Source organism: Ranitomeya variabilis, chromosome 2, assembly GCF_051348905.1.
Source record: "Ranitomeya variabilis isolate aRanVar5 chromosome 2, aRanVar5.hap1, whole genome shotgun sequence".
Taxonomy (NCBI): Eukaryota; Metazoa; Chordata; class Amphibia; order Anura; family Dendrobatidae; genus Ranitomeya; species Ranitomeya variabilis.
In genome coordinates this window covers 1,068,826,966-1,069,115,323 of record NC_135233.1, presented here as the reverse complement: position 1 = coordinate 1,069,115,323, position 288,358 = coordinate 1,068,826,966, and the positions used below count along the sequence as shown (strand labels likewise).

The following is a 288,358-nucleotide window of genomic DNA, read 5'->3' as shown; positions in this document are numbered from 1 at the left end:
CATATACAGGCTACAGATGTAGTGTCATATACAGGCTGCAGATATAGTGTTATATACAGGCTGCAGATATAGTGTTATATACAGGCTGCAGATATAGTGTTATATACAGGCTACAGATATAGTGTTATATACAGGCTGCATATATAGTGTTATATACAGGCTGCAGATATAGTGTTATATACAGGCTGCAGATATAGTGTTATATACTGGCTGCAGATATAGTGTTATATACAGGATGCAGATATAGTGTTATATACAGGCTGCAGATATAGTGTTATATACAGGCTGCAGATATAGTGCTATATACAGGCTGCAGATATAGTGTTATATACAGGCTGCAGATATAGTGTTATATACAGGCTACAGATATAGTGTTATATACAGGCTGCAGATATAGTGTTATATACCGGCTACAGATATAGTGTTATATACAGGCTGCAGATATAGTGTTATTTACAGGATGCAGATATAGTGTTATATACCGGCTACAGATATAGTGTTATATACAGGATACAGATATAGTGTTATATACAGGCTGCAGATATAGTGTTATATACAGGCTGCAGATATAGTGTTATATACAGGATACAGATATAGTGTTATATACAGGCTGCAGATATAGTGTTATATACAGGCTGCAGATATAGTGCTATATACCGGCTGCAGATATAGTGTTATATACAGGCTGCAGATATAGTGCTATATACAGGCTGCAGATATAGTGTTATATACAGGCTGCAGATATAGTGTTATATACAGGCTACAGATATAGTGTTATATACAGGCTGCAGATATAGTGTTATATACCGGCTACAGATATAGTGTTATATACAGGCTGCAGATATAGTGTTATTTACAGGATGCAGATATAGTGTTATATACCGGCTACAGATATAGTGTTATATACAGGATACAGATATAGTGTTATATACAGGCTGCAGATATAGTGTTATATACAGGCTGCAGATATAGTGTTATATACAGGATACAGATATAGTGTTATATACAGGCTGCAGATATAGTGTTATATACAGGCTGCAGATATAGTGCTATATACCGGCTGCAGATATAGTGTTATATACAGGCTGCAGATATAGTGCTATATACAGGCTGCAGATATAGTGTTATATACAGGCTGCAGATATAGTGCTATATACAGGCTGCAGATATAGTGCTATAGACCGGCTGCAGATATAGTGTTATATACCGGCTGCAGATATAGTGTTATATACAGGCTGCAGATATAGTGTTATATACAGGCTGCAGATATAGTGTTATATACAGGCTGCAGATATAGTGTTATATACAGGCTGCAGATATAGTGTTATATACAGGCTGCAGATATAGTGCTATATACAGGCTGCAGATATAGTGCTATAGACCGGCTGCAGATATAGTGTTATATACCGGCTGCAGATATAGTGTTATATACAGGATACAGATATAGTGTTATATACAGGCTGCAGATATAGTGTTATATACAGGCTGCAGATATAGTGTTATATACAGGATACAGATATAGTGTTATATACAGGCTGCAGATATAGTGTTATATACAGGCTGCAGATATAGTGCTATATACCGGCTGCAGATATAGTGTTATATACAGGCTGCAGATATAGTGCTATATACAGGCTGCAGATATAGTGTTATATACAGGCTGCAGATATAGTGCTATATACAGGCTGCAGATATAGTGCTATAGACCGGCTGCAGATATAGTGTTATATACCGGCTGCAGATATAGTGTTATATACAGGCTGCAGATATAGTGTTATATACAGGCTGCAGATATAGTGTTATATACAGGCTGCAGATATAGTGTTATATACAGGCTGCAGGTATAGTGTTATATACAGGCTGCAGATATAGTGTTATATACAGGCTGCAGATATAGTGTTATATACCGGCTGCAGATATAGTGTTATATACCGGCTGGAGATATAGTGCTATATGCCGGCTACAGAGATAATGTTATATACAGGCTACAGATATACTGTTATATACAGGCTGCAGATATAGTGTTGTATACAGGCTGCAGATGCAGTGTTATATACAGGCTGCAGATATAGTGCTATAGACAAGCTGCAGATATAGTGTTATATACAGGCTGCAGATATAGTGTTATATACCGGCTGCAGATATAGTGTTATATACAGGCAGCAGATATAGTGTTATATACAGTCTGCAGATATAGTGTTATATACAGGCTGCAGATAAAGAGTTATATACAGGCTGCAGATATAGTGTTATATACCGGCTGCAGATATAGTGTTATATACAGGCTGCAGATATAGTGTTATATACAGGCTGCAGATACAGTGTTATATACAGGCTGCAGATATAGTGCTATATACAGGCTGCAGATATAGTGTTATATACCGGCTACAGATATAGTGTTATATACAGGCAGCAGATACAGTGTTATATACAGGCTGCAGATATAGTGTCATACAGGCTGCAGATATAGTGTTATATACAGGCTGCAGATATAGTGTTATATACAGGCTGCAGATATAGTGTTATATACAGGCTACAGATATAGTGTTATATACAGACTACAGATATAGTGTTATATACCGGCTACAGATATAGTGTCATATACAGGCTGCAGATATAGTGTCATATACACGCTGCAGATATAGTGTTATATACAGGCTGCAGATATAGTGTTATATACCGGCTGCAGATATAGTGTTATATACAGGATGCAGATATAGTGTCATATACAGGCTGCAGATATAGTGTCATATACAGGCTACAGATATAGTGTTATATACAGGCAGCAGATATAGTGTCATATACAGGCTGCAGATATAGTGTCATATACCGGCTGCAGATATAGTGTCATATACCGGCTACAGATGTAGTGTCATATACAGGCTGCAGATATAGTGTTATATACAGGCTGCAGATATAGTGTTATATACAGGCTGCAGATATAGTGTTATATACAGGCTGCAGATATAGTGTTATATACAGGCTGCAGATATAGTGTTATATACAGGCTGCAGATATAGTGTTATATACCAGCTGCAGATATAGTGTTACATACCGGCTGCAGATATAGTGTTATATACAGGCTACAGATATAGTGTTATATATAGGCTGCAGATATAGTGTTATATACAGGCTGCAGATATAGTGTTATATACAGGCTGCAGATATAGTGTTATATACAGGCTGCAGATATAGTGTTATATACAGGCTGCAGATATAGTGTTATATACAGGCTACAGATATAGTGCTATAGACAGGCTGCAGATATAGTGCTATAGACAGGCTGCAGGTATAGTGTTATATACCGGCTGCAGATATAGTGTTATATACAGGCTGTAGATATAGTGTTATATACAGGCTACAGATATAGTGTTATATACAGGCTGCAGATATAGTGTTATATACAGGCTGCAGATATAGTGTTATATACCGGCTGCAGATATAGTGTTATATACAGGCTACAGATATAGTGCTATAGACAGGCTGCAGATATAGTGTTATATACAGGCTGCAGGTATAGTGTTATATACCGGCTGCAGGTATAGTGTTATATACCGGCTGCAGGTATAGTGTTATATACAGGCTACAGATATAGTGTTATATACAGGCTACAGATATAGTGTTATATACAGACTGCAGATATAGTGCTATATACCGGCTGCAGATATAGTGTTATATACAGGCTCCAGATATAGTGTTATATACCGGCTGCAGATATAGGGTTATATACAGGCTCCAGATATAGTGTTATATACCGGCTGCAGATATAGTGTTATATACAGGCTGCAGATATAGTGTTATATACCGGCTGCAGATATAGTGTTATATACAGGCAGCAGATATAGTGTTATATACAAGCTGCAGATATAGTGTTATATACAGGCTGCAGATATAGTGTTATATACAGGCTTCAGATATAGTGTTATATACAGGCTGCAGATATAGTGCTATAGACAGGCTGCAGATATAGTGTTATATACCGGCTGCAGATATAGTGTTATATACCGGCTGCAGATATAGTGTTATATACAGGCTGCAGATATAGTGTTATATACAGGCTGCAGATATAGTGTTATATACAGGCTGCAGATATAGTGTTATATACAGGCTGCAGATATAGTGTTATATACAGGCTGCAGATATAGTGTTATATACAGGCTACAGATATAGTGCTATAGACAGGCTGCAGATATAGTGTTATATACAGGCTGCAGGTATAGTGTTATATACCGGCTGCAGATATAGTGTTATATACCGGCTGCAGATATAGTGTTATATACAGGCTGCAGATATAGTGTTATATACAGGCTACAGATATAGTGTTATATACAGGCTGCAGATATAGTGTTATATACCGGCTGCAGATATAGTGTTATATACAGGCTACAGATATAGTGCTATAGACAGGCTGCAGATATAGTGTTATATACAGGCTGCAGGTATAGTGTTATATACCGGCTGCAGGTATAGTGTTATATACCGGCTGCAGGTATAGTGTTATATGCAGGCTACAGATATAGTGTTATATACAGGCTGCAGATATAGTGTTATATACAGGCTGCAGATATAGTGTTATATACAGGCTGCAGATATAGTGTTATATACAGGCTGCAGATATAGTGCTATAGACAGGCTGCAGATATAGTGTTATATACCGGCTGCAGATATAGTGTTATATACCGGCTGCAGATATAGTGTTATATACAGGCTACAGATATAGTGTTATATACAGGCTGCAGATATAGTGTTATATACAGGCTGCAGATATAGTGTTATATACAGGCTGCAGATATAGCGTTATATACAGGCTGCAGATATAGTGTTATATACAGGCTGCAGATATAGTGTTATATACAGGCTACAGATATAGTGCTATAGACAGGCTGCAGATATAGTGTTATATACAGGCTGCAGGTATAGTGTTATATACCGGCTGCAGATATAGTGTTATATACCGGCTGCAGATATAGTGTTATATACAGGCTGCAGATATAGTGTTATATACCAGCTGCAGATATAGTGTTATATACAGGCTGCAGATATAGTGTTATATACAGGCTACAGATATAGTGTTATGTACAGACTGCAGATATAGTGCTATATACCGGCTGCAGATATAGTGTTATATACAGGCTCCAGATATAGTGTTATATACCGGCTGCAGATATAGGGTTATATACAGGCTCCAGATATAGTGTTATATACCGGCTGCAGATATAGTGTTATATACAGGCTGCAGATATAGTGTTATATACCGGCTGCAGATATAGTGTTATATACAGGCAGCAGATATAGTGTTATATACAGGCTGCAGATATAGTGTTATATACAGGCTGCAGATATAGTGTTATATACAGGCTGCAGATATAGTGTTATATACAGGCTGCAGATATAGTGCTATAGACAGGCTGCAGATATAGTGTTATATACCGGCTGCAGATATAGTGTTATATACCGGCTGCAGATATAGTGTTATATACAGGCTGCAGATATAGTGTTATATACAGGCTGCAGATATAGTGTTATATACAGGCTGCAGATATAGTGTTATATACAGGCTGCAGATATAGTGTTATATACAGGCTGCAGATATAGTGTTATATACAGGCTACAGATATAGTGCTATAGACAGGCTGCAGATATAGTGTTATATACAGGCTGCAGGTATAGTGTTATATACCGGCTGCAGATATAGTGTTATATACCGGCTGCAGATATAGTGTTATATACAGGCTGCAGATATAGTGTTATATACAGGCTACAGATATAGTGTTATATACAGGCTGCAGATATAGTGTTATATACCGGCTGCAGATATAGTGTTATATACAGGCTACAGATATAGTGCTATAGACAGGCTGCAGATATAGTGTTATATACAGGCTGCAGGTATAGTGTTATATACCGGCTGCAGGTATATTGTTATATACCGGCTGCAGGTATAGTGTTATATACAGGCTACAGATATAGTGTTATATACAGGCTACAGATATAGTGTTATATACAGACTGCAGATATAGTGCTATATACCGGCTGCAGATATAGTGTTATATACAGGCTGCAGATATAGTGTTATATACAGGCTGCAGATATAGTGTTATATACAGGCTACAGATATAGTGCTATATACAGGCTGCAGATATAGTGTTATATACAGGCTGCAGATATAGTGCTATATACAGACTGCAGATATAGTGTTATATACAGGCTGCAGATATAGTGTTATATACAGGCTACAGATATAGTGTTATATACAGGCTGCAGATACAGTGCTATAGACTGGCTGCAGATATAGTGTTATATACAGGCTGCAGATATAGTGTTATATACAGGCTGCAGATATAGTGTTATATACAGGGTGCAGATATAGTGTTATATAAAGGCTGCAGATATCGTTTTATATACAGGCTACAGATATAGTGCTATATACAGGCTGCAGATATAGTGTTATATACAGGCAGCAGATGTAGTGCTATAGACTGGCTGCAGATATAGTGCTATATACAGGCCGCAGAAATAGTGCAATATACAGTACAGAGCAAAAGTTTGGACACCTCATTTAAAGATTTTTGTGTATATATATATGAAAATTGTACATTCACACTGAAGATATCAAAACTATGAATTAACACATGTGGAATTATATACTTAACAAAAAAGTGTGAAACAACAGAAAATGTGTCTTATATTCTAGGTTCTTCAAAGTAGCCACCTTTTGCTTTGATGACTGCTTTGCACACTCTTGGCATTCTCTTGATGAGCTTCAAGAGGTAGTCATCGGGAATGGTCTTCCAACAATCTTGAAGGAGTTCCCAGAGATGCTTAGCACTTGTTGGCCCTTTTGCCTTCACTCTGCGGTCCAGCTCACCCCAAACCATCTCGATTGGGTTCAGGTCTGGTGACTGTGGAGGTCAGGTCATCTGGCGTAGCACCCCATCACTTCTTGGTCAAATAGCCCTTACACAGCCTGGAGGTGTGTTTGAGGTCATTGTCCTGTTGAAAATAAATGATGGTCCAACTAATCGCAAACCGGATGGAATAGCTGACTGACCTTCATTTCTTAAAGTAATGATGGCCACTCGTTTTTCTTTACTTAGCTGCTTTTTTCTTGCCATAATACAAATTCTAACAGTCTATTCAGTAGGACTATCAGCTGTGTATCCACCAGACTTCTGCTCAACACAACTGACGGTCCCAACCCCATTTATAAGGCAAGAAATCCCACTTATTAAACCTGACAGGGCACACCTGTGAAGTGAAAACCATTCCCGGTCACTACCTCTTGAAGCTCATCAAGGGAATGCCAAGAGTGTGCAAAGCAGTCATCACAGCAAAAGGTGGCTACTTTGAAGAACCTAGAATATAAGACATAATTTCAGGTGTTTCACACTTTTTTGTTAAGTTTATAATTCCACATGTGTTCATTCATAGTTTTGATGCCTTCAGTGTGAATGTACAATTTTCATAGTCATGAAAATACAGAAAAATCTTTAAATGAGAAGGTCTGTCCAAACTTTTGGTCTGTACTGTACAAGCTGCAGATATAGTTCTAGTAGCAGAATTTTGTATCCAATCCTGAGGCACAGTGTTAGGCTCCCTTTACATGTCATTGTGTCCGATACATGTTGTGACAGTCTTCACACTTACACATATAGACCCATTATAATCTATGGGGCAGCACACAGTTCATATGGACCTTCTGTTCATGTGGCCCACACATGGACATGTCCAATTTTTTACTGCAGCTCGGCTGTCAATAGGTCCCGCACACGTACACAATGAGGACATATAGTGTGACATCTGTGCCCGTCCGTTTGACACGTACCGTAATAGAATGCAGAATAGAAATTACAGATGTTTAGTTGTTAGATGTGCAAAGATCATTATAGATACAGTAGATATGATAGATAAATAGACGTAAGAGATATAATTAGTGTCATGCATGTGTATTTTACTGAACTTGTATTTAGCTAATAAATAAATCATTGAAAAAAATAACGTGGGATGCCCCCTATCTATATATATATAATTGTTTAAGGGGTACTTCCGTCTTTCTGTCCTCAACTTCCGTCATGGAAATCCCACGTCGCTGATTGGTCTCGGCAGCTGCCTGTCATGGCTACCGCGACCAATCAGCGACGGGCACAGTCCAATTAGTCCCTCCCCTACTCCCCTGCAGTCAGTGCCCGGCGCCCGCTCCATACTCCCCTCCGGTCACCGCTCACACAGGGTTAATGGCAGCGGTAACGGGCCGCAGTGTAACGCACTCCGTTACCGCTGCTATTAACCCTGTGTGTCCCCAACTACTGTATATACTCGAGTATAAGCCGAGATTTTCAGCCCAAATTTTTGGGCTGAAAGTGCCCCTCTCGGCTTATACTCGAGTCATGGTCGGCGGGTGAGGGGGAGAGAGGACTGTCGCATACTCATCTGCTCCCAGCGCTCCTAACGCTGTCCCAGCCTGTCCCATGGTCTCCCGCGCTGCAGCTCTTCCTCTACTCAGCGGGCACGTGGTACCGCTCATTAAAGTAATGAATATGAACTCCACTCCCATAGGGGTGGAGCCGCATATTCATTACTGTAATGAGCGGTACCATGTGACCGCTCATTACAGGAAGAAGTTGCGGTACCATGGGACAGGCAGGGACACCGTCAGGAGCGCCAGGAGCAGGTGAGTATTTCATAGTCACCTGTCTGCGTTGCATCCGCCTGGCGCCGCTCCGTCTTCCCATCCTCTTGCTGTGACTGTGCAGGTCAGAGGGCGCGATGACGTATTAGTGTGCGCGCCGCCCTCTGCCTGAACAGTCAGTCCGGAGAGACGGGACGCTGAGGAGCAGCGACGAGAGGTGAGTATGTCATTTTTTTTATTGCAGCAGCAGCATTACATGTGGCACAATGCTGTATGGAGCGTCTATGGGGCCATAAAGAACTGCATGGAGCATTATATGGGGCATCTATGGGGCCATAACTGCATGGAGCATTATATAGGGCATCTATGGGGCCATAACTGAATGGAGCATTATATGGGGCATCTATAGGGCCATAACTGCATGGAGCATTATATGGGGCATCTATGGGGCCATAACTGCATGGAGCATTATATGGGACATCTATGGGGCCATAATTGCATGGAGCATTATATGGGACATCTATGAGGCCATAACTGCATGGAGCATTATATGGGGCATCTATGGGGCCATAACTGCATGGAGCATATATGGGGCATCTATGGGGCCATAACTGCATGGAGCATTATATGGGGCCATAACTGCATGGAGCATTATATGGGGCCATAACTGCATGGAGCATTATATGGGGCATCTATGGGGCCATAACTGCATGGAGCATTATATGGGGCATCTATGGGGCCATAACTGCATGGAGCATTATATGGGACATCTATGAGGCCATAACTGCATGGAGCATTATGTGGGACATCTGTGGGGCCATAACTGCATGGAGCATTATATGGGGCATCTATGGGGCCATAACTGCATGGAGCATTATATGGGGAATCTATGGGGCAATAACTGCATGGAGCATTATATGGGGCATCTATGGGGCCATAACTGCATGGAGCATTATATGGGACATCTATGAGGCCATAACTGCATGGAGCATTATGTGGGACATCTGTGGGGCCATAACTGCATGGAGCATTATATGGGGCATCTATGGGGCCATAACTGCATGGAGCATTATATGGGGAATCTATGGGGCAATAACTGCATGGAGCATTATATGGGGCATCTATGGGGCCATAACTGCATGGAGCATTATATGGGGCATTATATGGGGCCTCCCACTATCAGGAATTCCATTCTACAGGAAAAATTGAGATGCAGGTTAAAGGTATTGATGTGGTCCATTTGGGGGCCCGTGGTGGTCATTTGATGAATAAGCTGGCACACAAGGAGTGTCGTTGGATAACGACACTTAGGACAATGAAACCACTTGGTCTTAATGATCAATGGGGATTCTCCAGCTTTTTGTGATTTAGGTTTCGTATATTTGCTGATCATTAGCCTCTATGCCATTAAATTATGTAGATATATGTTATAGAGATATATACCTTGAAGATTGTTAATTATAGTTTATTTTATTGTATATTTATGTATATATATATGTATTAGTTTTTTATTTTTATTTATTTTTTGGTTTTATCTTTTTCTTTTAAGTTTTCTTTTTGAGGGATTTATAGTCGTATGGATGTTTTTAACGTGTTTTTGTTTTAGTATTTTAGGTTCACTATGTATAGAATAGGAGTGACTGCTAATGACATCTAAAGGATATGAAGGAGAATTTTATTGGAGTGAAGAAAAAATCTATATTGGAAGACACGTTTTCACTTTATGAATCTAATTTATTAAATGAACTTAATTTTATTAAGTTATTTATTTATTTGTCTTCACATATTTAATGTATGTTATTATATTTATGTTTTAAATTGTTAATGATTTGACGTTTATCAACACTAATATTTCACTTTTATATGTATGGTTGGTGTGTATTATCTGAATTACTTGGATATTTATTGGTGTGTGTATATATATATATTTTTAGGTAGATCTCATATGCACTTTATTATTTTTATATTTTGTTCACCTTCACTTTCAAAAATATGATCGCTCTGAGGTTAGAACGTACGATCCTCCTTCTATGCCTATATTAGGTCGGGCGTGCTGTTAGTTTTCCTTTTTTGCCCTTCTCCTTGCCAGTACATCTTATGGCTGCCCCTGTGTTGTGCGCTTGGTTGCTTCCCTGCACGTGTGTCTTGTCACGTGCCCTGCCTGTGACGTCGCGGATGGTGCGACTGCGCCCTCTTGTGACGTTGCCGCAGGACCGGTGGCGGGATGCCGTGATGTGTGGCGGTGAATCAAGCGCCGCATTATACACAGGTGAGCAGCGAACTTTTCATTGGCTAGACTCTAACTTTTGGGTCTATATATATACGACTATAGCCCTCATTTCCTATCACTCCCTGAAGAAGCAACGTGAAACGCAGCGTTGGAGTGTGGGATAGCGGCAATACCACGTGGGAAATGAATCCTGGTTAGTATATGGAGTTCTTATTATGCACTAGTCACTTTCCTATTAGGGCTTATTACATGTGATTTGGTTATATGCACTTTAAAGATATATTCTAACTATATATCCCTTATTTATTAAAATTAAATTATACTACTTGGATATAGATATTTAGTCATTTGCACTTTATTTATTTATTAATATTTATAGAAATAAATCTTGATATATATAATATAGGTTTCCCCATTACGGTAGATTAATTTGCATAAAAACCGTATGCTATTGTTATGTAATATTCAGGTTATGGGTGGTATTCTGCTCCCTCGGGTTTTTAGAATTGTTGTAATGTTTTTTAATTGTATTTTTTTGTGTTAGATTGGATTGGTGTTCCTAATAAAATTACTTATATTTTGAACATTATTGATTTTTGGATTATTTATTTATTTTTTCATATATATTTTTTTCAAGTGGTTTTCTTTTTTCATTATATGGGGCCATAACTGCATGGAGCATTATATGGAGCATCTATGGGGCCTTAACTGCATGGAGCATTATATGGGGCATCTATGGGGCCATAACTGCATGGAGCATTATATGGGGCATCTATGGGGCCATAACTGCATGGAGCATTATATGGAGCATCTATGGGGCCATAACTGCATGGAGCATTATATGGAGCATCTATGGGGCCATAACTGCATGGAGCATTATATGGGGCATCTATGGGGCCATAACTGCATGGAGCATTATATGGGGCATCTATGGGGCCATAACTGCATGGAGCATTATATGGGGCCATAACTGCATGGAGCATTATATGGGACATCTATGGGGCCATAACTGCATGGAGCATTATATGGGGCATCTATGGGGCCATAACTGCATGGAGCATTATATGGGACATCTATGGGGCCATAACTGCATGGAGCATTATATGGGGCATCTATGGGGCCATAACTGCATGGAGCATTATATGGAGCATCTATGGGGCCATAACTGCATGGAGCATTATATGGAGCATCTATGGGGCCATAACTGCATGGAGCATTATATAGGGCATCTATGGGGCCATAACTGCATGGAGCATTATATGGAGCATCTATGGGGCCATAACTGCATGGAGCATTATATGGGACATCTATGGGGCCATAACTGCATGGAGCATTATATGGGACATCTATGAGGCCATAACTGCATGGAGCATTATATGGGGCATCTATGGGGCCATAACTGCATGGAGCATTATATGGGGCATCTATGGGGCCATAACTGCATGGAGCATTATATGGGGCCATAACTGCATGGAGCATTATATGGGACATCTATGGGGCCATAACTGCATGGAGCATTATATGGGGCAACTATGGGGCCATAACTGCATGGAGCATTATATGGGGCATCTATGGGGCCATAACTGCATGGAGCATTATATGGGGCATCTATGGGGCCATAACTGCATGGAGCATTATATGGGACATCTATCAGGCCATAACTGCATGGAGCATTATATGGGGCATCTATGGGGCCATAACTGCATGGAGCATTATATGGGTCCATAACTGCATGGAGCATTATATGGGACATCTATGGGGCCATAACTGCATGGATCATTATATGGGGCATCTATGGGGCCATAACTGCATGGAGCATTATATGGGGCATCTATGGGGCCATAACTGCATGGAGCATTATATGGGACATCTATGAGGCCATAACTGCATGGAGCATTATATGGGGCATCTATGGGGCCATAACTGCATGGAGCATTATATGGGTCCATAACTGCATGGAGCATTATATGGGACATCTATGGGGCCATAACTGCATGGAGCATTATATGGGGCATCTATGGGGCCATAACTGCATGGAGCATTATATGGGGCATCTATGGGGCCATAACTGCATGGAGCATTATATGGGGCATCTATGGGGCCATAACTGCATGGAGCATTATATGGAGCATCTATGGGGCCATAACTGCATGGAGCATTATATAGGGCATCTATGGGGCCATAACTGCATGGAGCATTATATGGAGCATCTATGGGGCCATAACTGCATGGAGCATTATATGGGACATCTATGGGGCCATAACTGCATGGAGCATTATATGGGACATCTATGAGGCCATAACTGCATGGAGCATTATATGGGGCATCTATGGGGCCATAACTGCATGGAGCATTATATGGGGCCATAACTGCATGGAGCATTATATGGGACATCTATGGGGCCATAACTGCATGGAGCATTATATGGGGCATCTATGGGGCCATAACTGCATGGAGCATTATATGGGACATCTATGGGGCCATAACTGCATGGAGCATTATATGGGGCATCTATGGGGCCATAACTGCATGGAGCATTATATGGGACATCTATGAGGCCATAACTGCATGGAGCATTATATGGGGCATCTATGGGGCCATAACTGCATGGAGCATTATATGGAGCATCTATGGGGCCATAACTGCATGGAGCATTATATGGGGCATCTATGGGGCCATAACTGCATGGAGCATTATATGGAGCATCTATGGGGCCATAACTGCATGGAGCATTATATAGGGCATCTATGGGGCCATAACTGCATGGAGCATTATATGGAGCATCTATGGGGCCATCACTGCATGGAGCATTATATGGAGCATCTATGGGGCCATAACTGCATGGAGCATTATATGGGGCATCTATGAGGCCATAACTGCATGGAGCATTATATGGGGCATCTATGGGGCCATAACTGAATGGAGCATTATATGGGGCATCTATAGGATCATAACTACATGGAGCATTATATGGGGCATCTATGGGGCCATAACTGCATGGAGCATTATATGGGGCATCTATGGGGCCATAACTGCATGGAACATTATATGGAGCATCTATGGGGCCATAACTGCATGGAGCATTATATGGGGCATCTATGAGACCATAACTGCATGGAGCATTATATGGGGCATCTATGGGGCCATAACTGAATGGAGCATTATATGGGGCATCTATAGGACCATAACTGCATGGAGCATTATATGGGGCATCTATGGGGCCATAACTGCATGGAGCATTATATGGGGCATCTATGGGGCCATAACTGCATGGAGCATTATATGGGGCATCTATGGGGCCATAACTGCATGGAGCATTATATGGGGCATCTATGGAGCATTATATGGAGCATCTATGGGGCCATAACTGCATGGAGCATTATATGGGGCATCTATGGGGCCATAACTGCATGGAGCATTATATGGGGCATCTATGGGGCCATAACTGCATGGAGCATTATATGGGGCATCTATGGGGCCATAACTGCATGGAGCATTATATGGGGCATCTATGGGGCCATAACTGCATGGAGCATTATACTACGTGGCTGGGCAATATAGTACGTGGCTGGGCAATATAATACGAGACTGGGCAATATACTACGTGGCTGGGCAATATACTACGTGGCTGGCCAATATACTACGTGACTGGGCAATATACTACGTGGACATGCAAATACTAGAATACCCGATGCGTTAGAATCGGGCCACCATCTAGTTTTTTGATAACCAGCCAAGGTAAAGCAGACAGCTGGGGGGCTTATGTTATGAGGCTGGAAAGATCCATGGATATTGTCACCTTCCTAATTTAATATTACTAACCCGGAGCCACCATACAATTGTTAATTAATACTTTGTATTTATTTTTATTTAACGTTTCTGTCTGGTGCAATCCCCATTAGGAAATGTGCTCCACAATTGTTAATGCCATCCAGTGCACATCTTGCCACATGTATGCAGTCCTTGATCAGCCGATCGAGGGTGCATACTGCTGTGCAAGATGTGAGCACGTTGTGCATTTGGAATCCCAGATACTGGATCTAAATGTGCAGCTGGCAACACTGAGATCCATAGACAATATGGAGAGGAGTCTTCTGCTCACAGAGCAGACGCTCAATGGGATAGATGAGGAGGGGGATGGTAGGATGGAGCTGCAGGACAGTGTGGCAGTTAGCTGGGTGACAGTCAGAAAGCGGGGTAGAGGGAAGAGTGCCAGGGAGGCTAGTCCTGATCTGGCACACCCCAATAAGTTAGCTAAGTTGGCAGATGAGGGGGGTTCCAGTACAGGGGTAGCACTGCTGCAGCCATGTCCTCTGAAAGCCGGAGGAGTGACTGCTCCAGTAAGGAGGGAAATAGGAGAGTAGGGCAGGCCAGACAGGTGCTGGTAGTGGGGGACTCAATTATTAGGGGAACAGATAGGGCAATCTGTCACAAAGACAGGGATCGTCGGACGGTGTGCTGCCTACCTGGCGCTCGAGTCCGACACATCGCTGATCGGGTGGACAGATTACTGGGAGGGGCTGGTGAGGACCCAGCGGTCATGGTGCACATTGGCACAAATGACAAACTTAGAGGTAGGTGGAAGGTCCTTAAAGATGATTTCAGGGAATTAGGCTGCAAGCTGAAAGCAAGGACCTCCAACGTGGTATTTTCTGAAATACTGCCTGTACCACGTGCCACGCCAGAGAGGCAACGGGAGATTAGGGAGGTTAATAAGTGGCTCAAGAATTGGTGTAGGAAGGAGGGGTTTGGGTTCCTGCAGAACTGGGCCGACTTCTCAGTGGGCTACAGGCTCTACGCTAGGGACGGGCTCCACCTCAATGGGGAAGGTGCAGCTGTGCTGGGGGAGAAAATGGTTAGAAGGTTGGAGGAGTGTTTAAACTAGGGATTGGGGGGAGGATATTCATTTTATAGGAGGGGAAGATAGTGCAGATAGAGACCTGGGCACAAATAAGGAAGTTGGGGGTGGCGGTGGCATGGGGGGTGGGGTTAGAACAGTTAGTAATTTAAGAAAGAATTGAGGTACAGAGAGGAACATCAAGTGCATGTATACTAATGCCAGAAGCCTCGCCAACAAAATGGACGAATTAGAACTAATGTTGTTGGAACATAATTATGACATGGTGGGGATATCTGAAACATGGCTGGATGAGAGCCATGACTGGGCTGTTAACTTGCAGGGCTATAGCCTGTCCAGAAATGACCGTACAGATAAGTGAGGGGGAGGGGTGTGTCTATATGTAAAATCTGCCTTAACCCCTTCACCCCCAAGGGTGGTTTGCACGTTAATGACCGGGCCAATTTTTACAATTCTGACCACTGTCCCTTTATGAGGTTATAACTCTGGAACGCTTCAACGGATCTTGGCGATTCTGACATTGTTTTCTCATGACATATTGTACTTCATGATAATGGTAAAATTTCTTTGATATTACCTGCGTTTATTTGCAAAAAAAATGGAAATTTGGCGAAAATTTTGAAAATTTTGCAATTTTCCAACTTTGAATTTTTATGCCCTTAAATCACAGAGATATGTCACACAAAATACTTAATAAGTAACATTTCCCACATGTCTACTTTACATCAGCACAATTTTGGAACCAAAATTTTTTTTTGTTAGGGAGTTATAAGGGTTAAAAGTTGACCAGCAATTTCTCATTTTTACAACACCATTTTTTTTTAGGGACCACATCTCATTTGAAGTCATTTTGAGGGGTCTATATGATAGAAAATACCCAAGTGTGACACCATTCTAAAAACTGCACCCCTCAAGGTGCTCAAAACCACATTCAAGAAGTTTATTAACCCTTCTGGTGCTTCACAGGAATTTTTGGAATGTTTAAATAAAAATGAACATTTAACTTTTTTTCACAAAAAATTTACTTCAGCTCCAATTTGTTTTATTTTACCAAGGGTAACAGGAGAAAATGGACCCCAAAAGTTGTTGTACAATTTGTCCTGAGTACGCCGATACCCCATATGTGGGGGTAAACCACTGTTTGGGTGCATGACAGAGCTCGGAAGCGAAGGAGCGCCATTTGACTTTTCAATGCAAAATTGACAGGAATTGAGATGAGACGTCATGTTGCGTTTGTAGAGCCCCTGATGTGCGTAAACATTGAAACCCCCCACAAGTGACACCATTTTGGAAAGTGGACCCCCTAAGGAACTTATCTAGAGGTGTGGTGAGCACTTTGACCCATTAAGTGCTTCACAGAAGTTTATAATGCAGAACCGTAAAAATAAAAAATCATATTTTTTCACAAATATTATCTTTTCACCCCCAATTTTATATTTTCCCAAGGGTAAGAGAAGAAATTGGACCCCAAAAGTTGTTGTACAATTTGTCCTGAGTACGCTGATACCCCATATGTGGGGGTAAACCACTGTTTGGGCGCATGGGAGAGCTCGGAAGGGAAGTAGCACCGTTTGACTTTTCAATGCAAAATTGACAGGAATTGAGATGGGACGCCATGTTGCGTTTGGAGAGCCACTGATGCGCCTAAACATTGAAACCCCCCACAAGTGACACCATTTTGGAAAGTAGACCCCCTAAGGAACTTATCTAGATGTGTTTTGAGCGCTTTGACCCACCAAGGGCTTCACAGAAGTTTATAATGCAGAACCGTAAAAATAAAAAATCATATTTTTTCACAAAAATTATCTTTTCACCCCCAATTTTATATTTTCCCAAGGGTAAGAGAAAAAATTGGACCCCAAAAGTTGTTGTACAATTTGTCCTGAGTACGCTGATACCCCATATGTGGGGGTAAACCACTGTTTGGGCGCATGGGAGAGCTCGGAAGGGAAGTAGCACCGTTTGACTTTTCAATGCAAAATTGACAGGAATTGAGATGGGACGCCATGTTGCGTTTGGAGAGCCACTGATGCGCCTAAACATTGAAACCCCCCACAAGTGACACCATTTTGGAAAGTAGACCCCCTAAGGAACTTATCTAGATGTGTTTTAACTTTTGAGCGCTTTGACCCACCAAGGGCTTCACAGAAGTTAATAATGCAGAGCCGTAAAAATAAAACAAAAATTTTTTCCCACAAAAATTATTTTTCAGCCCCCAGTTTTGTATTTTCCCGAGGGTAACAGGAGAAATTGGACCCCAAAATTTGTTGTCCAATTTGTCCTGAGTGCGCTGATACCCCATATGTGGGGGGAACCACCGTTTGGATGCATGGGAGGGCTCGGAAGTGAAGGAGCACCATTTGGAATGCAGACTTAGATGGAATGGTCTGCAGGCGTCACATTGCGTTTGCAGAGCCCCTAATGTACCTAAACAGTAGAAACCCCCCACAAGTGACACCATGTTGGAAAGTAGACCCCCTAAGGAACTTATCTAGATGTGTGGTGAGTGCTTTCACCCACCAAGGGCTTCACAGAAGTTAATAATGCAGAGCCGTAAAAATAAAACAAAAATTTTTTCCCACAAAAATTATTTTTCAGCCCCCAGTTTTGTATTTTCCCGAGGGTAACAGGAGAAATTGGACCCCAAACTTTGTTGTCCAATTTGTCCTGAGTGCGCTGATACCCCATATGTGGGGGGAACCACCGTTTGGATGCATGGGAGGGCTCGGAAGGGAAGGAGCGCCATTTGGAATGCAGACTTAGATGGAATGGTCTGCAGGCGTCACATTGCGTTTGCAGAGCCCCTAATGTACCTAAACAGTAGAAGCCCCACACAAGTGACCCCATTTTGGAAACTAGACCCCCCAAGGAACTTATCTAGATGTGTTGTAAGAACTTTGAACCCCCAAGTTTTTCACTACAGTTTATAACGCAGAGCCGTGAAAATAAAAAATCCTTTTTTTTCCCACAAAAAATATTTTTTAGCCCCCAGTTTTGTATTTTCCCAGGGGTAACAGGAGAAATTGGACCCCAAAGGTTGTTGTCCTATTTGTCCTGAGTACGCTGATACCCCATATGTTGGGGTAAACCCCTGTTTGAGCACACGGGAGAGCTCGGAAGGGAAGGAGCACTGTTTTACTTTTTCAACGCAGAATTGGCTGGAATTGAGATCGGACGCCATGTCGCGTTTGGAGAGCCCCTGATGTGCCGAAACAGTGGAAACCCCCCAATTATAACTGAAACCCTAATCCAAGCACACCCCTAACCCTAATCCCAACAGTAACCCTAACCACACCTCTAACCCTGACACACCCCTAACCCTAATCCCAACCCTATTCCCAACCGTAAATGTAATCTAAACCCTAACCGTAACTTTAGCCCCAACCCTAACCCTAACTTTAGCCCCAACCCTAACTGTAGCCTTAACCCTAGCCCCAACCCTAGCCCTAACCCTAACCCTAATGGGAAAATGGAAATAAATACATTTTTTTTATTTTTTCCTAAGGGGGTGATGAAGGGGGGTTTGATTTACTTTTATAGCGAGTTTTTTTAGCGGATTTTTATGATTGGCAGCCGTCACACACTGAAAGACGCTTTTTATTGCAAAAAATATTTTTTGCGTTACCACATTTTGAGAGCTATAAATTTTCCATATTTTGGTCCACAGAGTCATGTGAGGTCTTGTTTTTTGTGGGACGAGTTGACGTTTTTATTGGTAACTTTTTGGGCACGTCACATTTTTTGATCGCTTTTTATTCCGATTTTTGTGAGGCAGAATGACCAAAAACCAGCTATTCATGAATTTCTTTTGGGAGAGGCGTTTATACTGTTCCGCGTTTGGTAAAATTGATAAAGCAGTTTTATTCTTCGGGTCAGTACGATTACAGCGATACCTCATTTATATTATTTTTTTATGTTTTGGCGCTTTTATACGATAAAAACTATTTTATGGAAAAAATAATTATTTTTGCATCGCTTTATTCTCAGGACTATAACTTTTTTATTTTTTTGCTGATCATGCTGTATGGTGGCTCGTTATTTGCAGGACAAGATGACGCTTTCAGCGGTACCATGGTTATTTATATCTGTCTTTTTGATCGCGTGTTATTCCACTTTTTGTTCGGCGGTATGATAATAAAGCGTTGTTTTTTGCCTCGTTTTTTTTTTTTTTTTCTTACGGTGTTTACTGAAGGGGTTAACTAGTGGGCCAGTTTTATAGCTCGGGTCGTTACGGACGCGGCGATACTAAATATGTGTACTTTTATTGTTTTGTTTTTTTTATTTAGATAAAGAAATGTATTTATGGGAATATTTTATTTTTTTTTTTCATTATTTTGGATTTTTTTTTTTTTTTTTACACATTTGGAAATTTTTTTTTTTACTTTTTTACTTTGCCCCAGGGGGGGACAATACAGATCGGTGATCTGCCAGTTTGCATAGCACTCTGACAGATCACCGATCTGCGAGAAGTGCAGGCTGCTTCACAGTGCCTGCTCTGAGCAGGCTTCTGTGAAGCCACCTCCCTCCCTGCAGGACCCGGATCCGCGGCCATCTTGGATCCGGGTCTGGAGCAGGCAGGGAGGGAGGTAAGACCCTCGCAGCAACGCGATCGCCCCCTCCCTGCGCGATGCTTCCCTGCACCGCCGGCACATCGCGATCATGTTTGATCGCGGTGTGCCGGGGGTTAATGTGCCGGGAGCGGTCCGTGACCGCTCCTGGCACATAGTGCCGGATGTCAGCTGCGATAGGCAGCTGACACCCGGCCGCGATCGGCCGCGCTCCCCCCGTGAGCGCCGCCGATCGCGCTGGACGTACTATCCCGTCGGCGGTCATACGGGCCCACCCCACCTCGACGGGATAGTACGTCGGATGTCAGGAAGGGGTTAAAACCCATCCTGCGTGATAATATAGGTGAATCTAATGAAAATGTAGAGTCCCTGTGGGTGGAGATAAGGGGAGGGGGAAAAAATAATAAATTACTGATAGGGGTTTGTTATAAATCTCCAAAAATAATGGAAGCAATGGAGAATATCCTTGTAAAGCAAATAGATGAAGTTGCGACTCAAGGAGAAGTCATTATTATGGGGGACTTCAACTACCCTGAAATAGATTGGGGAACAGAAACCTGCAGTTCCAGTAAAGGTAATCGGTTTTTGACAACTATGAGAGACAATTACCTTTCACAACTGGTTCAGGACCCAACAAGAAGGGGGGCACTGCTAGACCTAATATTAACCAACAGGCCAGACCGCATATCAAATATAAGGGTTGGGGGTGACTTGGGGAATAGTGATCACAAAATAATAAGTTTTCATGTCTCCTTTAATAAGATGTGTAGTAGAGGGGTGACAAGGACACTAAACTTCCAGAGGGCAAATTTCCAACGGATGAGAGAGGATCTTGGTGCAATTAACTGGGACGATATCCTGAGACATAAAAGTACACAAAGAAAATGGGAGACGTTTATTAGCATCCTGGATAGGACCTGTGCACAGTATATACCGTATGGGAATAAACATACTAGAAATAGGAGGAAACCAATATGGCTAAATAAAGCTGTAAGGGGCGCAATAAGTGACAAAAAGAAAGCATTTAGAAAATTAAAGGAAGTAGGTAGTGAGGAGGCATTAAATAAATACAAAAATTTAAATAAATTATGTAAAAAGCAAATCAAGGCAGCAAAGATTGAGACAGAGAGACTCATTGCCAGAGAGAGCAAAAATAACCCCAAAATATTCTTTAACTACATAAATAGTAAGAAACTAAAAAATGATAGTGTTGGCCCCCTTAAAAATAGTCTGGGTGAAATGGTGGATGAGGATGAGGAAAAAGCCAATATGCTAAATGACTTTTTTTCATCAGTATTTACAAAAGAAAATCCCATGGCAGCCAATATGACTAGTGATAATAATTCCCAATTTAATGTTACCTGCTTAACCCAGCAGGAAGTACGGCGGCGTCTAAAAATCACAAAAATTGACAAATCTCCGGGCCCGGATGGGATACACCCCCGAGTACTGCAGGAATTAAGTACAGTCATTGATAGACCATTATTTTTAATCTTGAAAGAGTCCATAATAACAGGGTCTGTACCACAGGACTGGCGTATAGCAAATGTAGTGCCAATATTCAAAAAGGGGACAAAAACTGAACTCGGAAATTATAGGCCAGTAAGTTTAACCTCTACTGTGGGTAAAATCCTGGAGGGCATTCTAAGGGATGCTATGCTGGAGTATCTGAAGAGGAATAACCTCATGACCCAGTATCAGCACGGGTTTACTAGGGACCGTTCATGTCAGACTAATTTGATCAGCTTCTATGAAGAGGTAAGTTCTGGACTGGACCAAGGGAGCCCAGTGGATGTAGTGTATATGGACTTTTCAAAAGCTTTTGATACGGTGCCACACAAAAGGTTGATACATAAAATGAGAATAATGGGGATAGGGGAAAATATGTGTAAGTGGGTTGAGAGCTGGCTCAGGGATAGGAAACAAAGGGTGGTTATTAATGGAGCACACTCAGACTGGGTCACGGTTAGTAGTGGGGTACCACAGGGGTCAGTATTGGGCCCTCTTCTTTTTAACATATTTATTAATGACCTTGTAGGGGGCATTCAGAGTAGAATTTCAATATTTGCAGATGACACTAAACTCTGCAGGGTAATCAATACAGGGGAGGGCAATTTTATATTACAGGCTGATTTATGTAAACTAGAAGCTTGGGCTGATAAATGGCAAATGAGCTTTAATGGGGATAAATGTAAGGTCATGCACTTGGGTAGAAGTAATAAGATGTTTATATAACTATGTGCTTAATTCTAAATCTCTGGGCAAAACCGTCAATGAAAAAGACCTGGGTGTATGGGTGGATGACAAACTCATATTCAGTGGCCAGTGTCAGGCAGCTGCTACAAAGGCAAATAAAATAATGGGATGCATTAAAAGAGGCATAGATGCTCATGAGGAGAACATAATTTTACCTCTATACAAGTCACTAGTGCGACCGCACTTAGAATACTGTGCACAGTTCTGGTCTCCGGTGTATAAGAAAGACATAGCTGAACTGGAGCGGGTGCAGAGAAGAGCAACCAAGGTTATTAGAGGACTGGGGGGTCTGCAATACCATGATAGGTTATTACACTTGGGGCTATTTAGTTTGGAAAAAAGAAGACTAAGGGGTGATCTTATGTTAATGTATAAATATATGAGGGGACAGTACAAAGACCTTTCTGCTGATCTTTTTAATCATAGACCGGTGACAGGGACAAGGGGGCATCCTCTACGTCTGGAGGAAAGAAGGTTTAAGCATAATAACAGACGCGGATTCTTTACTGTAAGTGCAGTGAGACTATGGAACTCTCTGCCATATGATGTTGTAATGAGTGACTCATTGCTTCAATTTAAGAGGGGACTGGATACCTTTCTGGAAAATTATAATATTACAGGGTATATATATTAGATTCCTTGATAAGGCGTTGATCCAGGGAACTAGTCTGACTGCCGTATGTGGGGTCGGGAAGGAATTTTTTTCCCCATGATGGAGCTTACTCTTACCACATGGGTTTTTTTTGCCTTCCCCTGGATCAACATGTTAGGGCATGTTAGGTTAGGCTATGGGTTGAACTAGATGGACTTAAAGTCTTCCTTCAACCTTAATAACTATGTAACTATGTAAATAGAAGCGCCAATTATCGAGTGGCTGCGGTCTGGTATTTTTAGGCTGGGAAAGGGACAATATCCATGGACTTTCCCAGCCTGATAATAGCAGCTAGCTGTCTGCTTTACCTGTGCTGTTTTTGTTTCAATTATTTATTTATTAGCGTAATAAAAGTACAGTAAAATACACATGCAAGGCAGACACTATTTACAATGGGGAAAAAAAAGTATTTAGTCAGCCACCAATTATGCAAGTTCTCCCACTTAAAAAGATGAGAGAGGCATCATAGGTAGACCACAACTATGAGAGTCAAAATTGACAAAACAAATCCAGAAAATGACCTTGTCTGATTTGGCAAGATTTATTTTTCAAATTATGGTAGAAAATAAGTATTTGGTCACCTTAAAACCTGCAAGATCTCTGGCTCTCACAGACCTGTAACTTCTTCTTAAAGAGGCTCCTCTGTCCTCCACTAATTACCTGTAGTAATGGCTCCTGCTTGAACTTCTTATCAGTATAAAATACGCATGTCCACATCTTCAAACAGTCACACTCCAAACTCCACTATGGTGAAGACCAAAGAGCTGTCGAAGGACACCAGAAACAAAATTATAGCCCTGCACCAGGCTGGGAAGACTGAATCTGCAATAGGCAAGCAGCTTGGTGTGATGAAATCAACTGTGGGAGCAATAATAAGAAAATGGAAGACATACAAGACCACTGATAATCTCCCTCGATCTGGGGCTCCTCGCAAGATCTCACCTCGTGGGGTCAAAATGATCAAAAGAACAGTGAGCAAAAATCCCAGAACCACGCGGGGGGACCTAGTGAATGACCTGCATAGAGCTGGGGCCACCATAACAAACGCTACCATCAGTAACACACGACACCTCCAGAGACTCAGATCCTGCAGTGCCAGACTTGTCCCACTGCTTAAGCCAGTACATGTCCGGGCCCGTCTGAAGTTTGCTAAAGAGCATTTGGATTATCCAGAAGAGCATTGGGAGAATGTCATATGGTCTGATGAAACCAAAGTAGAACTGTTTGGTAGAAACAAAACTCGTCATGTTTGGAGCATACAGAATGCTGAGTTGCATCCAAAGAACACCATTCCTACTGTGAAGCAAGGGGGTGGCAACATCATGCTTTGGGGCTGTTTCTCTGCAAAGCGACCAGGATGACTGATCCATATACGTGAAAGAATGAATGGGGCCATGTATCGTGAGATTTTGATTGCAAACCTCCTTCCATCAGCAAGGGCATTGAAGATGAAGCATGGATGGGTCTTTCAGCATGATAATGATCCCAAGCACACCGCCAGGGCAACGAAGGAGTGGCTTTGTAAGAAGCATATGAAGGTCCTGGTTGTGGCCTAGCCAGTGTCCAGATCTCAACCCCATAGAAAACCTTTGGAGGGAGTTGAAAGTCTGTGTTGCCCAGCAACAGGCCCAAAACATCACTGCTCTAGAGGAGATCTGCATGGAGGAATGGGCCAACATACCACCAAAAAGACCAAAGAAGCAACAAGGATCCCTAAAATATAACCTTTAATGGAAAAAAGTAAAAAAAACCTCTATTTTTCATAATAACAAAACAAATTGGGAAGACAATTTGTGTACCTATTAGACCCTGCGGGGTAACTACAATATACCCTGCCTGGCAGTGGAGGTTGGCGCCCTAAATTTCTGCGGTAGGCGCCCCCACTCCTCGGCGGCTCACCCTTTAAATCCCTAAAAATCCCTGCAATACAGGAATTCTGGTGATCCCTATAGCTAGTCCCTATAATCACACCTGCCTGACAGTGGAGGTCGACACCCTAATTTTCCACGGTAGGTGCCCCCACTCATCGATGGCTGACCTTAGGGTCCCTTAGAATCCCTGCAATGGAGAAGTGTCCCAAAAACACCCTGGTACCCGTAAGAAGAGAAAGAAAAACTAATCAAAAAGGAAAAAAAAAAACAATCAAAAAATATTTTACATGTCACATAAACGGTAATAGTCACCAGAATCAACTGATAAGTCACTCAATAATTTGACCCAAAATAAATAAACGGGTAGACAGAGTGCAAAAAATAAATTTCTGTCCCAGCGAAGAATATCACAGCATAAGAGTGCATAGTGTAAAGGCACAATCGTGTAATTACAAGTAGGAAAGGCAATGCTATAACTTAGATAAATGCACCCATCTCTTTGCTGCGGTGTCCCATCCTGTTCACTTAAACAGCCAAATACAGGGGTAAAGTGATGAATCATACGCTAATCAGCGTCTATTATACCACCACAGGATGTGGCAAGTTTATAAAAAATTGTTTAAATAATAATAGCATTACTTCGGGATTAGCACTCGGGCATTACCTGGGGATTTTTTAAAGATGCTGATAATCGCCTTATTCACCATACTATCTTTACATCTGGGTTTCGTGGATAACAAGACGGGATGCCGCAGCAAATAGATGAGTACAGATTTGAGATATTGCATTGCCTCTCCCTTTAAAAAGACGATTGTGTCCTTTCACCATGCGTTTTTTGTGCTGTGGTATTTTTCACTAATTGATTTGTTTGTATCTGGAAAACCCTCATATGGCTATTATTATTTAAACAATTTTTTATAAACTTGCCACATCCTGTGGTGGTATAATAGACTCTGATTAGCGTATGATTCATCACTTTACCCCTGTATTTGGCTGTTTAAGTGAACAGGATGGGACACCGCAGCAAAGAGATGGGTGCATTTATCTAAGTTATAGCATTGCCTTTCCTACTTGTAATTAGACGATTGTGCCTTTACACTATGCACTCTTATGCTGTGATATTCTTCGCTGGGACAGAAATTTATTTTTTGCACTCTGTCTACCCGTTTATTTATTTTGGGTCAAATTATTGAGTGACTTATCAGTTGATTTTGGTGACTATTACCGTTTAAGTGACATCTAAAATATTTTTTGATTCTGTTTTATTTTTATTTATTTATTTTTTTATTAGTTTTTCTTTCTCTTCTTACGGGTACCAGGGTGTTTTTGAGACACTTCTATTCTCTATCTCCATTGCAGGGATTCTAAGGGACTCTAGGGTCAGCCATCGATGAGTGGGGGCACCTACCGTGGAAAATTAGGGTGTCGACCTCCACTGTCAGGCAGGTGTGATTATAGGGACTAGCTATAGGGATCACCAGAATTCCTGTATTGCAGGGATTTTTAGGGATTTAAAGGGTGAGCCGCCGAGGAGTGGGGGCGCCTAACGCAGAAATTTAGGGCGCCAACCTCCACTGCCAGGCAGGGTATATTGTAGTTACCCCGCAGGGTCTAACAGGTACACAACTTGTCTTCCCAATTTGTTTTGTTACTATGAAAAATAGAGTTTTTTTTTAACTTTTTTCCATTAAAGGTTATATTTTAGGGATCCTTGTTGTGTCTTTGGTCTTTTTGGTGTTGTTCTAGGATTCTGATTCATTATATGTGGTTTTTTGCCAACATGCCACCAACAGTGTTTGCCAACCTTGTGAAGACTTACAGAAAACGTTTCACCTCTGTCATTGCCAACAAAGGATGTATAACAAAATATTGAGATGAACTTTTGTTAATGACCAAATACTTATTTTCCACCATAATTAGAAAAATAAATCTTGCCAAATCAGACAAGGTGAGTTTCTGGATTTGTTTTCTCATTTTGACTCTCATAGTTGTGGTCTACCTATGATGTCAATTACAGGCCTCTCTCATTTTTTTTAAGTGGGAAAACTTGCACAATTGGTGGCTGGCTAAATACTTTTTTTTTTTAACCACTGTACGTCTCATGAATCTCTATCTTGCTATCAATCTAATCTATCTATCATTTATTATCTGTCTATTGTCTATTATTCGTCTATCATCTATCTATTATCTATCATCTATTATCTATCTATTATCTATGTATCTATCATCTATCGATTATCATCTATCTATCTGTTATCTATCATCTATCTATTATCTCTATATATCTATCTCAATCTTTGCACATTTAACACCTAAACATCTGTCATTTCTCTTCTGCATTCTATTTCAGCATGTGTCACATGGATGGTGCACACAGACCCACTCGGATTGTACACGGACACTGATGGCACTGGTTTTTCCATTATCGTAAATATCAGGACGTGTGAAGAGGGCTTTATATTCATGCTGGTCAACACATTTCCGTTTATAGTATATACCTGTGTACTGTATATAATGCTTATGAAGAGTCACTACTCAGCAGCCTGTCTATAACAGCCTCTATATAAGTCTATCCCTGGTGATATTGTATACATCTGTACATTTTGTGGATCTGCAGTAAAGGACAAACGTGCGGTATATCTGGTATCTCTGCTTAGTTTGCTATGTGCTCAGTGTTATCCAGACACAGCAGGTTTAGGGGATGATTCAATTTATACTATTTCTTGTGCATTTGCAGATGTAGCAGAGCCAAATATGTCATTTAAAGGGGACCGGTAACTTGCCATAAATTTGTAATGTTTTACCTGGTGTAAATACTGCTGTTCTCCTGAATCTAGAGATATTTTTCTTTTGTTCTAATTCCTCACCGTTCCTGAGATATAGCCATCTCTTCCTTTTATGTAAATCTAGTATTGTTAGCGAAGTGGGTGTGGTACGCGGGAACACGCCCACAGATAAGAGCTGAGAACCACACCCACAATGTGAACAAGTCAAGATTTATATTTCAAGGAGCAGAGGGTGATATCTCAGGAACGGAGAGGCGCAGGAGAAAGTGAAAAGCATCTCTAGATTCAGGAGAACAGCGGCATTTACAAGGTTATTAAAATACATATTCATGGGAAGTGACAGGTCCTCTAGAATTAGGTTTACCAATGGTTAAAGGGAATTAAAGCTGCTACAGTATCTTCATACCTACTGATTAGTCTGAGTGACCCGTCAGACATCCCTGAAGTGTCCTACAGATGCCATTAATGTGTGTGGTCAGGATATCACTTCAGAGTTATGAACGGAGACTCAAAGCAAATGTGAACTGCGCTCTTCTGTGCTGCCAGCTGTCCAGTTCTGTTAATCCAGTCTACCTGATTATCTACTTTTCATAAAGATCTGTGCTAAGACCACCACGTGTTTTTAGACCCCAATCATCACAGGGATGAAGAAGATCAGACAACATTCGAATTCTGTTGACCCTGCCTGGAGATACCTGATACAGCGGGAAAGACAAACTCATTGATGTGTATGGTCCAGAAATTAGAGTGATCTGGGACTGAGCATTCTGTAGAGTGGTTTCTTACGATGTAAAATGTTGTGATGATTCGTTTTACAGGTTGTCCGGAGGGGTGGGGTGCATCAAGGTGCAGTGATAGAAAAAGAAGTGAGTGTGAAGGTGAGGAATGGAGGACTAGCTAGGTTTTTTATACCGTTATTCACACGGGTGACGTACAAACCAGGAAGACAACTACCTGAACCTCACAGGTCCCTGTTCAGACTAGAAAAAGCTTTTCTCCCTGCCTGACCAAAGAAGTTGGCACCCTAAGGTAACGCAATGGCTGCCCCACTCGATGGTGGCTTACCCTGAATGTCCTTAGCAGATCCTAGGATGTTTAGAATAGCGGTTCCCTAAAGAATAAAGGGATCACACACAAAGCAACGGCAACCAACACAAACTACAGCAAAGTGAATGAATCAAACAAAGTCATCTATCACCACCAGGAAGCATCAATAGGGGAAGGTATTTATTGCTGCACCCGAAAGGTGATAGGACGGACAAATAGAAACAGAAATAAAACACCCAAAGAACAGGTGTATCAGTTGTGGCTCAGCGGAAAGAGAAGCTGATCATAGAACATGAAATCAAAGGTTCTCATTAGGGGCAAAAAGTACCTTTTGGGCTCCATTAGACTCCAGAGCCTGGGAGCAATAGTTCCACTCCTGGAGAGACAATAAAAAGTGGACTTACTGTGTGAGCTGCTAGATATACTGTATGTTGTCTGGATTGGTGGATGGAGGGCCGGGGCATAGGAAAGTAAAAGCTCCTGACATCATTGGTTGGCCTGGAGGCCAGGGGTCATGGTACTGGCCCATGCGGAGCTGAGGAGGAGGGTTATGTGCTCATCTAAGTAAATCAGCTGCCGTGATGAAAACTAAATCTCCGAGCAGTCATAAATACTCGGAGGTCACCCGAGCGTGCTCGGGAAAGCCAGAGCAACGAGTACACTCACTCATCACTAGTAGGCACCTTGTTACGTATGTTAGTGTGGATACCGAACGATAATTAAGTAAAGTTTCAGTCGGCAATTTTCACTGCTTCATTCATTTTCAGACCCCTTAGCATTTGTTTGCAGTCTGATCCAAAATTCAGGTTTTTTTCTTGCGATAGTGTCTCTGCGTGTAATACAGGCTGGATGTGAGCTATGAGTATATCCAAGGTTCTGCTGCTCATATATCAGCTCATTTTGTATACTCTTCCTTTGCTTTCCTCCTTATCCACAGCCTCTTTCTCTGCTCTCCCTGAGACTCTTGATGCTTTCCCCTCTCTCCAAAGTGTGAAGATCAGTGTACAACCTACTCATCCTCCTGCTTTCTTTAACACCAAGAGAAGGGAGACAGAGAACCCCAGACCAGTTACTAGTCTAGTCAAGCTAGTTGGACTGGTTTCCTTTATTGACCAGTACTGTATGGAGTCAATCAATTATTGTTCTATTCCAGTCCCGTGTAACCGCAGGGTCAGCAGGATTTCCCAAAATGATTGCTGAGTAGCAGACAAGTATTATTAGTTTTTCACTTTTGCTTTTAGCTTTTTCTTTGACATAAGCAAGTATGAATGCAGGCCTCATAAATATATACTGGACAGCTGAAGAGACGTTATAGGAGGCAGCATTACTGTGCATTAATATTAAACAGGATCAATAGCCTTAAAATGATGACTGCATTACCTTCACTTTACTCATCTATTTCTGTACAGTGCATATATATCAATTTCAGTTTAACTCTTAGTGAAGAATGTCCTCAGCTTTATCTGTTACAAATACTTTGCTGATTATAATGTATCTGGAGCACAGATCTGTTATATTCCCTGTTATATTCCCTGTATAGCCTAGTGTGAAATGATAATATTCTGCTGCCTTGGAGTCACCACTAGAGGGAGCCAAGGAGTTTACTGAATACAGATTTACTGCGGAGTTCACTGAATGCTGTACTATAAGTCTGTATGCGGTAAGCTCCACTTAGATGCCTGCAGAAGGGGTTATAGGACACAAAATTATTGAGTTCAGGCTTCCAAAGGGTTTTGTGACTCTGTGGCACCATCATAGGATGGCACCTTTGCTACAAATCAGTAACCTAATAGATCTGCCCTAATAAAGTGCTATTCTTGTACTGAGAATGTCTAGTAGTAAGAGTAGCTCAGCCAATCAATAGCAGACCAGTCATCTTATACCATGGGTTGGTCGTAGAATGCTGGTGTGTCCCTTAAATTTTTTTAAAAATATATATATATATATATATATATATATACATATATATATTTGATTGGTACAGGGATGGTACACGGATACAGTCAGACACCGATAGTTCAGGAACAATTGTACTAACAGAGGAAACACACTTGATTGTTACAATATCTAAAGAGGCAACAGACTTGGTCGTTCCAGGTAGATCGTTCATGTGTACACAAAAGTGGGCTTGGAGATCTCTTCAGCGGGTTCTCTTTTCCTTTGGCACAGTCTCAAGGCAGATCCGCACCTGGTTTGACATCAATGTACTTTCCATTGCTGGTGTTCACATTCAGACACAGGAGTTAGTCCATACGTTCTCCTCTGATACGGATGATCTTATGGCAGATGCACTTTTCACTCACAGAAACAAAGACTGCGGTGGTAAACATGGCCGTGTCTCTATAATCATCGTACTCTATACAGGTGGTCTGGTCTCACCTATCAACACTAAAGCAACAAAAATACAGACTGGATTTACTTGTTTTCCTTTTCTAGTTTCCTCACTATAGCCCTGGTGGGGCACACAATATTTAGAGAATGCTGCTAACCCCTACTTCTAGTTAGCTGTGACATAGATGCTCTCTCTACCAGGCTCCACAGTTCTCCTGCCAGGCTGTCAGTCTATATGTCTGACCTCTACTGGTGTCACGGGTATGTCAGAGGCAGCAGACAGTCGCACTGCATCTGGCTACAGAAGGTCTCTGCGGTTGGCTTTGTGGATGCCTTCCTAGTCCTTCTGATTCTTGGACCCGGTGGCAACCTCCTCCCAGCTCTAACTGACACTCCTGGACCTGGGTGTTTATAGACTTCCTGTCTGCTGCTGGGAATTGCCGGTGATATTTCCATTTCACTGTTGAGGCTTGGAGCTATAGCAGTCGGCTATCTTCCTCTTTGGTGTTGCTGGAGGATGTCTGTGTTACATCTCTGAGTCTATTCAAGATAAGTGTGCCCCTCGTTTGTCTATCCCATCTGTATTTAGAGGTAGTGGGGACTGACTAGTGTTCATCCTGTTCTTCCCTAAGCAGTGCTTACTGCCATGGTCAGGCAAGGATTAGGATCCTGCTCGGCGATCGGTGCAGAATCTATATAGGGACGTTTAGGGCAGACAGGGTGACTTTAGATCTGCCTAGGGGTCCCCACTCCCCTCTTCCCTAGTATTGGGCTCCCTTCCCCTCATCCCTTTGTGTTGCACTTAGTCTTGCCACACTGTACGTGACAAATGGTGGAAAACAGAAACTTTTTATTTTGTTACATTTTCCCTACTCTGTCGCAATTCTGAACACCTTAAACTACATATTGGAACCCTCACTCCTATTGAGCTGCACCTTATTACCCCTGTTACCAGTGGCATCCTGTCGGGAGTGTATCACAGTTGTCAACAACATGGTATAACTACTATGTACCATGCTTATTAGTCACCATTTTTTGGCACCCCTCTGTGGTGGCACTCGTCATGTCTCTATATTCATTGTACTGTCATACAGGTGGGCTGGTCTCCCTCATCTGGGACAAACTAAACCAATAGAAAAGCAGGCTTGGTATACCTTCTTTCCTTTTCTGTTGTCCTTTTTATAGCCCTGGGGTGGCATACCATATGTATAGTGAGTGCTGCTCACCCCTACTTCTATCTAGCTGTGATGCAGACACTTTGTCTGCCGGTCTCCACAGCTTCTCTTCCTTCTGCGTGGCTGTCAGTCTGCAGGTTTGACCTCTGTTGGTGGGAAACAGGAGACTTTTATGTTCTGTCACATCTCTAGTGGTAAGGGCACGCACAGTCACAGTTCTAATCTCTTTAGAAGACACAGTTTTTTTGCAGTCCTTTCTCCTAATGAGAAGCACCTTGGATCTCCTAACTGCTACCTGTGGTATCCTGTCCAGTGAATCTCACAATCGTTGCAGAACGTGGTGTCATAAACATTTATCATACTTAAAAATTCATCATTTTTGGGGAAGTTTTTGTGGTGGCTTAAGTGTATTAGAGAGATATCATCTAGAAAAATATATGGTTATCAATGAAATATAACTGTGGTCTCCAATATATGGGTGATAGGGTATCAAGCATGCTGAGCATTGTAGTTTTGCAAAAGCTTTGGAGCCACGGATTAGAGACCAATCAGTACAAAACAGCATGACACCTCCATCTATGACCTTCTACATCCAATTCTGGACATCTTTAGCTCCATAAGGTGACATGTTTCTGCCAGGCTGGTGTTGATGGCAGATGATTTTGCAAAGAAGCATCTCCCCCACTCATGTCATTCTTTATAATGGGCTCATTTATTATCTCGTCCACGTGCACAGATTTTCATCCAGCAATCAGCCGGCATGAGGTCCTAAATATTTCAGAAAGGTCAAAGACATGGTAATAATGCTGGAAATGGCAGACTTTTGAAAGCCGGTGTTTGAAGAAAGATAGAAGTTGATTAATTTACACAGAATGGACAATATGAAAGTCATGAGGAACATGGGACAAACCGGGGCAGAGATGACATTGCGCATCTCATTAACCCTTGCATTACTTCGGAATAGCCTGCCGCCTTAGAAGAGAGTCCATCCTGAACAGCGTCAGATATAATAAAGAGGGGGCGCCACAGCAAAGATCAAGGTTCCCCATTATGGTCCTCGGTTTTTGTCATTATGGACAGAAGGGTTTTGGTGTGTATTTCCTCCGACACATTCTTCACCACGACGCTTAGCCCCATGTGCTTACTAATAATGCCATTCCTCCTGGCATGGCATCGCTTTTATCAACTAATACCAAATGTTTTGGATCAACCAGGACCGGGCACCTCATGATTCAGAACCAGTCAAAGCCGTGATGTCAGCATGCTGCCCTGTACCAAACCATGGAAAAGGGATAGCATTACTGTACCTGGAGGCAGTAAGGTGGCACCGTTACTCTCGTAGGCATTATTAGAGTGAGGGAGGCAAAAGACATCTTTACTATAAGGGAGGACAATGCTATGTGTGTCAGAAAGAGAGCATTATGGATGTGTGTGGCTCCAAAAGATGGGCACTATTACTGTGTGCAGTTACTAAGAGGGAACTTTTAGTTTGTAGCAGCACTTAGAAGGCATTATTACAGGGAAGGGGCATCTTTACTGTAAGGGAGGACATTGTTATATTTTGGAGGTGCACAATTCCTGCAGCACGTATAAATGTGTGCAATCCAAAAATGGGCACTATTAGTGTGTGGGTGAACTACAGGGGCACTTTTATTGTATGTGACGCTAATGGGGAACTATTCCTGCATGTTTGGAGACAATTAAGTGTCTAGAGAGCAGTATTACAATGTGGGGGAAATAAGGGTGAATGAATATTGTACAGGGCAAAAAGGAGGCACTGTTACTGTGTGGGAGTACTAAGGGGGCAATGTAACTGTTTGGGTGTACTAGGGGGGACACTTACTGTGTGGGAGTGCTAAGGGTACACTGATACTGCGTGGTAGTAGTAATGGGGCACTGTTACTGTGTGGGTGTACTAAGGGGGACACTGTTACTGTGTGGGAGTACTAAGGGTGCACTGTTACTGTGTGGTAGTAGCAATGGGGCACTGTAACTGTGGGAGTACTAAGGGTGCTCTGTTAATATGTAGGAGTACTAAGGGGGCTCTGATACTGTGTGGGTGGTACTAAAGGGGCACTGTTACTGTGTGGAAGGACTAAAAGGGCACTGTTACTGTGTGGAAGTACCAAGAGGGCACTGTTACTGTGTGGGAGTATAAAGGGAGCACTGTTACTGTGTGGCAGCGCAAAGGGAACACTGTTACTGTGTGGGCTTACAAAGGGAGCACTGTTACTGTGTGGGAGTACTAAGGGGGCTCAGTTAATGTGTGAGTACTAAAGGGCCACTGATACTGTGTGGGAGTAGTAAAGGGGCATTGTTACTGTGTGTGAGTACTATGAGGGGCACTGTTACTGTGTGGGAGTACTAAGAGGGCACTGTTACTGTGTGGGAGTACTAAGAGGGCACTGTTACTGTGTAGGAGTATTAAGGAGGTACTGCTACTGTGTATGAGTACTAACGGGGAACTTATACTGTGTATTTGGAGACAATTACTGCATAGATTGCAATATTGCAATGTGGGGGGAACTAATAATAAATTATTATTGTGCATGGCACAAAGGGGGCACTATTATTGGGGGAAGGTATACTATAAATGTACGTGCAATAAAGATGAGCAATATAATTATGAGACAGGCATTAATATTTTATGTGGTACACAGGGCGGCACTATTACCAAAAAAGGGATACTTTTATGGTGTGTGACACAATAGGGGGGCACTTTTACTGAATGTATGGGGATTACTAGTCTGTATAGGGCAGTATTACAATGTGGGGGAAATAAGGGTGAATGATCAGTGCAGGGCAGAAAGGGTCAGGCTATTACGGTGTGGGAGAACTACGGAGTCACTGTTACGGTGTGTGGGGACAATTACTGCGTAGGGTGCGGTATTACAATGCAGGGGAACGAATATGAATACATTTTTTGGGGGGCACAAAGATGGACGCTATTTATGTGATACAGAGGGGGCAATTTTACTGTGTGCAACACAAAAAGGGGCGCTATTTATTTCCCTTTACTTGTGGGTGAGAGCATATTCTTTAATGATGCCTCTGATTTTTTAAGCAGCATAGCAACTCCTTCCTGGGAATACCCCTTTAAATGGCACCCCCCCATCCTGGTCTGGGAAAGATTGGCTTACACTAGAACACAAGGTTCTTCTCAGAAACAGATGACAATTGGAATATTGCAATTTTCTCTTCCAGGGAGACTGCGGAGGTGGCTGCGTCTCTGGGGCTGCGGGGATGATTCAGCATCGCTCAGGTCTCCAGTGCTCAGGAGATTACTCAGCAGCGGGCCCAGGGCAGTCCCAGATGTTTAACCCACAGGAAAAAAAACACCGACATGGCAGAACTGTGCACGGAGAATCAGCGCTTGTCCTCTACCGGCGCTGACACCGCACCAACACTGCAGGTGCTGCTGCTATACGGCATCCGCTGCGGCTGCACCGGCCGATCAATGGCATTAAATTAATTAAGTTATATTTTAATCAAATGTAATGTCAGCTATGTATTTCAGCTTTTACTTTAATGGCTGGAAAGTTTTAAAATATTTTCATCGAATCCTGCCTTATGCCCCTGCCCCATGCAAAAGCTGCGTCATCTCTAAGCCTAATTTTGGAGTCAATGATATGGAGGAATCTAGTCCGGGGTCTGTATTAAGGGAGATGGGGTATATAAATGATTGTCCAAATGAACAGAAAAAAAGTTTCCCTTCTTCCACCATACCCTCTTGTTTTAGTAAAAAGTAACTTTTCTTAGATACTGTTTAAAATAAATAATGTGTTATACCCCAAATCAACTAAGTAATTAAAGCGCATGTGGTGGACTAAGTGCTTAATGTGGGAATGTCTCAGTGCTCCAATCCCTAATATGTCAGCCTTGTTATTGGCCACCTTATTTGTGCAAGTGACAGTCACCATACTTTTTAAAACTTGTTAATACTTGTTGCACGTCCACGCCGAACTTTCCTCCCACCTCTCATCTAACTTGCTCTTTGACAATCTACAATCTGGTTTCCATCCCCATCATTCCACTGGGACAGCCCTGACCAAAATTACTAATGACCTACTTACAGCCAAAGCTAACGGACAATACTCTGTACTCCTCCTCCTAGACCTGTCCTCTGCTTTCGACACAGTTGACCACTGCCTCCTACTACAGATCCCCTCTTCCTTTGGTGTCAAAGACCTCGCCCTATCCTGGATCTCCTCATACCTTTCCAACCGCACATTCAGTGTCTCCCACTCCCACACTACCTCCTCATCCCACCCTCTATCTGTTGGAGTCCCCCAAGGCTCTGTTCTAGTGCCCCTACTCTTCTCAATCTATACACGCGGCCTGGGACAACTTATAAAGTCCCATGGATTCCAGTACCATCAATATGCTGATGACACTCAGATCTACCTCTCCTGCCCAGACGTCACCTCTCTGCTGTCCAGAATCCCGGAGTGTCTATCAGCCATATCCTCCTCCTCTCGCTTCCTCAAACTCAATGTGGACAAATCTGAACTCATCATCTTTCCTCCATCTCATGGATCTTCCTTACCTGACCTATCTTTCTCGTAATTAACAACATCATGCTTTCCCCCGTACCGGAAGTCCGCTGCCTCGGAGTAACCCTTGGCTCTGCCCTGTCCTTCAAACCGCACATCCAAGCTCTCTCCACCTCCTGTCATCTTCAGCTCAAAAATATCTCCAGAATCCGTCTCTTCCTCAGCCCACAATCTACTAAAATACTTGTCCATGCACTCATCATCTCCCACGTCGACTACTGCAACATCCTTTTCTGTGGCCTCTCTGCTAACACACTTGCACCTCTCCAGTCCATTCTTAACTCTGCTGCCCGACTAATTAATCTCTCTCCTCGCTACTCCTCCGCTTCCTCCCTCTGCAAATCTCTTCACTGGCTCCCATTCCCTCAGCGTATCTAGTTCAAATTACTAATACTGACCTACAAAGCCATCAATAACCTGTCTCCTCCATATATCTCTGAACTAATCTCCCGATATCTTCCCTCACATAATCTCCGGTCCTCCAAAGACCTACTTCTCTCCTCCACACTTATTTGCTCCTCACCTAATCGCCTCCAAGACTTCTCCCGAATATCCCCCATCCTCTGTGATTCTGTGCCCCGACACGTCCGACTATCAACCACATTTGGATCCTTCAGATGGAACCTGAAAACCCACCTCTTCAGGAAAGCCTACAGCCTGCACTGACCCCACTGCCTCCTCATCACTACCGAAGCTACCGCCTCACCAACACCGGAGCTCCTGCAACCCCCCAACTCATTTTGTCTCCTTCCCCACCATCCTGTAGAATGTATGCCCGCAAGGGCAGGGTCATCTCCCCTCTGTATCAGTCTGTGATTGTTAGTTTGCTTACTGTAAGTGATATTTGTATTTTGATGTAACCCCTTCTCATGTACAGCGCCATGGAATCAACGGTGCTATATAAATAAATAATAATAAAAAAAACTAACACAAGGTCGATAAACCTGTATACCCCTGATGAAGCTAGTTTAGAGGTGAAACGTGCTTGGGAATTACATTTTATCACTTGTGGCGAGTGCCTAGACACTCACAGTGAACAAAGCCAAACTGCACAGCTCCGTACACTGTGTAGTAGTCGTTACAAGGTACTGCAGCTCAACTCCTATTGAATTGATTAGGAGCTGTGTTAGGATCCGGTGACCTTGGAGCCGCATGAGACTTCCTCTGGAGAAGGTGGAACCTGTACTGACCGCAAACCCTAAACTGACACCGCAACTAGAAGTAGCCGTGGGGTGTACCTAACACATCCTAGACACCTCGACACAGCCGGAGGACTAAATACCCCTATTTATCGAAATTGGAATTCTATCTTGCCTCAGAGCAGAACCCCAAAGGATAGGCAGCCCCCCACAAATATTGACTGTGAGTATAAGAGGAAAGACACACGCAGGCAGAAAACAGGATTTAGCAAAAGAGGCACCTCTTACTAAATAGAAAAGGATAGGACAGAATACTAAGCGGTCAGTATTAAAACCCTAAAAATATCCACAGCAGATTATACAAAAATACCACATCTAACTAAAGACATGGAATGTATATCTGCATCTCCTGAGAATCCAACATGACTGAAAAAATCCAAACACAGTCTAAGCTGGACAAAAAAAACAATGAATTGCACTGAATTGTAAAGCACACAGCATGTGTGCTGTAGAGACAAAAAAACAGACACTTATCTTAGCTGAATTGGCATCAGGGCAGGAGGAACAGACAGAGATGCAAAACCTACAAGAACAATGGACAACTGGCAAGGGCTAATGGATCCTGCACACCTAAATACCTCAGTAGAGCTGCAATCAGCAGAAACACCTGCCCTGGATTACAACCCAGAGACAACTGCACTACTACCACCAACAACCACCGGAGGGAACCCAAGAGCAAAATTCACAACAGTATCCCCCCCCCCTTGAAGAGGGGTCACCGAACCCTCACCAAAGCCCCCAGGCCGATCAGGACGAGCCAGATGAAAGGCACGGACCAAATCAGCAGCATGGACATCAGAGGCAAAAACCCAAGAATTATCCTCCTGGCCATAACCTTTCCATTTGACAAGGTACTGAAGCCTCCGCCTCGAAAAGCGAGAATCCAAAATCTTCTCAACCACATACTCCAACTCCCCATCAACCAACACAGGGGCCGGAGGATCAACAGAGGGAACAACGGGCACCACATATTTCCGCAATAAAGATCTATGGAAGACATTATGGATAGCAAAAGAGGCCGGAAGGGCCAATCGAAAAGACACCGGATTAATAATCTCAGAAATCCTATAAGGACCAATAAACCGAGGCTTAAACTTAGGGGAAGAAACCTTCATAGGAACATGATGGGAAGACAACCAGACCAGATCCCCAACCCGAAGCCGGGAACCAACACACCGACGATGGTTAGCAAAACGCTGAGCCTCCTCCTGAGACAACACCAAATTGTCCACCACATGAGCCCAAATCTGCTGCAACCTGTCAACCACAGAATCCACACCAGGACAGTCAGAAGGATCAACCTGCCCTGAAGAAAAACGAGGATGAAAACCAAAATTACAAAAGAAGGGCGAAACCAAGGTAGCCGAACTAGCCCGATTATTAAGGGCAAACTCGGCCAATGGCAAGGAAGCCACCCAATCATCCTGATCAGCAGACACAAAGCATCTCAAATAAGTTTCCAAAGTCTGATTAGTTCGCTCGGCCTGGCCATTTGTCTGAGGATGAAATGCGGAAGAAAAAGACAAATCAATGCCCAGCCTAGCACAAAAGGCTCGCCAAAACCTAGAAACAAACTGGGAACCTCTGTCGGACACAATATTCTCCGGAATACCATGCAAACGAACCACATGCTGAAAAAACAACGGAACCAAATCAGAAGAGGAAGGCAATTTAGGCAAAGGCACCAAATTAACCATCTTAGAGAACCGGTCACAAACCACCCAGATAACCGACATCCTCTGGGAAACCGGAAGATCTGAAATAAAATCCATAGAAATATGCGTCCAGGGCCTCTCAGGGACCGGCAAAGGCAAAATTAACCCACTAGCACGGGAACAACAAGGCTTGGCCCGCGCACAAGTCCCACAGAACTGCACAAAAGAACGCACATCTCGCGAAAAAGAAGGCCACCAAAAGGACCTACCAACCAAATCTCTGGTACCGAAAATACCAGGATGGCCAGCCAACACAGAACAATGAACCTCAGAAATCACTCTCCTAGTCCATCTATCAGGAACAAACAGTTTCCCCACTGGACAGCGGTCAGGTTTGTCAGCCTGAAATTCCTGAAGAACCCGTCGTAAATCAGGGGAAATGGCAGAAAGGACCACCCTTTCTTTCAAAATGCCGACCGGTTCAAGGACCTCAGGAGAATCAGGCAAAAAACTCCTAGAGAGGGCATCAGCCTTAATATTCTTAGAACCCGGAAGATACGAGACCACGAAATCAAAACGGGAAAAAAACAGGGACCATCAAGCCTGTCTAGGATTCAGCAGTTTGGCAGACTCGAGGTAAATCAGATTTTTATGATCGGTCAAGACCACAATACGGTGCTTAGCTCCCTCAAGCCAATGTCGCCATTCCTCAAACGCCCACTTCATAACAACAACTCCCGATTGCCGACATCATAATTGCGTTCAGCAGGCGAAAACTTACGGGAAAAGAAGGCACACGGTTTCATCAAGGAACCAACAGAATTCCTCTGAGACAAAACGGCCCCTGCCACAATCTCAGAAGCGTCAACCTCAACCTGAAACGGAAGAGAAACATCTGGTTGACGCAACACCGGGGCAGAAGTAAATCGGCGTTTAAGCTCCTGAAAGGCAGAGACAGCCGCAGAGGACCAATTCGTCACATCAGCGCCTTTCTTCGTCAAATCGGTCAAGGGTTTAACCACACTGGAGAAGTTAGCAATGAAACGGCGATAAAAATTAGCAAAGCCCAAAAATTTCTGAAGGCTCTTCACGGATGTGGGCTGAATCCAATCATGAATGGCCTGAACCTTAACCGGATCCATCTCTATAGATGAGGGAGAAAAAATGAAGCCCAAAAAAGAAACCTTCTGCACTCCAAAGAGACACTTAGACCCCTTCACAAACAAAGCATTATCACGAAGGATCTGAAATACCATCCTGACCTGTTCCACATGAGACTCCCAATCATCGGAAAAAATTAAAATGTCATCCAAATATACAATCATGAATTTATCAAGATAAGTCCGGAAGATGTCGTGCATGAAGGACTGAAAAACAGATGGAGCATTAGAGAGCCCGAATGGCATCACAAGGTATTCAAAATGGCCTTCGGGCGTATTAAACGCAGTTTTCCATTCATCACCCTGCTTAATACGAACAAGATTATATGCCCCCCGAAGGTCAATCTTAGTAAACCAACTAGCCCCCTTAATCCTAGCAAACAAATCGGAAAGCAAAGGTAAAGGGTATTGAAACTTGACCGTGATCTTATTCAAGAGGCGATAATCAATACAGGGTCTCAAGGAGCCATCCTTGTTAGCAACAAAAAAAAAACCTGCTCCCATCGGCGAAGAAGATGGCCGAATATGTCCTTTCTCCAAAGACTCCTTAACATAACTCCGCATGGCGGTATGTTCAGGCACAGACAGGTTGAAAAGTCGGCCCTTAGGAAACTTACAGCCTGGAATCAAGTCAATAGCACAATCACAGTCCCTGTGCGGTGGAAGGGAACTGGACTTGGGCTCATCGAATACATCCTGAAAATCAGACAAAAACTCTGGAATTTCAGAAGAGGAGGAAGAGGAGATTGACATCAAAGGAACGTCATTATGAACCCCCTGACAACCCCAACTAGTCACAGACATAGACTTCCAATCCAACACAGGATTATGTACCTGCAACCATGGAAAACCCAGCACAATAGCATCATGCAAATTATGCAACACCAGAAAACGACAATCTTCCTGATGGGCTGGCGCCATGCACATGGTCACCTGTGTCCAAAACTGGGGTTTATCTTTAGCCAAAGGTGTAGCATCAATGCCCCTTAAAGGAATAGGGTTCTGCAAAGACTGCAAGGGGAAACCACAACGCCTGGCAAATTCAAAGTCCATTAAGTTCAAAGCGGCACCTGAATCCACAAACGCCATGACAGAAAATGATGACAATGAGCAGATCAAGGACACAGATAACAGAAATTTAGGTTGTACAGTAACCTAATGGTAACTGAACTAGCGATTCTCTTTGTACGCTTAGGGCAGACTGAAATGACATGAGAAGCATCGCCACAATAAAAACACAACCTACTCTGACGTCTGAATCCTTGTTGTTCCGTTCTAGACAGAATCCTATCACACTGCATAGGCTCAGGCATCTGCTCTGAGGACAACGCCACAGCGCGCACAGCTCTGCGCTCCCGCTAGCGCCGATCAATCTGAATGGCCAGAGACATAGAATCACTCAGACCGAAAGGCGTGGGAAACCCCACCATAACATCTTTAACGGATTCAGAAAGACCCTTTCTGAAAATTGCCGCCAAAGCATCATCATTCCATTTAGTCAACACAGACCATTTTCTAAATTTCTGACAATACAATTCTGCCGCTTCTTGACCCTGAGACAGGGCCAACAAGGTCTTCTCCGCTTGATCCAAAGAATTTGGTTAATCATATAATAATCCTAGAGCCTGAAAAAAGGCGTCTACATTAAGCAAGGCCGGATTCCCAGATTCCAGGGAAAATGCCCAATCCTGAGGATCGCCACGCAGCAGCGAGATGACAATTTTAACCTGCTGAATGGGATCACCAGAGGAACGAGGTTTCAGAGCAAAAAACAGTTTACAGTTGTTTTTAAAACTCAAAAATTTGGACCTGTCCCCAAAAAAACAAATCAGGAGTAGGAATCCTAGGCTCTAAAACCGGAGTCTGAACAATATAATCAGAAATACCCTGTACCCTAGCAGCAAGCTGGTCTACACGAGAAGCTAATCCCTGAACATCCATGCTAGCACAAGACTCCTCAGCCACCCAGAGAAAAAGAGGGAAGGAAAGACAAAACAGGCTACAGAAAAAAAAATGGCTCAACACCTTTCTTCCCTTCTTCTGAGATGCATTTAACTCATTGTGGGCCAGTTGTACTGTTCTGATCCGGTGACCTTGGAGCCGCATGAGACTTCCTCTGGAGAAGGTGGAACCTGTACTGACCGCAAACCCTAAACTGACACCGCAACTAGAAGTAGCCGTGGGTGTACCTAACACATCCTAGACACCTCGACACAGCCGGAGAACTAAATACCCCTATAGATGGAAATGGGAATTCTATCTTGCCTCAGAGCAGAACCCCAAAGGATAGGCAGCCCCCCACAAATATTGACTGTGAGTATAAGAGGAAAGACACACGCAGGCAGAAAACAGGATTTAGCGAAAGAGGCACCTCTTACTAAATAGAAAAGGATAGGACAGAATACTAAGCGGTCAGTATTAAAACCCTAAAAATATCCACAGCAGATTATACAAAAATACCACATCTAACTAAAGACATGGAATGTATATCTGCATCTCCTGAGAATCCAACGTGACTGAAAAAATCCTAACACAGTCTAAGCTGGACAAAAAAACACAATGAATTGCACTGAATTGTAAAGCACACAGCATGTGTGCTGTAGAGACAAAAAAACAGACACTTATCTTAGCTGAATTGGCAGCAGGGCAGGAGGAACAGACAGAGATGCAAAACCTCCAAGAACAATGGACAACTGGCAAGGGCTAATGGATCCTGCACACCTAAATACCTCAGTAGAGCTGCAATCAGCAGAAACACCTGCCCTGGATTACAACCCAGAGACAACTGCACTACCACCAACAACCACCGGAGGGAACCCAAGAGCAGAATTCACAACAGAGCTGAGCATCTGTATCCAGAAGTAAACACTGCACAGTGTAAGGAGCTGTGCTGTTTGACTTCATTCACTGATTGTATTTGGCCGCCATTTCAGCTGAGAACATCTGATTGGTAGGGGTGTCTGGTATCGGACCCCCACCGATCTAATACTGATGACTTAGGTCATCAATACCGTAAGACTGGAGAACCCCTTTAATGCCCATAACCTCCTCAAGTATAGCCCTACTGGTTTCAGGAGACGTTCTAAAATATATATTTTAACGCAAGCTTCAAATGTCAAGTGGTGGGTGATTAGCCCCGGGCCGCGGTTCCTGAGACATCGTGAATTCAGCGATTTCTGCCTAATTCTATTCTTATTTACATCACATTATCCAAGGAGAATATGGAGTGGGATATGTCACCATAATTATACAATCCCTGTAAATGTTGAATTTTGCATTTTGGAATTTTAAAAATTGCCTGGTGTACGCATAGATTACACAGAAAATGTCAAAATAATACAGAACAAGAACTTGCCGTCCTATCGGAGATGTGATCACTTTTCCTTAAAGTGTCCACTATAGATATAGATGTGTAATGCAGAGAGGCTGTGGCTACATAAAGCAGCCCTTCGTCAGGATCGGCACTCTTTCTACAGTTTGAGGATCCTAAGCTATCACTAGGGAAGTACAGTGGGGAAAATAAGTATTTGATACACTGCCGACTCTGCAAGTTTTCCCACCTACAAAGAATGGAGAGGTCTGTAATTTTTATCAACTGTGAGAGACAGAATCTAAAAATAAAAAACAAGAAAATCACATTATATGAGTTTTAAATACTTATTTTCCCCACTGTATATGGTGGTAGTACCGTTAGTGCACAGGATGACACTTACAGTATATATGTTTTTACCTGTGCACATTTTTAATCTTACAGTGTGCAAATAAAATTTATATAGTGCCCAAATATTGTTCTTTATTATAGCACCATATTATCCATAATATAATGTCACCACAATGTAAAAATAACAATTATATGAAGCTTAAAGGGGAACTGTCACTTAAACATAAACATGTCAATATTTAACCTGGTGTAAATGCCGCTGTTCTCACGAATCCGGCATTGTATTTCTTTTGTTCCTGCGCTTCTCCATTCCTGAGATATGACTCCTTTTTCCTCGTATGTAAAGATAGTCTTTAAAAAAAAGTGGGTGTGGTCCTCAACTCTTCTCTGGGACGTCTTCTTGAGGACCACGCCCACTTAAATATCAAGAATAGATGTATACGGAAGGAATAGGAGGCCGTATCTAAGGTACGGAGAGGTGCAGAAACAACAGGAAAACATCACCAGATTCAGGAGAACGGCAGGATTTACACCACGTAAAACAATAACGTATTTACGACAAATGACAGTTCCCCTTTAAGCATCATATGACTGTTATTTTTACATTGTGTTGACATTATATTGTGGATAATATGATGCTATTATTACTGAACTGTAAGGAACCATTATTTGCAGACTGTATTGGTATTATGTAGCGGTATTATGTGGCCATTGGATTATTTGAGCACCTTTCTAATTTTTTCAAGATTACTGTTGTGCTTTAGTTAATGACCGCCAATACTTCTCTTTACTGACCTGATATATAAGAGAATAGCCTCCCCATACAGGTGACAATCCAGCAGCTGTCGGCTGTACACTATAGCTGACAACTTGCTGCATCAGCCAAGATCAGTGTTGGCACCGTTCATATCTGTTTAACCCTTTAGATGCTTCTGTCAATAGTGACTAGATCATATAAATGGTTAACAGAGAGTGAGGGCTCCCTATTTAACCCCATGGGCACCCTGAGATCATGATTCTGCTGTCCTGATGTTTGCCATGGCAATTTACGGTCAAATAGCGGCCTTACAATCTGCCGGCTGTTGTAACCTGTTCAGAAGTTAGTGACACTTAGGTGGCAAAAATACACTTTTTAATTTCAGTCATACCACTTTGCATTAATTCGTGAAAATCACTTGAAGGGTTAATAAACCACTTGACAGCAGTTTTCAATATGTAAGGAGGTGCTGTTTTTAAAATGGTACCATTTTTGGGAGTTTTCCAATATATGGGACCCTTAAAGTCACTTCAAACCTGGACAGGTACCTAAAAAAGTAAATTTTTAAAAAATTTTCTTGAAAAATGACGGTACTACTACAGTGTTAAACCTCCTAAAATGCTAACAAAATAAAAGAACAACTCAAAATAGATACCGCGCTTAGGTGTATAAAATGGACTGCCTATGATAACCAGGATAAACCACAAAAGTGTGAAATGATAAAATCCAATGATGGTGGGCCCGAAGGTACCCACCAAAATACCTGTAGGTGATTATGAGGACGCACTAAACAGCAGGATACCTGTCAGCTGCCCTATACGGATATCAGTGCACAAAAAAATTCCCTCAGAATATAAGTGTTGGTTCAAAGAACCCTTACCGTATAATGTCACTAGTTTCACGCTGAGCTCTTCCTGGTGTATGTCCAAGGGGGCGTGCAGGCTACCGTAGGTGGTTGCGACGGGCGCAAAGTAATCCTGCAGCTGACGGGCGACAGATGGACACACAGGTAGTAGTCCTGCGCGAGCTGCGTGGGGTGTAGCTAGTAAGTGCAGAGCCAGAGAGCGCCCCGGCCGGAGGCGTCCCTGGTTGCACTTAGAAACAAAGATGGCCGGCGCTGCTAAGCAGCGTGTGACGTCACAGGCACTAAGGAGCCCTGCTGGGACCAAAAAGCAAACCAACGCGTTTCAAAGGGTAATCGCCCTTCTTCGTCTGACGAAGAAGGGCGATTACCCTTTGAAACGCGTTGGTTTGCTTTTTGGTCCCAGCAGGGCTCCTTAGTGCCTGTGACGTCACACGCTGCTTAGCAGCGCCGGCCATCTTTGTTTCTAAGTGCAACCAGGGACGCCTCCGGCCGGGGCGCTCTCTGGCTCTGCACTTACTAGCTACACCCCACGCAGCTCGCGCAGGACTACTACCTGTGTGTCCATCTGTCGCCCGTCAGCTGCAGGATTACTTTGCGCCCGTCGCAACCACCTACGGTAGCCTGCACGCCCCCTTGGACATACACCAGGAAGAGCTCAGCGTGAAACTAGTGACATTATACGGTAAGGGTTCTTTGAACCAACACTTATATTCTGAGGGAATTTTTTTGTGCACTGATATCCGTATAGGGCAGCTGACAGGTATCCTGCTGTTTAGTGCGTCCTCATAATCACCTACAGGTATTTTGGTGGGTACCTTCGGGCCCACCATCATTGGATTTTATCATTTCACACTTTTGTGGTTTATCCTGGTTATCATAGGCAGTCCATTTTATACACCTAAGCGCGGTATCTATTTTGAGTTTTCCTTTTTGGTCTTTCAGAAGTGGCACATATTCTGGAGATACCAGCAGCTGGGCGTTTTTACAGAGCAGTCCCACAGTCCTTAGTGGGAAGAAGTGTTGAGCGCCAGTGTATTTGTATTTGTAAAATAAAAGAACATTTTACAAACGATGCTGATGTAAAGAAGACATGAGGAAAATATAATTTATTAATGTTTTTATGTTGTTTTACTATCTGAATTAAAGGGAAAATCATTCACAGTTTGAACATTGCTATTTTTTTTTTTTACATTTTTGTCAAAATGCTGATATTTTGTTAATAAATAAACACAAAACATATCGACCTAAATTTACCATTATCATAAATTACAAAGTGCCACGAAAAAAACAATCTCAAAAGGTTGATCTGATGCAGTTAATTTATGACTATAGTCCACTGGAATTTTCGAAAAGTGACAGCAGAGAAAATCAAGAAGTGATGTAAAAAGCTTAATTATTATTATTATTATTTTACCATATACCAAGCACATTCATATAGCATAAGCCCTAATCTAAGTATTGCCCGTGTTACCCCTCATCACACTCCATAATCAATACAGACCACTAAAAATCCCAAAATAGAGACCCAAGCCCCCTAAAAAATGCACACCACAGAGTAGATCCCTAAAGGAAAACAATAGATCCCACAGAGTCCACCTAAACAGAAAACCCATAATCCGGGGCCCAGATTATATCCCAAGAAATACAGGGCCCCCAAACAAAGAAATATTTAAACAAATACAGACCCCAGAAAAGACCCCTTAAACAAATACAGACCCCAGGCCAGACACCCTAAACAAAGGCTCCAGACCAGTCCCGCTAGAAAAATACAGAACCCCAGACTAGACCTGCTAAACAAATATAGATCCCAGATGAGACCCCTTAAACAAATACAGAACCAGACAGACACCCTAAACACAAACAGACAGAGACCATACCCCCTAAACACATACAGACACAGGCGATACTTCCTAAACAAATACAGATCCCAGACCATACCCCCTAAACAAATATAGTTCAAGACCATACCCCGTAAATAAATACAGACCCCAGGCCATACCCCCTAAACAAATACAGACCCCAGACCATATCTGTTAAACAAACACAGACCCTAGACTAGACCTCCTAAACAAATACAAACCCCAGACCAGATCCCCTAAACAAATACCCAGACCATACCGCCTAAACACATACAGACCCCAAACCATATCCCCTAAACAAATACATACCAAGACCAAATCGCCTAAACAAATACAGATCCCAGATCATAACCCCTAAACAAATATAGTTCAAGACCATACCCCGTAAATAAATACAGACCCCAGGCCATACCCCCTAAACAAATACATACCAAGATCAAATCTCCTAAACAAATACAGACCCCAGATCAGACGCCTTAAACATATACATACCCCAGACTATAGCCCCTAAACAAATACAAACCCTAGATCAGACCCCCTAAACAAATATAGACTCAAAACCATACCCCTAAATAAATATAAACCCCAGAGCATACCTCCTAAACAAATATAGACCCCAGACCATACCCCTTAAACAAATGTATACCACAGACCATATCCCCTAAACAAATACAGAACCCAGACCATGCTCCAAAAACATACAGACCCCAGACCATACCTCCTAAACAAATACAGACCTGTAACTTAATTTTGACCCACAGATCAGACCCACTAAACTCACGCTGATCGCCAAGATCATACGTTGGAACAAATTGGTTGAGGACCCCTGGCCCTACAGGGGTTAACAAGGGACAGTTCACCTTTTGTAAACTATATAATTGTACATATTTCGAACACAGGGAGAGAAGGAGGTTCCTGTTACTGCCGTCATGTGTCCAGGCGCAGGATCCCTAGTCAGAGGCTTGAAGGGCTGTAGGTCCATGATCAGTAGAGTCAGTAGCACCATGGTATGGAGAAACTCCAGAAACGCGTCGGAAAAACTTCAAACATACCATAATATTTCTTGCCTTCTGTACCGGGAGTCTCTTGCCAAGTCTGGAGTATTAGTAAAGAATATGTGCAGGACTTGTGCAGACCTGGGGGTGAGCACCACAAAAAGGGCTCATGGAAATATTTTTTTATTATAATCATCACATTTTTAAATTACGAAATATTATATCTAACATCAATAAAAAATAAATTAGTATATCATTATTTCTAAAAGAAGAAAAAAAGAGAGTCAGAAATGGAGAATCTTGTAGATGTTTCTCTGCAATCAGGACCTAGAGAGAAAACAACATGAGATACTTTGGTTATCATAAAATTATAAATCAGCGATACATCATCAATCCCGAAACTGAAGGGGGCGAAACGGTGATTTAGCTGTTGATCACCGAGTTTGCGGGTGGACCACCGTTAAACAGGGAAAACTAAACCAGTGTGGCGGCAGCGGCCCCCTCATTCAGAGGTAAGACCCCCAACAATTATATAATCCTGTCAATCCCTATATAAGATGGGAGTACGCATTTTATTTCAATGAAATCTGAATTAGGAAGTGTCATTTTTTTGCTCACTGTTTCGGTGATCCTAAGGCTAGGGTCACATAACCATTTTCTCTCCATCCGAGTATGCAAATTGTCTCAATTTCCCAGAAGAGCATACATGGCTTATAAGTCTCCTCACTCTGATATGCCAGGTTTGGCACGTCACTCTCCAGATGGAGAAATGTTACCCCTTACATCCCTTTCAAACTGAGAAAAATCAGCCCATAAGGGACTGAATGCATACAAAATAGTTATTGAAGAAACCTGGAATTTTAATGGATAAATTAAAATTACCTTTTACTCTACCATTGGTCTGATCGTTGGAGAAACAAAAGCCAATTATATATATATACAGTGGGGCAAAAAAGTATTTAGTCAGTCAGCAATAGTGCAAGTTCCACCACTTAAAAAGATGAGAGGCGTCTGTAATTTACATCATAGGTAGACCTCAACTATGGGAGACAAACTGAGAAAAAAAAATCCAGAAAATCACATTGTCTGTTTTTTTATCATTTTATTTGCACTTTATGGTGGAAAATAAGTATTTGGTCAGAAACAAACAATCAAGATTTCTGGCTCTCACAGACCTGTAACTTCTTCTTTAAGAGTCTCCTCTTTCCTCCCCTCATTACCTGTAGTAATGGCACCTGTTTAAACTTGTTATCAGTATAAAAAGACACCTGTGCACACCTTCAAACAGTCTGACTCCAAACTCCACTATGGTGAAGACCAAAGAGCTGTCAAAGGACACCAGAAACAAAATTGTAGCCCTGCACCAGGCTGGGAAGACTGAATCTGCAATAGCCAACCAGCTTGGAGTGAAGAAATCAACAGTGGGAGCAATAATTAGAAAATGGAAGACATACAAGACCACTGATAACCTCCCTCGATCTGGGGCTCCACGCAAAATCCCACCCCGTGGGGTCAGAATGATCACAAGAACGGTGAGCAAAAATCCCAGAACCACGCGGGGGGACCTAGTGAATGAACTGCAGAGAGCTGGGACCAATGTAACAAGGCCTACCATAAGTAACACACTACGCCACCATGGACTCAGATCCTGCAGTGCCAGATGTGTCCCACTGCTTAAGCCAGTACATGTCCGGGCCCGTCTGAAGTTTGCTAGAGAGCATTTGGATGATCCAGAGGAGTTTTGGGAGAATGTCCTATGGTCTGATGAAACCAAACTGGAACTGTTTGGTAGAAACACAACTTGTCGTGTTTGGAGGAAAAAGAATACTGAGTTGCATCCATCAAACACCATACCTACTGTAAAGCATGGCGGTGGAAACATCATGCTTTGGAGCTGTTTCTCTGCAAAGGGGCCAGGACGACTGATCCAGGTACATGAAAGAATGAATGGGGCCATGTATCGTGAGATTTTGAGTGCAAACCTCCTTCCATCAGCAAGGGCATTGAAGTTGAAACGTGGCTGGGTCTTTCAACATGACAATGATCCAAAGCACACCGCCAGTGCAACGAAGGAGTGGCTTCGTAATAAGCATTTCAAGGTCCTGGAGTGGCCTAGCCAGTCTCAGATCTCAACCCTATGGAAAACCTTTGGAGGGAGTTGAAAGTCCGTGTTGCCAAGCGAAAAGCCAAAAACATCACTGCTCTAGAGGAGATCTGCATGGAGGAATGGGCCAACATACCAACAACAGTGTGTGGCAACCTTGTGAAGACTTACAGAAAACGTTTGACCTCTGTCATTGCCAACAAAGGATATATTACAAAGTATTGAGATGAAATGTTGTTTCTGACCAAATACTTATTTTCCACCATAAAATGCAAATAAAATGATAAAAAAACAGACAATGTGATTTTCTGTTTTTTTTTTTTTTCTCAGTTTGTCTCCCATAGTTGAGGTCTACCTATGATGTAAATTACAGACGCCTCTCATCTTTTTAAGTGGTGGAACTTGCACTATTGCTGACTGACTAAATACTTTTTTGCCCCACTGTATATGCTATGTGCAAAAAGAAAAAAAAAAGAGCATGAACCGCACATCCCAACATCATACGTTGATCTAAAGCCGCTAGGCAAAAATTTAAATACTGAACATGAGGTTTTCAGTTTAACATTCTGATCAGACTGTATGAAGCCCACTGCCACTTCACGGCAAACCTCGTAGTGGGTCCTAACGCCCTAACGGAGTGGAGCCGTGCGGCGACCACCGCCGCAGCGGCCATGCACCAGCAGGGCGGACGGCCTGTTGCCCCACAGCACCCATGCTGCGAGACTGAGCCCCCATGACTCCAGACCGCGCCGCCCCACCAGCACAAAGCCACAGCAACAATGGCCGCCACACAGCACCAGCACCAAAATGAAGGGAGCATTTAAACTCACCTTCCTCCAGCTCTTCAGTGAGAGCCAAAATGGGCTAGACCCCTTACTTTGCAGTCTCCTGCTAATTAAAATCATTTGACTCAGGTGATTTTAATTAGCAGGAGACTGCAAAGTAAGCGGTCTAGCCCATTTTGGCTCTCACTGAAGAGCTGGAGGAAGGTGAGTTTAAATGCTCCCTTCATTTTTGGTGCTGGTGCCGTGTGGCGGCCATTGTTGCTGTGGCTGTGTGCTGGTGGGGCGGCGCGGTCTGGAGTCATGGGAGCTCAGTCTCGCAGCATGGGTGCTGTGGGGCAACAGGCTGTCTGCCCTGCTGGTGCATGGCCGCTGCGGCGGTGGTCGCCGCACGGCTCCGCTCCGTTAGGGTGTTAGGACCCACTACGAGGTTTGCCGTGAAGGGGCAGTGGGCTTCATACAGTCTGATCAGAATGTTAAACTGAAAACCTCATGTTCAGTATTTAAATTTTTGCCTAGTGGCTTTAGATCAACGTATGATTTTGGGATGTGCGGTTCATGCTCTTTTTTTTTCTTTTTGCATATATATATATATATACACTCACTGGCCACTTTATTAGGTACACCTGTCCAACTTCTTGTTAACACTTAATTTCTAATCAGCCAATCACATGGCGGCAACTCAGTGCATTTAGGCATGTAGACATGGTCAAGACAATCTCCTGCAGTTCAAACCGAGCATCAGTATGGGGAAGAAAGGTGATTTGAGTGCCTTTGAACGTGGCATGGTTGTTGGTGCCAGAAGGGCTGGTCTGAGTATTTCAGAAACTGCTGATCTACTGGGATTTTCACGCACAACCATCTCTAGGGTTTACAGAGAATGGTCCGAAAAAGAAAAAAAATCCAGTGAGCGGCAGTTCTGTGGGCGGAAATGCCTTGTTGATGCAAGAGGTCAGAGGAGAATGGGCAGACTGGTTCGAGCTGATAGAAAGGCAACAGTGACTCAAATCGCCACCCGTTACAACCAAGGTAGGCCTAAGAGCATCTCTGAACGCACAGTGCGTCGAACTTTGAGGCAGATGGGCTACAGCAGCAGAAGACCACACCGGGTACCACTCCTTTCAGCTAAGAACAGGAAACTGAGGCTACAATTTGTACAAGCTCATCGAAATTGGACAGTAGAAGATTGGAAAAACGTTGCTTGGTCTGAGGAGTCTCGATTTCTGCTGCGACATTCGGATGGTAGGGTCAGAATTTGGCGTAAACAACATGAAAGCATGGATCCATCCTGCCTTGTATGGAGCATCTTTGGGATGTGCAGCTGACAAATCTGCGGCAACTGTGTGATGCCATCATGTCAATATGGACCAAAATCTCTGAGGAATGCTTCCAGCACCTTGTTGAATCTATGCCACGAAGAATTGAGGCAGTTCTGAAGGCAAAAGGGGGTCCAACCCGTTACTAGCATGGTGTACCTAATAAAGTGGCCGGTGAGTGTATGTATATTATATATATATATATATATATATATATATATATATATATATACAGTTAGGTCCATATATATTTGGACAGAGACAACATTTTTCTAATTTTGGTTATAGACATTACCACAATGAATTTTAAACAAAACAATTCAGATGCAGTTGAAGTTCAGACTTTCAGCTTTCATTTGAGGGTATCCACATTAAAATTGGATGAAGGGTTTAGGAGTTTCAGCTCCTTAACATGTGCCACCCTGTTTTTATAGGGACCAAAAGTAATTGGACAATGGACTCCAAGGCTATTTCATGGACAGGTGTGGGCAATCCCTTTGCTATGTCATTCTCATTTAAGCAGATAAAAGGCCTGGAGTTGATTTGAGGTGTGGTGCTTGCATTTGGAAGGTTTTGCTGTGAAGTAAACATGCGGTCAAAGGAGCTCTCCATGCAGGTGAAACAAGCCATCCTTAAGCTGCAAAAACAGAAAAAATCCACCCGAGAAATTGCTACAATATTAGGAGTGGCAAAATGTACAGTTTGGTACATCCTGAGAAAGAAAGAAAGCACTGGTGAACTCATCAATGCAAAAAGACCTGGGCGCCCACGGAAGACAATGGTGGTGGATGATCGCAGAATAATCTCCATGGTGAAGAGAAACCCCTTCACAACAGCCAACCAAGTGAACAACACTCTCCAGGAGGTCGGCGTATCAATATCCAAATCTACCATAAAGAGAAGACTGCATGAAAGTAAATACAGAGGGTTCACTGCACGGTGCAGCCACTCATAAGCATCAAGAAGAAAAAGGCTAGACTGGACTTTGCTAAAAAACATCTAAAAAAGCCAGCACAGTTCTGGAAGAACATTGGACAGATGAAACCAAGATCAACCTCTACCAGAATGATGGAAAGAGAAAAGTATGGCGAAGGCTTGGTACAGCTCATGATCCAAAGCATACCACATCATCTGTAAAACACGGCGGAGGCAGTGTGATGGCTTGGGCATGCATGGCTGCCAGTGGCACTGGGTCACTAGTGTTTATTGATGATGTGACACAGGACAGAAGCAGCCGAATGAATTCTGAGGTCTTCAGAGCCATACTGTGTGCTCAGATCCAGCCACATGCAGCCAAACTGATTGGTCGTCGTTTCATACTACAGATGGACAATGACCCAAAATATAAAGCCAAAGCAACCCATGAGTTTAGTAAAGCAAAGGAGTGGAATATTCTTGAATGGCCAAGTCAGTCACCTGATCTCAACCCAATGAGCATGCATTTTACTTGTTAAAGACTAAACTTCAGACAGAAAGGCCCACAAACAAACAGCAACTGAAAACCACCGCAGTGAAGGCCTGGCAGAGCATCAAAAAGGAGGAAACACAGCGTCTGGTGATGTCCATGAGTTCAAGACTTCAGGCAGTCATTGCCAGCAAAAGGTTTTCAACCAAGTACTAAAAATGAACATTTTATTTAAAATTATTGAATCTGTCCAATTACTTTTGGTCCCTTTAAAAACAGGGTGGCACATGTTAAGGAGCTGAAACTCCTAAACCCTTCATCCAATTTTAATGTGGATACCCTCAAATGAAAGCTGAAAGTCTGAACTTCAACTGCATCTGAATTGTTTTGTTTAAAATTCATTGTGGTAATGTCTATAACCAAAATTAGAAAAATGTTGTCTCTGTCCAAATATATATGGACCTAACTGTATGTATATATATATATATATATATATATATATATATATATATATATATATATATATATATATATATATATATATATATATATAATAGTAGATAGATAGATAGATAGAAAGATAGATAGATAGATAGATAGATAGATAGATAGATAGATAGATAGAAAAGCCGGCAATTCCTGTAAAATCACACTGACAGGTTAGACTAGAATAGTTAGAATAGAGGTGTTTATATATATATGTACAGTATGTACAGTACAGACCAAAAGTTTGGACACACCTTCTTCTCTTTTAAAGATTTTTCTGTATTTTCATGACTATGAAAATTGTACATTCACACTGAAGGCATCAAAACTATGAATTAACACATGTGGAATTATATACTTAACAAAAAAGTGTGAAACAACTGAAAATATGTCTTATATTCTAGGTTCTTCAAAGTAGCCACCTTTTGCTTTGATGACTGCTTTGCACACTCTTGGCATTCTCTTGATGAGCTTCAAGAGGTAGTCACCGGGAATGGTTTTCACTTCACAGGTGTGCCCTGTCAGGTTTAATAAGTGGGATTTCTTGCCTTATAAATGGGGTTGGGACCATCAGTTGTGTTGTGCAGAAGTCTGATGGATACACAGCTGATAGTCCTACTGAATAGACTGTTAAAATTTGTATTATGGCAAGAAAAAAGCAGCAAAGTAAAGAAAAACGAGTGGCCATCATTACTTTAAGAAATGAAGGTCAGTCAGTCTGAAAAATTGGGAAAACTTTGAAAGTGTCCCCAAGTGCAGTGGCAAAAGCCATCAAGCTCTACAAAGAAACTGGCTCAGATGAGGACCGCCCCAGGAAAGAAAGACCAAGAGTCACCTCTGCTTCTGAGGATAAGTTTATCCGAGTCACCAGCCTCAGAAATCGCAGGTTAACAGCAGCTCAGATTAGAGACCAGGTCAATGCCACACAGAGTTCTAGCAGCAGACATTTATTTTTCAACAGGACAATGACCTCAAACACACCTCCAGGCAGTGTAAGGGCTATTTGACCAAGAAGGAGAGTAATGGGGTGCTACACCAGATGACCTGGCCTCCACACTCACCAGACCTGAACCCAATCGAGATGGTTTGGGGTGAGCTGGACGGCAGAGTGAAGGCAAAAGGGCCAACAAGTGCTAAGCATCTCTGGGAACTCCTTCAAGATTGTTGGAAGACCATTCCCGGTGACTACGTCTTGAAGCTCATCAACAGAATGCCAAGAGTGTGCAAAGCAGTCATCAAAGCAAAAGGTGGCTACTTTGAAGACCCTAGAATATAAGACATATTTTCAGTTGTTTCACACTTTTTTGTTAAGTATATAATTCCACATGTGGTAATTCATAGTTTTGATGCCTTCAGGGTGAATGTACAATTTTCATAGTCATGAAAATACAGAAAAATCTTTAAATGAGATGTATCCAAACTTTTGGTCTGTACTGTATATATACGTGTATATGTGTGTTCTATGTGTATATATCTATTCTATTTATTCTATTATAACCTGTCAGGTGTGATTTTACTGTACACCACATATGAGTTACCAGCTTTTCAAAGGACACGATGCTTAAAAATCGGACAGCACTCGTATGGTGCGAGTGCTGTGTGTTTTCTTTCTCACTTCCATTGACTTACATAGGCGACTCTTGTCTGAGATACGTAGCAAAGCACAGCATGCTGCGATTTTTTTTCTCAGTCCAATTTCAGATGAGAAATAAAAATGAGCTTGGATAAAGATCCGCTTGGATCGAAACGCGTCGCTCGTTGTCCTGTGTGCCCGTGGAGAGCTTTACAGCCATTGTTTTTAAGCAGGATTTAATAAAGATATAACGCCTGAATTTTACCATGGAGCTGGAACATGTTTTTTGTTTCCCTGAGAAATAAAATCACAGATGAGATGTAACCCATTGAATAACATTGGTCCGAGTGCAATCCTATTTTTTCTTGGATTGTACTCGTCCGTTTTTCTCGCAAATGAGTATGAGCCCTTTTATGAAGAATTTTCTCTTCATGGCTTTTCAGGAAAAGGTCCTACATAACTGATAACAGGCTGCTCCCCTGCTCAGACTGTAAGCGATCAACTGTGATCGTTAGATGAAATGATCCTCAAGTGTTCTGTTTTTCTACAGCGCCACCACAGGTGAAATGAAGCATTACACAGTTCTCATTGAAATCAATGGTTTGTGTATGTATGCGCCTCATGTGTTCTCCTCCTGAGCAAGAAATGCCTTTTACAGCTGACCTCCATGCTGGAAATGTAAATGAATATAGATCCTATTCCAAGAAGACATTTGATAATGTGTTTTCCAAACCAGACAAGCCCCTAAAAAGGGACTAGCCCACCATAACGTCTCACCTATCCCAAGAGCGGCGCTCTAGAGAACCCAAGCTGGATGGAGCAATTGTCCCAAGACCAATGCTCCAATCACATGTGTTACTCCAAAACCAGGATCGCTGGATCGGGGGGGACGCCAAGGTCAGACCCCCAGAAATCAACCACTTTATCAGCCCCCTTTAAATATAGACTACATAGTTCTGTCAGCAGATAAGATGCCATAGCTTCCCGCGATACTTACATTTTATCAACTTCTATCGTCATTCCCTTAGTTTGAACGTCACACGACAAGGTCCGTCCGGTTGTTGAGTTCCTACCAAGTGTAGATTGCTCTGCAAAACATTGAAAAAAGTGCAAATGTTCACGACATACAAATATGGCAGCTTATAGGAACCAGAAATCACAATTCTCCAGGCGGCACTAACGGATGTAAAACCGGACTAATAAAGAGGAACTAAAAAAATCATGGAATGGCACTGGTGGAAAATTCCCAGAAGACCAAAACTTGCAGCTCAGCTCTGAAGAAATGCATAGGGTTGAGCTACTACTTGGACAACCCCTTCTTAAATAATACATTCTACCTTGCGAAAATAAAAACACCCTATACTCCCGTACCGGCGCCGTACCAGCACTGTAGGGCCTCCCGAAGCTCGAGTGAGCACTGCAGCCAATCAGTGGCTGCTATTGGGCTGGAGCCATCACACCTTTCCCAAATGTCTGAGGATCATCCGAAGAACGTGAGAACAGCAGCCAATGTCCCATAAGCCTCGGAAATCCCAGCACCGAGAGTGCTGGTGAGGCACCATTTCAAGAGGTGAATGGATAGTATTTTTATTTTACAAGGGAGAATATAATATTTAAGAACTGTCTCTCCGAGTATTGAACAACCCATTTAATACTATACTTAACATGGGACAGGGGCAGTTTTTGGCGGAAATCAGCCATGTTTTTCTAACCCTACACATTGTAATTTTCTACAATTCCCTAATATAAATTTTCATTATTAGAATGAGCACATATCAAGGGATCAATATTTATAATTTCAACAAATCAACTGTACCACGGCCAAAAAAAAAGCCCATTTCTCTCTGGAGGACCTGGCACACAAGTGTATACAGACAGACTACATATTTCAATGAGCACCATGTAATACTTCATATCACCTGTGGTGGTGCTGCAGGGAAATTGGACACTAGTTGCCAGAGTCATCTGCAAATTACAACTGATTGCTGGCGGTTCCAGAAGCAAGCTTATGTTTAAAGGGGCTGGTTACCAAAAAAGGGGCTTTCCAAGAAGTACGCATCTTTAAAGATGAACCGATCTTCAAGTCTAAGGGAGCAACCTCCATGTTATATTATTCCCTTATGTAAGATATAATCACCAGCTGCACTGTTTAGATTGGTTGTAAATGTGTATATGTGAAATAGGAGCCCTTTTCACCTCTCTCACCCGCATGTGACTATAATAAGTCACCCGAAATGATGACTATAATAATAATTTACTATAAAATGGTCTCTCCACTTGAAGACAATTTGACAGAATTTTTTTTGTTTTATTCCCAAAAAATTACTCTGTGATTTTTCATTAGGTGTCCCCCTTCTGTCTATTTTGCTGGTTACTGCCTGTTGTTAAGTGTAATCCAGGTCTAGCAGCAGAGAAGCTGAGATTAATTACAGAAAATGAGGGAGAGTCTTTGCCTCACCAGACAGCGGGGGAGGGTTTCTGTCTCACCAGACAGCGGGGGAGCGTCTCTGTCTCACCAGACAGTTGGGGGAGGGTTTCTGCCTCACCAGACAGAAGGTAGAGGGTCTCTGCCTCCCCAGACAGTCGGGGGAGGTTCTCTGCCTCCTCAGACAACCATTAGAGGGTCTCTGCTTTCCTAGACAGCTGGGGGAGGCTCTGTCTCACCAGGCAGCCGGGGGAGGGTCTCTGTCTCCCCAGACAGATGGAGAGGTTTTCCCCACACAAATGGGGGAGGGTCTCTGTCTCCCCAGACAGCCAGCGGAGGGTCTCTTTCTCCCCAGACAGCCAGGGGAGGGTCTCTTTCTCCCCAGACAGCCAGGGGAGGGTCTCTTTCTCCCCAGACAGCCAGGGGAGGGTCTCTGTCTCCCCACACAGCCGGGGAGGGTTTCCCCACACAGCTGGGGGAGGGTCTCTGTCTCCCCAGGCAGCCAGGGGAGGGTCTCTATTTCCCGAGACAGCTGGGGGAGGGTCTCCCCACACAGCTGGAGAGGGTCTCTGTCTCCCCAGACAGCCAGGGGATGGTCTCTGTTTCTCCAGACAGCCAGGGGAGGGTCTCTGTCTCACCAGACAGCCAGGGGAGGGTCTCTGTTTTTCCACACAGCCAGGGGAGGGTCTCTGTCTCCCCAGACAGCCAGGGAGGGTTTCCCCACACAGCTGGGGTCTCTATTTCTCCAGACAGCCGGGGGAGGGTCTCCCCACACAGCTGGAGAGGGTCTCTGTCTCCCCAGACAGCCAGGGGAGGGTCTCTTTCTCCCCAGACAGCCGGGGGAGGGTCTCCCCACACAGCTGGAGAGGGTCTCTGTCTCCCCAGACAGCTGGGGGAGGGTCTTTGTCTCCCCAGACAGCTGGAGAGGTTTTCCTCACACAAATGGGGGAGGGTCTCTTTCTCCCCAGACAGCCGGGGGAGGGTCTCTGTCTCACCAGATAGCAGGAGAGAGTCTGTTTCTCTTTGCTCCTGGTTTCCTGCTTTTCTTCGTTATTTCACAATTCAGGGCTGGCAAACCAGTGAACAATGGCAAACACAATGCATGCTTGGGAGGTACAGGAATCCTAGTACATATAGTGCTGGCAGAATGGCAATGACAATATTCACTCTTTTTAGTGGGTGGTTCTTTTAGTGACAGGGAAAGAGAATCAGGACAGTACCTGGACTCAATAGACGGAAATGGGCAACAAAAGCTATTAAAGCTTGTGGGGATGACAGCAGCAAGATCAAGCATTGTCTACAGTTTTTTGTGTAAAAGGACAGTTATTCTTTAAGAAATCTGATGGCACCAGATTGTGTTATTTCCCTGAGCATGACATAAGCAATAAAGTTACATGAACTGAACAGAACGCAATAATCAGATAAATCCATTGTTCATCTCTTTATCTCCCTCCATACTGAGATCACTAATCTGCTGGTGCTTTATTGCCAAGAGATCTTGGCTCCTCTTCTAAAAGCCACCAGATGCACGGACATTTTCTCTTTACATCTGTTCTCGGAAAAGGACACAGAAGTCGAGTCGAGGGAATACGATGCACGATGCAGGAAGCGCATGTTGTTATTTGCTGAGTGGCGGACAATCTGGCCATGCTTGTTCACACTCTGATATTCGTGTTATTGCCAATTAAGCTGGGATTTCTTCTTTCATTATTTTTTGATGATTTCAAAATGAAAACATCATAAGCTCGCTTCAATGAGGATAAAAAAAATCCAAGAGTCTTTAGTTTAAAGTTGTGTATTTCGTGGCTGCTCTGTGGGGGCAGGGTCAGAGATAGGCAGGGGCGGGGCATGAGTCCAGAGAGCAGGGTCTCAGGCCGGTTACCAGCAACTGACTCTGCCTTTTTACACTAATTTTAGGTCTTAGCGCTTCAGTTCAGCCTATGGTCTCCCCAGACCATAGATAGGGGTATAGTGGGGGTTAAAAGCCCCCCAAAACATTATACTCACCGCAATTCTCACCTGCCTTGGTTCCTTGGCTCCCTGCTCAGTCCTCTGCAGACTCACTGACTAGGCCTCACGCAACATCATAATGTTTATCATGACGCAACACAATGACATCGCTGGAGGCTTAGGAGGCACCAAAGAGTGAAGATGAAGAAAGAAAAGACCGAAGCTTGTTGGAAGGAGCAAGCGAGCCACAGGAGACCTGGGAGGGGAGCAGCGGCACCAAGATAAGAGCGAAATGAGGTGAGAATCTAGGAAAATGTCAGCCAGGTGGATTCACGCAAGGGGAATCGCAAAAAAAAAACATAACTAATTCACTAATCTCTATTCCGGACCCATAATCGCGTTCCTAATATATATACAGTACAGACCAAAGTTTGGACACACCCTCTCATTTAAAGATTTTTCTGTATTTTCATGAGTATGAAAATTGTACATTCACACTAAAGGCATCAAAACTATGAATTAACACATGTGGAATTATATACTTAACAAAAAAGTGTGAAACAACTGAAAATATGTGTGATATTCTAGGCTCTTCAAAGTAGCCACCTTTTGCTTTGATGACTGCTTTGCACACTCTTGGCATTCTCTTGATGAGCTTCAGGAGGTAGTCACCGGGAATGGCTTTCAATTCACAAGTGTGCCCTGTCAGGTTTAATAAGTGGGATTTCTTGCCTTATAAATGGGGTTGTGACCATCAGCTGTGTTGAGCAGAAGTCTGGTGGATACACAGCTGATAGTCCTACTGAATAGACTGTTAGAATTTGTATTATGGCAAGAAAAAAGCAGCTAAGTAAAGAAAAACGAGTGGCCATCATTACTTTAAGAAATGAAGGTCAGTCAGTCCGAAAAATTGGGAAAACTTTGAAAGTGTCCCCAAGTACAGTGGCAAAACCCATCAAGCGCTACAAAGAACCTGGCTCACATGAGGACCGCCCCAGGAAAGGAAGACCAAGAGTCACCTCTGCTTCTGAGGATAAGTTTATCCGAGTCACCAGCCTCAAAAATCGCAGGTTAACAGCAGCTCAGATTAGAGACCAGGTCAATGCCACACAGAGTTCTAGCAGCAGACACATCTCTACAACAACTGTGAAGAGGAGACTTTGTGCAGCAGGCCTTCATGGTAAAATAGCTGCTAGGAAACCACTGCTAAGGACAGGCAACAAGCAGAAGAGACTTGTTTGGGCTAAAGAACACAAGGAATGGACATTAGACCAGTGGAAATCTGTGCTTTGGTCTGATGAGTCCAAATTTGAGATCTTTGGTTCCAACCACCGTGTCTTTGTGTGACGCAGAAAAGGTGAACGGATGGACTCTACATGCCTGGTTCCCACTGTGAAGCATGGAGGAGGAGGTGTGATGGTGTGGGGGTGCTTTGCTGGTGACTCTGTTGGGGATTTATTCAAAATTGAAGGCATACTGAACCAGCATGGCTACCACAGCATCTTGCAGCGGCATGCTATTCCATCCGGTTTGCGTTTAGTTGGACCATCATTTATTTTTCAACAGGACAATGACCCCAAACACACTTCCAGGCTGTGTAAGGGCTATTTGACCAAGAAGCAGAGTGATGGGGTGCTACGCCAGATGACCTGGCCTCCACAGTCACTAGACCTGAACCCAATCGAGATGGTTTGTTGTGAGCTGGACCGCAGAGTGAAGGCAAAAGGGCCAACAAGTGCTAAGCATCTCTGGGAACTCCTTCAAGATTGTTGGAAGACCATTCCCGGTGACTACCTCTTGAAGCTCATCAAGAGAATGTCAAGAGTGTGCAAAGCATTCATCAAAGCAAAAGGTGGCTACTTTGAAGAACATGTGTTAATTCATAGTTTTGATGCCTTCAGTGTGAATGTACAATTTTAATAGTCATGAAATTACAGAAAAATCTTTAAATGAGAAGGTGTGTCCAAATTTTTGGTCTGTACTGTATATATATTATATTTTGTATCAATAATATTTATTCATTTGAATTTGATGATTGGTGGAGGACTTTTTTCCCTTGTAGGTTGTTTTACCTAAGGAGGTTACCAGACAGTAAAATATCTACAGCTCTGGCAAAAATTAAGAGACCACTGCAAAATGTTCAGTTTTGTCTGATTTTTCTCTTTATAGGTATATTTTTGAGTAAAATGTAAATTGTTCTTTTATTCTATAAACTACAGACAACATGTGTCTGAAGTTCCAAGCAATACATTTTGTTTTTATTTTCTGAAAATGAGAAATGGTCAAAATAACAAAAAAATGCATTGCTTGCAGACCTCAAATAATGCAAAAAAAACAAACAAAAAAACAAGTTCATAATCATTTAGAAGCAACAATACTAATGTTTTAACTCAGGAAGAGTTCAGGAATCAATATTTCGTGGAATAACCATGATTTTTAATCACAGCTTTCATGTGTCTTGGCATGCTTTCCACCAGTCTTTCACACTGCTTTTGGGTGACTTTATGAAGCTCCTTGTACAAAAATTTACGCAGTTCTTTGAAATATCACATGGTCATAAGTATTCAGACCCTTTGCTCAGACACTCATATATAAGTCACATGCTGTCCATTTCCTTATGATCTTCCTTGAGATGGTTCTACTCCTTCATTGGAGGCCAGCTGTGTTTAATTAAACTGATAGGACTTGATTTGGAAAGGCGCACATCTGTCTATATAAGACCTCACAGCTCAAAGTGCATGTCAGACCAAATGAGAATCATGAGGTCAAAGGAACTGGCCAAGGAGCTTAGAGACAAAATTGTGGCAATGCACAGATCTGGTCAAGGTTACAAAAGAATTTCTGCAGTACTCAAGGTTCCTAAGAGCACAGTGGCCTCCATAATCCTTAAATGGAAGAAGTTTGGGACCACCAGGAGTCTTCCTAGACCTGGCCATCCAGCCAAACTGAGCAAACGTGGGAGAAGAGCCTTGGTGAGAGAGGTAAAGAAGAACCCCAAGATCACTGTGGCTGAGCTCCAGAGATGCAGTAGAGAAATGGGAGAAAGTTCCACAAAGTCAACTATCACTGCAGCCCTACACCAGTCGGTCCTTTATGGCAGAGTGGCCCGACGGAAGCCTCTCCTCAGTGCGAAACATATGAAAGCCGCATAGAGTTTGCTAGAAAACACATGAAGGACTCCCAGACTATGAGAAATAAGATTCTCTGGTCTGATGAGAGGAAGATAGACCTTTTTGGTGATAATTCTAAGCGGTATGTGTGGAGAAAACCAGTCACTGCTCATCACCTGCCCAATACAATCCCAACAATGAAACATGGTGGTAGCATCATCATGCTATGGGGGTGTTTTTCAGCTGCAGGGACAGGATGACTGGATGCAATTGAAGGAAACATGAATGCGACCAAGTACAGAGATATCCTGGATGAAAACCTCTTCCAGAGTGCTCTGGACCTCAGACTTGGCCGAAGCTTCACCTTCCAACAAGACAATGACCCTAAGCACACAGCTAAAATAACAAAGGAGTGGCTTCAGAACAACTCTGTGACCATTCTTGACTGTCCCAGCCAGAGCCCTGACCTAAACCCAATTGACCATCTCTGGAGAGACCTGAAAATGGCGTCCACCAACGTTCACCATCCAACCTGAGGGAACTGGAGAGGATCTGCAAGGAAGAATGGCAGAGGATCCCCAAATCCAGGGGTGAGAAACTTGTTGCATTATTCCCAAGAAGACTCATGGCTGTACTAGCTCAAAAGGTGCTTCTACTCAATACTGAGCAAAGGGTCTGAAGACTTATGACCATGTGATATTTCAGTTTTTCTTTTGTAATAAATTTGCAAAAATTTCTACATTTCTTTTTTTTATTTCAGTCAAGATGTGGTGCAGAGTGTACATTAATGAGAAAAAAAGGAACTTTTTTGAATTTAGCAAATGGCTGCAATAAAACAAAGAGTTAAAATTTAAATGGATCTGAATACTTTCAGTATCCGCTGTGATATATACAGTTAGGTCCATATATATTTGGACAGAGACAACATTTTTCTTATTTTGGTTATAGACATTACCACAATAAATTTTAAACAAAACGATTCAGATGCAGTTGAAGTTCAGACTTTCAGGTTTCATTTGAGGGTATCCACTGTTGTGAAATTGGATTCTGGGCTCCCCCGGTGGCCACTTGTGGAATTGAACTTGTGTGCATCATCCCCTCTGTTCACCTGCTCCTATCAGGATGTGGGAGTCGCTATATAACCTTGCTCCTCTGTCAGTTTCTTGCCGGTCAACAATGTAATCAGAAGCCTTCTGTGCTTGTTCCTGCTACTAGACAACTCCCAGCTAAGTTGGACTTTTGTCCTTGTGTGTTTTTGCATTTTGTTCCTGTTCACAGCTGCTGTTTCGTTACTGTGTCTGGAAAGCTCTTGTGATCGGAAATTGCCACTCTGGTGTTATGAGTTAATGCTAGAGGCTTAAAGGAATTTCTGGATGGTGTTTTGATAGGGTTTTCTGCTGACCATGAAAGTGTCCTTTCTGTCTTCCTGCTATCTAGAAAGCGGACCTCGATTTTGCTAAACCTATTTTCATACTACGTTTGTCATTTCATCTAAAATCACCGCCAATATATGTGGGGGCCTCTGTCTGCCTTTTGGGAAAATTTCTCTAGAGGTGAGCCAGGACTGTCTTTTCCTCTGCTAGGATTAGGTAGTTCTCCGGCTGGCGCTGGGCATCTAGGGTTAAAAAACGTAGGCATGCTACCCGGCCACTTCTAGTTGTGCGGCAGGTTTAGTTCATGGTCAGTATAGTTTCCATCTTCCAAGAGCTAGTTCTCATATATGCTGGGCTATGTTCTCTCGCCATTGAGAATCATGACAGTTTGACCGGACGAAAAAAGGGTTAAATTTCTGGCTGAGAAAGGAGAGAAAAAAGAAGTCTGCTACAATTTTTTTTTTTTTTTTTTTTCCTCTAGTTCTGAGTGTGCTCTTAATTGAATCACTTGCTAGTCTGCCTATACTGCAGCCTTCCTCTCTTTCTCTCCTTCTAATCCTTGAATGGCTCTGTGTTCACCTGTTTCAAATGGATCTTCAGAGTGTAGCTACAGGTTTGAATAATCTCGCCACAAAGGTACAAAATTTGCAAGATTTTGTTGTTCATGCACCTATGTCTGAGCCTAGAATTCCTTTGCCTGAATTCTTCTCGGGGAATAGATCTCACTTTCAAAATTTTAAAAATAATTGCAAATTGTTTTTGTCCCTGAAGTCTCGCTCTGCCGGAGACCCTGCACAGCAGGTCAGGATTGTAATTTCCTTGCTCCGGGGCGACCCTCAAGACTGGGCTTTTGCATTGGCACCAGGGGATCCTGCGTTGCTCAATGTGGATGCGTTTTTTCTGGCCTTGGGGTTGCTTTATGAGGAACCTCATTTAGAGCTTCAGGCGGAAAAGGCCTTGATGTCCTTGTCTCAGGGGCAAGATGAAGCTGAAATATACTGCCAAAAATTCCGCAAATGGTCTGTACTTACTCAGTGGAATGAGTGCGCCCTGGCGGCGATTTTCAGAGAAGGTCTCTCTGATGCCATTAAGGATGTAAAGGAACTCATGGGGACGTACCTTTGGTTTCCATTTCATCATCTATTCCCTCTGAGATTCCTGAATTCTTGTCTGACTTTCGTGACGTTTTTGAAGAACCCAAGGTTGGTTCACTACCTCCGCACCGGGAGTGCGATTGTGCCATAGACTTGATTCCGGGTAGTAAATACCCTAAGGGTCGTTTATTTAATCTGTCTGTGCCTGAACACGCTGCTATGCGAGAATATATAAAGGAGTCCTTGGAAAAGGGACATATTCGTCCTTCGTCATCTCCCTTAGGAGCCGGTTTTTTCTTTGTGTCTAAGAAAGATGGCTCTTTGAGACCGTGTATTGATTATCGGCTTTTGAATAAAATCACGGTTAAATATCAATATCTGTTACCACTGCTTACTGATTTGTTTGCTCGTATAAAGGGGGCCAAGTGGTTCTCTAAGATTGATCTCCGTGGGGCGTATAATTTGGTGCGAATCAAGCAGGGGGATGAGTGGAAAACCGCATTTAATACGCCCGAGGGCCATTTTGAGTATTTGGTGATGCCTTTTGGTCTTTCAAATGCCCCTTCAGTCTTCCAGTCCTTTATGCATGACATTTTCCGCGATTATTTGGATAAATTTATGATTGTGTATCTGGATGATATTCTGATTTTTTCGGATGACTGGGACTCTCATGTCCAGCAGGTCAGGAGGGTTTTTCAGGTTTTGCGGTCTAATTCCTTGTGTGTGAAGGGTTCTAAGTGTGTTTTTGGGGTTCAAAAGATTTCTTTCTTGGGATACATTTTTTCCCCCTCTTCCATCGAGATGGATCCTGTCAAGGTTCAGGCTATTGGTGATTGGACGCAACCCTCTTCTCTTAAGAGTCTTCAGAAATTTTTGGGCTTTGCTAACTTTTATCGTCGATTTATTGCTGGTTTTTCTGATGTTGTAAAACCATTGACTGATTTGACTAAGAAGGGTGCTGATGTTGCTGATTGGTCCCCTGATGCTGTGGAGGCCTTTCGGGAGCTCAAGCGCCGCTTTTCTTCCGCCCCAGTGTTGCGTCAGCCTGATGTTGCTCTTCCTTTTCAGGTTGAGGTCGACGCTTCTGAAATCGGAGCTGGGGCGGTGTTGTCGCAGAGAAGTTCCGACTGCTCCGTGATGAGACCTTGTGCTTTTTTTTCCCGTAAATTTTCGCCCGCCGAGCGGAATTATGATATTGGGAATCGGGAGCTTTTGGCCATGAAGTGGGCTTTTGAGGAGTGGCGTCACTGGCTTGAGGGGGCCAGACATCAGGTGGTGGTATTGACTGACCACAAAAATTTAATTTACCTTGAGTCTGCCAGGCGCCTGAATCCTAGACAGGCGCGCTGGTCGTTGTTTTTCTCTCGGTTTAATTTTGTGGTGTCGTACCTACCGGGTTCTAAGAATGTTAAGGCGGATGCCCTTTCTAGGAGTTTTGAGCCTGACTCCCCTGGTAATTCTGAGCCCACAGGTATCCTTAAAGATGGAGTGATATTGTCTGCCGTTTCTCCAGACCTGCGGCGGGCCTTGCAGGAGTTTCAGGCGGATAGACCTGATCGTTGCCCACCTGGTAGACTGTTTGTTCCTGATGATTGGACCAGTAGAGTCATCTCTGAGGTTCATTCTTCTGCGTTGGCAGGTCATCCTGGAATCTTTGGTACCAGGGATTTGGTGGCAAGGTCCTTCTGGTGGCCTTCCCTGTCACGAGATGTGCGAGGTTTTGTGCAGTCTTGTGACGTTTGTGCTCGGGCCAAGCCTTGTTGTTCTCGGGCTAGTGGATTGTTGTTGCCCTTGCCTATCCCGAAGAGGCCTTGGACGCACATCTCGATGGATTTTATTTCGGATCTGCCTGTTTCTCAGAAGATGTCTGTCATCTGGGTGGTGTGTGACCGTTTCTCTAAGATGGTCCATCTGGTTCCCTTGCCTAAGTTGCCTTCTTCTTCCGAGTTGGTTCCTCTGTTTTTTCTAAATGTTGTTCGTTTGCATGGTATTCCTGAGAATATCGTTTCTGACAGAGGGACCCAATTCGTGTCTAGATTTTGGCGGGCATTCTGTGCTAGGATGGGCATAGATTTGTCTTTTTCGTCTGCTTTCCATCCTCAGACTAATGGCCAGACCGAGCGGACTAATCAGACCTTGGAGACATATTTGAGGTGTTTTGTGTCTGCGGATCAGGATGATTGGGTTGCTTTTTTGCCTTTGGCGGAGTTCGCCCTCAATAATCGGGCCAGCTCTGCCACCTTGGTGTCCCCGTTTTTCTGTAATTTGGGGTTTCATCCTCGATTTTCCTCCGGTCAAGTGGAATCTTCGGATTGTCCTGGAGTGGATGCTGTGGTGGAGAGGTTGCATCAGATTTGGGGGCAGGTGGTGGACAATTTGAAGTTGTCCCAGGAGAAGACTCAGCTTTTTGCCAACCGCCGTCGTCGTGTTGGTCCTCGGCTTTGTGTTGGGGACTTGGTGTGGTTGTCTTCTCGTTTTGTCCCTATGAGGGTTTCTTCTCCTAAGTTTAAGCCTCGGTTCATCGGCCCGTACAAGATATTGGAGATTCTTAACCCTGTGTCCTTCCGTTTGGACCTCCCTGCATCCTTTTCGATTCATAATGTTTTTCATCGGTCATTGTTGCGCAGGTATGAGGTACCGGTTGTGCCTTCCGTTGAGCCTCCTGCTCCGGTGTTGGTTGAGGGTGAGTTGGAGTACGTTGTGGAAAAGATCTTAGACTCTCGTGTTTCCAGACGGAGACTCCAGTATCTGGTCAAATGGAAGGGATACGGTCAGGAGGATAATTCTTGGGTCACTGCCTCTGATGTTCATGCCTCCGATCTTGTCTGTGCCTTTCATAGGGCTCATCCTGATCGCCCTGGTGGTTCTGGTGAGGGTTCGGTGCCCCCTCCTTGAGGGGGGGGTACTGTTGTGAAATTGGATTCTGGGCTCCCCCGGTGGCCACTTGTGGAATTGAACTTGTGTGCATCATCCCCTCTGTTCACCTGCTCCTATCAGGATGTGGGAGTCGCTATATAACCTTGCTCCTCTGTCAGTTTCTTGCCGGTCAACAATGTAATCAGAAGCCTTCTGTGCTTGTTCCTGCTACTAGACAACTCCCAGCTAAGTTGGACTTTTGTCCTTGTGTGTTTTTGCATTTTGTTCCTGTTCACAGCTGCTGTTTCGTTACTGTGTCTGGAAAGCTCTTGTGATCGGAAATTGCCACTCTGGTGTTATGAGTTAATGCTAGAGTCTTAAAGGAATTTCTGGATGGTGTTTTGATAGGGTTTTCTGCTGACCATGAAAGTGTCCTTTCTGTCTTCCTGCTATCTAGAAAGCGGACCTCGATTTTGCTAAACCTATTTTCATACTACGTTTGTCATTTCATCTAAAATCACCGCCAATATATGTGGGGGCCTCTGTCTGCCTTTTGGGAAAATTTCTCTAGAGGTGAACCAGGACTGTCTTTTCCTCTGCTAGGATTAGGTAGTTCTCCGGCTGGCGCTGGGCATCTAGGGTTAAAAAACGTAGGCATGCTACCCGGCCACTTCTAGTTGTGCGGCAGGTTTAGTTCATGGTCAGTATAGTTTCCATCTTCCAAGAGCTAGTTCTCATATATGCTGGGCTATGTTCTCTCGCCATTGAGAATCATGACAATCCACATTCAAATTGGATGAAGGGTTTAGGAGTTTCAGCTCCTTAATATGTGCCACCCTGTTTTTAAAGGGACCAAAAGTAATTGGACAGATTAAATAATTGTAAATAAAATGTTCATTTCTAGTACTTGGTTGAAAATCCTTTGTTGGCAATGACTGCCTAAAGTCTTGAACTCATGGACATCACCAGACGCTGTGTTTCCTCCTTTTTGATGCTCTGCCTTCACTGCAGTGGTTTTCAGTTGCTGTTTGTTTGTGGGCCTTTCTGTCTGAAGTTTAGTCTATAACAAGTGAAATGCTGCTCAATTGGGTTCAGATCAGGTGACTGACTTGGCCATTCAAGAATATTCCACTTCTTTGCTTTAATAAACTCCTGAGTTGCTTTGGCTTTATGTTTTGGGTCATTGTCCATCTGTAGTATGAAACGACGACCAATCAGTTTGGCTGCATTTGGCTGGATCTGAGCACACAGTATGGCGGCTCTGAAGACCTCAGAATTCATTCTGCTGCTTCTGTCCTGTGTCACATCATCAATAAACACTAGTGACCCAGTGCCACTGGCAGCCATGCATGCCCAAGCCATCACACTGCCTCCGCCGTGTTTTACAGATGATGTATGCTTTGGATCATGAGCTGTACCAAGCCTTCAACATACTTTTCTCTTTCCATCATTCTGGTAGAGGTTGATCTTGGTTTCATCTGTCCAAAGAATGTTCTTCCAGAACTGTGCTGGCTTTTTTAGATGTTTTTTAGCAAAGTCCAGTCTAGCCTTTTTATTCTTGATGCTTATGAGTGGCTTGCACCGTGCAGTGAACCCTCTGTATTTACTTTCATGCAGTCTTCTCTTTATGGTAGATTTGGATATTAATACGCCGACCTCCGGGAGAGTGTTGGTCACTTGGTTGGCTGTTGTGAAGGGGTTTCTCTTCACCATGGAGATTATTCTGCGATCATCCACCGCTGTTGTCTTCCGTGGGCACCCAGGTCTTTTTGCATTGATGAGTTCACCAGTGCTTTCTTTCTTTCTCAGGATGTACCAAACTGTAGATTTTGCCACTCCTAATATTGTAGCAATTTTTCAGATGGTTTTTTTTCTGTTTTTGCAGCTTAAGGATGGCTTGTTTCACCTGCATGGAGAGCTCCTTTGACCGCATGTTTACTTCACAGCAAAACCTTCCAAATGCAAGCACCACACCTCAAATCAACTCCAGGCCTTTTATCTGCTTAATTCAGAAAGACATAATGAAGGGATTGCCCACACCTGTCCATGAAATAGCCTTGGAGTCAATTGTCCAATTACTTTTGGTCCCTTTAAAAACAGGGTGGCACATGTTAAGGAGCTGAAACTCCTAAACCCTTCATCCAATTTTAATGTGGATACATACCCTCAAATGAAAGCTGAAAGTCTGAACTTCAACTGCATCTGAATTGTTTTGTTTAAAATCCATTGTGGTAATGTCTATAACCAAAATTAGAAAAAGGTTGTCTCTGTCCAAATATATATGGACCTAACTGTATTACAGTTTGACAGCTTTTGTACTTCCTTATGTTGAAAAGTCAGATTCTGACAAAAGCTTTTTTTCAGAAAACACTAAATCCCAGCTGCACACTGTCACCCCGGCTCCTAACCCCCATGCATTAAGGTTATGTGCCTACAGGTAGATCACTAAGGGGGGCGTACTTTCTTTATTTACAATCCCCCTAACATCCATGTGTCCTCTTTTATCACCTTCTCCTGCCATAAACACCTTCTGGGGCATGCTGCCATGTGTTATCACGGTGAAGCCTCCCTGTGATTTATGGTCACGGCTCGGCCATGTTTCTGTTACTATCTATAGTGTTCTGGGGGCTGTCGCTCGGGTCCTTGCTGATATTTTATGTAGAACAAGCCTATAGATATTTTTCTTCGCTGATATGTGACCATGGGGGACTGAGACAGGTCTGGCATCATTGCGGAGAGTGCCATATGTCCTAGGCTACAAGCCCATTTTTCTTACACTTGCAAAGCATTGAGGAAAAAAGGAATATGGCTTTATAACAGGATAAATAAAAACAGGAAAAATGCAGTAATAGGAGGAGATTGCTTTTGCGCATTTTGAAGATAGAATTTTTTTTCTCTATTCACTTTACCATAAAATATGTTCAACATTGGGGGAAAAACTCCAAGTGAAAAAAAAATTTCCGCCATTGTTTAAGTTTAATGCTGTTCATTGTACGGTAAAAAAAAAAGCCAAGATTCTCCGGACCAGATTACAGCAATACCAAGCGTACAGTTATTTTTATTACTTTAGAGTTGAAAAAAATACAATAAAAAAATTGGTTTGTAGTGTCCGATTCAGAGAGCTATAACGTTTTAATTTTACCAGAATTTTTTTTTTTTTTTGCGTGCAGACCTGTTTTTCTATTTTTTTTTACAGGTGTCATTTTCCAGTTTATACAATGTTTTAATAACTTTATATTAAATTTTTTTGGTTGGGACGGGGAGTTATAGTGACCAAAAATCAGCAATTACAATGTTTCGATTTTTAATTTTTTTTTCCCTTTATTGAATTTACCATGTGGATGAGTTTCATGACTTTTACAAATGTCGCGATGTGGAATTTTATTAAAACTATTCATTTTTTAATACCACTTCTGACAATATGGCTGGCAGCACGATAGATGGCTCATTGACTAGCACTGTCTCTTTGCAGCTCCATCCAGTGGCCGCCGGCTTTCAGTCATGGGGGCGTGCACAGAGGGGCTTCAGTCACTTGTAAGTACACCGAGGCTTTCAATGACAGTCGGCTAAGTGGCACATTGGTGTGGAGCGAGCTGTCAGTCCCAGGGCGTGATTACAGTATAGTGAGCGGTGCTGTGACCGGTGACCGTGCTCCGTACCCGCCCCCATGACTGAAAGCCAGTGGCTTCCGAGAGGAAATAAGGTCACTTTCAGTAAGGCGACCAGCCAGCATTGTAACAATATTTACCTGCAGATCAACCCTTGTTCATTGTCTTCTTCCTATCCTAACCCTTCCAGTATCATATGTGAGAACAGGTCACTGACTCCCACAAGGTCAGCACACTCCTCCCACTCTTAGAGCTTATTGGAGTGTGACCTCTTGGTGCTGGAGTTTTTACTAGTTGTTGGATTTTCCTGGGATGGCAGCCATGCACAGTGGACAGGTGAGCTGACAAGGACTTTTTTATTTACTCCTCCCACGCTGCTGTCATCAGGCTTACTTTCCTATCAACCTCTCCAAGGTGCGTATATTAAGACAGCATACAGTGAGGAGACTTCATCTAATATATAATTGCCTAGAATACTACTTCCTGCAATTTGTGCCAACTTCCGTGGCTTTGTCCGGAGCTAATGTCCGGAGATAATGTCCGGAGCTAATGTCCGGAGATAATGTCCGGAGATAATGTCCGGAGCTAATGTCCGGAGATAAGTGACGTCACCAGTGTCCTACACCCAGGCAGAGCACAGGGGCCCCAGGCAGCATATGGGGCCCCAGGCAGAGCACAGTGGCCCCAGGCAGAGCACAGGGGCCCCAGGCAGCATATGGGGCCCCAGGCAGAGCACAGTGGTCCCAGGCAGAGCACAGGGGCCCCAGGCAGCCTATGGGGCCCCAGGCAGAGCACAGTGGCCCCAGGCAGAGCACAGGGGCCCCAGGCAGCATATGGGGCCCCAGGCAGAGCACAGGGGCCCCAGGCAGCATATGGGGCCCCAGGCAGAGCACAGTGGCCCCAGGCAGAGCACAGGGGCCCCAGGCAGAACATGGGGCCCCAGGCAGAGCACAGGGGCCCCAGGCAGCATATGGGGCCCCAGGCAGAGCACAGTGGCCCCAGGCAGAGCACAGGGGCCCCAGGCAGAACATGGGGCCCCAGGCAGAGCACAGGGGCCCCAGGCAGAGCACAGGGGCCCCAGGCAGCATATGGGGCCCCAGGCAGAGCACAGCGATATTTTGGACCACTGTGCGGTGTTTCAGACCCCCTGTGTGATGTCTGGGGCCCTGTTCTTAAGTATATTAAAGATTAAAGTAACGTATATTAAAGTATATTATAGATCAAATTTGACACGTTTATGAGCACCATTGAGTGATATACTCAAGAATGACATAATTTTTCAACATTTTATGGTTTCAAACTGTAAACACTCAGAGTTTTTTTTACTTCAACCAGAAAACCTTAACGGTTCATAAAAAACTTGACTGTTCAGGATATGATAAAAGTCATAGTATTCTGAATCTTTAACTTATAAAGATACCTTTACATGGGGTGATTATTGGTTCCACAGAGGCTTTCGGCCGATAATCGTACACATGGCTGGTGACAGGACAATACAATATAAACGTTCAAAGGTAAACACTGATAACATTAAAATCTAATATATAATTGCCTAGAATACTACTACCGGCAATTTGTGCCAACTTCCGTGGCTTTGTCCGGAGATAATGTCCGGAGATAAGTGACGTCACCAGCGTCCTACACCCGCTCAGGGTGGACAAAGATATATGCCTTCGTGGTGCGCGGCACTTTTCTGATTGGTTGCCGCCTGCCGCGAGCGACCAATCAGAAATGTGCCGTACTGTCAAGAATTGTCAAGAGCTGGTGAGTGCAGCCATTTTTTGTTCTTTCTTACTATTATTTATTAATTGTATTATTCTTACATTTGAATAAATAAAGTATATATGGATTCTAGACTCCCGATTCTTTAGAATCGGGCTGCCATCTAGTTTTGTATAAATGCAAAAAGGTGGAGACTGGGACACTGAGCTGTCCGAGGCGACCAAGAGAGACAAACCCGGTGATCTGCCAGCCTGAAATCCAAGAGGCTCAGAGAGCTGATTTCCGAAAGTACAGTATTTGTTTTCCTGCTCGCTGTCAATTCTGTTTTCCCATTAAAGAAATAGTCCAAGGAACTCGAGAAGGCGGCTGCGGTTTCAAAGCTCTGAAACTTCATGCCCGGAGTTCCCATTGTGAGGAGATATTATAGTATTCAGTGTACGGCCTGCACTCAGACATTACACAGGTCACAAGTATATACTGTATGAATGTACACAGTGAGTGCACCAGCAGAATAGTGAGTGCAGCTCTGGAGTATAATACAGGATGTAACTCAGGATCAGTAATGTAATGTATGTACACAGTGACTGCACCAGCAGAATAGTGCGTGCAGCTCTGGGGTATAATACAGGATGTAACTCAGGATCAGTAATATATGTACACAGTGACTGCACCAGCAGAATAGTGAGTGCTGCTCTGGGGTATAATACAGGATGTAACTCAGGATCAGTAATGTAATGTATGTACACAGTGACTGCACCAGCAGAATAGTGAGTGCAGCTCTGGGATATAATACAGGATGTAACTCAGGATCAGTAATGTAATGTATGTACACAGTGACTGCACCAGCAGAATAGTGAGTGCAGCTCTGGAGTATAATACAGGATGTAACTCAGGATCAGTAGTGTATGTACACAGTGACTGCACCAGCAGAATAGTGAGTGCTGCTCTGGGGTATAATACAGGATGTAACTCAGGATCAGTAATGTAATGTATGTACACAGTGACTGCACCAGCAGAATAGTGCGTGCAGCTCTGGGGCATAATACAGGATGTATCTTAGGATCAGTAATGTAATGTATGTACACAGTGACTGCACCAGCAGAATAGTGAGTGCAGCTCTGGAGTATAATACAGGATGTAACTCAGGATCAGTAATGTATGTACACAGTGACTGCACCAGCAGAATAGTGAGTGCAGCTCTGGGGTATAATACAGGATGTAACTCAGGATCAGTAATGTAATGTATGTACACAGTGAGTGCACCAGCAGAATAGTGAGTGCAACTCTGGAGTATAATACAGGATGTAACTCAGGATCAGTAATGTATGTACACAGTGACTGCACCAGCAGAATAGTGAGTGCTCCTCTGGAGTATAATACAGGATGTAACTCAGGATCAGTAATGTAATGTATGTACACAGTGACTGCACCAGCAGAATAGTGCATGCAGCTCTGGGGTATAATACAGGATGTAACTTAGGATCAGTAATGTAATGTATGTACACAGTGACTGCACCAGCAGAATAGTGCGTGCAGCTCTGGGGGATAATACAGGATGTAACTCAGGATCAGTAATGTAATGTATGTACACAGTGACTGCACCAGCAGAATAGTGAGTGCAGCTCTGGGGTATAATACAGGATGTAACTTAGGATCAGTAATGTAATGTATGTACACAGTGACTGCACCAGCAGAATAGTGAGTGCAGCTCTCGAGTATAATATAGGATGTAACTCAGGATCAGTAATGTAATGTATGTACACAGTGACTGCACCAGCAGAATAGTGAGTGCAGCTCTGGGGTATAATACAGGAGGTAACTCAGGATCAGTAATGTAATGTATGTACACAGTGACTGCACCAGCAGAATAGTGAGTGCAGCTCTGGAGTATAATACAGGATGTAACTCAAGATCAGTAATGTAATGTATGCACACAGTGACTGCACCAGCAGAATAGTGAGTGCAGCTCTCGAGTATAATATAGGATGTAACTCAGGATCAGTACAGGATCAGTAATGTATGTACACAGTGACGGCACCAGCAGAATAGTGAGTGCAGCTCTGGGGTATAATACAGGATGCAACTCAGGATCAGTAATGTAATGTATGTACACAGTGACTGCACCAGCAGAATAGTGAGTGCAGCTCTGGGATATAATACAGGATGTAACTCAGGATCAGTAATGTAATGTATGTACACAGTGACTGCACCAGCAGAATAGTGAGTGCAGCTCTGGGGTATAATACAGGATGCAACTCAGGATCAGTAATGTAATGTATGTACACAGTGACTGCACCAGCAGAATAGTGAGTGCAGCTGTGGAGTATAAAACAGGATGTAACTCAGGATCAGTAATGTAATGTATGTACACAGTGACTGCACCAGCAGAATAGTGAGTGCAGCTCTCGAGTATAATACAGGATGTAACTCAGGATCAGTAATGTAATGTATGTACACGGTGACTGCACCAGCAGAATAGTGAGTGCAGCTCTGGGATATAATACAGGATGTAACTCAGGATCAGTAATGTAATGTATGTACACAGTGACTGCACCAGCAGAATAGTGAGTGCAGCTCTGGGGTATAATACAGGATGTAACTCAGGATCAGTAATGTAATGTATGTACACAGTGACTGCACCAGCAGAATAGCGAGTGCAGCTCTGGGGTATAATACAGGATGTAACTCAGGATCAGTAATGTAATGTATGTACACAGTGACTGCACCAGCAGAATAGTGAGTGCAGCTCTGGGGTATAATACAGGATGTAGCTCAGGGTCAGTACAGGATCAGTAATTGTCATGTCCCACGACTTGAGAAATCATTTAATGTTTGCATTGTTTGTGTTCCATCCTTTCTTTCTAGGCAGAAGTTTGCCTTTCCCTTTATTTTGTCCCAACTCTCTCACTGTAGTCCTGTGATGTATGTTTGTTCACGCCCTTATTCTCCATTTTGTCATCATCCCCATATCTGTATGCATCCTATTACATGTCCTCTGTTGAATATTCCTTTTTACCTGCTACTTTCATCATAATACAAGAGTTTCAGTTAAAGCAATCCTCTTTTCCTGGAGTCTTCTTACATGAGATCGTGGCTGAGTTAAGCTATCTGATAAATCGGTATGAACGTGAGTACAGGTCAATACGGAAGTGCCCAAAAGAAAGGCCTATCCAGGCACCACTGCGTTCTACATATCCATGAGTCAGAATAGTAAAAAGGAATAGCCTGCCTTCAGAGACAGTAACTCAAGGTCTGTGCTGAACCTCAGTGGAAAAGGACATTTCCCAGATACACAGTAACCCAGTTCCCAGCCAGACCCCAGTGTGCATAGAAGCACACACTGCAGATAAACAGTGAGAAGTATAACCCTCATCATCCACTCTTCCTGCCTGCAAGCAAATCATGTCTGAAGCAAGGAATACAATGTCCCTACCAGACTTACAAACACAGGACAGAGACCCAGATCCCCATCCACCAGCTAGTGAAAGAGGAAAACGTACAGTTAAACCTACATGGAAAGTCATGGAGAATTTAGAGACTGAAAAATGTGTTGTATATAGTGATGTGTCTTCACTGTGGGAGAAAGTGCTGAGTCACATAGACACTGTATCAAGGCCTGCTTCTCATGAGTTACCACTTGAGGGAGCCCTAGAACAATTATGCACAGCATACCAAAGGTATATGGAGAAGACTGACCAATACATTATTCTCCTGAAGAAACTGAATTTGCCAGAGACTTTAAAAGAATTGCAAAGTTTCCAGCAGCTTAATTCTGAAAGGGACTGCACCGTACGCGACATTAAGACAAAGATAGAGGCTAAAATTGCACGGACACCAGATGCATCATCTCGCTCATCCAAATCGTCTAAGCACTCAAAACGCTCATCTAGGTCAAGTTCATCAAAATATTCCACTCTCAGCCAGCAGCTTATAAGGGCACGTGCTAAGGCAGAAACGTCTAAGATACAAGCAGCCTTTGCGCAAAGGAGAGCAGATATGGACGCAGCCACAGCACAAAAGAGAGCAGAAATGGATGCAGCCACAGCACAAAAGAGAGCAGAAATAGAAGCAGCCAGAGCAGAAAAGAGAGCAGAAATGGATGCGGATGCAGCACGCAAGGAAGCTCTGGAGAAGGAATGTGAGCACGCAACAGCCATGGCGGAGTTAAGGATCCTGGAGCGAGCTATCAGTGGGAGTCAAAGAGACAGCATCAGTTTGTGTGAAGTGGAGGCGGAGGACCCTATTGAACGCACAAGAGACTACGTGCTAAGCCAAAATGGCGAACCGCAGATCATCACTAACACTTCTGATGGCGTTCATGCTTCTCCAGGACACCAGGATGCCGATCAACTTACAGAACCCTACACTCAAGGTCAGTACAATGCTCCCAAACTTGAACTTCCTTCGTATTCCAGTATGCGCCAAGACCCTGCATCTCATCAAACTCCACAGGCTATTATCTACACGCAACCCAATATACCGGCAGGTCATTATACTCTCGACAACCGCACAGTGCCAGCTCCGCATGTAGCAGAGACTATACCCACCAAACCGGTTGCTGGACTAAATGCATATGCCACTCCATACTTACCCACGTTTCAAGTCCAAGACGTCTCCACTCCTATGTACAACACCGCTCAGCCCACATTCGTGCATCCTAAGTCAGAAAGAACAGACATGTCCGACTTCGCAAGGTACATGATTCGCCGCGAACTTACTAAAACCGGTCTCACAAGGTTTGACGACCAACCTGAAAATTACAGAGGTTGGAAAAATGCCTTTAGAACCGTAACTAGTGACCTCGGCATCACTGCTGCCGAAGAGCTGGACCTGCTAATCAGATGGCTAGGACCACAATCCACCGAGCGTGTCAAGAGACTCAGGTCTGTACATATCAGTAATCCAACGGCTGGTCTCATGGCTGCATGGGAAAGACTAGAGAAAAACTTTGGCAGTCCAGAAGCCATAGAGGACGCACTGTTCAAGCGATTACAGAGTTTTCCAAAGATATCAAGCAAGGACAGTTCAAAGTTCCTAGAGCTCAGTGACTTGCTGTTAGAGCTCCAGCTGGCCAAGGCAGACACCCACCTACCTGGCCTCAGCTACCTGGACACTGCTTGTGGAGTAAATCCCATTATCTCCAAGCTACCGTACAACGTGCAAGAAAGGTGGACTACACTAGGGTCAAAATACAAGAAAGACCATCAAGTGTCATTTCCTCCATTCTCCTACTTCTGTGAGTTTATAAAAGACGTGGCAGAGCGCAAGAACGACCCAAGCTTTTCTTACCAAGAATCCAGTGGCCCAGCTTCACCTCCTTCTAAATACGTCAGCGCACGCTCGAACGACAGAAACCGCAGAGGTCCAGTGTCAGTGAAGAAGACGGATATTCTTCCCTTACCAACACCAGCCCCAGACAAGAGTAACAAAGGTGAAAAGATAGAGAACCCAAATCGTGAATGTCCCATCCACAAGAAGCCACATCCCTTAAAAAAGTGCATCGGCTTCAGGAAGAAACCGCTCCAGGAACGCAAGGAGCTTCTAAAGAGGTTCGGGGTATGCTACAGATGTTGTGCTTCTACTGAACACCTTGCTAAAGACTGTAAAACTACAATTAAGTGCATGGAGTGTGACAGTGAGGACCACGTACAAGCACTCCACCCATTCCGTCCTGACTCTACACTTACTCCTTCCCCCACCACGAGCCATGGCGGGGAGGACGCAGCTCAAACTGCAAGCCATACCACAATATCTTCTTCATGCACAGAAGTCTGCGGAGAAGACCTCTGGGACAAGTCCTGTGCGAAGATTTGCCTGGTGAACGTATATCCCAACGGTCACCCAGAGAAAGCCGTGAAGGTGTACGTCCTTCTGGATGATCAGAGCAACCGATCACTTGCAAGGTCAGAACTCTTTGATATGTTTAACTTAAAGGGAAATGCCTACCCTTACACCTTAGGTACCTGCAGTGGTGTTACAGAGGTTTATGGGAGAAGGGCCAGTGGTCTTACAGCGACATCTCTCGAGAACACCGTCGAGATACCGTTACCTACACTGGTCGAGTGCAACCAGATTCCATCCAATCGAGAAGAGATCCCAACGCCAGAGGCTGCTCTTCATCACCAACATCTCAAGGGGATAGCAAACAAGATACCAGCCCTCAACAACAGTGCAGATATCCTGATTCTGCTAGGCAGAGACATCCTCCGGCTGCACAAGGTGCGTCAGCAAATTAATGGACCACACGATGCACCATTTGCCCAACGCTTAGATCTAGGCTGGGTAATCATAGGCAATGTTTGCATACACAAGATGAAGAGACCTAACAACATCTCCTCTTACAAGACACACATTTTGTCAAATGGTCGCAGCACCCATTTCCAACCATGCCCACATCACTACTGGGTGAAAGAGAAAGTGAGCAACACCAAGTGGCAACAGGAATCCTTCAACAACATGAACACACTCCAGTCCTGGGAAGAAAACCTCGGGTCATCAGTGTTCGATTCCACAAGTAATGACAACAAGTTGGCACCCACAAGGGAAGATAAAGAATTTATAAAGGTCATGGATAAAGAATTTGTTCAAGACGACTCCAACAGTTGGGTAGCTCCTTTACCCTTTCGTTTCCCAAGAGTGAGGTTGCCGAACAACCTGCAGCAAGCAACTGCAAGGTTCTCATCCTTAAAGCGTACCCTAAAGAGGAAACCAGAGATGGAGAAGCATTTCATTGACTTTATGCAGAACATCTTTGACAGAAATCATGCTGAACCTGCGCCACCACTGAGGGAGGGAGAAGAATGTTGGTATCTTCCATCCTTTGGTGTCTATCACCCTCGCAAGCCTAATCAGATCAGAGTGGTGTTTGACTCCAGTGCTCAGTTTGAAGGCCTCTCAATAACCTGCTCCTAACTGGGCCCAACCTGAACAACAGCCTCCTTGGAGTATTGATCCGCTTCAGACAAGAACCTGTTGCCATAATGGCCGACATTCAGCAGATGTTTCATTGCTTCATTGTGAAAGAAGACAACAGAAACTATCTTAGGTTCCTATGGCACAAGGACAACAACGTCAACAATCAGGTCATAGACTACCGGATGAAGGTCCATGTCTTCGGCAACAGTCCCTCACCTGCTGTGGCGATCTATGGACTGAGACGGACAGCCCAGGAAGGTGAGAGAGAGTACGGTTCCGATGCTCGGCAATTTGTAGAGAAGAACTTCTACGTGGACGATGGGCTCAAGTCCTTGCCCACAAGCGAAGATGCAATTGACCTACTCTCCAGAACACAGGAAATGCTATCCACATCAAACCTCAGACTCCATAAGATTATCTCTAACAGTCAAGAGGTAATGAACGCGTTTCCATCTGAGGACCATGCCACAAACCTAAAGGACCTCAACTTGGGTTCCGATGTTCCTCCAACACAGCGCAGCCTTGGTCTACTGTGGGATATCAAACGGGACACCTTCACTTTCCAAGTGTCACCCTATGACAAACCCTTTACCAAACGAGGAGTCCTATCTGTCATAAATAGCATCTATGATCCTCTCGGGTTTGTAGCACCCATCACTATTCAAGGCAAGATACTGTTAAGACAGCTTACGGCCGAGAACACGGATTGGGACACCCCGCTCCCAACTCAGAAACAGCAAAGGTGGGAGGCGTGGAAGAAGTCTCTGAAGTTCTTAGAGCAACTCCAAGTCCCACGTTGTTATTCTCCAAGATCACCTTCGACTGCAATCAGAAGAGAAGTCCATATTTTCTCTGACGCATCTACAGAAGCCATAGCTGCAGTAGCTTATCTGATGACCTTAGGAGCTAACAAGGTACACTGTGGTTTCATCCTGGGTAAAGCCAAATTAACTCCAAAGCCTGCACACTCTGTACCCAGACTCGAGCTTTGTGCTGCGGTATTGGCAGTAGAAATTGCTGAAGTTGTACAAGACGAAATGGACATTACAATTGATTCCTTTACTTTCTACACTGACAGCAGGGTGGTACTCGGGTACATTCACAACCAAACAAAGCAGTTCTATACATATGTGAGCAACAGAGTTGAGCGCATCAGAAGTTTTTCTACCCCTGAGCAGTGGCATCACATCTCCACCGATTTAAACCCAGCCGACCGAGGTACAAGACTCGCAGCTGCTTCTAAGCTTGGTGACAACATGTGGTTGACGCCTCCCAGTCTCCTGTACGAAGATTTCTGTGCGAACAACACCAAAAATGCTTATGAGCTGGTGGAACCAGAATCTGACAAGGAGATAAGACAAACTATCTCTGCTCACTATACTTCAATAAGAATCAAATCACTGCACTCATCATAGTTCAAGTCAAGTTGAAGTGAATATTTATTGAAGGTGAACACGAAGAAATAAGGCAACAAAGAATATTAACGTTTCGGCCACTCGGTGGCCTTGATCACAACTGATGCCTTAGTAGGTAATTCGTATACCGTCATGTGATAGTAGGGTAGAAAACTCAAAGTAGGGGTGGCCCAGATATTTCCTTAGTAGTCTAAGGCCCGTATCCTATAGTCATGGGAAGCCCAGGAGTGGGTAGGGGAAATAAGGTTCTCCACACCAAGTAGGGACCCTCAGCATAGGATGGATCTGCATGGATTGGTGGCGCAGTGTATGCGCAGTCCGGGACCGAGGAAACGCCGACACAGCACGTGTCTTGGCGGTGGAAGCGGCACGTTGCCGCTTCCACCGCCAAGACACGTGCTGTGTCGGCGTTTCCTCGGTCCCGGACTGCGCATACACTGCGCCACCAATCCATGCAGATCCATCCTATGCTGAGGGTCCCTACTTGGTGTGGAGAACCTTATTTCCCCTACCCACTCCTGGGCTTCCCATGACTATAGGATACGGGCCTTAGACTACTAAGGAAATATCTGGGCCACCCCTACTTTGAGTTTTCTACCCTACTATCACATGACGGTATACGAATTACCTACTAAGGCATCAGTTGTGATCAAGGCCACCGAGTGGCCGAAACGTTAATATTCTTTGTTGCCTTATTTCTTCGTGTTCACCTTCAATAAATATTCACTTCAACTTGACTTGAACTATGATGAGTGCAGTGATTTGATTCTTCTGGACGTTTTGGGGTCTTGGGACTCCGTTCACTTGCACCACCAACTTCCACCTACGGTCGAGTGCTAGCTCTTTGTTCATTCTACACTATACTTCAATGACATCTAGGCAAGGTTTGAAGTCTCATCGTTTTGAACGCTTTTCAAGCTGGTCCTCCGTTGTACGAACTGTAGCTCGTCTCATTCACATTGCTCGCTGTTTTACAAAGGACAAGCCCTCAGGGTGCCATGGTTGGCACGTGTGTAAGAGTCGTCTTACTGCCGACGACATAGACCATGCTGAACAAGTTATCATCAGGTGTGTGCAACAAGAAGAATATTCACATGAGATTGGCAGTATTACCAAGGGAGTCAGCGTGTCCAAAAACAGCACTCTACTCGACTTGAATCCAGTAGTCGATCATCTCAAGTTTCTAAGAGTGGGAGGACGTTTAAGTAAATCAGACCTATACGATAAGGAGCAGAACCCTATCATCATTCCAGGTCGACATCACGTCACTACTCTGTTGATTCGGCACTATCACGAACGAGTACAGCACCAAGGCAGACATCTTACTGAAGGTGCCATCAGGTCTGCTGGCTTGTGGATCATGGGAATGAAGAGGTGCGTCTCTTCAGTTCTCCATAGATGTGTCAAGTGTCGAAGGTTACGAGGAAAACACCAACAACAACAAATGGCGAACCTCCCAGCAGATCGACTGAGCATGGACCAACCGTTTTCATATGTTGGTGTAGACGTCTTCGGGCCATGGTCGGTTGTTACCAGGAAAACCCGTGGAGGAGCCGCGAACAGTAAGCGATGGGCTGTCCTATTCACCTGTCTCAGTATCCGTGCAGTTCACATCGAGGTTATTGAATCCATGGATACCTCCAGCTTCATCAATGCCCTAAGAAGATTCTTTTCCATCCGGGGACCTGCCAAACAACTCCGGTCCGACTGCGGCACAAACTTTGTAGGAGCCTGCAAGGAACTGCAGTTTGACAACTTCTTGTCCGACAATGGATGCACTTGGGTATTCAACCCTCCACACTCTTCACACATGGGTGGATCTTGGGAACGCATGATTGGTGTTGCACGAAGGATCCTCGACTCCATGTTGCTGGACCATAAACTTCCCCTTACTCATGAAGTTCTGGTCACCTTCCTCGCAGAAGCGTCAGCCATAATAAATGCTAGACCTTTGGTTCCAGTATCATCCGACCCCGATGCTCCAACGATACTTACTCCAGCTACACTCCTTACACAGAAGATTGGAGCCGCTACAGTCCCACCTGGGAATTTCGATAACAAGGACATTTACAAACGTCAGTGGAGACAAGTTCAACACCTGGCTAATGTGTTTTGGCATCGCTGGAAGACCGAATATTTACACTTGCTTCAAAACCGTCACAAATGGCAGACGCCCAGTCCCAATCTCCAAGAAGGAGACCTTGTTCTCTTAAAGGACAAAGAGGCTCATCGTAATGACTGGCCAATGGGACTTATCACCAAAAGTCCTACCCGGTGAGGACGGAAAGACTCGTAAGGTAGAAGTTAAGGTGACAAAAGGGGGCTCTACCCGAACCTTCTTCCGCCCGGTCACTGAACTCGTGCTGCTTCTACGAAAGGAGGACATCACATGAACTGAACATGCTCCTGGACGTTGTTCACGGCGGGGAGCATTCCTCCTCATTCCCCAGTTTACTGAATGTTGACATTTTCCATTGGATTGAACCCTTAACATTCCCATTGGATTCTGGGTTGGTGGAAGAGTTTGCATGTTTGCGGCTTCCCCAATCTGAAGATGGGTTTTATATACTTGAACTTATCTTTCGGTGTGATCTACGGGTCAACAACAACGAGTTGGACTTAAAAATCTTTTATGTTTATTATTGCATGCATGTTTTCTTCCTCTTGTTTTTTCAGGTTCGAACGACTTCGAAAAATTACGGACATCGTGAAATCCAAGGATTTCAGACGGGGAGTGTCATGTCCCACGACTTGAGAAATCATTTAATGTTTGCATTGTTTGTGTTCCATCCTTTCTTTCTAGGCAGAAGTTTGCCTTTCCCTTTATTTTGTCCCAACTCTCTCACTGTAGTCCTGTGATGTATGTTTGTTCACGCCCTTATTCTCCATTTTGTCATCATCCCCATATCTGTATGCATCCTATTACATGTCCTCTGTTGAATATTCCTTTTTACCTGCTACTTTCATCATAATACAAGAATTTCGGTTAAAGCAATCCTCTTTTCCTGGAGTCTTCTTACATGAGATCGTGGCTGAGTTAAGCTATCTGATAAATCGGTATGAACGTGAGTACAGGTCAATACGGAAGCGCCCAAAAGAAAGGCCTATCCAGGCACCACTGCGTTCTACATATCCATGAGTCAGAATAGTAATGTACAGTATTTATGAAGTGACATGTCTATATATACATGTGGTTTGAGGTTGAGCCTATCCATTAATGTTTGTATGGTTATGATGGTTGTGTTAGGTCGGTCCTTTAAACAAATCATCTTTCACCTTTTTGTTAGAAGTTGTAACTCTCACAGTCGCTTTCCAGGAAAGATAGCAGCGACCTACGGATTGTGCCATGAAGCTGCAGTAGTTAAGGACCCTTACGTCTGTGGGTTGCAGCCAGTCGGCATCTTGCGCCCCACGCACAGTGTTATATGATACAAAACGTTAGCAATACCACTCAAGGTCATCATTCTTCCAGCGGGGTGGACCGAATCCAGCACATACACAGCTATCAACACTCATTTTCCGCTTCCAATCTGTGATTCATATGACAAGAATGAGAAATATGTGAGGCAATGGATGGCATCTCATCACACTGCCGCGCTCAGGGGTGACCCGGACTTTCCACTGTGACACTGGACTGATTAAGTTAACGAGATGCCACATTATACTTCATGCCAAGGGGCTCAATTAACTAGTGAAAACAAAGAGAAGGTGGCCCGTAATGGAGTTTATGGTGAGGAGCCCCATAAAATATTAAAGAGCATTTTCAGCAAACTTCGAAAAAAAGTCCTGGAGCCGTCAATGTTCTATAGTTTCTGGGAAAGTTAGGTGACGATTCTTCACATTCATGGGATACTATACAGGCTAGTCGGACTGTGATCTATGAGGTTCTGTTTTTTATGAATGATATAGAAGACGGGATTAATAGCGTTGTTCCTGTTTTTTCTCGTAGATAACATGAAGCTGTATAGTACGATGCTGTCTATGGAGGATTCTCAAAGACTACAGGTGGAATTGGACAATCTGAGTGTTCGGGAATCCACGTGGATGTGGATTAATGAGAATGTTACACCTGGACACTAATACCCTGAGGACACCATATATACTAAGGGGGTGTAAAACTAGGAGAGTCACTTGTAGAGAAGGATCTAGGTGTACTTGTAGATCACAGACTAAATAACAGCAAGTAAGGTCAATCAGCAGCTTCTAAAGCCAGCAGGATATTGTCATGTATTATAAGAGGCATGGACTCTCGGGACAGGGACTAATACTAATAATATGACCACTTTGCATAGTGCGAACACATCTGGAACATGCAGTTCAATCTGGGCATCAATTCATAGAAAAGAGGTCCTGGAGCTAGAAAAGGTACCAAAGTGAACAACAAAACTAACAAAGGGCATGGAGGGTCTTAGTTATGAGGAAAGATTTATTTAGTCCTGGGAAGAGACGTCAATTAACTTGTACAAGTACACAAATGACTCATAGAAAACGTATGTTCAAGAGCTGTTTCATATAACACCCTCACAAAAGATAAGAGTGGGCTTCCTCTGTCTGGTCGAAAGAATGGTTCAATCTCCAGAGGATAAAAGGCTTTTTTAACCATAAGAACTCATAATTTATGGAATAGCCAACCTCAGCGGGAACTATTGATGGTTTATAAAAAAGGCTTTGATTTTTTATTTTTTTGTTTTTAGAAGAAAATAACAAATACGTTAATTATGGAAATGTGAAAAGTTATTTTCTGAATGTTTGGCTCAGTGGATGGACAATTTGGATCAGGAGAGAAAGATGAGCTCTTCTGGAGCGGGCCAGATCGTGTTTTGTGGTTTTACATGTACCTTTATAATCTCCCATCCCTTGGTTGAACTTGATGGGACATTTATCTTTTTTTTTTTCAATTGTATTAACTATGTAACACCATTTGAGGGGGTATCAAGTATAGCACCATCTTAGGGGGCACTACATAATACAATTTTAGGGAACATTATATGAATGAAGCCACTATATATACCTGTATAGCAATTTTTCCCTTTGCCATTTCTCATTATTACACAATTTATGGACATCCATGGTTTGATTCTTTCCCTGTGTGGATTGGATGGGTTGTTACCGACATCTGGTGAAAATTTCATGTCAATGGCACCTTTAGAAATAGATTTACTTAAAAAATTGGTGACGTGTTCAATACTTATTTCACCCGCTGTGTGTGAATACTTCTCAAAAAAAAAATATTAGGCACAAAGCCTCCAAACCATTTGGTACATGTATTTTACAGAGAAATGTTCCATCTAAAAAGACGACAGATATTTTGGCCTGAAAAAGTTTTCCTCACAGCTTTAAGAGATAAGCCGACCTTGTCGATCCGCTATAGCTGTCTCAGATGATAGAGAGGGGCAATTAACTGGTGTCAAGAGGGTCAAATGTGCCAAGCAGATGCCGCCAAGTCCGGCTGACATCACTATTTCCATGTGCTCCTTATCCGGTGGCAGCTGCTGATTAATAAAGGGAAATACTTCATAACAGATCTGGAATGTCGAGAATATTTTTAATCCTGGTGAAGTTGTCGAATGTAAGAAGAAGAGATAGGAATTATAAAAATAAAAACATTGACAAGTACCTCTCTGGGAACGGGATCCAAGAGCTGGAATTCATACTTGTGGAGCATCAGAACAAGCAGCATTTGGATTTCCATGAGCGCGAACCATCTGAATAAAAGTATACATAGGTCAGCCTCTGGCAGTGTGTTATAGGCAAGAATCGATCAAATGCAGAAGAATTCCTATAGCCTGGAGTGGGGGAGCTACGTCTGACCTACAGATCTCACCTCGTACATAAGGCCAAGAGAGGCGTACACATTCATGCTGACTAATTACATTGGATGCTGTTTTGTCTGCAGCATCATTGTAAGGGGAACCCCAAGTAATGGACGGGCACCTGATTATTATGTATACTGCAGACCTCTGAAAATAGAAATGGAGCAGTTCAGAGACAGCAAAGTCTCAACATTGTACGGACATAGAGATGAGAAATCAAGTTAGATACAAGTTCAGAATTATGTGGTTGAAATAAACAAAATGAGGGAAAAGGGATCTCAGCTGTGTCACTAAGAGAGAAAGACTTACAGGACATGGCCATCAAGAAGGCAGATACTGAGATCACAGAGAAAAGAAAGAAGCAGTGACATCAGAGGGAAAAGAGAGAAGCAGTGACATCAGAGGGAAAAGAGAGAAGCAGTGACATCAGAGGGAAAATAGAGAAGCAGTGACATCAGAGGGAAAAGAGAGAAGCGGTGACATCAGAGGGAAAAGAGAGAAGCGGTGACATCAGAGGGAAAAGAGAGAAGCAGTGACATCAGAGGGAAAAGAGAGAAGCAGTGACATCAGAGGGAAAAGAGAGAAGCGGTGACTTCACAGTGAAAAGAGAGAAGCGGTGACATCAGAGGGAAAAGACAGAGGCAGTGACATCAGAGGGAAAAGAGAGATGCAGTGACATCAGAGGGAAAAGAGAGAAGCAGTGACATCAGAGGGAAAATAGAGAAGCAGTGACATCAGAGGGAAAGGAGAGAAGCAGTGACATCAGAGGGAAAAGAGAGAAGCAGTGACATCAGAGGGAAAGGAGAGAAGCAGTGACATCAAAGGGAAAATAGAGAAGCAGTGACATCAGAGGGAAAGGAGAGCAGTGAAATCAAAGGGAAAGTAGAGAAGCAGTGACATCACAGGGAAAAGAGAGAAGCGGTGACTTCACAGTGAAAAGAGAGATGCAGTGACATCAGAGGGAAAAGACAGAGGCAGTGACATCAGAGGGAAAAGAGAGATGCAGTGACATCAGAGGGAAAAGAGAGAAGCAGTGACATCAGAGGGAAAAGAGAGAAGCAGTGACATCAGAAGGAAAAGAGAGAAGCGGTGACTTCACAGTGAAAAGAGAGAAGCGGTGACATCAGAGGGAAAAGACAGAGGCAGTGACATCAGAGGGAAAAGAGAGATGCAGTGACATCAGAGGGAAAAGAGAGAAGCAGTGACATCAGAGGGAAAGGAGAGAAGCAGTGACATCAGAGGGAAAGGAGAGAAGCAGTGACATCAGAGGGAAAGGAGAGAAGCAGTGACATCAGAGGGAAAAGACAGAGGCAGTGACATCAGAGGGAAAAGAGAGATGCAGTGACATCAGAGGGAAAAGAGAGAAGCAGTGACATCAGAGGGAAAATAGAGAAGCAGTGACATCAGAGGGAAAAGAGAGAAGCGGTGACATCAGAGGGAAAAGAGAGAAGCGGTGACATCAGAGGGAAAAGAGAGAAGCAGTGACATCAGAGGGAAAAGAGAGAAGCAGTGACATCAGAGGGAAAAGAGAGAAGCGGTGACTTCACAGTGAAAAGAGAGAAGCGGTGACATCAGAGGGAAAAGACAGAGGCAGTGACATCAGAGGGAAAAGAGAGATGCAGTGACATCAGAGGGAAAAGAGAGAAGCAGTGACATCAGAGGGAAAATAGAGAAGCAGTGACATCAGAGGGAAAGGAGAGAAGCAGTGACATCAGAGGGAAAAGAGAGAAGCAGTGACATCAGAGGGAAAGGAGAGAAGCAGTGACATCAAAGGGAAAATAGAGAAGCAGTGACATCAGAGGGAAAGGAGAGCAGTGAAATCAAAGGGAAAGTAGAGAAGCAGTGACATCACAGGGAAAAGAGAGAAGCGGTGACTTCACAGTGAAAAGAGAGATGCAGTGACATCAGAGGGAAAAGACAGAGGCAGTGACATCAGAGGGAAAAGAGAGATGCAGTGACATCAGAGGGAAAAGAGAGAAGCAGTGACATCAGAGGGAAAAGAGAGAAGCAGTGACATCAGAGGGAAAAGAGAGAAGCGGTGACTTCACAGTGAAAAGAGAGAAGCGGTGACATCAGAGGGAAAAGACAGAGGCAGTGACATCAGAGGGAAAAGAGAGATGCAGTGACATCAGAGGGAAAAGAGAGAAGCAGTGACATCAGAGGGAAAGGAGAGAAGCAGTGACATCAGAGGGAAAGGAGAGAAGCAGTGACATCAGAGGGAAAAGACAGAGGCAGTGACATCAGAGGGAAAAGAGAGATGCAGTGACATCAGAGGGAAAAGAGAGAAGCAGTGACATCAGAGGGAAAAGAGAGAAGCAGTGACATCAGAGGGAAAGGAGAGAAGCAGTGACATCAGAGGGAAAAGAGAGAAGCAGTGACATCAGAGGGAAAGGAGAGAAGCAGTGACATCAAAGGGAAAATAGAGAAGCAGTGACATCAGAGGGAAAGGAGAGCAGTGAAATCAAAGGGAAAGTAGAGAAGCAGTGACATCACAGGGAAAAGAGAGAAGCAGTGACATCAGAGGGAAAAGAGAGAAGCGGTGACATCACTGTGAAAAGAGAAGCAGTGACATCAGAGGGAAAAGAGAGATGCAGTGACATCAGAGGGAAAAGAGAGAAGCAGTGACATCAGAGGGAAAGGAGAGAAGCAGTGACATCAAAAGGAAAAGAGAGAAGCAGTGACATCAGAGGGAAAGGAGAGAAGCAGTGACATCACAGGGGAAAGAGATGGATAGGAGTGACATCACAGAGGTGTGATCACTTTGGTAGGATAGAAATAACATCATAGATGAGTGATCACTTTGATAGGATATAAATGATGACATCACAGAGGAGTGATCACTCTGATAGGATGGAAATGATGACATCACAGAGGAGTGATTACTTTGGTAGGATACAAATTATGACATCACAGAGGAGTGATCACTGTGATAGGATAGAAATGATGACATCATAGAGGAGTGATCACTGTGATAGCATAGAAATGATGACATCACAGAGGAGTGATCACTGTGATAGCATAGAAATGATGACATCACAGAGGAGTGATCACTGTGATAGCATAGAAATGATGACATCACAGAGGAGTGATCACTGTGGTAGGTTAGAAATGATGACATCACAGAGGAGTGATCACTGATAGGATAGAAATGATGACATCAAAGAGGAGTGATCACTTTTGTAGGATAGAAATGATGACATCACAGAGGAGTGGTCACTTTTGCAGGATAGAAATGATGACATCACAGAGGAGTGGTCACTAGTTGGATAGAAATAATTACATTACAGAGGAGTGATCACTGTGGTAGGTTAGAAATGATGACATCATAGAGGAGTGATCACTTTTGCAGGATAGAAATGATGACATCAAAGAGGAGTGATCACTGTGATAGGATAGAAATGATGACATCATAGAGGAGTGATCACTTTTGCAGGATAGAAATGATGACATCACAGAGGAGTGATCACTGTGATAGGATAGAAATGATGACATCACAGAGGAGTGGTCACTGTGATAGGATAGAAATGATGACATCATAGAGGAGTGATCACTTTTGCAGGATAGAAATGATGACATCACAGAGGAGTGATCACTGTGATAGGATAGAAATGATGACATCACAGAGGAGTGGTCACTGTGATAGGATAGAAATGATGACATCATAGAGGAGTGATCACTTTTGCAGGATACAAATGATGACATCACAGAGGAGTGGTCACTGTGATAGGATAGAAATGATGACATCATAGAGGAGTGGTCACTAGTTGGATAGAAATAATGACATCACAGAGGAGTGATCACTGTGATAGGACAGAAATGATGACATCACAGAGGGAAAATGTAAAATTTAAACTAATGATATCAAAGAAGAATTGCAACACTGGTGAAAGTGAATCCTTGGAAAAAGTCTAAAGAACAGATTCTGTGGGAGGAGACTCGGGGTCAGGTGGTCACGGAGGGGTCTTTTCAAGTTTTATGTTCTTTGTCGCAGCGTCCGCTGCATGGGATGATAAACATGAGTCTGTTACTGTCTGCCTGATTCCCAGGAGATCCCACGATCCCAAGCCTCGGCCCAAAATAGACTGTGTGAAAAATGGAAGATATTTCAGTTCGCGATTAACTCCTTCATTGTTCCGTACGGACATTCTGCGATGTGAACTGTAAAATTTATGAAGACCTGTATATAATTATTCAACATATCCTTAATGGAGTTATCCACTTGCAAAGAAACAACAACTTTTTTTTTTACACAGGAATATAAGGTACGCAACATATTTTTATTTCCAAAATATTCAGCTTTCAGCCTCAGTCCCAGGTTTGGAAGCTCTGTGTGTAGGGGGGAGCTGGCTAACTATAAAATTAAATAGCTAAGCCAGCCCCCATCTCAATCACAGTCAATCAATAGACAGAAGGGGGCTGGCTAAGACAGAAGGGGGCTGGCTAAGCTTTTCAAATGAAGCAATCATAAATAGACCAAAATTTACATATTGAGTGGGTGGGGCGGTGACTACTTCACTATTTTTTTTCATGAAAAACAGGTAGGTATTCACAGTTATATATCTCAAAGAAAAACTTTAAGGCTAGATATAGAGGAAAAAAATAAAGAAAGAACGAACAAGAGAAAATCTAGAAGAGCACAAGAAGAAGAATTAATAAGAGAGACAAGGGTCCTGGCCTGGCGCCAGACAGACATCGGAAAAGTTGTATTGTGTCTTTCCATCACCAGCAGAGTAGATAAGGGTCGTCCTGACTTTTACACATTAAGTGCTCTTCTTATTTTTCAAAAGCCGCATCAAGGCAGAACTACGAGGTATAAATAACCCGATGACAGGAGGTCTCATCAGCACAAGTGGTGGGAAAGCAAAGCAACAAAAGACACCAATGCAGAATAACAATTAATACACATATAATGCGTCCTCCATATCAGAGCCGGGAGAACTGCGGCCACATCCGGGCCGCGGACCGAGACAGCCGAATGGCTGAAACAGTGGCCCTCGGGAAGCACCAAGCCCTCCCCCGCCATCCATCCGCAGCCACCCGCTGTCACTGCTATACGCATCCGCCGAATGCAGATAGCTGCGAATACACTGGAGGAGGACGGAGTCACCGGCTCCATCTTACACCAAGCAGCATGTCAGACAGCAGACGCCATGACATCAGTGATGAGAGTCAGGGCATAGGAGAGAGCAGAGCCCCGGAGCAACAGGAGTGAGGAGACTATATGGTGGTGTTGTTTTATTTCATGTGTATAGGATGTTTATATGCATATTCAAGGGTTATGTGGGGGCTCACTCTGTATACATGGAGGCTATGTGGGGGCCTATACTGCATACAACAGGCTACTCATACTGTATATAGGAGACTATGTGTGGGCTCATACTGTATATAGGAGACTATGTGTGGGCTCATACTGTATATAGGAAGCTCATACTGTATATAGGAGACTATGTGAGGGCTCATACTGTATATAGGAGACTATGTGAGGGCTCATACTGTATATAGGAGACTATGTGAGAGCTCATACTGTATATAGGAGACTATGTGAGGGCTCATACTGTATATAGGAAGCTCATACTGTATATAGGAGACTATGTGTGGGCTCATACTGTATATAGGAAGCTCATACTGTATATAGGAGACTATGTGAGGGCTCATACTGTATATAGGAAGCTCATACTGTATATAGGAGACTATGTGTGGGCTCATACTGTATATAGGAAGCTCATACTGTATATAGGAGACTATGTGAGGGCTCATACTGTATATAGGAGACTATGTGTGGGCTCATACTGTATATAGGAGACTATGTGAGAGCTCATACTGTATATAGGAGACTATGTGAGGGCTCATACTGTATATAGGAAGCTCATACTGTATATAGGAGACTATGTGTGGGCTCATACTGTATATAGGAAGCTCATACTGTATATAGGAGACTATGTGAGGGCTCATACTGTATATAGGAGACTATGTGTGGGCTCATACTGTATATAGGAGGCTCATACTGTATATAGGAGACTATGTGAGGGCTCATACTGTATATAGGAGACTATGTGAGAGCTCATACTGTATATAGGAGACTATGTGAGAGCTCATACTGTATATAGGAGACTATGTGAGGGCTCATACTGTATATAGGAGACTATGTGTGGGCTCATACTGTATATAGGAGGCTCATACTGTATATAGGAGACTGTGAGGGCTCATACTGTATATAGGAGACTATGTGAGAGCTCATACTGTATATAGGAGACTATGTGTGGGCTCATACTGTATATAGGAGGCTCATACTGTATATAGGAAACTATGTGGGGGGCTCATACTGTATATAGGAGACTGTGTGAGGGCTGATACTGTATATAGCAGGCTCATACTGTATATAGGAGGCTATGTGGGGCTCACTGTATATAGGAGACTATGTGGGGGCTCATGCTGTATATAGGAGACTGTGTGAGGGCTGATACTGTATATAGCAGGCTCATACTGTATATAGGAGGCTATGTGGGGCTCACTGTATATAGGAGACTATGTGGGGGCTCATGCTGTATATAAGAGGCTATTGGGGTCTCAAGCTGTCTATAGGAGGCTATGTGTGGGCTAATACTCTATATAGGAGGCTATGTGTGGGCTAATACTGTATATAGGCGGCTATGTGGGGGCTCATGATGTATATAGGGGACTATGTGACAGCTCCTATTGTACATAGAGACACTATGTGAGGGTCTCAGACTGTGTATAGAGGACTGTGTGTGAGCTCTTACTGTATAACGGGGCATGTCAGCATACTTAATTCTACTCAATATTAACTGATATATTTAATATTCATATAAAATAATTATAATTAATATATTAATATTAATATTGAGCAGAATTAATTTCATTTTATTGGTTCCATAACAATGACCATTGTCATTAATTGCCCATCACAACTCTATATACTACACTACACAGGAAAGATCCTCTATATACTACACCACACAGGAGAGCTGACAGATCCTCTATATACTACACCACACGGGACAGCTGACAGATCCTCTATATACTACACCACACGGGAGAGCTGACAGATCCTCTATATACTACACCACACGGGAGAGCTGACAGATCCTCTATATACTACACCACACGGGAGAGCTGACAGATCCTCTATATACTACACCACACAGGAGAGCTGACAGATCCTCTATATACTACACCACACAGGAGAGCCGACATATCCTCTATATACTACACCATACAGGAGAGCCGACATATCCTCTATATACTACACCATACAGGAGAGCCGACAGATCCTCTATATACTACACCATACAGGAGAGCTGACAGATCCTCTATATACTACACCACACAGGAGAGCTGACAGATCCTCTATATACTACACCACACAGGAGAGCCGACATATCCTCTATATACTACACCATACAGGAGAGCCGACAGATCCTCTATATACTACACCATACAGGAGAGCTGACAGATCCTCTATATACTATACCACACAGGAGAGCCGACATATCCTCTATATACTACACCACACAGGGGAGCTGACAGATCCTCTATATACTACACCACACAGGAGAGCTGACAGATCCTGTATATACTACACCACACAGGAGAGATCCTCTATATACTACACCACACAGGAGAGCTGACAGATCCTGTATATACTACACCACACAGGAGAGCCGACAGATCCTCTATATACTACACCACACAGGAGAGCTGACAGATCCTCTATATGATACACCACACAGGAGAGCTGACAGATCCTCTATATACTACACCACACGAGAGAGCTGACAGATCCTCTATATACTACACCACACAGGAAAGCTGACAGATCCTCTATATACTACACCACACAGGAGAGCTGACAGATCCTCTATATACTACACCACACAGGAGAGCTGACAGATCCTCTATATACTACACCACACAGGAGAGCTGACAGATCTTCTATATACTACACCACACAGGAGAGCTGACAGATCCTCTATATACTACACCACACAGGAGAGCTGACAGATCCTCTATATACTACACCACACAGGGGAGCTGCCAGATCCTCTATATACTACACCACACAGGAGAGCCGACAGATCCTCTATATACTACACCACACAGGAGAGCTGACAGATCCTCTATATACTACACCACACAGGAGAGCCGACAGATCCTCTATATACTACACCACACAGGAGAGCTGACAGATCCTCTATATACTACACCACACAGAAGAGATAACAGATCCTCTATATAATACACCACACAGGAGAGCTGACAGATCCTCTATACACTACACCACACAGGAGAGCTGACAGATCCTCTATATACTACACCACACAGGAGAGCTGACAGATCCTCTATATAATACACCACACAGGAGAGCTGACGGATCTTCTATATACTACACCACACAGGAGAGCTGACAGATCCTCTATATACTACACCACACAGGAGAGCCGACAGATCCCCTATATACTACACCACACAGGAGAGCTGACAGATCCTCTATATACTACACCACACAGGAGAGCTGACAGATCCTCTATATACTACACCACACAGGAGAGCTGACAGATCCTCTATATACTACACCACACAGGAGAGCTGACAGATCCTCTATATACTACACCACACAGAAGAGCTGACAGATCCTCTATATACTACACCACACAGGAGAGCTGACAGATCCTCTATATACTACACCACACAGGAGAGCTGACAGATCCTCTATATACTACACCACACAGGAGAGCCGACAGATCCTCTATATACTACACCACACAGGAGAGCTGACAGATCCTCTATATACTACACCACACAGGAGAGCCGACAGATCCTCTATATACTACACCACACAGGAGAGCTGACAGATCCTCTATATACTACACCACACAGAAGAGATAACAGATCCTCTATATAATACACCACACAGGAGAGCTGACAGATCCTCTATACACTACACCACACAGGAGAGCTGACAGATCCTCTATATACTACACCACACAGGAGAGCTGACAGATCCTCTATATAATACACCACACAGGAGAGCTGACGGATCTTCTATATACTACACCACACAGGAGAGCTGACAGATCCTCTATATACTACACCACACAGGAGAGCCGACAGATCCCCTATATACTACACCACACAGGAGAGCTGACAGATCCTCTATATACTACACCACACAGGAGAGCTGACAGATCCTCTATATACTACACCACACAAGAGAGCTGACAGATCCTCTATATACTACACCACACAGGAGAGCTGACAGATCCCCTATATACTACACCACACAGGAGAGCTGACAGATCCTCTATATACTACACCACACAGGAGAGCTGACAGATCCTCTATATACTACACCACACAGAAGAGATAACAGATCCTCTATATAATACACCACACAGGAGAGCTGACAGATCCTCTATATACTACACCACACAGGAGAGCTGACAGATCCTCTATATGGTACACCCCACAGGTGTGGTCTTAATGTATCAGCCCCTCAGTCTTTGTTATTGATCATAATAAAAGTGTTTTCACGTTGCATAGATATTTACATACAGCCAATTAGTAAAGTGTGTAATCTGTCAGTGTTGTGTTATGCTTGAAGCGTCTGCGCTGAGCCACCATTGCTGGTGTTGAAGTATAACCACCACCAGGCTGTATTACTGACCTTCCCGGGCACTGGAACTTTCCTCCGCCAAAGGCTACAAAACCATCTAGGAAAACATTCTTCTCTAAATTTGCCTTTTTCCATCGTTCCTGTGGGAAAAAAAAATATATATTTTTTTTCCAATGAGGCCTTGAGTAAATAATCAGAGCTGCACTTCCCTAGAATAAAAATAGTTTATTGCTTTAATACAGAATATTCAAAGGCAAATAAGAGATATTCTGGAAATAAAATCGAGCTTTCTGCTGGACTTATGTGGGGAAGAGGACATTATGGTGATCATTACCCTCTTAATGATCAAACATATTTTTTTCCTTATTGTGTTCCAGGAGGCATACATTTATCCCGCTTACGTAGCTGCATCAGGACTGGGTTTGTCTGTGATAAGTTGTAGATTTTAGTGGTATATAGTTTATTACCTACCTTCTAATTTTTTTTTACATTTTAAATGTTACGTAATTTATCCTCCGCAAAAATAAAGTTGAGAAATGTATTCTGTGCGTCAGAACAATTATAATGATACCAAATTCATTTAGTTTTAGTCAAGTACAGTGGTCTACAAAAGTATTCACCCCCCCTATTTTGTTACATTACAACCTGTGTTTAAATATTTTTATAATCCGATTTGTGTGTGATGCATCAGCACTCAATGGTCTACCTTGGTGAAGTGAGAAAAATATTTGAAAATTTATATACACTGCTAAAAAAAAATAAAGGGAACACTTAAACCACAGAATATAACTCCAAGTAAATCAAACTTGTGTGAAATCAAACTGTTCACTTAGGAAACAACACTGATTGACAATCAATTTCACATAGTGTTGTGCAAATGGAATAGACAACAGATGCAAATTATTGGCAATTATCAAGACACCCTCAATAAAGGCGTGGTTCTGCAGGTGGGGACCGCAGACCACATCTCAGTACCAATGCTTTCTGGCTGATGTTTTGGTCTCTTTTGAATGTTGGTTGTGCTTTCACACTCGTGGTAGCATGAAACGGACTCTACAACCACACAAGTGGCTCAGGTAGTGCAGCTCATCCAGGATGGCACATCAATGCGAGCTGTGGCAAGAAGGTTTGCTGTGTCTGTCAGCGTAGTCTCCATAGGCTGGAGGCGCTACCAGGAGACAGGCCAGTACATCAGGAGATGTGGAGGGGGCTGTAGGAGGGCAACAACCCAGCAGCAGGACCGCTACCACACCTTTGTGCAAAGAGGAACAGGAGGAGCACTGCCAGAGCCCTGCAAAATGACCTCCAGCAGGCCACAAATGTGCATGTGTCTGCACAAATGGTTAGAAACCAACTCCATGAGGATGGTCTGAGTGCCCGACGTCCACAGATGGGGGTTGTGCTCACAACACCATGCAGGAGGCTTGGCATTTGCCACAGAACACCAGGATTGGCAAATTCGCCACTGGCGCCCTGTGCTCTTCACAGATGAAAGTAGGTTAGCACTGAGCACATGTGACAGACATGACAAATTCTGGAGACGCCGTGGAGAGTGATCTGTTGCCCGCAACATCCTTCAGCATGACCGATTTGGCAGTGGGTCAGTAATGGTGTGGGGGTGGCATTTCTTTGGAGGGCCGCACAGCCCTCCATGTGCTCACCAGAGGTAGCCTGACTGCCATTAGGTACCGAGATGAGATCCTCAGACCCCTCGTGAGACCATATGCTGGTGCGGTTGGCTCTGGGCTCCACCTAATGCAGGACAATGCCAGACCTCATGTGGCTGGAGTGTGTCAGCTGTTCCTGCAAGATGAAGGCATTGAAGCTATGGACAGGCCCGCCCGTTCCCCAGACCTGAATCTGATTGAACACATCTGGGTCATCATGTCTCGCTCCATCCACCAATGTCACGTTGCACCACAGACTGTCCAGGAGTTGGTGGATGCTTTAGTCCAGGAATGGGAGGAGATCCCTCAGGAGACCATCCGCCGCCTCATCAGCAGCATGCCCAGGCATTGTAGGGAGGTCATACAGGCATGTGGAGGCCACACACACTACTGAGCATCATTTCCTTGTCTTGAGGCATTTCCACTGAAGCAGGATCAGCCTGCAATTTGATTTTCCACTTTGATTTTGAGCATCATTCCAACTCCAGACCTCCATGGGATATTAGTTGTGATTTACATTGATCATTTTTAGGTTTTATTGTTCTCAACACATTCCAGTATTGTAAAGAATAAAGATTTACAACTGGAATATTTCATTCAGTGATATCTAGTATGTGGATTTTAGTGTTCCCTTTATTTTTTTTGAGCAGTGTATTTTTTTACCTGATTTGCCCTGAAACACAGACTGATATATTCTCCCCAGTTACAGGAGAAATTAAGCCTCCTGGCTGCATAGCAGAGATGACTGGATCTTCTAGGATCCAGCAAGTCCTGCCCCCTCACTATACATAGCCATTAAGCAAGAGACACCACTAACCAAACAACACCATGACGACCAAGGAGATCTCCAAATAAGTCAGGGACAAAGCTGTTGAGAAGAACAAGTCAGGGTTGGGTTATAAAACCAATCTTTAATGATCCCCCGAAGCACCATCAAATCCATTATCATCAAATGGAAAGAACATGCTAACACAACAAACCTGCCAAGACAGGGCAGCCCACCAAAACTCTCAGTCTGAGTAATGAGGGCATTAAATCAGAGAAGCAGCCCAGAGACCAAGGTAACCGTGAAGGAGCTGCAGAGTTCCCAAGCAGAGACTGGAGTATCTGTCCATATGACTGCAATAAACTGTACATTCCATAGAGGTGGCCTTTATGGAAGAGTGGACAGAAAAAAAAGCATTTACTTGCACAAACAAATTGTAAGGCTCATTTTGCATTTCAAAAAGACTCACAAAATTTATGGAGGAAGGTGCTGTGTGCAGATGAGGCCAAAATTGATATTTTTGGCCACCAAGGTAAACGCTATGTCTTGCGCCAAACCAACACAGATCATCATCCCCAAAACACCATGCCCGCAGTGAAACATGTTGGTGGCATCATCAAGCTGTAGAGATGTTTTTCTGCAGCAGGGATAGGGAAAATGGTCCTATTTGAGGAGAAGATGGATGGTGGAAATTACAGGCATAAAGAATATTCTTCAGCAAAACCTGTTTCAGTGTGTCAGTGATTTGAGACTGGGACGGAGGTTCAGCTTCCAACAAGACAATGGCCCAAAGCATACTGCTAAAGCAACACTCGAGTAGTTTAAGGGGAAACGTGTAAATGTTTTCGAGTGGCCGAGTCACAGTCCAGACCTTAATCCAATTGAGAATCTGTGTTCAGACTTGAAGATTGCTGTTCACCAGAGGAAACCATCTAACTTGAAGGAGCTGGAGAAGTTTTTCCTTGAGAAATGGGCAAAAATCCCAATGGCAAGATGTGGAAAGCTCAGAGACTTATCCAAAGTGACCTGAAGCTGTAATTGCTGCAAAAGGAGGCTCTACAAAGTACTGACTTTAGGGGGTGAATAGTTATGCACACTGAAGTTTTCAGCTATTTTGTGCTATTTGTTATTTGCTTCACAAACAAAATAAATCAAATGTTCACAGTTGTAGGCACGGTCTTTATATGAACTGATGCAAACCCTCCAAAAAAATAGTGAAATTCCAGGTTTTGAGGTAGCAAAACTCAAAAATACCATGGGGCAGGGGAATACTTTCGCAAGCCACTGTACTGTCTGTCATCTTTATGGGGAGTCCCGATGTGTCTGACTACCGGCTCACTGCTGCTGCCGCTGCACGGTCGCGTATAGTTGTGCCACTTTGCAGTGACAATTTAGAACATCACTGCAGTGTTTTTATTGGCACCATTTTGGAGTACATTTGAGTTTTTGATTACTTTTTATAAAAAAATTTGGGCGAGGCAGGACCAGCAGTTCTTGCATTGTTTTTATTTTTGTTAATTATTCACCGCACGGGATAAACAATTAAATTATTTCTGATGTATGGACTGTTACGGATGGAACAATACTAAAACTGTGCTATCCTCTCGGAATTTTTTTTTTCCAAATCTAAAACTTTTAATTGAGAATTTTTTTATTTTTTTTTATCATTTATTAGACCCACCAGGAGACGGGAATATGTGACCTATTGATCACACAAGTAATGCTCTCCACTACTTATATAGTGCAGTGCATCATCTGAGCCTGCCACACTCACAGGTGAAACCTAAGCTAGAAATATAATGAGCACATACACTGCTATAAGTAAGAAAAAAGCAATAGTGTCTATAAGTAACATAGGGGACCTGGTAAACACTGCTTTTGATTTTTTTAAAAATGTAAAAGCCATCCCACCAGCGACAAGGTGACCCCAATCGGGATGGTCCTAACCTCTAGTAATAAATCTTTACCATGTGTCAAAAATTATCTAAACGTGAATAAGAGCCAGGCAGGACCGGGGTTCAATTATTTAATTTCAGCCACAGGAAGCTATATGAATGTAATGCCCAGCTCAAAAAAAAGGGAGGCCACGCTTTTGCATGCAAGAACCTAAAGCAAAACCGAAAAAATAAACTGGAGTATAAGCTGGTATTCATGCAATGTGTAGGAGCATGTTCACACTGGCCATTAAACACACAAAACCTAAGAAAGAATCAAGATGAACATATACCCTGCTGGAAGTAAAAAGCAATAGTGCATATCAATAAGATAGGGAACTTGGAAAACATTTTTTGTTTATTAAAAAAAAAAAAAGCATCAAGGCCATCCCACCAGCGCCAAGGTGTTCCTAATCGGGACGGTCCTAACCTCTAGTATTAAAACCTCAAAATGGCATCAATGTGAGTAAGGGCCAAGCAGGCTGTGCTTTAGGTTTTTGCACACAAGGGCATGGTTTCCCTTTCCTTGAGCTGGACATTACATGTAATAATTATAGGGGATAACTCAGGAGACTCTTTGCGTGGAACAAGACAACTACAGGACACAGTTTTATAAGTGGTAAAGTCTATATTATCACACGGTGATTCAAACAGGTGCAGAGAGAAACTCAAGTCCACAACACTTGGTGTAAATATTAAACGCAGCTTAGCAGTCTATAGGAAACTTCAGAGGAAAATGAAATCACGCAGAAAGTCTATGAAGCACAGTTATTCTTGAGGATACTTGACACGAATAAGTCCTTGTTTTAGTCCAAACACAGATAGATATGCTTATAAGGCAGTTCAAATAATAGCTTAATAATAATAATAATCTTAGCTCAACCAGGGAGGCCTGGGTAATAGTCTCAGGTTTTTGCAGAGCAGCAACAGCTTACATGTCCAGCAAATGCAGATGGAAGTAAACACGAGCAGCAGATGAAGGAGGATTACTGGAAACTGGTGTATGCAGCAGGAACTCAGAGCAGAGTAGCAGGATCACCACACAGGTTTATAGGAGCAGGTATATAGCCAGGGAGTAATCAGAGGTCAGGAGCTGGATGCAAGGCAGAATATTCTAGCACAGACTGAAAGCTGGGGTGGAGTTTTATAGCAGGAAGACACAGTGCACATGAGACCAAAGACGCCATCTTGGAAAAGGGCAGTAATGCACAAAAGGTAATAAAAAATGTTCAGAGTCCTGACATTACATTTATATAGCTTCCCATGGCTGAGTGTCCACAGTCGGGTTCCGGTCCTTATTGACATTGAGATAATTTTTGACACATGGTAAGGCATTAATACTACTAGAGGTTAGGACCCTCCCGATGGGTACACCTTGTCGAGGTGGGTGGGATGGCTTTTACACTTTTTTTTGGTCAAAAACAATGTTTACTAAGTACCCTATGTTATTTATATTCACTATTGCTTTTTCTTACTCACAGCAGGGTATATGTTCATTGCGTTTCTCAGGTTTTGTCGGTTCAATGTCCAGTGTGAACATGCTCCTACACATTGCATGTATGCCAATTTATACATTTCTTTTTCAGGTAATCCATTAGGCCTCGCCTCCGCTAGGATCTGATAAGAATAGGGAGTCCTTTGTTCGGCCTCCGTTTAGCAGCACAGAAATACAGTGCATGGGAAGGCAATGAGCTGACAGAGGGAGAACTCTCCCTCTGTCAAACTCATCCCGTGCCTACTACTGCGAATAGCATGGGCTCAGCTCCCGCGCAGCCATCCTGATCACATACTAATGTGGCAAAATACATGCCGTGATGATGTACTTGTAAATGATTTTGCGTTAAGGGGTTAAAGTCCATCTGTGGTGAGAGGCCCAGTTGATACTCAAGTTCCCCTCTAAGGGCGTCCTACATAGCGTTCCCTCGCAGCCATGCTGGAACTTACCGGTCTGTACATATTTGGTTCTGGAAAGTGCTTTGGGTCCCGGTGAAGCCAATATGGAGATAACATCAACAAGTCGCCAGCGGGGATCTCATAATCCTGAATGGATAGAGGGCGGCACAGTTACATAGACACATGGTAAGACACAAATATACATGTAAGACAGCCAATATGGCCGCCACTACATAAATAACGACCTACATAAAGTCTCAAGGGTTGAAGGACTTTCCTGGTAATGGCGCCCGGTGACCTGAGACGTATGGCTTCGAGGATGCAGGATTTAATGAACGGAAGTTTCGCCAGTTCTACTTCGGTTATGTTCAATGATTGCTTACCTTAAAGAGACAGAGACACAAACATTCAGGAGACAGCAGCCTATCCAATATCGAGGAGTTGTCCTTGCACTGAATGGTCAACAAGTGAAAAGTAAATTACGAGACAATTAATGTCACAGAGGAGGCCCCCAACTATAACAGAAATTCTACCCTTTTCTCAGCTCAGTTGATTCTGTCACACTGACCGCCATTTGTTGAAGTGTAATACTCCATTTCTCCTGTAGTAGCCGCTGTAGGGAAACTGTAAGTCCTTCACTAAGGTCTCATCACACTACTAGCTTTCATTTAAAGAGTAACTAAACTTTTCTTTAGATTTTTTTTTATAATATTGTCCAGCATGGAGAGTTATGAAACTTTACAAATCGCTTTATTATGGGATTTGACTTCATTCCTATACAAAAAGAAAAGTGGCTTCAAAATGCTAACTTTTCCACAGTCTATTCGGCCGCTTTTAGTTGCACTTATGTACTCCTTTGGAGTACAGATGCTGGCAGTGATAGGGTGATGTGATGCTTTTTTTTTCTCCACATATGAGCCTCTTCTTCCATTCCCCCTTGCCACCTGAACTCACATTCTACTCTACAAAAAATGACAACTCAACTTTGTCTTGCTCAAGATAAAATGGAGAGGTATCAGGTTACACCTCCTACTAGTATACAGTATTAAGAGTGTAGGGAGGTGGAGTGAAGAGCAGGGAGAAGAAACAAGCATAGTGAGAAACAGAAAGATCGTGTTTACCGCAGCTTTCTATCAAATCTTTTACATCATTCCAGAGCTGGATTCACATCTACACTGCTCAATACTGGTTTATAATGTCCTCCATGCTGCTGCTGCTTCTGTCAGAACCAGAAGACTCCTTAAAGTTCACTTTCCAGACAGGTGAACTAACACTTTAATTAACAGAGGTGTAACTTGAATCTGCTGGGCACCTGGTGCAAAACTTATAGCAGGTCCTCACCTGATGGTAAAGAAACATTGGGTCCCTTACTGCTCTGGGGCCCAGGTACAAGCGCTACCTTTACCCCATCACTACTATGTGTCCACCTTTCACTGGTGATGCCTCTACAACTGCACATACCTCAGAGGTTATAAATAACACGTGTTACATATAATGATGGAGACCGCTCGAATTCCATGTAACACATGGAGAAATATTTTCCTAAGTGCATCAAGTAGTATTTTGGCAGAGCGGGTTCTCTCCTCTTATTAAATAGCACAATCGCTCTCCTACATGCAGACTCAAATCCGCGGTGATAAATAGGAATTTCGATGCCGTGTCTAACATTCCGCTTAGATTCCGCACAGCGGATCCTATAGATCTGGAGTATCACCACTGCCATCCGGTGGTGAACAGTAGAAATACATAAGGAATGAAAAAAATCCCTGTCATGAGAATATGGAAGCAGCGGAACTTTCCTTTTCCCGGGGCAAGGATTCAGCCTACTGCCCTAGCTCTGAATATAAATACCCTGGTCAGGACAAAAAGGCTTGTCAAGATTCACCCTGCCATCAGCATTTGGGATAAATAAGTTGTTCTGTGTACATACATTATATTACTGATCCTGAGTTACATCTTGTATTATACCCCAGAGCTGCTCTCACTATTCTGCTGGTGCAGTCACTGTGTACATACATTATATTACTGATCCTGAGTTACATCCTGTATTATACCCCAGAGCTGCACTCACTATTCTGCTGGTGCAGTCACTGTGTATATACATTACATTACTAATCCTGAGTTATCTCCTGTATTATACTCCAGAGCAGCACTCACTATTCTGCTGGTGCAGTCACTGTGTACATACATTATATTACTGATCCTGAGTTACATCTTGTATTATACCCCAGAGCTGCTCTCACTGTTCTACTGGTGCAGTCACTGTGTACATACATTATATTACTGATCCTGAGTTACATCCTGTATTATACCCCAGAGCTGCACTCACTATTCTGCTGGTGCAGTCACTGTGTATATACATTACATTACTAATCCTGAGTTATCTCCTGTATTATACTCCAGAGCAGCACTCACTATTCTGCTGGTGCAGTCACTGTGTACATACATTACATTACTGATCCTGAGTTACATCTTGTATTATACCCCAGAGCTGCACTCACTATTCTGCTGGTGCAGTCACTGTGTACATACATTACATTACTGATCATGAGTTACCTCCTGTATTATACCCCAGAGCTGCACTCACTATTCTGCTGGTGCAGTCACTGTGTACATACATTACATTACTGATCCGGAGTTACATCCTGTATTATACCCCAGAGCTGCACTCACTATTCTGCTGGTGCAGTCACTGTGTACATACATTATATTACTGATCCTGAGTTACATCCTGTATTATACCCCAGAGCTGCACTCACTATTCTGCTGGTGCAGTCACTGTGTACATACATTACATTACTGATCATGAGTTACCTCCTGTATTATACCCCAGAGCTGCACTCACTATTCTGCTGGCGCAGTCACTGTGTACATACATTACATTACTGATCTGGAGTTACATCCTGTATTATACCCCAGAGCTGCACTCACTATTCTGCTGGTGGAGTCACTGTGCACATACATTACATTGCTAATCCTGAGTTACATCCTGTATTATACCCCAGAGCTGCACTCACTATTCTGCTGGTGCAGTCACTGTGTACATACATTACATTACTGATCCTGAGTTACACCCTGTATTATACCCCAGAGCTGCACTCACTATTCTGCTGGTGCAGTCACTGTGTACATACATTACATTACTGATCCTGAGTTACATCTTGTATTATACCCCAGAGCTGCTCTCACTGTTCTACTGGTGCAGTCACTGTGTACATACATTATATTACTGATCCTGAGTTACATCCTGTATTATACCCCAGAGCTGCACTCACTATTCTGCTGGTGCAGTCACTGTGTATATACATTACATTACTAATCCTGAGTAACATCCTGTATTATACCCCAGAGCTGCACTCACTATTCTGCTGGTGCAGTCACTGTGTACATACATTACATTACTGATCCTGAGTTACATCCTGTATTATACCCCAGAGCTGCACTCACTATTCTGCTGGTGCAGTCACTGTGTACATACATTACATTACTGATCCTGAGTTACATCCTGTATTATACCCCAGAGCTGCACTCACTATTCTGCTGGTGCAGTCACTGTGTACATACATTACATTACTGATCCTGTACTGATCCTGAGTTACATCCTGTATTATACTCCAGAGCTGCACTCACTATTCTGCTGGTGCAGTCACTGTGTACATACATTACATTACTGATCCTGGGTTACATCCTGTAGATCTTTTATTATAAAAATGAAAAACATAACAACAATAATAGCAGAAAACATAACAAAAATATTAGCCAGAAAATAATCCGTATACTGAACACTGGTCCAGCCGCTCATTCTCTCCTCTCACACATATTATACAGTATATACAGAATAACTACTTTGACCTTCTGGTCCGGTCACCAAACAAAATAATAATAACAAATAAAATAAACAATGGCAAACATAAACTTTTTTTTTTTTTTTTAGTTTTAAATAAAATAACTACAAATTTAAACAAATATATACAATACTAAGCTATCCTCCATTCCCAACCCCCTGCACTGACCTGAGAGCTGGTCCTGCGTCTCATGCCTCAGTTCATGTCCAACGTCCATAGGCCAGATCAGGCAGTGCCAGTTTTCCCCCAAACAACCCAGTGTCCCATAGTCCCACAAGATAAACCCACCTCCCCCCCTTTCCCACCACCCAACCTAACACCTACACCCAAATCTAATCCCCATATACAATATATACAATATATACAGCAGCACACACCACAATAATCACAACTCACGAAGCCCAAGTTCGGCGCCTGCAGCCCTACATCATTGTATAATGATCAAACAAAACAAAAATCTACAGTGTCAGCAGCAGCCCACCACCAGGAAAGGAGATGACCAGACTAGGGCACACTAAAAGAAAAGCCCCTCCAGAGGAGAGCGGCCCTCCGTGTGCCCAGTCTCCCATACTCCAGAGAGCGCACCTTCACCAGGTCACCGAGTATGGTCCTAAACACATCATCCACGGGGAGGATTTTTCGTTGCGTCGATACTAAGCACCGTGCGTTCCACGTGTGATACCTAACCACTGCGCTAACTAGAAATAAGGTGCAGCGGTCCCGACCAACAAGGTCTCCGAATGCTCCATTGGCCCATTCCGCATAGGAGAGACCGGCCAGCCGAGACCAACCAATTAAGGCGCCCACCCTGTTGTACACCTCTGTGTTGAAGGGACAATGAAGCAGGAAGTGGTCCATGCTTTCCAGCAAGGTACCACAATGCTCCCGAGGACAATTCCTGTCCTCAGAGCTCCTACACTTCAGATTGTCCCTCACACACAGTTTCCCATGGAAGCAGCGCCAAGCCAAGTCCCAAAACTTCGAGGGGATCCTGATAGAATTCAAAAGATGCAAACCCACCCCAAGATCCCGACTTGGGCAGTCCCTGAGTGCCAGAGGCCTCTGGAAATGGGTCAACTGAGCCCTATTGTCAAGGAGTTTCCTTGGCAGAGTCCTGATCTCCCACATTCCCAGACCCCACCGACGAATTACCTTCAGAACCAAGGTAGCGTAAGCCGGAAGATGTCCATGCGGTGTGCGAAGATCCTTCACTTGCCCTCCTGTCTCCCATTCCTGGAAGAAAGGCTGAAACCATCCCCTACAGGAGAATACCCACGGAGGAGCCCTCTCTTTCCAGAGGTTTGCAATATTGATCTTAATGAAGGTATCCACAAGGAATACCACAGGGTTGACCATACCCAACCCTCCTAGTCTCCTCGTACGGTAAGTAACCTCCCTCTTGACCAGGTTCAGTCTATTCCCCCATAACAGTTGGAAGAACAAACTGTAGACCCGAGTCCAGAGAGATTCCGGCAAGATGCACACACTGCCCAGATAAATCAGTAAAGGGAGCAGGTAAGTTTTGATCAGGTTTACCTTTTCCCTTAGGGTCAAAGACCAACCCTTCCATTGGTTCACCTTCTGAGTGGCGATCTCTAGCCTGCTGTCCCAATTTTGTTTGGGGTAATCCCCCTGGCCAAATTCGATGCTAAGGATTTTTGCAGAGATTTTGGGTCCTGGAAGGGTGTCCGGGAGATCAAAACCAGGATCTCCTCCTCCCAGCCAGAGACTCTCACACTTATCCCGGTTGATCTTGGACCCGGATGCCTCCGAGTAGCGATCTACCTCTGACATCAGCCACCCTGCCTCCTCGTGAGAGGAAACAAACACGGTGACATCATCGGCATACGCCACCACCCTCAGAGTGGCCTCCGGTGCTGCCTGGTCCATCCCGATCCCGGCCAACGGTCCACGCTCCACCCTCCTAACAAGAGGGTCAATCGCAAACACGTACAGCAGCGGGCTCAAGGGACAACCCTGGCGAACACCGGACCCAACTTCAAAAGAGCTGCCAATCCAACCGTTCACAAGCGGGAAACTCTCTGCCCCACTGTACAAGGTCTTAAGCCAATCATCAAACCCCCCCGGCAGGCCATATCTCAGAAGGACGGACCAGAGGTACTCGTGATTAACCCGATCAAACGCTTTTGCCTGGTCCAGTGACAGCATGTACCCCTTCCAGTGACCAGCCCTACCCTGCTCCACTGCCTCTCGGACACAGAGCACAGCACTAAATGTGCTGCGGCCTGGAACAGAGCAATGCTGGGCCCCCGAAAGGAGTTGGAGTGCAAATTTCACCAGCCGGTTAAACAGCACCTTTGCCAGAACCTTCCTGTCTGCATTGAGAAGCGCTATGGGACGCCAATTCTCAATGCAAGATGGGTCCTTACCCTTTGACAAAATGATCAGAGCAGACCTCCTCATTGACTTCGGCAGAGTGCCCGAGGAAAGACACTCATTGAATACCTCAGTCAAGAGGGGAACCAAAACGTCCTTAAAGGTCTTATAGAATTCAGATGTTAAGCCATCTGGACCAGGCGATTTTTGGGGGGCAAGCCCTTCAATCGCCAACTGAACTTCCTCTTCCCTGATCATTTCTGTCAAAACGTCAAGAGAGGGATCTACCCCTGGTTCGGGGACGGCTTCAGCCAGGAAAGCCGACATCTCATCCCAATCAAGATCCCTCTTCCCCAAGAGGTGCGAGTAGAAGGATCGGACAACCTCCAGGATCCCTGATTTGGATCGCCTCAGGGACCCCGTAGTGTCGACCAGTCCTGTAACTACTTTACTATTCACTGACATCTTGCAGTTTCTGTAAGGGTCGGGCGAGCGGTACTTCCCGTAATCCCTCTCAAAAACCAAAGATGCGTGTCTATCGTACTGACACCTCATAAGCAAAGATTTCACTCTGGAGATCTCCTCGCGGCTACCTCCAGTTGAGACAAGATGTTCGAGTTTCCTCCTCAAACCCTGATACAGGCGGTACCTGCTCAGATTCCTGAGGCTCGAGAGCTGGCGGAAGAATCTCGCCACCCTTTCCTTGAACATCTCCCACCACTCTGACTTACTACTACAAAGATCCAGTAAGGGTACCTGGCTCTGAAGAAAATCCTCAAAGGACTGTCTTATCTCCGCTTCTTCCAAGAGAGACGAATTGAGCCTCCAAAGGCCTCTTCCCATCCGGAGGGTCTCTAACATTCAGAGAAAACAAAATTAAACAGTGGTCGGAGAACTCCACCTCAACAACAGACACTGCTGAAGAGACAGCTTCCTCCTTTAAATAAAACCTATCTATTCTGGACCTACAGTTACCTCTATGATAGGTGAACCCCTCGTGGCCTGTGGTGTGCCGAATGTGGACATCCACCAGGCCAGCCTCACTAGCTATACTATTAAGGGCGACGCTATCATAAGTCAGCTTGTCTCTGGAACCTCCTCTATCTCGGGGCCTCGTGACAGCATTGAACTCCCCTCCAAAGACAACCTGCCGACTTGTAAAAAGGTAGGGCTTGATCCTCATAAAGAGACACTTCCGGTCCCACTTAGATTGGGGACCATAGATGTTGATGAGCCAGAGCTCTTGTCCCTTCATGAGGACATCTAAGATCAGGCACCTCCCCATTTCTAACTCAATAACCCATCGGCATTCCACCGGTGCGGTAAAAAGGACCGCCACTCCGCTATACGGCTCGGCCGCAAGAGACCAATAGGAGGGCCCGAGTCTCCACTCCCTCTTAGCTTTAAACACATCTGCCATGTTTGGCAGCCTGGTCTCTTGCAAAAAGAAAATGTCAGCTTCAACTCGGCTGAGAAAATCAAAGGCCGCAAATCTAGCTGTATTTGACTTTATGCTGGCGACATTAATGGACGCCAGTGTCAACGGAGTGGGTTCCGCCATCATTGGTGATTGAGTTAGATGGCTTTCTTTTTCCCACTCCCCTTATCCTCTGCCTCAGAGGAGGAATCCTTCCCCCTCTTTAATGACAATGAGGTATCCATTCCCACGTGTTTTTTATTTTTATTGTCCTTGTCTCCGGAGTCTGGGCCAGTCCCTCCCTCCAAGGATCTTACATTCCCTGAAGAAGGAGACTCGGCGTCCCCTGTGAGCCCTGCCGAAGCCAGAACCTCACCCTCAGCTTTCTCCTCAGAGGAAGAGATGTTTTCAAGGGCTTGGAACCGGTTAGAAAGACCAACCAGAGGGGATTCGGTTTTTCCTTCCTTAGCTACCTTGGTCAGAGCGGGAGAAGATTTTTTATCTCCCTTCTTTCTCTTCTTTTTGGTGCCGAGCTTACGCTTGTCCTCTAGCCACTGCCTATTATCCTCATCCATACTTTCATAATGTGAGGACTCTGAGGCAGTGGCACTTTCCTCCCTGTGGATCCTCCTGACCTCCTCATCCAACTCATCATCCCTCGGGGCCTCAGCAGCAAGACTGGCTTCCAGAACAGGGGCCGGCCCAGTAGCCCGAGGCTCGCCCAGCTCCCTATCCTGTCTGCGCTTGTCTAGACGCCTTAGCTGGGCAGGCGTCTTTTTATTGCTTTTCTTCCTTGGCCCCTCAGCTCCCTCACCCCTGCTAGTCCCTTCCCCAGCAGAATCAGCCTCACGGCTTTCTCCCACCGGGGTCACGACTGCATTAGCGAAGGAGCGAGGACAACGGCTGAATGGGTGACCTAACTCACCACACAGGTGGCACCTAATCTCCACACAAGATGCAGCAAGATGGCCAATATCCCCACACAATGCACACTTCTGCACAGTGCAGTTTGCGCTGAAGTGTGTAGGGTCGCCGCACCTGTGACAGAGCTTCGGTTGCCCCTGGTAGAAGACCAGGATACGATCCCTACCCAGGAAGGCAGATTATGGTATGTGGGCAACCGTACCACCTGAACGCTTAAGTTTTACCATAAACTTCCAGGCCCCTGACCAGATACCAAACTCGTCACGGTTTTTCTTTGGCATTTCTACCACCTCTCCATACCGGCCAAGCCACGTCATGATGTCATAACAAGAAAGCGACTCGTTACAAGTCATCACGGTCACTTTCTTGACTTGGTTTTGGCGAGACACCACCTGAACGGCAAAGTCTCGCCAGCCGGGCTCATTTTTTGCCAACTCATAGTTCGACCAGAAGAGCTCAAGCCCCTCCGGCCGAACAAAGCTGACATCAAACTCAGGTGTGGAATAGGGATGTATCAAGGCATAGATGTCAATCGCCTTGAAGCCCATCTTCAGCAGGAGCTCCACAACTTTAGACCTTGGAGGACACGCATCACTGCCCCTCCACCGAAGACGGACCACATTCCTATGCACACTACCTGGCCCAGCTGTTGGGAGGGACCACACTGTATCCCCCCCTCTTTGCTCTCGGAAGGCCCCGAGGCCATGCCTCTCTATCCAGAAGGATAGATCAACCTCTCGACCCTCTACCATTAGTGATCTCTTTCCCTTCTTTAGAGCCTCCAGGAGACGCCGTTGCAACATGCCGTCCCCAGAGCACGGAGACGAGGAGGATGCCCTATTTCCCCCGGAGGTGACAGCAAAACTCCTGACAGGTGCTGCCACCACCGGGGGGGCAACCGGACCAGTGACCACATCCACACCAACAGCATCACCATTACCCAACTCCATAACCCCCTCACCCTCTACCAAACCAGCAACCACACCACTAGACAAAGAGTTTTCCTCATCCATACCCACCATCACATTCACTCCTGCTGGACCGGTGACAACAGGGGGTGACACTTTGACCTCCGCATCATCAGGCACAAGGGGCTGAGTCTCCTCCACAGAACTGGAGGCGACCTCACCCCTGGTCTTACGTGTGCCCTCCGCATCATCAGATGATATTTTCCGCTTTTTTACTGCTGATACCAGGCGCCGCTAATCTTTCGCCACTGTGGCGCGCCGCTGATCCTTTATATCAGCATCTTGTTGACCAGCGGCGCCCACACAGAACAGGACTTTGGTGGGAGGACCGGAACACCCAGCCCCGGTAGCCCCCTCACACTGCCGCCGCTTCTCAACTAAGTGATCAGCGGCAACAGCATTCAGGGGCACCGAGGCTACCGGAGCTGCCCCTGACACCGGGCTGCTCCCCCCTCCCACTGGGGAGCGCACCACAGTATCGTGGCCTGATTTTTCGCCCGCCGCCGGGCCGCCCTCACTGTCCAGCCTCTCGGCTGATGCACCTGCTGCTACGTCCCCGCTACTACAAGCAGAGACAGAGCTCTGCGCCTCACTACCGTGCTTTGTAATCTCCCCGTGCCTTTGCACCGGATCCACAGCAGAACCCGGGCTGGGCTGGGCAACGGGGCTTATACAGCGAGCTGACCCTGCAGCCGACTCAGGGGGTACAGGGAGGGGGGCATATACATAGCTTACCGCTTCCTGCAGCTTAGGTTTGATCTTCTTTACCTTTTTCTTGTGGCCCCCAGGTGCCTCCTCTGGCAAATCATCACCAAGATGGAAGTTCTGAAGGCACACTGGGGACTCCAGGAGCTTGATCTCTGCCATTAGCGCCCCTCCCTGGCCGATGTTGTCACTGTCCTCCCCAGAGCCAGCAGAACTGCGACGAGATGTCATTGTCGCCTGTCCAGCAGGGAGCTCGCTGCACGTGGCCTGTGAGTGACTAAGCAGGCTGCCAGGTGGGGCTTTCTGCTAGTCATCCTCCTCCTTCTCATCATCATCATCATCATCCACCTGGCTCCCAGGCTGCAGCCCAGCTGCCTTTGCTCTCTGTTATCAGCCATTTCTCTGAATCGATCTTCATTTTGCAATTTTTCTTTAAATGGTCCACTTTTTTCTTGGATAAACGCTTTTCTTACCTCCAGGTCATTAATTTCAAGCTTCAGCCTCTTTACCTCCACCTGGAATTGCGTCTTCCTGGGTCTGGAGGCGCCTGCAGCTTTTGCGCTTGTGCAGCGCAGCTCCTCCTGGAGCCTTCTCAATCTCTTACTTGCCTCTTCTAACTCACGGAGGTGGCTCATGACCCGGGAGGCATAGTTGGACACAGACTCCCGGGGTCTCTGCAGTGCCCAACGCTCCTCAGTGAGGTCGGCCTCACCTCCGTGAGCACTCAGCTTTCCTCCGGAAGGGCCGCCATCCTGCACACTAGCAGGCTTCTCCTCCATGGAAGCCTTGCGGCTTCTCTGGGTCTCTGCAGACCTGGGGGGAGTAGGAGCCACATTGCTGCGACTCCTGGTGGAGCATCTCACCCCCGAATCTTCTGATGTGCAGGCTGGTTGCTGGTTCCTTCTGCCCCCCGCCAGCCTGGTCCGGGAAGCAGAAGCCTGGGACTTGGCCCCCTCATTCATCCCAGGAAACCCACTCACTCCCTGGGTAAGAGAGAGAGCAGGTCCCCGGGCGGAGAGGTGGTGGTTCCCAGGAGCTCAGGAGCACACAGCAGGATCAGCAGCGACCGCACCCACAATCAGCACAGTGAGCAGCAGCTGAGCAGAGCTGCACCCACTATCCTGCTGGAGCAGTCACTGTGTACATACATTACATTACTGATCCTGAGTTATATCTTGTATTATACCCCAGAGCTGCACTCACTATTCTGCTGGTGCAGTCACTGTGTACATACATTACATTACTGATCCTGAGTTTCATCCTGTATTATACTACAGAGCTGCACTCACTATTCTGCTGGTGCAGTCACTGTGTACATACATTACATTACTGATCCTGAGTTTCATCCTGTATTATACTACAGAGCTGCACTCACTATTCTGCTGGAGCAGTCACTGTGTACATACATTACATTACTGATCCTGAGTTATATCTTGTATTATACCCCAGAGCTGCACTCACTATTCTGCTGGTGCAGTCACTGTGTACATACATTACATTACTGATCCTGAGTTTCATCCTGTATTATACTACAGAGCTGCACTCACTATTCTGCTGGTGCAGTCACTGTGTACATACATTACATTACTGATCCTGAGTTTCATCCTGTATTATACTACAGAGCTGCACTCACTATTCTGCTGGTGCAGTCACTGTGTACATACATTACATTACTGATCCCGAGTTATATCTTGTATTATACCCCAGAGCTGCGGTCACTATTCTGCTGGTGCAGTCACTGTGTACATACATTACATTACTGATCCTGAGTTACATCTTGTATTATACCCCAGAGCTGCACTCACTATTCTGCTGGTGCAGTCACTGTGTACATACATTACATTACTGATCCTGAGTTACATCCTGTATTATACTCCAGAGCTGCACTCACTATTCTGCTGGTGCACTCACTGTGTACATACATTACATTACTGATCCTGAGTTACATCCTGTATTATACCCCAGAGCTGCACTCAGTATTCTGCTGGTGCAGTCACTGTGTACATACAATACATTACTGATCCTGAGTTACATCCTGTATTATAACCCAGAGCTGCACTCACTATTCAGCTGGTGCAGTCACTGTGTCCATACATTACATACTGATCCTGAGTTACATCCTGTATTATACCCCAGAGCTGCACTCACTATTCTGCTGGTGCAGTCGCTGTGTACATACATTACATTACTGATCCTGAGTTACATCCTGTATTATACTCCAGAGCTGCACTCACTATTCTGCTGGTGCAGTCACTGTGTACATACATTACATTACTGATCCTGAGTTACATCCTGTATTATAACCCAGAGCTGCACTCACTATTCAGCTGGTGCAGTCACTGTGTCCATACATTACATTACTGATCCTGAGTTACATCCTGTATTATACCCCAGAGCTGCACTCACTATTCTGCTGGTGCAGTCACTGTGTACATACATTACATTACTGATCCTGAGTTACATCCTGTATTATACCCCAGAGCTGCACTCACTATTCTGCTGGTGCAGTCGCTGTGTACATACATTACATTACTGATCCTGAGTTACATCCTGTATTATACTCCAGAGCTGCACTCACTATTCTGCTGGTGCAGTCACTGTGTACATACATTACATTACTGATCCTGAGTTACATCCTGTATTATACCCCAGAGCTGCACTCACTATTCTGCTGGTGCAGTCACTGTGGTGTACATACATTACATTACTGATCCTGAGTTACATCCTGTATTATACCCCAGAGCTGCACTCACTATTCTGCTGGTGCAGTCACTGTGGTGTACATACATTACATTACTGATCCTGAGTTACATCCTGTATTATACCCCAGAGCTGCACTCAGTGCTGTCACATGATGGGATTACTAGTTCTGGAGACGCCTTCTCACTCCCGGGTTATGTAATGATAGCACGTTGTTGCTCGATTCTCCTTTTGCTGACAAGCATATGGATGACACAGATGTGACGGGGGTCTCTGCGGTGGGACGTTGCGGAACTTTACACCCTCCGGCTGGATTACGACACAGTCCTGACTTACATCATATCGATACGACCAATAGAATAAATCATGTATTGGATCACCTGCTCCTCCAAACACCGACGTGATCTCATCCATGACTTTCCCATAAACTTCAGGCTCAGAGATCAGGAATGTAAGAGCCCAAAATGCGATCTGCCCAACAAAGAGGTGGAAATAACGTTATATCAGGGCATATATAGAAGGGTGTAATAACCACGGTGCCGGCTACACAGGAGACCGAGCCATAAAAGAGAGGAAAACAACAAACACAAATGGAACAAGGGAAAAATAAATAATGCAACACAATGACAGATTACTTAGGATCAGCTTTCATGTGCCGTACTGCGGTGTCTCAGGAGTAAGCTGTGGTCCGTCATTTGGCTAGTGGCGACTTAGACCACTGATTGGCTGCATTGTTCATGTGCCGGAATTGAAAACTGATTGACACTAATTGGCTGCAGCAGTCATGTGCCAGAAGTCACAACTGAGGACACTAATTGGCTGCAGCGGTCATGTGCCAGAAGTCACAACTGAGGACACTAATTGGCTGCAGCGTTCATGTGCCAGAAGTCACAAATGAGGACACTAATTGGCTGCAGCGGTCATGTGCCAGAAGTCACAACTGAGGACACTAATTGGCTGCAGCGGTCATGTGCCAGAAGTCACAAATGAGGACACTAATTGGCTGCAGCGGTCATGTGCCAGAAGTCACAACTGAGGACACAAATTGGCTGCAGCGGTCAAGTGCCAGAAGTCACAAACGAGGACACTAATTGGCTGCAGCCGTCATGTGCCAGAAGTCACAACTGAGGACACTAATTGGCTGCAGTGGTCATGTGCCAGAAGTCACAACTGAGGACACTAATTGGCTGCAGCCGTCATGTGCCAGAAGTCACAACTGAGGACACTAATTGGCTGCAGTGGTCATGTGCCAGAAGTCACAACTGAGGACACTAATTGGCTGCAGCCGTCATGTGCCAAAAGTGACAAGTGAGGACACTAATTGGCTGCAGCGGTCATGTGCCAGAAGTCACAACTGAGGACACTAATTGGCTGCAGCGGTCATGTGCCCATGTGCCAGAAGTCACAACTGAGGACACTAATTGGCTGCAGCCGTCATGTGCCAAAAGTGACAAGTGAGGACACTAATTGGCTGCAGCGGTCATGTGCCAGAAGTCAAAACTGAGGACACTAATTGGCTGCAGCGGTCATGTGCCCATGTGCCAGAAGTCACAACTGAGGACACTAATTGGCTGCAGCCGTCATGTGCCAAAAGTGACAAGTGAGGACACTAATTGGCTGCAGCGGTCAAGTGCCAGAAGTCACAACTGAGGACACTAATTGGGTGCAGCCATCATGTGCCAGAAGTCACAACTGAGGACACTAATTGGCTGCAGCCGTCATGTGCCAAAAGTGACAACTGAGGACACTAATTGGCTACAGCGCTGATTTACCAGAAGTGACAACTGAAGCTACTAATTGGCTGCAGCGGTCTCCAGTCATCGCACATTCCACCAAAAACGCGATTACAAAGTCATCAAAACATCATCTGTCTCCCAAAAATCAGCCAACAATCCAGGCACCTCAGCACACAAAAAAAGACAAAAAAACTCTCCAAAATGAAGTTTTGCATTTCTTAAGCCACTAAAATAATAATTAAAAGCTTACAAGTTTAGTATCATCTAATCGTGCTGACCCGCAGCATCATGTTGTCAGGTTCTTTGTCCCCGCACACTGAGTGCAGCAAGAACAAAACCCAAAAAAACCCGGCAGAATTGCTCTTTTTTTACCATTTCATTTCATTTAGATTTTTTCTCAGTACATTATACGGTAACGTGAATGGGGTCATTTCAGATCACAACTCGTCCCGTAAAAAAACAAGAAAAGACCTCGTATTCCTGAAAACAAAAAAAGTTTTATATCCACAAAAGATTACAGACTGCTGGACAATAGCCGCATCTGTGTGTGAACACGACATATCCGGCACATGGAAAACTGGAGCAAAGCTTGGAGAAGAATGTTTGCACTCACCGGGGTGGCATTCGCCTGCGATGCCCAGAGCAGTAACAAGCTGTTGTTATAGGTGGAAATACCTTTGAGAGTATCCAGCACATGATGTAACAAGGTCTGCAAACATCAGGACAAAAAAAATGAACAATTTATCAATGTTACATTAAAGTATAAAATGACTGTCCAAACCAAGCACATCACCAAGTAAGGGTCAAAGTCCTAGTAAAAAGCATACATTTTTATGTCCAAATCTGTGGCTTCGTATGCCAGAAATCAATCTTTATTCAGACATGCTAATGAGATGCTCAGTGCACCTTGGGTGTGGCCAAACAGTTCAGTGAAACCTTCCCACCTACTTGTTTTCCCATTAACAGTGTCTCTGCCTTCCTCTTCCTTGATTGACAGTTTTATCTTTTCTGAATCCAGAGGAAAGGGGAGATTGATGGAAAACAAGTCGGTGAGAAGGTGCACGACACTAAACTGTTTGGTCACACCCAGGGTGCACTGAGCGCCTCATTAGCATTACCGACTAAAGAACGATTTCTGGCAAGTGCAGCAATATATATTTACACTGCAAGGTTTGAATTTTGTATTGAAAGACTGTTTAGCCTGATAATGAACGATCACCATTAATTTGCGGTGTTGGGGTAAAGACCCTGCAATACAGAAAAAACAGGTACAGTCCCCGGATCTAAGACACCGCCGCGGACCATAAGAGAAGACAGAAGCGGTTTATTGCCGCTTCTGTCTTCTCTTCACTTGATCGCCAGGTGTCTGCCGGCACACCAGACCAGACCTATGCAGGTCCTAGAATATCCTGATCAGCTCTGCCAGTCACTTATTTCACTGTATGGAGCCGTTTTACATTTGGGCACACAAATTAATTCTCCAAGTGTCCCAGAAGCCGATTTTCACCAAGACAACACCAAGTCGCATGTTCCTCGTGCTACTGTGAGCAGCCTGCATGACCTAAACATGCTACCATGGCCTGCAGCGTCTTCAGACTTGTCTCCTATCTTGGACCTCATTAGTTGTCAATTGTAAAAGGAGCTGCCAGCAGCGGATCTTGATGTTGCATCCAAGTGCAATGAGCGAGACAGAACGTTAGTGGTCTCAGCAGTGGATGAGTAAAACATCCTGTGTTCCTGTACTTATACGCGTACAATGTTGTGATACCTACATAAGTGGGGACGCCCATGCAGTGTTGTGAATTTTCCAGGAGTTTCTCTGTCTTGGTGCTTGCTTCTCTGATATTCCAGACATATGATATTTAAAAGCTCCTTGGTGATGATGTGATTTTATGTACTTAATCTTTATATGTATTTCATTTCATCTTTATACAGTGGGGGAAATAAGTATTTGATCCCTTGCTGATTTTGTAAGTTTGCCCACTGACAAAGACATGAACAGTCTATAATTTTAAGGGTAGGATAATATTAACATTGAGAGATAGAAAATCAAAAATAAAATCCAGAAAATCACATTGTATAAATCATATACATTTATTTGCATTTTGCAGTGAGAAATACGTATTTGATCCCCTACCAACCATTAAGAGTTCTGGCTCCTACAGACCAGTTAGATTCTCCTACTCAACTCGTTACCTGCATTACAGACAGCTGTCTTACATAGTCACCTTTATAAAAGACGCCTGTCCACAGACTCAATTAATCGGTCAGACTCTAACCTCTACAACATGGGCAAGACCAAAGAGCTTTATAAGGATGTCAGGGACAAGATCATAGACCTGCACAAAGCTGGAATGGGCTACAAAACCATAAGTAAGATGCTGGGTGAGAAGGAGACAACTGTTGGTGCAAGAGTAAGAAAATGGAAGAAATATAAAATGACTCAATAGACATCGATCTGGGGCACCATGCAAAATCTCACCTCGTGGGTAGGGTTGAGCGACCTTTACTTTTATAGGATCGGGTCGGGTTTCACGAAACCCGACTTTTTCAAAAGTCGGGTCGAGTGAAATCGGCCGATCCTATAAAAAAGTCGGGGTCGGGGTCGGCCGAAACTCGAAACCCAATGCAGTGCATTGGGTTTCCAATGGTTCCCAGGGTCTGAAGGAGCGGAAACTCTCCTTCAGGCCCTGGGATCCATATTTAAGTGTAAAATAAAGAATTAAAATAAAAAATATCACTATACTTACCCTCTGACGGGCCCTGGTACTAACCAGGAACCTTCCTTCCTTAGAATCAGCCTTCCAGGACCTTGCGGTGACGTCGCGGCTTGTGATTGGTCGCGCGGCCGCCCATGTGACTGCTCGCGCGACCAATCACAAGCCGCGACGTCACCGTGACGTCACCGAAGGTCCTGGAAGGGCTGATTCTTAGGAAGGAAGGCTGCCGGAAAGAAGCAGGGCGTGTCTGAGGGTGAGTATATACCTAATAGGAATATACTCACCCTCGGCTTCCTTCCGGCAGCCTTCCTTCCTAAGAATCAGCCCTTCCAGGACCTTCGGTGACGTCACGGTGACGTCGCGGCTTGTGATTGGTCGCGCGAGCGGTCACATGGACGGCCGCGCGACCAATCACAAGCCGCGACGTCACCGCGACGGCACCGCAAGGTCCTGGAAGGCTGATTCTAAGGAAGGAAGGTTCCGGGTTAGTACCAGGGCCCGTCAGAGGGTAAGTATAGCGATATTTTTTATTTTAGTTCTTTATTTTACACTTAAATCTGAATTCCAATACCAATTCCCGATATCTTAAACATATCGGGAATCGGTATCGGAATTCCGATTCCAGATTCAGAAGATCGCCGACTTCATGGCCGACCCATGAAGTTTCATGAAACCCGACTTTGCCAAAAGTCGGCGACTTCTGAAAATTGCCGACCCGTTTCGCTCAACCCTACTCGTGGGTATCCTTGATCATGAGGAAGGTGATAAATCAGCCTAAAACTACACGGGGGGAACTTGTTAATGATCTCAAGGCAGCTGGGACCTCAGTCACCAAGAAAACCATTGGTAACACATTACGCCATAAAGGTTTAAAATCCTGCAGTGCTCAGAAGGTCCCCCTGCTCAAGAAGGCACATGTGCAGGCCTGTCTGAAGTTTGCCAATGAACCCCTGGATGATTCTCTGAGTGATTGGGAGAAGGTGCTGGGGTCAGATGAGACAAAAATTGAGCTCTTTGGCATTGACTCAACTCGCCGTGTTTGGAGGAAGAGAAATGCTGCCTATGACCCAAAGAACACTGTCCCCACTTTCAGGCATGGAGGTGGAAATATTATGTTTTGGGGGTGTTTCTCTGCTAAGGGCACAGGACTACTTCACCGCATCAATGGGAGAGTGGACAGAGCAATGTACCATAAAATCCTGAGTGACAACCTCCTTCCCTCCACCAGGACATTAAAAATGGGTCGCGGCTGGGTCTTCCAGCAAACAATCGCCTAAAATATAAAGCCAAGGCAACAAAGGAGTGGCTCAAAAAGAATCACATTAAGGTGATGGAGTCGCCTAGCCAGTCTCCAGACCTTAATCCCATAGAAAACTTATAGATGGAGTGAAGCTCTGAGTTGCCAAGCGACAGCCTCAAAATCTTACTAGTTTAGAGATGATCTGCAAAGAGGAGCGGACCAAAATTCCTCCTGACATGTGCGCAAACCTCATCATCAACTACAAAAAACGTCTGACTGCTGTGCCTGCCAACAAGGGTTTTGCCACCACGTATTAAGTCTTGTTTGCCAAAGGGATCAAATACCGTATATACTCGAGTATAAGCCGAGGCACCTAAATTTGCCACAAACAACTGAGAAAACTTATTGACTCGAGTATAAGCCGGGTATGCATTGTCCCCTCATCCCTATCCTGGTATGCATGGCTCCCCATCACTTTCCTTGTATGCATGGCTCCCTGTCCCTGTATGCATGGCTCCTTATCCCCGTCTTTGTATGCATGGCTCCTTATCCCCTATCCTTGTATGCATGGCTCCCCATCCCTGTCCTTGTATGCATGGCTCCCTGTCTATTTATGCATGGCTCCTTATCCCCGTCCTTGTATGAATGGCTTCTTATCCCCTATCCCTGTATGCATGGTTCCTATAAAAAACAAAAACACATGCTTCTTACCTTCCCTGCATGCCCTCGCTGCATCTCGTTCCGGCGCCAGTAGCTCTTCCAGCCGAATGATCACTTGTCCCCACTCATTAAGATAATGAATATTCACTCCACGTCTATGGGAGTGGAGAGATGTGAATAATCATTACCTTAATAATCGGGGGACACATGATTGCTTGGCCGGAAGAGCTGCTGGCACGGAACAAGATGCAGCGAGGGCGCACAGGGAAGGTAAGTAGGATGTGTGCTGGAAGTCGGCGGCTGCGGTTGTAACTGCACGCTATAAAAGAAATGAATATTAACTGCCAGCGCAGTAAATATTCATTTCTCTTTAACAGTGGGCACAGGCTTTAGCTGCAGCCGCCGCCCCCCCTCCCCCGCCGTCTTTCTGGGTTAATGACTCGTGTATAAGCCGAGGGGGGGTGTTTTCAGCACAAAAAAATGTGCTGAAAAACTCAGCTTATACACGAGTATATACAGTACTTATTTCTCACTGCAAAATGCAAATAAATTTATATAATTTATACAATGTGATTTTCTGGATTTTATTTTTGATATTCTATCTCTCAATGTTAAAATTAACCTACCCTTAAAATTATAGACTGTTCATGTCTTTGTCAGTGGGCAAACTTACAAAATCAGCAAGGGATCAAATACTTATTTCCCCCACTGTATATATTTAATCTTTACATGTACTTAACCTTTATATGTTAAAATATACAAAAGTGTACGCAATCATACTATTCCTTTAATTTAGTACTTTGAAATAAAACTGCGTTATGTCACAAGTAGTAGCCTTATTTAAAGCCGTATCTGAACCCTAGTGTTAAAAACCTGGCAATACAATATTGTCACGCTGCCACGTCGGCCACGGTTTCCTACCTTATTGCTCTCTTCAGAAGGTTTATTTTTCTCGGCTTCAGCTACAACGTTTTTGAATAGGTTGAGCAGCCATTGCTTGGACCGGGACCAATCCCTGCAAGTCAGAAAATCCACTTAAGTGTGTATGCCGTGTATAGGATTATCGTGCCGTGCAGTCAACGAGGAACAGCCGCAGCTCGTGAAATTAGGAGGACATAATGGGTCATGTAATACTGCTGAGACTGATAGCCTGGCTTATTACCACGCTAATGCGTGTGAATACTTATACAACTATTATTACTCCCATGCATCTAAAAAGATGAAGAAATTTAGTAAGTAGAGATGAATAAAATTTTCCTCTGAGAACCTGTGTGTCTCCATGACGTCAGACTACAAACAAACCCTGTGTAGTCAGGTCCGCCTCCTTATCTACCGTAATGCATAACTGCAGGTTTGTTATGTATTGTTGAAGGTCTGCACAGGAGCTTTATACACAAAACGGCAAGCCATGTTTAAATGGAGACGGTAGTGATTTCCTTTTTTTTTCTATGATGTATAGGTGCAAAAACAAAATAAAAATTGCTGCATCTCTGCGCTGCTCCTGATGTCTGTTCTTGTCTGCAGCACTGATGTCACGTCGACAGGACTGCAGCCAATCCATGAGCTTAGCAACTCTGAGAGGCACATGTTGTCAATTTGGGCAGAGCTCAATGATTGACTGCAGTGCTGTTGACGTGATGTCAGCGCTGCAGACAATAACTGAAAACGGGAGCAGCGACAGAGACTCTGTGCTGAACTTCTGCGGGGGTCAGAGGTTGCAAAAATTGGAAAAGATCTTTAAGTTTAGTTTATATTTCTCACACACATCAACTACAGAAATAAAGACTACCTATATGAGGGACTTACAATTCGGAACAGGACTGATAGTATCTGCCATTGCAATCAAAATTATTCATAACCTCTTGCAAATTACTTTTTTTTCCCAACGAAATTTGCAAATTTTCTGCAATGACCAATGAAACAACAACAATGTATACAGCTCAGAATTATTCACCCTTTCATGACATGCATCTTTTGCACTTATGGTAGTAAAGCCCTCTGGCTGTTATAACCTGATGATGTACACCCAGGCACCAGTCACATCCCAGTCCTCATGGTCCATGGCCTCCAAGTCACTAATATTCTTGGTTTTGCTGCTACTGCATGGGCTTCAAGTCAGGGGACTGTGATGGCCACTCTAGAATGTCTTCTGAAGCCAAGCCTTGTTGCACTGTGAGGTGTGCTTAAAGGGAACCTGTCACTTGGAGATAAAAATACCGCTACATAGGGCATGAGCTGTGCTTTACAAAAGTGTTTTTTTTCTACCCTGATTCCCCACCTAAGCTGCCGAAATTACTTACCAAAGTCGCCGTTTTCGCTTTTCAATCATGCTGGTCTGGTCTGATGGGCGTGGTGACAAAGCTGTTTCTTCCACCCAGGTCTTGCTTAGGTTTCCATTGGTAGCGTAGTGGTTTGCGACTGCACAGGTGACGAAAAAGAGCGCGATCTGCACTATATCCCTGGTGATCGGTGGGGGCAGCCATCTTCCTGTGGCCGCGCGTGCACAGTTGGAGCGCTCTGCTGCCCGGGGCTTCAGGAAAATGGCTGCGGGCTGCCGCGCGTGCGCAGATGGAGATCGCGGCGGCCATTTTCCTGAAGCAGAGTTCGCATCTCGGCTTCAGAAAAATGGCCGCCGCGATCTCCATCTGCGCACGCGCGGCAGCCCGCAGCCATCCTTCACTGTAGTCATCAGCAAGCCACTGCCATGCTTTACTGTAGGCAGTGTAAGATGGCCACCGGACACATCATTGATGGGAGATATGCATCATGGAGGTGATGTAAGCTCGGAAGCTAACTTCAGAACATATGATGCCGAGAGTGTTAATAAGGCGTGACACGAGGTGGGTTTATGAGCAGTAAGAAAGATGGGTGGGACAGGCTTCTCACATATTCCCACCCCGGGGATATGCCGGATATAAGGAAGTCCAGCTGTATCATAAGTACACAGTGAGTGGAGGTAAGAAGGCCTCCTGTGTGTTGCCTCCAGACTAAGTTGGTATACTGGATGCTATCCAGCCCCAGAATACTGGACTATCACTAAAGTGCTGTTATTTGAACTGTTTATTTTTTTTTGCCTACACAGAAATGCCATTTATTTTCTTTGCTTATGGCAAGGTTTACGACGAATTAAACCAGCCTGGACGTTTTACTTAACCCCTTCATGACATGGAGACCATGTCACAGATGTATGGAGGAGACAGGTTGTGGATGGCTTTGTATGTCATAGTTAGAGTTTTGAACTGGAGCCTCTGGACAATAGGAAGCCAGTGAAGGGCTTGGCAGAGAGGGGGGGCTGGGGAATAGCAGGAAGACAGGTAGATTAGTCAGGCAGCAGAGTGTAGGATGGATTGGAGAGGTGCCAGAGTGCTAGAGGGGAGGCCAGAGAGTAGGAGGTTGCAGTAGTCGAGGCGGGAGATGAGAAGGCCGTGCACTAGTGTTTTTGTGGTTTCATGGTCAAAGAATGCACGGATCTGGGAAATATTTTTGAGTTTGAGTCGGCAGGAGGAGGCAAGGGCTTGGATATGTGGCTTGAAAGAGAGGGCAGAGTCGAGGATCACCCTGAGGCACCGAGCGGGTGGGAATGGGGAAAGTCAGCAGCCATTGACATTGATGAATAGGTCTCGTGGAGGGACAGAGTGAGATTGGGAAAGATGATGAATTCTGTTTTGTCTAGGTTCTGTTTTAGAAAAAGAGCAGAAAAGAAAGCTGAAATAGCAGACAGACATTGTGGGATTTTGGTCAGTAAGGAAGTGAGGTCAGGCCCAGATCTGCGCGTCGTCGGCGTAGAGAGGATACTGTAAACCGTGGGATTCTATGAGCTGTCCCAGGCCACAGGTGTAGATGGAGAAGAGCAGGGGCCCTAGGACTGAGCCTCGGGGAACGACAGACAGGGTATGAGGTGAGGAGGTGGTGTTGGAGAGGGAGATACTGAATGTTCGGTCTGTTAGATATGATGAGATCCAGGATAGGGCCAAGTCTGTGATGCCAAGAGATGAGAGAATCTGTAGCAGGAGGGAATGGTCGATAGTGTCGAAGGGAGAAGACAGGTCCAGGAAAAGCAGGACAGAGTAGTGTCGCTTGATCTTGGCAGTTAGACGGTCATTGGGGACTTTAGTTAGGGCAGTTTCAGTTGAGTGATGGGGTCGGAAGCCTGATTGTAACCGATCAAAGAGGGAGCAGGAGGAGAGGTGGGAGGACAGTTCAAGATGAACATGCTGTTCCAGTAGTTTTGAGGCATAAGGGTGAAGAAATATCGGGCGACAGCTAGATACAGAGGATGGGTCAAGGGAGGGCTTTTTGAGGATGGGTGTGATCGAGGCATGCTTGAAGGATGAGGGGAAGACATCATTTGTAAGTGAGACGTTGTAGAGGTGTGTTAGGGTTGAGATGAAGACTATGGCGAGGTCAGGGATGAGGTGGGACAGGAGTAGGTCAAGCATGCAAGTGGTGAGATGTGATCTTGACAGGGGGTAGAGAGCTGATCTTCTGTCATGGTGGAGAACCTTGTTTTGGAGGAACAGGGCTGAGCAGTGAAGACGGGCATTGGGGGCTGCGGGCCAAGGCTTTCTCTGATCGTATCGATCTTCTGCTTAAAGAAGGAGGCAAAGTCTTTGGTAGAAATGAGAGGAGAGGGAGGAGGTGCTGGGCGATGGAGTAGAGAATTGAAAGTGTTGAAAAGCTGTTTAGGGTTGTGAGACAGGGAGGATATGAGAGATGAGAAGTTTGTTTTGTGGCAGTGAGTGTGGACTTGAAGCTGGTGAGGGTCTGCTTGTATGCGATGAAGTGTTCGGCAGAGTGGGATCTCTTATATTTACGCTCAACGACCCTGGAAACCCGTCTCTGTTCTTTGGTCATGCTTTTCAGCCAGGGCTCCCTGTTGATTGTACGAATTTTGCTATGCGTGAGGGGGCGGCCGAATCAAGTGTTACTGTTATTGTGGTGTTATAAAAAGTGGCAGCAGCATCTGTCTCATGAAGGGATGCTATGTCTGTAAGAGGGAGAAAGGACTCAGAGAATGATTGTAAATTGAGGTGTTTGAGATTTCTGCGAGGGTGAGTGGGTTTGTGGAGTCGAGGTTGCGCACTAGGAGAGGAGAGGGAAGAGAATGTCAGCAGGTTGTGGTCAGACAGGGGGAGGGGTGAGTTAGTGAGATTAGTCAGGGAACAGAGACAGGTGAAGATAAGGTCCAGCGTGTTACCATCTTTGTGAGTGGCCGCAAAGGACCATTCAGTGAGGCCAAAAGAGTCAGTGAGCGATAAAAGTTTAGAGGCAGCTGAAGTGGAAGTGTCAGTGGGGATGTTGAAGTCGCCCATGATGATAGTGGGGATGTCAGCAGAGAGGAAATGAAGCAGCCAGGTAGTAAAGTAGTCGAGAAAGGTGGAGATGGCTAGTTCTGGGGGGCGGTAGATGACAGCCAGCTGGAGGTTGGAGGGGGAGTAGATGCGGACGGAGTGCACCTCAAACGAGGGAAGAGTAGCAGAGGGTGGTAGTGGAATTGAGGTAAAGAAGCAGGTGTAGGACAGGAGCAAGCCAACTCCACCATGTTTGTTGCTGGGGCGGGGTGTGTGAGAGATGGAATCCGCCATACGAAAGTCAGAGGGGGTGAGCCAGGTTTCAGTGATTTCCAAGGAATGAGAGTTTGTTGGCGATAAAGAGGTCATGGATAAATGACAGTTTCTTGCAGACAGAGCGTGCGTTCCATAAAGCTCCAGGTAGGGGGACCGGGGGCTGGATGAATGGGTATGAAGTTATTATTACTGCGAAAACGTGTAGAGGATCATGGCAGGTGGTTAGAAATGAGTGTGGGGATGTGTTGAGGAGGGCCAGTATTTGGGGATATGTCGCCAGCAATGAGGAGCAGCAGACAGAGTGTTAGAAGGTGGGAGTAGGATAGGACATAGTGTGGCCGTGTGTGTCTGGAGAAAAAGGCTTGAATGTGAACGAACAGTTCAGATGAGAAGGTGAGATGGCTGGGGAGGATGGAGGGAGAGATGACTACTTCCTTAGTTGGTGGAGGGATTACAGGAGATTGGAAAAAATACAGTAGCATGGGGGTGGAAGTAAAAAGAAACCTAAACACTGTATAACGGTTTTTGATTCCTGAGTAGAGTAGAAAGTTTACAGCAGGTTGTTCTTTCCAGCATACAGTTCATTCTACCTCCACCAGACATATTGCTGATCCATAGGCCCAAAATGTTCCACAGGTCCAAAATGTTTCTCTTATATTTCATTGCTCCACAGAACATAATACAAAATCTTCCGTGCATTATGTATGGCTTTAAGTATATTGGAGGAAACCTTTCTTGCAATTTTGGGTCAGTAAAGGTGACATCTTGGAGTCCGAGCATGGAGACCTTCAGCATTTAATGTTCGCCATATTGTGCAAATCTTGCTGAAGGCTTTGAAGTTGCTTGAGGAAGTTGCTTGAGGGTTTCTGACCACTTGTCTCCTCAGTAGTCTGGTGGCAGCCAGTGACAGTTTTGAACTTGTGAACGGCTTCCATCTGTATCTCTTGGAACATTCATTGTCTTCCTTTTCCATGTTTGTGCAAAGCAAAGATCTCTTCTCTTAAAGGTTTTGTCTGGTCTTCTGATAAGTCTTCAGTTATCAGAAAGGAAGAAGGAATTCAGCTAGGAAACTTGTAAATATATTTAATACTTACCGTAGCTTTTAATTAAGCCATATAAAAAGCTCCATTTCAGAACCAGTAGACTATTAGACAGTACAATAAAGGAGGTCACAGACCTACGGATTTCAACAGAGTTTCTTAATTATGGTGTTGTGAATTCTGCTTTTGGGCTCCCTCCGGTGGTTGTAGGTGGTAATGCAGTTGTCCGTGAGTTGCAGTCCTGGTCAGGTGTATCTGCTGATTGCAGTTCTGACTGGGGTATTTAGGCGTGCAGGATTCATTAGTCCTTGCCAGTTGTCCATGGTTGTTGGGAGGTTTTGGTCCTGGTTTGGTTCCTTCTGCCTTCTGCCAACTCAGCAAAGATAAGTGTCTGGTTTTGGTTTCTGTGGCACACATGCTGTGTGCTTAATAATTCTGTGCTATTCAGTGTTTTTTTTGTCCAGCTTAGATTGTGTCAGTATTTTCTCAGTCTTGTTGGATTCTCTGGAGTGGCAGATATACATTCCATGTCTTTAGTTAGATTGTGGAACATTTTGTATTATCTGCTGTGGATATTTTTGGAAGGGTTTTAATATTGACCGCTTAGTATTCTGTCCTATCTTTCCCTATTTAGCTAGAGTGGCCTCTTTTGCTGAATCCTGTTTTCTGCCTGCGTGTGTCTTTCCTCTCCTACTCACAGTAAATATTCATGGGGGGCTGCCTATCCTTTGGGGTTCTGCTCTGAGGCAAGGTAGTATTCCTATTTCCATCTATAGGGGTATTTAGTCCTCCGGCTGTGTCGAGGTGTCTAGGGTTTGTTAGGCACACCCCACGGCTACTTCTAGTTGAAGTGTTAGTTCAGGTTTTGCGGTCAGTACAGTTTCCACCTACTCCAGAGAAAGTTCATGCGGCTCCAAAGTCACCGGATCATAACATTATGGTCTCCATGTACAGTGGCTTGTGATTGTATTCACCCCCCTTGGCATTTTCCGTGTTTCGTGTGCTACCTCACAATCTGGAATTTCACTGTTTGTTTTTTGAGGGTTTGCATCAGTTCATGTCAAGAACATGCATACAACTGTGAACATTTGTTTTTCTTTTTATTGAGAAGCAAACAACAAATAGGACAAAATAACTAAAAATGTCAGTGTACATAACTCACCCCCCTAAAGTCAGCACTTTGTAGAGCCTCCTTTTGTGGGAATTACAGCTGCAAGTCGCTTTGGAAAGTCTCTATGAGCTTTCCACATCTTGCCACTGTGATTTTTGCCCATTCCTTAAGTCAAAACTTCTCCAGCTCCGTCAAGTTAGATGGTTTCCTCTGGTGAACAGCAATCTTCAAGTCTGAGCACAGATTCTCAAATGGATTAATGTCTGGGCTTTGACTTGGCCACTCCAAAACATTTATACGTTTTCTTTAAACCACTCGAGTATTGCTTTAGCAGTATGCTTTGGGTGATTGACTTGTTAGAAGGTGACCCTCGGTCCCAGTCTCAAATCACTGACAGACTGAAACAGGTTTTGCTCAAGAATATGCCTGCATTTTACACCATCCACCTCCCTCTTAACTTGAATCATTTTCCCTATCCATGCTGTTGAAAAACATCACCACACCTTGATGCTGCCACCACCATGTGTTCACTGTGAGGATGGTTTTCTTGGAGTGATGAGCTGTGTTGGTTTGACACCAGACATAGTGTTAGCTTGCTGGCCAAAAAAGTTAAATTTTGGTCTCATCTGACCACATCACCTTCCTCCTTCATTACGGGAGTCTCCCAAATGACTTTTGGCAAACTCAAAAAGAACTTCACAATTTTTGTGTGCAAGTAAAGGCTTTTTTGCTGCCCACTCTTCCATAAGGACCATCTCTATGGAGTGTACGGCTTATTGTAGTTGTATGTACGGATACTCCAGTCTCTGCTTGGGAACTCTAAAGCTCCTTCAGGGTTACCATTTGTCTCAGTGTTGCCTCTCTTATTAACCCCTTAAGCCCCGAGGGTGGTTTGCACGTCAATGACCGGGCCAATTTTTACAATTCTGACCACTGTCCCTTTATGAGGTTATGACTCTGGAACGCTTCAACGGATCTTTGTGGCGATACTGACATTGTTTTCTCATGACATATTGTACTTCATGATAGTGGTAAAATTTCTTTGATATTACCTGCATTTATTTGTGAAAAAACGGAAATTTGGAAAAAAAATTGAAAATTTTGCAATTTTCCAACTTTGAATTTTTATGCAATTAAATCACAGAGATACGTCACACAAAATACTTAATAAATAACATTTCCCACATGTCTACTTTATATCAGCACAATTTTGGAACCAAAATTTTTTTTTGTTAGGGAGTTATAAGGGTTAAAAGTTGACCAGCAATTTCTCATTTTTACAACACCATTTTTTTTTAGGGACCACATCTCATTTGAAGTCATTTTGAGGGGTCTATATGATAGAAAATACCCAAGTGTGACATCATTCTAAAAACTGCACATCTCAAGGTGCTCAAAACCACACTCAAGAATTTTATCAACCCTTCAGGTGTTTTACAGGAATTTTAGGAATGTTTAAATAAAAATGAACATTTAACTTTTTTTCACAAAAAATTTACTTCAGCTCCAATTTGTTTTATTTTACCAAGGGTAACAGGAGAAAATGGACCCCAAAAGTCATTGTACAATTTGTCCTGAGTACGCCGATACCCCATATGTGGGGGTAAACCACTGTTTGGGCGCATGGCAGAGCTCGGAAGCGAAATTTGACTTTTCAATGCAAAATTGACTGGAATTGAGATGGGACGCCATGTTGCGTTTGGAGAGCCACTGATGTGCCTAAACATTGAAACCCCCCACAAGTGACACCATTTTGGAAAGTAGACCCCCTAAGGAACTTATCTAGATGTGTGGTGAGCACTTTGATCCATTAAGTGATTCACAGAAGTTTATAATGCAGAGCCGTAAAAATAAAAAATCATATTTTTTCACAAAAATGATCTTTTCGCCCCCAATTTTTTATTTTCTCAAGGGTAAGAGAAGCCGTTTGACTTTTCAATGCAAAATTGACAGGAATTGAGATGGGACGCCATGTTGCGTTTGGAGAGCCAATGATGTGCCTAAACATTGAAACCCCCCACAAGTGACACTATTTTGAAAAGTAGACACATCATCTAGATGTGTTGTGAGAGCTTTGAACCCCCAAGTGTTTCACTACAGTTTATAACGCAGAGCCGTGAAAATAAAAATTCTTTTTTTTTCCCCACAAAAATTATTTTTTAGCCCCCAGTTTTGTATTTTTCCAAGGGTAACAGTTGAAATTGGACCCCAAAAGTTGTTGTCCAATTTGTCCTGAGTACGCTAATACCCCATATGTGGGGGGAACCACCGTTTGAGCGCATGGCAGAGCTCGGCAGGGAAGGAGCGTCATTTGGAATACAGACTTAGATGGATTGGTCTGCAGGTGTCACATTGCGTTTGCAGAGCCCCTAATGTACCTAAACAGTAGAAACCCCCCACAAGTGACCCCATATTGGAAATTAGACCCCCCCAAGGAACTTATCTGATGTGTTGTAAGAACTTTGAACCCCCAAGTGTTTCACTAGTTTATAACGCAGAGCCATGAAAATAAAAAATCTTTATTATCTTATTTTTAGCCCCCAGTTTTGTATTTTCCCATGGGGTAACAGGAGAAATTGGACCCCAAAGTTGTTGTCCAATGTGTCCTGAGTACGTTGATACCCCCATATGTTGGGGTAAACCCCTGTTTGGGCGCACGGGAGAGCTCGGAAGGGAAGGAGCACTGTTTTACTTTTTCAACGCAGAATTGGCTGGAATTGAGATCGGACGCCTTGTTGCGTTTGGAGAGCCCCTGGTGTGCCTAAACAGTGGAAACCCCCCAATTATAACTGAAACCCTAATCCAAACACATCCCTGACCCTAATCCCAATGGTAACCCTAACCACACCCCTAACCCTGACACACCCCTAACCCTAATCCAAACCTTATTCCCAACCGTAAATGTAATCCAAACCCTAACCCTAACTTTAGCCCCAACCCTAACCCTAACTTTAGCCCCAACCCTAACTGTAGCCTTAACCCTAGCCCCAACCCTAACCCTAGCCCTAACCCTAGCCCTTGCCCTAACCCTAGCCCTAACCCTAATGGGAAAATGGAAATAAATACATTCTTTTAATTTTTTAATTTTTCGCTAACTAAGAGGGTGATGAAGGGGGGTTTGATTTACTTTTATAGCGAGTTTTTTAGCAGATTTTTATGATTGGCAGCCGTCACACACTGAAAGACGCTTTGTATTGCAAAAAATATTTTTTGCGTTACCACATTTTGAGAGCTATAATTTTTCCATATTTTGGTCCACAGTCATGTGAGGTCTTGTTTTTTGTGGGACAAGTTGACGTTTTTATTGGTAACATTTTCGGGCAAGTGACATTTTTTGATCGCTTTTTATTCCGATTTTTGTGAGGCAGAATGACCAAAAACCAGCTATTCATGAATTTCTTTTGGGGGAGGCGTTTATACTGTTCCGCGTTTGGTAAAATGGATAAAGCAGTTTTATTCTTCGGGTCAGTACGATTACAGCGATACCTCATTTATATCATTTTTTTATGTTTTGGCGCTTTTATACGATAAAAACTATTTTATAGAAAAAATAATTATTTTTGCATCGCTTTATTCTGAGGACTATAACTTTTATATTTTTTCTTTGATGACGCTGTATGGCGGCTCGTTTTTTGCGGGACAAGATGACGTTTTCAGCGGTACCATGGTTATTTATGTCCGTCTTTTTGATTGCATGTTATTCCACTTTTTATTTGGCGGTATGATAATAAAGCGTTGTTTTTTGCCTCGTTTTTTTTACGGTGTTCACTGAAGGGGTCAACTAGTGGGACAGTTTTATAGGTCGGGTCGTTACGGACGCGGTGATACTAAATATGTGTACTTTTATTGTTTTTTTTTTATTTAGATAAAGAAATGTATTTATAGGAACAATTTTTTTTTGGGGGGGGGGGGAATTTATTTTTTTTTATTTGTTTTTATTTTTTTTTTACACATGTGAACATTTTTTTTTTTTACACTATAACATTGCCCCGGAGGGGGGGGGGCATCATGTTATAGTGTAAGATCGCTGATCTGACACTTTGCTGTGCACTGTGTCAGATCAGTGATCTGACGTGCTCTCCTGGAGGCTTCCCGGCGCCTGCTCTGAGCAGGCACTGTGAAGCCACCTCCCTGCAGGACCCGGATGCCGCGGCCATTTTGGATCCGGGCCTGCTGCAGGGAGGAGGAGGTAAGAGACCCTCGGAGCAACGCGATCACATCGCGTTGCTCCGGGAGTCTCAGGGAAGCATGTGGGGAGCCCCCTCCCTGCACGATGCTTCCCTATACCGCCGGAACACCGCGATCATGTTTGATCGCAGTGTGCAGGGGGTTAATGTGCCGGGGGCGGTCCGTGACCGCTCCTGGCACATAGTGCCGGATGTCAGCTGCGATAGTCAGCTGACACTCGGCCGCGCTCCCCCCGTGAGTGCGGCCGATCGCATATGGCGTACTATCCCGTCACTGGAAATTAAGTCCCAGATCACCTTGACGGGATAGTACGTCATATGGGATTAAGGAGTTAATGCCCTCCTTGACTGGGCTGAGAGTTTTGGTGGGCAACCTCATTTGGCAGGTTTGTTATGGTACCACGTTCTTTCCATTTGATGATAATGGATTTGATGGTGCTCCGGGGGATCATCAGAGATTGGGATACTTTTTAAATTTTTTTTATAACCCAACCCTGATTTGTACTTGTCAACAACTTTGTTCCTGACTTGTTTGGAGATCTCCTTGGTCTTCATGGTGTTGTCTGGAGATCTCCTTGGTCTTCATGGTGTTGCTTGGAGATCTCCTTGGTCTTCATGGTGTTTGGTTAGTGGTGCCTCTTGTTAATGGTGTTGCAGCCTCTGTGGCCTTTCAGAAAATGTAAAGTGTGTATACTGACAGATACGTGACACTTAGATCGTAGACAGGTGGACATCCTGTCACTAAGCATGAGACTTATGAAGGTAATTGCATGCACCAGAAATTTTTAGGGATTTCATCACAAAAGGGGTGAATACATATGCACATGACAATTTTTAGTTATTTGATCCCATAAATCTTAGGGCTGATGCATCATACACAAATGGGATTACAAAATATTTAAACACAGGTCTTAATGTAACAAAAGAGGTAAAAAGCCAAGGGGGTGAATACTTTCGCAAGTCACTGTAACTGCAGATTTCTGAATACTTACAGAGAGTTGTATGCAGCTGTCAAAATTCTCCAGTATTGCCAGTGAGAAAGGGCAATTACGTTATGGCAAGTATGAAATTTGCATTGTTTCGGCCACATACTGACTAGACGTGCACGGCGTCACTCAGTACAAGTGAATTAAGCACATGTCTAGTTGGAATGTGGCCGAGAGTATGCAGATCTCAAACTTGTGGTCACGTGACCGCCTCCTTTTGCCGGCAATACGGGAGAATCCTGACAGTGTGCGGTGTGATTACTGTCAGGATTTAGAAGTCTGCAGTTACACAGAGTGACTGCAGACTTTTATCAGACTTTATGGGCCAATGTCTTGACAATCCAGGTATTTTAGAGACATGAAGGCCTCTGTCCATGAGGATTGGGCTCAGATCCTTCAGCAATGGCTTCCAGAAGCTGCTGACTGTGTATACATCCCATTTACAGCAGGTTATAACAGCCAGAAGTGATTTTCTAAGTGCTAAAGACGCTTGTCATGAAAAGTTGAATAATTCTGAGACTTCCGTAGTCAGGAACAGTGCAATTTTGTGCTGAATTTGAAGAAACCATGTTATATTAGTTGTGTCGAGCTATTTACATTGTTCTTGTTGCATTGGTTGATTGCAAACAGCTGAAAGTTTGCAAATAAACCGAATTGGCAAAGTGGACTGAATAACTTTGATTGCAAATGTTTATTATCTTTGATGTAAGCAAATATACTATATCACTGTCTACAAAGCAAAGTTCAAGGTATTACTGCCGGAGATTGACCTTTGTGCCCCCACAACATCATACTACAGCGCAGAACCGAGCAGCGGCCTCATTCTGTCCCCGTGTGCGGAGATTTACTTCTATGTCATCCAGTGTATACTCCTGGCCTCGTCATCCAGTATATCATCTTATTATTTTACAGCAATAATGTCTGGTTAAAAAAAAAAAAGTTACGACCTATCCACAGAATAATGATCATTGAGGGGCCGTTCGCTGGGACTTGCGCCGATCCATAGAATGGGGAGCTTTATTCTCTATGAGGCTGCACTTGGCTTGTCAACCCCATAAAGAATTAGATAAACCTACAAAAAAGACGGCTTAGATTTACGACACTTCCCAAATACGTAGCAATCCAAACAGAACGAGGGAGCACAGGCCAAGATAACATTAAATAATCTTTATTCACAAATAAATCTAAAATAGCACAAATAGAGTAAAAACAGAGATACAAATACAAAAAATACTGCCTGCTAGGGAAGTATACCCATTCCTAATAGACAAGTGCCGTATTACAAGAAAAATTCAAAGCCTATTTGGATATCAAACGTTGGCACAAAAAAAACGGGAGGGAAGAAATAAGCACAAACCCTATCAAAGGAATTCACAAAGCTAAAATAGTCAGTAAAGTGACTGAGGAATAGTACACCTAAGAGCCAAGTGGCTTTCTATAACGCTGGTAGCACATAGTGATTCCAAACTGACTTTTAGCATGCAAAGGGTAAATATACAAACAGCACATAGTAAAGGTGTGAGTGATGGCAGAAACACCCTCAGGAAGAAGCAGCACACGAAACGCGCGTCGGGGATCCGCACTGCCAGTTCGTATACCTATACTATTCCTCAGTAGCTTTACTGACTATTTTAGTTTCGCTTTGATAGGGTTTGTGCTTAGGACTTCCCTCCTGTTTTTAGTGGCAACTTTTGATATCCAAATAGGCTTTGACTTTTTCTTGTTTTACGACACCGGTCTATTAGGAATTGGTATACGTCCCTAGCAGGCAGTATTTGTGTCTCTATTTTTACTCTTTTTACTCTATTTGTACTATTTTAGATTTATTTGTGAATAAAGATTATTTAATTTTACCTTGGCCTATGCTTCCTCGTTCTGTTGGGATTCCCATAAAGAATTATTAGAGCGGCGGTCGGCATCCGATCAGCTGCTCAATTCTATAGCGGACATAAAAGTAGCCCCCTTTGCTGATTTGTGCAGGTCCCAGCCATCGGACCTCCAATGATCAATAATATGCTATGGATAGGTCACAACATGACAACCCCACGAGGGACGGAAATGCACAGTTTACCTTAAAAACCACTCCGGTATCTGTGATCCATACTCAAAACCTTCATCGAACCTCCAGAAATGCTCCTCGAATTCTTTGATTGTGTCCTTACTAGTTGGGCAGGTCCCATTTCCAAACAAGTTGTCCACCACGGCTGGATACATGACGCCTCTGATGGGAGAATTACACACAGTAAGTCGGGAGGGAATAATTTAAAGGAGTAGATTCTTCTTTTCCAAATCTCACCTCATACCAAGGTCTCTTCTGACCCCCCCCCATACCGGTCCTCAGTGACTATAAATTCATGGACTAGCTTTATGCACATAGTTTTAATAATGGGATTATCCCTAATATCTAGTTGTAGGAAATAGTCCTAAATCCGTAAATCTTTGTCTACGCCTCCGGCTTTATGCTGCTGCTGTACTTGCTCTTACTAATAGCCAGATTTATATTCAGGTATGGACTAACGAGAAAAATATTATTGTAAGGTAACCAACATGTATAGCCTTAGGGACAGAGGCGAAACCAGAATCTCATGGGCCCTGATGCAAAATTTGGACCTGGGCCCCACCTACATATAGGTCAGATGTATAGGCCCTTGTAGCATTCAAGATCCTATAAAGACATATGTGTTCAATCTCAAAGTAATAACGTCCGGGCCCCTCCTGTAACAATGTCCCTATCCTGGACCCTTTGTGTAACAATATCCCCATCCTGGCCCCTTCCTGTAACAATGTCCCCCATCCTGGCCCTTTCCTGTAACAATGTTCCCCATCCTGGCCCCTTCCTGTAACAATGTTCCCCATCCTGGCCCCTTCCTGTAACAATTTTCCCCATCCTGGCCCCTTCCTGCAACAATGTCCCCCATCCTGGCCTCTTCCTGCAACAATGTCCCCCATCCTGGCCTCTTCCTGTAACAATGTCCCCATCCTGGCCCCTTCCTGTAACAATATCCTCCATCCTGGCCCCTTCGTGTAACAATATCCTCCATCCTGGCCCCTTCGTGTAACAATGTCCCCCATTCTGGCTCCTTCCTGTAACAATATCCTCTTTTCTGGCAGCTTCCTGTAACAATGCCCCCCATCTTGGCTCCTTCCTGTAACAATGTCCCTATCCTGGCCCCTTCCTGTAACAATGGCCCCCATCCTGGCCCCTTCCTGTAACAATGTCCCCATCCTGGCCCCTTCCTGTAACAATGTCCCCCATCCTGGCCCCTTCCTGTAACAATGTCCCCATCCTGGCCCCTTGCTGTAACAATGTTCCCCATCCTGGCCCCTTCCTGTAACAATGTCCCCCATCCTGGCCTCTTCCTGCAACATTGTCCTCTATCCTGCTATCCTGGCTTCTTCCTGTATCAATGTCCCCCATCCTGGCCCCTTCGTGTAACAATATCCTCCATCCTGGCCCCTTCCTGTAACAATGTCCCCATCCTGGCCCCTTCCTGTAACAATGTCCCCCATCCTGGCCCCTTCCTGTAACAATGTCCCCATCCTGGCCCCTTGCTGTAACAATGTTCCCCATCCTGGCCCCTTCCTGTAACAATGTCCCCCATCCTGGCCTCTTCCTGCAACATTGTCCTCTATCCTGCTATCCTGGCTTCTTCCTGTATCAATGTCCCCCATCCTGGCCCCTTCGTGTAACAATATCCTCCATCCTGGCCCCTTCATGTAACAATGTCCCCCATCCTGGCCCCTTCCTGTAACAATATCTTCCATCCTGGCCTCTTCGTGTAACAATGCCCCCATCTTGGCCCCTTCCTCTAACAATGCCCTCCACATTTGACCCTTCCTGTAACAATGTCCCCCATCCTGGTCCCTTCCTGTAACAATGCCCCCCATCCTGGACCGTTCCTGCAATAATATTGCCCCATCCTGGCTTCTTTTTGTAATAATGTCCCGTGTCCTGGCCCCCCATCCTGGTATAATATTCCTCATCATGGACCCCTTTCTGGTATATAGTCCCCCATCCTGAACGCTTTCCTGGTGTAATATCCCCCATCCTGGGCCCCTTCCTGGCACAATAACCACCATCCTGGGCTACTTCCTGGCATAATGTCCTTTTTTGCTGCTAAACTCTTGTTCTTCCTCTGCTCCCATGATGTGCGGCGTCCTCTTCTGTAGCCTGCAGCGGACGTTGACATGCCAGCCATGGGCGGAGCATGATGTTACCGCCAGCCGCCGCTCGTGATGGGCACATCGACGACAGCTGCCGGCGGCGTGTATTGCAGTGCTACCATTAAGCGTAATCAATTTCCAACTTTAACCCCTTAATGAAGTGACCAATTTTTATTTTATTTTTTATCCTTTTGTATTTTCTTCCCCCTTTATTTTTTCAGTCCCCATAGCCATATGAGGTCTTGATTTTGCAGGACGAGTTGCTGTTTTTAACACCATTTGCTTCACCACATAATGTACTGATAAATGGGGAAAAAGTTCCAATTGTGGTGAAATGATGGAAAAACAAAAACTCAATCCATTGTTTTGGGGGTTTTTAGTTTTCACAGTGTTCATTGGATGGCAAAAATGACTCGACAACCTGATTCTCCAGTCTGGTACAATTATGGCGATACCAAACTTTAACTTTGATGGAGCTTTGTCAGGGCTTGTTTTTTTTGCGTCTCAAGGTGTAGTTTTTATTGGTACCATTTTGGGGTATGTCATAGAAAATATTAAACATCTCTACATCTCTGTAGTGAGGGGTATTCTCCCTCCTCCACTTCTCTCTTTTTGCAGCAATCAAAGGTGCCTTTATGTGAGTTTCATAGTTTAACTCATGAGAAATTAGTAAGACTGCGATGTACAGATTGGAGAGAAAGAGAAGTGACAATCCTAATTAAAATGCATGCAAGAGCTCCCTTTGTGACAAAAGACCCCGGCATACTAATGAGGATGTCCATTGTGTTTGGACAAAGAGGTACAGACTGGGCACATAGTTAAGTTGGAGAGAGACCTTAGCTACTGTTCTTCACAGATGCATATTCCTTTTAGCCAAACATATTGGCTAGACTCTAAGGCACCGACAGAAATATATGAATATTGGAGTTTGTATAAATCCTATAGGGATGGGATATACATTTTCAGCATCAGGGTGAGCAGGGGAAGAAAATGCAGATTTTCTCATGACTGTAACCACTGCCTATAAGCCACAAATCCATAGTGGCCAGATAACTGACAACAGCCTTGCCATGTGTGCTCTCTGGAGAAAGACAAAATCTAGTGATGAGCGAATATACTCATTACTCGAGATTTCTCGAGCACGCTCGGGGGTCCTCTGAGTATTTTTTAGTGCTCGGAGATTTAGTTTTTCTTGCCACAGCTGAATGATTTACATCTGATAGCCAGCATAAGTACATGTGGGGGTTGCCTGGTTGCTAGGGAATCCCCACATGTACTTATACTGGCTAACAGATGTAAATCACTCAGCTGCGGCAATAAAAACTAAATTTCTGAGCACTAAAAAAATACTCGGAGGACACCTGAGCGTGCTCGGGAAATCTCAAGTAACAAGTATATTCGCTCATCACTAATAAAATCCAGATGGAAAATATGGCGGCGATCTCAAACTTAAGCAAGCATCAGGAGTGAAGTTATCGCATAAATTGGGATTTTCATAAAATCCTGAAGGGCTGAGGACATTCCACAACCCGGTCCATTGTGAGGTCATCACGGAGTGAGGGGGTGTAACTCATGTGTTAATAATAGATCAAGCCAAATTATGATCTGGGTTACTGTACAGAGATGCACATAGTGCATGTATGAATTCCGTTTACTGAACGACCCCAAGCAAAGCGCTCTCCTTCGGCTAAACCGAATCGTCTCTGCGATAGGTGTAGTAAATTCTTTTGTTAAATCCTTTTATTTTCTGTAACTGTGTATGCTGCATTGTTTTGTCCCCTTTGAAAAATCTTTTGTAGATTTTTCATAAACAATACCTTTCTTTGGATTAAATATAAAACTTAATTGTTCTGTTCCTTTTGTTCTGTAAACCGCACCTCGAAGCCATACGCTACTGGAACCAGGCCTCTAGACAGTCTGCGTATAATAAAAAATGACTGGTGGTGGCGGCGAGTAGTCTGTGGTAATTGTGGAATTAGTGGTGATCGTGCGGGGGTATATACATATATTCCATACGTTGGAATCGGAGGGGCATATACCATATGCTCGATGTTAGTTTTCCGATAACCGGCCTATTAGTGCAAACAGCTGTTCGACATAAAGATGGCAACGTGTGGTTCTATGTGACCTTGTCAGGCTAATCTTTGACAGAGAACATAGGAAGATTCGATTATGTCATATTTTATTTTTCGGGGGAGGGGCAACAAATTTCAGGGTTTTAATTTTAAAGGCTTAACCTTATGGGTTACATAATTCTAGATTTTGACGGGTCGGACCTCGTGACCAATATTCTATTGTCTTACCTTATCAGGTTGTAGAGATCAGCATCACCCTGCGGCTCCAGCTGTCCCAGCTGTGCATTGAACGCCTTGCACAGACGTGGGATGTAGGGATTCAATCTGTTCTGTGACAATTGCAACTTCATGACGTCGTGTATCGCGCTGTGTATCTGGTAGAAGTTTTCCTTTTTAATGGAAGCTTTATAAATGAAGAGGAGAACATCTATAAATGCCGCAGAAAAAGATCGTACACTGTTAATAAGACAATTATCTCCTCCAGTCACATCCGCATCTGCTTCGTAAGGGTCCAAGTCAGAAGATTCCAAACTGCAAAATTCTAAATGCAGCTTTGAATGTGACTAATCAATGAAAAATTAGATTTTTTTTTTTTTTATTTTGCAACGTTAATTAACCCTTTTCAGCTGCAGCCAATTATTTAGCGCTTTCTTTTTTCCCCCCGTTCTTCCAAGAAACATAACATGTCTTTCGGCATGCATAGTTTGTTTTTTTGCTGGAGGAATTGCAGCTTTGTATAACACCATTCACTTTACTATACAATATACAAAAAAAATGAAAAAAAAAACCCCTAAAAAAAATGGTAGAAAAAAAAAAGAAAAATATATACTGCTAATGTTTTATGGGTTTTGCTTTTCCGGAGTTCATTGCGCAATAAAAATGACCTGACTCTATGGTTGACCTGTGCAATTACGGGGATACCAAACTTGTATTTTTGTATATAAGTTTCTTAATAATTAAAAAAAAAAATCTGAAATTTGAAAAAAAAAAAATGTTTTTTTTGCTGCCTTCATTTAATATTACGTTTTTGTTTTTACTTTTTTTCCCCCATTGATAGAACTATATAAGAGCTTGTTATATGCATGGCGAGCTGTAATTTTTAGTGATACCATTTTGGGGAAGAAATAATGTTTTGATTGAATTTTGAGGGTAAAACCGCAATTTTATATTATTTTTTACAGCATTTACCGTTAAATCATTGTCATAGATTGGACCGTTGTGGATGCTGTAAATACTGATGATTCTAACTTTTTTTTTCTATTTCTTTAAATCTTTTTTTCTTACTATTTTAAGCAATTTTTAGATTATTTTTATTATATAATGTAGAAAAGTCTTGTTCTGGCAACTCATCTGCACCCAGTCAGTCATCGGGCTCCTGGGGGCCGATGGGCGCCGGAACAGACACGTCACTTGGATTGATCCACTTAAATTTCAATCTCAGAGATTGACAGTGGAATTAAAGTGGTTAAAAAGCAGTGATTTCTGTTGTTACAGACAGGTTACATCATATGAATATGTGTATGATGCATGATTAGCTCCTAGTGGGAAGGGTTAAAATTTTTATGTAAATTTAAAGGGAACGTGCAAAATCAGAAACGCTTTAGGCAAAGGGATGCAGGTGATAAAGCAGGGAGAGCTGAGCATTCTGATATATAGGAACGTTGGGGATAAAAATAATTCACAGAAATCCCAGTTCTTTTGGATTTAGGTGTCCATTGGACAGTTCAAATCATAGAATGCTTTGGAAATTAGAAATACCTTGCAGCTCCACTTTTGTTTTTTTAAAGGAACCATCAAAATGGATCAATACAGATACCAAAAAGATATTTGAAGGGTATGTGTCCTATAATTAAAGAAAACCTCTCATCAAGAAAGAAAAGGGACCAGTGTTGGTTCTTACTTTAATCCCATTGGTCTCCTGAGTATTCAGTTTAGTTTTTTTCTTCTTATATCCACCATAGGATTCCGAAGATAAGGGCCGGTCGGTTTGGTGCTAGTTTTTACAGTCTTTGTGAGAAGGCGTGGTTCACTGGATCCTCTGGGGCATGTCCTTAGCTGGCTCTGCATAATTACCCTGTGTGCCATGCCCCTTTTTGCTTAAAAAACAAACAAACTGTAAAGATTAGCACTAGGGATGAGAGAGCACTAAAATGCTCGGATGCTCGTTACTCGAACCAAGCAATTCCTAATGCTCGGATGCTCCTTTCGAGTAATGAGGATAATGGGAGTCAATGGAAAATCCGAACATTTTTCCGGCAGATCCTACAAAAAGGTCTGGGGGCTGTTAAAATGTGGAAATGGCTGGAAAAAGTGCTGAATGGAGGGAATACAGTATGGTGAAGACCCCTGGATGTATTCCTGACTCCCAGATCGCTGCTGAGAACAATGGGGCCACACTTTTACTCCAGTGTCAATAAAATATTCAAAATTGGCAAGAATTTGGAGTTTAAAGGGCCACTGTCACCCCCCCCCCCCAGCCGTTATAAACTAAAAGAGCCACCTTGTGCAGCAGTAATGCTGCAGTCTAACAAGGTGGCTCTTTTAGTTTTTGATTCATTTATTAGCTCAATAAAGCGTTTTATAAATTGGCCACACATACCAGATATTGTACCTGGAGGCGGTCCGAAGCGTCCTGTATGAATCCCCCAACTGCCGTCACTCTTCTCTTCAGGGCCGATGGTACCCGCCCCCTTCGCGCTGTTGCTTCTTAAATCCAGCGCCTGCGCTGTGCGTGCCTGCCTGGGGCCTGCGCAGTCTTCATTGTCAGTCACAGCTCAGACGCAGGGTGCCTGACTGCGCCTGTGCGGGCAGTGCGGCCGCCCTGTTACTGAATCCCCGCCCCGCACTGTGTTATTCATTATGCACAGTGCGGGGCTGGCATTCCTGGGCATGCGCACTGCGCTTGTCAGACGCTCCCCCGGTCCCCCGCCTTCCAGCATTGCCCGAATGTACAGGTTTCATTGTCGACGTTTGGAACAGCCACAAAGAACAACGCTGGAAGGCGGGGGACCGGGGGAGCGTCTGACAAGCGCAGTGCGCATGCCCAGGAATGCCAGCCCCGCACTGTGCATAATGAATAACACAGTGCGGGGATTCAGTAACAGGGCGGCCGCACTGCCCGCACAGGCGCAGTCAGGCACCCTGCGTCTGAGCTGCTACTGATAATGAAGACTGCGCAGGCCCCAGGCAGGCACGCACAGCGCAGGCGCCGGATTTAAGAAGCAACAACGCGAAGGGGGCGGGTACCATCGACCCTGAAGAGAAGAGTGACGGCAGTTGGAAGATTGATAGAGGACGATTCGGACCGCCTCCTGGTACAATATCTGGTATGTGTGGCCAATTTTTAAAACGCTTTATTGAGGTAAGAAATGAATCAAAAACTAAAAGAGCCACCTTGTTAGACTGCAGCATTACTGCTGCACAAGGTGGCTCTTTTAGTTTATAACGGCTGGGGGGGGGTGACAGTGGCCCTTTAAAGGAAAGAAAAAATGCTAAGAAACATTCTTTCCTGTGTAATTGCTTGTATATAGGCCAACATATAAGAAAAAATTAAAAATACTTTAAGTAAACTAAAATTGTTTTTATTAGAAAAATTGGAAATTTCAGTATAATTTATGAAGAAAGCAAGAACTGCCAAAAATTGGACGGAACGGGGACTCAAATATACCCTGTATTAGACATTTAGGGGGGGGTCTCTTACAAGTGATGAGCGAATATAATCGTTACTCGAGATTTCTTGAGCATGCTCGGGGGTCCTCCGAGTATTTGTTAGCGCTCGGAGATTTAGTTTTTCTTGCTGCAGCTGAATGATTTACATCTGTTAGCCAGCATAAGTACATGTGGGGGTTGCCTGGTTGCTAGGGAATCCCCACATGTATTTATGATGGCTAACAGATGTAAATCATTCAGCTGCGGTGATGAAAACGAAATCTCCGATCACTAAAAAATACTTGGAGGACCCCAGAGCGTGCTCAGGAAATCTCGAGTAACGAGTATATTCACTCATCCCTACCACTTACACATTATGTTCAAATTGTCATGTAGTTGTACTCCTTTACTCTGTATTCGGCCACTCTCCCTGCTTCTGAAACTCTCCCTCCCTCCCTAGGCTAAATGCAAATGATTAGCCCTTAGAAAGACAATTAGTATGATGGCTCAGCCTAAGCGCCAGTATCAACACTACAGGCCTCTAAAACGAAGTGTCAGAGCTGTGCAATGGTGTCAGTGAGCTGAGCGTGGCAGCGCCGGTCCTTTTATAACCTCTCATGAGGTAACGGGCCCAGCCAATCACAGTAATGCCACTACCAAGATGGTTACCACATTACAGTGACGCGCAGGCAATCCCCGCATGCTTAGTGATGGTGTAACAGGCGCCAAACATACGGGCAGGGATTCGAGCTCCAGCCAACGCTCGTTGAGTGTCGAGCACATCTGAGGACCGTGATACTCGAGTGATATCCGAGCATCACCGAGCACGTTCGCTCATCTCATCCCTAATTTGCACCAAATCAGAAGGCTGATATCTCTGGAACAGTATGTTTGATTTAAAAAAAAGGGGAAAAAGTGGAATACTCAGGGGAGCAGTGGGCATGAGCATAAAAGAGCAAAAACCGGTCACTAGTAAGAGGTCATCTTCAATAGTTACACAATTCTCCAATATACCTTCGTTTCAGCCTCTAAGACTGCTTGCTGTCAAATAATGGGAACCTTCATCATGGGTGACTACCCTGATGCCCTGGTTGTGGTGCTTACCTGTATACTGGACCGGCTTTTGCACAGCTTGTGCGAAATCCACCTGTTTGGATGTGAAGAACTTGGACACGGCCTCTTCTCCATTAACAAAGGTTAGCCTGTTCCCGGCCGCCAGAATCGTGAAGACTGGACCATACTGGACAGAGGAAACCATATTGTACATGTTATTCTTCTAGACTAATATATAGCCTCCCGCATAGGTGACTGACAGTGTTGTCTGGAGCAGTGCTGTCAATCACGCGCAAAGGAGGCGGGGACATGTATAACCAGTGTGCGGAGAGGAGCTCCAAGGTGCAACAAGAACACTAATGTCACAACACTGTTGTCGGGTGTCCCTGGACCAGGGGCTCCTTCCCTGTCCCTAATGCTAAAGGCCCCCTAGCTTGCCCTGTTCTCCAGATTACTTCTGATGGTGAAGACGCCGGGGCCACGTACCTTGCCTTAAATCCTGAATCCACCCTCAGTCTGTACCCTTTCTACACCCAGGGAAGAGGGGGGTAGTAGTGTACGTAATACACCAATCAGACCAACAAGGTAATACGAACAGGTGTAACGAAAAATACCAAACATACAAATACAGATCAGGCAAAAATCAAGAGACAACTGCAAAATGTTCAGTTTCTCTGATTCTTCTCTTCATGGGTTTATTTTTTGAGTAAAATGTAAATTGTTCTTTTATTCTATAAAATTTGGTATCGCCACCATGTAAAGTCCGCTAGGCCAAAGTCTATCAAAACATATCTTTAATCTTGTATGGGTTGTACAGCTTTATAGATGGGTAAATTAAAAAAAAAAAAGTTATGGCTCTTGGAAAAAGAGGTTGAGGACAACAAAAGCACAAAAATGGGGGGAAAAAAAAGACGCATAATAACAGATTTCCTAATTTTTGGTTGTGGATCCTCGCCAAAAAGACGTGACAAAAAGTATGAGAAACGTCGTATGCACCCAAAGATAGTATCAGTAAACCAATTCAGCTCCATCAATGGGAAAAGAAAAGTTACGGGTCTCGCAACGCCATAAAAAGTCACAATAAACATCTTAAAAATATGAAACCCAACAAAACAATTTTTTTTTCTTGCTTTTCACTACATTTTTTTTTGTGCATGTTGTATGGTAAAAAATGAACGGTGCCATTCAGAACCACAACTCGTCCCACAAAAAAAAAAAAAAAACTAAATAAATAAAGTTATGACTTTTGGAAGAAGGGGTAGGTGGGAAAAAGCAACAGAAAGGGTTAATTAAACCTTGTATAAAATCTCTGTGTATGACGGGACTGTGGGCTGTCATGTGGCCGGCACACGGCAGACAGAAAGGTGTCGCACGCAGAGCCGCGGCCCATCCAGGAGTCAAGGTTCACTACACTGTCCTGTCCTTGTTCAAGGTAATGGGATTTTTTTTTTTGGCACCCCGTTTGGACACATGCTCCATTTCACACCCACTTACACCCTGGCCTCATGTCAATGCTGCACGGAAACCTTTGGGAGTCACGAGCACATGTGTGCTATTAAAGACGAGCTGACAACCTCCCTGATATATTGATTTAGTAAATGCTCTTATTGGATATTTTTTTTATCTCCAATCTCCGCACAGTGCCATTCCTCTTGGAATTTTTGAATAAATAGACAATTGAGTGTTAGCAGTTAGGGGTCCGTCCCCGCATGGTTGGGTACTGTCTGCTCTGATTGGACAATATCGGAATGTGCAGGGACACACCCCCATGGAACCCAACACAGTTGTCGTCAATTCATTAATTCAAATTTCCTTATGGAGGAACAATGTAAGGAAAAAAATGATCAAAAATTGTCATCGCATGGAGATTACAACTCTATCCTCTTCATGTGCAGGCATTTTTTTTCATCCTCTTCTTCCAAGAGCCAGAATTCTATTTATTTATTTATTATCTATCTATTTATTATCTATCTTTCCATTATTTATTTATCTATTTTCTATTTATTTTCTATCTATTTATTATCTATCTACTATCCATTATCTATCAATTATATATATATCCATCTATCTATCTAGATAAAAGAAAAAAAAGAAGGCAGCACTCCATAGATTTTCAAGTGAAAAAAGTGGATTTATTCAGACCCACATGGCAGGCGACGTTTCGGCTCACACTGTGCTTTTCCCAAGCAGTCAGTTCAGCACAAAGGTGTCACGGGGAGACTGGGTGGGCAAGAGCTAATAACCCGGGCCCCTGCAATTTCCCTCAGACTAGGGAAATCCTGACTGACCCTCTACCTAGAGTTTACACTGATGGTGTGCATGTCTAGGCCTCGACCCTCGCCCTGTTTCCTGTTTCGACCCTAGGCTGAAAACCTCCGCCCTCCACCCAGTGAAAAGATCATACACCAATACCCACAGTTAGCACAGACAAGGATAACGGAAAATATGCACCACGCCACAGTCACTCAGGAATACACTATAAATGTGCAGGGCAAAATAAATACAAATATAGGAAGGAGTAAATAAGACAAAGGGAAATACACCACCAGCAACGATACTCCAACTCCTAGCTCACCACTCCAGACCGAGATAACAACGCACAAGACAGAAGCTATAATCGGCGACGCCCAAAGATCAGAACTATTTAAAGGCAATGGGCATGGCCCAGGTTCCAATCCGAGGATCAGGTAAATTAACCCCGGAGCAGCTAGATAAAATCTAGCACATAGTGGTCAAAAGCGGAATTACCGCTGTCTGTCGAACGACCTGGTCTGAACAGCGTCCGACATGACAAAAGGTGAGCATATATAGGCATCACCCCTGAGGAAACGACACTACGAGTACGCGAAACGCGCATCGGGGTTAATTGATGCAGGCTGGAACGTGACTGGGACCTAATTATGGGTAACTATTACCGCTGTTCACATGTATGTATGAAGGAATTATGAGCACGGGGTAGTGATGTTGTTATGCGAGTACGAGGAACTGCATTTGCGGCTTATTACATACTGCTTTGATCTGAAACATCATCGCCTGATACTATTAGTTGAATGGATTACAAGTGTTCATTCATTTTTTCAGTCCGGCACGTTCTTCCTTGTATCATGTTTAACACTGCTGGTGTGATTCACATACACTGTATGAGAGCCGTGTAATTTATATGGTTATATATTTTTTGGTACTAAATAAAAACATTTGTTAGATTTATAAAAACATTGTTGGTATTTTTTGACTCATTGACCTCCTAAAACTTATGTCTTGGTGAGTTATTATACCTGCATGGGTGCAACATATTCTTTCTGGTATCGTATAGAATAATTTGCTTTCCATTTTTGTTTATTTTTTATGATGTTCACTTTGCAGTTAAAAATACTTGTCAGATAAAATTCTACGGGACAGTACGGTTATGATAATACATTTTATTATTTTACTATTATTATTTAGTAAAAAAAATCTAAATAAATTAAAAAAAAATCTAAAGAAAAAAATTGCCTTAAGTTGTCATATTCCGAGAGCCATAACGTTGTTACTTTTGGACTAAGAGATTGGTATCGGGGCTTAATTTTTGCAGCAAGAACTGTAGGGGGAGGGGGAATTTGTGTCATTTTAGGGTCCAGACAACTTTCTGATCTCTTTCAGTCAACTTTTTTGGTACAAAAAAAAAGGTAATTTCCCCATTTTGACTTCTTTCTCAGCTTCATTGTCCACCTTTGGGATAAATAGTTTATTAATCTGGACACATATGCACGGTACCATAACACATGTGACATTTTCAGGGTATGTTCACACTGCTTTTCCAGATGTTTTTTTTTCCAAAGACGCCAAGCGGTTGAAGCAAAGGACCCGACCGTTCATCTGGTATTTTCTGATAGGAAGACGCTCTGTACTTTACAATACAAGCCAATGGCAAAGTTGAAAAGACGCCCAGTGGTATTTTTTAAACCTTTTGTAAACATTTTATTTATTGCTTAATACATTTAATGTCAGAAACAACATTAAAAAATTACACAAAAACACACTCGCGGAAGAAAAAAATGTTTGAAAATGACCATAAAATGGCAACAAACAACACCCAGGAAAAAAGACAAGTGGGTGGAGCTTAAGTTCTGCATGGCGTAACCTGAAAACCAAGACAAGCCTGGAAGTTGAAACGGCCTGTACTGCACAAGGGTGAAGACATAAATACATTGTATGATGTCTACGCCTGCAGCTGCTGTAAAACTACAACCCCCAGCAAGCCCAGACAGCTCCAGGAACAGGGGACATGCTGAGAGTTGTAGTTCCACACTAGGCAGGAGATGTAAATGATTGCACTAAACAGAAATGCATTGGGTGACCTCAGCCACAGGAAAACTACAACTCCCAGCATGCCCAGACAGCATCAGGTACTGGGGGCATGCTGAGAGTTGTAGTTCCACAGCAGACAGGGGCTGTAAATGATTGCGCTGAACAGAAATGCACTGTGTGAACTCAGCCACAGGAAAACTACAACCCCCAGCATGCCCAGACAGCATCAGGTACTGGGAGTTGCAGTTCCACAGCGGATAGGGATTGTAGACTATTGCACTGAGTAGAAATGTGTTTTGTGCCTCTGAAGCTGCTGTGAAACTACAACCCCCAGCATTCCCAGACAGCTCCAGGGGGGATGCTGGGAGTTGTAGTTCCACAGCAGACAGGGGATGAAAATGATTGCACTGAACAGAAATGCATTGGGTGACCTCAGCCACAGGAAAACTACAACCCCCAGCATGCCCAGACAGCATCAGGTATTGAGGGCATACTGGGGGTTGTAGTTCCCCAGTAGGCAGGGGTTGTAGACTAATGCACAGAGTAGAAAATGTTTTTTTTACCTTCTGTCTTGCTTGTTCTATAAATTCCAGGGGGCATTTGCCCATCTCTAGCGCAGCCCCCAGCCATGGTATCCAGCCCCTGATACAGGGAGGTGCAGGAAGGCTCGGTCTGGTTCGGGAGAGATAACTTCTAGCCAGAAGTCCAGCCAGAAGGGCCAGGAGCAGCCCGAGCACTGCGTGCAGCCCATCAATTGCCTCCAGCATCCTGCAGCTTACTGGCACCTGCCTGGCATTGGTACCAGCATCCCAGGGAGCCGAGAAGAAGGCGTGTCCACCGCTGAGTGACAGGCAGAACGACGCAACCAATCAGCGTCTGCTCCCATGGAAAGTTAGCCAATCAGAAGTGGGGGCTCGGTGCTGGGGTGGGGTTTATTGATTGACAGCCCCTGATCCTATCTGCACAATAAGAGTCTATCAAACTACACTTCCCGGCACCCTCTGCGGGCGGCGTGACGTCACGGCCCAGGTGGTAGGGGGAGTCAGCAGCAGGCTGTGCCCGGTGATGGCACCGGAGGACCGGGCTCTGTCGGACACATGGCCCCGGCTCAGCAAGTTCGTCCTGTCCGCCTGTGCTGCCAGTGTGGCCGAGCTAGGTATCCATGGAGTGGTGTCTTGTCCTTATCCCAGCATGTCCTGTAACTATGGTTATGTCTCAAGGGATTGCTGGTATTTGTGGTACCACTGCTTGTTATTATAGTACCTGTGTAATGGCAGTCTCTTTATGGCAGCTTTAACCCTTTCAGTGCTGGCAAGTTTATAAAGGATTTTTATTATTTTATATTTTACTGCTTTTGCACAGAAAATTACATAATAGTTTATATATATATATATATATATATATATATATATATATATATATATATAGTATATAATGTGTATGTGCTACAAAAAAGCATTAAGAACGAAAGAATAAAATAATATTAATATACTAAATAATATTAATATACTAAATTAAAAAATAAAATATATTACTATTATTCTTTAGTAACTTGTATATTAAATTTATATAGAAGTTAAAATAATTACAAAAATAAAGAATAAAATATGTTATTTGTTTTAGACATTTTTTAAAATTATTTAATTCTTTTTTGTAGCTTGTATATAAATTTATATACATGTTATGAAGCAAAATAAAAAAAATAAAGAAAAAAATAGTAATCGTATAAAATGTATACTTTTTTAATATTCTTTAGTACTTGTATAAAATAATTTATATACAATGTATAAAAAGTGTAAAATGTAAAGAATTATGTATAATTTTTATTGTTCTTTATGTTTGTAGCTTATATGTAAATGTTTATAATTTTATATACAAGATACTAGTTATTTTTTGTAACGTGTATGCAAACTTATTCTAGTGATAAAAAAAATTCATTTTTCAATTCTTTGTAGCTCAAAAAAAAATAAAAAATATATAAAATATATATACAGTATATACTAGATGGTGGCCCGATTCTAACGTATCAGGTATTCTAGAATATGCATGTCCATGTAGTATATTGCCCAGCCCACGTAGCATGTTGCCCAATATATATATATATATATATATATATATATATATATATATATATATATATATATATATATTATGATTTTTTTGTTTGCATTGCACCTTTATTACTCAGGGGCCATACTGTAGCTTTGAAATGTAGGTGCACAAACAAAATTAAAGATTCTGTTCAAAAATCAATAGAAGAGCAGCAATTGGAGAAGTCTTAATTAAAAGATCCAATGAAAACTCCTCCAACGATCCTTGATTGCGGTGATCCCGGCCATTGCAGCAGAATGTCGACATTGTCACATTGTGAGCCTGCGGCATGCGAGCGCCATGCATGTACATCAGATCGGCCGGCACATGCTATAAGTGTAGGGTGGTAAGGGGGGTTACTGTGATAAAACACTAGCTGCTAGTCTGACTCCACAGCTCTGATGAGAGGACAGTGCGGAAAGCGCATGCAGCAGACCACCACAGTCTATCCTGTGCCGTCACCATTCAGCTGTCGCTCGGCACATGCGTGTTTTGCACAGCCCTCGGTAGTTCAGTGGCATTATCTGTCCTGAGCGCATGTGCTGAGCGTCCCCTGAATCCCAGTGCATGCGCAGTTCTCACCAGTGGGCACTTCTGTAGGGGCAGAAGATGTGTTCATCCACATCAAAGATAAGCAAAGGGGCCTGTATGCACGGATTGCAGGGGGTGCGGAGGATGAGCCCGGTTTGCCCTTTAAGCAATTTGGTGCTGACCTGGAAATGAGGGCGCTAATTCTGGAAACGTGCCGGACATGTTTGCTGTGCCCCACGGATGATGTGTCACTGCCTGATACAATTTTCTGTCTCTATCTTCAGTGACGTTCCCTCTGGATCTCACCAAAACCCGACTACAGATTCAAGGAGAGGCGGCTCTGAAACGGTTCGGAGAAGCAGGTGTGGCGGCGGCGCCCTACAGAGGGATGGTGCGCACCGCCATCGGTATCGTACAGGAGGAAGGCGTCCTGAAGCTGTGGCAGGGAGCGACGCCTGCGGTGTATCGCCACGTTGGTAAAACATTCATATAGTGATTGGGGAATGGGGTCCGAGACAGTGAGAGCCCACGAGGGGAGAAGCGTTACATGACCCGGTGGCCACTAATCTGACGTCCACATCCTGGCTCTTCAGTGGTGGCGGCCATTGTTTACTAATCCTATCCATGACTTTACCGCATCACACAGCATCGGCTAAGGATGTTTATTCATTGTATTTACCCCCGTTTTTTGGAATGTTTTGCTCTCTGGTATTTTACAGTACAATGAACCTTTTTTCCTATCGCAGTGTACTCAGGAGTCCGCATGGTAGTTTACGAGCAACTTCGTGATTCTCCACTTGGAAAAGGAACGAGCGACACCTTTCCGCTGTGGTAGGTGGGCGAATATTCACTTTATTCTGTGCCTCTGTGTTCCTCTCATTAGTATACGACATGGGAAGAATGGGGTAGAAGAGACTTTTTTGGATGGAATAGGTCCTGGTAACAATGATAATTTTGTCCCTCACATTACACCCACAGTGCTTAACCGGTCACAATAACAGTAATTTTGACCAGGGGTGCCCAAACTTCTCCATGCCAGTGTATAGGATCTTTTAAGTACTAAGGTTTCACATTACTGGTATTGAGGGGCCGAGGCTGACCCCTGAAAAATATCACATAGTATATTCTTCCTCCACTAAACTCCTACATCGGGCACAATTCAGTCGGTGGGTATCTTTCTCCTGACACCGGCTATTATACAGCGGTGGGGCGAGATGAGGCCGAATGTCTTACTCCTGGCGGATAAGGCGAGGTGGCCGGATGTCGTACGCCCAGGGGGAAAAAGGTGACGGGGCTGGATGCCGTGCGCCCAGGGGGGAAAGGAGATGGGGCCAGATGTCGTACACCCGGGGAAAAAGGTGACAGGGCTGGATGTCGTACACCCGGGAAAAAAGGTGACAAAGGCCGCATGTTGTACGCCCAGGGGGGAAAGGTGATGGGCCGGATGTCGTACGCCCAGGGGGGAAAGGTGATGGGCCGGATGTCGTACGCCCAGGGGGGAAAGGTGATGGGCCGGATGTCGTACGCCCAGGGGGGGAAAGGTGACAGGGCTGGATGTCGTACGCCCAGGGGGGAAAGGTGACGGGGCCGGATGTCGTACGCCCAGGGGGGAAAGGTGACGGGGCCGGATGTCGTACGCCTGGGGGGAAAGAAGGTGACGGGCCGGATGTCGTATGCCCAGGGGGGAAAGGTGACGGGAACGGATGTCGTACACCTGGGGAGGAAGAAGGTGACGGGCCGGATGTCATACACCCGGGAGAACGGGTGACAGGGCCGGATGTCGTACACCCCGGGGGAAAGAAGGTGATGGGGCCGGATGTCGTACTCCTGGGAGGAAGAAGGCAATGGATGTTATACACCGGTGGCTTGGGGGGAAAGTAGCTGGCAATGGATATCATACACTGGGGTGTGGGGACGCGCAGATGTCATACACCACTTCCACTACCTCCAGCACAGGGGTCCTTACATGCTCATCCGTAACCCCATTGACGTTATTGTAGCTGTGGCCTCACATTCGCTGCTCCGTTCACGTTCCTGTGATCAGCGCAGTGCCCAGCACTCGGACCTTTTTTCAGTGACTAATATTTTGCCTATCCTGTGGAGCGCACACCTTTTCTGTGGGAAGTTCTTTAGTAGTTATTTGGTGTCCTACCTGCCAGGATGAGAGGAATGCTTCTGTACACGGTTTACCCTTCTCTGCCGTCACTCTTGTATGCCAGTCATGGTCACGGCTGGCACGCTCCTCGCCCGTCGGGAGGACTTCTAGGGACAGTGACCGGGTTTAGCGTCTCTGCAGATTGATTTAGTACTGAGTAGGATAGAGTAATTTGGCCGCATCTGCGCTTACACTTTGCTTTATATCTGATAAGATCGTCCTCATAAGCCAATATCTTAGTTTACTTGGCGAGATGAGTTACAGTAGTCAGTTGCCAAAAATATCCCAACCTGATGGACACAAGGGTAGATAATCTGCGCTGGAGGCAGAGACTATGGAGAGAAAGGTGTTGATGCTGCTGAGCGGCGCTGTACTTGGGGCTTAATTTTTTGGTAACCGGCTACCATGCAGTTAGGCAGTCCCATATTAAAGTTTCTGGTTTATAAGATGTACCAATATTTATTCTACACCCTCTAATGGTTTCCATTTTTAGGAAGGCTGTGGTAGGGGGGATGGCCTCTGGAGCGATCGGACAGTTTTTTGCTAGTCCAACAGACCTGGTAAAAGTCCAGATGCAGATGGAAGGAAAGAGGAGGCTCGAAGGAAAACCACCCAGGTGAGTGCCGACCGTCACTGGTGTGAAAGCAACTTTCCCGGGACCTTATCATAGATGTCCTCGGGATAGGTCATCAGAATCAGAGTGGTTGGGGTTCGACTCCTGGTCAACCAGCTGGTTGATGGTGCCGCAGCTCATCGGAAGTGGCTCCATACATTGTCGTAAATAGTACCGCAGCTCTCCTGCCTCCTGCTCACTTGTACAGACCGGAACTAGGGATATACACATGGACAACATTGTTGGCACCCTTCTAGTAAAGTAAGAAAAACCCTCAATGGTGACTGAAATATACACACAATTTACTGATAATCAACTAGTGAAAATCAGACATTGGTTTTGATTATTGGTTCAACTGAAAAATAAAATTAAAAAAAAAAATAACGAATGAAAACGGCCTAGATAAAAATTATGATCCAGCATTTTTTTTTATTATTTCATCGTTGGAGTGGTGCCACTAATGTAAGTACCCTGACTCTAGCATTATACTCACCAGCCGATGTTCTTGGCGCCGCTCCGGTCCCTTACAGTAAGAAGTTTCATTAGTTTTTTTAATTTTATTCTAGTTTTTTTTAGTTTTTGATGAACTGCGCAATTTTACAACAATGTCTGATTCTCGATTTTAAATAGCAAATGAATTTTTTCAGTTTCAAGTAATTTCAGTGACCATTGTGTTGTGGGTTGTTCTTTCTATAACAGAAGGGTACCAACAATTTTGTTCATGTGTAGATATACTCTCTTTGTGGGGGGGGGGAAATATATATAATTTTGCAAAATCGTAATATTTTCAAACGACATGGCTTCAGGGTTCAAGTTCGATTCACAGTTGGAGCAACAATGCAATATTAAACCCATATACAGCGCTGCTCTGTATATCAGTGATCATCAACTCCAGACTTCAAGGTCCACAAAAAGATCAGCTTTCCAGGATTTCTTCTTTATTATTATCAAGGCATCATAAATTACCAGAGGTTCTTTCACCGGGGCAATACTAAGGGAATCGTCTGCCCCTCTGTGGAATGCTATAATACTGCCCCTATGTACAAGAATATAACTACTATAATACTGCTCCTATATACAAGAATATAACTACTATAATACTGCCCCTATGTACAAGAATATAACTACTATACTACTGCCCCCTATGTACAAGAATATAACTACTATAATACTGCTCCTATATACAAGAATATAACTACTATAATACTACTCCTATGTACAAGAATATAATTACTATAATACTGCCCCTATATACAAGAATATAATTACTGTAATACTGCTCCTATGTACAAGAATATAACTACTATAATACTGCTCCTGTGTACAAGAATATAACTACTATAATACTGCCCCTATGTACAAGAATATAACTACTATAATACTGCCCATATGTACAAGAATATAACTACTATAATACTGTTCCCATGTACAAGAATATAACTACTATAATACTGCTCCTATGTACAAGAATATAACTACTATAATACTGCTCCTATGTACAAGAATATAACTACTATAATACTGCTCCTATGTACAAGAATATAACTACTATAATACTGCCCCTATGTACAAGAATATAACTACTATAATACTGCCCCTATGTACAAGAATATAACTACTATAATACTGCCCCTATGTACAAGAATATAACTACTATAATACTGCTCCTATGTACAAGAATATAACTACTATAATACTGCCCCTATGTACAAGAATATAACTACTATAATACTGCCCCTATGTACAAGAATATAACTACTATAATACTGCTCCTATGTACAAGAATATAACTACTATAATACTGCTCCTATGTACAAGAATATAACTACTATAATACTGCCCCTATGTACAAGAATATAACTACTATAATACTGCTCCTATGTACAAGAATATAACTACTATAATACTGCTCCTATGTACAAGAATATAACTACTATAATACTGCTCCTATGTACAAGAATATAACTACTATAATACTGCTCCTATGTACAAGAATATAACTACTATAATACTGCTCCTATGTACAAGAATATAACTACTATAATACTGCCCCCTATGTACAAGAATATAACTACTATAATACTGCTCCTATGTACAGGAATATAACTAAATATCATATTTATCGGTATACTGGAATTGTTAGATTAATCTGACCATATTCTTATCCATTTCAGGGTTCGGGGAGTTTATCATGCGTTTGTGACTATCTTGTCGAAAGGAGGAATTCGTGGTTTGTGGGCAGGCTGGGTGCCAAATGTTCAGAGAGCTGCGCTAGTAAATATGGGAGGTAAATGATTATACCGTATGAGACATAATAGATGGGGGGCCATTATAAGTTCTCCATTAGATAGGTGGTACATGTTATTTCGGTAGGGGTTGGACAGCTGGGTATCCCACCTACCCGCAGATGACCATGATGTAGATGAGTTTGAATAGCCTGGTGGTAAAGCATGGTCGCTGTCACTCAGTTCATTCCCAATATGTACCTTAAGGGTTATTTTATGTTTCTCTTATACCAGAGACATGAATATATGTATGATGCATAAAAGATCCCACCTCCGGGATCTCCTCCTATAAGATGAACGGTGGTCCTCTAACGTGAGCCAACTATTGACTGCCATCTGTGGAGAAGGCTATAGTCGGCAGACATGTCTGTGCTCCTCATTCCGGGCTAATGTTGTCTCCTTAGCAGGAAGCCCGGAGTTCCTTCTTATTCCACTTTCTCCTTTCCTCAGATCTGACCACTTACGATTCTGTGAAACACTTTCTTCTTCGGAACACAAACATGCAGGACAACAGCTTCTGTCACAGTATTTCTAGGTAATGTCCCAGATTTATGTGCATCTGGGGGTCTCTGATGTTATCGGCAGCAACCAAGAATCAGCAGCGCCGTGAAGTCATGTTCCAGGCGGGGAACACGAGCACTGCCACCAATCGGCGCCCACTGATCGTCTGCAGCCTTCAGTAATCCAGCAGAGCAGTTGTCCCCATTGACGGAATATTGAAGGTGTCAGTCCATCAGCATCCGGTGACTGGCTGCAGTGGTCACGTCACATACATATCACAGCGCTGACATTGTAGGAGGGGCATCAGCCCGGGAGGTGAATGTTTTTATGTATTTATTTTACATGGGGCATTTGAGCCGGTAAGATGAGGCTGCCCATTGGGGCACAGGGTGTGGTGTGAGCATTTCTTGGTTCGGGATCCTTTTCTGGGACTCCCACTTTAGAGGAGCTGAGCAAGAGAACAGTCAATTCCAAAGTGTAGAAACGTTTTGGCCGTTTCATCATTTTGGACATACAAGTAGGTTCTAATTGTAATTCACAAGCGATGTGTGATCAGAAACTAACCTATTACTTACATCACTTTCATATGTTAAATGCATTCTTTTTTTATTTATTTATTTTTTAAAGTTGACAATGTTTTCATAATTTCTTTTTTTATCTCTACTTCTTTGTTTCATATCAATTTCATATCAATAGATATCACAGCTCACCTCCTCCTCCTGTACAATGACTGATAAAACCTCTATACACAGTAGATAACACAGGATCCACCATTCACAATAGGTGATGTCACAGCTCACCTCCTCCTCCTGTACAATGACTGATAACACCTCTATATACAGTAGATAACACAGGATCCACCATTCACAATAGGTGATGTCACAGCTCACCTCCTCCTCCTGTACAATGACTGATAACACCTCTATATACAGTAGATAACACAGGATCCACCATTCACAATAGGTGATGTCACAGCTCACCTCCTCCTTCTGTACAAAGACTGATAACACCTCTATATACAGTATGTAACACAGGATCCACCATTCACAACAGGTGATGTCACAGCTCACCTCCTCCTCCTGTACAATGACTGATAACAGCTCCATATACAGTAGATAACACAGGATCCACCATTCACAATAGGTGATGTCACAGCTCACCTTCTCCTCCTCTTGTACACTGTGGCAGTGTAATGCACATATGACATCATATTATGCCTGTTAATGCCCCTGATGACGGCGGGTAGGAGGTGGTCCGCAGGGCTTCCGTCCAGTGACTACGGAATACTGATGTGGCTACTGGTTCAGAGTCCTGTGCATTTATTCTCTCATCTCTGCTTCTGATCGCACTTTTTGGCTAATTGGCCTCACTTTTTTTTTTATACAGATTAAATCTTTTATTTTAGAGATCTTTACTTGTGAGTATTTGTTCGTCTGTATGATTATCTACTATATGGCCTCATATCTGACATCCGCGCTCCTCTCTCTTGCACAGCATATGTTCAGGACTGGTAGCTGCTACTTTAGGGACCCCCGCTGATGTCATAAAGACCAGGATAATGAACCAGCCGAGGGACAAGCGTGGCCGGTGAGTTCCGAATCCTATTTTGAGGTCACTTTGAAAATGGAAACCCCTCCTTTAAGACCCAACATCCTTGGTGGTCTCTAGCGTTGGTAGAGGTTAACACATAATTGAAAAAACCAAGAAAGCGCAAAGAGTATGCATACAAATAGGGATCTTCTTAAAAGATCAATTTTATTTAATTGGATACAGCAAAAAGCAAATATACACCACAGTATAAAAACACTTAAAATACCAAAACAGCTAACAAAAAGACCTGAGCAAATAAGGTCCTCCCCAGGAGAAAATCACACCCCACAATAAGGCACAATAGAGGACAATAACCAGTGGTGTTTTACAGTATAAATGCTCTCATAAATGGAATACTACAAACGTTAGATACATGAATCTGTGCTGAAAAACAAAAGTAAATGGTGTGCTGCCAAATAGCTGCCTCTATATACAGTGAAAGAATATACAGGGTGGGCCATGTACGTGGATACACCTAAATAAAATGGGAATGGTTGGTGATATCAACTTCCTGTTTGTGGCACATTAGTATATGGGAGGGGGGAAAACTTTTCAAGATAGGTGGTGACCATGGCGGCCATTTTGAAGTTGGCCATTTTGGATCCGACTTTATAAATGGCCCACCCAGGTGTATCCATATAAATGGCCCACCCTGTAGATATAGAGAGTAGAAAACTGGAAAAAGTGCCCTGCTGGAAATAACTACCGTATTACCAAGGCAGAATCCAGCCGGTATATACAGAGGGCATATTAGACAGCCAAATAGCCATTTGGGGATAAAGTGCTGTGTGCAGCTTGGGGGGCCGGTGCCCCCTCGTATCGGCACTAACAAGGGTCTTCAGAGGTGATGTTATGTCTGCGATTGTTGGGGTGGTCACTTAAAGGGAGATCTCAGTGATTGCCTGTCCCTGACCTGATAAATATGAGCCGTGTGCATTCATAGAAGATGGACATCGGATACAAAATCAGATGCGGGCTCTTCTCTCGGCCAGAGCTGGCACAGAACGGAATTTTCATGATCATGTAACAGACAGGAAAAGGGCGTCTCACAACTCCTGAGCAGCGATGATGTCAGTCTGTGATCAGTCCATGTTAGGTCTGCTCCATATACGGTATTCAATGTCTCCACTTTCACATTCCAAGGATTCCTTCCAGGATGCAGACGCCATCTTGCCACACCACCTCTGAACTAGCTTATGGAAGGTTAATAATTGGTTTCATTAGCCGTTCTCTCCTTCACACGGTCAGTACTCGCTCTCTTTATACCCAAACAATGATGTAAATGATGATTAGCAGCTGCAGGAAGTCAGGCGGTGCGTCCAAGCCATGTGCTGCGTGTGGAGAGTCTGAAGTTCGGCGTCTTTGTTGAGCTTTCACTAGGCCAATCGGAACACTCAAGTATTGATGACGTTGACGCATTAGAGCGCACGCGCCGGATCACCCAATACCAAAATACAGCGGAGAACAGGCGGCGAATTGGACGCAGAGCGCATGCGCCATTGATGTATGCAGCACTAATGCACGTGCGCTAGGTAACTCAATACATAGGGAAATGAAGCAATGCGCATGCGCTCAGTACCAGAGTTAGTGGCGGCTCATACAGAGGGAATGCATTGTGTGCAAGCGCTGGAACTCCACACCGAGAACAGGTAGGGACACATCAGAATCCATAGATTGCTGGCTTACCATATCTCAGGTATTTCACACATGATGTATTTTGCTTTATGGACATTAAACAATAAAAGGAAAATTAATAACAAATACCTATAATTATTTTTAGGTTGCTGTTTAGAGAGCTGTGCTGACAACACCTGTAAACCTCTAGTAAATAGTCATATCGTCAAATTAGGGAAGGGCAAATTAGGGAGTGAAAAAACGAAAACTGGCAGATTATTTATGTCAGATCTATTCAATCCTGATCCATCCAAGTGGCCATGTATCAGACGTCCGCATGGAGGAACTCATACTGCGCCTAGATAACGAGTACGCGGATTCAGGATAAATACATCAGAGGTGATGAGGCCATGGATTGTATTATATAGAGCGTCCAAGGGATATGAGCAAAGGTTAGAGCAAGGAGTAAAGGTCTCCGAGAGCCGGGATTGGGAACATATATCACTAAGCAGACAATGGACTAAAGGCAGGGAGGGCAAACAATTATTTGCAAATGGCGAAAGAGCCGTCTTAGGGTATGTGTCCACGTTCAGGATTGCATCAGGATTTGGTCAGGATTTTCCATCAGTATTTGTAAGCCAAAACCAGGAGTGGAACAATTAGAGGAAAAGTATAATAGAAACATATACACCACTTCTGCATTTATCACCCACTCCTGGTTTTGGCTACAAATACTCATGAAAAATCCTGACCAAATCCTGATGCAATCCTGAACGTGGACACATACCCTAACAAACAAGGGATCTAGATCTTGTGACTTATGGGTGAGCAATATACTCACATCTGACCCCTGGTAAGAATGAACCTGGAGAAGAAAAACATGGCTGATATCACATAATTATACGTGACTCTAACATAACACATAATAAAGAACAAGGGGCGACCAATTCCTCCAGAATAGAGACCGGTTATCCAGCAGGAGGCGAGTAGGTGCTTGAAGACGGCTTGTGATTGAAGCATTACTTCAGGGCAGAGAGCACAAATCTAAAAAAGGAGGAGAAGAGGATAAGAGGAGCGCAAAAAATAAGAAAATGGTGGAAACCCCCCTAACCATAAGGACCTTAAGTCTGCTTATAGAAGCCGTATATAAAAGTTCCTTGTTTAAACCCAGAGGCGCCAAAATATTAAGGTTAATAATCCAGTTTGATTCACGCCTCAGAAGCTCCATGGTGACGTTCCCACCCTAATGTAAGTCCTAACTCTTCCAAGACCCATGACCCGAAGACCTCTGCTAGAGCTGTTATGGTGAAGAAGAAAGTGGGAGGCAACCAAGGAAAGTCTAACCCTTGTCCTTCTTTGCCGTACCTATATTAGATAGATGCTGCTGCACCCGGCGTCTGAGCTCCTGTGTAGTTCGGCCCACATAATTCTTCTGGCAGCCTCAGATAAGAGCATAAACAAGATGCCTCGTCTAAAAATTAAAATAAGATTTGACCTGTTGGGGAGAGTTTGGGAGCAAAACACCTTGATCAGCAGTCATAAAGCAGCAAATGTTGTGCCATGGATGGAACTACCAGAACTTAGTTTGATAGCTGCCCGTCTGTAGTGACTGGAGGTTAGATTGCCCTTGAGGTTGCGTGATCTTTTAGCCACCATCTTAGGAGTCAGGGAGAGCCAGGGTTCAAGTTTCAGTTCGCTTAGTAAGATGTCCCAATTCTTTCTTAAAATACCGTACACATCGTTCTTTTGACGATGGTATGTGGTTACCAGGTTAATTGTACGAATAGGATTCATTAAAACAGGTTTCAAAAGGCCTTGGGGTCTTGAGAGTTTGGACTGACATTAGGGTGGGAACGTCAATATGGAGCTTCTTGGGCGTGAATCAAAGTGGATTTTTAACCTTAATATTTTGGCTCCTCTGGGTTTAAATGAGGAACTTTTCTATACGGGCTTCTATAAGCAGACATAAGGTCCTTATGGTTAGAGGGTCTCCACCATTTTCTTAGTTTTTTTGTGCTTCTCTGTTATCCTTATCCTCTTCTCCTCCTTTTTTAGATTTGTGCTCTCTGCCCTGAAGTAATGCTTCAATCACAAGCCGTCTTCAAGCACCTACTCGCCTCTGCTGGATAACCGGTCTCTATTCTGGAGGAATTGGTCGCCCCTTGTGCTTCATTATGTGTTATATTAGAGTCGTATATGATGGTGTGATGTCAGCCCTGTTTTTCTTCTCCAGGTTCATTCTTACCAGGGGTCAGATGTGAGTATATTGCTCACCCATAAGTCACAAGATCTAGATCCCTTGTTTGTTAGATGGCTCTTTCGCCATTTGCAAATAATTGTTTGCCCTCCCTGCCTTTAGTCCATTGTCTGCTTTGTGATATATGTTCCCAATCCCGGCTCTCGGAGACCTTTACTCCTTGCTCTAACCTTTGCCCATATCCCTTGGACGCTCTGTATAATACAATCCATGGCCTCATCACCTCTGATGTATTTATCCTGAATCCGCGTACTCGTTATCTAGGCGCAGTATGAGTTCCTCCATGCTGACGTCTGATACATGGCCACTTGGATGGATCAGGATTGAACAGATCTGACATAAATAATCTGCCAGTTTTCGTTTTTTCACTCCTCTTCTCCTTCCTCTTCCCTAATTTGACGATATGACTATTTACTAGAGGTTTACAGGTGTTGTCAGCACAGCTCTCTAAACAGCAACCTAAAAATAATTATAAACATTTGTTATTCCTTTTCCTTTTATTGTTTAATGTCCATCATGTAAAAGACATCATGTGTGAAATACCTGAGATATGGTAAGCCAGCAATCTATGGATTCTGCTGTGTCCCTACCTGTTTTCGGTGTGGAGTTCCAGCACTTGCACACAATGCTTTCCCTCTGTATGAGCCGCCACTATCTCTGGTACTGAGCGCATGCGCATTGCTTCATTTTGCTATGTATTGAGTTACCTAGCTCATTAGTGCTGGTTACGTCGATGGCACATGCGCTCTACGTCCAATTCGTTGCCCGTTCTCGCAGTTGTATTTTGCTACTGGGTGATCCGGCGCGTGCGCTCTAATGCGTCAACGTCATCAATTCATGTGTGTTCTGATTGGCCTAGTGAAAGCTCACCAAGGACGCCGAACTTCAGACTCTCCACACGCAGCAAATGGACTGGACGCACCGCCTGCCTTCCTGCAGCTGGCAATCATCATTTACATCATTGTTTGGGTATAAAGCGAGCGAGTACTGCCCGTGTGAAGGAGAGAATGGCTAGTGAAACCAATTATTAACCTTCCATAAGCTAGTTCAGATGTGGTGTGACAAGATGGCGTCTGATAACTTGGTGATCGGTGGGTGCCCCACTGCTGAGACCCCCACCGTTCAGCAGCACTGAGAACTTTTATCCCTGTTATAATATGGCACGTGTGGTCAGGGAGTGACTGGAATGCAGGTCGCGTGTGCGCTGCCGCTTCTCATTTCCATCGGTCAGATCCCCCACCAATCAAGAAGAGATCACCTATCCATAACAGATCATAACTTGTTTTAACCGGATAACCACTTTTAATATGTAATATCACGGGTGGGCTAGTGGGCAAGACCTGATATTCCTCCTAATCTAGGATTAGATAGAACTTAAGATCGAATATCCCTGGTGGTGTATGATGGGTTAGAGGTTAAAATAGGATGTCCCAGCTGGAGTAGGGTGAATGAGAATTTTTTTTTTTATTTTTTTTTTATTTTTACCCTGGTGTTTAATTCCTGGTGGTCCGGGGTGGATTAGATGCTAAGACGTGATATTCCTGTTGGATTGAGAAGGGATTTATTTCTCTATCTGCAGTACTCTAAAGTAAAGGGCTGGAGCGTCCGTCATTTTTATTTTGACTCCACCTTATAATACAGTATATCATTATGGGGGTCAGAGTTTAGTTTTTCCGGTACAGAGATCCATTGCTGACCTCACGTCTGCATCCATCTGCTGGGACACATACAGGACTGGCAGGTATCGTGCCCATGTCCTAGTCATTAGACTGAAACTATTTTCTTTTATTCTTTTTTATGTAATGTGAAATGATACCTTTTTTCTATGCTTTGTCCAGCCTTGTAGGGTGCGGGCGCTGTCCTACTGTGTATGGTCTCTCTATATTTTACAGGGGGATATTGTACAAGTCTTCTACAGATTGCTTTATTCAGGCTGTGCGTGGAGAAGGATTCCTGTCCCTTTATAAGGGTTTTATTCCCACGTGGATGAGAATGGTAACGTCTTCACAAGGAATGTTTGGCATTGTAATCACTTTATTTTCAAGATATATTTTTTTGTTAATAAATATGTATACACTACCTTTCAAAAGTTTAGGGTCACTTAGAAATGTCCTTATTTTTGAATGAAAAGCTCAGTTTTTTCCAATGAAGCTAACATTAAATGATTCAGAAATACACTCTATACATTGCTAATGTGGTAAATGACTATTCTAGCTGCAAACGTCTGGTTTGTAATGCAATATCTTCATAGGTGTATAGAGGCCCATTTCCAACAACCACCTCTCCAGTGTTCTTATGGTACTTTGTGTTTGCTAACTGTGTAAGAAGGCTAATGGATGGTTAGAATACCTTTGAAAACCCTTGTGCAAGTATGTTAGCACAGCTGAAAACAGTTTGGCTGATTAGAGAACCTATAAACCTGATCTTCCATTGAGCTAGTTGAGAATCTGGAGCATTACCTTTGTTGGTTCCATTAAACTTTCAAAATGGCCAGAAAAAAATAACTTTCATGTGAAACTCGACAGTCTATTCTTGTTCTTAGAAATGAAGGCTATTCCATGCGAGAAATTGCCAAGAAACTGAAGATTTCCTACAACGGTGTGTACTACTCCCTTCAGAGGAGAGCACAAACAGGCTCTAACCAGAGTAGAAAGAGAAGTGGGAGACCCCGCTGCACAACTGAGCAACAAGACAAGTACATTAGGGTCTGTAGTGTGAGAAATCGATGCCTCACAGGTCCTCAACTGGCAGCTTCATTAAATAGTACACGCAAAACACCAGTGTCAACGGTGACAAGAGGCGACTTCGGGATGCTGGCCTTCAGGGCAGAGTAGCAAAGAAAAAGCCATATCTGAGACTGGCTAATAAAAGAAAAAGATTAATATGGGCAAAAGAACACAGACATTGGACAGAAGAAGATTGGAAAAAAGTGCTATGGACAGACGAATCCAAGTTTGAGGTGTTTGGATCACACAGAAGACCATTTGTGAGACACAGAACTGAAAAGATGCTGGAAGAGTGCCTGACGCCTTCTGTCAAGCATGGTGGAGGTAATGTGATGGTCTGGGGTGCTTTGGGGCTGGTAAAGTGGGAGATTTGTACAAAGTAAAAAGGATTTTGAATAAGGAAGGCTATCTCTCCATCTTGCAACACAATGCCATACCCTGTGGACAGCACTTGTTTGGAGCCAATTTCATCCTACAACAGGACAGTGACCCAAAGCATACCTCCAAATTATGCAAGAACTATTTAGGGAAGAAGCAGGCAGCTGGTATTCTATCTGTAATGGAGTGGCCAGCGCAGTCACCAGACCTCATCCCCATTGAGCTGTTGTGAGAGCAGCTTGACCATATGATACAAGCAAAAAGTGCCCATCAAGCCAAACCAACTTGTGAGTAGGGCTTCTGGAAGCATGGGGGGAAATGTCTCCAGATTACCTCCGCAAATTAACTGCTAGAATGCCAAAGGTCTGCAATGCTGTAATTGCTGCAAAGTGAGCATTCTGTGACGAAAGCAACGATTGAAGGAGAAAATTAATATTTCATATAAAAATCTTTTTTTCGAACCTTGTCAATGTCTGGACTAGATTTTCAATTCATTTAACAAATGATTGGATTAATAAAAGTCTGAGTTATCATGGAAAACACAAAATTGTCTGGGTGACCCTCAACTTTTGAACGGTAGTGGATGTGTATGTATATATGTATGTGCGCATGTGTGTGTGTATATATGTATATAAAATATATACACACTAGCTGAAGAGCCCGGCGTTGCCTGGGCATAGTAAATATCTGTGGTTAGTTATAGCACCTCACTTCTCTTATTTTCCCATCACGCCTCTCATTTTCCCCATCACATCTTTCATTTTCCCCCTCACTCCTCTTATTTTCCCCCTCACTCCTCTCATTCCCCCCTAACACTTGTCATTTCGACCTCACATCTGTCATTTTCCGATCACTCCACTATTTTCCCTCACTCCTCTCATTTTGCACTCACACCTTTTCATTTTCACCTCACACCTCTCATTTTCACCTCAGTATATACATGTTTGTCATCTCCCTTATATATAGTATACACCTGTATGTCATCTCCTGTATATAGTATATACCTGTATGTCATCTCCCCTGTATATAGTATATACCTGCTGTGTCATCTCCCCTGTATATAGTATATACCTGTATGTCATCTCCTCCTATATATATAGTATATACCTGTATGTCATCTCCCCTGTATATAGTATATACCTGCTGTCATCTCCCCTGTATATAGTATATACCTGTATGTCATCTCCTCCTATATATAGTATATACCTGTATGTCATCTCCTCCTATATATAGTATATACCTGTATGTAATCTCCTGTATATAGTATATACGTGTGTCATCTCACCTATATATAGTATATATCTGTGTGTCATCTCCTCCTGTATATAGTACCGTATATACTCGAGTATAAGCCGACCCCCTAATTTTGCCACAAAAAACTGGGAAAACTTATTGACTCGAGTATAAGCCTAGGGTGGAAAATGCAGCAGCTACCGGTGAATTTCAAAAATAAAAATAGATGCTCCATACCGTTCATTATGGCCCCATAGCTGTGCCATATAGTGCTCTGCACCGTTCATAATTGCCCCATAGCTGTGCCATATAGTGCTCTGCACCGTTCATAATTGCCCCATAGCTGTGCCATATAGTGCTCTGCGCCGTTCATTATGGCCCCATAGCTGTGCCATATAGTGCTCTGCACCGTTCATAATTGCCCCATAGCTGTGCCATATAGTGCTCTGCGCCGTTCATAATTGCCCCATAGCTGTGCTATATAGTGCTCTGCACCATTATTGTCCCATAGCTGTGCCATATAGTGCTCTGCACCATTATTGCCCCATAGCTGTGCCATATAGTGCTCTGCACCGTTCATAATTGCCCCATAGCTGTGCCATATAGTGCTCTGCACCGTTCATAATTGCCCCATAGCTGTGCCATATAGTGCTCTGCACCATTATTGCCCCATAGCTGTGCCATATAGTGCTCTGCACCGTTCATTATTGCCCCATAGCTGTGCCATATAGTGCTCTGCACCATTCATTATTGCCCCATAGCTGTGCCATATAGTGCTCTGCACCATTATTGCCCCATAGCTGTGCCATATAGTGCTCTGCACCGTCCATTATTGCCCCATAGCTGTGCCATACAGTGCTCTGCACCATTATTGCCCCATAGCTGTGCCATATAGTGCTCTGCACCGTCCATTATTGCCCCATAGCTGTGCCATACAGTGCTCTGCACCATTATTGCCCCATAGCTGTGCCATATAGTGCTCTGCACCATTATTGCCCCATAGCTGTGCCATACAGTGCTCTGCACCATTATTGCCCCATAGCTGTGCAATATAGTGCTCTGCACCGTCCATTATTGCCCCATAGCTGTGCCATATAGTGCTCTGCACCATTATTGCCCCATAGCTGTGCCATATAGTGCTCTGCACCGTTGCCCCATAGCTGTGCCATATAGTGCTCTGCACCATTATTGCCCCATAGCTGTGCCATATAGTGCTCTGCACCATTCATTATTGCCCCATAGCTATGCCATATAGTGCTCTGCACCATTATTGCCCCATAGCTGTGCCATATAGTGCTCTGCACCGTTGCCCCATAGCTGTGCCATATAGTGCTCTGCACCATTATTGTCCCATAGCTGTGCCATATAGTGCTCTGCACCATTATTGCCCCATAGCTGTGCCATATAGTGCTCTGCACCATTCATTATTGCCCCATAGCTATGCCATATAGTGCTCTGCACCATTATTGTCCCATAGCTGTGCCATATAGTGCTCTGCACCATTATTGCCCCATAGCTGTGCCATATAGTGCTCTGCACCATTCATTAGTGCCCCATAGCTGTGCCATATAGTGCTCTGCACCATTATTGCCCCATAGCTGTGCCATATAGTGCTCTGCACCGTCCATTATTGCCCCATAGCTGTGCTGCTGCTGCAATAAAAATAATAAAACACATACTCACCTGTCTTGCTTGCAGCTCCTCGGCGTCCCGTCCCGGCGTCTCTCCGCACTGACTGATCAGGCAGAGGGTGGCGCGCACACTAAATGCGTCATCGCGCCCTCTGACCTGCACAGTCAGTGCGGAGAGATGCCGGGAAGATGGCGCGGCGCCCGGCGTGTGGAACGAGGGAAGGTGAATATGTAATACTTACCTGCTCCCGGCGTCCCGCTCCTTCCCCCGGACAGCTGGTCTTCGGTGCCGCAGCCTCTTCCTCTGTCAGCGGTCACCGTTACCGCTGATTACAGAAATGAATAGGCGGCTCCGCCCCTATGGGAGTGGAGTCCATATTCATTTCTCTAATGAGCGGTCCCACGTGACCGCTGAACATGGGAAGAGCTGCTGCACCCGGAGACCGTGGGACGGGCAGGGGGAGCGTCAGGATCGCCGGGACTAGGTAAGTATGCCTCGGGCGCCCTCTCCCCCTTACCCGCCGACCGTGACTCGAGTATAAGCCAAGGGGGCACTTTCAGCCCAAAAATTTGGGCTGAAAATCTCGGCTTATACTCGAGTATATACGGTATATACCTGTATGTCATCTCCTCCTATACATAGCATATACCTGTATGTCATCTCCTCCTGTATATACTATATACCTGTAGGTAATCAGCTCCTGTATATAGTATATACCTGTGTGTCATCTCCTCCTGTATCTAGTATATACCTGTATGTCATCTCCTCCTGTATGTAGTATGTACCTGTATGTCATCTCCTCCTCTATATAGTATATACCTGTGTCATCTCTCCTGTATATAGTATATATCTGTGTGTCATCTCCTTCTGTATATAGTATATACGTGTGTCATCTCCCCTGTAAATAGTATATACCTGTATGTCATCTCCTCCTGTGTATATAGTATATATCTGTATGTCATCTCCTCCTGTATTAGACCTCGTTCACACGTTATTTGGTCAGTATTTTTACCTCAGTATTTGTAAGCTAAATTGGCAGCCTGATAAATCCCCAGCCAACAGTAAGCCCTCCCCACTGGCAGTATATATTAGCTCACACATACACATAATAGACTGGTCATGTGACTGACAGCTGCCGGATTCCTATATGGTACATTTGTTGCTCTTGTAGTTTGTCAGCTTATTAATCAGATTTTTATTTTTGAAGGATAATACCAGACTTGTGTGTGTTTTAGGGCGAGTTTCGTGTGTCAAGTTGTGTGTGTTGAGTTTTGTGTGGTGACATGCGTGTAGCAACTTTTTGTGTGTCGAGTTGCATGTGACAGGTTAGTGTAGCAAGTTGTGTGCAGCAAGTTTTGCACATGGCGAGTTTTGCGCGTGGCGAGTTTTATGTGTGGTGCCTTTTGAGTATGTGCAAGTTTTGTTTGAGGCAACTTTTGCATGTGTTGCAACTTTGTGCATGTGGCAATTTTTCCGCGTGTGCAAGTTTTGCGTGTGGAGAGTTTTGCATGTGGAGAGTTTTGCGCGTGGCGAGTTTTGAGCGGCGACTTTTATGTGGCGAGGTTGGTGTATGTGTGGTGAAATGTGTGCTGAGGGTGGTATATGTGTTCGAGCACGTGGTAGTGTGTGGCGCATTTTGTGTGTGTTCATATCCCTGTGGCGGTGTGGTGATTATCCCATGTTGGGGCCCCACCTTAGCAACTGTACAGTATATACTCTTTGGCGCCATCGCTCTCATTCTTTAAGTCCCCCTTGTTCACATCTGGCAGCTGTTAATTTGCCTCCAACACTTTTCCTTTCACTTTTTCCCCATTATGTAGATAGGGGCAAAATTGTTTGGTGAATTGGAAAGCACGGGGTTAAAATTTCACCTCACAACATAGCCTATGACGCTCTCGGGGTCTAGACGTGTGACTGTGCAAAATTTTGTGGCTGTAGCTGCAACGGTGCAGATGCCAATCCCGGACACACACACACACACACACACACACACACACACACACACACACACACACACACACACACACACACACACACACACACACACACACACATTCAGCTTTATATATTAGATATAATCTACTATACAATTGTCTATGGGGTACTTCCGTCTTTCTGTCCTTCTGTCTGTCTGTCTGTCACGGATAGTCATTGGTCGGGGCCTCTGTCTGTCATGGAATCCAAGTCGCTGATTGGTCGTGGCAAAATGCCCACGACCATTGCCACGACCAATCAGCGACGCGCACAGTCCGGAAGAAAATTGCCACTCCTTACTCCTCGCACTCACTGCCCGGCGCCCGCATACTCCCCTCCGGTCACCGCTCACACAGGGTTAATGCCGGCGGTAACAGACCGCGTTATGCCGCGGGTAACGCACTCCGTAACCGCTGCTATTAACCCTGTGTGTCCCCAATTTTTTACTATTGATGCTGCCTATGCGGCATCAATAGTAAAAAAAAATGTAATGTTAAAAATACTAAAAAAAAACAAAAACCTGCTATACTCACTATTTGTAGTCCGCCGAGCCGCTCGCACCGGCCGCCATCTTCCGTTCCCAGCGATGCATTGCGAAATTACCCAGAAGACTTAGCGGTCTCGCGAGACCGCTAAGTCATCTGGGTAATTTCGCAATGCATTGCCGGGAACGGAAGATGGCGGCTCGGTGGAGCTTCGGTGGATCCCAAGCGTCGGTAACAGCTTCCTGGATCCAGGCACCAACTTAAGATGAGTATATAACTATTTTTTATTTATTTATTTATTTTTTTTTAACAGGGATATCATGCCCACATTGCTATATGCGTGGGCTGTGCAATATACAACGTGGGCTGCGCAATGTACTGCGTGGGCTGCACAATGTACTGCGTGGGCTGCGCAATGTACTGCGTGGGCTGTGCTATACACTACGCATACATATTCTAGAACGCCCGATGCGTTAGAATCGGGCCACCATCTAGTGTATGTATATGTATGTGTGTGTGATATATGCATAAATATGCATAAAATAGGAAAAATACTGTAAAAAATAGGAAATATATATTTTTTTATCATACAGTGTGTGTGTGTGTGTGTATGTGTATATATATATATATATATATATATATATATATATATATATATATATATATATATAAAATATTCATTTCCTGTATGTTTGAACCGCTACTTGAGTGACTTGAATTAAAGGAGTACTCCAATAGTGTAAAAAAAAAAAATTACTATAGTGTACAGTACAAATGTGAGATCAGCCGTAGAAGTAAGGATGTCTCATTTCTTGGTACATTTTGCAGGCCCCCTGGTCGCTGGTATTCTGGCTGACTTACGAGCAGATCAGGAGAATTGTAGGAGTGAGTTCCTTTTGATTCTCGTCATACGGTAAGTCATTCTGCTGGAGGATTCATGAATCTACACGAAATGTAGAAAACAAGATTCACTTGCATTCACCAGTTCCATGCGCCATCTCTCTTCCTGCTGGCCGCCTTCTCGCTTTACAAGAACAGATGGCTGGATGGCTGGGCTAACGCAGGGGACTCTTCTATAAGCCGATGCACCTACTTTTACAACACAAAAAAATAGGAAAACTTATTGACTCGAGTATAAGCCTGTTATACATTGTCAGAGATCTCTATCCTGGTATGCATGGCTCCTCATCCCTATCCTGGTATGTATGGCCCTCTCATCCCTATCCTTATATGCACGGCCCCCTCATCCCTATCCTGGTATACATGACCCCCTATCCCTATCATGGTGTGCATGGCCTCCTCATCCCTATCCTGGTATGCATGGCCCCCTCATCCCCATCCTGGTATGTATGACCCTTTCATCCCCATCCTGGTATGCATGACCCCCTCATCCCTATCCTGGTATGCATGGCCCCCTCATCCCCATCCTGGTATACATGGCCCCCTCATCCCTATCCTGATATGCATGGCCCCCTCATCCCTATCCTGGTATGCATGGCCCCCTCATCCCTATCCTGGTATGCATGGCCTCCTCATCCCTATCCTGGTATGCATGGCCTCCACCTATCACTAAAAATGGCCTTCTTAGTAGCACTAACATCAGCTAGGAGAGTCAGCGACATTCAAGTTCTGTCTATAGATCCACCCTTCCTTCTGAGGTTTCAGGGTAAGTTGGTTTTAAAACCAGACCCCTCATACCTCCCTAAGGTGTTGAGGGAGGATCTAAAGTGATCCTTCATGGTTGACTCAGTGATTTTCAAATTGATCTACAGAGCGTTGCTGGCAACTGAAAATGACCAGACGGAGAAGTGTCTCTGTTTGGGGGGATCGAGCAGATCTCTGGCCCCCATTTATTGTGTATCACTTTTCATAATCATAGAAGTTATACTTCAACCAATCAGCATAAGAACACGCTCACAGTTCTTAACCTATAAGAATGCAGGAACAGTCTGTACGTCAAAGTCTCGTAGAACAATACACCCTCAGTCTCATGTCCTGTCCAGGTTCAAACAATCAAGGTCTCGTAACAGCTGTGAACTTTACCTAGTAACAAAAATGTATCTCAAAACAGCAAGATAGAGTCGAAAAGCACAAAATGAAGCCTTCTTTAATTTTTATCTTGGTTTAACCCTTCACAAAGGTAGCTGGGAAATGTCATAGATCACAAGAAATACTTCTCCCCACCTTCTTTAGGGACCCCTCCACTCCTGAGGAACAGAAGGTTCACACCCTGGATGTCAGGAGAATAGTATTACAATACATTGAAAGGACTAGGAGTTGGAGCCAGTGGAGGGCTCTGTTCATGTCCTTCCAGGGCCAAAAGAAGGGGTATGGAATCACGAAGGGCACCTTATCCCGGTAGATTAGAGACGCTATCCGGCTGGCTTACTCCGTGAAAAATAAAGATCCTCCGAAGGGCATTAAAGCACATTCCACCAGAGCTATGGCATCTTCCTGGGCCAAAAGGGGAGACGTTCCAATTGAGGACATATGAAAGGTGGCAACGTGGATCGGCTCCTTCTACGGGCTTGTTTCCACTTGCGAGAAACATGTCCGTGTCTCGCATGTGAAAACCAAGCTCTGGCACCGGCACTTTGGAGCGGAGCGTGCAGCTCCATGTGTTGCTATGCGGCCGCACGCTCCGCTTTGGAGTGCCGCGCCAGAGCTTGGTTTTCACATGCGAGACATGGATGTGTTTCTCGCAAGTGCAAACAAGCCCTACCTTCTATAATCGCTATAGGCTTGACCTCTCGTCGACTTATGACCTGGACTTTGGCAGGACTGTCCTCAGCACGGTGGTCCCCCCCCCTAGGTGATGGTCTCTGGAAATCCCTCCAGTGGGTGCTGTCGTGGCGAAGAGTAAAAAGCCGGATTACTTACTGGTAATGCTCTTTTAATGAGTTTACGACAGTACCCAGTCACTTCCCTCCCTAAAGATTAATATAGCACATACTAATTAGAATATTTCCTCTTAAGGCCGGGGTCACACTAGTGTATTGCATCCGATGCGAGATGCTAATGACCCTCGGCTCCTGCTCTGCTGCGAGCGGGAGCAGAGTGTCATGCGTCTGTGCTCCGAGCCTCTCGCACAGAGAGGCTGCGATTGTCTTGGACCGAGGAAAACAGCTGACAAAAAATCAGCTGCTGGAAGCTGCCTCATAGTTTAACATGGGTCCGAGTGCAATGCGATTTTTTTTTATTTTTTTTATCGCATTGCACTCGTCCGTTTTCGTCGCCAGTGTGACCCCGGCCTAATATAGATTAAATAAGCTAAAACATAAAATTAAAAGACTCATTAAAAGAACATTACCGGTAAGTAACCTGGCTTATTCGCCTCCTGTGTCAGCAGCCTGGACTTCCACCTCTTCACTGGAGGGTAAAGTTGTCAGCCAACGATCCCTGGGGGATGGGGATGATGGTAGCGGGTGCGTGCACTACGGTAAAGAAGCCATTTAAAAGCTGCAGTCAGTGATTTCTAGCGACACTTAAAAGGTTAAAGAGCAGCGATTGGAGGTGACTCTGGGCGCTGCTGTTAGAGGTCGATGTTGGCTGTGCATCGCTGCTCTCTGCCCAGTACAGAGCAGGCTCAGATCCCAGACATAAAGGGGTTTAAAAAAAAAAAGTTTCTCTTCTTAAATAACGGATCCAGAAAAATAAGGCTGTGTTCAGGCACACATGGATTTTCCATGGGAATCTCCGCTGATGTGTGGCGGATTATTCCGATCCAATTTCCTAGAATGCTTTTGCAGCAGAACTGTTTGTTACACGCTATGTTATTATTTACTTACACTTTTATGTTGTTTCTTGCAGATCTAAACACCCGGAGTGAAAATCCCAAACTGAAATGCTGTCGTTCTGCGCGCAACATGTTTAATTAAGAGAGACGGAGCAAAAAGACAAAATTTCCTACTACTGATTTGCTACAAAATATTAAATTATTTTTATTAAAAAAAATCAAATTATCTTATGAAGGCATAAATATTGTTTTTTTTATTTCTTCTAAAAATATGGAATTTTAAAGGGCTATCAGACTTGAGGGCTGCAGTGAAATAAAGCACAGCAACGAGTGGTCTGTTCTGCATGTTGCTTCAGTAAAGGACACCACAAGGTGTTTGATATTTGCCTGAAATGGCTGATAACAGAGAATGGGGCTTCTGTGTACATAGAGAAAGGAGAGACTAGGAAAGTGTCGGCAGAATGAAGCTAGGCTCTAATCTTTAGGGTATGCGCACACAATGCAGAAAACGCTGCAGTTTCCCATGAGTTTACATTACAATGTAAACCTATGGGAAACAAAAAACGCTGTGCACATGCTGCGGAAAAAAACGCGCGGAAACGCAGTGGTTTACATTCCGCAGCATGCCACTTCTTTCTGCGGATTCCGCAGTGGTTTTACACTTGCTCCAATAGGAAACCGCAGTTGTAAAAACGCAGTGAAATCCACAGAAAAACCGCGGTAAATCCGCGATAAATCTGCAGCACAAACGCAGCATTTTTGCCCTGCAGATTTATCAAATCCACTGCGGAAAAATACCTTTGGGTATGTGCACACAGCTGCTTTTTTTTTTTTTTTTTTTTTTTTTTTTTTTTAGACGGTCAAAAACAAGGAGTTTGCTAGTGGAAATCATTTTAGGAAACACAAGTTTTATACAGAGTTTTTGGAGGAGTTTTTTGGTTGTTTTTTTTTTCTGTGCCCGAAGTGTCTTTTCCAGACTAACTTGGAGCCTCTTTTCCATCTGGATCAACGTTAAAAAAAAAGTGATCTGAATTTTATTTTTTTTATTTTTTTTATTTTTTTAAAATTGGAAGCAGGGGAAAAAATGCTCAAAACACAGAAAATACTGTACGACCACCGAAGTGGTTTTAAAAAAGAAAGTCTTTAAAGCGTTTTAGTTGTTGCGTTTTTTGGAGCAGACTTACACCAAAAGGGTCTGCGCACATTGTCTATTGGGACGTGATACTGTGCACCAAAATAATAAGCTAACAAATTGTATAAATGTAGACTAGACAGTGTAAAGTACCAGGTTTATTTGCCGGCGTGAAACATTTTGATAAATTTGGGCTGTTGCAATAAAACATACCCAAGGGTTTAAAGGGGTTGTCCAGGTTTTTCCACAGAGTGAATTCAGGCTTGGGAATACTCACTTCATGCATCACTTCATTCTCTAGTGTCTGTGGTGAGAGAGCGGTCATCTGACCACAAGTATGTGATATGCATACTTCCGGTCACATTATTATTATTACGGTAAGTATGAATATCACATACTTGTGGTCAGATGACCACTCGGTCATGCTGCTGGCAGCTGACGGTCAACGCCCGCAAAGTGACTGCAGAATTTTGTGGAAAAACCTGAATAACCCCTTCAAGGAAATGCACATCTCCAAATAAATTCATGGTATCTTTGTCTATAAGCCGGAAACCCAGCCATAATTTGACAATTTCTGGTGTAAATTATGGAATTTGTACAGGGCAGTGGAGGCTCTAAAACCCATAATAAAATGTTTATAGAAGAGGAAGGTTACAAAAGTAGAAATTTTTTTTTTAAGGAGCAAAATTTTGCATACATTTTTCCCATTTGTGCTGTGAGTCCATACAACTAATGCAATCAATAATTTGAATGTGGCCCCTTAACGTTGTGGTTTTACACTGTTGAAGAATTTGGGAGTTTTAGAAGAGCGGGGAGTAATGGTCGGTCAAGCTGAGCTCATTACTGTACACGTTATTTCATTACTAGGACTGATTTGGAGAGACGAGGTTGTGTGACTTATCCGAGACTTCATGCTGTCCATGTAAAGTCCCCGTATAACCCTAGCATGTGCCCTCCATACCACGTGACCACAGTCTAGCCCTAACCTTTAGGCTATGTGCACACGGTGCGGAATGGTGTGCGGATTTTTCTGCACTGTTTTTTCGTAAACCCGCAGGTAAACCGCACTGCGGATTCACCGCGGAATTACCACGGATTTACTGCGTTTTTTGTGCAGATTCCACCTTGCTGTTTTACACCTGCTGATTCCTATTGAGGAGCAGGTGTAAACTGCTGCGGAATCCACACAAAGAATTGACATTCTGCGGAAAATAAACCACTGCATTTCCAAGCGTTTTTTTCTGCAGCATGTGCACTGCGGATTTTGTTTTCCATAGGTTTAATTGGTACTGTGCACCGCATGGAAAACTGCTGCGCATCCGCAGCATCGGATCCGCAGCGTGTGCATATAGCCTTAGACCTCACTCAAACTTCCATTATTCTTTCTGAGTATGAGAAGAACCGGTTTCATTACTGTTGCGGATCTGATTTTCATCCCTGTTTGATCTGTGTGGCATCTGTTTTACTTTATGCAAGTTTTTTTTTTTTTTTTTTTTTTACAAGCCTCTTCTATTTATTAGACAGTAGAAAATGGACAGCGCACTGATGACACGTGGATCGCTTCCAGGCACTATATATTGTTTTAGTTTTGTTTTTTCCCCACATGGACCCCACAAATCATATTTTTCTGTGGACAATCGGTCTGTAAAAATTAATCATACATGTGAAGATGCTCACAGACTATAACAGGTATGTGTTCTATCTGTGAAAATCATTAACGTTTGAATAAGGCCACGTTCACACGCTCAGTACTTGGTCAGTATTTTACCTCAGTATTTGTAAGCCAAAATGAGGACTCGAACAATCAGAGGGAAAGTATAATAGAAACACGTCACCACGTCTGTATTTCTCACCCAATCCTGGTTTTGTTTTACAAATACTGAGGTAAAATACTGACCAAATATTGAACGTGGCCTAACAAACGCAGTCGCGAAGTGCCGCCCGTGACTATTAAGGCTTCTTTCACACTAGCGTCGGGCTCGGCCCGTCGCCGTGCGTTGGGCCGAGGTCCCCGACGCTAGCGTCCCCGCCGCACAACGGGGGCAGCGGATGCATTTTTCCTGCGCATCCGCTGCCCCATTGTGAGGTGCGGGGAGGTGGGGGCGGAGTTCCGGCCGCGCATGCGCGGTCGGAAAAAGCGGACCGTCGGGAGCAAAAAACGTTACATGTAACGTTTTTTGCTCCCGACGGTCCGCAACAGCACGGCGCAACCGTCGCAGGACGGTTGCGACGTGTCATTGCGTCGCAAATGCGTCGCTAATGTTAGTCAATGCTGAAAAAACGCATCCTGCAAGCACTTTTGCAGGATGCGTTTTTTCGGCAAAACGACGTATTTGCGACGTAATGCAGTTAACGCTAGTGTGAAAGTAGCCTAAGGCCTCTTTCACACTTCCTTTTTTTAGCTCTCGTCAAAATCCGTCGATTTTTGACAAAAACGGATCCAGCAAGTTTTTCTGCTGGATCCTGTTTTTTCCTATAGGCTTGTATTAGCGACGGATTGTGACGGATGGCCATCCGTTTCATCCGTCGTGCACTGGATCCGTCAGAAAATTGCTGTCCGTCCCGCGCGGACAACGCACAGAGGAACGTTTTTCTGTACGTCGGAAAATCGCTCAGCGACGGATCCTGCGCTGTCCGTCGTTGGCTATAATGGAAGCCTATGGACGCAGGATCCGTCGCTGACTGTCAAAAGAAGGAATCCAGCGACTGGTTCCGTCTTTTTTTAAACTGAGCATGCGTGGAAGAATTTCCAGTCAGGGAAATTCTCGCTCGCTCTCTCCCTCTTTTTACTATTGATGCTGCCTATGCAGCATCAATAGTATAAATATATAATGTTAAAAATAAAAAATCGCAATATTCTCACCTTCCGGCGTCCCACGCAGCGTTACCGATGCTCCCGGCAGCTGCCGTTTCCAGTAATACCTTGCGAAATGACCCGATGACGTTGCGGCTATTGCGAGACCGCTACATCATCAAAGGTCATTGCACGCAAGGCATTACTGGGAAAGCCCAGTGAGCATCGGTAACGCTGCGTGGGATGCCGGAAGGTGGGAATATTGCGATTTTATTTTATTTTTAACTTGAGTTGTGTTGTGTATGTGTTTTCGCAGCGAAAAACCGCTGCGAAGACGCATACACAACAGGTGCACATAGCCTCGACGGCTCTGTCAGAAAAACGGACCCAGTGCACCCGTTTTTTACAATCTGCACAGGATCCGTCATTTCAACATTTTGATGGATCCTGTGCAGATTGTAAAAACGGAAGTTGAAAGAGGCCTAACCTGTTAAATGCTGCTGTAAAACTCTGACAGCGACATCATCAGCACTCTGGCATGGAAGAGCATTACTTCATGAAGAGCCCGTTGGCATGTACGTGGGTCACTGATAGGTTTTTATGACAGCTGGGGGTCTGTTGAAGACCTCCATGCTTTTTTTTTTTATAGACACCATTGAAACCTAGCCTGTGGTCAAGCTTCAAAGGTCACCGTGATTTTTATCATATGCAGCACTGCTGTGTGGTATCTCTGTATATAGCAGAAGCAATCAGATGATCGCATATTCAAGTCCCCTAAGCGGACTGACAGATACAGTAAAAAAGTGTGAAAACTCTCTGGTTTCTCTTCAGAACGTAAAAATCTTTCGCCTTTTACTAAAGATTTCCGTGGAGAGGAGCAAAACTGAGTTTTGTGGCAATTTTTGCATGCTCCAGCTTGCTGGGGCTTCCTTATAAAAAAAAAAAAAAAAAAAGTGTGAAAACAAATATGAAAAAAATAAAAAATATATCAATCTCCATTTCCCCCATTAAAAATAAATATAATAAATGCACATATATAGTGTCGCCATGTTAAGAAAAATCTGATCTATCAAAATATAATAATTACAGTAAACACCATAAGCGGAAAAAATTCAAGAACGCCAAAATTACATTTTTTGGTCGCTGCAATCGCACGAAAAATGCTGTAACAAGTGATCAAAATTTCATATCTACCCAAAATTATATCAATAAAAGCGTCTCACCCTGCAAAAAATAAGCCATCATGCAGCAATATCGACCGAAAAATAAAAACATTATGGGTCTCTGAATATTACGACACAATTTTTTTACACACAAAGTTCTGTTTTTTTTGTTGTTTTTTTTTCACGATTAAATTAGTAAAAAATAATATGGAAAAGTTTGGTATCGCTGTAATCCTACTGATGAGCAGACTCACACAGCAAGGAAATGTTTACCGCAAAATGCACACCCTAAAAGCATAGGCGGGGTTTTTTTTTTCATAATTTCACCGCATTTGGAATTTTTTTTCATCGCTTTCCAGTACACAATGTGATAAAATAAATGGCGTGATTCAAAAGTACGACACGTCCTGCAAAAAACAAACAAGCTCTCATATGTCGGCGTGGACAGAAAAATAGTAGAGGTATGGCTCTGGGAAGAAGGGGAGGAAAAAAAAACAAAGACGCAAAAATGAACATTTGCTGCAGCGGGAAGGGGCCAAAAATCACAGATAAAAAATGCGAAGAAAAAAAAAGCACCATGTGAATGACATTTTAGAAATCTAATTTATTTTGCCAATAAAAAAACTATTTTTTTGTACAAAAAAAAACACTGAAAAGACACATATAAAAAAAAAGGCTACATGCGAACAAGCACTAATGGACACCTCCCTCATTTCCAACCTCTTAGATGCTGCGATCATTGTTGACAGCAGCATCTAAACGGTTAAACTGCTGTGATCAGAGCTTAGAGGGGGCAGTATGGAGCTGTCAGCACCTGAGCCCAGTCCCTACAGTGTGTACATTGACTCCTGGGCCCTGGTAACTAGGGGCACAGTTATTAGCAAAGGTTGTCCATAGCAACCAATCACAGCGCAGCTTCCATGTCCCAAGTGCTTTTAATAAAATGAAAGCCGTGCTGTGAGTGGTTGCTATGGACAACACAATTGTCTTCATTTGCGACAGTTTTACCATAAGTGCATCAGGGGCGGGCCCTATAATGTGTATTCGGTTCTCGTCTATAGGGTCCACTATGGCCGCTTTGCCCTCACTCTGCCCTCACTTGTGTGAGCGCGGTCGCCGCGTGATGACGTCATCTCGAGCCGCCCTCGCTTAACGCTACGCTGACGTCTGTGTGGGCGGGGCTTCCTCACAACGCGGCCTTTTCAGCAGCCGTCGCGGCGTGCGGGTGTATGCGCCGGACCTTTGGGCGGAAAACGGTTGGAGGAGAAAAAAAAAACGGCTGGTCACGGTAAAAGGAAGACCCCGAGCGCCATCTTTAAACTGTCCTTCCTGTGCCGCGCCATAGAAGCGGGACTCCCCGGCTTTTCTGTTTTCTCCTCTAAAGGCAGCCTGGAGCTGCTGGAAGCGTCCGGGACCTGGTGAAGTACTTGATTCCAGGCCTGCCTGACACTATGGCCGGCATACCTCCCTACAGATACCCCCAGGCTGCCAGTAGTATGGCCACCAACATGGGAGCGGCCTGTAGATACTCTGAAAGCTCCGCTCCTGACACGGGCAATATGGCCGCCGGCGTAACTCCGCTACTGACACGGCCCGAAGGCTTCCTGTCCGGCCCGCCAGCTAATCCACGCCCGCCTCCCACCATGGTGACCATGGAATACTTCTGCCCACGTCTTGAGATCGGCGTTTCCGAGCCGGTGCTGGTGACCCAGGTATTGGACCCTCATCGCCTCTTTTGTCAGCTCCGGAGCATGTCTCACGAAATCCAGCGCCTCTCGGAGAGCATGCACCACTATTACGAAGTCCAGCAAAAAAGCTGCGGAGACCAAGCGTCGCGATTCTCGCTGGCGTTAGGGCAGCCGTGTGCGTCCTGCGGCGAAGATGGACGATGGCACCGCTCGTTGCTGCAGGAGTTCTTCCCGGAAAAACAGCAAGCTTTGGTCATCCACGTCGACTGGGGTAAAAAAGAAGTTGTATCGGCGAACCGCCTGCGCAACCTCGCCCCCGATTTCTTCCGTTTGCCCGTGTTTACGATCCCTTGCACGATGTACGGCATTTCCAACGGCGACGGCAACTGGGATCCGATGCTCGTATCTGATGTGCGAGCTTTGCTTCTCCAAAGGCATGTGGTCGCCAAGATCGAGTGCTACAATTCATTTGAACACTTGTACGTGGTCGACCTGTTTGCTGAAGATGGCATGAACCTCAATGGCTTAGTTAGGATGCGGTCGCAGATCCTTAAATCAAGCCAGGTTAACATAACCGGAACAACGGAGCTGCCACCTGAGAGTAATATGAAAATTCCTGCAAAAAAACCACAACTTACTCCCTATAATCCCAGATATCCTCCGGTGGAACTAAAGGCCGACATCTTTGAAGACGCGGTAGTGGAATTCGTCATCAACCCCTTCAATTTTTGGGTTCGGATTGAAAAATTTGCGGCAAAACATAACGAAATGATCACCGGGATGACAAGTCTGTATTCCCAAGCCTCCAAATTGGAAGGTATCATAACTGAGCCAAAACCAGGACAGCTATGCTGCGTTCGGTATCAAGATTTGTACTACCGCGCTGAAGTAATATCCATCGATACTAAGAAGCAGGTGAAAGTATATTTTCTGGATAATGGGATGCTGGAGACAGTGGAATGGTACAACATTAAAGAACTGCCTGCAGGATTTTCTAAACTTCCAGCATTGGCTAATAGGTGCTGCCTTGCCGACACATACCCTCTAGAAAATGCTTGGAGTCAGGATGCCATTTTAGCTTTTAAAGTAGCAGTCACTGACAAAAAACTAGTCATTTACGTGGTATCAAAAGATGCGGATGAGTATACCATAGAGGTCATGGACCAATCCAGGGTTCGGGAGACCAGCGTGGGAAAAATACTTGCAAAAGTAGGACTTGCAAGGTTCGAGGAAATTGATTCCGTTCGCAACCATGCCGGCAACGGGAATGATGTACAAGTTGAGTCGAGTAAGACTGCGTTAAATCCGACTGCATCAGATCACGTGTCCAAGGTTCAGGAGACCGCTGCAGAGGATCCCAATGAAGAAAATGCAGAGACTTTGCTATATTCTCCCTTTGAAGAACAGTTATTTGAACCTGGCAGAACAATCGAGATTGTGGTGTCAAATGTTGACCATCCTGGATATTTTTGGTGTCAGGATGCCGCCTCTGAACAAGAGCTTCATGCTTTGATGAACGCTATACAGAGCCATTGCGCGTCAACAAATAGTCCGTATAGCGGCGACTCTTTTGCCTGCCTGGCAAAAAGTACGTGGAATAGAATATGGTACAGAGCATTCATCACCGAGGATCTGGTAAACCTGTCACAAGCATCTACCGTTGAGGTCTTATATGTGGACTATGGCAATCGAGAAACAGTCCCTGTTGCGAATCTCCGTGCCTTAAACAGCAAATTTTTCTTGTTAAAGGCCCAGGCTTTTAGATGTAGTGTCTACAACATTATTACCCCTTCTGGGAACAATCCTTTTGTTTGGGATAATAAAGCCACTAAGGTTTTTCTGGATTTTGTTAATAATGCCTCCAAGGGGGCCGAATTCCACTGTTTAGTTTACGCAACTGCCAACCTGGATAATGAGCTGTTTAATATCGTGGATCTGACAACCCCATTTTCCAGTGCTTGCGATACCTTGGTGAAAAGTGGTTATGCAACACATCTTCATCACGCAAGCTTGGCACCATTGGTACAGCTTCACTCCTACTACTATTCAATGCACGGCATTAAGTATGGGACTGACGAGGAGATCTATATCAGGCATGTCAACTCTTCTTTAATGTTTTACGTTCAGCTAACCAGAAGCGGCAAAACCATAAAACAGATTTCATCGAATATTACAAAGTTTATAGACAAAGCACAAAAGAGAAAACTGCCCCCTATCAATGGAGCTTTGTGTCTGGCGAAGTCCCGGGACCAGCGGTGGTATCGCGGTCTTATCCTGTCTAAGGATGAAAGTAACCAGATATTCTTTGTTGACTTCGGAAACACTGAAAAAGTTTCAAGTAAGTACCTGTTACCGATTCCATCTACTGAATGCGAACTTTTAATGGTGCCAATGCAGGCAATAAAATGTTCTTTGTCAGATATCCCAACGAAGATTCCTACAGAAATTGTGTCTTGGTTTAAAGATGTCGTTTTGGATAAAGCCTTGAGGGCACGGGTTGTTTCCAAAGATTCTGCTGGAAATTTATCGGTAGAACTGTATGATGGTAACAGGCAAATTAACGCCACCCTCAAAAGCAAATTGGGTTTGAAGATTCCAAAAGAGAAGTCTGATCATCTGGCACCTGATCAGTTCGTGACATTCCAGCAGGATCATTTCACAAAATTGCCTGATAAGGCAAGAAACCAAGAAAGAAATTCTGTATCTGTAAGTAAAACTGTTAAAAGCAGAGAATCCAATTTTCATAGCCATTCGGAGATGGGTCGAGAACCGGAACCACCAAGTTACAGAAGGAAGCCAACTGTTCAAAATAAAGTGGAAAATAAAGATTGCAATTCACGTTTTAATGACTTGAGTTCTCAAAAAAAGCCAGAAAATGTTCCTAGAATTTCAACCAACAGTTCTTATCAAGGGCGAGACCGCAAACAAAGTGGAAACAAGACCTCTTCAGAAAAACAGGTCTCAACCCTTGCATCAACTGAAAACAAATCTCAAGTAAAAATGCCTGTGGTGACATTAAGGGATATTCCCATTAGAAAAATTTTCCCAGGAATGAAGGAACGTGTGTATGTTTCCCAGATCAACTCTATTTTTAACTTTTATGTGCAGGTTGCTGAAGACAAAAGGCTGGATGAGATATCTGACATTTTGAACAGCAAAATTAGTTCATTTGAGGTCCTCGGGGATGATGATGTGCGCATGGGAAATGTTATTTGTGCTTATTTTCCTGATGATGGACTGTATTATCGAGGAGTGGTGAAAGGAACGACCAAGCAAGGGTTATGCGTAGAGTACATAGACTACGGGAACGTTTCTGTTATCTCTGACTGTAAGAACTACAGACTCCCAGAAAAGTGTCTCTCCTTTCCCATAATGAGCATTCAATGCTCATTAAATAAACCTGAGAATGCAATGTCTACAACCAACCTGGAGGAGCTGCTGGCAGAGTTTTCCAAAAGAACCAGCGATATTCTAGATTGTGAGTTTGTGAAACAAGATGATCTGAAGTGGAATGTTATTCTTAAAGACGACCTGGGTTGCATTAATGATCTGCTGGTTGGAGAGCAGAAAAATGTCGAGGAGGCGAGCAGAATGGTCATGAAGATTGTGAGGGAGGAGGAAACTTCTGTTAAGTCCTTTGCTTGGAATTTGCCACTGACTGGAGAATCCATAAAAGTGTATATCAGTACAGCAGATAGCCCCGATTGTTTCTGGTGTCAGCCGTTCTCGGCGGATATGGACGCTTTAGCATCACAAGTCCAAATGGCTGGAGAACAGTATGTCAAGAATGACGAGTTTATTGGTACACTTAAGATCGGCAGCCCTTGCAATGTCATGTTTAGCGAGGATCACAACTGGTACAGGGCTATAGTTACCAAAATAGAGGCAGATCTGGTGACCGTCAGGTTTATCGACTACGGTAATGAAGACTCGGTGGGGCGAGACCAAATCCAGAAACTTCCTGAATCCTTGGTAAACTTGCCTCCCCAAGCTTTCTTGTGCTGCCTTGCGAACTTCGATATGAAAGAGGGAAGCTGGAGTTCAGAAGGCAAACAATATTTTTATGAGAGGTTTACCGAAGATGCGCTGGAATTAACTGTTTGTGAAGTGCAAGAAAGCGGATGGTGCCAGATACCAATGGCAATTGTGACCATTAAATATAAAGAGCTAAATATCATCGAAGAAATGAAAAACTTTTGGCAAGGCCTACACAGTATGGACCTAGAGCCGGACGACCTGAGATCCAATGACTTAATGAAAACCAATGAGCCTCAAACAAGTCTTGCTGGAGAAGACCACCCCATACCAAAGGATATAATGTGCGATGACGTCTGCCCCCATCATGGCGAAGAACAAGAAAGTGTAACAGGTGGGTTTAAAGGTGAGATGAACTGGCTCTTGTAAACTAATCCTAACTTGCCTTCTAGGTTGTTTTTTTTTGTATATTTAAACTGTAGTATACACTCTGGGTACAGATTAGTACCATCTCCTATCGTAAGAAATTCCCACCAAAGTCGGCTTACTAGACCCCCGTGTGAATGGAGGGCTGTTATGTGCAACTGTGCTCCATTCATCCTCAATGGGACTGCCAAAGAATGCCAAGCTGCAGTATCCCTGGATTTGTTGGGGTTCCCAAAGTTTGAACATACCCTAAAGTGTATATATTTCTCACTTATTCCCTGTTATCAGTCATTTCAGTTTTGGGCAGAAGCTGACTAGTATTTGTTAATTCAGATTTTGACTGAAAGCAAAAAAAAAAAATAGCTGCCCGCAAGCACTTATCCTAAAAAAAAATAAAAAATCCCTGTACATATATGTACCTAATATTTACTATCATCTATCCATGAAAGCTTTATAAAGTAGAGATTTTAGGTTTACTAATACAACATAAATTTAGTTCCACTTTTTGTATTATATTGATTTGTGTTTTGTAACAGACACCATGGACTTGTGTTGTGAAGAACATGATGACCTGGATGAAGAAGTCTTGGATCATGCCACTCTGAGGGATGGGGCACCACAGGGCAAAGAGGACTTTGGTAATGTCCTTTTCAGTTTTGTTTTGCTTTGTTTGTTCTAATGGAGGGCTTCTCTGGTTAGGTTGGGTAAGAGGTCCGACTCCTGGCACTTGATGTCCATTTACAGTGCTACATACTGCGTCGGTGGAGGTTGAATGTGAACCTTTCAATAAACAGCGGCCACTGACATGTACTGCTGATCAATCCCTATTCAAAACAACGGCGCTATTCAGCAGTACCTGGCAGTGGACGCCACATACTGAACAGAGCTGCGGAGCTAATAACATCTGATTGTTGCGGGTTCTGGGTGTTGGACCCCCACCGATCTGGTATAGATAGACAGGGTAATACCAAATGCCCATAGAGCCCCCTTAAGGTGCAGACACACTAGATGATCAGCGGTCCACTACGTCTTTCCTCAGATGGCGGATGTCATGCGAAGAAAGAGTTGTGCTGTCTGTAATTTGAAAATTCTCAGGCTCCTTTGTTTTCTTTGGAGACTCGCTGGCTCCAAAGGTGTCCGCCATCCGCATATTGCTTTCATTTACAGTGGGGCAAAAAAGTATTTAGTCAGTCAGCAATAGTGCAAGTTCCACCACTTAAAAAGATCAGAGGCGTCTGTAATTTACATCATAGGTAGACCTCAACTATGGGAGACAAACTGAGAAAAAAAAATCCAGAAAATCACATTGTCTGTTTTTTTAACATTTAATTTGCATATTATGGTGGAAAATAAGTATTTGGTCAGAAACAAACAATCAAGATTTCTGGCTCTCAGACCTGTAACTTCTTCTTTAAGAGTCTCCTCTTTCCTCCACTCATTACCTGTAGTAATGGCACCTGTTTAAACTTGTTATCAGTATAAAAAGACACCTGTGCACACCCTCAAACAGTCTGACTCCAAACTCCACTATGGTGAAGACCAAAGAGCTGTCAAAGGACACCAGAAACAAAATTGTAGCCCTGCACCAGGCTGGGAAGACTGAATCTGCAATAGCCAACCAGCTTGGAGTGAAGAAATCAACAGTGGGAGCAATAATTAGAAAATGGAAGACATACAAGACCACTGATAATCTCCCTCGATCTGGGGCTCCATGCAAAATCCCACCCCGTGGGGTCAGAATGATCACAAGAACGGTGAGCAAAAATCCCAGAACCACGCGGGGGGACCTAGTGAATGAACTGCAGAGAGCTGGGACCAATGTAACAAGGCCTACCATAAGTAACACACTACGCCACCATGGACTCAGATCCTGCAGTGCCAGACGTGTCCCACTGCTTAAGCCAGTACATGTCCGGGCCCGTCTGAAGTTTGCTAGAGAGCATTTGGATGATCCAGAGGAGTTTTGGGAGAGTGTCCTATGGTCTGATGAAACCAAACTGGAACTGTTTGGTAGAAAAACAACTTGTCGTGTTTGGAGGAAAAAGAATACTGAGTTGCATCCATCAAACACCATACCTACTGTAAAGCATGGTGGTGGAAACATGCTTTGGGGCTGTTTCTCTGCAAAGGGGCCAGGACGACTGATCCGGGTACATGAAAGAATGAATGGGGCCATGTATCGTGAGATTTTGAGTGCAAACCTCCTTCCATCAGCAAGGGCATTGAAGTTGAAACGTGGCTGGATCTTTCAACATGACAATGATCCAAAGCACACCGCCAGGGCAACGAAGGAGTGGCTTCGTAAGAAGCATTTCAAGGTCCTGGAGTGGCCTAGCCAGTCTCCAGATCTCAACCCTATAGAAAACCTTTGGAGGGAGTTGAAAGTCCATGTTGCCAAGCGAAAAGCCAAAAACATCACTGCTCTAGAGGAGATCTGCATGGAGGAATGGGCCAACATACCAACAACAGTGTGTGGCAACCTTGTGAAGACTTACAGAAAACGTTTGACCTCTGTCATTGCCAACAAAGGATATTTTACAAAGTATTGAGATGAAATTTTGTTTCTGACCAAATACTTATTTTCCACCATAATATGCAAATTAAATGTTAAAAATACAGACAATGTGATTTTCTGGATTTTTTTTCTCAGTTTGTCTCCCATAGGTGACGTCTACCTATGATGTAAATTACAGACGCCTCTCCTCTTTTTAAGTGGTGGAACTTGCACTATTGCTGACTGACTAAATACTTTTTTGCCCCACTGTATATAATGTGGAGTCGAGAGAAAACGCTGTTGGCCAAACTAGCATATGGCCAACTAGAACACTTAGTACTGTAGATCGGGACATCTGTGTAAAGGAGAGGTAGCACGGTACTTCTCAATGTTAATGAGCATTGTGTAATACTTTTAAGAAAGGAATATGGCGGAAGAGAAGCAGCTTTTTACAGGGGTTGTCCTTTTTTATTTTTATGTTTTTTTTACTATACTCATGACCTAGCCTGCGCAACATAAATATCCCAGCGCAACATATATATTCCATAAATATCATATTCATTGAATGAGATGGTGGTGTGATGTGATTTTGGAATCCGTGGGGGTCCCAGTGATCAGACCCACAAATTCATCTGTAAATTCTAGGGGTTATCCAGGCTTGGGGTTCAATTGTGTAGTTCCTCTGTGACTGCAGACTTGTGAATCCTCAAAGCGTGTACCTTGTGCACTGTCAGGATTTTCCGGTATCGGAGGTAGCAATACACGCGGTCACGTGCCGATTATACAATCGTGACCTCACTCAATGCAAGTGAATGAAGTGAGGCTGGAAACGTCTAGTCAGAATGTGGCCACTTGCTCTTGGCTCCGGAGAATCCTGCCAGCTCGCAGTGTGTGTACTGCACATTCTCTGGTAACACGAGGGAGCGAGCAGACATTTGTGTGCCCTTATAAAAGATGCCATGAGAAGACAACTCTGGTCTGTCACTGAGCGCCGGCCCTACTGTGCAAGTGGCAATGTTTAGGAACAATGTTCAAACGGTAGTTTAGGCGATCGTATACCTGACCCGAGTGTCACTGCCGGTAATCTTTCCACATGACATCGGGGCAAATAGTTTTGCAAAACCCGCTCCACCGGCCACGTCAGTGATCTGTTTGGAGCCCTGAGATCTGCCTCTTAAAGGGAAACTGACAACTATACATGCCATCTGATCCATGGGTAGCACATATCCGGCACTGGCTGTATGATTTTACTGCAACTTTTCCAAAGGAGTGGGCAGGGAGAAGCCGCCGGGGACTTGCCTTCTTAACTAGTCATCTGTGCTGCTGGTTTTGACAGCATGTGTCCTATTAACTGAAGGCATCCAGAGCTCTTCTCTTGATTATCCGGCCTGGTGCAACATCATTATTGCTGCGTGATGACGCTCCAGGCCAACCAATCAAATGAAGAGCCGCGGATGCCATCAGGTAGGAGGTGGTTCTTAGGACTCCCGTACAGCGGCTACAGATCATGGACTCGGAGAAATGGACTACAACTTGTTTTGTACTGCTGCAGTGACGCTATTTTCTAACGAACCCTCTTATTATTTTTTTATTTTTTTTCTTTCTCCTTCATGAGTAAAAAGGCCACTTTTTAATTAAATCATAAGGTAATGGCATGGTATTTTTTACTTTTTATTCTAGGCGCAGGTGCGGTGAATAACAAAATGGCGGACGAGGTGTCTCCAAATCTTCCTGTCCATGTTCCAAGAGAGCAAGGTAATGTATAATCTGTAAATACACCACCAAAAAAAGATTAACATAATATTGCATATGTGGATATTCACTATACAAATACTATATCATAACAATAAACGTCAACAACCACAAACCAAAAAAGGTTTTCTTGATTAAAAATATATCCTTTTATTAGTGCCTTTTCCGTTTTTGCATTCTCGTTTTTCACTCCCCTCCTTCCCAGAGCCATAACTTTTTTTATTTTTCTGTCAATTTGGCCATGTGAGGGATTTTTTTTTTTCACGGGACAAGTTGAACTTTTGAACTACATAATTGGTTTTAGCATGTCGTGTATTGGAAAACGGGAAAAACATTCCAAGTGCGGTGAAATTGCAAAAAAAAGTCCAATCCCACACTTGTTTTTTGTTTGGCCTTTTTGATAGGTTCACTAAATGCTAAAACTGACCTGCCATTATGATTTTACAGGTAATTACAAGTTCGTAGACACCAAACATGTCTAGGTCACGTTTTATCTAAGTGGTAAATATAAATTCCAAACTTTGCTAAAAGAAAAAAAATTGCGCAACTTTTCAATACCCGTAGCGTCTCCATTTTTCGTGATCTCGGGGCGGGTGAGGGCCCTTATGTGCCGAGCTGACTTTTTTAACCCCTTCAAGTCGCGGCCCTTTTTGCGTTTTCGTTTTTCACTTCCCTCCTTCCCAGAGCCATAACGTTTTTTATTTTTCCGTCAATATGGCCATGTGAGGGCTTATTTTTTGCGGGACAAGTTGTACTTTTGAACGACACCATTGGTTTTACCATGTCTTTTACTAGAAAACAGGAAAAAAAAATTCCAAGTGAGGTGAAATTGCAAAAAAAGTGCAATCCCACACTTGTTTTTTGTTTGGCTTTTTTGCTAGGTTCACTAAATGCTAAAACTAACCTGCCATTGTGATTCTCTAGGTCATTACGAGTTCATAGACAACTAACATGTCTAGGTTATTTTTTATCCCAAGTGGTGAAAAAAAAAAAGTGCCATTTTCCGATACCCAAAGCGTCCCCATTTTTCATGATCTGGGGTCGGGTGAGGGCTTATTTTTTGCGTGCCGAGCTGATGTTTTTAATGATACCATTTCGGTGCAGATACGTTCTTTTGATCGCCCGTTATTGTATTTTAATGCAATGTCGCGGCGACCAAAAAAAACGTAATTCTGGCGTTTCGGATTTTCTTTTCTCGTTACGCCATTTAGCGATCAGGTTAATGCTTTTTTTTTATTGATAGATCGGGCGATTCTGAACACGGCGATACCAAATACGTGTAGGTTTGATTTTTTTATTTTATTTAGGATGGGGCGAAAGGGGGGTGATTTAAACTTTTATATTTTTTTTTCATATTTTTAAAAACATATATATTTTTTTTTACTTGTGCCATGCTTCAATAGCCTCCATGGGAGGCTAGAAGCTGGCATAGGCTGATCGGCTCTGCTACATAGCAGCAATCATCAGATCGCTGCTATGTAGCTGAAATGCAGGTGTGCTGTGAGCGCCGACCACAGGGGGGCGCTCACAGCAGGCCGGCATCAGTAACCATAGAGGTCTCAAGGACCTCTATGGTTACTGTATTGACACATCGCCGACCTCCGATCATGTGACAGGGGGTCGGCGATGCGCTCATTTCCAGCCGCCCGGCCGGAAGCGGTAGTTAAATGCCGCTGTCTGCGTTTGACAGCGGCATTTAACAGGTTAATAGCGGCGGGTGAATAGCGATTTCACCCGCCGCTATTGCTGTACAAAACAGCTGACATGTCGCGACTTTGATGTGGGCTCACCGCCGGAGCCCACATCAAAGGGGGAGACACGACATGCGCCGTACTATTACTGCGCATTTTGTGAAAGGGTTAATGATACCACTTTTGTGCAGATATGTTCTTTTGATCGCCCGTTATTACATTTTAATGCAATTTTGCGTCGACCCAAAAAACGTAATTCTGGCGTTTCAAAGTTTTTTCTCGCTGCAGTTTAGCGATCAGGTTGATTCTTTTTTTTATTGATAGATCGGGCGATTCTGAACACGGCGATACCAAATATGTGTAGGTTTATTTATTTGTTTTCATTATTATTGTTTTATTTTGAATGGGGTGAAAGGGGGGTGATTTAATCTTTTTTTATATATTTTTATTTTTTTTATTTTTTTCATTTTTTTTTTAACTTTTGCCATGCTTCAATAGCCTCCATGGGAGGCTAGAAGCTGACACAACTCGATCGGCTCTACTACATAGCAGCGATCATCAGATCGCTCCTATGTAGCTAAATTCCTGCATTGCGATGAGCGCCGACCACAGGGTGGCGCTCATAGCAATCCGGCATCAGCAACCATAGAGGTCTCAAGGACCTCTATGGTTACTATGCAGACCCATCGCTGACCCTCGATCATGTGACGTGGGTCAGCGATGCGCTCATTTCCGGCCCGATGGCCGGACTCGCCAGTTAAATGCCGCTGTTAGCATTTGACAGCGGCATTTAACTAGTTAATAGCGGCGGGTGAATCGCGATTTCACCCGCCGCTATTGCGGGGACATGTCAAAAAAAAAAAAACACTTGAAAAGATATATATGGGGAGAGAGGGGGCTATACACAAGGAAAGTTTTACAGTGAAATAGAGCGGGTATAATAACATTTTTATCTTCCCAAAATGAAATGGAGTCTGTATATAGATATAGCAGCAGGATCATCTAATATATAAAGCTGAATGTGTGTGTGTGTGTATGTATGTATGTATGTATGTATGTCCGGGATTGGCATCTGAACCGTAGCAGCTACAGCCACAAAATTTTGCACAGTCACACGTCTGGACCCCGAGAGCGTCATAGGCTATGTTGTGAGGTGAAATTTTAACCCCGCGCTTTCCAATTCACCAAACAATTTTGCCCCTATCTACATAATGGGGAAAAAGTGAAAGGAAAAGTGTTGGAGGCGTCGCAGCTACAGGCACAAAATTTTGCACAGTCACACGTCTGGACCCTGAGAGCGTCAAAGCTATATTGTGAGGTGAAATTTTAACCCCGCGCTTTCCAAGTCACCAAACAATTTTGCCCCTATCTACATAATGGGGAAAAAATGAAAGGAAAAGTGTTGGAGGCAAATTAACAGCTGCCAGATGTGAACAAGGGGGACTTAAAGAATGACAGCGATGGCACCAAAGAGTATATACTGTACAGTTGCTAAGGTGGGGCCCCAACATGGGATAATCACACCACCACGGGGATATGAACACACACACAAAATGCGCCACACACTACCACGTGCTCGAACACATATACCACCCTCAGTGCACATTTCACCACACATACACCAACCTCGCCACATAAAAGTAGAAACACAAAAGTCGCCGCTCAAAACTCGCCACGCGCAAAACTCTCCACATGCAAAACTCGCCACACGTGCAAAACTCGCCACACGCAAAACTTGCACACGCAGAAAAATTGCCACACGCAGAAAAATTGCCACATGCACAAAAGTTGCAACACATGCAAAAGTTGCCTCACACAAAACTTGCACATACTCAAAAGGCACCACACATAAAACTCGCCACGCGCAAAACTCGCCATGCGCAAAACTTGCTGCACACAACTTGCTACACTAACCTGTCACATGCAACTCGACACACAAAAAGTTGCTACACGCATGTCGCCACACAAAACTCATCTCACAAAAGTCCCTACATGCATGTCGCCACACGCAACTCAACACACACAACTTGACACACGAAACTCGCCCTAAAACACACACAAGTCTGGTATCCTTCAAAAATAAAAATCTGATTAATAAGCAGACAAACTACAAGAGCAACAAATGTACCATATAGGAATCCGGCAGCTGTCAGTCACATGACCAGTCTATTATGTGTATGTGTGAGCTAATATATACTGCCAGGGGGTGGGCTTACTGTTGGCTGGGGATTTATCAGGCTGCCATTTTAGCTTACAAATACTGAGGTAAAAATACTGACCAAATAACGTGTGAACGAGGGCTAATACAGGAGGAGATGGCATACAGCTATATACTATATACAGGAGATGACACACAGGTATATACTATTTACAGGGGAGATGACACACAGGTATATACTATATACAGGAGGAGATGACACACAGATATATACTATATACAGGAGAGATGACACACAGGTATATACTATATAGAGGAGGAGATGACATACAGGTACATACTACATACAGGAGGAGATGACATACAGGTATATACTATATACAGGAGGAGATGACACACAGGTATATACTATATACAGGAGCAGATTACCTACAGGTATATAGTATATACAGGAGGAGATGACACAGGTATATGCTATGTATAGGAGGAGATGACATACAGGTATATACTATATACAGGAGATGACACACAGATATATACTATATATAGGTGAGATGACACACAGGTATATACTATATACAGGAGATTACATACAGGTATATCTAATATATAAAGCTGAATGTGTGTATGTATGTATGTGTGTATGTCCGGGATTGGCATCTGTACCGTCGCAGCTACAGCCACAAAATTTTGCACAGTCACACGTCTGGACCCCGAGAGCGTCATAGGCTATGTTGTGAGGTGAAATTTTAACCCCGCGCGTTCCAATTCACCAAACAATTTTGCTCCTATCTACATAATGGGGAAAAAGTGAAGGGAAAAGTGTTGGAGGAAAATTGACAGCTGCCAGATGTGAACAATGAGGACTTAAAGAATGAGAGCGATGGCGACAAAGAGTATATACCGTACAGTTGCTAAGGTGGGGCCCCGACATGGGATACTCACCACACACGGGGATATGAACACAAACACAAAATGCGCCACACACTACCACGTGCTTGAACACATATACCACCCTCAGCACACATTTCACCACACACACACACCAACCTCGCCACATAAAAGTCGAAACACAAAAGTCACCACTCAAAACTCGCTACATGCAAAACTCGCCATATGCAAAACTAGGCTCACGCAAAACTCGCCACACGTGCAAAACTCACCTCATGGAAAACTCACCTCATGCAAAACTTGCACACACAGAAAAATTGCCACATGTACAAAAGTTGCACCACATGCAAAAGTTGCCTCACACAAAACTTGCACATACTCAAAATGCACCACACATAAAACTCGCCACGCGCAAAACTCGCCATGCACAAATCTTGCTGCACACAACTTGCTACACTAACCTGTCACATGCAACTCAACACACAAAATGTTGCTACACGCATGTCGCCACACAAAACTCATCTCACAAAAGTCGCTACATGCATGTCGCCACACGCAACTCAACACACACAACTTGACACATAAAACTCGCCCTAAAACACACACAAGTCTGGTATTGTCCTTCAAAAATAAAAATCTGATTAATAAGCAAACTACAAGAGCAACAAATGTACCATATAGGAAATACGGCAGCTGTCAGTCACATGACCAGTCTATTATGTGTATGTGTGAGCTAATATATACTGCCAGGGGGGAGGGCTTCCTGTTGGCTGGGGATTTATCAGGCTGCCAATAGCAACCAATCACAGCTCAGCTTCTATTTTGCTACAGTTAATTAACCTGAGCTCTGATTGGTTAATATAGGCAACAAAGACATTCTCAGTATAACAAAGCTAATATATGTTGTGAAATGCTTCTATTTGCTTAGTTTTTGCCTTTTAATAATTACATTTCTATCTATTTGTTTTGTGGTTTTTGTGTGCAGAATAAATTTTTGTTAACACATTCTATTTTGCTAACAGCAGTCATTAACCCGGGCGAAGCCGGGTAGTACAGCTAGTTAAATATAAATATAGAAAAAAAAAATCCAAGAGGATAAATAAATAAGTATAAGCAAATATCAAACCACCAGACATACCATAGGAACAGGGAATAACACAGAATAAGAAACCCCAGTACTCCCACGTACGTTTCGCCAGGTGGCTTTTTCAAAGAGTAGTTCCATGTTAAGTCTCTGTTCTGTTTTACTAGGTGATGACGTTGAGTCGGACCACTCTTCTTGTGGAACCTACGATCAGTTCCCTGACCTGAAGTCCTCTCGTCAACAAGGTTATTCATGATTCGTTCCATTTCCTTGATTGTAAAGCCCTTTTGTAGATTTGGCATGTTGATTTCACAAGCTGCACACCTTTTTTATTCTTGGAGTTAATGTATCTTTTTCTAAATAAATGGAATTTTGTATTGTTGGTAATAAGAATCACCTACTGTATAATGGACAGAATGCCGGCCTGGTGTGAAGCGCGTCAACAGGTCTGCATGGCATCTCGACCGCATATATAAGGGCACGGTTCACAGATTTGTCCGCTTAACTTTTCATGAGTTGTTGAAGTCGTTTTCCAGCTTTTTTTTTTTCCATTTCCCATGCACTAACTATCAGTAATGTGTGTTCAGTGTGTGCATAAAGTACTGAGCAGTCCACATCTTACGCCATTTCCAGCTCTTCTTTTGATTCCTTTTCTGGATCATGTGACTACAGCTCTGACTTTAGGTACCTTCACACTAAGCGACTTTGCAGCGAGAACGACAACGATCTGTGACGTTGCAGCGTCCTGGCTAGCGATATTGTTGTGTTTGACACGCAGCAGCGATCAGGATCCCAGTGTGAGATCGCTGGTCGTTGCTGAAAGTCCAGAACTTTATTTCGTCGCTGGATCTCCTGCTGTCATCGCTGGATCGGTGTGTTTGACACCGATCGAGCGATGTGTTCACTGGTTACCAGGGTAAACATCGGGTTACTAAGCGCAGGGCCGCGCTTAGTAACCCGATGTTTACCCTGGTTACCATTGTAAATGTAAAAAAAAAAACACATACATTCCGGTGCCCGGCATCCGCTTCCCTGCACTCCTCCTGCATCCTGTGTAAGTGCCGGCCGTAAAGCAGAGCGGTGACGTCACCGCTGTGCTCTGTGGGAGATGCCGGAGATGTTCGACGCTGACACAGGATGCAGGAGGAGTGCAGGGAAGCGGACGCCGGGCACCGGAATGTATGTGTTTTTTTTTTTTTTTTTACATTTACACTGGTAACCAGGGTAAACATCGGGTTACTAAGCGCGGCCCTGCGCTTAGTAACCCGATGTTTACCCTGGTTACCCGGGGACTTCGGCATCGTTGGTCGCTGGAGAGCCGTCTGTGTGACTTCTCTCCAGCGACCACACAACAACTAAACAGCGACACTGCAGCGATCGGCATCGTTGTCTATATCGCTGCAGCGTCGCTTAGTGTGAAGGTACCTTTAGTGTCTCACATCACGGACCGTTAGTGTCTTTTTTTTTAATTTATTTATATTTTTTTAATATACTCCTAGAAGAGCCTTGTTCTGAGTCTCATAAACTTACTTTGATGATTTACTTGCGGTCTACACATAAAAAACGATCTGAGTCGGATGGTCACAACTGCTGGTTGGTAGCTGCTTATGTGGATCTGAGAGAGGACAGGAGCCGCGCTTGGAAACGGCAGAAGACATCGACCAACAATTATTATTTTAATGAGCGCACACACTGGACCTAATATTACTGATAAGTAACAAATGGCAAAATAAAGAACCAATCCAGCAGGTTCTTTTTAAAGGGAATCTGTCACCCCTCCGGCATCAGGGGCTGATCTACAGTATTCTGTAATGCTGTAGATAAGCCCCCGATGTATCCTGAAAGATGAGAAAAAGAGGTTAGATTATACTGACCCAGGGGCGGTCCTGCTGCGGTCCGGGTCCAGCGCCTCCCATCTTCGGACGTGATCTTATGAAGATGGGAGGCGCTGGACGCGACGCCCATCGGACCGGACCACACCGGGACCTGTTGTGAATTCCGTTCTCGGGCTCCCTCCTGTGGTCGCAAGTGGTACTGTGTGAGTTCTGTTCTTGGGCTCCCTCTGGTGGCTTTTAGCGATACTGCTGGTTGGTAGCTGGGCTCAGCTGCCTTGTAATCTGCTAGTTTGGCCTCCTATTTAATGCCACCTGGACCTTTACTGGTTGCCTGCTGTCGTTGTATTCAGTACTGGTTCTGATCTCTCTGGACTGCACTTGTGACCTGTCTCCTTCTGGAGAAGCTAAGTCTTACTAGTTCATGTTTGCTCATTATTCTTTTGAAAATATGTCTCAGTATATGATGAGTTTAGTCCAGCTTGCTTATATGTGATTTTCTCGCTTGCTGGAAGCACTGGGGCGCAGAGTTGCTCCCCTCATATCGTAGTCGGTGTGGGGGTTCTTGCATTCTCTGCGTGGATGGTTTTTGATAGTATTTTATACTGACCGCACAGATTCCTTGCTATCTTCTTTCTATTTAGTGTTAACGGGCCTCATTTGCTAAATCCTGTTTTCATTCCTACGTTTGTGTTTTCTCCTTACCTCACCGTTATTATTTGTGGGGGGCTGTCTAAACTTTGGGGTTATTTCTCTGAGGCAAGTGAGGCTTTACTTTCTCTCTAGGGGTAGCTAGTTTCTCAGGCTGTGAAACGACGTCTAGGATTTGTAGGAACGTTCCACGGCTGCCTATAGTGTGTGTTGATAGGATTAGTGTTGCGGTCAGTATAGTTTCCCACATCCCCAGAGCTCGTCCTAATATTCCGGTCAGGTCAGTTTTGTGATCCTAACCACCAGGATCATAACAGGGACTGCCCCTGGGTGAGTATAATCTAACCTGTTTTTCTTATCTTTCAGGATACATCAGGGGCTTATCTACAGCATTACAGAATACTGTAGATAAGCCCCTGATGCCAATGGCCTAAGGGTACCGTTACACAAAACGATTTACCAACGATCACGACCAGCGATATGACCTGGCCGTGATCGTTGGTAAGTCGTTGTGTGGTCGCTGGAGAGCTGTCAGACAGCTCTCCAGCGACCAACGATGCCGAAGTCCCCGGGTAACCAGGGTAAACATCGGGTTACTAAGCGCAGGGCCGCGCTTAGTAACCCGATGTTTACCCTGGTTACCATCGTAAATGTAAAAAAAACCAAACAGTACATACTCACATTCCGGTGTCCGTCAGGTCCCTCGCCGTCTGCTTCCCGCACTGACTGAGTACCGGCCGTAAAGTGAAAGTAGAGCACAGCGGTGACATCACCGCTGTGCTGTGCTGTACGGCCGGCACTGACACAGTCAGTGCGGGAAGCAGACGGCGAGGGACCTAACGGACACCGGAATGTGAGTATGTACTGTTTTTTTGGTTTTTTTTAACGTTTACGCTGGTAACCAGGGTAAACATCGGGTTACTAAGCACGGCCCTGCGCTTAGTAACCCGATGTTTACCCTGGTTACAAGCGAACGCATCGCTGGATCGGTGTCACACACACCGATCCAGCGATGACAGCGGGAGATCCAGCGACGAAATAAAGTTCCAAACGATCTGCTACGACGTACGATTCTCAGCGGGGTCCCTGATCGCTGCCGCGTGTCAGACACAGCGATATCGTATGGATATCGCTGGAACGTCACGGATCGTGCCGTCGTAGCGATCAAAGTGCCACTGTGAGACAGTACCCTTAGTTTATATGACATTTTTGGGGTGACGGATTCCCTTTAAGTAGTACAGTCTGCCATGAGATGATGATGATTCGCTGGGCTGATGAATGTCATTCTTTCAGAACTTTCTCTTCTCTCATGCTGTCTTTGTTTTCTTTCTTTCTTTCTCTCTCCTTGTCTCTCTCGTTTGCTTGGAGTCTTTCTTGCTCCCTTTCTCTGGTCTCTTTCGGTCTCGTTCTTGTGCCCTGGTCTCTCTTTGTCTCTTTCTTGCGCCCCGTTCTCTGTCTTTCTTGCGCCCCGGTCTCTCTTTGTCTCGTTCTTGCACCCTGGTCTCTCTTTGTCTCGTTCTTCCGCCCCGGTCTCTTTGTCTCTTTCTTGTGCCCCGTCTTTGTCGCTTTCTTGCGCCCCCGTCACTCCTTGTAGCTTTCTTGCGCCCCATCTCTTTCTTACGCATGGTCTCTCTTGGTCTCTTTCTTGCTCCCGGTCTCTTCTTCAGGACACAGGTTACCATGCACATTGCTAGACCTTTCCCTAAGAAGTTTTTGGGCTTTGGAGGTGATAAATCAGCATCAGCCTGAAAATCCATATTTCACAGTTCCAGGAGAGCATGTCTTCCTACCTGAATACAGGTCCTTCTCAAAAAATTAGCATATAGTGTTAAATTTCATTATTTTCCATAATGTAATGATTACAATTAAACTTTCATATATTATAGATTCATTATCCACCAACTGAAATTTGTCAGGTCTTTTATTGTTTTAATACTGATGATTTTGGCCTACAACTCCTGATAACCCAAAAAACCTGTCTCAATAAATTAGCATATCAAGAAAAGGTTCTCTAAACGACCTATTACCCTAATCTTCTGAATCAACTAATTAACTCTAAACACATGCAAAAGATACCTGAGGCTTTTAAAAACTCCCTGCCTGGTTCATTACTCAAAACCCCCATCATGGGTAAGACTAGCGACCTGACAGATGTCAAGAAGGCCATCATTGACACCCTCAAGCAAGAGGGTAAGACCCAGAAAGAAATTTCTCAACAAATAGGCTGTTCCCAGAGTGCTGTATCAAGGCACCTCAATGGTAAGTCTGTTGGAAGGAAACAATGTGGCAGAAAACGCTGTACAACGAGAAGAGGTGACCGGACCCTGAGGAAGATTGTGGAGAAGGACCGATTCCAGACCTTGGGGAACCTGAGGAAGCAGTGGACTGAGTCTGGTGTGGAAACATCCAGAGCCACCGTGCACAGGCGTGTGCAGGAAATGGGCTACAGGTGCCGCATTCCCCAGGTAAAGCCACTTTTGAACCATAAACAGCGGCAGAAGCGCCTGACCTGGGCTACAGAGAAGCAGCACTGGACTGTTGCTAAGTGGTCCCAAGTACTTTTTTCTGATGAAAGCAAATTTTACATGTCATTCGGAAATCAAGGTGCCAGAGTCTGGAGGAAGACTGGGGAGAAGGAAATGCCAAAATGCCTGAAGTCCAGTGTCAAGTACCCACAGTCAGTGATGGTGTGGGGTGCCATGTCAGCTGCTAGTGTTGGTCCACTGTGTTTCATCAAGGGCAGGGTCAATGCAGCTAGCTATCAGTAGATTTTGGAGCACTTCATGCTTCCATCGGCTGAAATGCTTTATGGAGATGAAGATTTCATTTTTCAGCACGACCTGGCACCTGCTCACAGTGCCAAAACCACTGGTAAATGGTTTACTGACCATGGTATTACTGTGCTCAATTGGCCTGCCAACTCTCCTGACCTGAACCCCATAGAGAATCTGTGGGATATTGTGAAGAGAAAGTTGAGAGACGCAAGACCCAACACTCTGGATGAGCTTAAGGCCGCTATTGAAGCATCCTGGGCCTCCATAACATCTCAGCAGTGTCACAGGCTGATTGCCTCCGTGCCACGCCGCATTGAAGCAGTCATTTCTGCCAAAGGATTCCCGACCAAGTATTGAGTGCATAACTGAACATTATTATTTGATTTTTTTTTGTTTGTCATTAAAAAACACTTTTATTTGATTGGACGGTTGAAATATGCTAATTTATTGAGACAGGTTTTTTGGGTTATCAGGAGTTGTAGGCCAAAATCATCAGTATTAAAACAATAAAAGACCTGACAAATTTCAGTTGGTGGATAATGAATCTATAATATATGAAAGTTTAATTGTAATCATTACATTATGGTAAATAATGAAATTTAACACTATATGCTAATTTTTTGAGAAGGAACTGTATGTGCAGCTGAATGACCTGTGAATGAAACACGCTGTTGTGGATGATTTTCGTGGTGAGGCGTACAGCGCCATAGATTTATGCTCACCAGTTCCATGTATGTCGATGCTGCTGGAACAAATGTCTCGGGTGCACGGACTGAGAGACAGGGCTGGCTTCACAGGCAAGCAGTAGGACAATAGAGGTGTGATTCAGCACTCAACAGTCAACACATCTTGTAAAAATTCTTCTTTATATAATTAGTCCATAAACAGCATATGACAAAAAGGGGGGCAAAATTCAAGAAAAAAAATCGTTTCAAGTGGATAGAGCAGACTTTCTCATGGTTAAATACATAGGAAAAGGGACCCTTTATCCCATTTATAAAGGCAATCTTTATATGTGAGGGTCAGAAAAAAAAGGGCTCTAAACACCTGTCCTTCAATGACTAAAATACAATCCAGGTACAAAGGACCCCGTACAAGTAATAGGCCTCTTTCACACTTCCGTCGGCAGTGTCCCGTCGAGATACGTCGTCCTGTTTTTTCCCATTGACTTGAATTAGCGACGGATTGTCACGGATGGTCATCAGTTTCATCCGTCGTGCACTGGATCTGTCGCAAAATAGCGGTCCGTCGTGAACAAAAAACGTTCAGAGGAACGTTTTTTGTCCACATCGGAAAATCGTTCAGCGACGGGTCTTGCGCTGTCCGTCGTCGGCTACAATGGAAGCCTATGGATGCAGGATCTGGCAGGAATCCAGCGTCGGATCCCGTTTTTCATTGTGAGCATGGCCGGAAATATTTTCAGTCCTGGAAAAAAAAATTCTCTCCCTCATTACACTGGATGCGTCACACACGTTTTTCGTTATTGTCGTGACGTCCGTCGATACGTCATCTATAACACAGAGACCTTAGGCAGGTCGATCCATTTGAAACACGTTAGTTTGTTTTCTTGCATATTATCCCTTTATTTTGTCATGTACTTTTTGTGGACTAAATAAAGAATCTTTTTATAACGTTTGCACGAGTACTGGACGACACCTCAATTATTCAATGATTACACGTACTCCCCACAATATCTTTCCATAATGGTTTAAAGGGGTTGTCCATGACCATTTTATTTTTCTTGGGCCTAAAAGCTAATGGGCAAGTACTTGCTAACAGAGGCAATTACGGTACCTACCTGTTCTACCAGACATTGGCTCCTAGTGGTCACTGACCATTCGTGCTTGCATTTCAGTTGCTTCACGTCAACAAAGCAGCCCTACTTCCAGGCTGCTCTGTCGATGTGGCATGACTGACAAAATCATGCTGGTTGTCATTTAGGTAGCAGGGAGCCAGCTGTCAACCAGCATGATCTGGGCAGTCACACACTGTTGACAGAGCGGAAGAGAAGCCACTTGTCTGTCGATGTGATGTCAGTGGAAGCCAGAGAGAGGCTGGCAGGGACCATCTGTCACTGCTTTGGGCTGGTAGAGTTCGGCATCAGGTACAAAAGGCAAGTAGTTAGCAGGTCTGTAGAGTTGGAGTCGGTATCATGGAAATTGAGGAGTTTGAGGTTTGTGTGACATGCAGAAGTAGTGCTAAATGCTGTTCTTCAAAAGCATCCAGCAACTGGAGGGGTTAACAGTCACAAGAGACAGAGTGGTTAGCAGAGCCCCAGGGGGATTGTGGGAAACTTGTTTACTGTTCTGGCAGCAGCCAAAGGGATGAGTGGCGTGTGCTCTCTCACAAAAGCTATGGCAAGTGAACCATAGGGACACAGGATTCCAATACAGCGTGGGGTTGGTCTAACCCCCTGTACTCTAGTTGCGAAAGTCTATCAGGAGCAGGAAGATAAGCACTGGAAGAAGTTGTTACAGGGATAATCTCCCTCAGCAAACCCCCCCCCCCCTCCTCCATTACACTGTGCTAGAAGGAATGCTGTGTGCTACTGTGCCTTTGTAAAGAGTCTTGATCTGTGCTGAACTGTGCTACTAAGAGACTGTTAGTCAATGTGCCTCTAAGAAGCAGCTGTCCTGTTTATGAAGCCTGTGCTTTAGAGACTTGAATTGTACTGGATGTGCTGTGACATTAAACTACACTGTTCATGAGGATACTTATCAATTGTATATGTGTGAGCAAGTGGATCCATCTTGTGCCTGAGGAAGTTGCAGTACATAGTCGCCCTGAGTAACGCAGGCGGGCCTGCGCCGGAGCCGCGGTGTGAAGACTAGAAGAGGATGTCATGGAATGAAGATGGGAGGCCCCAGACTGCGACGCCCATCGTAGCGGGACCGCCCCTGGGTGAGCATAATCTAATGTCTTTTTCTACCCTTTCAGGTAACATCGGGGGCTTATCTACATCATTACAGAATGTTGTAGATAAGCCCCTGATGACGGTGAGCTTACCTCACCATCGTTTTTGGGGGTGACAGATTCCCTTTAACAGAGCCACATTCAGTGAGGAGCCCAGTGGTCGAACAGCCGGGATATCACTTTTATAAAATTTGGATGCAGCGTCTTTGTGATCTGGGGACAGCCGGAGATTGCCGAGCACAAAGATAAATCCCGCTCTATTCATACACGGCTAAGGGAACCCTATTTTGGGGGTCCTGGCTGTGTTCACAGTGAGTAGCATGTTGTTTGCTTTCCTACAGTCAGGGAAAATGTTCTATACTTACAATTTTTCAAATAATCGAGTCTGCTGCTACAGCCGTCGATAAAAGAGGGTTATGTGTAGAGAAAGCACTTTAGCATCAAAGACCACCTCAATGGCTCTCGCCGGAGCTACACCCTGGATTGAAACTTTTCTTGCTTTTACTCTACCCGAAGATTTGGTTGCCCACAACTGTGGCTCCTCCATCTATTCATTAATACTTTCCTACGTTGCGTTTAGGTTGTCAGTCCATGATTGGTTACATCGGCTTGTACTAATTCTGCATGAAATGGGGGTTGTCTCCACAGTGCAACTATGAAATTGGGGAGTATGGATGCTACCGTCAGGGGATCTGCTCTGGAAGACTTGGCATAACCATGTGTAACATGATTGCTCCTTTCCTTTCAATGAGTAATGTATGCATTCTTCTTTTTGTAACGTTTCCTTTCGATAGTCAACCATGGATCTACATTAGGAACAGAAGGTGTCCATACTGTTTTACCCATTTATTTTGCTGTAGACCAAGAGATGGTTTCCATAGGGCAATTTTATCTATGATGATTTGAGGCATCGAGTCTATTTCTTGATCTAGTGGCACAGTTGACTAGGTCTGGGATAATATCTATAAAGTCATAGCTGTCAACATTCAAGGGAAACTTAAGCCCTTACCTATCCGGAACAACTACGTTTTGGTCAGTGTACAGAACCCCTGCTCCCTTTCAGCCCTGTAGTCGCAGTAAATCAAGGACAGTTGGTAACTATATGTAAAGGTATCATCTCAGCTTACTCTCCTGTACATTCGCATATATATACAGCTGAAAGCAGAAGTTTACATACACTATATAAAAAGACATGAAATCAGAATAAACCTTTCCCATTTTAGGTCCGTTATGATTACCAGAATTATTTGCCAAAAGCCAGAATAATGAGAGAGAGAATGTTTTAAGGCATTTTTATTACTTCCTGCAAAGGCAAAAGTTTACATACACTTCATTGGTATTTGGTACCATTGCCCTTAAACTGAATGACTTGGGTCAAATATTTTGGATCTCCTTCCACAAGCTTCTCACAATAGTTGGTTGGAATTTGGGCCCATTCCTCCTGACAAAACTGGTGTAAGGCTATGTGCACATGTAGGAAAAGAAGTGCAGAATTTTCTGCACAAAATCCGTATCTCCTGGCAGAATCCGCAGCTGCGGATTTGCCGCAGTTTTTAAGCGGATTTTGTGTAGATTTTCTGCGGATTTTACCACTGAGGATTTTTAACATGGAGTGGTGCAGAAACGCTGCAGATCCGCATAAAAGAAGTGACATGCACTTCTTTGAAATCCACAGCAATTCCGCACTGATTTTTCCGCACCATCTGCACAGCTATTTTTTTTTATCCCATTGATTTACATTGTACTGTACATAACAGTGTGGATCTGCAGCGTTTCTGCGTGGAAGAATCCGCTTCAGATCCGCAGCAAAGCCGCATCGTGTGCACATAGCCTTACTCATCCAGGTTTGTAGGTCGCCTTGTTCGCACCAGCCTTTTCAGCTTTGCTCATAAATTTTCAATAGGATTGAGATCAGGGCTTTGTGATGGCCACTCCAAAACATTGGCTTTGTTATCTTTAAGCCACTTTTTTACCGTTTTAGCGGTATGCTTTGGTCATTTGGAAGACCCAGTTCCGCTCAAGCTTTAACTTTCTGGCTGATGTCTTGAGATGTTCCTTCAGTATTGCCACATAATCTTCTTTTCTCATGAGGCTTTTTTTTTTTTTTGTGAAGTGCCCCAGTTCTACCTGCAGCAAAACAACCCCACAATATGATGATGAAGGTCTTTGTTCCTGTTGGCATTTGCATACATTAATCTGGCTCGGTGGTGGAACCACTGTGCCAATGCCCAAGGAAGACCTGGAGGGGTGTGACTAGGAGCCTCACGTAATCTGACCACTGACATGCAGCAACTAATGATGCCGAGGTCCGTGGAGAGACAAGGGAGGTGATCCAGGTGCTACTCCAGGACTGACCTTGGATAGATGGCAGCTGATCCCTAGGAATGGTTGGTGGCGAAGGCCCGGGGGAATGTCCAACAGATGCAAGCAGAGAAGATGACAGGAACCGCAGATGCAGACAGGACAGTCTGACAGAGAGATGAGCATTGGCGGGTGCAGCAGGCTCGGCTGCCTTTGAGGTGAGTACTGGCGGGTGCTGCTGGCTCTGCTGCTTTTGAGGTGAGCACTGGCGGGTGCTGCTGGCTCGGCTACTATTGGCTGGGAACACTTTAGAGGAATGCACGCTGTCCCTTTAAGAAAGGGGAAGTGTGTGCGCCCTAAGCACAGTGCCTGGAGACCTGCTAGGAGTGCATGCACCCCAGGCAGCAGCAGACCCGAAAGCAGCAGGATGAGAGCCTCGGCGGTGAGTACGCTGGTGTCTCTGCAGGGAGAGAGGGACTGCAGGGAGAGATGTGGGCACCCCAGTTTCTTTTGGAGTAATGGCTCCTTCCTGCCTTTCAGCCCATGTTGGTACAGTACTCGTCTCACTATGGATATTGACACAATCTTACCAGCTTCCACCATCATCTTCACAAGGTCTTTTGCTTTTGTACTTGGGTTGATATGCACATGTCAGACCAAAGCACGTTCATCTCTGGGACACAGAACCGTCTCTTGAAATTGTACCCAAGGATAAGCCAGACTTGTGCAAGTTCTCTTTCTGATATCTTAACTGGTTTCTTCTGATTTCATGGCAGATAATTGAGAAAATCATGCAGATGTGTCTTTTTATATAGTGGATGGAAACTTCTAGTTTCAACTGTATATTAGTTAGTCATGACCGAAAGTGTTTGCACCCTTGAAATTGTTCCAGAAAATGACGTACTGTATTTTTCAGATTATAAGACGCTCCGGATTACGAGACGCACCCCAAATTTTGAGGAGAAAATGGGGACTTTTTTTAATTTTTATTAAAATGGTGGTGCTTCTTATAATACATGCGTCTTACTGCTTACCAGGGGTAGTGGCTGCGGTGAAGCGGGGTCCCAGGGTCGCTGCTGGAGGAGGCAGGAGTGGGTGACGCCGCAGGCTGGGATGAGGGTATGTTCCTATGTGCAGTGCACCGCTGCGGGTGTCCGGTGCTGCTTTGGGGGGGGGGGGGGGGTGTCTCGAGATCTCCATCTGCGCCGGGGGGCGGCCATTTTTCCAAAGTTAGATTTCATCATGCATTGCAGACAGTCAAAGCGCCCAGTGCCAGAGGCAGCAAGACAACCTCAAAACATCTTTGCGTCTCCAGGTACTGTGGTGTTTTCTTTCTAGGCCTCATTCTGTTTTTGGTAAACAGTAGAATATGGTTGACCAAAAGCTCTATCTTGGTTCCATCTGTCCACAAGACCCTTTCCCAGAAGGTTTTTGGCTTACTCGCGTACATTTTGAAAACTGCAGTCTAGCTTTTTTTATGTCTCAGTCAGCAGTGGGGTCCTCCTGGGTCTCCTGCCGTAGCGTTTCATTTCATTCAATCCTATCCACGATCCGGACTATCCTGCGTTGCAACCCTTCATCAATTTTTCTCTGACGTCCATGTCCAAGGAGATTCCCTACAGTGCCATGAGTTGTAAACTTCTTGATTATATTGCGCACCATGGACAAAGAACATCAAGATCTCTGAAGATGGACTTGTAACCTTGATATTTTTCAACATTTTTGGTTCTAAAGTCCTCAGACAGTTTTCTTTTCCTTCCTCTTTCTGTTCTCTCATGTTTAATGTGGTAAACACAGACACACAATGCAAAGATTGTGTAAACTTCTACCCACACCTGTTACTTGCTACAGGTGAGTTTGAACAAGCATCACATTAATAAAACTAAGTTGTTTGCCCACAATTTTGTCCAGGCCTTTTTCGGGATTTTGTGTGAAATTTTGTCCAATTTGCCTTTTGCTTTTTTTTTTTTTTTTTTTTTGTTTGTGCTACAATACACAATAAGGAAATAAACGTGTGTAATTGCAATAATTTTCTGTGAGAAATATGGTACTTCATTTTCTGGAACAATTTCAAGGGTGCCAACACTTTTGGCTGTTACTGTTGGCCTAAAACGTCAATAAGTTTGGAAAGCCTTGATCTCTCTTCCATGTATTTCTTTACTGCTTAGAATTGCACACACTGGAATGCTGACGCGATCTGAACCACTCTTGTCTTACAGGAGTTGTCCACTAGTCTTCTCGTCCACTAGTCTTCTCAATTACCGTACATTATTTTGCCATGTAAAATAAAAATGGATTGTATTTGTTGATGGTGCCATTCCAGTGTTGTCTGCGCCAGGGCTTGCATGACCTGCTGCCAAACAGAGGTCATTAATGAGGCAATTCAGCTTTTATTCATTTGGACAAAATGGACATCTGGAAGAAGTAAGAGCTGGTGTTGCTCTTTGGCTTTTCTCAAGATATCTGTTTCATTTGAAGAAAGCAGCGGCTGATTGGCCTCAGGGCTCACATGATATAATGTCAGATGACCATCGGGAGCCTCTGCACTGACATCTCTAGAATGATGACAGCAGTACACACTTTTTATTTTTACATGGAGGAATATACACTGCTCAAAAAATAAAGGGAACACTAAAATCCCACATCCTAGATATCACTGAATGAATTATTACATTTGTTAATCCTTATTCATTACATAGTGGAATGTGTTTAGAACAATAAAACCTAAAAATGATCAACGTAAATCACAATTAATATCCCACGGAGGTCTGGAGTTGGGATGATGCTCAAACCAAAGTGGAAAATGAAGTTACAGGCTGATCCAACTTCAGTGGAAATGTCTCAAGACAAGGAACTGATGCTCAGTATTGTGTGTGGCCTCCCTACAATGCCTGGGCATGCTCCTGATGAGGCGGCGGATGGTCTCCAGAGGGATCTCCTCCCAGACTTGGACTAAAGCATCTGCCAACTCCTGGACAGTCTGTGGTGCAACAGATGTTGGATGGTGCGAGACCTCATGTCCCAGATGTATTCAATCGGATTCAGGTCTGGGGAACGGGCGGGCCAGTCCATAGCTTCAATGCCTTCATCTTGCAGGAACTGCTGACACACTCCAGCCACATGAGGTCTGGCATTGTCTTGCATTAGGAAGAACCCAGGGCCAACTGCACCAGCATATGGTCTCACAAGGGATCTGAGGATCTCATCTTGGTACCTAATGGCAGTCAGGCTACCTCTGGCGAGCACATGGAGGGCTGTGCGGCCCTCCAAAGAAATGCCACCCAACACCATTACTGACCCACTGCCAAACCGGTCATGCTGAAGGATGTTGCTGGCAGCAGATCGATCTCCACGGTGTCTCCAGACTGTCACATCTGTCACATGTGCTCAGTGTGAACCTGCTTTCATCTGTGAAGAGCACAGGGCGCCAGTAGTGAATTTGCCAATCCTGGTGTTCTGTGGCAAATGCCAAGCATCCTGCACAGTGTGGGGCTGTGAGCACCACCCCCATCTGTGGACGTCGGGCACACAGACCATCCTCATGGAGTTGGTTTCTAACACATGCACATTTGTGGCCTGCTGGAAGTCATTTTGCAGGGCTCTGGCAGTGCTCCTCCTGTTCCTCCTTGCACAGAGGCTGAGGTAGCGGTCCTGCTGCTGGGTTGTTGCCCTCCTATGGCCCCCTCCATGTCTCCTGGTGTACTGGCCTGTCTCCTGGTAGCTCCTCTGGACACTACGCTGACAGACACCGCAAACCTTCTTGCCACAGCTCATGTGCCATCCTGGATGAGCTGCACTACCTGAGCCACTTGTGTAGGTTGTAGAGTCAGTCTCATGCTACCACGATTGTGAAAGCACAACCAACATTCAAACGTGACCAAAACATTAGCCAGAAAGCATTGGTACTGAGATGTGGTCTGTGGTCCCCACCTGCAGAACCACTCATTTTCTGAGTGTGTCTTGATAATTGCCAATAATTCCCATCTGTTGTCTATTCCATTTGCACAACAGCATGTGAAATTGATTGTCAATCAGTGTTTCTTCCTAATTGGACAGTTTGATTTCATAGAAGTTTGATTTACTTGGATTTATATTCTGTTGAGCAGTGTAGTACTTGAGAAGGCTTTCTTGGAAGAGTGGACAGCCTCTTTAATGTCGTAAATATCACCTGGCTTTGCCGTAGCCCACGTGCCCGGGCAGACAAGCGTTTCTGTACCCACGAATATAAGGTTGGACTTTGATACAAAAACATTAAAACTTGCAGCTCTCGGTGCCTTCAAGATTTTAAAACCTAGAAGTGATCGCCATAGGCATGACCCATGAAAAATCCATTAGTGTGATGAAGGCCTGTGTGTAGGACCGAAGCGTTATAATATCTTAAATTGTACAACTAGTAAAGTTCACAGCAACGTAACACCGAGTACTGAGTCCCTTGTCTAGTGAATCATTGTGTGTCTTTGTACGCTTTGATTTTTAATAAAGCCTTTTTTTCCTTTTGTCAAGCTTCACTTATCTCTGCCGTGAAAGACTTTGTTTTTATTTTTTTATTGGCAGATTTGTCATTAAAAATTATGCCATGTGCACTTCTATTTTTCCTGTCAAAATGAGGAGACCTAACTGATCTCATATTAAGGCAGCAATGCCGTCCGTCATAAGACAAATTCAGGAGAGCGTTATGGCTTCTGTTCATGTCCTTACACAAGCAGTAATGACGTCAGGCGATGACTTCAGATTATTCGATGGAAACCGGATGATGAGTCAATTAAATGGCACTAACCAATCTCGTCGCTCACAAAAACACTTCTTAATAAAGTTTATACATATTACACCGTTCATATCCCAGTCCTAACTTAATGTTTCGTAACACCCCCCTATGCCTCGAGAAGTGGTACTACATGATGAATAGAGAAGAATGTGCCGGGGGAGCAGATTTCTGTCCGGTTTCCACATCGGTTGTCTGGATGGACCATCTCTATACACTACTACCACATAGAAATCTTTGTAAATAAGGCCTCCTGCGCACAGAAATGAGTTGAGCATTGACACATGTGTATGTATTGTGCATTCCGTATGCCTCCTGAAGGAGCTGTACTCTCGTTTAGAAGAGACGACATTTCTAACACGGCATGCAACAAAGCATGCAACAAGCGTTGTAGTTGCGTTGCTAATAATTTGATAGGAGAAAAATTTGGTACACCAGCATGGGCCTGCCAAATAATTAGTCAGGCCACAGAATGTTCAGTTCAAACAAATTATTTATTATAGTCCTTTGGAACAAAGCACTATACTGTTATTCCATCGTGGTTAACTTCTTCTTATTATTATTCAGTCCGCAGTTAATGCGGCCCGAACCGCTTCACTCACAGACTCCAGTGAGGTGTCATTTCGAAGCCAGCGTCCCCAAGAGGTGTGCTAAGTATTTTTCGTGTCGATCGGATTTGTAGTTTTGGCGCAATTTGCGTTTGAAAAAAGTGTTTCAATGCATTTCAATAGGGAAATTTTCCCAAACGTTTATAATGGGCCTGATTTCTGAGGCAATTTCTAAAAATAACTGCCACCTGGCTGATTAGCTCATTGATATGCGCAGTCAGACTCAGTTACTATGCCAACGCCTGCGAACTGTACCAAGACACAGTTTTGCCAGATAATATCAACTCTTAAAGTGACCGCCAAATCGGACCCAGAGTGGCGCCGCCCGCCAAATCGGACCCAGAGTGGCGCCGCCCGCCAAATCGGACCCAGAGTGGCGCCGCCCGCCAAATCGGACCCAGAGTGGCGCCGCCCGCCAAATCGGACCCAGAGTGGCCTCAACCCTGAAGGGCTACAACTACCAAACCAGCGCCTGAGGGGCACCCAAGTGTGAAAGTCTTGCAGGGGCAGCCCGGGCACCATTCCAAAGCACTATCGGTAGTTCCTTCAGGAAATACCCATCTATTTCTCTCTGTTATCAGCCATTCCCCTGTCCTGCTGTCAGTCTATACTCCCTGTTATCAGCCATTCCCCGTCCTGCTGTCAGTCTATTCTCTCTGTTATCAGCCATTCCCCCATCCTGCTGTCAGTCTTTTTCTCTGTTATCAGCCATTCCCTTGTCCTGCTGTCAGTCAGAGTGACCCGGGCCACCAAATCGGACCCAGGGTGACCCGGGCCACCAAATCGGACCCAGGGTGACCCGGGCCACCAAATCGGACGGAGAGTGACCCGGGCCACCAAATCGGACGGAGAGTGACCCGGGCCACCAAATCGGACGGAGAGTGACCCGGGCCACCAAATCGGACGGAGAGTGACCCGGGCCACCAAATCGGACGGAGAGTGACCCGGCCCACCAAATCGGACCCAGAGTGACCCGGGCCACCAAATCGGACCCAGAGTGACCCGGGCCACCAAATCGGACCCAGAGTGACCCGGGCCACCAAATCGGACCCAGAGTGACCCGGGCCACCAAATCGGACCCAGAGTGGCCCCGCCCACCAAATCCTCAACTACCAAACCAGCGTCTGAGGGGCACCCAAGTGTGAAAGTCTTGCAGGGGCAGCCCGGGCACCATTCCAAAGCACTATCTGTAGTTCCTTCAGGAAATACCCATCTAGTTTATACATAAGAATAGAAAAGTCATCACTTTAACAAATACAATTTTCATAATATACAGAATGCCTCCAATCCAAAAACTGGTTTCATGTGTAGTGCAAGTATAAAACAATAACCCAGTTATGGTGTATAATGAGGGAAGTCTAAATACGCCCCCGGAAGAAGAACTTATCGAAACGCGCGTAGGGGTTTCTTGCTGGTTCCGTGTGAGTGCACAAGAGGTAGCTATGATCCTATGAGTATGCCGCAGTTGCGGTCTGTGTCTGACCATTTTTGGTTAAGTATTGAAGCTTGGGTGCTATTTAGTATTTTAATAGTCTTTGCTACATCCATGATGGACAGTTTGTGATGTATATCACCATACAAGCCTTATAGGCTGTTGAGGCAAAGTAATTACACAATTATGCACATTGGCTCTTTAATATAGCTTAAATTCTTTCTCTCAGGCAACTCATTCGACATAACACCTATTGATTTGGTCAACAATAACTGAGGAATAAGCTATTTAGACTTACCTCATTATACACCATAACTGGGTTATTGTTTTATACTTGCACTACACATGAAACCAGTTTTTGGATTGGAGGTATTCTGTATATTATGAAAATTGTATTTGTTAAAGTGATGAACTTTCTATTCTTATGTATAAATAAATTATTTGTTTGAACTGAACATTCTGTGGCCTGACTAATTATTTGGCAGGCCCATTCTGGTGTACCATAGTTTTGAATGAGTTCTCTGTAAATTCTTGGACTAATATGTATAAAATAGGGGAAAAATTTGTAATACGTTTTCACCTGTCAGAAATATTGTTGTGCACAGATTGTTTGCATGATGAAAGTCCTCAGTGGTTGATACCTTTTAATGGCTAACTGAAAAGATGGTAACAAATAGCAAGCTTTCGAGACTACTTAGGTCTCTTAAAGCATAGACTAAAAGAAATTCTGAAGAATCACATTTATGCACAATACAGCCCAGAAATAATACCGTAGATAAGACAGGTGAAGTGAAGCTGAACTACCATTATGTGAGAGTGCTAAAATGTTTGTCCATAAATATTGGAACAGTTCATAGATAAGGAGTGTAAATGTTTTATTGTCCTCTGATTGGGGTTTGGTTCTTTATGATTCCCCTACACTGTCTGAGGAGCAAATTCTTTAATTGATGTAAAAAGACATAAATCCATGCGACACATTCATTCCTGCACTGAGTGTGTCAAAGGTCATCATCAGCTTATATTCCCAGACTCTTCTGTCTCTCCTGAGATTTGAAGCTACCTTTTAATACAAGTAATTTCATGTCCATAATGCTGTGATCTGGGAGACAAAAATGTATTGCCACAGGTAGATCCATTCTTTTTTCTCTTATTCATTCATGTTCTCAGTTTCTGCCCTGTCTCCCCCACATACAGACCCCCAGTTGGACATTTAGTACAAATAAGTAGGTACACCACATTAGAAGTGTCGCAGCTGAAAGTACCTGGGATCTTGAAGTCCAGATGTGAATTGGGGATCATTATCTTGTCCGTGGTCATTATAAATGGACAGGTTTTACATTTTTTCTGATTGCAAGGAACGGTTCCTGCAGCTGTTGGAGAGGACAGGGAGCTTCTGACAATGATACTTCTTAGATTTGGGGGCTGCCTAAAACACAGTAGCGGGGGGTCTGGAAAAATGGATCGTAATCGGGCATCTTTTTGTAGTAAAGGTTGTAATTTCCGTGCAGCTCCCCTTAGCACCTCCAGATTTGGATTGTAGGTAACTAATAGAGGTACCCGGTTATTTTCTTCTTTAGTTTTGTAATGTAGCAGGTGATTCCTTGATATTCTAGTTGCTCTTGTAATTTGGTTTTGAATTGTTCTTGGATGGTAGCCCTGATTCAAAAAGACCTTTCTGAGATTACCAAGGTGTTCATCTCTATCCATCGTGTTGGAACATATACAGTTGTATCTGATGGCTTGGCTGTAGAGTGTTTTTTATGTGTTTTGGATGGAAACTGTCCCATTTAAGGTATGTTGGGCGGTCGTTTGTTTTCTGATACAGGGATGTCTCTGTTTCATTGTTCTGCAGCTTAATGATGGTGTCCAAAAAGTTAATTTCAGTGCAGGAGTAGTTGAGTGTTAAGTTAATGGTGGGATGAAATTGATTAAACTGTTCATGGAACCTCTTTAGCTGTAGCTCAGACTCTGTCCAGATGATTAAAATATCATCAATGTAGCGGTAGTACGCCAGAGGCCTGGTGGGACATGAGGACAAAAAGTTGCCTTCAAGCTTGGCCATGAAAAGATTTGCATACTGTGGGGCCATTTTACTTCCCATTGCTGTGCCAGTCTCCTGTCGATAGATCTTGTTGTCAAATTCAAAGTAATTGTGGGTGAGGATGAATTTTATAAGTTTCAGCTAAGTATCAGCATCAGTCACTGTGTTTTCCAGGAAGAATTTGCAGGCATTTAGTCCATCCTGGGGTGGGATATTAGAGTACAAAGATTCCACATCATAACAAAGAACCAGACCCCAATCAGAGGACAATAAAACATTCACACTCCTTATCTATGAACTGTTCCGATATTTATGGACATAAACATTTTAGCACTCTCACATAATGGTAGTTCTGCTTCACGTCACCTGTCTTATCTACGCCATTTTTTTCTGGGTTGTATTGTACATAAATATGTGATTCTTCAGAATTTGCTTTAGTCTTTGCCTGATGAAGAGACCTAAGTAGTCTCGAAAGCTTGCAATTTACCATCTTTTCAGTTAGCCATTAAAAGGTATCCACCACTGAGGACTCTCAATTCTAAATATTTTTCTATCTACTGGCTAACACGGTACCAAGATATATATCTTTCCTGTACACACAACCAAAAAATTTTGCGACGTATCTCGTTAGAAGTTACACATTTTGGATTGGCAATTATGGATTGGGATTAGCATTTATATAGGTGGATAGGAAATGATCAAATACCTGTTTTTATTTAAATTTCAATGCAATTGCAAAAAAAAAATTTATGTACAGCACGTACTCTTCACATATTGTTTTTCCAATACTAACGTGGGTGTTTGTTTTGTGCAAACCATTATGACCTCAGCACTGGTAGATGACAAAGAGAGAAGACTGGAATACATTTCTGACTGGTGACTCAGATTTCTATCAGTCACAAGTGACTTGCCCACGCCGATTGTTGGTCCGGCCATACTTTACACTAACCTAAAAATCTGCGTAATTAAGGGCTCATGCACACAGAAATTACTTCACGTGTATATGACATGCGGGCATGTCTTATGTATTCCATATGCTTCAAAGGAATCTGCAGTTGTTTTTTAAAAACACCTTTTTTATTATAATTTGTATTAAGGTGGTCATACTGTATGTGTAATCTAGTGTTACCATTCTGCTGTTTTCACTATATTCATTTTGGATTGTATATAGCACATTATTTAAATAAGGAGGGGCCTGTCAATGAAACCAGGCAGGGTAGGGAGAAGTCAGAGGGAGCTGGGCAGAGAGGAGTTGGTGGGAGCTTGGCAGCATGAAGTCAGAGGGAGCTGGGCAGGGAGATGTCTGAGTTAACTCGGCAGAGAAAAGTTGGAGGGAGTTTGGTAGGGAGAAATCCGAGAGACCTGAGCAGGTAGGGAGAAGTCAGAGGGAGCTGGGCAAGGAGATGTCAGAAGTATCTCGGTAGGGAGAAGTTGGAGGGAGCTTGGCAGCATGAAGTCAGAGGGACCTGGGCAAGGAGATGTCAGCGGTAACTCGGCAGGGAGAAGTTGGAGGGAGTTTGGCAGGGAGAAATCAGAGGGACCTGGGCAGGTAGGGAGAAGTTGGAGGGACCTTGGCAGCATGAAGTCAGAGGGACCTGGGCAGGTAGGGATAAGTCTAGGGAGCTGGGCAAGGAGATGTCAGAAGTATCTCGGTAGGGAGAAGTTGGAGGGAGCTTGGCAGCATGAAGTCAGAGGGAGCTGGGTAAGGAGATGTCAGAGGTAACTCGGCAGGGAGAAGTTGGAGGGAGCTTGGCAGGGAGAAATCAGAGGGACCTGGGCAGGTAGGGAGAAGTTGGAGGGAGCTTGGCAGGGAGAAATCAGAGGGACCTGGGCAGGTAGGGAGAAGTTGGAGGGACCTTGGCAGCATGAAGTCAGAGGGACATGGGCAGGTAGGGATAAGTCAAGGGAGCTGGACAGGGAGATATCAGAGGAAACTCGTTAGGGATAAGTCTGAGGGACCTGGGCAGGGTAAGGAGAAATCAGAGCGAGTGGCTTAGCAGACACTTTTTCCCACGCCCTATTCATTTTTCAAATTCTTTGTTGTTATTTTCAGAATAAAATATAGCTATCTGTAATTGAGTAGCTTGTCCGGGTTTCCTGCCCATGGTTCACTTCAGATTATTGGGAAGAAACAAACTATGCTTGAACATATACAGGAGTTTGACCTTGTTTCTTTTATATTGCCCAGTAACCATACTTCATTTTCCTGCACTTCTTTTAGAACCATTCCAGGACACTCCTGAGTCCGTCGAGAGTCTGATTATTTACTTCAATGAGAAATTGGGTCTAATGAATAAAGGAGCAATTTCAGATGATGCTGCCAAGGAAGGTACTTTATGTAAGATGCACACCCACCAACCATGAAAACATCAGTGTTCTGGCAGCTTGTTGCTATTGTTTCCAAGTCTGTTGTTTTGCTTTAACCCCTTAGTGACCAAGCCAATTTTGACCTTAAAGCAAACCTGTCAGACAGTGTCAGGTCGGCACCGTTATACTGATTAAAATGATACCTGGGTTGATGAAATCGGTCTTGTGGTGGTTATTTAGTCTGTATTTGCAGTTTTCAATTAATGAGATTCTCATGCTTTGCAACGGCCTGTGAGCGGGGCTTTATGTGGTGCTCTGCTTACATATGGATCTGTATTGGCTTATGACAGGTCACTGATCCTGCTCTTATAGTAATGCGCCATCTTGGTCCTAATGCCTCATCCTAGTTATCATCTTATAGTAATGCCCCATCCTAGTCCTCCTCTTATAATAATGTCCCATCCTGGTCCTCATGTTATAGTGATGCCCCATCCCAGTTCTCATCTCATAATAAGGCCCCATCCATCCTGGTCCCCTTATAGTAAGACTCCTTCCTGCTCCCCTTCTTATGGTAATCTCTCATTCTTGTTCCTATACACATAAAAAAAAGATTCTTCTAACCTGTCCTCCGTTCCCTCGGTGTCCTTTCTGCACATGCGGCCCGCAGGCACTGTAGACCTGTTGACGATCGTGGCTCTCTGCACAGCAATACCAATATCCGCTGCCGGTCAGTCAGGAGCCAGCAGGTGACATCGACGCTTGGCAGTGACGTCATAAGCCGGCATGCCGATGTCTGCTGCTAGCATCTGGATGGCCTGCGACTGGCATTGGTATTGCCGTGCAGAGAGCTGGTCTCTGTTTGTCAATACATTTCAGCTGAATGTGCTTCCATGGACGCAGGAAAGGTCTATATCTTGGTACCGTGTTAGCCAGTAGATAGAAAAATATTTAGAATTGAGAGTCCATGGACAAACATTCAACTGATTTACAAGGCTAATGTCGGTGGCCCTTGGATCGTGTTGCGATGATCAAGGTGTCTACAGTGCTTCGGGCCGCATGCGGCCCGTGGGCTGTGTTTTTGAGACCCCTGATCTAGAGGGTAAGGGGAAGAAAACATTAGGCTGGGGGGTTGCAGCAGCTCCAGTGATGGTGAGGTGGGTTATTGCAGACTAAGCTTTCTTGAAGCGATGCATTTTCAAGTTCCTTCTGAAAATTCAGAGTGTGGCAGATAATCGGACATGTTGAAGCACAGAATTCCAGAGCATGGCGGATACTCAGGAGAAGTTTTGGAGGTGATTGGTTGAGGAATGTTTAAGCGTGGAGGTGAGAAGGAGGTTTTGGGAGGACCTAAGATTACATGTTGGAAGATTAGTTCAAAGATGTACGGTGGAGACAGATTATTATAGGTGACTTTTTAGGTTAATTTTAGTCAGGGTGGATAAAAATCAATGTTTTTTAAAAAAAAATCAAAAAAATCGGATTTTTTTGATTTAAATCGGATTTTTTTGATTTAAATCGGATTTTTTTCAATAAACTGCTTTTTGAGGAAAATATTTTACCATCCAAAGGTTCTTCCATCATGAGATAAAGCCGAGTTGTTTAACTCAGTAGAATAAAGGCTGTATATGTGTAACATTCACAATGCCATGCTCTTCCAGAGGTTTCTGTAGGATTAGTGGGCAGTTTCTCTCCTATATTATAACAGACGCTCGCTTTACTTACGCAGTTCTCAAAACTGAATTTGACTCCGCAGAGGTCCCAGCCTCTTCTTCATGGCAAAAATGTTACAACATGAACAGAGTTGAGAAAAAGACCTTAATCCTATTGTTCTACAAACCTATGAATACAGAATCAACCCCTTCAGTGCCAAGTCCAAGAAGTTAGACAATATGTTTCTGATTGTTTGGAGTGGAATAGATCTGCACAACACAAGAAGAATGTGAATCTAAGTGTTTTGAGGAGGAAGGGCAAGCAGACAAAAAAATGAAAGTGAAACTTTGAGCACAATACTGCAGCATAGCCACAGACAGACAAGTCTGGATCTGTTTGTGTGTACGATCTGAGGTTTATTACATTCTTTCCTTATAATGGCAGCAGGCCATAAAAGAGACCCAGTTTGGGAATATTTTAATGAAGCTCCTTCGCCTATCGGTAAGGCAGGCATGCGTGCAAAATGCAAACGATGCAACAAAGAGATGCAAGGCCTGGTGGCGTGAATGAGGCAACATCATGAGAAGTGCGGTGATGAAGATGACCAAAGAAACACTTCACTATCAACATCTTCATTTCCCTTCTGGTTGCAGTTTTCATAATGTGATTTTAAACGGCAAACAAGTCCTTGGATATCCTTTTGACAGTATTTGCACTTTGCTCTTGCACCTTTCTTTCCAAGATCTGCTGCTGGCATCTCAACAAAATGAACCCAAATAGGGTCTCTCTTACGACCTGCCATGGCTCACACAGATCACTTATGAAGTTTGATTGTTACTACAGCCAAGTACTGCTGACTATCCAACAAGTTTGGGCATGTCAACTGAATGGAAAAAGAAACTAAACCAAAAGTGAAACCAAGCTAGAAGTGTGGAATTAAAGGGGCAGTATGAACAAAATGTGGAGGCTATTAATAGTTTATACAATTAAGACATGCTGCTTTTAAACACCTACCTATTGCCATATAGTAAAACAAAAAAGATTTTTACTTACTTTGGGGTCCCCCCCTCACCCTGGCGTTAGATCGTTGCCCCTAGTTTCGTCCGTGTAACTATGGGCGCACATGCGCACTGCTCTCACTTCTCATTTTAATCGTGATTTATATTAAAAAAAAACCTTTTGATTTAAATCAGTGATTTAAATCATGATTAAAATCATGATTTAAATCGATCCGATTTAAATAGAAAAAAATCTTTTGATTTAAATTGTGATTTAAATCATGATTTAAATCGGCGTGATTTAAATCAATCCACCCTGATTTTAGTAGTTTAATCTGTATACGTTGGGGAATTGGAACTACTGTAATGAAGGGATCTACAGAGGGCAGAAGCGGAGGAGTAGTGAGGAGAGAGGTAAATACTTTGGGCAGCTGAGTTAAGGACTTAAAGGAGCACATGTGTTAGCAAGAAGGCCACAGTGGAGGAAATTGCCGTAGTTGAGGCGGGAGATGATGGGTGCATGGACGAACATTTTAGTAGATTGATGATGAAAGGACGGATTCTGGAAATATTTTTGAGTTGGTGGTGGGAAGAGCTTGGATGTGCAGTTTGAGAGACAGAGCATAGTCAAGGGTTATTCTAGGCAATGAACTTCCTGTACAAGGAAAGATGTGGTGTTATTTCTTGTGATAGATCGAGTAGGGAAGATAGGTGTGATGGAGGAAAGATGATGAGTTCATTTTTGTCAACACTGAGTTTTAGGAAACAAGAAATGAAGAAGGAAGATATGGTTGATAGGCACTCTGGGATTCTGGACAGCAGAGAGGTGACATCTGGGTTAGAGGGGTAGATCTGAGTGTCATCTGCATATAGATGGTACTGGAAGCCATGGAACTTTGAGGTGCTCCAGGCCGAAAGTATGGATTAAAAAGAGTAGGGGTCTCAGGACAGAGCCTTGAGAGATACCAACAGAGAAAGAGGGTGGGATTAGGAGATAATATGGGAGTGGGAGATGCTAAATGTGCAGATGAAACAAAAACCCAAACACCTTCCTATGGATCACCAGAGAGTACCAAAACAAGGAATTATATTTAGAATATACTTTATTCAATATACACAGCAATAACAACATATAATAATTAATATCATTAAAATTGTATCATGTTAAAATCAATGACTGTATCCAAACACAGGACAAAAAATTAAATGCATATAATATGCCGGCCAATTTGCATAGGTAGTCCCTTATCCTCACTGCTCATATATAATTATATATATTTCTGAGCACTACTGCACTTTCAGCATATTGCTGTTGAATGCGGTCCTAGCACACTGCACGGTGCTTTATTAATTATATTCTCTTGTGATATACATATTTGTAGCACTTTTTTTGCACTTTATATATATATATATATATATATATATATATATATATATATATATATATATATATATATATATATATATATATATATATATATAAATAAAAAAAAATTTACACAAGTTTTTATATATGAGCAGTGAGGATAAGGGACTACCTATGCAAATTGGCCGGCGTATTATATGCATTTAATTTTTTGTCCTGTGTTTGGATACAGTCATTGATTTTAACATGATACAATTTAATGATATTAATTATTATATGTTGTTATTGCTGTGTATATTGAATAAAGTATATTCTAAATATAATTCCTTGTTTTGGTACTCTCTGGTGATCCATAGGAAGGTGTTTGGGTTTTTGTTTCCACTGGGTGGCGGGTGTCGCCAATCTACACAGTATACCAAGAATTGGTGAATTTTTAAGATTGGGAATAATATATATATATTGGTATATTCTCTGTATTTGTGGTATTGCTGTGTTCTAGTTTTATAAATGTGCAGATGGAAAGGTATGTGGAGATCCAGAAGAGGGCAAGGTGTTTGATGATAAGGGAAAAGAATTTCTCTAGTAGGAGGGAGTGATCGACTGTGTAGAAGGCAGTGGATAGGTCTAAAAGGAGGAGTGTAGAGAATTGTCTGTTGTTTGGCAGGAAGTCATTAGTAATATTGGTTACGGCAGTTTCGGTGGGAATGGAAGCCGCATTGTAGGTTGTCAAAGAGTGATTTATCTGAGAGGTCAGCGGAAAGTTCAACATGGACAATGCCTTTTGATGAGTTTTTAGGTAAACGGGAGCAGCAAAATGGGACCGTCGCTGGACTTTAAAGTTGGGTCAAGGGATAGTGTCTTCAGGATGGGTGTGACCGTGGCATGTTTGAAAGCAGAAGGGAAAGGTGCCAGACTTTAAGGATAGGTTAAAGAGATGGGTTAGGACTGGGAAAAGTGTGGTAGTGAGGTTGGGAGGTGGTGTGATGAGATGGGGTCAAGTGTACAAGTGGTGAGGTGTGATTTAGAGAGAAGATGAGTAATCTGTTTCACTGATGCTGGGAGGAAGGTTATGGGGGAAGGACATTGGCCTCTTATATGGAGTGGTTGTGGTGGTTAAGCAGTGAAGACTTATTTTTGAAATGTGCAGCAAAGGCTTCTGCGGAGATGAGGGAGGTCGGAGGGGGGCAGTAGTGGGCAGAGGAGGTAGTTAAAACTGTTCAATAACTGTTTGGGGTTGTAGGAAAAAAGCATATACGAGGCTGGTGAAGTAGTCCTCTTTAGCAGTGGTGAGGGCCTACTTGAATGTGAACGTTGCGGTTAGTGAGTTTTCTTCAAGCGCTGCTCCACAACCCTGAACACTTGCTGAAGCTTTTTAGTGAGGACTTGGTATATTTCCTTCTATTGTAGATCTTCAATCCTATTTTCTCTTATACACAGGGCACAATCTTTACTGGTCTTGTAGTCTTTGAAGGGGTTGTCCAGTTTTGTGATGAAAATCTGCAGTAGCTTTATATGACTTCCACCTTGTGAGTCCTTACAACGTGCGTATCTTGCGCTCTGATGATTCTCTATGGGCCTTTGTGATATGCATACTTTCAGCCACATTCCATATAGATGTGCCCACATATAATATTCGTCAACAAACAGCAGCAAAAATACACACACACAAAAAAAAAAAGCAAAAATGTTTTGCCTGCAGAAAGAAAATGCTGAAAAATTGCAACTTGCGAACCTAAAAAAGAGGTTTACCAGTAGGGGATATCTAGCAGAGGCAATCAATGCTGGTTACACACATGCATGGGGTAGTAACCGCTCAGGCCTGCTGACTCCGATAACCAGGGAAACTGGGATTCTCCTCATAAGGGCACATGCCTTATTGGCACCTTTGACAATCAGAATGAAAGGGTCATGTCCATACTGCGCAAACATTGGGATATTCTTTTGGCGGACCCCAATATCTCTGATCAGATACCATCTATACCCATCGGTCACTTTTGGGAGAGGCAGGTCTGTGCGTGATCTCTTGGTCCACAGTCACTATAACCCCCCAAAAAAGACGGGCACTTGGCTCAATCGTAGGGGTGTTGGCACATACCGGTGTGGCTCTGGCAGTTTTTGTTGAGTCATCAACGTATCTAAAGTTTTTACCAGTGCAGTTACATGCAGAACTTAACAAAAACAGGGATTTTGCCAACTGCAAAACTGCAGGGGTTGTAGATATTTGTACATGTACGTGCCTCAAAAACTATGTGGGGAAGACCAAGAGGCCCCTAAAAGTCAAGATTTGAGAGAATATTTGCGATATAAACCATAAAAGGGATACGCCATTAGCTTTTCATTTGATCAGTGTTCATCAGGGAGAATTGAAATCATTTTCCTTTGGTGTGATCAAAACGGTACCCCAGTCCCTGAGAATGTGTGATTGGGACAGAAGGATCCCACAGAGGGAGACACGTTGGATCTCCATGCTTGAGTCCATGAATCCAGGGGGGATCAATGAACAACTCGGCTTCGCCAGCTACATATGATTTTGTGTTTGCGCATCTGTCCACTATATGGTTAAACTAGCATTGACATATTTATCCCTAAGGTATAGTGCCATATAACCTTTTTTCTAGTCCCAATGTGGACTGTATATACCCATACACCTTCCCTATACATCTTGTTTGCGTATTTCTGGGTGGATTTACTATGTTTGTTCCATTTATTGTCCTTTTTGATAAGGAGCTGGAGAGCCATAACACTATGGCCTGTTTATAACATTATACCCTAGAATATCAGCATCTTGTGTATCCATCATGCTAGTATATATTGATATAGATTGAGGTATCGCCCTCTTAATATTGTCATTAACAAATAATAAAGGTTTTTTACCATAACATTGGCTTTATATCTTTTGCTTTGGTGGTGGAGCGCATCCTGCTTTCCACTAACCGCCAACTACTTGTTAAGTGATTGTGCTGATGTGACCGGGCTGACATCGCTTCCGGTCACATTCAGTACTCCAGGCTCGGTGGAGCCCATCCTGCGCTCCACTTGGACACCTCCACTACAGCAATCGTGGCCGGCTTTTTATCACTTCCGGTCACACGCTTGCAGTCCGCCCCTGCAGTGCGGCGTGCGTTCCATTGGAACGGTGTTATGATACGACCGAACCTCCCATGCTTCCGATCTTTTTTGGCAGCACCCCTTCAAATAGGACAGCAGTACTGGTATGTACACACAGACGCACACAAGACCTGATGGCATGCAGTCTGAATGACAAGGAGCCCCTGTCCTCTAATCCCCTGACTTGACCTGCAGGGGGGTGAAACGCGTCGGAATGTGATGGTTCTTGCACCAACTAATTTACCACCAAGACTTATGAAAAATGCTTTTCAGTGGGGTGTTTATTAGATTGCCTATCATGACCATGTCAGCTCGATATTTACAGTGAGCTCTTATATACATTTTTCAGTGCTCTTGAAGTGTCTCGATTTATTATGATAACATACCTTCTGCATATATTTTGGCTGGTAATATTTCTTGACTCTATTTTTATGGTAACAGTGGCAGTCACTGAGGTTCTTTATCTGCATGATCATCTTTAAACAGTGCCTGAGGTCATATGATCTGTATATATCAATGGTATCTAGAGACTCCACTAAGTAATCTAGAGACCTATGTGTTTTCTTGGAACCGGTCAGCAAACTCTATATCTATCCAGGAGGTAAAAAAACTAAATTTAAGCCAGCACTTTATTACTGTTTATTCAACACTCAGTGAGTAAAGAGCTAATCATTAGGTTCTGTATCCGATAAGCACTTTATGGGTGTTTGCTTGGTGAGGGATTCCCTTCGGGGTCAGACAGGTTTAGTTGACGTGGAGCTGGAGCGCCAATTCGTCTCCCCCTACTTCACTTTTGCACATTAATGTGATTTAGTCGTAGTTTCGTATTGTGTTGTTGTGCTAGATTATATTTTTTCCTGTAATCTAAATATTTGACACAGCCCAGTTACATATTATTTCTCTTTCTTGCAGAGGTTAGAACACAAAGTGAAATCTTTGAGGAAATAATAACTGTACCTGATGTGGACATTGACGAAAAATTTGAAGATTGCACAGAAGGTTTATCGGTTTTATTTTTCATTATAGTTTTATCCCAAGACATCTCCCAGATACTGCTCAAGCATAGTAAAAAAAAAAAAAATACACACATTCTCACTTGCAAATCCCCATCCAGATCCTTTGTTGACTTCTCTTCGGGACATCATGTGACCACTTCAACCAGTCGCCGCCAACTCATTGTTCACTTCTGTGAACTGATGTGCACTGACTGACTGCAGTGGTTGCATGATGTGCCTGCCATTGGAGAAGGCATGTAAACTGTCAGGGAACCTGCCAGTGGTATAGAGGGAGATTTGCAGGTAAGATTTTGTTTTGGGCCGTGGTGGGACTGTTTGTAACAAAGTCTTGAACATACTAGAATAACAAAGCCTAATTAAGACTTAGTGGTCTTGGGAAGTGTAGGGATAAATATTTGGTTCAATAATGGTCTAGGTCTAGGGTAAATTAATTCATTATGTATTGAGGAAATGCGAAAATGTCCAAAAGGTGACTAATTCCCCCTGCCCTTCCTTGTTTTGTCATATTCCTCTTTCATAGCGGGTCACTCTTAGTGGCCTCATTTTATTCATTTTTTGGGGGCCATTTCATTCTCCTTGGCTGCTTTCACCTCAAGCCTTCATGAGTTTCCTTCGCAGTCCTCACTTCGTATGCTCCAGAGCCAGACTCCCTCTGTGCCTGGTGCCTTAACACCACCATCCATCCAGGATCCTTTGGATTTCCCTCAGAAAGGTGTTCTTCGGCATAGGTCAAGTGTTTGACCTAGGCCGTAGGTCGCCTTTCTCCCAGTCAATGGTTGAATCCTTGGAAGTGTTTGCTGTCCCAGATCACCCGTCAGTGCTCTCACCCAATCAGGACCGAAAGACCCTTCTAATGTAGAGGATCTCTTCCCAAAGAAGTCCTTCGGCATCCTCAGACCATTGCCCAGACCAAGCCACTGCAGATTAACTGCTTCTTTCCCTGCCCAGTTGGATTGGGGAGAGGTCTCCTCTGACTCTGTTTTAGTGTACAAGCAGGATACAAAGCTTGCCTCTGACAGTATACAAGTGGTAAGGGGCACTTTCAAAGTTAAGGATGGCTTCACCTTTCAATCCCAGAATACCATTTCCTTCCGTTGACACTGCCAGCAACAATTCTCTTTTGCCAAACATAAAGACTTAATTATCTTTTTGTCAAGTAGCGGAAACACCTCCCACTCCAGACAGCTTTTATATAGGCCGAAGCCTTCCTTGAACACCCGCACCAAGGCCACGGACCCCTCCATTTCCCAATCCTCCACCTCAAGAATCTCTTCCACTCCCCACTCAAAACATCTTGGGTGGAATGACATCTTTACTTTTTCAGAGAGGTTTGGATGACTCGTGTGGAAAACTTCTGGGTCAAAGGAGATGGTTTGCCTTTCTGCACCCAAATGGGTTTTTTCAATTCACTCCCATTGTTGCAGTTCTAGACACAGAATGGTTCCAAGAATACTGCTCTGACCTGTTCACAGTGCCCAAAAAGGACAGCTTTGTCAGGCACATTCTGGATTTAAAGAAACTTGTCCAAAGATTTTGCATGCAGCACCCGAAATCTACAGTTATGGAGCCAGGAGAATTCCTCTCTTCATTAAACATATGTGACGTGTATCTTCACACTCCAAACGCTAACTTCCACCAATGATTCCTTCGCTTCGCTGTTGGCTCTCTTCATTTCCAGTTTGTCATACTCCCCCTCAAACAACTCTGAGGGTCTTCATCAAAGTTCTCACTGCCCTCATATCAGTTCTCCATGCTAGAAGGGTGGCAATCCTCTTTTATCTGGATGATCTTATGGAGAATCTGTCCATTCTTTAAATCGCCTTGTATTCCTTGGAATTCTCCTTATCTGACAGAAATCATGTCTGTCACTATCACAGCTCCTGGCATCTCTCCGCATGACATTCGGCACCCACTCGTTTTGGGTCTTCCTTCTCCCTGACAAACTTCCTTCTTTGAGTCAGTGTTTTATTTGTGGCTAGAGAACTTGTTCACCATCCGTTTCTGCTGGAGAGTTCTGGGTAGGATTATCTCAGTTTTCAAGGACATATCTGCCTCCCAATTTCACATCTGCTCATTCCAGCTACAACTTTCCATTCTCTCTCTGGGACAAGTCAGTGAACACCTTAGATTATCACATGCATCCCCCTGTTCAAGTTCACAAAGATCTTTGTTGGTTAACAGTGTCCACCCAACTTTGCAGCAGATCCTTCCTTCCCCTCCAGTGGCTGTTGGTGATGACACACCTCAGTCTCTTGGCTAGGGGAGTGGTGTTCAACCATCACACCACTCAGGGGGGTTTCTTGTCTGCAGAATTCAACCTTGAGATCAACCTTCTGGAATTGAGTATTTTTTATGGCTCTCCCACTTGTTCTCTTTTCTCAATGACTGTCCACTTAGAGTGTGGACAGATTACTCGACTCGACTGTGGAGGCCTCTTTGAACCATAAAGATGAACCAGGGACTCCTCGACAGTGAGGGAAACCAGCAAGATTCTTCATGTTCCAGCACTCTGAGGCCCACAATTCCAGTGTGGAAAACTGCACTGAGAAGCTCTGGATCCAGGAGTGTGAGCTCTCCTGTCAAAAGTCTTCAACTAGCTGTCTTTGCTGGTGTACCCTGATATAGACCTTGTAGGGATTTACACATTCAGCTAGGCATTAGATAGCATTCACACTGACACTGCGGTTTGGTCCAAACGCATTCAGTTTCATTACTTTCATAAAACTACAAGCAATTCGAAACAAAAAAAACAGTCTCTTCACAAAGGTATAACAGCAAATAAATAGTTTATGCACCAGCAGGTAATGCCTACCAGAGCAGGCTCACCCGTTCAGAAATAAGTCTCACGCTGCTATCTAAACCATGCCAGCATATTCAGGTTCCACACAATGCTCAGTGTGCTTCAGATTCACTGGTTACTCACCAGCCCAAACACCTTGAGGTGCTCAGGTAGCTTGCCCACCATTAAATGGTCTTTTTCCCTCGCTGACACTACAGACTTCCCAGCTGACTGACAAGTGAATGTCCAGCCTGGCTCTCTAGACATAGCTAGCCAGCTTCATCTTATTAAGACTTGCAGTGGTAGATTTTTACCAAGTCCTTCCCGGCTTTCCTACCACCATATGGGGTCCCTGCACTAAGTAAAGAACTTGCCTTCTACTTTGGAGCCTAACACAAGTACGCGATCCCTAGGCTTAAATTGTTTCACTCCCGCCCTGGATTTTTCCTCTTGAGCCTTGAGGAGGCCCTTTTTTACCTGTCCCTTCACTTTGGTCGACACAACAGATCATTATTCCTTGCCAATTGCTGGGCAGCCCCAAAGTTATCCGTGGTCTCCTCCAGGTCAGGGATATTGGCTTCAGAGGAGGCTTCCTCATCCTCTAGCCAGTACAGTGAAAGGACATACACCATGGCATTTACATCATGTGACTTTGTTACCATAGCCGACTCCTGATGGCATACTGCAGTACTGGTTGCTACAGCTCTAGCCCATAAGACCTAGAACAACGGAAAGTTAACGTTCCATAACAATATCATGCAATAAGTCGGAATGCCTTGATGTTGTCCTCCAGAGTAATTTTTGGCACAGCATCTTGTACTCTTCGCCTCACACTGTTACCGTCACTTTGGCTGGTGGGGAGGACCGTCTCTCTGACCTGGACAGTTTCTTCCAAGAGATTCATCTGTTGCTGATGCAACTGCTGAATCAAGAATTTGTTGGCTTCCTGTTAGGCCTGCTGCTGCAGCAGCATTTTGGCCTGGATCAGTTGCTGAACAAGCTCCTCCATGCTTTCAGACTGACTGCGTTTACAATGCTGCTGCCTTTTCCCAAGACTTTCAGTCTTTACACTACAATCAACTATACTCTTTAAGACTTGCTGCCTGCATCCAAAACACCAATTGTAGAGATTCATGCTCTCAGGTGGGCATTAGGTAGCATTCACACAGGCAATGCTGTTTGGTCCAAACGTGAGAAGTTTTATTACTTCCATAAAACTCCTCCAAGGGATTCAAAACCAAAAACTGTCTCTACTGGGCACAAAGGTATAACGGCAAATAAACCGTTAATTCATCAGGAGGTAATGACCACCACAACAGGTTTGCCTGTTCAGAATTCAGTCCTTCTCTCATTGCTGGCTAAACCATGCCATAATCTCTTTCAGACAGCAGTTCAGGTTTCTCACCAAGCTCCATGTGCTTCATATTCATTGGTTACTCACCAACCCCAACATCTCTCAGGCTCTGGTAGACTGTCCACCATTAAACTGTCTTTTTTCCTCGCTAACACCAGACGGCTCAGCTTCCCAGCTGACTTGATAAGTGAACATCAAGTCTTGTTCTCTAGATATAGATAGCCAATTGCATCTAATTAAGACCTGCAGTGCTAGAGATTAGCCCAGTCGATCCCGGCTTTCCTACACCTTTTTGTGTCTCGTATCAATCAGGAGGTACCAGCCTAAGTTGCCAGGTCCTGGGACCGGAGGGCCTTTGTAACGGCCTCTGGTCACTCCTTGGTTTACTCTATCTTCTTCGTCCTCTTCCCCCATGTTCTCAAACAAGTCAAGGCGGAGGGTGATCTGGCGATCCGTATAGTTTTGGACTGGCCTCGCTGATTACTTCAGTCTCATCCAGTTGGTTACAGATGCTAAACGCCCTTTCCCTCTGCACCCCAACCATTTTTCACAAGGTCCTGTTAACCACTCCTACACCTTGGCTGTCAAAGGGAACCTGTCACCAGAAATAAAGTTATCATCCCTCAGATATGGGATTAATCTGCAGGTCAATAGCGTTACTAACCTGAACGTAGCCGAACGCTGTGGATAGAAAAGGAGCTTTATTCTTCTTGGCAGAATTTGGTTTAAGTCACGGATGCGGCGCTAGCACTGGCTGTAACTGCGCCCAAACCCTGACTGGCAGCCAACCCCCAATGCAGAGCCAGAGTCAGACAGTGACTGAACCTGCGCCACCCATGTTACTGAAACCGAATGCTACCGGGAAGAGTAAAGTTCATTTTCTCCACGCAGTGTTCAACTACGTGCAGGCATCGGGCAGGTTAGTAACACTATTAACCTGCAGATTAACGCCAAATCTTAAACGGCATGGCTGTTGAAGCCAAGGTTCTAAGTTCTAATAGTCTCTAACAAGCTGAAGGGTCTTAAGCTCTAGTCTGCCAAGTTCTACCACTGCACTTAAAAGGTCTACAGACATTGGTGCAAATATCAGAATTGCGATTTCATGGTTCCTCCATTCTTAGGATTCCTTGCTATCTTTCAGTCTCGTATGAAATCAGGCCTCAGCCTTGCCTCCTTGAAGGCTCAGGTTTCTGCCCTCTCCATCCTCTTTCAGTGTGTGCTGGCTTGTCACAAGCAAGTAAATATGCAAATTCTCTCTTCAGAAGGAGGAGGACTTGAACTCTAGCGCCACCTATTGGAATCAGCCATTGACATGTCACTCTCCACAAGGATCCAAGGGGTAACGTTTCTCCTTGCGGACAGTGACATGTCAAGCCTGACATGCCGAGGTGAGGAGACTTTTAAGCTGCAATGCTCCTCTTGGAAATATGTAAATTGTCACTTCAGCGAGGAAGATGACTAGAACTCTAGTGCCACCTGTAGGAATTCACAGAAAAAGAAGGTAGAAGAGTATCTATATCAATTTGATAATCACCGAAACAAAAACACTCCAATATTCTAAGTTAAAATATAACCTTTAATGTTTAGAATAAAATTATCCAATAACGTGACTAATACAAATACCACCACCAAAGTGTGGAAAGGCAATAAAGAACTCGGGAGGTGCCTATCCCTATAATATCCTGTAGTTCCCTACCTGATTGCGTGCGGAGGTTGGCACCCAAAATCCTGCGGAAGGATGCCCCTGCTCGTCTACGGCTCACCCTGCTGGCCCTATCGGCCCTGTTGTGCAGCAGGGGAAAGAAAAGATGGCAGACAGAATGAAAAGGTAAGTGATTTAGTATATAATGTATCTGAATAACAGAGGTCCAGTCATTTGTCTATATGGACATGTTTATGATAAACTTACCCCTAATCTTAAACTTTTTTAAAAAGGTGGGTTGACGCCCTACATGAGGCGAGAGTGGCGCCCCGCTACTCGATGGCTAATCCTTCTATCCCTAAATAGATGAAGATTGGCATAATAGAAAGGAGAAGGTAATACATAAAGTGCTTTGTGCCGGAGATGAAGAAGGCATAGTGATTGCCGCACGTGGTTGGCTTCTGGATAGCACCATAGACTTAAAGTGAGTAACAGATGAATGGTCTAAGAAGATATTATACCCGATCACATGCAACCACCAAGATATAGAATGCTCGCATACATAATACACTTTAGTCCATACAGAATTGGTGATTGACCTGCGACAGCAACAAAAGTCACTTACATGGACAGGGCTGAGATAGAGGATACACAGCCTTGTACTAGCCTCCGACTAACAAGAAACAATATAAAGCCCTATTATTTCCTGTATTTCAGTAAGGTGCTTTATGCCTTACAGGTAGATAGAGGGTAGATACACTCGGTATATTAGTAGGGTAACTTGTAAGAAGCATATGCCAGTGGAACCATGATGGCCAATTAATGGCAGTAAGCAGACAATCCTGTGTTTGCTGATGGAAAGCGCTCACCTGACATTCTTATATATCAAATACATGGTGCAGTGTTATCTGCATAAAAGTAGATCTATCAAATAGTTAATGGGTTAATGAATTAGCACCGCAAAGATGATAAACAGCGCTGTAATTCACATAAGCTCTAGTAGTTACTATCGTCCCCTAACAGAGCGCATTAGTGCCTTATATGCAGATAATCATATACTCCTTTCAGGGACAATTGCACAATAATAAAGATGAATGTATTAGTACTACAAAGATGGTAAACAGCGCTATAATTCACTTAAGCTGTAGTAGTTTCTATATTCCCCTTGGTTAAATAAAGTGCTTAGTGCCTTATATGCAGATGATCATATCCTCCTCTCAGGGGCAATTGCACAATAATAAGATGATTCAATAACAGAGGGTTCAGCATATGCCAGGAAAACAATATTCAGCCGTCTGTGACAGCCGCAACAACGGTCCTGTGTTCACTAACCAAAAGAAAAACACACATTACACTCAACGCGTTTCTCTTCTCTTGAGGTTCATCAGGAGTGAGATGGAAGTGTGAATAAAGATAATAAACTTATCTGACATCAGATGATGTGGACAAGAGGGCATGAGGTCCATACGATAAAGGACATCCAAAATTAGATCCCCTTTGGTTTAGTGGATGTGGATGTGCTCATGTACTCACGAGGAGTCACTTAATTGCATATACAGTGGGGCAAAAAAGTATTTAGTCAGTTAGCAATAGTGCAAGTTCCACCACTTAAAAAGATGAGAGGCGTCTGTAATTTACATCATAGGTAGACCTCAACTATGGGAGACAAACTGAGAAAAAAAAATCCAGAAAATCACTTTGTCTGTTTTTTTATCATTTTCTTTGCATATTATGGTTGAAAATAAGAATTTGGTCAGAAACAAACAATCAAGATTTCTGGCTCTCACAGACCTGTAACTTCTTCTTTAAGAGTCTCCTCTTTCCTCCACTCATTACCTGTAGTAATGGCACCTGTTTAAACTTGTTATCAGTATAAAAAGACACCTGTGCACACCCTCAAACAGTCTGACTCCAAACTCCACTATGGTGAAGACCAAAGAGCTGTCAAAGGACACCAGAAACAAAATTGTAGCCCTGCACCAGGCTGGAAAGACTGAATCTGCAATAGCCAACCAGCTTGGAGTGAAGAAATCAACAGTGGGAGCAATAATTAGAAAATGGAAGACATTCAAGACCACTGATAATCTCCCTCGATCTGGGGCTCCACGCAAAATCCCACCCCGTGGGGTCAGAATGATCACAAGAACGGTGAGCAAAAATCCCAGAACCACGCGGGGGGACCTAGTGAATGAACTGCAGAGAGTTGGGACCAATGTAACAAGGCCTACCATAAGTAACACACTACACCACCATGGACTCAGATCCTGCAGTGCCAGACGTGTCCCACTGCTTAAGCCAGTACATGTCCGGGCCCGTCTGAAGTTTGCTAGAGAGCATTTGGATGATCCAGAGGAGTTTTGGGAGAATGTCCTATGGTCTGAAACCAAACTGGAACTGTTTGGTAGAAACACAACTTGTCGTGTTTGGAGGAAAAAGAATACTGAGTTGCATCCATCAAACACCATACCTACTGTAAAGCATGGTGGTGGAAACGTCATGCTTTGGGGCTGTTTCTCTGCAAAGGGGCCAGGACGACTGAGCCGGGTACATGAAAGAATGAATAGGGCCATGTATCGTGAGGTTTTGAGTGCAAACCTCCTTCCATCAGCAAGGGCATTGAAGATGAAACGTGGCTGGGTCTTTCAACATGACAATGATCCAAAGCACACCGCCAGGGCGAAGGAGTGGCTTCGTAAGAAGCATTTCAAGGTCCTGGAGTGGCCTAGCCAGTTTCCAGATCTCAACCCTATAGAAAACCTTTGGAGGGAGTTGAAAGTCCGTGTTGCCAAGCGAAAAGCCAAAAACATCACTGCTCTAGAGGAGATCTGCATGGAGGAATGGGCCAACATACCAACAACAGTGTGTGGCAACCTTGTGAAGACTTACAGAAAACGTTTGACCTCTGTCGTTGCCAACAAAGGATGTATTACAAAGTATTGAGATGAAATTTTGTTTCTGACCAAATACTTATTTGCCACCATAATATGCAAAGAAAATGATAAAAAAACAGACAATGTGATTTTCTGGATTTTTTTTTCTCAGTTTGTCTCCCATAGTTGAGGTCTACCTATGATGTAAATTACAGACGCCTCTCATCTTTTTAAGTGGTGGAACTTGCACTATTGCTGAATGACTAAATACTTTTTTGCCCCACTGTATACCCAATATGCAAACCTAACAAAAATATTCAACCTCTCTCTCTCTTCCGGTATCTTTCCCTCCTCATTTAAGCATGCCTTCATACATCCATTACTTAAAAAACCATCCCTCGACCAAAACTGTGCCGCTAATTATAGACCTGTCTCTAATCTTCCCTTCATCTCCAAACTCCTCGAACACCTGGTCCACTCCTGCCTTATCCGCTAGCTCTCAGATAACTCTCTTCTCGACCCTCTTCAATCTGGTTTCCGCTCTTTACACTCCACTGAAACCGCCCTCACTAAAGTCTCTAATGATCTAATAACAGCCAAATCTAATGGTCACTACTCCATGCTAATTCTCTTGGATCTCTGCAGCATTCGACACTGTGGATCATCAGCTCCTCCTCACTATTCTCCGCTCCATCGGCCTCAAGGACACCGTTCTCTCTTGGTTCTCCTCCTATCTCTCTGACCTCTCCTTCACTGTATGTTTTGCTTGTTCCTCCTCCTCTCACCTTCCCCTTACTGTTGGGGACTGTTCCTCAAGGATCAGTCCTAGGCCCCCTCCTCTTCTCTTTGTATACTGCCCCTATTGGACAAACAATTAGTAGATTTGGTTCCGGTACCATTGCTCAGCACCACCCTACATCTCCCTGGTCTCAGATTACCACCCTACCCGTGCCCTCTATTCTGCTAATGACCTGAGGTTAACATCCTCAATAATTAGAACCTCCCACTCCCATCTCCAAGACTTTTCACTTGCTGCAACCAATTCTTTGGAATGCACTACCCAGGTTAATAAAATTAATCCCCAATCCCCACCATTTTAAGTGTGCCAACCGCCTCAACGCATTAACCTAACTATCCCAGTGTGGCCCATTCAAAAAACTTAAAAACCATAATCAGGTTCCTCACATCATGTTCTCATACACTTTATGCAGTTAATAGCCCTAATTGTCTGTAATGCTACATACTTAGGCTGATAACCGGTTCATGCAGCTTTACATGAACACCCGATCCTTACACTATGGCTAGGCCGAATAACTAAAGCAATTGTTACCATCCACCTCTCGTGTCTCCCCTTTTTCCTCATAGTTTGTAAGCTTGCGAGCAGGACCCTCATTCCTCCTGGTATCTGTTTTGATCTATGTGATTATTGTTATGCTGTAATGTCTATTGTCTGTACAAGTCCCCTCTATAATGTAAAGTGCTGCGGAATATGATGGCGCTATATAAATCAAATTATTATTATCTATATATATAATTGTCTAAGGGTACTTCCGTCTTTCTGTCGGCAACTTCCGTCACGGAAATCCTGCGTCACTGATTGGTCTCGCCAGCTGCCTGTCATGGCTGCCGCGACCAATCAGCGACGGGCACAGTGCGATTAGTCCCTCCCTACTCCCCTGCAGTCAGTGCCCGGCGCACGCTCCACACTCCCCTCCGGTCACCACTAACACAGGGTTAATGCCGGCGGTAATGGACCGCGTTATGCCGCAGGTAATGCTATTAACCCTATGTGTCCCCAACTTTTTACTATTGATGCTGCCTATGCAGCATCAATAGTAAAAAGATCTAATGTTAAAAATAATAAAAAAACGAAAAACCTGCTATTCTCACCCTCTGTCGTCCGACTATGCGCTCGCGCCTGCCGCCATCTTCCGTTCCCAGAGATGCATTGCGAAATTACCCAGAAGACTTAGCGGTCTTCTGGGTCTTAGCGATCGTGGTATTCCTCATCTGCAGCCTGCGATATAACAAAATAAATGAATGAAAAACCCGACATGGGTTCCCTCCTATTTTCTTGAACCAACCAGGCAAAACTCATAGCTGGGGGCTGCAACCCTCAGCTGTCAGCTTCAGCAAGGTTGGTTATCAAGAATAGAGGGGTCCCCACGCTGTTTTTTTTAAATTATTTAAATAAATAATTAAAAAATACGACATGAGGTCCCCCCACTCTTGACAATCAGCCTTGCTAAAGCTCACAGCTGGGAGCTGGTATTCTCAGGCTGGTAAGGGGCCATTGATATAGGTCCCCCTAGCCTAAAAACAGCAGCTCGCAGCTGCCCAGAAAAGGCACATCTATTAGATGCGCCAATTCTGGCGCTTTGCCCGGCTTTTCCCACTTGCCCTGTAGCGGTGGCAATTGGGGTTCATATTTGTGGGGGTGATACCCATGGAGCTTCCCAGGCTATTAATATCAGCTCACAGCTGTACACTTAGCCTTTACTGGCTATTAAAATGGGGGAACCCAAAAAAAAAAATGACGTGGGGTTCCCCTATAATTAATAACCAGCAAAGGCCATGCAGACAGCGGGCTGATAATAATAACCTAGGAAGGGGCCATGGATATTGTCCCCCCCCCCCAGCTAAAAACATTAACACTCAGCCGCCCCAGAAAAGGCGCATCTCTGGGATACGCCAATTCCGGTAAATCATCGAGGCCGGGCTGAACTGCGGTGACCTCAGGACCGTGGGAAAATACCATGCATGATGTCTCCGCTGGTGATTGATGCTGTGATCCATTTCCTTGTGATCCTCCTTGAGATGCTTCTACTCCTTCATTGGAGGCCAGCTGTGTTTATTTAACCCCCAAGGGTGGTTTGGGGGTTAATGACTGGGCCAATTTTTACAATTCTGACCACTGTCCCTTTATGAGGTAATAAAGAACGCTTCAACGGATCCCGGTGATTCTGACAGTGTTTTCTTGTGACATATTGTACTTCATGACATAGGACAATTTATTTGATATTACCTGCGTTTATTTGTGAAAAAAAATTGAAATTTGGCGATAATTTTAAAAATGTTGTAATTTTCCAACTTTGAATTTTCATGCCCTTAAATCACAGAGATATGTCCCACAAAATACCTAATAACATTTCCCACATGTCTACTTTACATCACACAATTTTGGAAGCAAAATTTTTTTTTGTTAGGAAGTTATAAAGGTTGAAATTTGACCAGCGATTTCTCATTTTTACACCACCATTTTTTTTTTTCAGGGACCACATCACATTTGAACTCATTTTGAGGGGTCTATATGATAGAAAATACCCAAAAGTGACACAATTCTAAAAACTGCATCCCTCAAGGTGCTCAAAACCACATTCAAGAAGTTTATTAATGCCTCTCAGGAATTTTTGTAAATGTTTTTAAAAAAATGAACATTTTATCTTTTTTTCACACAAAATTTACTTCAGATCCAATTTGCTTTATTTTACCAAGGGTAATAGGAGAAATTGGACACCAAAAGTTGTTGTGCAATTTGTCCTGAGTACGCTGATGCCCCATATGTGGGGGTAAACCACTGTTTGGGCGCATGGCAGACCTCGGAATGGAAGGAGCGCCGTTTTGGAAAGCAGACTTAAATGGAATGGTCTGCAGTCGTCATGTTGCGTTTGCAGAGCCCCTGATGTACCTACACAGTAGAAACCCCTACAAGTGACCTCATATTGGAAACTAGACCCCCCCAAGGAACTTATCTAGATGTGTTGTGAGAACTTTGAACCCCCAAGTGTTTCAGTACAGTTTATAACTAGTGATGAGCGAGTTTACTCGTTGCTCGAGTTTTCCCGAGCACACTCGGGTGGTCTCTGAGTATTTGTTAGTGCTGAATATTTAGTTTTAGTTGCAGCAGCTGCTTGATTTGCGACTGTTAGACAGCTTGATTACATGTGGGGATTCCCTAGCAACCAGGCAACCCCCACATGTACGCAAGCTGGCTAGCAGCCGTAAATCATGCAGCTGCGTCAACAAAAACTAAATCTCCGAGCACCAACAAATACTCGGAGATCACCCGAGTGTGCTTGGGAAAACCTGAGCAATGAGTATACTTGCTCATCACTATTTATAACGCAGAGCCGTGAAAATAAAAAATCATTTTTTCCCAGAAAAATAATTTTTTAAACCCCAAATTTTTATTTTCCCAAGGGTAACAGGAGAAATTGGACCACAAAAGTTGTCCAATTTGCCCTGAGTAAGCTGATACCCCATATGTTGGGGTAAACCGCTGTTTGGGCGCACAGCAGAGCTCGGAAGGGAAGGAACACCGTTTCACTTTTTCAATGCAGAATTGGCTGGAATTGAGATCGGACGCCATGTCGCGTTTGGAGAGCCCCTGATGTGCCTAAACAGTGGAAACCCCCCAATTCTAACTCCAACCCTAACCCAAACACACCCCTAACTCTAATCCCCCTGGCGCCTCCCCGACCGCCCGGATCTTCTATCACAAGGCCCGTTCTACCACCAGAACTCAGGGGCCCTCAATTTGACGGCGTGGCCCTTGAAACCTGGGTTCTAACCCAGGCAGGGCTCTTGCCGGACGTTATTAGGACCATGATCGGGGCACGGAAGCCAGCCTCTGCCAAGATCTATTACCGTACTTGGAAAGCTTTCTTTACCTGGTGCTAATCTCGTGGCCAGACCCCATTCCCTTATTCCTTCCCCAAACTACTTGGTTTTCTCCAATCGGGTCTGGAGGCCAGGCTGTCCCTGGGCTCGCTTAAGAGCCAGGTGTCAGCCCTCTCAGTGCTTTTTTCAAAGGCGCATTGCTACCAAGCCACAAGTACAGACATTCCTTCAGGGGGTTTCCCGATTGGTTCCCCCTACAGACGACCACTAGAATCGTGGGACCTCAACCTGGTCCTGACAGCATTGCAGGAACCACCCTTCGAACCCCTTAAGGAGGTCCTGCTCCACCTTCTATCCCAGAAGGTGGTTTTCCTGGTGGCAATCACCTCGATACGCAGGGTGTCTGAACTGACAGCACTCTCCTGCAGACGGCCCTTTCTGGCTTTTCACCAGGACAAGGTAGTCCTCCGTACGGTCCCATCCTTCCTACCAAAGGTCTGGTCCAACTTCCACCTCAATGAGGAAATTTCTCTGCCTTCCCTTTGTCTGGTCCTGGTTCATACGCGTACGCTTGACCTTGTCAGGGCATTGCGTATATATGTGTCTAGGACTGCGTCCTTCCGGAGGGCTGTTTCTCTTTTCCTTCTTCCGGAAGGCGGCCGCAAGGGTCTGCCAGCTTCCAAAGCTACCCTTGCCAGGTGGATCAAATCCACCATACAAGAGGCCTACCGCCTTAAAAATTCTCCTCTTCCTGACGGTATTACACGGTATTACGGGCACACTCTACACGGGCGGTAAGGGCCTCCTGGGCCTTTCGGCACCAGGCTTCGGCACAACAAGTGTGTAAGGCGGCCACTTGGACTAGCCTACACACGTTTACTAAACACTACAGAGTTCATACCCAGTCCTCAGCGGACGCGAGCCTGGGTAGATGTGTTCTGCAGGCGGCGGTGCCCCAAGTGTAGGGGCCTGTCTACACAATATTCGTCCACTGCTTCCCACCCAGGGACTGCTTTGGGACGTGCCATGGTCCTGTGTCCCCCAATGAGGCGACAGAGTAAAGGAGATTTTTGTGTACTCACCGTAAAATCTTTCTCTTAGCCTCTAATTGGGGGACACAGCACCCACCCTATTGCCCTTTCCGGGCCGTTGTTACTGTTAAGTTCTCATATTGTTTTCTTGAGCTCGTACATAGTTGCCTTCTTATAGGCATGGTTGCGTTCCTCCTAATGCTTTTGCACAAAACTGGAGAAGGCTGATGCCGTCCAGGGGTGTATACTGCAGAGGAGGAGCCACTGTTAATCTTTTTCAGATTATGCATCCTAGTGGACAGCAGCATAACACCCATGGTCCTGTGTCCCCCAATCAGAGGCTAAGAGAAAGATTTTACGGTGAGTACACAAAAATCTCCTTTTTTATGTTTTGACGCTTTTATACAATAAAAACTATTTTATATAGAAAATGATTATTTTTGCATCGCTTTATTCTGAGGACTATAACTTTATTTTTTGCTGATGACTCTGTATGGCGTCTTGTTTTTTGCGGGACAAGATGACGTTTTCAGCAGTACTATGTTTATATCCGTATTTTGATCGCGTGTTCCACTTTTTGTTGGGTGGTATGGTGGTAAAGCATTGCTTTTGCCTCGTTTTTTTAATTTTTTTTTACGGTGTTCACTGAAGGGGTTAACTAGTGGGACAGTTTTATAGGACGGGTCGTTACGGACGTGGCGATACTAAATATGCGTACTTTTATTGTTTTTTTTTTATTTACATAAAGATGTATTTTTTTGAAAAAAAAAATATTTTTTTCCTTATTTAGGAATTTAAAAAAATATATATTTTACACATGTTAATTTTTTTTTTTTTTTTACTTTTTTTTACATTGTCCCAGGGTGGAGCATCACTGTATGAAGTCATATCGCTCATCTGACACTTTGCACAGCACTGTGTTAGATCAGCGATCTGACAGGCAGTGTAGGAGGCTTCTCCGCTCCTGCTCTCAGCAGGCACTGACAAGCCACCGCCCTGCAGGACCCGGAAGGACCCCGCGGCCTTCTTGGATCTGGGAACCTGCAGGGAGGTGACCCTTGGAACAACGCCATGTGATCGCGTTGTTCTGAAGGTCTCAGGGAAGCACGCAGAGAGCCCCCTCCCTGCGCGATGCTTCTCTATGCCACTGGAACGCTGCAATCTCGTTTGATCGCAGTGTTCCGGGAGTTTAAGTGCCGGGTGCGGTCCGTGAGAGACACGTTAAAAACACGTGAAGGACTCCCAGACTATGAGAAATAAGATTCTCTTGTCTGATGAGACGAAGATAGACCTTTTTGGTGATAATTCTAAGCTGTATGTGTGAAGAAAACAGGCACTGCTCATAACCTGCCCAATACAATCCCAACAGTGAAACATGATGGTAGCAGCATCATGCTATGGGGGTGTTTTTCAGCTGCAGGGACAGGACGACTGGTTGTCATTGAAGGAAACATGAATGCGGTCAAGTACAGAGATATCCTGGATGAAAACCTCTTCCAGAGTGCTCTGGACCTCAAAGTTGGCAGAAGGTTCACCTTCCAACAAGACAATGACCCTAAGCACACAGCTAAAATAACAAAGGAGTGGCTTCAGAACAACTCTGTGACCATTCTTGACCGGCCCAGCCAGAGCCCTGACCTAAACCCAATTGAGCATCTCTGGAGAGACCTGAAAATGGCGTCCACCAACAATCACCATCCAACCTGATGGGACTGGAGAAGATCTGCAAGGAAGAATGGCAGAGGATCCCCAAATCCAGGGGTGAGAAACTTGCTGCATCATTCCCAAGAAGACTCATGGCTGTACTAGCTCAAAAGGGGCTTCTACTCAATACTGAGCAAAGGGTCTGAATACTTATGACCATTCATTTTTACTTTTTTAATAAATTTGTAAAAAATGCTACATTTCTGTTTTTTTTCAATCTAGATGGTGAGCAGAGTGTACATTAACCCCTCTGTGACCTTAGACGTACTATCCCGTCGAGGTGACCTGGGCCTATCTGACCCTCGACGGGATAGTACGTCATAGCCGATCGGCCGCGCTCACGGGGGGAGCGCGGCCGATCGCGGCCGGGTGTCAGCTGCATATCGCAGCTGACATCCGGCACCATGTGCCAGGAGCGGTCACGGACCGCTCCCGGCACATTAACCCCCGGCACACCGCGATCAAACATGATCGCGGTGTACCGGCGGCATAGGGAAGCATCGCGCAGGGAGGGGGCTCCCTGCGGGCTTCCCTGAGACCCCCGGAGCAACGCGATGTGATTGCGTTGCTGCGAGGGTCTTCTACCTTCTTCCTCCCTGCAGGTCCCGGATCCAAGATGGCCGCGGCATCCGGGTCCTGCAGGGAGAAAGGTGGCTTACCGAGCGCCTGCTCAGAGCAGACGCTGGTAAGCCTGCACCGATGTAAGTGAGATCGGTGATCTGATAGAGTGCTGTGCACACTATCAGATCATCGATCTGTGATGTCCCCCCCTGGGACAAAGTAAAAAAGTTAAAAAAAAAATTTTCCACATGTGTAAAAAAAAAAAAAAAAAATCCTAAATAAATAATAAAAAAATATATATATATTATTCCCATAAATACATTTCTTTATCTAAATAAAAAAAACAAAACAATAAAAGTACACATATTTAGTATCGCCACGTCCGTAACGACCCAACCTATAAAACTGCCCCACTAGTTAACCCCTTCAGTAAACACCGTAAGAGAGAAAAAAAAAAAAACGAGGCAAAAAACAACGCTTTATTACCATACTGCCGAACAAAAAGAGGAATAACACGCGATCAAAAAGACTGATATAAATAATCATGGTACCGCTGAAAACGTCATCTTGTCCCGCAAAAAACGAGCCGCCATATAGCATCATCAGCAAAAAAATAAAAAAGTTATAGTCCTGAGAATAAAGCGATGCCAAAATAATTATTTTTTCTATAAAATAGATTTTATCGTATAAAAGCGCCAAAACATAAAAAAATGATATAAATGAGGTATCGCTGTAATCGTACTGACCCGAAGAATAAAACTGCTTTATCCATTTTACCAAACGCGGAACGGTATAAACGCCTCTCCCAAAAGAAATTCATGAATAGCAGGTTTTTGGTCATTCTGTCTCACAAAAATCGGACTAAAAAGTGATCAAAAACGGTCACGTGTCCGAAAATGTTACCAATAAAAACGTCAACTCGTCCCGCAAAAAACAAGACCTCACATGACTCTGTGGAGCAAAATGTGGAAAAATTATAGGTCTCAAAATGTGGAGACGCAAAAACTTTTTTGCTATAAAAAGCGTCGCTGGTTTCACACTTGCGTTTTTGTCTGCAGCGTTTTTTGCACAAAAAAACGCATGCGTTTTTTCCCTATATTTAACATTGAAAATGCATGCTTTTTTTGTACGCGTTTGGTCGCGTTTTCAAACGCATGCGTTTTTTTTCTGCATGTGTTCATTTTCAGAAATACAGCCTGCAGTATTTTCTTGCGTTTTTAAGCACATGCGTTTGCGTTAAAAACGCATGCGTTTTTATCGAAAAAAAAACAGAAAACACACTGAAAAGCCACCCACCACCAAGGTGATAAAGGGATCCAAACCCTAACTCTACCCCTAACCTCACCCCTAACCGTTTAATGAACATTTTCTGACAGTCATAGTGCCACGTATTTCAGTGCCACGTATTTCAGTGCCACGTATTTCAGTGCCACGTATTTCAGTGCCACGTATCACGTATTTCAGTGCCACGTGTTTCAGTGCCACGTATTTAAGTGTCACGTATTTCAGTGCCACGTATCACATATTTCAGTGCCACATATTTTAGTGCCACGTATTTAAGTACCACGTATTTCAGTGCCACGTATTTCAGTGCCACGTATTTCAGTGCCACATATTTCAGTGCCACGTATCACGTGTTTCAGTGCCACGTGTTTCAGTGCCACGTATTTCAGTGCCACGTATTTCAGTGCCACGTATCAGGTATTTCAGTGCCACGTATTTCAGTGCCACGTATTTCAGTGCCACATATTTCAGTGCCACATATTTCAGTGCCACATATTTCAGTGCCACGTATCACGTATTTCAGTGCCACGTATTTCAGTGCCATGTATTTCAGTGCCACGTATTTCAGTGCCACGTATTTCAGTGCCACGTATTTCAGTGCCACATATTTCAATGCCACGTATCACGTGTTTCAGTGCCACGTGTTTCAGTGCCACATATTTCAGTGCCACGTATTTCAGTGCCACGTATCACGTATTTCAGTGCCACGTATTTCAGTGCCACGTATTTCAGTGCCACGTATCACGTATTTCAGTGCCACGTATTTCAGTGCCACGTATTTCAGTGCCACGTATTTCAGTGCCACGTATTTCAGTGCCACGTATCACGTATTTCAGTGCCACGTATTTCAGTGCCACGTATTTCAGTGTCACGTATTTCAGTGCCACGTATTTCAGTCACGTTTAGGGTTAGGGTAGGGTTAGGGTTAGGGCTAGGGTTGGAGGTAAAGTTAGGGTTAGGGTGGGGGCTAAAGTTAGGGTTGGGGCTAAAGTTAGGGTTAGGGTTTGGATTACATTTACGGTTTGGATTAGGGTTGGGATTAGAATTATGGGTGTGTCAGGGTTAGGGGTGTGGTTAGGGTTACCGTTGGGATTAGGGCTAGGGGTCTGTTTGGATTAGGGTTTCAGGTAGAATTGGGAAGTTTCCACTGTCCAGGCACATCAGGGGCTCTCCAAACGGGACATGGCGTCCAATCTCAATTCCAGCCAATTCTGCGTTGAAAAAGTAAAACAGTGCTCCTTCCCTTCCGAGCTCTCCCGTGCGCCCAAAAAGGGGTTTACCCCAACATATGGGTTATCAGCGTACTCGGGACAAATTGAACAACAACTTCTGGGGTCCAAGTTCTCTTGTTATCCTTGGGAAAATAAAAATTTGGGGGGCTAAAAATCATTTTTGTGGGAAAAAAAAGATGTTTTATTTTCACGGCTTTGCGCTATACACTTTAGTGAAACACTTAGGGGTTCAAAGTTCTCAAAACACATCTAGATAAGTTCCTTGGGAAGTCTAGTTTCCAATATGAGGTCACTTGTGGGGGGTTTGTACTGTTTGGGTACATCAGGGGCTCTGCAAATGCAACGTGACGGCTGCTGACCAATCCATTTAAGTCTGCATTCCAAATGGCGCTCCTTCCCTTTCGAGCTCTGTCATGCGCCCAAACAGTGGTTCCCCCCCACATATGGGGTATCAGCGTACTCAGGACAAATTGGAAAACAAATTTTGGGGTCCAATTTATTCTGTTACCCTTGTAAAAATACAAAGCTGGGGGCTAAAAAATCATTTTTGAGAAAAAAAAAAAAATTATTTTCACGGCTCTGCGTTATAATCTGTAGTGAAACACTTGGGGGTTCAAAGCTCTCAAAACACATCTAGATAAGTTCCTTAGGGGGTCTACTTTCCAAAATGGTGTCACTTGTGGGGGGTTTCAATGTTTAGGCACATCAGGGGCTCTCCAAACGCAACATGGCGTCCCATCTCAATTCCAGTCAATTTTGCATTGAAAAGTCAAATGGCGCTCTTTCCCTTCCAAGCTCTGCCATGCGCCCAAACAATGGTTTACACCCACATATGGGGTATCAGCGTACTCAGGACAAATTGCACAACATTTTTTGGGGTCCAATTTCTTCTCTTACCCTTGGGAAAATAAAAAATTGGGGGCGAAAAGATAATTTTTGTGAAAAAATATGATTTTTTATTTTTACGACTCTGCATTATAAACTTCTGTGAAGCACTTGGTGGGTCAAAGTGCTCACCACACATCTAGATAAGTTCCTTAGGGGGTCTACTTTCCAAAATGGTGTCACTTGTAGGGGGTTTCAATGTTTAGGCACATCAGGGGCTCTCCAAACGCAACATGGCGTCCCATCTCAATTCCAGTCAATTTTGCATTGAAAAGTCAAATGGCGCTCCTTCCCTTCCAAGCTCTGCCATGCGCCCAAACAATGGTTTACACCCACATATGGGGTATCAGCGTACTCAGGACAAATTGCACAACATTTTTTGGGGTCCAATTTCTTCTCTTACTCTTGGGAAAATAAAAAATTGGGTGCGAAAAGATAATTTTTGTGAAAAAATATGATTTTTTATTTTTACGACTCTGCATTATAAACTTCTGTGAAGCACTTGGTGGGTCAAAGTGCTCACCACACATCTAGATAAGTTCCTTAGGGGGTCTACTTTCCAAAATGGTGTCACTTGTAGGGGGTTTCAATGTTTAGGCACATCAGGGGCTCTCCAAACACAACATGGCGTCCCATCTCAATTCCAGTCAATTTTGCATTGAAAAGTAAAATGGCGCTCCTTTCCTTCCGAGCTCTGCCATGCGCCCAAACAGTGGTTTACCCCCACATATGGGGTATCAGCGTACTCAGGACAAATTGTACAACAACTTTGGGGGTCCATTTTCTCCTGTTACCCTTGGTAAAATAAAACAAATTGGAGCTGAAATAAATTTTGTGTGAAAAAAAGTTAAATGTTTATTTTTATTTAAACATTCCAAAAATTCCTGTGAAACACCTGAAGGGTTAATAAACTTCTTGAATGTGGTTTTGAGCACCTTGAGGGGTGCAGTTTTTAGAATGGTGTCACACTTGGGTATTTTCTATCATATAGACCCCTCAAAATGACTTCAAATGAGATGTGGTCCCTAAAAAAAAATGGTGTTGTAAAAATGAGAAATTGCTGGTCAATTTTTAACCCTTATAACTCCGTCACAAAAAAAAATTTTGGTTCCAAAATTGTACTGATGTAAAGTAGACATGTGGGAAATGTTACTTATTAAGTATTTTGTGTGACATATGTCTGTGATTTAACCCCTTCCCGACCTTTGACGCCACGTAGGCGTCATGAAAACCCGTGCCAATCCGACCTATGACGCCTATGTGGCGTCATGGAAAGATCGCATCCCTGCAGATCGGGTGAAAGGGTTAACTCCTATTTTACCCGATCTGCAGGGAGAGGGGGAGTGGTACTTCAGCCCAGGGGGGGGTGGCTTCACCCCCCCGTGGCTACGATCGCTCTGATTGGCTGTTGAAAGTGAAACTGCCAATCAGAGCGATTTGTAATATTTCACCTAAAAAACTGGTGAAATATTACAATCCAGCCATGGCCGATGCTGCAATATCATCGGCCATGGCTGGAAACACTAATGTGACCCCCCCACACCCCACCGATCGCCCCCCCAGTGCTCCGTTATAGGGTCCGGTCCCCTCCGTCCACCTGCCGGCTCCCCCGTCCTGCTGTCCGCTCCCCCGTCCTCCTGCCCGCTCCCCCCCTGCTCCTATGTCACCCCCCCGTGCTCCGACGCCCCCCTCGTGCCCCGATCTCCCCCCCTTATACTTACCGAGGCTCCCGGTCCCCGTCCGCCTCCATCATGGGCGCCGCCATCTTCCAAAATGGCGGGCGCATGCTCAGTGCGCCCGCCGGCCGGCAGATTCATTAGAGGTACATTTTGATCGCTGTGGTAGGTTCTATCACAGCGATCAAAATAAAAAAATAATAAATAAAACCCCCCCCTTTATCACCCCCATAGGTAGGGACAATAATAAAATAAAGAAAATATTTTTTTTTCTTTTTCCACTAGGGTTAGGGTTAGAACTAGGGTTAGAACTAGGGGTAGGGTTAGGGGTAGGGTTAGGGTTACGGGTAGGGTTAGGGTTAGGGGTAGGGTTATGGCATGTGCACACAGAGCGGATCGGCCGCGGATCCGCAGCGGATCGGCAGCGGATCGGCCGCGGATCCGCAGCGGATCGGCAGCGGATCGGCCGCGGATCCGCAGCGGATCGGCCGCGGATCCGCAGCGGATCGGCAGCGGATCCGCAGCGGATCCGCAGCGGATCCGCAGCGGATCGGCAGCGGATCGGCAGCGGATCCGCAGCGGATCGGCAGCGGATCCGCAGCGGATCGGCCGCGGATCCGCAGCGGATGGGCCGCGGATCCGCAGCGGATTGGCCGCGGATCCGCAGCGGATTGGCAGCGGATCCGCAGTGGATTGGCCGCGGATCCGCAGCGGAATCGGCTGCGGATCCGCAGCGGATCGGCAGCGGATCGGCCGCGGATCCGCAGCGGATCCGCAGCGGATCGGCAGCGGATCGGCCGCGGATCCGCAGCGGATCGGCCGCGGATCCGCAGCGGATCGGCCGCGGATCCGCAGCGGATCGGCAGCGGATCCGCAGCGGATCCGCAGCGGATCCGCAGCGGATCCGCAGCGGATCGGCAGCGGATCCGCAGCGGATCGGCAGCGGATCGGCCGCGGATCCGCAGCGGATGGGCCGCGGATCCGCAGCGGATTGGCCGCGGATCCGCAGCGGATTGGCAGCGGATCCGCAGCGGATTGGCCGCGGATCCGCAGCGGATTGGCCGCGGATCCGCAGCGGATCGGCAGCGGATCGGCCGCGGATCCGCAGCGGATCCGCAGCGGATCGGCAGCGGATCGGCCGCGGATCCGCAGCGGATCGGCCGCGGATCCGCAGCGGATCGGCAGCGGATCCGCAGCGGATCCGCAGCGGATCGGCAGCGGATCCGCAGCGGATCCGCAGCGGATCCGCAGCGGATCGGCCGCGGATCCGCAGCGGATGGGCCGCGGATCCGCAGCGGATTGGCCGCGGATCCGCAGCGGATTGGCAGCGGATCCGCAGTGGATTGGCCGCGGATCCGCAGCGGATTGGCCGCGGATCCGCAGCGGATTGGCCGCGGATTGGCAGCGGATCCGCAGCGGATTGGCCGCTGCGAATTCGAAGCAGTTTTCCATCAGGTTTACAGTACCATGTACACCTAAGGAAAACCAAATCCGCTGTGCCCATGGTGCGGAAAATTCCGTGCAGAAACGCTGCGTTGTATTTTCCGCAGCATGTCAATTCTTTGTGCGGATTCCGCAGCGTTTTACACCTGTTCCTCAATAGGAATCCGCAGGTGAAATCTGCACAAAAAAAACACTGGAAATCTGCTGTAAATCCGCAGGTAAAACGCAGTGCCTTTTACCTGCAGATTTTTCAAAAATCGTGCGGAAAAATCTCACACGAATCCGCAACGTGGGCACATAGCCTTAGGGTTAGGATTAGAGTTAGGGTTGGAATTAGGGCTAGGGTTTGAAATAGGGTTAAGATTAGGCTTGTGGTTAGGGTTACGGATAGGGTTAGGGGTGTGTTGGGGTTACAGTTGTGGTTAGGGTTGGGATTAGGGTTACGGTTGAAATTAGGGTTAGGATTAGGGTTGGAATTAGGGTTACGGGTGTGTTGCGGTTAGGGTTGTGGTTAGGGGTGTGTTGGGGTTAAGGTTGTGATTAGGGTTATGGCTACAGTTGGGATTAGGATTAGGGGTGTGTTGGGGTTAGTGTTGAAGTTAGAATTGAGGGGTTTCCACTGTTTAGGCACATCAGGGGTCTCCAAACGCAACATGGCGCCACCATTGATTCCAGCCAATCTTGCGTTCAAAAAGTCAAATGGTGCTCCCGCCCTTCCAAGCCCCGACGTGCGCCCAAACAGTGGTTTACCCCCACATTTGGGGTACCAGCGTACTCAGGACAAACTGGGCAACAACTGTTGGGGTCTAATTTCTCCTGTTACCCTTGCAAAAATAAAAAATTACTTGCTAAAACATAATTTTTGAGGAAAGAACAATTATTTTTTATTTTCACGGCTCTGCGTTATAAACTTCTGTGAAGCACTTGGGGGTTGAAAGTGCTCACCACACATCTAGATAAGTTCCTTCGGGGGTCTAGTTTCCAAAATGGGGTCACTTGTGGGGTGTTTCTACTGGTTAGGCACATCAGGGGCTCTGCAAATGCAATGTGACGCCCGCAGACCATTCCATCAAAGTCTGCATTTCAAATGTCACTACTTCCCTTCTGAGCCCTGACGTGTGCCCAAACAGTGGTTTACCCCCACATATGGGGTATCAGCGTACTCACAACAAACTGGGCAACAAATATTGGGGTCCAAATTCTCCTGTTACCCTTGTGAAAATAAAAAATTGCTTGCTAAAACATCTTTTTTGAGGAAAGAAAAATGATTTTTTATTTTCACGGCTCTGCGTTGTAAACTTCTGTGAAGCACTTGGGGGTTGAAAGTGCTCACCACACATCTAGATAAGTTCCTTCGGGGGTCTAGTTTCCAAAATGGGGTCACTTGTGGGGTGTTTCTACTGGTTAGGCACATCAGGGGCTCTGCAAATGCAATGTGACGCCCGCAGACCATTCAATCAAAGTCTGCATTTCAAATGTCACTACTTCCCTTCTGAGCCCTGACGTGTGCCCAAACAGTGGTTTACCCCCACATATGGGGTATCAGCGTACTCACAACAAACTGGGCAACAAATATTGGGGTCCAAATTCTCCTGTTACCCTTGTGAAAATAAAAAATTGCTTGCTAAAACATCTTTTTTGAGGAAAGAAAAATGATTTTTTATTTTCACGGCTCTGCGTTGTAAACTTCTGTGAAGCACTTGGGGGTTGAACGTGCTCACCACACATCTAGATAAGTTCCTTGGGGGGTCTAGTTTCCAAAATGGGGTCACTTGTGGGGGGTTTCTACTGTTTAGGCATATCAGGGGCTCTGCAAACGTAACATGATGCCCGCAGACCATTCCATCAAAGTCTGCATTCCAAAACGTCACTACTTCCCTTCCGAGCCCCGGCATGTGCCCAAACAGTGGTTTACCCCCACATATGGGGTATCAGCGTACTCAGGAGAAACTGGACAACAACTTTTGGGGTCCAATTTCTCCTGTTACTCTTGCAAAAATAAAAAATTCTGGGCTAAAAAAATATTTTTGAGGAAAGGAAACACATTTATTATTTTCACGGCTCTGCGTTATAAACTTCTGTGAAGCACTTGGGGGTTCAAAGTGCTCACTACACATCTAGATAAGTTCCCTTGGGGGTCTAGTTTCCAAAATGGAGTCAATTGTGGGGAGTTCCTACTGTTTAGGCACATCAGGGGCTCTGCAAACGCAACCTGACGCCCGCAGAGCATTCCATCAAAGTCTGCATTTCAAAACGTCACTACTTCCCTTCCGAACCCCGACGTGTGCCAAAACCGTGGTTTACCCCCACATATGGGGTATCAGCGTACTCAGGAGAAACTGGACAACAACCTTTGGGGTCCAATTTCTCCTGTTACCCTTGGGAAAATAAAAAATTGTGGGCTAAAAATCATTTTTGAGAAAAGAAAAATTATTTTTTATTTTCATGGCTCTGCGTTATAAACTTCTGTGAAGCACTTGGGGGTTCAAAGTGCTCACTACACATCTAGATTAGTTCCTTGGGAGGTCTAGTTTCCAAAATGGGGTCACTTGTGCGGGAGCTCCAATGTTTAGGCACACAGGGGCTCTCCAAACGCGACATGGTGTCCGCTAATGATTGGAGCTAATTTTCCATTCAAAAAGCCAAATGGCGTGCCTTCCCTTCCGAGCCCTGCCGTGCGCCCAAACAGTGGTTTACCCCCACATATGGGGTATCATCGTACTCAGAACAAACTGGACAACAACATTTGGGGTCCAATTTCTCCTATTACCCTTGGGAAAATAAAAAATTCTGGGCTAAAAATCATTTTTGAGGAAAGAAAAATTATTTTTTTATTTTCACGGCTCTGCGTTATAAACTTCTGTGAAGCACCTGGGGGTTATAAGTGCTCACTATGCATCTAGATAAGTTTCTTGGGGGGTCTAGTTTCCAAAATGGGGTCACTTGTAGGGGAGCTCCAATGTTTAGGCACACAGGGGCTCTCCAAACGCGACATGGTGTCCGCTAACGATTGGAGCTAATTTTCCATTCAAAAAGTCAAATAGCACGCCTCCCCTTCCGAGCCTTGCCGTGCACCCAAACAGTGGTTTACCCCCACATATGAGGTATCGGCATACTCAGGAGAAATTGCCCAACAAATTTTAGGATCCATTTTATCCTGTTGCCCATGTGAAAATGAAAGAATTGAGGCTAAAAGAAATTTTGTGTGAAAAAAAAGTACTTTTTCATTTTTGCGGATCAATTTGTGAAGCACCTGGGGGTTTAAAGTGCTCACTATGCCTCTGGATGAGTTCCTTGGGGGGTCTAGTTTCCAAAATGGGGTCACTTGTGGAGGAGCTCCAATGTTTAGGCACACAGGGGCTTTCCAAACGCGACATGGTGTCCGCTAACGATGGAGATAATTTTCCATTCAAAAAGTCAAATGGCGCTCCTTCCCTTCCGAGCCTTACCATGTGCCCAAACAGTGGTTTACCCCCACATGTGAGGTATTGGTGTACTCAGGAGGAATTGCCCAACAAAATTTAGGATCCATTTTATCCTGTTGCCCATGTGAAAATGAAAAAATTGAGGCTAAAATAATTTTTTTGTGAAAAAAAAGTACTTTTTCATTTTTACGGATCAATTTGTGAAGCACCTGGGGGTTTAAAGTGCTCACTATGCTTCTAGATAAGTTCCTTGGGGGGTCTAGTTTCCAAAATGTGGTCACTTGTGGGGGAGCTCCAATGTTTAGGCACACGGGGGCTCTCCAAACGCGACATGGTGTCCGCTAAAGATTGGAGCCAATTTTTCATTCAAAAAGTCAAATGGCGCTCCTTCCCTTCCGAGTTCTGCCGTGCGCCCAAACAGTGGTTTACCCCCACATATGAGGTATCAGCATACTCAGGACAAATTGGACAACAACGTCCCTGGTCCAGTTTCTCCTTTTACCCTTGGGAAAATAAAAAAATTGTTGCTAAAAGATCATTTTTGTGACTAAAAAGTTAAATGTTCATTTTTTACTTCCATGTTGCTTCTGCTGCTGTGAAACACCTGAAGGGTTAATAAACTTCTTGAATGTGGTTTTGAGCACCTTGAGGGGTGCAGTTTTTAGAATGGTGTCACTTTTGGGTATTTTCAGCCATATAGAACCCTCAAAATGACTTCAAATGTGAGGTGGTCCCTAAAAAAAATGGTTTTGTAAATTTTGTTGTAAAAATGAGAAATCACTGGTCAAATTTTAACCCTTATAACTTCCTAGCAAAAAAAAAAATTGTTTCCAAAATTGTGCTGATGTAAAGTAGACATGTGGGAAACGTTATTTATTAACTATTTTGTGTCACATAGCTCTCTGGTTTAACAGAATAAAAATTCAAAATGTGAAAATTGCGAAATTTTCAAATTTTTTGCCAAATTTCCGTTTTTTTCACAAATAAACTCAAAAATTATCGACCTAAATTTACCACTAACATGAAGCCCAATATGTCACGAAAAAACAATCTCAGAATCGCTAGGATCCGTTGAAGCGTTCCTGAGTTATTACCTCATAAAGGGACACTGGTCAGAATTGCAAAAAACGGCAAGGTCATTAAGGCCAAAATAGGCTGGGTCATGAAGGGGTTAAGGGCATAAAAATTCAAAGTTGGAAAATTGCGAAATTTTCAAAATTTTCGCCAAATTTCCATTTTTTTCACAAATAAACGCAAGTTATATCGAATAAATTTTACCACTAACATGAAGTACAATATGTCACGAGAAAACAGTGTCAGAATCGCCAAGATCCGTCAAAGCGTTCCAGAGTTATAGCCTCATAAAGGGACAGTGGTCAGAATTGTAAAAATTGGCCCGGTCATTAACGTGCAAACCACCCATGGGGGTGAAGGGGTTAATGAGGAAAAAAATGAACTTTTTTTAATTTACCAAATAGCTGCAATGAAATGAAGAGTGAAAAATTTAAAGGGGTCCGAAGACTTTCTGTACCCCCCACTGTATTCACTGTATTATGACACCCACAGTCTTGCAGTTTGCAAAGTGTCAGTTGTCATAAATCCTGTCATTAGTAACACTTTCAAACTTTTTTCCAACCTCCAGGAACCTGAAGGAGCAGCCACCACATCTGAATGTTCCCAACTGTCTATTTTCAAGCCAAGTGCCCAGTTTTTTTGTGGGGGATAAAGGGGCTGTGGCCTAATTGATCCCCCACAGACCTGGTTTTCCTATAGCTGGTTCAGCTGGTAAAAAAATCACTTATTTTAGTGTGGGCTCTGAGAATACCCCAATGTTTCCTGATGATGTCCCTAACCTCATGGGAACAATTATCAAAGTTGCCTATCGATCACAATAGATGATAATCTTTCTTTTGCTTTTGGTTGTAATAGACTCCTCCGGGTTCGTGATTCCTCATTTTTGAAAGCATCATGGAGTACTTTATTTGGGAACCTCTATCTAGAAACCTTTTTTGGAGTTCCTTGGCTTTTATGTAGAAACCTGATGTATCTGTACAGTTCCTTTTTACCCTTAGATATTGGCCCTTTAACCCCTTTATGACCTTGGGATTTTCCGTTTTTTCGTATTCGTTTTTCGCTCCCCTCCTTCCCAGAGCCATAACTTTTTTTATTTTTCCATCAATATGGCCAGGTGAGGGCTTATTTTTTGTGGGACAAGTTGTACTTTTGAACGACATCATTGGTTTTACCATGTCGTGTACTAGAAAACGGGAAAAAAATTCCAAGTGCGGTGAAATTGCAAAAAAAGTGCATTCCCACACTTGTTTTTTGTTTGGCTTTCTTACTAGGTTCACTAAATGCTAAAACTGACCTGCCATTATGATTCTCCAGGTCAGCACGAGTTCATAGACACAAAACATGTCTAGGTTCTCTTTTATCTAAGTGGTGAAAAAAAAAATTCCAAACTTTGCTAAAAAAAATAATTGCACCATTTTCCGATACCCGTAGCGTCTCCATTTTTCGTGATCTCGGGTCAGGTGAGGGCTTATTTTTTGCGTTCCAAGCTGACGTTTTTATTGATTCCACTTTTGTGCAGATACTTTCTTTTTATCTCCCGTTATTGCATTTGAATGCAATGTCGCGGCGACCAAAAAAACATAATTCTGGCGTTTCAAATTTTTTTCTCGCTACGCTGTTTAGCGATCAGGTTAATGCTTTTTTTTTTGATAGATCGGGCGATTCTGAACGTGGCGATACCAAATGTGTAGGTTTGATTTTTTTTTTTTATTGTTTTATTTTGAATGGGGCGAAAGGGGGGTGATTTAAACTTTTATATTTTTTTTATTTTTTTCACATTTTTTTTTACTTTTTTTTTTTTTTTTTACTTTTGCCATGCTTCAATAGTTTACATGGGAGGCTAGAAGCTGGCACAGCACGATCACCTCTGCTACATAGCAACGATCATCAGATCACTGCTATGTAGCTGAATTGCAGGCTTGCTATGAGCGCCGACCACAGGGTGGCGCTCACAGCAAACCGACATCAGTAAACATAGAGGTCTGAAGGACCTCTATGGTTACTATGCGGACGCATCGTCGCTGACCCCCGATCATGTGACGGGAGTCGGCGATGCGCTCATTTCCGGCCCGATAGCTGGAAGCGCCGGTTAAATTCCAGCTGTCTGCGTTTGACAGCGGCATTTAACTAGTTAATAGCGGGGGGTGAATCGCGATTTCACCCGCCACTATTGCGGGCACATGTCAGCTGTTCAAAACAGCTGACATGTCCCGGCTTTGATGCAGGCTCACTGCCGGAGCCCGTATCAAAGCGGGGGATCTGACCTCGGACGTACTATGTTGTTTACATTCAGCTCTGGGATAAAGCTGTTGAAGGTGGGGACATCCCCTGACCAAAAAAATCAAAATATCAATATATGAACCCCAGAAAATTAAATGGGAACTCAACCAGGAGGATCTATCTTCCCCCAAAACCACGGTGTCTTTCACCAGCCCAGTAGCAGTTTGGCGTATTTGGGGGTACAGGGGCTGCCCGTGCCTGTGCCCCTGACCTGGTGGTAGAACTTACCTTCTAATGATAAACCTCCCCATTATCTCCAGTTTTCTATCCTTGTTTGTGGCCATCGTTTTGTCAAACCACGTCCTCCTACATACTTACCGTAAACATGTTTATTTGTTTGTTTCTTGATAAATGATCTGCTATTACGAGAATTTTATATCAACATAAACATGTCCATTATACCTGGATGATTTAATGTTCGTTCTAAGTGGGAATGCATAAGACATCATTGTTCCCTTCTGAATGCTGACACGCATCATCCCCCTCCACTTCCGGTCATGCACAATAACATGCCGCTGTGGAACACAACTGGATCGCATGACCTTTTTCTGGTTATGCTCAGTGCTCCTTTGAGGCGCACATGGTACGGCTCATGGTACGTTGTTGCGGCTGTCACAGACGGCTGAATATTGTTTTCCTGGCATATGCTGAACCCTCTATTATTGAATCATCTTATTACTGTGCAATTGCCCCTGAGAGGAGGATATGATCATCTGCATATAAGGCACTAAGCACTTTATTTGACCAAGGGGAATATAGTAACTACTACAGCTTAAGTGAATTATAGCGCTGTTTACCATCTTTGTAGTACTAATACATTCATCTTTATTATTGTGCAATTGTCCCTGAAAGGAGTATATGATTATCTGCATATAAGGCACTAATGCGCTCTGTTAGGGGACGATAGTAACTACTAGAGCTTAAGTGAATTATAGCGCTGTTTATCATCTTTGCGGTGCTTATTCATTAACCCATTGACTATTTGATAGATCTACTTTTATGCAGATAACACTGCACCGTGTATTTGATATATAAGAATGTCAGGTGAGCGCTTTCCATCAGCAAACACAGGATTGTCTGCTTACTGCCATTAATTGGCCATCATGGTTCCACTGGCATATGCTTCTTACAAGTTACCCTACTAATATACCGAGTGTATCTACCCTCTATCTACCTGTAAGGCACGAAGCACTTTACTGAAATACAGGAAATAATAGGGCTTTATATTGTTTCTAGTTAGTCGGAGGCTAGTACAAGGCTGTGTATCCTCTATCTCAGCCCTGTCCATGTAAGTGACTTTTGTTGCTGTCGCAGGTCAGTCACCAATTCTGTATGGACTAAACTGTATTATGTAGGCGAGTATTCTATATCTTGGTGGTTGCATGTGATCGGGTATAATATCTCCATAGACCATTCATCTGTTACTCACTTTAAGTCTATGGTGCTATCCAGAAGCCAACCACGTGTGGCAATCACTATGCCTCCTTCATCTCCGGCACAAAGCACTTTATGTATTACCTTCTCCTTTCTATTATGCCAATCTTCATCTATTTAGGCATAGAAGGATTAGCCATCAAGTAGCGGGGCGCCACTCTCGTCTCATGTAGGGCGTCAACCCCCCTTTTTCAGACAGTTTAAGATTAGGGGTAAGTTTATCATAAACATGTCCACATAGACAATCTGTCCACAATCGACAAATGACTGGACCTCTGTTATTCAGATACATTATATACTAAATCACTTACCTTTTCATTCTGTCTGCCATTTTTTCTTTCGACCGCCCCACAACAGAGCCGATAGGGCCAGCAGGGTGAGCCGTCGACGAGCAGGGGCGTCCTTCTGCAGTCAGGTAGGGAACTACAGGATATCGTAGGGTAGGCACCTCCCGAGTTTTTTCATTGAGTGTCTTTTGACACTTTGGTTGTGGTATTTGGATTAGTCACGTTATTGGATCATTTTTTTCTAAACATTAAAGGTTATATTTTAACATAGAATATTGGAGTATTTTTGTTTCGGTGATTGACACCTATAGGAAGTAGCCATCCTAAAAGTCTATATCGACTGTCTAACAAGTCTTGTCACATGGCTTAGGATAAAAGCCAAAATCTCAATTTGCAGACACTGGTTTTCGGGGTACTGCCCCTTTTCATTGCAAATTGTGAGAACTGGATTAGCTGGCTGAAAGGCGTCTGACCAGGACCCAAGGGGTAACATTTCTCCTCAAGTCTGACATGCCAAGGTGAGGAGACTTTTAAGCCGCAATGCTACTTCTAACTACTCACTATGTGTGCAAATTAAGGTTCTGGTTTGGCTTTTATCCTAAGTCACATTGCAAGACTCATTGAAGGGTCATATTGGATTTTATGATTGCTACTTCCAATAGTTGGCTCTAGAGTACAAGTCCTCTTCCTCTCTGAAGAGGCAATTCACATTATTTAATTTTTCAAAGGAGTATGCATCGCTTTTAGGTCTCCTCACTGAGCCAGGCTTGACGTGTCACTCTCCACAAGGAGAAACGTTACCCCTTAGACCACAAGCAAGTAGCAAAGTTTCCTGAAAAGTAATTTCTGGTGTCAGTCACCTACACTTGCAGAGTGTCTGATATTGTTGCCCTTTCCTGCAGAGCTTTCTTTTTATCCATCATGACCAGATAGTCTTACACCTGCAACCCTTTCTTGCAAAGGTGGTGTTGACCTTCCATATCAACAAGGACATCTCTCTCCCATACTTTTGCCCATCTCTTATACATTCCCAGGAAAATTCTTCTCCACCTTCTAGATCTGGTCAGAGCCATTATTGCTTACCTTTATGTTAAGGAGCTTACCAGTTCTGATTCTCTCTTTGTGATTCCTAACGGACCACGCAAGGGCCTGACAACCTCCAAGACTACGATTTATTTGTGGATCTGGTCAGCTATTTTGCAACCCCAAAAGGCCAAGGGTAAATTCAGGGATTTCCGAAAGTGTTGACACCCTTGAAATTGTTCCAGAAAATGATACGTTTCTCTCAGATATTTATTGGAATTACAAATGTTTTGTTATACACATGTTTATTTCCTTTATGTCTATTAGAACAACACAGAAAAAAAGGCAAATTGGACATAATTTCACAAAACAAACAAAAAATGAATAAATGAGATAAATTGTTGGCAAAATAACGTAGGTAAACAACTTTGTTTCAAGCATGTGGTGCTCTTTCAAACTTACCTGTGCCAAGTAACAGGTGTGGGCAATATGAAAATCACACCTGAAATCAGAGATAAAGGGTAGAAGTTGACTCAATCTTTGCGTTGTGTGTCTTTGTGTGCCACACTAATCATGGAGAACAGAAAGAGAAGAGAACAGAAAGAGAAGAGAACTGTCTGAGGACTTGAGAACCAAAATTGTTGAAAAATATCAACAATCTCAAAGTTACAAGTCCAACTCCAGAGATCTTGATGTTCCTTTGTCCACGGGGCACAACAAAATCAAGGAGTTTGCAACCCAAGGCACTGTAGAGAATCACCCTGGACGTGGACAGCAGAGAAGAATTGATGAAAGGATGGAACGCAGGACAGTACAGATGGTGAACAAACAGCCCAATGAAGTTCCCAAAAAATTCAAGCTGTCCTGCAGGCTCAAGATGCATCAGTTGTCGGCACGAACTATCCATCGTCATTTGAATTAAATGAAACGCTATGGCAGGAGACCCAGAAAGACCCGACTGCTGACATAGAGGCATAAAAAAGCTAGATTCCAGTTTACCAAAATGTACGTGAATAAGCCAAAAACCTTCTGGGGAAAGGTCTTGTGGACAGAGGAGACAAAGATAAATCTTTTTGGTAAAGCACATCATGCTACTGTTTGCCGAAAACCGAATGAGGCCTACAAAGAAAAGAATACTGTACCTACAGTCAAATATGGTGGAGTTTCAAAAATGTTTTGGGTTTACTTTGCTGCCTCAGGCATTGTGTACCTGGACTGTGTGCAAGGCATCGTGAAATCTGAAGATTACCAATGGATTTTAGTTAGCTATGTAGTGCCCAGTGTCAAAACGCAGGGTATGTGTCTTAGGTCATGGGTCTTCCAGCAGGATAATGACATCAACATACTTCAAGGAACACCCAGAAATAGATGTAAAAACAGTGCTGGAGAGTTCTGAAGTGGCCAGCAATGAGTCTGGATCTAAATCCCATTGAATACCTGTGGAGAGATCTTATAATTGCTCTTGGGAGAAGGTGCCTTCAAACTCGGGGCAGTTTGCAAAAGAAGAGTGGTCAAAAATTCTAGTTGAGAGATGTAAGAAGCTTGTTAATGGTTATTGGGAGAGATTGATTGCAGATATTTATTCCAAAGGGAGTGCCAACAATTTTGTCCAGACCATTTTGGGGGTTTTGTGTGAAGTGGTGTCCAATTTTCCTTTTTTTCATGTTTTTCCAATACACATAATGGAAATACACGTGTATAACAAAACATTTGTAATTGCAATGATTTTCTGTTAGAAATACATCAATTTCTGGAACAATTTCAAGGATGCCAACACTTTTGGCGATGACTGTATCTGCCCTTTCTAGAAGTCGGTTTGGACTGCATTTGGAAATTAACTTTCTCGTTGCATGCTTGGGAGGACACCTCTCCAGCCCTGTTCATAATTTTCCTGTCCCGGTCAGTACTGACTTCCTGTAATTATTGTATTTTCCTCTCTTGGTTTAATACATGTTGGTTCCTGGCTGTTTATTATTACAGAAGTTTTATTTTTTGTGGTTGCTTTCATACTGGTTTTGGCTGTCAACTGACCTGTCTAGTCTCCTAGGAGAGAGTATAGCCAACCAGGTGGCGCCAAAACTTTATTTTATTTCAGTGTTAAAGCTTCTAGTGGCAGGGTGTATACCCACGGTCCTATGGTTCCCAATGTATTCAATGAAAAATGGATTTAATGAGGAGTACAAAAATCCTATTTTTGCATGTGAACATTGAGCATTTTTGTATATTTTCCAGATGAAACAAAGCAAGAATTTGGCTTGAAGGAAGCGGTTTATGAGCCCAGTGAATGCCATATGGAAAGTAAAGCCCTCCTTACCACCATTGCTGTATTAGAAAGCACAGAAACACCCCATAGCAACAAATGGATGGAAAGGTCCGCATTTAGTGAAATCGCTGTAACTAGTGAAGAGCTGAATGAATGTACGAACACCCACAGAAGTAAATCTTTAGACAAAAACATTGAAGGCTTGGACAAAGTTGGAGAGGTGGCTCTCAGCATAGCGACTCAAGAAGGCACAATGATGGAAACCATCAAAATTAAAAACAAGGAAAACATCACAAATGAAAAAGTTGAAGTAACTGACACATTTTTAGCCATTGATGCTTACGAGGAAGGCAAGGCCACCATACCCTGTGAAGACATTACCAAAGATATTGTAGATAGCAAGGTGTCTGCAAAACTTCTAGAGATTGTACCTGAAGATGTTTTTATTTTACAAGATGAACCCATCCAAGAAGATATTGAAGACTACAGTGGGCTGAGTATCTGTGCTGATGATGTGCTTCTGGTTTCAGATCATGTAGACGTGGTCAAAATGGAAGACTCTTTTGTTAGTGTAGCTGGGACATTAGATGAAAAGGGTCCATCTAGTGAAGATTTCAGAGACATTGAATCAAGCCGTGCCGAAGACTTAAGTCGACATGAAGATACAGGATCTGGTGAGGTATCTACTGAATATTTTTTGACTATAACCAGTGAAAGTGAAGAGGATTCAACCAGTTTAAACATCACTGAGTGTGGAGAAATGGCAACTAAAGAATCTGAAAAAGCGATACCGGTAGATGAAGACACTGTACTTGGAGAAGGAGCGATTAAAGAAGCTGGAGATGCTGCCGTCGGCATACTGACCCAAGAAAGCACAATGATAGAAAACATTCAAATTGCTGATGAAATCGTACCTTTGTTGATAGGAGATGTCCACAATATGGAAAACACCATCGTTGCTATTGAATATGACAAGGAATACCAGGTAGCCATTCCCAATGAAGACATTACTGGAGAAGATATTGTAGACAGCATGGTGTCCGCGGAACTTTTAGAAATTGAACCTGAAGGTGTTTTGAGTTTAAATGATGCTGCCATCCAAGAAGGTGTGGAAAGCTATGGTGGGCTAAATATCAGTCAAGATGATATGCCTCTGGTTTTAGGTCACGTAGACCTGGCCAAACTTGACCCTAAGATTGAAAACACCATCGTTGCTATTGAATATGACAAGGAAAACACGGTAGCCATTCCCAATGAAGACATTACTGGAGAAGATATTGTAGACCGCATGGTGTCCGCAGGACTTCTAGAGATTAAACCTGAAGGTGTTTCGAGTTTAATTGATGCCGCCATCCAAGAAGGTGTGGAAAGCTATGGTGGGCTAAATATCAGTCAAGATGATATGCCTCTGGTTTTAGGTCACGTAGACATGGCCAAAATTGACCCCAAGATGGAAAACACCATCGTTGCTATTGAATATGACAAGGAAAACAAGGTAGCCATTCCCAATGAAGACATTACTGGAGAAGATATTGTAGACAGCATAGTGTCTGCAGGACTTCTAGAGATTGAACCTGAAGTTGTCTCAAGTTTAATTGATGCCGCCATCCAAGAAGGTGTGGAAAGCTATGGTGGGCTAAATATCAGTCAAGATGATATGCCTCTGGTTTTAGGTCACGTAGATATGGCCAAAATTGAAGACTCTTTTGACAGTGTAGCTGGGACTGAAGGTGAAGCAGGTCCAGGTAGTGAAGATTGTGTAGACTATGAGACAATTTATGCTGAAGTCTTCAGTGGACAAGAAGAGACAGTATCTGTTGAGGTATCTATTGAATATGCAATGAATATAACTTACGAAGACTGTGGACAAGGTGAACAGGATTCAGTCAGCTTCGACATCACTGAGTGTGGAGATATGACAACTAAAGAATATGAAGAAGGGATTCAGGTGGATGGAGACATTGTACTTCGAGAAGGAGTGATTAAAGAAGCTGGCACAAGCTTTGAAGAGTTTGAGTCTACCATTGTTGAAGGTTCACTGACTGACTTCAGCCAAGATTTTGTGGCTAGCGGAAGTGAAGAACTAGTATCTGGTGAAGACATGAAACTCAAAGACATATGTGAAAAGTTTGTAGCCAAAGAAGAACTAGAAAGAGAAGCTGCATCTTTCGAGGATTTCATATCTGAATCTCTGTCTGCAAATGACCACGAAGAGCTTCATGGATTCATGGAAAGTGGCAATCATGTTGTGGATTGTGGTAGGGGTGAATTCACCCAGAGTGAACAACCAATACCAGCAGATAATACCGATATGAAACTGCAAGAAGCAGATCAAGGTATTTGAATCAAATAATTTTATACCTTTAGGCTGTTAGACGATATTACAGCCTCAAACAGTAGTGATTGGAGTGACAGGCCACTGCCAATCTCTATATGTATAAAATAGGTTTTTTTCTTATTAAATAAAATTAAAAATCTAAAAGTTAAAATAGTCATCGATTTTGAAAATAAAACGAGCATATTTGGTATTACCCAATTCGTAAAAGAAAAAAAAAATTGTCTTATGAAATAAAACATTATTTATCATGTATAATAAACACTGTAGAAAAGAAAGACAAAATTGCCATTTTTAGCCACCTCACCTTCCTGAAAAAAAAAATGGAAAAGGAGACTATCTAAAAGTCATAGCTACACCAAAATGATTCCAATAAAAGCTACAACTACTACAACCAAAGTAATTGCACAACTTTATATACGAGTCTCAGATATCAGCACAAACCAAATTTAAAAAAAAAAAATAAAGTTCTGAATTTTTGAAAAGCAGTATGTGTATACTGTAAATATACAGTCATATGAAAAAGTTTGGGCACCCCTATTAATCTTAAGCTTAATGTTTTATAAAAATTGTTTTTTTTGCGACAGCTATTTCAGTTTCATATATCTAATAACTGTTGGACACAGTAATGTTTCTGCCTTGAAATGATGTTTACTGTACTAACAGAAAATGTGCAATCTGCATTCAAACATAATTTGACAGGTGCATAAGTATGGGCACCCTTATCATTTTCTTGTTTTAAATACTCCTACCTACTTTTTACTGACTTACTAAAGCACTTTTTTTGGTTTTGTAACCTCATTGAGCTTTGAACTTCATAGCTAGGTGTATGCAATCATGAGAAAAGCTACTTAAAGTGGCCACTTGCAAGTTGTTCTCCTGTTTGAATCTCCTCTGAAGAGTGGCATCATGGGCTCCTCAAAACAACTGTCAAATGATCTGAAAACAAAGATTATTCAACATAGTTGTTCAGGGGAAGGATACAAAAAGCTGTCTTGGAGATTTAACCTGTCAATTTCCACTGTGAGGAACATAGTAAGGAAATGGAAGAACACAGGTACAGTTCTTGTTAAGGCTAGAAGTGGCAGGCCAAGAAAAACATCAGAAAGGCAGAGAAGAAGAATGGTGAGATCAGTCAAGGACAATCCTCAGACCATCTCCAGAGAGCTGCAGCATCAACTTGCTGCAGATGGTGATGGATGCATCGGTCAACTATACAGCGCACTGTGTTTTTTTGCCGCCATGCATAACGCCTTTTTGTATTACCAAACAACTCAATCTTGGTTTCATCAGTCCACAGGACCTTCTTCCAAAAAGAAATTGGCTTCTCCAAATGTGCGTTTGCATACCTCAGCCGACTCTGTTTGTGGCGTGCTTGCAGAAACGGCTTCTTTCGCATCACTCTCCCATACAGCTTCTCCTTGTGCAAAGTGCGTTGTATAGTTGACCGATGCACAGTGACACCATCTGCAGCAAGTTGATGCTGCAGCTCTCTGGAGGTGGTCTGAGGATTGTCCTTGACTGATCTCACCATTCTTCTTCTCTGCCTTTCTGATGTTTTTCTTGGCCTGCCACTTCTGGCCTTAACAAGAACTGTACCTGTGTTCTTCCATTTCTTTACTATGTTCCTCACAGTGGAAATTGACAGGTTAAATGTCTGAGACAGCTTTTTGTATCCTTCCCCTGAACAACTATGTTGAATAATCTTTGTTTTCAGATCATTTGACAGTTGTTTTGAGGAGCCCATGATGCCACTCTTCAGAGGAGATTCAAACAGGAGAACAACTTGCAAGTGGCCACTTTAAGTAGTGTTTCTCATGATTGCATACACCTGGCTATTAAGTTCAAAGCTCAATGAGGTTACAAAACCAAAAAAAGTGCTTTAGTAAGTCAGTAAAAAGTAGGTAGGAGTATTTAAAAGAAGAAAATGATAAGGGTGCCCATACTTATGCACCTGTCAAATTTTGTTTGAATGCAGATTGCACATTTTCTGTTAGTACGATAAACATCATTTCAAGGCAGAAACATTACTGTGTCCAACAGTTACCAGATATATGAAACTGAAATAGCTGTTGCAAAAAAAACAATTTTTATAAAACATTAAGCTTAAGATTAATAGGGGTGCCCAAACTTTTTCATATGACTGTATATGTGTGTGTATATTGATATATACACTACTCACAAAAAGGGATATTTCAGATGAGATTTATGGAAAACATAAAAAGTTTACACTACAGTGATATTTTATCACGAAAGTAGGGCATTTAAGTAGAAGCATGCCATGGTGATTTCCTCATGTGAAAAGTTTATTGAAACAAAAGTCAACTTGTCATGTGGCCTTGAGCATCAATTACAGCTTGACGACAACGTCTCATGCTGTTCACAAGTTGTGTTATTGTCTGTTGGGGCATGGCATACCTCTCTTCTTGAAGGGTGGCCCTCAGATCATTGATGTTCTCGGGTACAGAGTTATGAGCCTCTACACTGGCTCAGCTGATCCCATAGGTTTTCTATGAGATTCAGGTCTGGAGAAAGTGCAGCCACTCCATTTGAGGTCTCCCAGTCTCCAGCAGCCGTTCCCTAATGATGTGCGCATTGTTGTCCATGAAGATGAAATTAGGCCTGTGTTCGTGCAGAGGCTCAATGACTGGATTAATGATGTTATTCCAGTAGTAGGGGCTTGTCACTGAACCATTCACAAAGTGTAGGACAGTTCTGTATTGACTAGACGCACCTGCCCCCACTGTTACACCACCACTACGAAAGACTTGTCTGGGAACAACAGTGGCTGATACATAGCGCTCTCCCTGATGTCTCCAACATTGTTGGCTGCCATCAGTTCTGTTCAGCGTGAATCGACTTTCATCAGTGAACAGCACTAGAGCCCATTGGTCCCCCTAGTCCAGCATAGATGCACCCTGACCCATGCAAGACGATGACGCCTTTGCCTGGTGGTGTGGTCAGATACCATTGCAGGTCATCTAACTTTCAGACCACCACGCTGCTGTGAATGGTCTGATTTGACACTTTGGTGAATTGTTAGGTGTCGTCTTGGTCTCATGATGTCAAAACGTGAACAGCATTGTAACACTATTGCCAGCCCTCCTGCATGACTCCCCTTCCATGCAGGGACACTGACATACTAATATAGGTCCACCTCACCGTAATAGACATCCTTAGGTGTTCGGAGAACAGGAAACGCTGCGTCAGGGCGTAGAGCGATCACATAAGCAGGAGAAAATCCAGCTCAACGAACTTGTGAACAAACTTCTTTCTTTGTTCACCCAAAGAGATCAGTGGAGGATAAAACAGAATACAAGATGTAAGTTACATGATAAGCGAATCGACGCGTTTCAGGTGACTGAGCACCCATAGTTATTTTGGGTGGAGTTTTTAATAGTCTCTTATTACTTTTTTTTTTCATGGAAGTGAGGTGACCAAAAATGACAATTCTGATGTTTTCTTTTTTTTTGTTTGTTTTACAGTGTTTACTGTGAAAGACTTGATTGTTGGTGCCTGTTGTATGTATTTTTATTTTTTTATTCATTTATTTGCATCTTCTTGCAGGAAGCTAAAGTATTTTGCATGTTTTGTTTTGTTTTAAGCTTTTACTGTTTAATTGCAGAATATAGTTGAGCAGGTACATGTGAATGATTATCTCCCCTGCAGAGCAAGCATCGGCTGGGATCACTGCAGAGGATGTGTTGGAGTTGGCCGCTAAGGTTGAGACGACAGAACGGGATGGTGAGTCTGCTAGCATCTGTCCACTCCATGCTTGTTCTTGGATTTAATTCCAGCTGGTCAATACAAATTACATTCTTCATGGTTAAGTGTGAGTGGCTTCTCGGTGGACTTTAGGCTGTTAGAAGAACTTAAGTACGTTTTGGCGATTTTGGGCTTGATGAGGGAGTGAAAACTGCAGTGAGCAGCAATATAAACCACTGGCTTTACTAACGTGACAGAACGGCTTCTGCTAAAGAGCTCTCTGTCACCTACAGCACTGTCCTCCGAGGTGACAAGCCCCTTCATGATATTTCTCCCCTCCTAAATCTTCCCCCATCGCCTATTAATGTAACGTTACAGAGTAGGGGGCTAAATGCTGAGGAGCAGAAGGCAGAATAGTCACCACCACTCTGACTCCATAACTGCAAAGTCCTCTGGTATTAACATCGGCAAAAACACTGCATCCCTGCCAGGAGCTTCATGGTCGAGCAGCTGCGTGTTCAGCCTTACATCACCAAGCACAATGTGTCGAGTGTCTGATGGCATGGTGTAAAGCCGCCACCACTGGACTCTGGAGGAGACGTGTTCTGTGCAGTGACAGATCATACGTCTCTATCTGGCATCATATGGAAGACTCCAAGTTCGGTGAATGCCAGGAGAACGTTACCCACCTTACTGGGTTGTGCCTACTGTAGTTTGGTGTAGTAGGATAATACTATGATCTATTTTTCAGGGGTCGGCCTCGGCCCCTTAGTTCCAGTGATGAGAAATCTTAATACTTCAGCACAAGACATTGTGGACAATTAGCTTCTAGCTTTGTTGGAAAAATTTGGGAAGGCCATTTTCTGTTCCCCATGACTGTGCACAAGGTCCATGCAGATATGGAGGGGGAGAGAACATGACCGTCCACACAGAGCCTGGACCGTGGCCAAATCGAATGCCTTTGGAGCGGATTTTACTCCAAAATCCTTGTGAAGTCCCTTTCAAATATTTCTTTAGCAAGCTTCCTATTAATTTGTTGTTTTTGCACTTTTATTTTTTCCTCTACTTCTTCCAAGAGCCATATCTCTTTTAATTTTCCAGCCGTATGATGTCTTGTCTTTGCAGGACGAGTTGTAGTTTTGATTAACACGGTTATTTTTTCATATAATGTACTTAACGGGGGAAAAAAAATTCCTACAAGTATGAAATATACGAAAATCCGCCATTGTGTTCTTGGGTGTTCTTTGTGTGGTAAAAGTGATCCGGCAACACGATTCTCCACTTCAGTATGATTATGGCGATCCCAAGCTTGTGTAGGTCTTTTTTTTTAATTGTTTTTTTAGTTATTAATTTATTATAAATAACTTTGATTTGAGTCGCTGTACACAGGTCAGGAGTGGGTGTACGAAATGTTCTCATGGGGTGATCCTGCAACATACACGGCATATAATGTGAAAAAAAAATAAGACAGAAATCCAAATAATCACGCCTTTACCTCATTAAAAAAATATTTAAAATATACATGTGGTATTGCTTGCATCCAGAAAAGTAAGATCTATTAAAATATAAAAATAATTTACTCAATCACTTAGCCCCGTAAACAGAAAAAAAATTCAAAATGGCAAAATTGCGTTTGTCACCTCAAAAAATAAAGTAAAATGTGATCAAAGTATCACAATGCTATCGATTAAAAACATCTCAACCGCAAAAGATAAACCCTCACAAAACTCCATTGACCTTAACATGAAAACGCTAATGGTCTTACAAAATGACAACACAATCAAAAACTTTTTTTTCTCCTTTGCCACATTGGGGGACACAGGACCATGGTGTATGCCACTAGGAGGCCGACCCTATGTGAATAAAGAAATTAGCTCTTCTGCAATATACACCCACCGCTGGCTCCAGCGCGAAGCAGTTCATGCTTAATGTTCGTAGGAGGCACATTGGTCTGGTCTTCAGACCACAATTTTTTATTTTATTTTAATTTTTTACCTTTTACTATTGTTTTTCTGTGGGTTACAGAGGCGACGAATCCCTTCAGGGTTCCGATCTCCCCAAACCAACAACAGGCGGGAACGTGGAGTGTCGCCTCCACTTACCCCCTCCTGCACCGTTCAAGCCATGCGTGAGCTATTTTAGGGGTGAAGGGACTCTTCAGTGTACTGCTCTCCCCGCACCAGCAACAGACGGGAACATGGAGTGTCGCCTCCATGTACCCCCTTCTGCAGCCATGCTTACAGCCGGACAAATAGCCCTGTTCCATCCTGAGGTAATGAAACCCTAGGATACACAGAGGCACCGATGGCATCTGCGCGGCCCCCACTACATCACCACTGATGATGAGGGATGGTGGATTGTGGGTTCATGCACCGTCCATACTGCAGCCCCCTGACCTGTAGGCAGAGTGGTAGCTCTGCGTTTCTTCTCCTCCCACGAAGAGGTGAGTACCTGGGTGGCTAGAGGGCTCCTGCAGAGCGCGTCGCGGCACCCTGGGTGCAGTCCTGGAAATTTAGTCCCTGGCTTCGGCCTGTACTAGGCCACAGGCCGGTAGCGTCACCTCCTCGCTTGCGTCACGCCGGCGGCTCCGTCCACCTGCTTGGCACTTCTCCAGTGTGAGAGTGCCTTTCCTGACCCTGGCTGCTATTTTTACACATGGAGAGAAGCTGGATCATCTCTCACCTGCCGTCTCTTTGGGAGCCTTTCGTGACCGGATTCCCTACACTGCTGCAAGTGTGCTCTCATCTTTCACGGCGGATCCCTGGCACCGGGAGGAACGCTCACAGGGCCACAGGACCTGGGTAATAGATGTGCTGCTATATACTCACTGGCCCTTTTTTTCTGCAGAGCTGCATTGCCATATACTTTAGCCATTCTCTGCAGTATATTTTAAGTCAGGGGTACATTATGTCTCTCTCCAGAACATCCAAGAGGGCTAATAAAACACATACAGTGTTTTTCACCTCATATACCACCTGTCAGACTTCGTTGCCACCTGGACAGAATACTCCACTCTGCGAAGCCTGTGATCCCAAACACGCTCATGAGCCCCCCCCCCCCCCCCCCCCGCCACAACCCATCCCAGTGTACCTAGTTCCCTTGAGTGGGCTACCTCACTGTCTCAGTCCATGGCTTCTCTAGCTAAAGCGATTGAGTCCCTTCATGATCCCTCCATGGGTAGGTGCATCCGTCTGCCTGTTTTAGAGGGTTCCTCTACCACATGGGAACAGTCGGCCTGCAGGGGTCGCTCTGTCAAGATACACAGGCATTTAGAAAACGGACCCATAGCACGTCTCCCGGGCCTTCTCGTGCCTCGGCATCTGTGAGCTCCGTTTCTCGCTCTCCCTCACCAGGGGTTTGCAGCGAAAAGAGCTCTGAGTACAAGTCTGACGGGCCCCTCGACCTGGACTCGCCAGGTTATCTGGCATCAGTGGATAGTCTCATAGAGGCTGTCAACCAGACTTTAAAGGTTGACGAGGAATCTACCTCTATCCCAGACCACACGGTGTCCTTCAAAAAGACCAAATGCCTTCATAGGGTGTTTGCTAATCACCCCGAATTTCAGGACATAGTACAACGGCATAGAGAATGGCCGGAAAAAAACACTTTTCAGGGCAGAAGCCTCTTGAGGCGAGATACCCATTTTCATCTGATCTGTGTAAGCAATGGGCGGAATCTCTTTCGGTAGATCCACCTGTATCTTGCTTGGCCTCCAAAACCCTCCTATCCTTGCTGGATGGATCCTCCATTAAAGATCCCATAGACTGTCTGATTGAGAGCCCTGCCTGTTCTGTCTTTGAGGCCTCGGGTTCGGCACTCTCTCCCTCCTTTGCCGCGACATGGGTAGCCAAAGGCATAGTCTCCTGGGCAGATACTTTGAGTAGCACCATATAGGGTAGTGATCTTCCCCCGGAGGTAGTGGATCTGGCCAATCAGATCTCCTTGGCCAGGGATTATTTGGTAAACGCATCCCTGGATACGGCTAACTACTCTGTGCTTGCAGCCTCAAACACCGTCTCTATAAGGCGGAAACTATGGCTCAGGTAATGGGGAGCGGACTCTGCATCCAAGAAGTCCCTTACCTCCCTGCCTTACCAGAGCAGTCATTTGTTCGGAGAGAAGCTGGATCAGCTGATCTCTGACGCCACAGGAGGGAAGAGTAAATTCCTCCCCAGCAGACAGTTAGGCGACCCTTTCGCCGCCAGCAGCAGACACGTTTCCGGTCCTTTCGCACCAATCCGGTTGGTCTGCCACAGCAAACTCTTCCAGATCAGGGCGCTCCCCTCAGGGGGACAAGGGTCCCTAGGTCTCATATACGACCAACCAGTCCTGTAAGGGCCGATCCAAGCAGTCCAGATCTAAGGGACCCAGGTCCCATAAATTCTCGGCCAAATTACTCGTGGCATTATCTGGTCGACACCAGCAGAGTAGGCAGTCCCCTACTCCGGTTTCGCCATGCCTGGCTCTCTGTCGTTCACGACGATTGGGTCAGGGACCTGCTGTCCTCCGGATACAAAATAGAATTTGCAGCCCGTCCCCCGGCATGGTTCTTCCCCTCTCGCCCCCCCAAAACGGAAGCACAGGCACAGTCCTTTTACTGAGCCATCAATTCTCTTCGCCAAGACGGGGTCATTACTTCGGTTCCAGAAAATGAGAGGTTCAAGGGGTTCTACTCGAACCTATTCGTGGTTCCAAAGAAGGATGGAACGGTGAGACCCATTCTGGACCTAAAACACCTACACAAATTTGTCAAGGTCTGGAACTTCAGGATAGTCCCTCCGCTCTGTTATTTCCTCGATGGAGAAGGGGGAGTTCCTAGCATCCATCGACATCCGGGATACTTGCCATCATATCCTGATCTTTCCCACTCACCAGAGGTTCCTGCGCTTCGCTGTCCATGAGGAACATTTTCAGTTCACAGCCTTGCCCTTCGGTCTCACCACTGCTCCCAGAGTGTTCACAAAGGTCATGGTGGCCGTCATGCCCATTCTGCACTCTCGGGGCATGGACATTTTGCCTTACCTAGATGACCTACTGATCAACGGGCTGTCCCTCCAAGCCTGCGGGGAGTGCGTTCGTATTACGTTGGATACACTTTCTCACCTGGGCTGGCTGATGAACTTGAACAAGTCTTCGCACCAAAAAACAGCATGAACCGCACCTCTAAAAATCATACGTTGATCTAAAGCCGCTAGGCAAAATTTATATAACTGAACATGAGGTTCTTAGTTTAACATTCTGATCAGACTGTATGAAGCCCACTGCCACGTCACGGCAAATCTTGTAGTGGGTCCTATCGCTCTAACGGAGCGGAGCCTTGCATTGACCACCACCACAGCGGCAATGCACCAGCAGTCTTCCCCCGTCCCAGCTCAGCAGATTTTATTTCTAGGCATGACCCTGGACTCCTCCCGAGGGTTGGTGATTCTCCCTCAAGACAAGGTCTTAGCCCTTCAACAGTGAGTCCACGTACTTTATCGCCCAGGTCCTCACTCCATCCGATTCGGCATGAGGATCCTGGGCAAGATGATGGCAGCAATGGAAGCCGTTCCCTTCGCTCAGCTGCACCTCTGTCCTCTGCAACATGCGCTTCGGGCAGCCTGGGACAGGAGCCCCTTCTCCCTCGACCGGCTGTGCCGCCTGTCAGTGTGGGTCAGACAGGCGCTCGGGTGGTGGACATTGCGGTATTCCCTCAATCAGGGGAAATCTTTCTTCTGGTTCAATGGCTGGTGTTCACTACTGACGCCAGTCTCCTCGGCTGGGGAGCTGTCTTCCGTCACCACACTACCCAGGGGCGCTGGTCTCTTCGGGAAGCGCACCTTCCGATCAATGTACTGGAGATTTGGGCAGTCCGGTTGTCCCTGGGGCGGTTCCATCATCTTCTGGAGGGGCGCCCCGTCCGGATTCAATCGGACAATGCCACGGCTGTGGCATATGAGTCATAGGGGGGCACCCGCAGCAGGGCGGCAATGCGAGAGGTGATTCACATTCTCCGCTGAGCCGAAAAGAACCATTCTGTCATTTCAGCAGTTCACATCCCGGGCGTGGAAAACTGGGCAGACTTCCTCAGCCACCAGGGTCTCCCTATCTGGAGATCTATCTTCGCTGGGGGACTCTGGCGTTTAATTTCGAAGCCATCAGATCCACGTCCGAAGTCCCAGAGTTCGTAGCTCAGTCCCGGGATCCAGAAGCCATCGGGGCAGACGCACTGGTCCTTCCATGGCGTCAGTTTCATCTTCCATACATATTTCCCCCGCTTCTGTTGATCCCGAAGGTCATCAGGAAGATCAGTGCGGAGGGTGTTCCAGTGATCCTAGTCGCTCCAGACTGGCAACGCAGGGCGTGGTATGCGGAGTTGGTGCAGCTCGTTGCCGATGTTCGCTGGCAGCTGCAGAATCGACTAGATCTGCTCTCCCAGGGTCCAATTTGCCACCGGAACTCAGGGGCCCTGTGTTTAACGGCTTGGCCATTGAATCCTTGGTCCTAGCCCAAGCTGGTTTCTCCCAACCGGTGGTTTGCACCATGATCAGCGCCCGAAAGCCTTCATTAGGGTGCATCTATCACCGCACTTGGAAAGCCTTTTTCTCATGGTGCAGAGCTCGCGGTTGTCTTCCTCTTGCCATCTCCATTCCAACCATTTTGAAGTTCCTCCAGACCGGTTTGGATTTAGGTCTGGCGCTTAGTTCCCTCAAGGGCCAGATCTCTGCTCTATCCGTTTTGTTCCAGCGCAGGATTGCTTCCAATCTACAAATGAGGACTTTCATCCAGGGAGTCTCCCATGTGATTCTTCCCCTATAAAATGCCGTTGGATGCCTGGGACCTTATCTTGGTCCTGGGTGTTCTACAGAAGACGCCTTTCGAGTCTCTGCAGGACGCCTCGCTGACCTACCTTTCCTGGAAGGTTGCCTTTCTTGTAGTGGTGACGTTAATCAGGCGGGTCTCGGAACTTCCGCGGATGCGGGCCTGGGTAGACGAATCTTGCAGGCTGCTGTAGTGCATCTCTAGACAGTTGGTACATGGGGTCTGATCCGTTATGTTGTTTTCCCACCGAGAGACTGTTTTAGGACGCCCCATGGTCCTGTGTCCCCCAATGTGGCGAAGGAGAAACAGGGATTTATGTGTACTCACCGTAAAATCCTTTTCTTCGAGCCACTCTTTGGGGGACACAGCACCCAACCTTTTGGCTATATTTGTTCTTTGGTTTGACATGTTGTACCTGTATTTGATGGTTATGATCTCCTACTGCTTTGTCACTGAACTGGTTCGGGCTGGAGCCAGTGGTAGGTATATACTGCAGAGGAGGAGCTAATTTTTTTATACTCACTTAGTGTCAGCCTCCTAGTGGCAGCAGCATACACACCATGGTCCTGTGTCCTCCAGTGAGTGACTCGGAGAAAAGTATTTTACGGTGAGTACACAAAATTCCCTGTTTTTCTTTTTCTTTTACAAATTTTTGCCTTTTTTTTATCACTAATAGTTGAAAAAAACCACTGGACTAGTTTGGTATCGGAGAAGTTTCGGGGCTGCTCGTCCTACTCTGGGGAACGAAGGGCCTCTTGATCTCAGCAATATTTTTGCTGATTGAGGGGTTTTATCGATTGCAAGAGTTAATCTTGGGACCTTTAATATACCCATCGTGGAGAAATGGAGTGATGTGTGACATTTAGGCCCAGACATCCAGCGTTTCCATGATCTGGTCCCGCAGGTAAGCAGCCAGACAGCTTCAGCAAGTACAGAGAGTGCCCCAAGTTACTCGAGAGTATGGACAGCATATACGAAAGCGACCATAATGACCCCCTGGAGGAGACGGACAGCGAGAGCGAAGGTGATTTGTGATACTGGGCAGAGACCGCTACATTTTCACACTACTTATTTGCCAACTACGAACGCTGCTGCTTAAAGGAGTTATCTGGGGCTTTGCTTATTTTTACATATGGGGCGAAGAACTTACAGGCAGATAAAATAAATCTACCCGCCTGGTCTGCCCGGCACAGATCTCTGCCAGCTCAGATTGGTCACAGACTTCTTCCGCCAGTGATTCTGCAGCTTCCACTGACATTATGTCAACACAGCAGCTTCTCTTCCGGTTTTCTCTGTCATTGGAGTGTCATGCTGATTAACAGCCAGAACTGCAAGGATCCGGCTGTCAATCAGCATGATGTCAGCAGGGATGCCCCCCGTCAACAGAGCGGAAAAGGAAGAGCTGCTCTGTTGACATCTTGTCAAATGAAGCAAAATTGCCAGCAGGAGCGGTCCATGACTTTACCTGCCTGTAAGTTCTTGGCCCTATAGGACAAAATAGCAAAGTCTCGGATAGCCCCTTTAACCATTTAGATGCTGTTGTCAGTCACTGACAGTGGCATTTAAATGGCTAGGTTGTTTTGGCAGATAGCCATACGCCATTGTGTGGAGGAACATGAAGATAGCATTCATCACTAGTCCTTTGCTGGTTTTACTGCCTAATGCCCCCTGATGAACCGCTAGACTCTGAGGTGAAGCGCATTGGAACGTTTTGTTTTTATTTAAAAGGGACAAGATGCAAATGAAAATACATAATGGGGATCTTGCATTCATCCTTTATATTTAGTAATGCTTACAGGTACTTGCTTTCTACCAGTGATGCTGATACTATGTTGCAGCACACATTTTTGTAGATCACCTTTATCATACACTCACTACTGTAGAAAGGAATCAATCAGGGCAATACTAGGGAAACCACTGCTGGGGTGCCATATCGCAATTTAAGATGCCCTCCTTCCTTCTGGTTGCATGCAGAATTATAGCATGATGTTGTATTTTCTCAGAGTGTCACGGCCCAGGAGGCTTCACTAAAGTTCAGCTCTGGAGCTACTTCAGCGAGCCAAGATTTTCTGTCAGAGAAAATGAAGAGCCTGAAGGTAAGAACCTCCCTTCCCATAATTATGGAAACATTATGGGGAAAGTTGGAAACATGTACAGTTGCAAGCAGTATTATTCAACTCCACACCACCTTGGTAAATGCTGATTATTATCTAAATTTCCAAACTTTTTGCTCTTTGCAATAAACCAATCCAATATAACAACGTAAATAGCTCAACACAATTTAATATAACAAGTAGTTTCTGGACATTCATCACAAAATGCCACTTTTACTGACTACTGCAGGCTCAGAATTATTCACCCCCCTCATGTCAACCATCTTGAGTACTTAGTAGAGCTTCTCTGGCTTATATGACTTGCTGCAAACGTGACACAGCCATACACCAGTCTCTGGAAGTTTTGCTTCACTGGAGGCATCTTCAAGCTACCGTCCTGCTTCATCCTAGACATTACCAAGTCTCCACCATGCTTCGCTGTGGTTGTTACTGAGCCACCACCATGGTTCACTGCAGGCATGACCGGGCCACCACCATACTTCACCTCAGGTGTTTCCCAGTCACCACCATGCTTCACTGCAGTCATTGCCAAGTTACTGCCATTCTTCACTGCAGGTGTTATTGAGCCACCGCTGTGCTTCACTGCAGGCTGGTTGTTCTTTTCATTGTAGGCTTCATTCTTCCTCTACCAGACATAACACTGATAGACCTTCAGCTTTTAGAATGCACCTTACTCGGGAAGTCTGCCAGAAGTTGGTGTCTGGCTACACTTCACATGTGCATCAGGTCATAACAGCTGGTGGGTACTATTAAATGAAAAAAGCAGGATGAGTCCAGCTGATAAAAAAGCTTGTCTTTATTCCAAATTCGTATAAAATAGTGACATGGCACCCATATGTGCAGCTACACGTTTCGAACATGAGCTGTGTTCTTTGTCAAAGCTTTGACAAAGAACACAGCTCGTGTTCGAAACGCGTAGCTGCACATATGGGTGCCATGTCACTATTTTATACGAATTTGGAATAAAGACAAGCTTTTTTTATCAGCTGGACTCATCCTGCTTTTTTTTTTTTTCATTCAACGCTCAAGTGGTCCGCTTGGAGTCCGTGCTGTTACACACCGAGGTGGTAAGCTGGCTATTTCTTTCTCTACTATTAAAGACGCTTGTTAATGAAGTGAATCACTTTTGAGACTGCAGTAGTCCGTATTAGTGGCATTTTGTGCTAAATTTAGAGAACCACTTATGTTAGTTGTGTTGCATTATTTACATTGATTGGTTTATTGCAAATAGCAAAAAGTTTGTGAGTTTTGCAAATAAACAATATGAAATAAGGGGAGGATGGCAGTGGTGAATATATTTTTAGATTGCAGATTAAACTAATAAGGGTCCGCTTGAAGCTAAAATCTATGCTGATGTTTGTAGGTTCCTTGCACTACAGCACTAGTTCATTGGGGAGTCCCAACAAAATTACTGACCATGCAGATTTAATGTTGACTCTTAGGTCCCCCATCACGGTTTGCAGGAAAATTTCACCTGCTCATTTACACATGCTGAATGCATCCATTAAACGACCAGCGATGAGCTATATGCAAGCTGATCGGCGCTCAGTTATTGGCTTGTTTAGACCTCCCAACAAATGTTCTTTGCACAAAGAATGATCGTTAATATGATAGTTGTGTTTGTGTAGATAATGATGTTATCGGCAGCACATGGCCCTTTTACACAGGTCAATGTGCTGCTCAGAGCGAAGGTTTTTATGCCAGCTCGTTATTCAATTGATGGCCTGCCTAAATGGACCTTAATTCTGCTATAAATAAAGTATCAGGTTGTTGGATACTATGACAGGATTACTTTTCTCTGAGAATAAAGCTGTACACATCCGTCTATGGGCTGTCTGCAGATCTGACCCTTACTACGCAGCCTCAGAGGCATGTATAAATATTTTGACGTCAGGCCGGTAGACCCACGGGACCGTCCTTACATCACGGTGGTTACTCGCACCGTAAAGCATGCATAAAACCGGCCTTAGGTGTTAATTTCAGATTTGTTGTACTCCTGATTGCCCTGCGTTATTAATACTGCTACACAGCAGTGCACCCTATAGTGTAACATATCTTCTCTGCAGATATTGAGGAGTGTGGGGAAAACACTTTAATTGAGAGCATATCCCAAACTGACGATTGTGATACAGAAGAAAAAGATTTAGGTGACCACCGAGGTCAAGGTAAGTGTGAACAATGCTGTGCAGAACCGCCACTCGGGAACCTGATAAAGTTGAGTGACGGCTTCTGTGGTTGCAGTAATAGAGGCCATATTGATTGGCACTTAGTTTTTTATGTGTGCCTCTTTTTGAGGATCACAGTCTCAGTTATAGAAAATATCATATTGGGTTGATGTGCAGAAGGAAGCACTGGAAAATAATGTCGCAATATAGAGTCTTACCCAGTATCGGATGGAGGAAGACACAGCAGGGATGTGCATACCTGGCAGGATTGTATTTCCACAACACTGTACGGGCTGAATTACGAGCGTCTGCTGCAGATCCACGGAGCGATATTCATTGGTAGATACAGTGATGAACACAGGGGTAACAAATGTTTTGAATTTTTGACTCTTAGGCGCCATCTCTCACCATCCACTACTGCTTTGAACACGGGGCGACCATCATTTTATAGACAATCATTTTGACTATCTCATTACTTGCACCTTTTTTACTTGCACCTATTTAGCATATGATTAGTTATGCAGATTCTTGTCAGGTCACTGCATTGTTACTGTTTTGCTCCTGGTGGTGGAAAAATCTTTTTCTTCTGGAATACTACAAAATACAACTTGTTCTCACATTCCCTAATAGCTCAGCGTATTATTAGGTTGCTTCCGCAGCAAAAAGTCACCTGTTCAAATCGAGGAGCATCCATGAAGATTTCCCAGGAAACGAGAAACCGCATCATACAGCTCATCGATGGTGGTCTGTCGGCCAAGAAATACTCCACAAACTGTACTTGGGGAGAAAATAGCTAGAAGGTTGGAGGAGTGTTTAAACTAGGGATTGGGGGGAGGGTATTCAATTTATAGGAGGGGAAGATAGTGCAGATAGAGACCTGGGCACAAATAAGAAACTTGGGGGTGGCGGTGGCGTTAGAACAGTTAATAATTTAAGAAAGAATAGAGGTACAGAGAGATACATAAAGTGCATGTATACTAATGCCAGAAGCCTCGCCAACAAAATGGACGAATTAGAACTAATGTTGTTGGAACATAATTATGACATGGTGGGGATATCTGAGACGTGGCTGGATGAGAGCCATGACTGGGCTGTTAACTTGCAGGGCTATAGTCTGTTCAGAAATGACCGTACAGATAAGCGAGGGGGAGGGGTGTGTCTGTATGTAAAATCTTCCTTAAAACCCATCCTGCGTGATAATATAGGTGAATTTAATGAAAATGTAGAGTCCCTGTGGGTGGAGATAAGGGGAGGGGGAAAAAATAATAAATTACTGATAGGGGTTTGTTATAAATCTCCAAAAATAATGGAAGCAGTGGAGAATATCCTCGTAAAGCAAATAGATGAAGCTGCGACTCAAGGAGAAGTCATTATTATGGGGGACTTCAACTACTCTGAAATAGATTGGGGAACAGAAACCTGCAGTTCCAGCAAAGGTAATCGGTTTTTGACAACTATGAGAGACAATTACCTTTCACAACTGGTTCAGGACCCAACAAGAAGGGGGGCACTGCTAGACCTAATATTAACCAACAGGCCAGACCGCATATCAAATATAAGGGTTGGGGGTCACTGGGGGAATAGTGATCACAAAATAATAAGTTTTCGTGTCTCCTTTAATAAGATGTGTAGTAGAGGGGTGACAAGGACACTAAACTTCAGGAGGGCAAATTTCCAATGGATGAGAGAGGATCTTGGTGCAATTAACTGGGACGATATCCTGAGACATAAAAATACACAAAGAAAATGGGAGACGTTTATTAGCATCCTGGATAGGACCTGTGCACAGTATATACCGTATGGGAATAAACATACTAGAAATAGGAGGAAACCAATATGGCTAAATAGAGCTGTAAGGGGCGCAATAAGTGACAAAGAGAAAGCATTTAGAGAATTAAAGGAAGTAGGTAGTGAGGAGGCATTAAATAAATACAGAAAATTAAATAAATTCTGTAAAAAGCAAATCAAGGCAGCAAAAATTGAGACAGAGAGACTCATTGCCAGAGAGAGTAAAAATAATCCCAAAATATTCTTTAACTACATAAATAGTAAGAAACTAAAAAATGATAGTGTTTGCCCCCTTAAAAATAGTCTGGGTGAAATGGTGGATGAGGATGAGGAAAAAGCCAATATACTAAATGACTTTTTCCAGGCGTTGGCTGGAGTTGGCTAAAAAGTACGAAAAGTGGACAGTAAAAGATTAGAAACGTGTGATTTGTAGCCATGAGGAAAAAGTCATTAGACTAGGCTCTGATAGATGCAAATGGGTCTGGAAGAAACAAGGGAAAAGAGGCCAACGGATCAAGAAATTAAAGGAACTGTCAAGTTTGGTGGACGATCCCTGATGATATAGGGTTGTTTCACAGCCAAATGCATTGCATACTTGACAAGGAACGATGGTGGTCTCAATGCTGAGCTATAAGTGAGTATCCTACAAGATGAGTTACTTTATACGCTCGAGTACTATGGGTATGAAAGGGATGACGGTATTCCAGCAGGATTACAATCCGAAGCATACGTTGAGATTGGCAAGCAAATAGTTAAATGACAATGAAGTATAAGTGCTGGATTGGCCCTCAAAGTCCCCAGACCTCAACCCAATCAAATGCTTGTTGCTGGAGTTGAAGAAAAAGCTATATACATACTCAAATGAGGCGACTGCTATGCAACTTTGGGAATGTGTAGAAGAGACCTGGGATCAGATTTCGGTGGAGACATGTATGAATCTAATCAAGAACATGCCCAAAAGGAGTCGGGCAGTGGTAAAAAACCAAAGGTGGATTTACAAATACTAACAAAATAATAAAAAATTGGATTTTTCGAAGCAAAACAGTAACGATGCAGCGACATGACAAAAGTCTGCATAACTAATCACATGCTAAATAGCTGCAAGTCAAATTTAGGTATGAGATATCCAAGATGATTGTCTAAAATGATGATAGTCTTGTTCGAAGCAGCAGTGGATGGTGAGATATGGAGCCTGAAAGTCAAAAGTTCCAAACATTGTTTCCTTTTGCTCGTCACTGTAATTGGAGATGTGGATCTTCACTGCTCTGCCGGGGGCACTAGTGGATTCCTCGGTGCATATGATGAAAGTATCCAGGAGGCGAAATTATTGACTGCGTTCTTTATTGGTCAATGCTTTTCAAAGTATACAGACTTCTTCATCAGGAAAAATCGCACTCTGGATGTGGTTTGTCCTCATGAAGAAGTTTGTGTACTTCGAAACACTTTGACCACTAAAAACCTCAGTCAATTATTTTGCTTCCTGGAAACTTTCATCATATGCACCAAGGAATCCATTGGTGCCTCCAGCAGTGCAGTAAAAATCCATATCTCCATTTATCTACTATAATGGGTTGATGAATATAGTGTATATAACATTTATTTCTATATTTGGGACCTGTACACACTAACTGTTAATGTTAATAAAATATTTTGGTTCTTAATGATTAGATATTTTTATTTTTTTACTTTTTCTGCGCTGTGTGGTGATTTAATGGTTTAAAGGGAATCTGTCAGCAGCTTTTGCTATGTAATCTGAGCACAAAATGATGTACAGGCAAAGAGCCTGATTCCAGGGATGTGTCACTTGCTCAGTAGTTTGCTGTAGTTTCAATACAATCTGTATTTTATCAGCAGAAGATTATCACTGCAGGACTAGATGTCCCATGCCAGGCAGTCCAGCTAATCTGTAACCCCTCCCCCACCACTGATTGGCTCCTTGCTGACCGTGTACACAGGAAGCTGCAAATCAGTGATGTGAGTTATACAGAGGTCAGCACAGCTACAGCAGAAAAAGCTGGGATTATGTCAAAACTGCAGCAAGCAGCCCAGTAAGTGACACAAAGCTGGAATCAGGACTCAGCCCCTACATCATGCTAATGTCAGATTACATAGCAAGAACCTGCTGACAGATTCCCTTTAATGGTCCTTACTTACCAAAATCATTTTTGCTCTGTTTTGTTTTTTTTTCCTTTTTTTAGTTTTATTAAAGGTAAACTGTACAAGTGAAAAAATATAGCATAGTTACTTCAGAAAGTTTTATTCTTTACATTTAGAAATTCACAGTACAGGGAATTTATATGCACCGTAAAACACACAGACACCTTGGGTATAGGCTACTTCCATCGCGGCTGATGCTAAGCTCCAAAATAGCAGAAAGGGGGATCGAAAGGGTGGAAGAAAGATGTAGAGACTGGTAGAGTCACGAGGCCTGAATAACAGTGAAATTGTGGAGGATGGATGGGTAGAAAAATGGCAAGACAATATCCTCATTTACATGTTAGGAAGAAACGACCTTGGTTAGGATTGATAGAACGATATGAAGCACCACCTTGTCTTGGAGGATTAGGTAATCGGAGCGACATGTCAGCGCTGCTAGTTAATCGACTGGAAGGTATTGATATACACAAGGTAGACCAACTTCACACTTGGCAGAACAAGAGTACATTAGAAAGCATAGTGGACCAGGTAATATAGAAAGCGACCCAGTCGCGGTGTTAATTGGAGACCATGTCATAAAATGTTAGAATTGCAAAGGACCTCCAGGTTCATCAAGAAGCAATGTGTTGGCCGGGAATCGAACAAACCCGGGTCAACTGCTTGGAAGGCAGCTATGATGACCATTATACCCCCAACGCCTGTCGCCTTGTCGTACCTGTCATGAACCAAAAGGAAGCTTGGGTCTTGCAGAACGGGATAAAACCTGATAAGAGGAACACTCCTTAGACATTCGATCTATATTTTTCTGTTTTCAGCTTCTCTTTTGGGACCTCAGCTGACCACTCATCTTGCTACTGCTAATTGGCAGAAGCTTTAGTTTACACTTTACCTTTATTATACTTGTGTGAAACTGACTTTTTTTATGTTTATTTCTTTGGACTGGTTTTGTTGCAGCTACTGAATCCCAGAGAGATGTCACAGAGTCTATCAAAGCAGAACCGTCCCCTGAAACAGCGGCAGCTGCAGAAGAAGGAAATAAATAAGCTTTGAAGACCACTATCACAAGCTACAGAAAATGTGTTCCCGGATTCCTTCCTGTGATAGAATTTCTTAGTTTAGATATAAGCCCTTGGTTAGATGCCACATATCTGACTGCCGTTTTCTTGCACCTTGTACTTTTCTTATAGTTTGTGTTTATTTTTCTTTGATATTTAGTCGTCCCTGTAATTAGCACTTAATAGGATCAGAGAAGATCCTGCGATCCTTCTTGATAAGAACACCTGACTTTTGCTAGTAAAATGCCTTAAAGAAAATGGAGATTTGAGGCTCTGTAGATTTTGTGTTGTATTTAATTAAAAAGATGTTATTTCAGTAAAGTTGTGTTTTAGATTTAATCATTGGATCTGTGAAGAACATGTACTGCGGCCATTAGTATGTCCAATCCTCTCCCACAACATTGCATGCCTGAACCATAGGCATTAACCTATTCTGACATTGGATTGGAGATGAGCAACTCAATTCCATGCAAATCAAATTTGTCGAATTTTATGAAATGTACAGGTCCTAGTGAAGGCACAAGATTGCATCATTAAGAGAAGGCTCACATGACCATTTTCCTGTAACAATTATAAAAACTTGATTCCAGCTCACCTAGTTGCCCTATGCTTATCCACCTGGGGCTCAGACACCGGCCTCGCCCTTGCCTCACATCAAGGAAAATAGAAAAAATTGGAGTTAGGCTCAACAGGACTGGATTTACCTTTTCTTTTTCTTTTTCAAAATAGTGCAATCGAAAAGCGTCGACTGGGTCATGTCGACCATGTAAATTTTTCTTTTGTATGCACTGTAATATCTTTTGAAAAAGAAAAGGAAAATCCAGTCCTGTTGAGCCAGACTTCATTTTTTTCTATTTTCCTGTAATGCTTTCCAGACATCACATCACATGGTATAGTGTAGCTAGTTCAGAAGGGACTATCGAAGCATGTATAAAAGTTGAGGCAAGGAATGCAGCAGCCTTGTTAGGGTGATTCAGTAGAGAGAGAGGATGTCAGAGCTTACAGCTCAGTCATAAAAGTAGGAAGAGAATGTCTTAATATATTGGATTGGTACTTTATACACAGTGAGTCTCTCTATTGCTTCAATAACCACGTGTGTATGCTGCTAGTATCTTGAAATTAGAAAAATAAAAAAGTCTCCTCAGCAAGATAAATCCACCAACTGGCTCAAAGCAGTTTTAGCTTAGTGTCAGTACGAGGAAGACCCGTTTTTACCCTTAGTTTCCTTTGTTGTGTTGTATTCATTTTTTCCTTTTGTTTTTCACATTCTTCTCCTCGGGCCATAGGGTGTAACCACTCACCTTGTCTTCCCAACTAACAGACTGAGAGAACAGTGTGGTCTGATCCACATCGTACTATCTCTGGTCTGTGAAGCAGGATCCCTAACATCAAAAGTATCTCGGGGCCGCCATGGTGTATGGCCCTTGTCACCCCATCCTCATCCTGCTTGTTTTCCATAGCTAGACGGTGCCAGAAGGAAGACCTTTTTCTCAGTGACCCCACCAGAGGCTCCTTATGCTGTCTTATCCACTCTCTGGAACCAAGATAGTTCAGGAAGGAAGATGTACCCATCTCCGCTACCCCTCATCTGGCTTGGGCTCCTGGTGCTGTCTTCTGTACTGTGAAGAAGGAGCCGGTATCACGTCCAGACCAGGTACCTCCTTCCTTCAACAGGTTCTCCTGAAGGAAATTTGGTTAGCCTGGCTTGAATTGTTTGCTACAAACCCATGCTGGCTCCGGTTAATTACTGTATTCGTATCAAAGTACTTACATATATGCTGTTTAATAATTTGTTCAAGGATTTTTCCTGGTCAAATAGTAAGACTCACTGGCCTGTCAGATCCTGGCTCCATCTTCTTGCCTTTTTTGAAGATGAGGACAACATTTACCCTTCTCCAATCTTCTGGCTACTGTTTCTGCAATTTCCTCTGTTACCTCCTTAAGCACCTGAGGATGTAATTCATCTGGACCAGGAGACATAAATTCACTTAAATTAGCTATGTGTTCCCTCACCATCTCTCTGTTTATAGATAGTGTGGATTGTTTTATTCCTTCGATGGCACCGTGAAGATCAGTTGATGTTACAATTGCTTTCTTAGGGAACACAGATGTAAAGTAGGAATTTAAAAGTTGGGCCTTCTCAACATCATTTTTGACCACTTTCACCCTTTTAATCCTGTAGCATTTTTGACTCTTCCCTTGATCCTAAGGTAGCGCCAGTGTCCAACCTATAGTTGTGTGAAAA

At 44.0% G+C, this 288,358-nt stretch overlaps 4 protein-coding genes and 1 non-coding gene across 7 annotated transcripts; 4 read left to right on the top strand and 1 right to left on the bottom strand.

Moving 5' to 3' along the window:
* Positions 1-47,357: 47,357 nt before the first annotated feature.
* On the bottom strand, positions 47,358-153,163 carry CYP39A1 (cytochrome P450 family 39 subfamily A member 1). Its single transcript, XM_077291560.1, has 13 exons — positions 152,882-153,163; positions 148,083-148,218; positions 143,559-143,733; positions 139,163-139,312; positions 125,122-125,215; positions 120,194-120,289; positions 118,225-118,315; positions 105,198-105,331; positions 105,000-105,095; positions 98,740-98,828; positions 88,859-88,946; positions 57,771-57,861; positions 47,358-49,434 (listed from the first exon to the last, which is right to left on the bottom strand). Exons 1-12 carry the CDS (start codon positions 153,083-153,085, stop codon positions 57,790-57,792), a joined length of 1,425 nt encoding a protein of 474 aa, XP_077147675.1. The 5' UTR covers positions 153,086-153,163; the 3' UTR covers positions 47,358-49,434; positions 57,771-57,789.
* A 120-nt stretch (positions 153,164-153,283) lies between these two features.
* SLC25A27 (solute carrier family 25 member 27) lies at positions 153,284-178,955 on the top strand. Of its 2 annotated transcripts, none has more exons than XM_077291558.1 (10): positions 153,284-153,474; positions 155,225-155,416; positions 155,687-155,771; positions 157,589-157,711; positions 159,883-159,995; positions 160,444-160,528; positions 161,989-162,081; positions 167,848-167,950; positions 175,212-175,296; positions 178,194-178,955. In XM_077291558.1, the coding sequence occupies exons 1-9, from the start codon at positions 153,384-153,386 to the stop codon at positions 175,281-175,283; spliced, it is 957 nt and encodes a 318-aa protein (XP_077147673.1). In that variant the 5' UTR covers positions 153,284-153,383; the 3' UTR covers positions 175,284-175,296; positions 178,194-178,955. The 2 variants fall into 2 exon arrangements, with proteins under 2 accessions (XP_077147673.1, XP_077147674.1); XM_077291559.1 differs by having other exon boundaries at positions 153,319-153,474; positions 155,225-155,412; positions 178,194-178,450.
* A 3,901-nt stretch (positions 178,956-182,856) lies between these two features.
* LOC143810415 (U5 spliceosomal RNA) lies at positions 182,857-182,972 on the top strand. Its single transcript, XR_013222870.1, has one exon. It is a non-coding gene; the product is annotated as a U5 spliceosomal RNA (small nuclear RNA).
* A 1,422-nt stretch (positions 182,973-184,394) lies between these two features.
* TDRD6 (tudor domain containing 6) lies at positions 184,395-266,220 on the top strand (the record flags this gene model as incomplete). The annotated part of the gene is made up of 7 exons (XM_077281796.1): positions 184,395-189,265; positions 189,834-189,935; positions 193,472-193,546; positions 199,535-199,612; positions 220,903-221,010; positions 229,023-229,109; positions 263,963-266,220. Coding segments are annotated over exons 1-7 (7,314 nt in total), but the record flags the coding sequence as incomplete, so codon positions are not given.
* Positions 266,218-286,428, top strand: LOC143808661 (uncharacterized). Of its 2 annotated transcripts, XM_077291556.1 has the most exons (6): positions 266,218-266,329; positions 269,998-270,072; positions 277,739-277,858; positions 278,838-278,930; positions 281,015-281,113; positions 286,013-286,428. In XM_077291556.1, the coding sequence occupies exons 1-6, from the start codon at positions 266,221-266,223 to the stop codon at positions 286,099-286,101; spliced, it is 585 nt and encodes a 194-aa protein (XP_077147671.1). In that variant the 5' UTR covers positions 266,218-266,220; the 3' UTR covers positions 286,102-286,428. The 2 variants fall into 2 exon arrangements, with proteins under 2 accessions (XP_077147671.1, XP_077147672.1); XM_077291557.1 differs by lacking the exon at positions 277,739-277,858.
* The last annotated feature ends 1,930 nt before the right edge of the window (positions 286,429-288,358 follow it).

Coding starts and splice junctions, on each gene's coding strand:
- SLC25A27 (XM_077291558.1), top strand. CDS start 153,384: ATGGCACCGGAGGACCGGGCTCTGTCGGACACATGGCCCCGGCTCAGC. Junction 153,475..155,224: donor TGCCAGTGTGGCCGAGCTAG/GTATCCATGGAG, acceptor CTCTATCTTCAG/TGACGTTCCCTCTGGATCTC. Junction 162,082..167,847: donor CCGAGGGACAAGCGTGGCCG/GTGAGTTCCGAA, acceptor TATATTTTACAG/GGGGATATTGTACAAGTCTT.
- LOC143808661 (XM_077291556.1), top strand. CDS start 266,221: ATGGAAAGTGGCAATCATGTTGTGGATTGTGGTAGGGGTGAATTCACC. Junction 266,330..269,997: donor ACTGCAAGAAGCAGATCAAG/GTATTTGAATCA, acceptor TCTCCCCTGCAG/AGCAAGCATCGGCTGGGATC. Junction 281,114..286,012: donor AGGTGACCACCGAGGTCAAG/GTAAGTGTGAAC, acceptor GTTTTGTTGCAG/CTACTGAATCCCAGAGAGAT.
- CYP39A1 (XM_077291560.1), bottom strand. CDS start 153,085: ATGCTGGAGGCAATTGATGGGCTGCACGCAGTGCTCGGGCTGCTCCTG. Junction 120,290..125,121: donor CTTCTGAAGAGAGCAATAAG/GTAGGAAACCGT, acceptor TGATGTTTGCAG/ACCTTGTTACATCATGTGCT. Junction 105,332..118,224: donor GTCGGTGTTTGGAGGAGCAG/GTGATCCAATAC, acceptor TGTCTCTTTAAG/GTAAGCAATCATTGAACATA.